The sequence below is a fragment of the Mobula birostris genome, chromosome 2 (genome assembly GCF_030028105.1).
Source record: "Mobula birostris isolate sMobBir1 chromosome 2, sMobBir1.hap1, whole genome shotgun sequence".
Classification (NCBI taxonomy): domain Eukaryota; kingdom Metazoa; phylum Chordata; class Chondrichthyes; order Myliobatiformes; family Myliobatidae; genus Mobula; species Mobula birostris.
This window is the reverse complement of record NC_092371.1, coordinates 221,417,952-221,706,309: the sequence shown is the minus strand read 5'-3', so window position 1 is coordinate 221,706,309 and position 288,358 is coordinate 221,417,952. Positions and strand designations below refer to the sequence as shown.

Sequence of the window (288,358 nt, the reverse complement as noted above, 5' to 3'; positions counted from 1 at the left end):
AATAGTCTCTGTTTTATTATTTTGTACATTATATTGCACATTGGTAAATTATTATTGTGTATATTGTTATTCTGTACTTTATTATTAGTTAAGTCTGCAATCTGCTAAGTGTGTTTTTAAATGTTTCTGCAGTAACAAAAGAATTTCCCACTCGGGATCAATAAAGTACTTATTGTTTTTTTATTTGTTGTGATTATGTTTTTTATGATTGCAAGACATTAAGAACTTAAAGTACTGTAGGTCTACCCCATCAGCGAGTTGCTTGTTGGTGGAGAAACTGAAGGAGCTGGACGGTGTGGATCATGCTGCTGCCTATGCCAGAGAGACATCAGAGGGGTCGGTGACTGAAGGAAGAGTGTAGATTAACAGAGACTGATCGTCTTAGTCGCTTTTTTAGTGATCACAAGACCCTGTTGGACATTGCTAATGTGGAATGCTTCAAGTCCGATTCATTGATTTATTGGCGGACGGCCGGGGAACTGCGGGGCCTCGGTTGTAGTGAGGACTAAGCTGCACTGTGACCTGTTCACAACCGCCCAGGAGAGAGGCATCAGAGGTGGTGTAGTGTGGCATTTAAGCTGGAATCAGTGCTGCCTCCCGATGTTTGCTCAGCAGAAGACAAGCAATACTGTGGTTGACTGCACATGGATATTTATGTATGGTTGAATAACAATTAAACTTGAACTTGAGAATGAAAGGTCTTGTAGTAGTGCTTCCTCCTAGCCCCAAGGATCTGGGTTCAATTCTGACCTCACTTGCTGTCCATGCAAGAGTTTGCTCATACTCCCCTTGATTGTGTTGATTTCCTACAGGTATTCCAGCTTCCACCCACATTCCAAAGAATGCTATTATGGTATTGGCTTTTGTAGTTGTGTAGGTCAATGGAAGGCATACAAGAGTAAGATAGATCGACTGGTTAAGTGGTGTCACAACGACAACCTTACATTCAACATCAGCAAGACCAACGGCAGACTGGTGGCACAGTGGCATCAGCACCGGACTCCAGAGCGAAGGCTCCCGAGTTTGAATCCAAGTCGGGCCGCCCCCCGAGCACGTTTTCCATCCATGCCGGGTTGAGCGTCGAGCTAGCCACTCGGCCTCGTAAAAAAAAACAAGGGCCGCGTCAGGAATGTTCATATCGTGACCCAGTTAATCCGACAGGAGACCAATCCTGACACCACGCGCCAGACAAGAATGGCTGACCGTCTGATGCGACATGCTAGGAAGGGAGCAAGACCAAGACATTGATCGTGGACTTAAGGAAGGGGAAGTCTGGGGAATACACATCAGTGTTCATTCAGGGTGGAAAGGGTGAGCAGCTTCAAGTACCTTGGTATCAACATCTAAGAATCTACCCTGGGCCTGACATATTCATGCAATCATGAAGAAACCATGCTAGCCTCTGTACTTCATTGGGAGATTGAGGAGATGTAGTATGACACCACAGGCTTGCAAATTTCCACAGATTAACGATGGAGAGATTCTGACTGGTTGCTTCGCTGACTGCTACGAAGGCTACAATGCATAGGATTCCAAGAGGCTGCAGAGAGCTGTAGACTCACCCAGCTCCATCACAGACACAAGCCTCCCCACCTTCAAAGACATCTTCAAAAATACCGTAGGAAGGTAGCAATCATCATTAAGGATCTGGGACAAGCCCTGTTCTTGTTATTACCATTAGGGCAGAGGTACAGGACCCTGAAGAAACACAATCAGCATTATAAGAGCAGCTTCTTTCCCTCTAACAATCATAGTTCTAAATGCTTCAAGAACTCATGAAGGCTATTTGGCCATTTTGCTTTAGCACTGTTTATTTATTGTAACTTGTAGTAATGTTTTATGTCTCACTCTGTACCGCCACCACAAAACAACACATTTCATGACATATGCCACTGATAATAAACCTGATTTTGCTTCTGAACATCCAAAGGGAACTTAGTAGGCATTCATAAAAGGTAATAATTTTCAGATCAAAAATAGGAAATAGAGATCAAAGGAATTGCTTCCCTGGGAACTCATATAGATCGAAAGGGCCAAACAGCCTCTTTCTGTGTCAATATAAGACAATTGCCCTCTGTTTTGGAACAACATCAACCCTGGCCATCACCCCTCCTGAAAAGCTTGCCTTCATGAGAAAATACTTTCCACTGTCCACAAAGATGAACTACACATTGCAATTCATTCCAGGCTTTTCAACCATTTGCTGTGCTCTCCATAACAGCAATCAAATTAGGTCATTCATCTCCTCGAAACTGCTCTGGAATTAAAATTGATGTGACAGAACTTCATCAATCAGTTTAGATGCACAATTCTAATAAATCTGTCAGTCTTTTTTTTAGCTTTCATTTTAGTGAGTATGGTTGTGAATTTTATTTTTTAACTACCTGATTCTTCCTAATATCAACTCTAAATGGCCAAATTCTAATTGTATTGTTTTGCCCCTAATTTCGAATTCTTCCACTAGAGGAAGCAATTTTTATCTACTCTATTGTCAACACTTCAGTTAGATCATCAATTAATCTTAGAGAGTGCTTTCCTAATTTAATTATTTAATGCCTGTATTGATTTGGTGAATTCATTACAACTTGCAAATTTCTACACATCACAAGCAATGCCTCAGAAAGGCAGAATCCATCACTAAGGACCCCCCCACCCCACCACCCCACCATCCAGGACATGCCCTCTTCTCATTGCTACCATCGGGAAGGAGGTACAGAAGCCTGAAGGTGCATACTCATTGATTCAGGAACAGCTTCTTCCCCTCTGCCATCCAATTTCTGATTGGACATTGAACCTCTGAACCTATCTCACTACTTTTTTATTTCTTTTTTTGATGTTTTGCACTACTTATTTAATTTAACTATTTAATATATATAATTTAATATGTATCTTTTCTCTCTCTGCATTGAAAGATAGCAAAGTGGGAACTCTTCTGCACTGACATAGTTCTTCCTGACATCACAGGAAGAAAAGTCTCAATGGGAAAAAAAAGATTAAGGATATGAGGAGTGAAAATATCTAATGAAATTGAAGTTTTGAACATTTAATCACACTTAAATGTTTGAGTATATTTTACTAATTAAATTAAAATAAACTTTATCTAGTGTACAAGAGAACTTTACTGGGGTTGTTCTGATGAGTGAAGCACCAACCTTGGGAAGGATAACAATGGGTCGCATGTAGTCGGTTCTCCATTTATGCATCTAACAGCTGCTGCGCACAGTGAAGTTATTGTTTATGTGCAGATGGATATGGGGCTATTCCAAATATCAATCGCAATTCTGAAGACAAGAAGTTGGTTTGCAGGAAGTTCTGGGAGGGAAATTGTAATTGCAAAGCGCAAAGAATATCAAAAACAACTTCCTTTAAAAAAAATTGAGTATGCCATTTTGTCATATGTGATACTCAGTATTTGTCATTTGTCATACTCAATATTTGTTTATTGCATTGATTTTTAAACTTACTTTAAAGTTTTTTTGTTATTGAATGTGGAAAGAGTAATATCATACTCAATATTTCCACATTCAATAACAAAAATAACTTTAAAATAAGTTTAAAAATCAATGCAATAAACAAATCCAGGAATACTTGAATGTTGATTATGTTACTTGTCTCTATATTAGATCAGTATCTGGGCTGGGTTACCTGTACTTTGGGGGCAGGCAGTTATGTTTTCAACCTATTTTGTGCGAGCCTGCCTATTTAGCTTCGTGTGACGACTTGAAGCCGAATGCTTGGGAAGCGCAGTAGCCGGGACGAGCGCAGAATTTGACCGAGTCACAGAGTGGGCATGCCCACATCTGCCCGGCAACCCATTGATTGGCGGTAAGCCCTGCCTTTGCTGACACCGATTTTCCTTCGCATGGGACAGGCTTTCAGAGAGAATCGGACTTGCTGTCAGACTCCTATCACGCACGGCCACTGGCTGGGGGCGGGGAACCAGGGGAGCTCTGATAACTTCCATCAGCTCGCCCATCTGTCCGTGGCTGGAAACCCCGCCGAGAAGCGGACGGACTTGGGTCGTGCGTCCTCTTGCCACAGGCGGGACCTTTGGTGCTGCGCTCGCAGAAGCCACACATGCTCGAGGAGATTTAGACGCCAGCTGAGAGGGGAGGAAAGGGATGCTCTCTTTGCTGGGGGGCTAACCGTTGTGAGAACGCGTATCTCTCTCTCTCTCTCTCTCTGACTTGAAGGTACAGTACTTTCAGAAGCGCGTTTGAGGGCTGAGCAAGCGGCATGGTGTCAAGCTGTCTCTGGTGCCTTGTTCTGGTGGCTGCGCTTCTACTGAAGTTGTTTCCTGGCGCGGCTGCAGCCACCGCGGGCACCTGGGCGCGGAGAACCTTCGTCCACCACGCCGTGCTGGACGCTAACGGCAAGTACCACCTCAGGTGGAAAGGCGACAACACCAGCATCACCTTCGAGGTGGAGGTGGAAACCAGGGGCTACGTTGGATTTGGGATCTCCCCGACGGGGTCCATGGCTCAGTCGGACATGGTGATTGGAGGTGTTGCAAATGGACGCCCTTATCTTAAGGTAAGGATTGCCGATCCAACCCCCGCGTGGACAGGTGCAGACACGTTTCCGCGGTGCAGACAGTGGATAAATTCTGCGTGTAGGCGGGTTCCCACGGGTTTCTGTGCCAGAACTTGAATGCCTATCGCGCTGTTTAATGCAAAACTGTAAAACCAGCATAAGACTGAGTGAGACCCCGCTGCTCAGAACGGGACGATAGATCAATAGCGGCTCAAGGCGTAGCACACTTGGAGTCAGAAAGTTCCTTCAGTGTAGGGGATACAACTTCACAGAAGGAGATGGATTTCAGATCAGGTGTTAAAATGAGGACTTTTCTACTCTGAAGGTGGATGTGAAAAATCATCTGGCATTATTTTGGGGGAGTTATCCCTGTTGAACCGGCCAATATTTATCATTCAAAATACTGAATGATAAAGCTTTTAAGCTATTTTCACACGTTTGTGCGAATTGTCAGTTTTGTAATCAACAGTCCCAATAGGTCATCAAGAATAGAATAAAGGCAGTATAACGGGGGGAACCACCAAAACAGCTATGAACGTCTCTGCATAGCTGGTCTTCACATTCTGTGATAATTGGATTGTAAATCAAATTTTACTCTTTTCAAAGCATGGGTTAATTTCGACTAGTATTCATGATGCTTAGAAATTTGTCTTTCCTGACTCACCAAATAATTTCTTTGCATCATTGATAAGGATTGGGCTTCAAAATTTGAATACTGTGCAAAGCTATGCAATCAGCTACTGAATTGCATACATATCAAAAGGAAATTATGTATTTGAGGCCTACAGTGTTAATGAACATGGGATGGCCCTGGAATAACAGAGAAAATAATGAAGATAGACGAGGCTGTAGGAGAAGATGACATATTTGTTGCTACCTGTTCCTCTGCCAAGTAGGATGCTCGGTTGGTTTACTTCTGAGCAAGTAAAATTGTAAATGATGAATCCATTTCTAATTATATATTTGGTATAGAGACCATGGAAAAATTGATCATGGAAGGGAGTGGGTGGTGCTGATAATTGGAATGCTGCTCGAGTGAGATTCTGGGCAGTGAATTATGCTGTTGTAGAGAAGGTTTCCAGTGAGGATGCAGCCAGACAGGAGCAGAAACTGTGAAGCATCTCAAGGGAAGGGAGGGGACTGAAACACTGACCAGCTTCCTAGTGAATGGTGCTTATTAGAGGGTGGGAAAGAGATGGTAGGAAAATGTGAAGCTGCTTATGTTGGCTGGCAATTTTAAATTGGAAGTGCGCACAATTCAATTGCAATCAAACTCAAAATAATTTTTTTTTACCATAGCTCTCAATTTAATTTCCAGCAGAACTAAGCTTTAAATTTAACCCTGCAATGCCATTTTTTGGGTTGCCAGCCAGTCTACGGAGTTTCTAATATGGTGGCCAAGAATCATGCATTTTTCCTAGAGCTCCTACCATTCTGAGAATGAGGGAATAACATGATGCATTTGCCACGTCTGAAGCAGGCAGCACACCTTTGCAAGATATAAATTATGGTCTAACAGGTAGTTGAACAAATGTTTTTTTGCTCTTAGGTAGAGTTTGGAAGAACAAGACCTTGGATATAGTTGAGACTGTATAAGTTTCAAATTAAGTCCCCTTTCATTCTTCTCAGCTTCAAGGAGCAAGGATCCAATCTGCTTAACCTATTCATATTAATTCAAAAGTGTCTCTCCTAGTCCCACTAACTAATGAACATGCAGAAATGGTGTTTATAGTGCCATGTATGGAGAGGGATTTGGGCATTTAGAACAAAAATGAGAAAAGATTTCTTCATGTACAACAGGGATTCTCAACCTGGGGTCAACAAATCCCTTGCTTAATGGTATTAGTTCATGGCATAGAAAAGATTGGGAACCCCTGATCTAAAGCAAGACAAGTATGGAATTTTCTACTTAACTGGCATGGAAGCCCTGTCATTGAGTATATTCAAGGCAGGAATTGATAGATTTGTAAATATCTTGAGATACAGGATTAGAATGGGAAAGTGGCACTGAAGTTAAATATTAGCCTTGATACTTTGGTGGAGAAGATATGTGGAATTGAATGGCTTGCTACTTCATTTTATAGAACATAGAATAGTATAGCATGTTACAGGCCCTTTGGCCCACAATATTGTGCCGACCCTCAAACCTTGCCTCCCATATAATTCTCCACCTTAAATTCCTCCATATACCTGTGCTAAGATGCTAAGATGAACAAATACTGTTTTTCAGAACTTTGGAAGCACTTCCATATACAGTACTGGAGGGTATCAGATGTGCTTGTCCTAACCCCTAAAATGACTTGAAGTGCAGAAGTGCTCCGTATTATCCTATGTGTCTGAGCAGATGTTGGGCAGTTCTCCTTTTATCCCATATAATATCAGTGACCTAGGAATTCTGTTCCAATGTATAAGAAGAGCTGTAGAATTGCTGCTCAAATTTCTACATGTAAGATGCGTTTCCCCATTTAATATGTCAGTGAAGGGGCCAGAATGCTTTATTTGATCCTATATGTTAGAGAAGGTTTAGGAGTGCTTTGGCCCTTCCAATCTAACAGAGAAGGTTCATGAGAACTCCACTCTGTCACTTTTACTGAAAGAATTTCTTTCTCTATGCTTATGTTTTTTTTGCATTTAGTTTTGATTCAACATTTATAAATAATATTTTTATGGCTGTGAATTGCTGTTCTCATTAAGACTCCATGACTCTAGTTTTAAAATTTAACTTGCATATAAGTAATGCTAACCACTCCACTGTAATCTTAACTGGGTTATCATTCTTTTTCAGTCTTCAGTTTTCTGATGCCCTTTCCTGTACTTCCTCTCTCTGCTTTTCACTTGGTTTACCTTGCCACACAAATTTTCTCAGTTTTGGGATAAAACCTTCAAATTTTCCAAGGAGTTCTGGACTGATTTGTTTTCTTACTGTCCACAACTGTAAGCTTTACAGTTTCAGATATTTCCCTTGACCCAGAACACTTACCACATTGTGAGAAAACTTTCAACTTTCACCACAAGTTTTGATGTTTTTATATATTGCACAACCCTGTTTGTTTTAACATAGTTAAGCAATTCAGCTTGAAAAATGCACTGCACAAAATTCTATGATTGATGAAGACTTTTGAGAATTTTTGGTGCAAGTCAAGTTGGCATTTATCATAAATGGCATTCTCAATTCTCTATTCCAGTTCAGTTCCACGTTATCAAATGGCATTTATGTACTGGTTCAGTGTAATTTTTTACCAAGTCTGAACTATACCCTCAGTGTCCACCCTATTAGGGACTTGTTAATGCAAATATCCAATCAGCCGATCATGTAGCAGGGAATTAGTGCATAAAAGCATGCAGACATAGTCAAGAGGTTCAGATGTTGTTCAGACCAAACATCAGAATGGGGAAGAAATGTGATTCAAGTAACTCTGAGTGTGGAGTGATGGGCTGGTGGCAGTGTGTTTTGAGTACCTCATGAAGTGGGATTTTCACCACCACAAAATCTAGAGTTTACAGAAATTGGTGTGAAAAACTAAAAACATCCAGTGAGCAGCATTTCTGTGGGTGAAAACACTTGTTAATGAGAGAGAACAGAGGAGAATGGGAATGGCCAGACTGGCTCAGGCTGACAGGAAGGTGACAATAACTCATAACTATGAGTTACAACTGTGGTGTGCAGAAGAGCATCTCTGGATGCACAACACGTGAAAACTTGAATTGAATGGAGTACAGCAGCAGAAACGCATCAACATACACTTTATCAGGTATAAGGGTTGGCTACTGAGAGTATTTCTTAAAGATATTTTTAAATACTTTATGTAGTAAGAAATAACAAGCTGTTATATATGAAATATTGACATTTAGCAGTACTGATATTGATCTAAAACATTTATTTAAAGCACAAATAGAAAGCAATAGTTCAACTCAAGGAATATTTTAGTGAGGAATTAATACTTGAAAATTGTTCTTGATAAAATATTTTGTAAGTTTGCTCCAAAGATTGGTGTTCATTTCAAGTCTATTTTGAAATTGTATGACATGTTTATTATCTGTTAAATAAATTTGATCTCAAATGATCAGCCTAGTATAAAGCAATAAGTTGTTAAAATAAATTATAAACCCTGTAATAACCATAATCTAATAGTTAAGTACTTGTTTGAATATAAGAGAAAATGAATTACTTCTTAATATTGCAGGCTGGAGTTGTGCCTTAGCATACATTGAAGAATTTAAAAAGCAATAAAAACAGTATCATAAAACTTTCATTGATAAATTATTATATTCCAAGAAAATTCTTCCATGAGAAGTTTATAGTAGCATTGCAAACTTTTAAGAAAAAACTGTAATGATCTGAAAATCCAAGAATCATGGATCAAGGCACTGTTCCTAACAATAATATGCATTTAATTTAGTAAAACTTCCAAAGATCCTTCATATATATTTATTGAACAAAATTTAACATGAATCCATGTGTAAATTGGAAGTTTAACTAAACTCTTCATTTAATGGAGTGTTTAAAGGAGGAAAATCAAGTTGAGAGATGGAGAGGTCTTTTGGGCATGGCTAAGAGATTGGTGTTGGAGCAGATCCAGAACTTGGAGCCTAAGCAAGTGAAGGCACAGCCATCAATGATGAAACTATTAAAATTGGGATGCACACTTGGCCAGGAAGGATAAAGTAATGGGTGACAGATGGCACATATTATTCATAATAGAAACTGTTCTACATAATTCACAAAAACCGTCATTGAGTTGTTGTGTTCACTTTAAGAGGCGGTGTCTGACATAATGGTGTCAGTATAAGGCGACTGCTTTTGGTTGGAAATAGAGGGCTGCAGCTTTTGTTAAGAACATAAAATGACTCTCACATGTTTTATTCACAAAATCCTGCATCGGTGATCCTGACGCTCTTGGACGATTCCAGAGTTACTCAACTACATATTGGACAATGCAGTTGCTTTGAAGCTGCTGGAGTTTTGGGAGCAGCACACTACCACGTGGTTTGCCCAGTTCATGCAGCAAGAAATCACAGCAGACAATACCAAATTTTACTACATTGTGGCATTGCTAAGTAGCTCCACTGCATCCAGAGTTGTGAGTCTACTAGACCCGCCTGCACGTGAAAACTCCGCTATTGCAGACTTTTGGACTGGCTGAGTCTGAGTGTGCTAAACAGTTGTTCCCCTTGCCTGGCCTGGGTGATGCTAGGCCTTCAGAACCAGTGAACCAGATGCTATCCCTCCTGGGCAATCACCATTCTTGTTTTATTTTTAAAGGATTCTTTATGCAACAAATGCTTGTTAAAGTTCGCGCAGCCCTTGCTAATACAGCCAAGAAGGAATATAGGAGCTTGCTAAAATAGCCAATAATGTACACTCAGCCAGACAGTGATTCGTCGTTCCTCCTCCTTTTTCCTGTCTAAATAAGCCCTGTTAGCACAACCTCCAGCACACTCAGCCCGTGGCTGTGAGCCAGATAACGCGGGGTCTACGTTTTTACCATGCGCACCACCAGAGCAGCGCATTGGGACATCAACGATCTGTGACACCATGGGTTCCATTTGCCGGGGTCATCTATTCTTCATTACAGACACCCTTTCAGGGTGACTCTTCCTGTGTGACATGGGTGCTCAAGTGAGAGTGCTGCTAGCATCGCCCATTGATTATAAGGCAGAGAGTGATGGGCCCTCGCTGGAGTCCACCAATGACAACAGGATCTGTACTTATGGGACACAACGCGTGACGTTCTGCTTCAGTGAACAACGCTACACATGGGACTTCATCTTGGCAAAAGTTGCGAGACCTCTGCTCGGCACAGATCTCCTGTGTGCTAAAGGACTGTTCGTAGATCTCGAGAACTCTTGGCTTGCGGACGCAAAGGACTTTGGGCCATTGCACTCTATTCCCCAGTAAATTCTCCATGACGACTCTGTCTAGCACATGCACTGCCACACGTGAATTCACTCGCCTGCTGGGCGAATTCCCTAACCTCACCAAGCCCGCACTTTCCACTACAGTCACAAAGCATGGGATTGAGCACCACATTTCCATAGCTGGCCTGTCGGTGCACGCCCGTGCACATAAACTGGACTCACAAAAGCTGGCCAGAGCAAAGGCTGAGTTTGTTAACATGGAAATGTTTGGCATTTGTGCGCAGGTCAAATAGCCCTTGGACTTCATCCCTCCATGGGTCCCTAAGCCTTACGGAGACTGCTGTCCATGCGGCAATTATCACCGCCTTAACAAGGCCACCAGTCCCAATTGTCACCTGATCCCACAATCTCGACTTTTTGGCACATTTATCCAGGAAGATAAATTTTTCCGAATGTAGACTTTGTCCCGAGCTACCACCAGGTGTCTGTGTGCACCGAGGATGTTCCCAAAACTGCTGTTATAACCCCATTTGGCCTATTTGAGTTTCTGAGCATATTGTTTGGGCTAGAAACTGAAGTACAGACCTTTCGGGAACTAATGGACTCTGTGTTAAAGGACTTCGATTTTCTTTCTTGAGAATATCTTGTCCAGAACCAAAAACTTATCACATCTCTGCACACTTTTCAAGCATTTAAGCCAACATGGACTGATTATTACTCCTGCTAAATGCCAGTTCAGTTTGTCTACTATTGACTTTCAGAGCCACAGCACCCCCTCTGAATTTCTATCAGTTTTATTTCACAAGCTACTGAACTTGTGCTCCCCTTGTGTAGTATCCTTAAAGGCAGTGCCCTTAATTGCATGCTTGAGCGGTCAGCGGACATGACAAGAGCACTTGACAACACCTAATGAGCTCTTTCGAATGCAACTCTTCTAGCGCACTTTCTCCCAGCAGATCTATAGCCATCACTACTGACACTTCAAACTATGCTGTGGGTGCTGTGCATGAGCAATTGGTTGGAGGCCTGTGGCAGCCACTCACACCACCTTCGGCTGGCAGGTCTGTGCATCCCACCACACCCCCCACTGAGAGGAAGTACAGTACGTTTGACTATTTACTTCCAGGCCTCTATTTGGCCATCCACTACTTTCATTTTCTACTGGGGGGAGGGGTCAGCATTTTAGTGTTTGTTGGCCACAAACCCTTAAGTGTCAGACCCTTGATCTGCACAGCAGCAACACCACCTGGCTTACATTTCAGAATTCACAACTGACGTACAGCACATCGAAAGGAAAAATAATGCTGTGGCTGATTGCCTCTGTGGAAGAATAAAGGATTATTTGTTTGATGGAACCAGAGTTGCTGGTACTTTTCTATTATGACCCTTAAAGTTACAATTTTTTTTGCATATGGTCAGCCATAAAATCAGTGCTGGCTAACTGGTCGATATCCTGTTTCTCTGTGTGCTTAGGACTAAAATTACAAACTTCTTGTTTCTGACCTGTGGAAAAGAAGGAACTTTCTACTGATTATTTGGAGTCTGGGATGCCCTGATTGTGAGGCAGACTCCCTGTGATGTACCTTGTAAATAAAGTGAGTTTGATCCTAGTCTTTTCAGAGTCCACCTCTATTTGTCTGATCAAGATAGTTAGTTTTGCTAACAGCCTCTCACGGCCACATCAATGCCATATACATCAGGGTTGACAATGCTGCCATGGCAGCTGACCAAGCCACCGATCTAGAGATCCAGGTTTACAGAACAGTCGTCACGGGTCTGTGGTTGGCTGACATCAAGTTCGGGAATGCAGGAGTTTCTCTCGACCAGTTGCCCTCACACTGTAGTGCCTGCGGACTAGAGGTGTAGTGTTTTTTAACACTGGCTCTTGCATCCAGTCAGGAAGGCATCACAGCAACTGTCTGCTTTAAAGTTTGTGTGGCATGGCCTTAGAAAGGATGCACGAGACTGGAGTCTCGTGGGTCAGCGGGCAAAAATTAACCATCACGTTCAGACATCTTTGGCACCTTTCACAGCACCCTGAGGAACGTCAATATGGACCTGGTTGGTCCATTATCCCACTGCTCCTCTCACCACCCCACCTGAGGTTTCATGTATTTGCTTACCATGGTGGACCATGTCACCAAGTGTCTAGAGGATGGCCCATCTAGCATCGAAGACGGCTGTGGACGTGCCTCAGCTGGATGACTCAGTTCGGCACCCCATCTGATATTTCTTCCAAACACGGTCCTCAACTCACGACGGATCTCTGGGCCACAATGGCACAGACCCTCAGCGTTAAGTTGCACCTATCCACAGCTATCATGGGTAGTCCAGTGGCCCATGTGAGCACCTTCGCCGTTCCTTAAAGGCTACTCTGACGCCCTCCTTAACAGATGAGTGTTGGCACGATCATCCCCCGCGGGTCTTGCTGGGGCTCAGAACGGCTCCAAAAGAGGACCTGCAGTCCTCTGCGGCCATGTTGGTGTACGGGCAGCCACTACGGGTGCCGGGTAGTTTTATTCCTGATGCCACAACTGCCTGGTTGGTATCTCAGCAGCATTCCATCCTCCTCGGTAAACTCAATTCCTTTCCACCTATTCCTACCTCTCATCATGGTGTACAGCACTCTTGAGTTCCAGTTGACCTATGTTGTACTTTGTTCAGTTTTGTTTGCCATGATACACATCAATACCCCCCTTAAGCCTCCTTACGATGGACCCTTTCTGCGTTTTGGAATGGGACAAAAATTCTTTCATTGTAGCTTGGAAGTGTAAAGCTGAATATATTTCGGTAGATCACCTTAAACTGGCCCACCAAGACCTGGTCAGTTCCACTACCATACTCCCTGCATCACGACATGATCACATGTGTGTCCGCACACCCCTAGGTAAGTCAGAGTCACCTGCTGTTATTTCAACCAAGGCACGTAGGATGTGAGCCAGGTGGCTCATGTGAGCTCCAGACAGAATCTCAGTGCCAGTTTTGGGGAATTCTGGGGGGCCAGGTGTAGGGTAAAGTAATGAGTGACAGGTGACACATATTGTTGTGTTCACTTTAAGAGACAGTGTCTGAGGTAATGACATGAGTGCAAGGTGATTGCTTTTGGTTTGTTCATAATGGAAATAAGGGCTGAGGCTTTTGTTAAGCAGATAAAATGACTCTCGCATGTTTTGTTCACAAAATCCTACAGCAAGGTACTAAGACATCTGAGAAGATTGTAGGGTTGTAGGAGATCATAAGATAAGGGCTGAGTGAAACCATGGAATGTGCTATGTCATAATCTAGCATAAAAGTAACATATAAACCTTGAATTAGGCTTGGATAGATAACTGGTAAGGCTCTGAAAACTTGTGCCAACCTACTGGTAGGGGAGTTCAGAGACATTTTCAATCTCTCATTGCTACAGTCAGAAGTTCCCACCTGTTTCAAAATGAGCAACAATTATACCAGTGCCCAAGAAGAGCGGAGTGAGCTGCCTTAAAGGCTTTCATTCAGTAGCACTCACATCTACAGTGATGAAGTGATTTGAGAGGTTAGTCACGACCAGAACTCCAGCCTCAGCAAGAACCTGGATCTACTGCAACTTGCCTATTGCCACAATAGGTCTATGGCAGACACAACCTCCCATGCAGCCTAGGATCACCCAGACAATACAAACATCTATGTAAGGATGCTGTTTATTGACTACAGCTCAGTGTTTCACACCATCATTGAAAAACATAAAGAACTTGGGCCTCTGTACCTCCCTCTGCAACTGGTTCCTTGAATTCTTAACAGTAAGACCACAATCTGTGCAGATCAGAAATATCATCTCCATCTCACTGACAGTCAAAACTAGTGCACCTCAGGGATGTGTGCTTAGCCCACTGATCTATTCTCTCTTCTCTCACGACTGTGTGGCAAGGCACAGCTCGAACACCATCTATAAATTTGCTGGCTATATAACTACTGTAGGCAGAATCTCAGATGTTGACGAGAAGGCGTACAGGAGCGATATAGATCAGTTAGTTGAGTGACTGCAACAACTTTGCACTCAAAGTCAGTAAGACCAAAGAGCTGATTGTGGACGTCAGAAAGGGTAAGATGAGGGAACACACAGCAGTGCTCATACAGGAATCAGAAGTGGAGAGGGTGAACAATTTCAGGTTCCTGGGTGTTGATACCTCTTGAGGACCCAACCTGGTCCCACATATCTATGCAGCCATAAAGAAGGCAAGACAGCGGTTATATTTCATTAGACATTTGAGAAGATTTTTTGTGTCACCTAAAACACTCACAAATTTCTACAAATGTACCATGGAGAGCGGTCTAACTGGCTGTATCACTGTCTGGTGTGGAGGGGGCGGTTGAGGGTTGTGGCAGGCTACCGCACAGGATCGAAGACAGCTGCAAAGAGTTGTAAAATTAATCAGCTCCATCATGGGCACTAGCCTCTGTAGTATTCAGGACAACTTCATGGAGCAGTACCTCAGAATGGCAGCGTCCATTATTAAGGACCTCCACCCCCCCAGGACATGCCCTCTTCTCATTGTTACCATCAGGAACAAGATACAGAAGCCTGAAGGCACACACTTAGTGATTCAGGAACAACTTCTTTTACACTGCTTATTTAATCTAACTACTTTATGTATATATTTACTGTAACTCACTTTTTTCCTTATATTATCATGTATTGCTGCTGCAAAGTTAGCAAATTTCACAACATATGTGGCGATATTAAATCGGATTCTGATTCTGAATTATTTGAAGCTTTAGCTATTTAAGAATTATGTCATCCTGTCAACTCTAGAAATACATTAAGTTGTATTGTTTCTAAATGCCTCTTGTGTATGGTCATCTTACAGCCGTACAGAAACTTGAAGAACTGCAATGGTTGAATGTGTCATATAGCTTTCTTTGCTGTGTTAGAAATGAGGTAGTTAATATTATTTGGTAGTGTTATGTGGATTTTTGGTGGTTTGTTGATCAGATCAAAAGTTAAGTTGGAGCAAATGAGAAAGCAGAATGTATTTATATTTTCAATGTTGTTTTCTTGCCTGACCAAGGAAAATGTAGCGTAGGCAGGCTGTCAACCTACAATGAATTTCCTCCGAGGTACTCCTGCACAAAACCATTGTAGAACTGAGGTAAAATTGGATCCTTTTTGAAGATGTATCATTAGTTGGTATACTAATAATTAGGATTTTGGCTTATTTTACAATGAATGATTGAAAGCCACAAGCAATGGACTAATCAGAGGTCATACTTGCTGAAGATTTAGAGAATTATTTTATTTATAGTTGGTATTGATTCTAGAAGAGCAAAGTACTGAACGCGAGGTTTAAGCAGTTGAAAGTGAAGCTGCAAAGACCAGATCAATAAGGATGAAGGAAGGTATTCATTGTAAAAGAAAGTAACAAGTAGATGTGGACAATGTAAAAATGATGGTGAAGATGTAAATAAAAAAATGTGAAGAAATTAATTGAAAAATAAGTCTGGATTCACTGTGACCTAGAGGTGTAATAAGCAAAAGCAGTTTCCTAATAGTTGCTAATATTAGTTTTTTAAATGTTTAAAAATTAGTTTTTGTATAGAATTTATGATTGTTTCAATTATTTTTTTCCACTCGCCAACAATACATCAATTTATATCCTTTGGTCCAACAGCACATGTTGAAAGTACATTTCTGGAATATGCAGCCCATGACTTTCTGTCTAGTAATTGTAGTGAATGGCAAATTGTGCAGAGGACATCAAAAGTCCTTACGCAAATGTTTCTTTAGTAATAACATCAGATCATTGTTCTATCTTGTTAATTTGAATTGTAGGCTGTTCCACGGCATTATCTGTTTTTTTATTTCTAAGTATAAAATTCTACAGAATTATACCACAATATTGCAGTTTATCTTTTTTTTCATAGGATTATAATACTTTGAACCTTGATGGAAAACTGAATAAAGATTACCGTCAAGATTATCGTCTTGAATATGGCATGGAAAATAGTACACACACAGTCATTGCCTTCTCAAGGGATTTGAATACTTGTGACTATCAAGATAAGATTATAACGGTAAGAATTTCATTTTCTACATTTTAACAATATTCTATGCGATATTACAATGGTGAACAAAATTATAATCATAGCATAGAACAAGGTTGTACATGGAATTACTGAACTGGATACCAATTTTAATTTTTTATTTTGAAATATAGAAATTCAAATTTTGACATACCTCCTTATTTTCATGTCTTGAAATTTCCTCTACATAATCATAATTTTTATGAGAATCTTGCCCGTAAATTTCTCAGTCCTTATTAGGTTTAAGATGGAAATTCTCGGCTCTGGGGAAAATAAAATGCTTTAGCTTAGAACTTGAACCCATTCATTTCAGATTTAAAGTACACAAAGTACTTAAGTTTTGTTTTTAGCCCATTTTAGTTTATATGAATGATCATTTATGAGTTGACGAGAGGTTGGTCTACATACATCAGAACATCAATCACTTTAACTCTGCTGACGTTTGCCTAGCATCAGATGCACAGTTAATGACATTACAGATGCTGCAGTGCACATTTTTGCCACTGCGAGCAGAGACTAGAGCTGCTGGAGCAAATATTATTCGCTCACAATAATGGAAAACATTGTGTAGGGTTTGGGAATGGGCTATCAGTTACAGTTTCCGCACAGTCATATCAGTGTCCTGAAGTATCTCCCAGGCTTGCCTTTTCAGTCAGCACATTATTAAAATATTTACTGCACCATTGTTTACTTATTGTGGCTCTCTCTCTCTCAGTTGCGACTTGCATGCAGCAGTGATTGGGCAGCGGGTCACTCTGGAGCCACTTATGACTTGAAGTCAATCATGCAAGTCTGGCATGGGCAGAGGTGGTGAGCAGACATTGAAGAGCCCATGTTCTCCACACTCCTTTCACTTGTTCAACATTTTCTCCTCTATGCTGCTTTGAAAGTTTGTGATGTGATGATTTGCTTCCTTGGGAGTCTGCATGGCCAACTCTGTGTAGAGGTTCCAATGCAAATGAATGAAGCCTTGATTTGGCACAGGAATTTGTGCTATGTGCTATTTTCCTCCATTTTTTGAAATCCAATTGGCAAAAAATTTTTAAGATTGTAGGATAATGTAATTGGTGTAAATGTACATAATTCACAACCATCGAGAGTGTGTTGGGGTTCACTTTAAGAGGCTGATCTGACATGATGACGTATTGGGAGAAGTTCTGTTATCACACTTTTTGTGTTCAGTGTTTGTTGTTTTATTTGCAAAAACCTACAAGATCATGTTAGGCATAACTCTGATAGAGAACATGTCAAAAGATGGTGGGCTCCTATTTCTAGGCAATTGTATGCTATTCATACTACACTTTCCCACTTAGCATTTTCTTGTCAGGAAGCTTTAATGAAGGGACTGTAATGAATGTAACTTATTAACATAGCTAGTAAATAGCTGAGACCCCAGTACTGATCCCTGATGCACTCCACCCTAATATGAAAAAGGTGCATTTATTCACATCCAATGTTTTCTGACCATTAATTAATCCTCTCTCTACAACCATAGGAGCCTTTTGCTAGTTCTGTGAACTATTATGTGGTCCTCTATCAAATGCCTGAAGGTATCCACAGGCTCCATAATATTCAGCTAGTTACACCCTTAAGTTAGTTACTGCCTGTTACGGCCCTGGCATTTAGAACTTCATTGCTGTTTCTGTAACCAGCTTTTTTTTTTGACTAGTCAGGGTTGTAGCCCTGAATGGAACCTCCAAACCTAGAGGACCAGTGGACCACTTTTAATCTGGCCTCTACCCTTTGATTTGTTTGGCATAGGTGACCCTACCAAGAGCCAAAGCACAAGGCCCTGACTCCAGCCAACACAGCTCCCCAGATCATTGAGGCATGCAAGCCTCCAAATCCTACGACAAAGTTGTGGTCCACTTCTCCTTAAAGAATGTCAATAATCTTTTTAACGCAGTTCTCATTTTTTAAAAAAAATCTTCTCTCTCCCCCCCCCCCATACCTCTGTTGTATTTTGTTCATTCATCATGTGCCCTGTCGTATGATGTAGGCAACCATGGTCTTTCCATGAAGATAATTGTTCTTGGCAACTGTTGTGTTTATACTTTCCTTAATAATGGATTCCAGCATTTGTCTTCACTGCACTCTGAAAGCTCACACTCATTGCTCAATCACACTTTATTTACTGGTGTACAAAGAAAACAGCATGGCCCCTGTCACCACACTGTTCTGATCTGAACAGAGAAATATCATTTTTTATACAGAATTGATTAGCAATTTCGAATATTTACCATTTGGTAAACTATGCAGATTTGAATTCCTTACTTGCAAGTTCAATTATCATTTACAGTACAGCTGTAAAGGTCAATAGAAACTATAAGCTAATAACCAATAATTCTTTGAAGTTAACAAAGTATTTGTCCCTTAGTTGGTGTGTGTATCCCTTGCATATTTTGATAACAATTTTATCTGATCTCTGTTAGCCAAGATAGTTCCATTTGTTGCTATTTTAAGGAAGCCATGCTCTTCAAAGACTTTTCTTGCCAGGGTTGTCTGATCTCTCTCTCTGCAACTCATCCTTGCCCGGACATTATGTTAACCCTTGCCTTGCCACAACTTCCACATACTTTTCTAACAACTGTGGTAAATTGTCTGCAGCTTCCAGTGTTCTCTCTCATTTCTTGAATAGCAGTGTAAATTGTGCTCTCTCCAGCTGGTATGCCTTTTAGACTCTTAGGAATCATGTGGCATTTAAAAAAGATAAAGTCTGGAAATGCTCAGCAGGTCAGCCATATCTGTCTAATGACCTCCTGTGTGTCAGATTATTTCCATCTTCTGTAGCATTTTTGATCTTCATATTCTGATTCCTCCCTCTTTATCAATTATTTTCAGTCACACTTTTCTGTTTTCAATAATTTTTCAAATTCTCAGGACTATTATGCTTCTTTATAGATAATGTTTACTTTTAAACGTACCATCTTTGGTTATACATCACAAGACAAGACAAAGGAGCAGAAGTAGGCCACTCGGCCCATCGAGTCTGCTCCGCAGCTCCCCCATGAGCTAAACTATTCACCCATCTAGTTCCAATTTCCGGCTTTTTCCCCATATCCCTCGATACCCTGACTAATTAGATACCCGTCAATCTCCTCCTTAAACACCCTCAATGATCGGGCCTCCATAGCTGTATGTAGCAACGAATTCCACAAATCCATGACCCTCTGGCTAAAAAAATTTCTCCTCATCTCTGTTTTAACTGAGTACCCTCTAATTCTAAGACTATGGCCTCTTGTCCTGGACTCACCCACCAAGGGAAACAACCTTTCCACATCTACTCTGTCCAACCCGTTCAACATTCGAAAAGTTTCTATGAGATCCCCTCTCATTCTTCTGTACTCTAATGAATACAATCCAAGAGCCGACAAAAGCTCCTCATGTGTTAGCCCCTGCATTCCAGGAATCATCCTCGTAAATCTCTGAACTCTCTCCAACATCAGTACATCCTTTCTAAGATAGGGGGCCCAAAACTGCACACAGTATTCCAAATGAGGTCTCACTAATGCCCCATAGAGCCTTATCTACACCTCCTTACTCTTATACACTATTCCTCTTGAAATGAATGCCAACATAGCATTCGCTTTCCTTACCGCCAATCCAACTTGGTGGTTAACCTTTAGGGTATCCTGCACGAGGACCCCCAAGTCCTTTTGCACTTCTGATTTTTGAATTTTCTCCCCATCTAAATAATAATCTGCCCCATTATTTCTTCTTCCGAAATGTACAACCGTACATTTGTCAACGTTGTATCTCATCTGCCATTTCTTTGCCCACTCTCCTAAACTGACTAAGTCTCTCTGCAACTTTTCCATTTCTTCAACATTTCCTGCTCCACCACCTATCTTGGTGTCATCCGCAAACTTAACCACAAAACCATTTAACCCTTAATCCAAATCATCGATATACATCGTAAAAAGAAGTGGCCCCAACACCGACCCCTGCGGAACACCACTAGTAACCGGCAACCAATCAGAATAGGATCTCTTTATTCCCACCCTTTGCTTTCTGCCCATCAGCCAATGCTCCACCCATTTCAATATGTTTCCTATAATTCCATGGGCTCTCATCTTATTAAGCGGCCTCATATGCAGCACCTTATCGAAGGCCTTTTGAAAAACCAAATACACAACATCCACAGCCTCTCCCTTGTCAATCTTACTCGAGATTACCTCAAAAAATTCCAATAGGTTGGTGAGACAGGATCTTCCCTTCATGAAACCATGCTGGCTTCGGCCTATCTTGTCATGCACCTTGAGGTATTTCATAACCTCGTCCTTGAGGATTGACTCCAATATCTTTCCAACTACCGATGTCAGACTAATAGGTCTGTAATTTTCTTTTTGCTGCCTCCTTCCTTTCTTAAATAACGGAACTACATTTGCGACCTTCCAGTCCTCCGGAACCATGCCAGAGTCTATTGATTCCTGGAAGATCATTTCCAATGCTTCCACAATCTCCAAAGCCACCTCCTTCAGAACCCTTGGGTGCACCTCATCCAGGCCAGGAGACTTACCTATTCTTAGTCCACTTAGCTTCCCAAGCACTTTCTCTCTAGTAATCTTGACTGTACCTAATTCTATTCCCTGATTCCTCTGGCTATCAGGTATATTGCTCATGTCTTCCACTGTGAAGACTGATGCAAAATACTCATTCAGTTCCTCTGCCAGCTCTTTGTTATCCATTATAATTTCTCCAGCATCATTTTCAATCGGTCCCGTATCTACCCTTGTCACTCTTTAACTCTTCATATATTTAAAAAAACTCTTAGTATCCTTTTTTATGTTAATCACCAACTTCCTTTCATAATTCATCTTTTCTTTCCTAATGACTTTCTTAGTTTCCTTCTATAAGTTTTTAAAAGTCTTCCAGTCCTCATTTTTCCCACTAATTTTTGCTTCCTTGTACGCCGTTTCTTTTGCTTTTATTTTTGTCTTAACCTCTCTCGTTAGCCACATTTGTGCCATTTTTCCATTCATGATTTTCTTTTTTCTTGGAATATATTTTTCCTGCATTTTCTTTATTTCTTGCAGGAATTTCATCCAATTCTGCTCTGCCGTCCCTCCATTTAGCTTACTTCTCCAATCGACTTGGGCCTGTTCCTCTCTCATACCACTGTAATTTCCCCTGTTCCACTGAAATATCGATACACCTGATATCAGCTTCTCCTTTTCAAATTTGAAACTGAACTCAATCATATTATGATCACTACTTCCAAGGGGTTCCTTTACCTCCAGCTCCCTAATCGCCTCAGGTTCGTTACACAGCACCCAATCCAAAACAGCCGGTCCCCTGGTGGGCTTCTGGACAAGCTGCTCCAAAAAGCCATCCTGTAGGCATTCTACAAACTCCCTCTCCTGAGATCCATTACCTTCCTGACTTTCCCAATCCACTTTCATATTAAAATCCCCCATAATTATCTTGACATTTTCCTTCTGACACGCTTTTTCTATTTCCAGTTGCAACATGGATGGACCACTTTTCCCATAGAGTCTTTATTTCTCAATGGAAGGTTATACATAAAGAATAATGTATTACAGTGGATTCCGGTTAATTGGGTCATTGGTTAACTCGGGGCAGCTGTTTATTTGGGACAACTCTTAAAGAATAAAAGCAAATCGAGGGAAGAGCCAGGATTCCCTTCCTTTATTTGGGACACCTTGCTGCTTAATTGGGACTCGAGCCTGCTGCTGAACAGTTTCTAACTAATGTCAGTCGCATGTTTTTGGTTGTTAGGTTGTTCTCTACACCATGCTTAGAGAGAACAGCTTTAAATAGTGTCAGTTGCCTGTGTTTGTGTTCAAAATTAAGTGATTTATCAGCACTGGTCATTGGTGAAAAATAAGCAGAAAGACAATTCAGAACTGTTTTGCTCACTCTGGTTTCAAGTATTCAAGCTTGGAGATGCCAAAAACAGCTGTGAGTGAAAATGAAATGATTTCACTACTTCAACAAGTTAGGACCTATGAAGAATTTGAATTTGAAGGCAGTCCATTATCAGCATTTGATACTTGTGCTGATTTTGTTCATTTGCTGTCAATCAAAAGAACGCGGCTCTGAACACTGGATGAATTCCTCCATCGATAACCATTAGGAACTAATTATTACACAGTTTTAGAGTACTGTATTGGTAGTGTTCTGTCATGTTATACATTTCAATTTTATACATAATTTGTTACTCACTTAAAAAATACTTTTTTAAAATGCAATGTTGACTGTTTCCATGAAACTTCAACTCATTGGGGCAGCCACTTAATTGGGCTAAAACATACTGGTATTGGTGTGTCCCGATTAACTAGAATCCACTGTATTTCTTTAAATGTCCATACTGCTTGTCTACTATCATACGTTTTAATCTACTTTCCAATTAATTCCCCAACTATCTCTTTATTACTATGTACTCATAATTGCCTTTATTTAAATACTAGACTCTTGTTCTAAATTCACATTTGCCAACAAGTGTGGGAAAAAAGTATCAAGAAGCAAAAAAAAAGGCACAGATGTTGTGAATTTTAAATAGAAATAAAGATGATGGAAATACACAGCGGACCAGGCAGCATATGTGGAGAGAGATCATTATAGATATACCAACATTGTCTGTGTACTGTTGTTTCATGCTTAAGATTGATTGATTTTCAAGTGAAGGTGACCTGAGTTGAACAGTTTCCCAGGTGTTTTGCAGATTAACTCCAACCCGAACCCCACTTGTTGGAGAAGCTTCATCACTGCAACAAGAATTGAAAAAGATATTGGGATGATAATACACCTTTGCTTGAGAATGGGCCAGCTTTTGATGGAGATCAGTTCCTCAGAGTGGCTAAACTTGAGAAGTGTGTTCCACAATGATTGACCGAATAAAAGTCTCTTGTGAGGTTAAAATATACAAGGGGTGATTGATAAGTCCATGGCCTAAGGTAGAAGGTAGAAGAGAAGTGTGCGCAGTCACAATTATGACAGAGAAAGTACACAGGAAGCTGAATAGTCTAAAGGTAAATAAATCTCCCGGACCAGATGGAATGCACCCACGTGTTCTGAAGGAAGTAGCTGTGGAGATTGCAGAGTCATTAGTGACAATCTTTCAAAAGTCGATAGATTCTGGCATGGTTCCGGAGGACTGGAAGATTGCAAATGTCACTGTGCTATTTAAGAAGGGGGCAAGGAAGCAAAAAGGAAATTATAGACCTGTTAGCTTGACATCGGTGGCTGGGAAGTTGTTGGAGTTGATTGTCAAGGATGAGGTTACAGAGTACCTGGAGGCATATGACAAGATAGGCAGAACTCAGCGTGGATTACTTAAAGGAAAATCCTGCCTGACAAACCTATTACAATTTTTTGAGGAAATTACCAGTAGGCTAGACAAGGGAGATGCAGTGGATGTTATATATTTGGATTTTCAGAAGGCCTTTGACAAGGTGCCACACACGAGGCTACTTAACAAGATAAGAGCTTATGGAATTACGGGGAAGTTACATACATGGATAGAGCGTTGGCTGATTGGCAGGAAACAGAGAGTGGGAATAAAGGTATCCTATTCTGGTTCGCTGCTGGTTACCAGTGGTGTTCCACAGGGGTCCGTGTTGGGGCCGCTTCTTTTTACATTGCACATCAACGATTTGGATTATGGAATAGATGGCTTTGTGGCTAAGTTTGCTGATGATACGAAGATAGGTGGAGGGACCGGTAGTGCTGAGGAAACGGAGAGTCTGCAGAGAGACTTGGATAGATTGGGAGAATGGGCAAAGAAACGGCAAATGAAATACAATGTTGGAAAGTGTATGGTTATGCACTTTGGCAGAAGAAATAAACGGGCAGACTATTATTTAAATGGGGAAAGAAATCAAAGTTCTGAGATGCAACGGGACTTGGGAGTCCTCGTACAGGATACCCTTAAGGTCAACCTCCAGGTTGAGTCAGTAGTGAAGAAGGCGAATGCAATGTTGGCATTTATTTCTAGAGGAATAGAGTATAGGAACAGGGATGTGATGTTGAGGCTCTATAAGGCACTGGTGAGACCTCACTTGGAGTACTGTGGGTAGTTTTGGCCTCCTTATTTAAGAAAGGATGTGCTGACGTTGGAGAGGGTACAGAGAAGATTCACTATAATGATTCTGGGAATGAGAGGGTTAACATATGAGGAACGTTTGTCCGCTCTTGGACTGTATTCCTTGGAGTTTAGAAGAATGAGGGGAGACCTCATAGAAACATTTTGAATGTTAAAAGGAATGGACAGAGTGGATGTGGCAAAGTTGTTTCCCATGATGGGGGAGTCTAGTACGAGAGGGCATGACTTAAGGATTGAAGGGCGCCCATTCAGAACAGAAATGCGAAGAAATTTTTTTAGTCAGAGGGTGGGGAATCTATGGAATTTGTTGCCACAGGCAGCAGTGGAAGCCAAGTCATTGGGTGTATTTAAGGCAGAGATTGATAGGTGTCTGAGTAGCTAGGGCATCAAAGGTTATGGTGAGAAGGCAGGGGAGTGGGACTAAATGGGAGAATGGATCAGCTCATGATAAAATGGCGGAGCAGACTCGATGGGTCGAATGGCCGACTTCTGCTCCTTTGTCTTATGGTCTAAATTTTAGAAAACGTAGCACATTTATTTTTCAACATAGTTCCCTTCTACATTTAAATACTTAGTCCAGCGGTCGTGGAGCATAGGAATCCCCTCTTTGCAGAAGTCGGCGTCTTGGACCTCCAGAAAGTGGTCCACAGCAGGGGTGATTGATACATTCGTGGCCTAAGGTAGAAGGAGGTGATGTATAGTGGTTGATACTGCTCCTTGCATTTGCCTTGAAGTTGACACAATTTTCATTGTGCCTCTAGACAGATGTAATTCACACAGTGATTTGATAAGCAACTGTTCACTCACAGGGAAAAGGAGGATATGGACAACCCTGTTGATGAATTTCTTCATGACAGACAGCCGGGAGACTCCTCTATAGTTACTGTAGTCAGATGTGTCTCCTTTCTTAGAGAAGGTTACAACTACAGCATCTCCATAGTCACCTGGTACATATTTCTTTTGGGTGTGAAGATGATGAAAAATCATTCCTAAATGGCAAAATTTGTATATGCTTTTTAGTGTTGAAGTATTCAGTTCTGACAAAACTCTGACTTTCAGGTGACTTTTGAATCAGTCATCGAAATGGAGAAGTGGCAGCAGAGTGCATTTAGGATTTGGTTGGCAGACAGGAGCCCCTAATTTAGTATCATCAACAAACTTGCTCATCATCCCATCTATATCTGTATCCGATCTACATCTATATCCCATCTATATCCCCCTCCAACTTTCAAATCCCTTACTCACTCTTCCTTCAGTTAGTCCTGACGAAGGGTCTCGGCCTGAAACGTCGACTGTACCTCTTCCTACAGATGCTGCCTGGCCTGCTGCGTTCACCAGCAACTTTTATGTGTGTGCTTGAATTTCCAGCATCTGCAGAATTCCTGTTGTTTATATCTGTATCCAAATTATTTACATACATAATGCAGCCCGCCTGGCCACCCTCAGGGTCGCTCGGCTCGCTGTCGTCTAGGGAAACAGCCTCTGCCCCGCCAAACTGGGTAATTCGTTTGTGTGGATGCTGTGTGAGGTACCCCACCCCGCCCAAATAACAGACAATACACCAGATGCAATTAAATGATTTACAGTTTATAGATATTACTGGAACTATATAATTAAAAGAGAATAAAATATAAAAGGAAAATAAAAGGCGCCACACTTATCAAAGTTCAATCTCTTCGTGCACAAAAACCGTTGGAGCTCAAGGACCTTCTTCTTCACCCTGCGACCCCCTCGGACCACCTCAACCGGCCGCCTGGGACCAACAATGGTGGTCGACCAGACGCTCCACACGAGTCTGAGTCCATCTCCGTCTCCTCGCCGAACGTCCCGCTCGGGGTCCGACCCCATTAGCGGACTCACAGCACCTGGTCCATCCTCTGTCTCGCTCTCCCGCCTTCTCCCCCAAAACCCCGCGCATACAGTATCTTCAAATACACCAAAACCATAACAACTATCCCAATTGGTTAATAGCACCCTCTTATCACCCTCTAAACCACAATAAGCTGCTAGCGCAAACTTTCTCAGCGTTAAAGCACAAAAAAGCCGCATTCCCCAGATTAACATAACAAAAACGCCATTTTAATTAGCCTCCGCAGTAACATAAAAATCGAAACCCCCTTACAATAATGAAAAATAGGTCTCAAAACTGACCTTTCCCACAGAGTTTCAGTTTATTTTTCAGCATTATTTCCTAGAAATGGTGCAATCAGAGATAAACAAAAATCACATAATCAGGTTCCCACTTCAGCCATTTTCACAAACAGCATTCTGGGTATTGGCTTCACCCAAATAACTATCCACCGACCAAGCCAAACTCATAATCATTAGAAGTTTTACTAACTTTTGGGTAGTCAGGTTGGCTCTGAGAACAATGAAATGGGTACAGATTTTTAAGGAACCTACTAATCTACCCAGTGAATCAAGTAAAAGGATCTTTTATAAAATATTCAATAATTTAAAATCTGGTTTCTCCTAGATTTGCATAAGCGGAAATACTTAATATGTGATGGGAAAGGTAACTTGATCAGCTCATTTTCAGTAAATTAGGATTGGAAGGTGGCTGATGTAACCCTGCTTTTTAAAAAAGGAGGGAGAGAGAAACCGGGGAATCATAGACCGGTTAGCCTGACATTGGTGGCGGGGAAAATGCTAGAGTCAGTTATCAAAGATATGATAACAGCACATTTGGAAAGCGGTGAAATCATCGGACAAAGTTAGCATGGATTTGTGAAAGGAAAATCATGTCTGACGAATCTCATAGAATTTTTTGAGGACGTAACTAGTAGAGTGGATAGGGGAGAACCAGTGGATGTGGTGTACATGGATTTTCAAAAGGTTTTTGACAAGGTCCCACTCAGGAGATTAGTGTGCAAACTTAAAGCACACAGTATTGGGGGTATGGTATTGATGTGGATAGAGAATTGGTTGGCAGACAGGAATCAAAGAGTGGGAATAAACGGGACCTTTTCAGAATGGCAGGCAGTGACTAGTGGGGTACCGCAAGGCTCAGTGCTGGGACCCCAGTTATGTACAATATATATAAATGACTTAGACGAGGGAATTAAATGCAGCATCTCCAAGTTTGCGGATGACACGAAGCTGGGCGGCAGTGTTAGCTGTGAGGAGGATGCTAAGAGGATGCAGGGTGACTTGGATAGGTTAGGTGAGTGGGCAAATTCATGGCAGATGCAATTTAATGTGGATAAATGTGAAGTTATCCACTTTGGTGGCAAAAACAGGAAAACAGATTATTATCTGAATGGTGGCCGATTAGGAAAAGGGGAGGTGCAACGAGACCTGGGTGTCATTGTACACCAGTCATTGAAAGTGGGCATTCAGGTACAGCAGGCGGTGAAAAAGGCGAATGGTATACTCGCATTCATAGCAAGAGGATTCGAGTACAGGAGCAGGGAGGTACTACTGCAGTTGTACAAGGCCTTGGTGAGACCACACCTGGAGTATTGTGTGCAGTTTTGGTCCCCTAATCTGAGGAAAGACATCCTTGCCATAGAGGGAGTACAAAGAAGGTTCATCAGATTGATTCCTGGGATGGCAGGGCTTTCATATGACGAAAGACTGGATCGACTAGGCTCATACTCTCTGGAATTTAGAAGATTGAGGGGGGATCTTATTGAAACGTATAAAATTCTAAAGGGATTGGACAGGCTAGATGTAGGAAGATTGTTCCCGATGTTGGGGAAGTCCAGAACGAGGGGTCACAGTTTGAGGATAAAGGGGAAGCCTTTTAGGAACGAGATGAGGAAAAACTTCTTCACACAGAGAGTGGTGAATCTGTGGAATCCTCTGCCACAGGAAACAGTTGAGGCCAGTTCATTGGCTATATTTAAGAGGGAGTTAGATATGGCTCTTGTGGCTACGGGGATCAGAGGGTATGGAGGGAAGGCTGGTACAGGGTTCTGAGTTGGATGATCAGCCATGATCATACTGAATGGCGGTGCGGGCTCGAAGGGCCGAATGGCCTACTCCTGCACCTATTTTCTATGTTTGTATGTTTCTGTGTCTTATTGATGAGATGCTAGCATTAAATTCAGATTAACAGCAGTAAAGATTCTTGGGGACCTTAATGATATATTATGGTATACATGTACATTATCACTAACCTAACTTGTTTGATGGGGATTAGCATCTTAGCAAACTTTTAAATATAATAAACTAAAGAATTACTTTTAAAGCTTTAAGTTATTAATCATAAGCTTTAATGAAAATCTAGGAAAAATAACAATTAATCTGAAGTATTATGATCTAGTTGGGAAAAAGCCCTTGTTTTAGCAGATCTTCTTATTACAGGTGTCCCCCACTTTTCGAACGTTCACTTTACAAAACCTCACTGTTACGAAAGACCTACATTAGTTACCTGTTTTTGCTAACAGATGGTGTTTTCACTGTTACGAAAAAAGCAGCACGCGATAAAAGGCAGTGCGCGCCCCGAGCAGCCGCTCTCCCCCGGATTCGGAACGGCATTCTAGCCGGCATTGCTTAAACACGTGTCTGTGAGCAGCCGTTTGCAAGGTGAGTTCTAAGGTATCGGAAAAGCCTGAAAGAGCTTGGAAGGGTGTTACACTTAGCGTAAAACTAGACATAATTAAGCCTTTCGATCATGGTGAACGAAATAAGGACAAAGTGAGTTTGGCTTGTGGAAGTTGACGAAGATGATGTTGAAGAGGTTTTGGCATCCCATGACCAAGAACTGATAGATGAAGAGCTGATTCAATTGGAAGAGACAATCAAAACCGAATGCAGTAGCGAACGGACCGAAAGGAACTGAACGTGAAGCAACTGCGTGAGATTTTCGCTGCAATGATTGTAGAAAAGTACGACTTTAATTTTGAAAGGGTATGTCGGTTTAGGGCATATTTGCAAGATGGTTTGAGTCCTTACAAAGAACTGTATGTTAGAAAAATGCACGAGGCTAAGCAGTCAAGCAAGCCTTCCGCACCAGCCACAGCAGATGACGAACCTCGACCTTACGACATCGATGCAGGCAAAGATAGAAGAAGATGACCTGCCTGTCCTGATGGAAACAGTCGACGAGATGATACCCCAGTGTCCCACCACCCCAAACCCTGGGCTGCAGACAGATATCGATCCGCGGAGAATGCAGCGGCAGCCAGGAGGCACCCAGCACATCTTTAAGAAAAAAAGCCAAAATAAACAAGCTAATTAATTAGGTGCCACCTGGCACCTAATTAATTAGCTTGTTTTTTTCGGCTTTTTTCTTAAAGGTGTGCTGTATGCATCCCGGCTACCCCTGCATGCTTCACGGATCGGTATCTGTCGCTGCCCAGAGGGTGGGGGGCCACTGCACCATCCCACGCTCTGATGACTCAGCCTAACGCACCATCATCAGTGTGCTCGGTGTCTTCCTGATTCCCGTAAATGATACTACACTGTACATACATTATTTCTACTTTATATCAGCTGTGTATTTTTACGTTATTTGGTATGATTTGGCAGCTTCATAGCTTAAAGGTTACTGGAGAGCACTTGTGCCGTGTTTTTGCCGAGAGCGCTTGTGTGAGATTTTTGCTACGGAGAACAGTGATTGTGGAAAAGTATTTTTACTTTATATAGGCTGTGTATTCATCATATCATTCCTGCTTTTACTATATGTTACTGCTATTTTAGGTTTTATGTGTTATTTGGCATGATTTGGTAGGTTATTTTCAGGTCTGCGAACGCTCACAAATTTTTCCCATATAAATAAATGGTAATTGCTTCTTCGTTTTATGACATTCCGGCTTACGAACCGTTTCTTAGGAACGCTCTACCTTCGGATGGCGGGGGAAACCTGTACACATCAAAATATTAGTTAGTAAGTTTTTCTTCAGACCTTTATCCCCTATCCCCTTCTAGCAGGACCCGGACTCACTGCAATTTGCCTCTCGCCACAATAGGTCTACAACAATTGCAATCTCACTGGCTCTCCACTCAGTCTTTGGATCACCTGGACAATAGCAATACCTACATTAGGATGCTTTATATTGATTACAGCTCAGTACTAATTAGTAAGCTCCAAAACCTGGGCCTCTGAACATCACTCCGTAACTGGATCCTTGACTTCCTCATTGGGATACCACAGTCAGTGTGGATCGGAGATAACATCTTCTCATTGACAATCAGCAGTGGCACACCTTGAGGATGCATGCTTCGCCCACTGCTCTACTCACTCTGCATCCACGATTGTGTGGCTAGGCACAGCTCAAACACCATCCATAAATCTTCTGATGACACAACTGTTGCAGGCTGAATTTCAGATGGTAAGGAAGAGGTGTACAGGAGTGAGATAGATCAGCTGGGTGAGTGGTGTTGCAACAACATTCTTACACTCAATGTCAGTAAGACCAATGAATAAATTGTGGACTTCAGGAGGGGGAGTCGAGGGAACACACACCAGTCCTCGTTGATGGATCAAGATTGGAAAGAGTGAGCAGTTTCAAGTTCCTGGGTGTCAACATCTCTGAATGTCTATCAACGTACTGCTGCAATTATAAAGAAGGTGCGGCAGTGGCTATATTTTATTAGGAGCTTGAGGAGACTTGGTTTGTCACCAAAGGCTCTCGCAGATATCTACAGATCTACTGCAGAGAAGATTCTCACCAGTTGCATCAGCCTCTGGTATGGAGGGGCCACTACATGGGATCTGGAAAAGACTGCAGGAAGTTGCTAACTCATCCAGCTCCATCATGGTTGCTAGCCTCCCCAATTGCAAGGACATCTTCAAATGGTGATGCCTCAAAAAAGGCAACATCCATCATCAAGGACCCCATCACCTACGAATGCCCTCTTCTCAATGCTACCATCAAGTTGGAGGTACAGAAGCCTGAAGAAACACATTTGACATTTTAAGAACAGCTTCATCCCCTTCACCATCAGATTTCTGAATGGACAATAAACGCATGTACACTACCTCACTTTTATCTATTTTGCTCTCTTTTTGCATGACTTATTTAATTATATACAGTAATTTGCAAAAGTCAGACAGACACACAGACACGCTGTACATGGGAGTCCTGATGAAGGGTTTCTTCCCAAAACATCGACTGTTTATTCTCCTCCATTGATGCGCTTGACTTGATGAGTTCCCCAGCATTTTGTGTGTGTTGCTCAAGACGTCCAACATCTGGAGTGTCTGTTGTGCTTATGATCAGTTAGGAACTATTTCTTTTGCACTTGTCTCTTACTGCACCCTTCATTAAAAGGAAAGAATCCTGTTACTCATGATGTAGTTGCAATAATGCTCCTTTCATACTTCACAACGATTAGTGAGTCATTAACTTCACAAATGAGAAGTGTTTCACTCTTCCAGCTGTGGACTCTTCAGTTCTTTTCAGTAATGGCTCACTGTTAGTACTGAATAGCTTGCTCAATTAGCAAGGACACAGAGGTCATTAACATGATAGAGAGACAGGAGGACCTATTCTTCTACACTATGACATCTCAAAGTCGTGTTGTGAAGACAGTCAAGCGCAAGTGAACTGTATCTTTGTTGCTTTCAATAGTTGAAGTTGCACACTTGTAAAAGGGCATTATTATTTAAGTAGCAAAGAAGGACATGTTTAACAACAATGGAGGTATACCAGCCAGTCTTTCATAACCTTGATTTCTAAAGTTCTGTTACCCATATCCTACTTCTTACCAACCTCCTTCACACATAACACTGTGCTTGCTGGCTAATTCTGTGCATCACAGAAAAATTATATTGCTAACATGCACAAAACCAAAGGGCTGATAGCTTTCTCCCATAACATTATGTTCTTGATAAAGGTTGTTTTGCATGAAATAATCTGAAAATGAATTTTTACTAGGTAAATTATGCAGATGAGCAATTCCAACAAATACTTGTATCTTTTAAATCTTTAAAATCTAGTTCCTGCTATCATCCTCTTAAACAACATTCTTAAAGCTTTTTCACAGATTCATAAGCCATACTGCAAATTGTACATACTTCCAAGATTTAAAATGGGATTTATGGTTCACTTAATTGTTTCTTATTTAATCAAATGAGGTAAATTTTAGACCATAAGACCATAAGATACAGGAGTAGAATTAGGCCATTTGGCCAATCAAGTCTTCTCCACCATTTCATCATGGCTGATCCAATTTTCCTCTCAGCCCCAGTCTCATGCCTTCTCCCTGTATACCTTCATGCCCTGACCAATCAAGAACCTATCAACTTCTGCCTTAAATATATATATTTAAGGGAATTCCTTTTAGAATGGAGACGAGAAGCAACTTCTTTAGCCAGCGAGTTGGGAATTCTTTGTCACGGGCATCTGTGGAGGCCAATATATAAAGACTTGGCCTCCACAGTTGCCCGTGACAAAGAATTCCCAACTCGCTGGCTAAAGAAATTGCTTCTCGTCTCCATTCTAAAAGGAATCCCCTCTATTCTGAGGCTGTGTCCTCTGGTATTAAACTCTCCCACCATAGGAAATACCCTCTCCACATCCACTCTATCAAGGCCTTTCACCATTCGATAGGTTTCAAAGAGGTCACTGTCTAAGACAACATTCTTGATTTCCAGTGTCACATTACTGTCAGTAACATCATCACCCAGAGGTAAGTCCGGTGACTGTAATTTGTCTGTCTTGTTGGATGCAACAGACCCAGGTGTGTTCTTCAGTTAATCATCTAGTATCTGGTCCACATGATGTCTCCATGTCTGATCTCCAACATCCACTGTGTATAGCTGTGATCAAGTACTAGTATCTATCCTACCGGGTGTCCACTTGTCTTCTCAGTAATCATGCGCTAAGGCTTCCTGTTCAACCTCAAAGCTCCTTGCTGATTCACTTGACAACTGGCTGAACTGTTTATTCTGCACTCTCCTCTGTAGATCTAGTTTCAGGAGGTCTATGCGACATCTCAGATTCCTGTTCATGACCAGCATTGCAGGTGTTTGATTTGCTGTCACATGAACAGAGTTCTGATACACAAAAAGGAATTTATCTACCTTGTACTGTAGAGAATTTCCTCCTTGTTCATCACTTTAATGGACTTCTTGAAGGTTTGAATAAACCATTTAGCTAACTCATTTGTTGCTGGGTGGTGAGGAGCTGACTTCAAATATTTGATGCCATTTTTCTTCATGAACTGTTGGAATTCTTCTGACATGTATTGCGGTCTACTGTCTCTTTCTATTTGTTCTGATAAGCCATTTTTGGTGAAAATAGCCCTCAGAGAGGAGACAGTCTGCCTAGGTGGTTGACCTTTAGCCACTTCAAATGAGCCCATAAATGGCCCAGCAAAATCTATATGTACTCTTTGCCATGGTGATGATGGCTACTCCCAAGGGTGTAACAGTGTCTGCAGGGTACACTTTGGGACCCCACACAGCTTTTGGCCAAGTCTCCAATCTGTGTATCAGCCATTGCATGTAGCTCTGGGTGAGACTTTTCATCTTGACTGTACCCAGGTGCCCTTCATGCAGATACTATAACACTCTGGTGCACAGTTCAGAGGGAACCACAACACGAGATCCATACATCAGCATTCTTTGACATACCGACAATTGTTCTTGTCTCGCCAATGAAGTCAACCACCTCAGCAAAGACTGTCTCCGCTCTAAAGACTACATTTGCCAGAAAACTGCTTACCGGAACAAATTGTGAGTGACAATGGACCACAACACATGTCAGAAGAATTCTGACAGTTCATGAAGAAAAATGGCATCAAATATTTGAAGTCAGCTCCTCACCAACCAGCAACGAATGGGTTAGCTAAATGGTTTATTCAAACCTTCAAGAAGTCCTTTAAAGTGATGAACAAGGAGGAAATTCTCTACAGTACAAGGTAGATAACTTTCTTTTTGTGTATCCAAACTCTGTTCATGCGATAACAAATCAAACACGTGCAATGCTGGTCATGAACAGAAATCGGAGATCTCGCATAGACCTCCTGAAACCAGATCTACGGAGGGAAGTGCAGAACAAACAGTTCAGCCAGTTGCCAAGTGAAGCAGCTAGGAGCTTCAAGATTGGACAGGACATCCTAGTGCGTGATTACTGAGAAGACAAGTGGACACCTGGTAGGATATCTACAAGAGTTTGATCACAGATATATACAGTTGATGTTGGAGATCAGACATGAAAATGTCATGTGGACCAGATACTGGATGTTCAACTGAAGAACACATCTGAGTTGACTGCATCCAACAAAACGGACACATTACAGTCACCAGACTTGCCTGTCAGTGATGATGTCACTGACAGCAACATGACACTGGAAACCAAGAACATTGCTTTAGACAAGACACCTTCCAGACCTGATGCCACTCCACAGGTCCAGAGGCGCTATCCTGAAAGAAACAGAGCACCACCCAAAAGACTGAACCTTTAGAACTGTGAAGGAGTTATCATGAAAGCATGTTTATTTGGAATGTGTGTTTATGAAAGGGAAATTGAATGTTTTGTGCATATACAGTTTTATGTTGCATGAATCTAGAGGAGGTGGAAATGTAATATATGGATCTATATCTTTTAGAGCAATGACCCCGCCACCCACACCCTTAGCACTACATATTGATCTGTTGCCTACACAGGCACATTGTTCTCTCTCTCTCTCTCACTCTCTCTCGCTGCAATGTGAATACAGCAGTTAAGCAGTTAAAGCCATCTCCTGTGTGCATGCTTTTATTTAATTGATATGTAGTTGCACACAGACACAGACCCCTCACTCTTCTGAATTCTAGTGAATACAGGCCCAGAACCATCAAATGCTGTTCATATCATAAGTTGATCAATCCTGAAATCATTTCTGTGAATCTCCTTTGAACCCTCTCCAGTTTCAGCACATCCTTCTTGCTCACAATACTCCAAGTGAGGCCTCACCAGTGCTTTATAAAGTCTCAACATTATATCCTTGCGTTTATATTCTAGTCCTCTTGAAATGAATGCTAAAATTGCATTTGCCTTCTTCACCACAGATTGAACCAGCAAACTAACCTTTAGGGAATCCTGCACAAGGACCCTCAAGACCCGCCAATTTTTTGTTTGTATTTTCTGTCCATTTAGAAAATAGTCAACCCTTTCACTTCTTCTACCAAAGTGCCTGACCATACACTTCCTGACACTATGGGGAGTGATTGATAAGTTTGTGGCCTAAGGTAGAAGGAGTCAATTTTAGAAAACCTAGCACATTTATTTTTCAACATAGTCCCCTCCTACATTTATACACTTAGTCCAGCTGTTGTGGAGTATACGGATCCCCTCTTTGTAGAAGTCGGCGTCTTGGACCTCCAGAAAGTGGTCCACAGCAGGGGTGATTGATAAGTTCGTGGCTTAAGGCAGGAAGACATGAGTTATACAGCTCTCATTACATGCACGTGCAGTTCAACTCCTTGAGTGATTATGCAGAAAGTTTGAAGTTAATAACTCATCTCAAAAGAATCAGTCCAAACACAGACCCCTGTGGAACACCACTAGTCACCAGGAAACAGTCAGAAAAGGGTCCCTTTATTCCCACTCTTTGCTGCTTTGCCGCCTGTCAATCAGTCAATGCTTTATCCATGCTAGAATCTTTTATGTAATACCATGGGCTTGTAGCTTGTTAAACAACCTCATGTGTAGCACCTTGTCAAAGGCCTTCTGAAAATCCAAGTACACAACATAAATCAATTCTCCTTTGTCTATCCTGTTTGTTATTTCTTCAAAGAATTCCAACAATTTTGTCAGGGAAAACTTTCCCTTGAGGAAACCATGCTGACTATGGCCTATTTTATCATGTGCCTCCAAGTACCCTGAGCCCTTATCCTTAATAATCGACTCCAGCATCTTCCCAACCACTGAGTTCAGACTAACCAGCGTATAGTTTTCTTTCTTCTGCCTCTCTCCCTTCTTGAAGAGTGGAGTGACATTTGCAATTTTCCAGTCTTCCGGAACCATTCCAGAATCTAATGATTCTTGAAAGATCATTACTAATGCCTTCAGCTAACTCTGAGGTGTACACCATCTGGTCCAGGTGACTTATCTACCTTCAGCTCTTTCAGCTTCTTAAGAATCTGCTCTCTAGAAATGATCACTTTACACATCTCATTGCCCCTGACACCTGGAACTTCTACTATACTGCTAGTGTCTTCCGCTGTGAAGACTGATGCAAAATACTTATTCATTTCATCTGCCACTTCCTCTCCAGCATCGTTTTCCAGCATTCCAGTATCCACTCTTGCCTCTCTTTTACACTTTATGTATCTGAAGAAGCTTTTGGTATCCTCTTTAATATTATTGTCTAGCTTACCTTCATATTCTGTCTTTACCTTGAAGACATTTTTAGTTGTCTTCTTTTGTTTTTTAGAAGCTTTCCAATCCGCTAACTTCTCCCTAATGTTTGCTCTATTACACGCCTCTCTTTTGGCTTTTATGTTGGCTTTGATTTTTCTTGTTAGCCACAAGAGGAAGAACTATTCTAAACGCAAGATGACACCAAATAAGATAGATGACCTTATTCTGTGTCATCTTGCCTTTAGAATACTTCTTCCTCTTTGAGATGTATACTGTATATACTCTGTGTTCTGAATTGCTTTCAGAAATTTCAGCTGTTGCTGCTCTGCTGTCATCCTTGCCAGTGTTCTTTTCCAATCAATTCTGGTAAACCCCTCTCTCATGCCTCTGTAATTCTGACTTGAGCTTCTCCTTCTCAAACTTCAGGGTGAATTTGATCATATTATGGTCACTTTCCCTGACTTCTTTTACCATAAGCTCTCTAATCAATTCTGGTTCATTGCACAACACCCAATACAGAACAGCTTTTCCCCAAGTGGGCTCAGCCACGAGCTGCTCTAAAAAGCCATATTGTAGGCACTCTACAAATTTCCCCTCCTGGAATCCAGCACCAACTTGGTTTTCCCAATCTACCTGCATATTGAAATCCCCCTTGACTATGGTCACATTGTCCTTTAGGCATGCTTTTTCCTTCTCCCATTGTAATTTGTAGACCACATCCTTACTACTGTTTGGCGGTCTTATTCAACTCCCATCAGGTTTTATTTTACCCTTGCAGTTCCTTCATTCTATCCCCAATGATCCGACACCTTCTGACCCTATGTCATCTCTTTCTAATGATTTGATTTAATTTTTTTTTACCAACAGAGCAACACCGCCCTCTCTGCCTTCCTGCCTGTTCTTTTGATACAATATGTATCCTTGGACATTAATCTCCCAGCTATAATCTTCTTTCAGCCATGATTCAGTGTTGCCCACAACATCATACCTGCTAATCTATAACTGTACTACAGGTTCATCATTATTCTGTATGCTTCAATTATAACACCCTTTGACAAATGGATGATACTACCAATAACATTAGTGGGCAGAGTCAATGTTGTAAAAATGAATATATTTCCTAGATTACAGTATTTGTTTCAAACATTACCAATACAATTGCCACAGAAATTTTTTCAAGAGTTAAATAAATGTGAGAGAAAATTTCTTTGGAAAGGTAAGATGTCAAGAATATTATTGGAAAAATTGACATGGAAATTTGAGTTAGGAGGGTTACAACTTCCAAACTTTAAGAATTATTATAAAGCAAATCAACTTAGATATATTGCATCTTTCTTTGATGAACGAAAACTGGCATGGATTAGAATAGAATTAGATAAGAAATACACCCGAAGATTTTATATATAAATGGGAATCTAAATGGATACGGGAAAAGAAAGAATCTCCTGTATTAAAACATTTGATTGATCTATGGAATAAGGTAAATGTTGATAATGAAATAAAGAAATCTTTATCAGCAAGGAGACCTTTGTTCCAAAACAGGCTTATTCCTTTTACAATGGATATCAACTTTTATATAATTGGTACCAAAAAGGGATTAGATCTATAGGAGACTGTTATGAACAAGGTATATTGATGTCATTTGAACAACTAAAGAATAAATATAAAATATCAAATAACACTTTCTTTTGTTACCTTCAATTAAGGGCTTACTTAAAAGGTAAACTGGGTCAAACAATGTTTTTGCCAAAACCCAATGAAATTTTAATTCAAAAAGGAAAAATTTTAAAAATTATTTCTTGTATATATAATTTGATTCAAAAACAGACAATTAAACAAGGAATTCACAAGTCAAAACAAAAATGGGAAACGGATCTGAATATTAATATTGATGAAACAAATTGGTCAAGACTGTGTCTTGACAGTATGCCAAATACAATAAACGTTCGACTTAGATTAGTACAATATAATTTTTTACACCAATTATATATTACACCGCAAAAAATAAATAGATTAAGTTCAAACTTATCTGATCAATGCTTTCGGTGTAATCAAGAAATTAGTACTTTCTTACATTCTACTTGGTCTTGTTCTAAAATTCAACCTTTTTGGATAAATTTAAGAGTCTTATTGGAACTCAACTTCCACATAACCCTGTATTATTTCTATTAGGTGATATTGAAGGGATAAAACCGAAACTTAAACTGAATAAATATCAGAAAGAATTCATAAAAATTGCATTGGCAGTAGCTAAGAAGGCTATAGCAGTTACTTGGAAATCGGATTCGTATTTAAGTGTGAATCGTTGGAACGATGAAATGTCTAGTTGTGTTCCACTGGAAAAAATTACTTATAATTTAAGAGATAAATATGATACATTTTTGAATATTTGGCACCCTTATTTACAAAAGATAGAATGGCATATTTAGTTGCTCCGATGATAAAGATGTTGGTCCCTTGGGGAAAGTAATAAATAAATATACTAAATTTATTTTGAATCCCATGGAGCATGTGGAAACCTTCCAATATCCAGGCAGTTCTTCTTTCTTTCTTTTTTTTTTTCTTTTTTTTCAGGTAGAGGTATATATCGGGGGGAAGGGTTGGGGGGGAGGGTAGACATTATCTTTCTATGCAATCACTTCGAAAACTCAATAAAAATTATATTTAAAAAAATTATAACACCCTCATTCCTGTATTCACCCTTTGTCTGCCTTTTACAACTCATCCTGTTGACTGCAATCTTGCCCTATCAATAGCCTTTCCTCACTATCTATTGCCTTTGTTTACAAACTAGTTACCTCCTCGTTATTCACCTTTCCTACGATACTTCTTGCATTGAAATATAGGCAGCTCAGGACACTAGTCGCACCATGCTCAATCTTCTGATTCCTAACTTTGTCTGACATCTTACCAACATCTGCCTCCAGAACCTCTTCACTAACTGTTCTGGCGTTCTAGTTCTGATCCCCCTGCAACTCTTGTTTAAATCTCATGCAGCATTAACAAACTGTCCTGCTAGGATATTAGTCCCTTTCCAGTTCAGGTCCAATCTGTCCCTGGAAGAGAGCCCAAAGATCCAAAATTCTTATGCCTTTCCTACTACACCAACGCCTTTGCACGTATTGAAAGCTTTTTTAAGTATACAAAGGGTAAAAGAGAGTTGAGGGTAGATATAGGACCAATAGAAAATGATGCTGGAGATAGTGTAATGAGAGACGCAGAGATGGCAGAGGAACTGAATGTGTATTTTGCATCAGTCTTCGCAATGGAAGATGTTTGCAGCGTACTGGACATTCAAGAGTGTCAGGGAGGTGAAGTATGTGTAATGAAAATTACAACTGAGAAGGTACTCAGGAAGCTTAATGGTCTGAGGGTTGATAAATCTCCTGGACCTGATGGAATGCACCTCAAGTTCTGAAGGAAGTAGCTGGAGAGAGCACGGAGGCATTAACAGTGATCTTTCAAGAATCGATAGATTCTGGCATTGTACCGAATGACTGGAAAATTGCAAATGTTACTCTGCTATTTAAGAAGGGTGGGAGGCAGCAGAAAGGAAACTATAGACCTGTTAGTCTGCCATCAGTGGTTGGGAAGTTGTTGGAATCAATTGTTAGGGATGAGATTACAGAATACTTGGAGAAACATGACAAGATAGGCCAAAGCCAGTATGGTTTTCTGAAAGGAAAATCCTGCCTGACTAACCTACTGCAATTTTTTGAGGAAATTACAAGCAGGGTAGACAAAGGAGATGTGATGTACTTGGATTTTCAGAACGCCTTTGACAAGGTGCCGCACATGAGGCTGCTTTGCAAGGTAAGAGCCCATGGAATTACAGGGGAGTTACTAGCATGGGTGGAGCACTGGCTGATCAGCAGAAAACAGACAGTGGGAATAAAGGATTCCTACTCCGGCTGGATGCTGGTTACCAGTGGAATTCCACTGGGGTCGGTGTTGGGACTGTTGCTTTTTACAATGTACGTTAATGATTTGGACAATGGGATTAATAAATTTGTGGCTAAATTTGCCGATGATACAAAGATAGGTGGAGGAGTGGGTTGACGAAACAGAGAGTCTGCGGAGAGACTTAGGGAGTTTAGGAGAATGGGCAAAGAAGTGACAACTGAAATACAATGTTGGAAAATGTATGGTCATGCACTTAGGTGGAAGAAATAAACGGGCAGACTCTTATTCAGATGAGGAGAGAATTCAAAAGCCAGAAATGCAAAGGGACTTGGAGTCTTTGTGCAGGATACCCTAAAGGTTAACCTCCAAGTTGAGTCGGTGGTGAAGAAGGCGAATGCAATGTTAGCATTCATTTTTAGAGGTATAGAATATAAGAGCAGGGATGCGATGTTGAGGCTCAATAAAGAACTCGTGAGACCACACCTGGAGTATTACATGCAGTTTTGGGCTCCTTATTATAGAAAGAATGTACTGACATTGGAGAGGGTTCAGAGAAAATTCATGAGAATGAATCCAGGTATGAAAGGGTTACCATATGAGGAACGTCTGGCAGCTCTTGGGCAGCTGTATTGCCTGGAGTTCAGGAGAATGAGGGGGGATCTCAAAGAAACATTCAGAATGTTAAAAGGCCTGAACAGATTAGATATGGCAAAGTTATTTCCCATTGAAGGACATCCATTTAGAACAGAGAAGCAGAGAAATTACTTTAGTTAGAGGGTGGTAAATCTGTGGAAGTTGTTGCCACGAGCGGCTTTGGAGGCCAAGTCATTGGGTGCATTTATGGCAGAAATAGATAGGGTATGGGGAGAAGGGAGGGGAGTGGGGAAGACTGAAAGAGTTGGATCAGCCCATGATTGAATGGCGGAACAGACTCGATGGGCCGAATGGCCTACCTCTGCTCCTATATCTTATGGTCTTATGGTATTAAACTGTATGGTCTTCCCAGTTCTGGCCTCAATAGCACGTGGCACAGGTAGCAATCCTGAGATCACAACCCTGAAGGTCCTGCCCTTTAACTTAGCACCCAATCCCCTGAACTCCCTATGCAGAACCTTGTCACTCATCCTACCCATGTCATTGGTACCTACATGAACCGAGACCTTTGGCAGTTCACCCTCACCTTTGGCAGATGCAATTTAATGTGGATAAATGTGAAGTTATCCACTTTGGTGGCAAAAACAGGAAAACAGATTATTATCTGAATGGTGGCCAATTAGGAAAAGGGGAGGTGCAATGAGACCTAGGTGTCATTATACACCAGTCATTGAAAGTGGGCATGCAGGTATAGCAGGCGGTGAAAAAGGCGAATGGTATGCTGGCATTTATAGCAAGAGGATTCGAGTACAGGAGCAGGGAGGTACTACTGCAGTTGTACAAGGCCTTGGTGAGACCACACCTGGAGTATTGTGTGCAGTTTTGGTCCCCTAATCTGAGGAAAGACATCCTTGCCATAGAGGGAGTACAAAGAAGGTTCACCAGATTGATTCCTGGGATGGCAGGACTTTCATATGAAGAAAGACTGGATGAACTGGGCTTGTACTCGTTGGAATTTAGAAGATTGAGGGGGGATCTGATTGAAACGTATAAGATCCTAAAGGGATTGGACAGGCTAGATGCAGGAGGATTGTTTCCGATGTTGGGGAAGTCCAGAACGAGGGGTCACAGTTTGAGGATAAAGGGGAAGCCTTTTAGGACCGAGATTAGGAAAAACTTCTTCACACAGAGAGTGGTGAATCTGTGGAATTCTCTGCCACAGGAAACAGTTGAGGCCAGTTCATTGGCTATATTTAAGAGGGAGTTAGATATGGCCCTTGTGGCTACGGGGATCAGGGGGTATGGAGGGAAGGCTGGGGCAGGGTTCTGAGTTGGATGATCAGCCATGATCATAATAAATGGCGGTGCAGGCTCAAAGGGCCGAATGGCCTACTCCTGCACCTCTTTTCTATGTTTCTATGTTTCTCGCACTTAAGAATGCCGAGAACTCGATCCAAGATATCCCAGGGAGGCAACATACCATCTGGGATCTCATTCTGGCTCACAGAACCTCTTGTCCGTTCCCCTAAATAATGAATCTCCTATCACTACAGCCCCCCTTCCCTTATGAGTCGCAAAGGCAGACTCAGTGCTAAAGACCTGACCACTGTGACTTTCCTCTGTTAGGGCAACTCCCCACCTGAACAGTATCCAATATGATACATTTGTTGTTGAGTGGGATGGCCACAGGGGTACTCTGCACTGGCTCCTTAACCCCATTTCCCTGCTTGACTGTCACCCAGTCTCCTGTTTCCTGCTCCTTTGGTGTAACTACCTCTCTCTATGTCCTATCTATAACGCCTTCAGCCTCCCGAATAATCTGGAGTTCATCCAGTTCCAGCTCCAGCTCCTTAACACGGATTGTTAGAAGCTGGATGCACTTCTCACAGTTGTAGTCGTCAGGGACACCAGAGTTTTTCCTGCCTTCTCACATTCCGCAAGTGGAGCATTCCACTATCCTGCCTGACATCTCTACTGTATAACTGTGCAGATATAAAGAAGGGAAGGAAAAAAAACTTAACCCAGAGCTTTCCTTTTCTTTGCTTTCTCTGACTGAAACCTCTCTTCATTGTAGCCTTCAAGAGCTAAATCCTCAAGATCACCACTCTGACTCTGTCCTCTCAGACAATGGCCACTGCACGGGCCCCTGCCTTTTTTTAGTCTGCTCTTGCTGATCAATCACAAGCACATATTGGGTGCTGGTCGATGCTCTATTATGCCAGCATGACCCTCTTGCTGCTGTCTTTTTCTACTTGGGCAGTGAAATCCCCTCCTCTCAATCTTCCGATGTCCGGATTGTGTATTGTTACAAGACAGCCACATTTTGCAAACTGAAGTGCTCGCACAACGTTGAACTGTCGATTAGTAACCTGTATATAATCTTCAACCTCAAAACATCTCTGTGCTTTTTCTATTACAAATCAAGATAGCGCATTTTAACTGGAAATGATCTCACATGGGAGTAGATACTGGATACTTTTTCAATGGAAATACCTTCTTGATGTTGAAATTTTTCAGACAGTGGGAACATTTCCCTCTCAATCTTGGCCCAAACCATCCTTCTTATACCTTATAGCTCATACTTTATCAAGCCAGCACAATCCAAGTGTCCATTGTTGTTCGAGCAAAAGATATTTTGCTGCCAGCAATTTAACATTTGCAGTGTATAAACCCAACAGCAGCAAATACAATTATCATTGCATCCAGAAACAGTTTTATGGTGCCAGCCGTAAAGAACGAATTATTATTTCTTTGCAGTTACTGGAAAAGGCCAGTCATCTGCAAATGCTCAGCATCCTGTCACTCATCAATGGGATTATATATAATTATTACATAAATAAATTTCAATAGTAGTATGACAAAAGTTAAAAGGTAAACAGTAAAATGCTGCTGACACTTCATATGTGTTAAGACCTGGAGTCCTGCTTTTGAGGAAAAGCATATTGATAGTTTTTGTAAAGATTCTCTCCACTAATATCTATTTATATGCTTAAATTGTTTTGATGTAGTCATCTCTGTGTGATAAATTTAGCAAGAGTTTGAATTGAATGATATGTAAGACCATACGATATAGGAGCAGAATTAGGCCATTTGGTCCATCAAGTCTGCTCCGCCATTTCATTATGGCTGATCCAAATTTCCTCTCAGCCTCAATCTCCTGCCTTCTCCCCATATCCCTTCATATCCTGACCAATCAAGAATCGATCAACCTTTGCCTTAAATATATATGTACTGCCCTGGTTCATTTTTTTTACTGTTATGCTGTTCTTTATTTGATTTTTGTGCCGTTTTGGGCAAGCTACTTGTTTAGGTTACTGTTGAAGATCAGAGATAGGAGAATTAGGATAGCTGGATTAAGGGGCGATTTCTCTACTGAGGGACACCAAGGGTGGGCCTGGGGGCTTTTGTTAAGGAGATGAAAAGAGAAGATGCCAGAGAGAAGTGGTTGTAGGATTTGACTCGGAGTGGGGCCATGATTCGACAAAGCCTGGAGAGAGATTGAAGGAGGATTGGTGAAGGGGAAACCGTGAGCTCCAAATTGTGCAGATTAGACTGTTTCATTAAATTGGGCCCTTTTCCTTTTTTTGTTCTTTCTCTACTAACCTTTTAGTCATTAGCATTAGAAGTATTAGGAAACAAAATCTTTGAATTGTATGTGGTGTGCTGTCTGTTATTTTGTGGTACTTACTTGTAACAGGGTAACGAATCACGCAGCATCCACACACATGGGGTTTTAGGCTGGGCTTGCACCTCAATCTCACACATTTGGCAGGTCGGAGATTCTCTTCCCTAGACTTACGCAGCCAACGGACCCAGAGAGTTTCATATATAAAAATTTGGCCTCTACAGCTGTTTGTGGCAAAGAATTCCACAGATTCACCACTCTCTGGCTAAAGAAATTCCTTTTCATTTTTGTTCTAAAAGGACACCCGTCTATCCTGAGGCTGTGTCTGATGGTCTTAGACTCTCCCACCATAGCAAACATCCTTTCCACAGCCACTCTATCAAGGCTGTTCACCACTCCATAAGTTTCAATGAGGTCACCCCTCATTCTTCTGAATTCTAGTGAGTACAGGCCCAGAGGTATCAAACTCTGTTCATATGACAAGCCATTCAATCCTGGAATCATTTTTGTGAACCTCCTTTAAACCCTCTCCAGTTTCAGCATACCTTTTCTAAAATAAGGGGCCCAAACCTGCTCACGATACTCCAAATGAGGTCTCACCAGTGCTTTATAAAGTTTCAACATTACATCTTTGCCTTTATATTCTAGTCCTCTTGAAATTAATGCTAACATTGCATTTGCCTTCCTCACCACTAACTCAACCTGTAAGTTAACCTTTAGGGAGTCCTTCACAAGGACTTCCAAGTCCCTTTGCTCCTCACATATGTGTCAGTGTAGCTATCTCAGTTTTACATCTATCACAATGACTATCAACGTTAGGAAAGATTTTAGAAAGTCTCGATTGTAATTACATTGTGTGGTTCATCATATTCTAATTCACATGTAGTCTTATGTTAACTTTGTGGGTAATTAAATTTGGTATGTTCTGGTGTTGAGAAAAGCAGGGTGCATCACTCTCAGTGGCTGACATGCCAGGAGTTCACACTGGACATAGTATGTAGTTATAATTGTGTTTTCTGGTAGATATTTTTGTAAATATTAGCAGTTTTCTTTTTGCTATTTTCACTAATTCTTGTAAGTTTGATATTTTGACACCCTTGCACTCTAATGCTAAACGACTCAAGCCATCTTTTTCTTTGGTCAAAACACATTCAATGATATTGTATGGTTTATCACTGAAAAATCTATAGCTTGACTCTGTTTATTCCATGTGATTAGGATAACACCGTAAGGGTGATTTGGGCCTATCATCCTAATGATGTGGGGCAAGATGGTCCACAGTATCACTCATCAAACCGTGGAAGGAAAAGTCTTCATCTGTTGAACCCCAAAATGGATTCTTCTATTCCTAGTGATGTACTTACATTCAATATTAGGCATCGTAACGTAAGTACATATAATAGACTTAATAGCACCTATTATATTAGTTTATTTAATTCTCTGCTTTCTCTACCTTACAAAAAATATACCTCATTAATAGACGATTTTTTTAATAGTTTGTTTTATTTTGTTTAAGACAGGTCTTGATACCTAACAAGGACACAACTTACTGGTGCCAAATCTTTAAGTTGCCCAAGTTAACCAAAAAGCATCATGTAGTAAGGGTAAGTAACACAACTATCATTATTTTTTTATATTCCCAGCATATTAAAATAAGGAACAACAGTTTTAGCAACTTGCCATAAGTCTGTACTACAGGGCAATCGAGGCTGAATCCTAGACTGTTGTTTTAATCTGTTAATATCTTTATTTCTTGACACCTGACTTCAATAAGTTAATGTTTGAGTCTTTTGTGTAGCTGTGACCAAATTAATTGTTTGCACTTGCAGGATACTGCAATACTGCATGGAATATGCATGTGGCTTTCTGAAGAATTGACCTATTGGCTGGCGATCCTTTGCAGCTGGGAGCAAAATTAAAAATGAGTTCTGCACGTTCAAATATGTTGCAAATCACAATGCATAACGAATAAACTCTTATCGAGTTTCCAGCTGGGTGCAGGCATCGATTATAACTGACGTTTCGATGACAAACTCTGCCATCTTATGGAGATGGCAGAGTTTGTCATCGAAACATTGGTTATAAGACATTAGATACTTTTTCACAAAGCATAAATTCTGTCGAATCCTTGGCCAGCACTGTACAATAGTGAAGACTAATTTAGGTTAGAGGAATGTTCCAGTCCAACAGAGAGAGTGCTATATTTTCAAAGGCAACATCTTTAGCTTGAGATTTTAAACATTAAAACTGATATCTCTCAGTTAATGTAAAAGATTCTACGTTATTATTTCACAGATGAATTTCATGATAATATCTACTCTTCAACCACCAGTATTGAAGCAGATGATATAGTTATTAACATTGTTGTTATGGGACTGTGCTATGGCAAATTGTTTGCTGTTTTCTATATTGTAGAGTGCCTATGTATCAAAAAGTGCTTCTCTATCTGCTAAGCGCTTTGTAAATGAAGACATTATTTTTCCTTTTTAATTTTTCAACAAGGGAACATTAAAATAAATGGAACGTAACTGAACTTATGATTCAATCTCTATCTTGTCATCTTTATGCATGTGTTCAGTTTGTAGTTATCTGAGCAATTTCAGTGTCCTAGTGTTATTAGTGAATAGACGTTGACTTCTAAAAATGGCTGTGGAAAGTACCTTTCCTACAACTAAAAAGAACAGTTATATTTACAACAGATGAATTCTTTGGTTATATCTGGATATGTCTAACCATCATACATTAATCTTGGGAAGGTAGGATTCAAACTGATTCCTTAAAAATATTTTCACCAAATGACTTTCTTAATCTGTATTTTCCAGTGATAGCTCCACTCAAGGATAAAGGAGGGAATATGTGCTTGGTGTCAGACCAAGTGGCTGAGGTATTAAACAAGTTCAAAGTTCAAAATAAGTTTATTATCAAAGTACATATTTGTCACCATATACAAACCTGAGATTCGTTTTCTTGCTGGCATTCACAGTAAATGCAAGGAAACACAATCGTATCAGCGAAAACCCATACACACGGTAGACAAACAACCAATGTGCCAAAGACAACAAACTTCATATATAAGAAGAAATAAAACAAACAAACATAATAATAATAATAAGACCATAGGAGCAGAACTAGGTTATTCAACCATCGAGTCTACTCTGCCATTTCATCATGGTTAATCCAAATTTCCTCTCCTGCCTTCTCCCCGCATCCCTTCTTGCCCCGACCAATCAATAATCTATCAGCTTCTGCCTTAAATATACATAAAGACTTGGTCTCTACAGCTGCCGGTGGCAAATAATAAATAAATAAGCAATAAATATTGAGAACCTGAGGTGAAGAGTCGTTGAAATTGAGTCGATAGATTTTGGGAGCAGTACAACTTTGGGTGAGTGAAGTTATCTCCTCCTGTTGAAGAGCCTGTGGCTTGAGAGGTAATAACTGTTCCTGAACCTGATAGTGTGGGTCCTGAGGCTCCTATACCCCCTTCCTAATGGCAGCAGCAAGAAGAGAGCATGGCCTGGATGCTGGGGGTCCTAGATGGTGGATGCTGCCTTCCTGCAATCGGGCTCCTTGTCAATGTGCTCAGTGGTACCTGTGATGGACTGGGCTGGATCTACTACTTTTTGTGGGATTTCCTGTTCAAGGGGCATTTATGTTGCTATTTACCGAGGAGAAAGATTTGGAGAACAGTGAAGGCAGAGATTAATGAGAAAGCAGTGCTGGGATAAGACTCCAAGGCCTGATGACATATGCCCCAGAATATTGAAGGAAGCAAGTGAGGAGATTGCTGAAGCTTTGAAAAAGATGTTTCTGCCCTCACTAGCACTGAATGAGGACTAGAGAATAACAAATGTGCAACAAATGAGGACTGGAGTGTAGCATATGTGCCTTTGTTCAAGAAAACAAGTAGGGATAATCCAAGTAATTACAGGTCTGTGAGCCTTACATCAGTGTTAGAGAAGCTATTGAAGAGGATTTTGAGAAATAGGACTTGTGTGCATGACCTGCTTTAGGACAGTCAGATGGATTTGTGCAGGGAAGTTGATAAAAGGGCTTGATGTGGATAAGGCAATGAATGTTATCTACATGGACCATAGTAAGATATTTTATAAGGTCCTTCATGGTAGGTTGATTCAGAAGATCAAAATTCATGAGTTCTAGGGTGAATTGCAAGTTAGAACTTATAGAAGAGGAGAGGGGTGGAAGGCTGTTTTTCTGGCTGGAAGTTCATGACCAGTGGTGTTCTGCAAGGATTGGTGCTGGGACCTGTGTTTTTTGTGATACTGTATCAATTATTTGGATAAAAATGTAAACAAGTTTGTGGATGATACCAAGACTAGTAGAGCTGTGGACAGTGTAAAGAACAATCAAAGAATACAATAAGATATAGATCAGTTACAGATACGGGCAGAGAAGTGGCAGATGGAGTTTAGTCTGGGCAAGTGTAAGGTGTTGCAGTTTGAGACCTCAGAGGAGGAGGGGAACATGCTTTTAAGGTTGGAAGGGAAAGTTTAAAGGCAATGTGAGGGGCAGGGTTTCTTTTTTTATGCAGAGAACAATAGGTGCCTGGAATAGGTTATTGGGGTAGTAGTGGAATCAAACAGTATAGTGGGGTTTAGGAAGCAAGTGAAAATGAAAAGAATGGAGGGATATGGATAGAACAAAGGAAAAAGACATTTAGTATAAATTGGTATCAAGATTGGCACAACATCACGAGACAAATGTTCTGTCCAGTGCGGTATGTTCTATGTTCCAGAAAAATAGGATGTTGTATTTCACACCCAACTGACTTCACCTATCGCCTTTTAGCTAGGCCTCCTTCCCCTCGCACCACCTTTTTATTCTGCCATCTTCCCCCTTCCTTTCCCTTCCCTCCCAAAGAAGGGTCTCAACCTGAAATGTTAACCGTTTATTCATTTCCATAAATGCTGCCTAACTTGCTCAATTTCTCCAGCATTTTGTGTGGTGCTTTGGATTTCTAGCATCTGCAGAACCTCTTGTGTTTATGTTGAATATAGTTACAGGAGAAGTTCAGTTCAGGTAAACAAATGAAATGCATGGCACATGACAAAGTAAATTGGGAAATCAAACGTTAATCTATAGTGTATTAAAGATTCCATTAAAGAGTCTAATGACAGTGGAGTAAATGTTTTCCCTGAGTCTTGAAGTATGTGTTTTTATACCCCTGACTGATGAGAGAGGTGAGAAGGGAGAATGCTGTAAAGAATAAAGGAAAAAAAATGGACACGGGTGGGATGTGAGTCTGCCGTTCAGGAAGGATGAAGGTAAACAGCAAAATAAACAAGCTGGCAACTCTTAGCTCAGCTTGGCAGGGAGTAGTTTTCCTGTACTAGGAGAGCTGAGACAGCATGCATCAGAGTTCTGCAGTGGGAGCTGTGACACTGCTGCAAGAATGGCTGCTCAACATTCCCTGGAGGATGCTGGGTCAGTCTCAGAGGAAGACACCAGTTGTGAAGTGCCTGGCTCTGTTAGTCATCAAGGCAATGGGTGACAGTGTACAACATACACTGATGTCATGAGATGCAACAGCACACATCAGCCAGTGTTGGAGGAAATCTGGCCACAGGAAGACAGAACCAATCTTTAGCAACACACACAAAATGTTGGAGGAACTCACAGAGAGGAATGAACAGTTGATTGTTTCGAGCTGGGACCCTTCATCAGGACTGGAAAGGAAGGGGGAAGAAGCTAGATTAAGAAATTGGGGGAGGGGAAGATGATTGGTGAAGGTAGGTGAGGGGGGAAGGTAAGTTGGTTGGGGAGGGGAGATAAAGTGAGAATCTGGGAGGTGATAGGCGAAAAAGATTGAACATTGAAGAAGAACGAATCTGCCAAGAGAAGAGAGTGGACTACAGGAGAAAGGGAAGGAGGAGGGGCACCGGAAGAAAATAATTGGCAGGTAAAGAGAAGAGACTGGATAAGATGGAAGCCTGAATTGAGAATGGAAAAAGGGAGAAGGGGAAAGGAGAGTGAAATTACTGGAAGCTGGAGAAATCGATGTTCATCACAGTAGGTTGGAGGCTGCCCTGAGGTGCTTCTCCACCAACCTGAGAGTGGCTTCATCACAGCAGTAGAGAAGGTCATGGCCTGACCTATCAGAATGGGATCAGGGAGTGGATTTAAAATGGTTGGCCACCAGGAAATGCTGCTTGTTGTGGATGGAGCACCCAGATACACTAAAAAACCCTGCAGGACTTGCCAGTGACGTGTTGCCTCACCTGGAAGGACTGTTTGGGGCCCTGAGTGTTGGTGAGGGAGGAGGTGAATGGGCAGGTGTAGCACTTGCACCAAGGCAAGGATTGGTGCCAGGAGGGAGATCAGTGGGGAGGGACGAACAGAGAGAGTGATCCTAGTGGAAAGCAGAGAATGTGGGAGAGGTAAAGATATGTTGAGTAGTATGATCCTGTTGAAGATCATAGAAATTATGGAGAATGAGGTGCTGGATTTGGAATCTCATGGGGTGATAGATAAGGACAAGGGGAACTCTATCCCTGATATGGAGGTTGATGGCTGATGCCTGGGAAATGGAGGAGATGCAGGTGAGGGCTGCTGGATGCTAGGTTCATGGGGTGGTCGGTTTGGACAAGGGAAACTCTTTCACAGTTCAGGCGGTGGAAAGATGGGGTGAGGGCGAATGTTTGGGAAATGGAGGAGATATGGGTGAGGGTATATCATTCTCTGTAACTTTGGTGGCAGAGTCAGAATAGGTATAATGGTTGTCCTTAAATCTGACAGTCTCGGATAACAAAAGCAAAGAGTGAAAGCCAGATTGAAGTTCCAACTGCATGCCGTTAACAGCCCTAATTTGACCACACAGTACTGGATTAAAACTCACATATTTGGTTGCTAGTGGCAACTCAACCATTAGACCATTGAATGTTTCCGGCATTAGATTTTTTTTCAAAAATCTAGCAGAAGAATACAAAGAGCCTCAGTCTAAGAAGTTTTGAGACAGCACCCTGCAAAGACAGTGCTTGCCATTATTGGCAAGTTTATAAGAGAATAACAGATTAATCATGTAAGATTACCCTCTCTGTGATTATACCTACTGCAAATAATAGTGTTTAGTTTAATAATTCCACTTTGTTTCAGAATGGGAGGATACCTTCTCCCAGTTGTGACTTATGACCATTTCAGAAACGAATAATCATTCAAAAAGTTCATGCTTGCCTTTTATGCTAAATAGTTTCCTTGGATTGTTGTTTGAGTACCACTTATAAAAAATATAATTTATTTCTTCTTCTGCTCTTTCAGAGCATAATTTGGGGAGGATATTATGTATAAAAGATCATTGTGCATGAAACAATGTATAACAAAACTGTTGATAACTTACGGACTTTGTGCTAGGTTGACTATTACCGTGATTAGATTAAAACTTTACCCTGATATATATGATTTTGTGTGATTGCTAGAAAAACGAGAGATTAGCTGGATCCAAACAATGATTGCTTGAGTTACAGACCAAGAGCCCAGATGATAGATGTAAGCATCCCAGTGGTCTTCACAGCATGAAGGGGCAAAACAAACATGATTCACCAAATCAACACACACGAAACCTGGAGGAAACTAGTAGGCAGGCTACATCTATGCAAAAGAGTAAACAGTCGAAGTTTCAAGCCGAGAACCTTCTTCAGGACTGAGAAGGAAGGGGGAAGATGCCAGAATAAAAAAAATAGGTGGGAGATGGTGGTGGTGATGGGAAAGGTCAAGGACTGGAGAAGAAAGAATCTGATAGGAGAGGAGAGTGGACCATAAGAGAAAGGGAAGGAGGTGGAGGGGTGGGGACCCAGAGAGAAGCAATCGGCAGGTGAGAAGAAATGTAAGATCAGAGTGGGGAAGAGAGGAGGGGTGCGGTGGTGGAATTTGTTCACCGGGAGGAGAAATCAATATTCATTCCATCAAGTTGGAGGGTACCTAGACGGAATATCCTCCACCCTGAGGGTGGCCTCATCTTGGTACAAGAGGAGGCCATGGATTAACATGTCAAAATGAAAATGGGAATGGGAATTAAAATGTTTAGCCACTGGGAAGTCCCAGTGACAGATGGTATGGAGGTGCTCGACGAAGCAGTCCTCCAATTTACGACGGGTCTCACCAATGTAGGCTGTTTTAGGAGCATTGGACACAATGGGTGATGCCAGCAGATTTGCAGGTGAAGTATTGCCTCACCTGGAAAGACTGAAGCCCTTAATAGAGGTGAGGGAGGAGGTGTATGGGCAGATGTAGCACTATAGCTGCTTTCTGGGTAAGTGTATGGGCAGGTGTAGCACTTAGCCCACTTGTTGTGATAAGATTCACCAAATAACAGCAATTCTTGTGCTGAAATTGTGTTTTTCACTTCTGTGATTAAGATTTGGATTTTTCAGCAGTGAGTCACTTATTCAAATAGTTTCACTATTTCTCTTTGAAAATGTAGTGGGATCTTTAATGATCTGAGAAGGCAGATGGGAGCATCTGTGTATTACCTTTTCAACCACGCATTTAAGTGTTGCACTGTCTTGAAGCATCAAGCGTAATAAATTGAGCAGCTCTTAGAAATTCACAAAGTAACCCTCCAACTTAAATGGATGTTCTGTGGCTTTAGCTGAGACTTCAGGATAGTGCATGCCTCCCAAGTGGCTGGGCCAAGGATGTCTCACAGAAGGTGGAGGGGATGATCAGCCTGAGATCATAGAACATAGAACAGTGCAGTACAGTATCGATCATCTGCACACAATGTTGTGCCGATCTTTTCAACTACTCAAAGATCAATCTAACACTTCTCACTAATATAGTTCTCCATATTTCTTTCATCCATGTTTCTCTTAAGTGTTCCTAATGTATCCGCCTCTACCACCACCATTGGCTGCACTTTCCACGCACCTACTACTCTGTGTTTTTAAAAATAGAACAACTCCCTCTCCTATACTTTCCTGCAATCACCTTAAGATTATACCTGCTCGTATTAGTCATGTCCGTCTGGGAAAAGGTATTGCTGTCCACTCTATCCGTCCCTCTTATCTCATAAATGTCTATCAAATCACCTTTGAACCTCCTTCAATCCAAATGGAAAGGCCTTAACTCGCTCAATTTTTCCTCCAAGGATATTCTCTCTATTCCAGGCAGCATCCTGGTAAATCTCCTCTGACTCTCTAAAGCTTCTATATCCTTCCTATAACGAGGTGACCAGAATTGAACACAATTCTCCAAGTATGGTCGAAGCAGAGTTTTATAGAGCTGCAACGTTACCTCACAGCTTTTGAACTCAATCCCCCAACTAATCAAGGCTGACACGCCATATGTATTCTAAACCTCCCTATCAACTTGTACAACAACTTTGATAGATCTGTGGACCAGGATCCTGCTGCTCCTTTACACTGCTAAGAATCCTGACGTAAACCTTGCACTTGGCCTTCAATTTCAACCTCCCAAAGTATATTCATTAAAATGTTTCTGGATTGAACTTCAGCTGACACTTCTTAGCACAGCTCAGCATCCTATTGATGTCCCATTGTAACTCATGATAACCTTCTACACTATCCACAACCTACCAACCTTTGTATCACCTGCAGACTTACTAACCAATCTCCCACTTTCCTAGCCATGTCCTTTATAAAAATGACAAAGGAAAGGTCCCAGACTACTGGTCACCGACCTTCAGGCAGAATATGCTCCGTCTATTATCATTCTCGCCTTCCGTAGGCAAGCCAATTTTGAATCCACACAGCCAAGTTTCCCTGCATCCCTGTGCCTCCTGACTTTACTTGTTGGACACCTTATCTAATTCCATATACAGCATATCTACAGCTGTACATTCATCAATTTGTTTTCTCACTACCTCAAAGAATTCAACTGGGCTTATGAGGTATGACCTGCCCCTCACAGGGGCATGCTACTTATCCCTAATCTCTCCAAGCACTCATAAATCCTGACTTTAAGAATCTTTTCCGCTAGTTTGCCCACCGCTAATTTAAGACCCAGTTCCCGTTTCTGATTCCCACTCATACTGACTCAGAAATTGATCTCTCCAGGACATCCGGGATAACATCCCTATCTAGAGCTGTGTTCCTATCCCTGATGACCACTCCCCTATCTCTTTTACCTCCCTCCCTGTCCCTTCTGAAACACCTAAACCCCGGAGCATCCAGCAGCCATTCCTGCCCTTGTGTCAGCCAATATTCAGGATATTACAGCTCAATATCAGGATTGAGCAAACACAGTGAATTATAGTGTTGCTATGAGAAAAATTTTTTCAGTCTACAGGTAGCTACAGGCTTGACCTATGGAGAAATTCCAAAGAACAGTTCGTGCCGCCTTCACACTAATTGCCACTGTTACTTAATGGGGTTGTTTTTGGTGAGAAACCAGTTGATCTTTAATCATTTTTAAATTTTGGTTTAAGCAAATAAACATGTTTTAATTAGATTTTATTTTACTTCTACTCTTTGGTGTGGGTTTAGGAGTTGGTTTCATTTCAGCAGTATTTCAGCGATTTCCTGCTCCAGCTCGCCACAATTTCTTTTTAATCACTTTCAAACTTTATTAGCCATTAAATATTTTAACTTTAAAATAAATGCCTCTCTTTAGAGAATATAAAACTCAGAGTTTTATATTAGATCTTATATCTTGAAATTGGTTTCCATGCCCTTTGAGATATTCTTGTCTTTTCTCCATCAGACAGTTCTTTCTTGTCACTTCCTTGATGGCATTCCTCTATGTATTAAATCATTGATGCTATGTGAGGTGCTCTTCTGCATTCACCGTTATTTGTCACTCCTGTTCACAAACTGAAAACAACTGTATCTTCCGCCTTTTATTTATAGCTAAGCTTCTGCTGTCACTGGAAATACTAATGTGTAGATCTGCCTCTATCTTTAGTTCTTATCCTGCTGGGCTAAGGCTCCAGACAGAGGACTTGTTTTTTTTATTGTGTCAAGCCATTCCTTTGAAGCTATTTTAATGCATTTTAATAAGTCGTAGTTCCCTTTCAAGGCCCCAAAATCAGCTTGTAGTAAATGTATGCCGGACACACATCCAATAGCTTTGATAGATATCTTGATGATCTCTCAGGCGCATTGTTTGAACTTTAAAATATTGTAACTTTCTTTTATGTTTCCTGACCTATTTCTTCCTTTTCATGTCTTCCATTCCATTCCTGTGGTTGTTCTTCTCCCCATCTCACCATTCTTTCCTTGTTCCACGACTCCTGGTTACCCTGCTGCCTTATTTTCTTGCTGTACTGCTTTAGCGTATAATTTTTTTTTACAGCTTTGGGTAGGTGGGGTGGAGGGGCTGGTTTTGGCGTTGTTTCAATTTGTTGCTGTTGAGTTGTGTTGTTCTGCTGAACATTCTGGCCATGCTGTGATGGGACTCGAATGTGTAGCAACATTTACGGGCTCCTCAGCTTGAGCTATTGTTAATGCAAACAACACATGAATGAAGTCCTGACCTACTCAACCTTCCCCCATAACTCAGGTCTTCAAGTCCCAGCACCATCCTTGTGCATTTTGTTTCCATGCTTTTAAGCTTAAAGATATCTTTCCTGTGTGGCTAACACGAGAGGGCATTGTTTTAAGGTGCTTGGAAATAGGTACTGAGGAGATGTCAGGAGTACATTTTTCCACACAGAGAGTGGTGGGTGCATGAAATGTTCCGCCGGCGGCAGTGGTGGAAGCGGATACAATAGGGTCTTTTAAGAGCCATAGGTACACAAAGCTTAGAAAAATAGGTTATGTGCTAGGGAAATTCTAGAATGTGTCTAGAGTAGGTTACATGGTTGGCACAACATTGTGGGCCAAAGGGTCTGTAATGAATGTGCTGTAAATTTCTGTGTATGTAGGTAACCAGAACAGGTCAGCCACATTCTTATACAATTTCAGCGTAACATTTCAACTACTATACTCAATGCAATGCACACAAAATACTAAAGGACCTCAGCAGGTCAGGCAGCATTTATGGAGAGGAATGAAGAGTCAGTGTTTCAAACAGAGACTTTTAAACAGGACTGGAAAGGGAGGAGTAAGAAGCCAGAATAAGAAGTTCTGGAGGTGGGGGCTGGGTGTGGGGGAGTGGAAGAGCACAAGCTGGAAGGTGGAAGATTGTGGATTTGCACCATCTGCAGAATTCCTTGCATTTATCCTATACTCAATATCTTGATTTATGAAAGCCTATGTGCCTCAGGGTCCCTTTCTGAGCCTACCAACTTGTGATGCCCTTCCAAGGAATTATAGATCTGTATTCTCAATGTCCCTTTGTTCTACTGCACAGCTTAGACCCTTACCATTCACTGTATAAGTCTTACCTTGGTTTGACCTCCCAAAGGACAACACCCCACACTTGTCTTCATAACGTTCATTCTGGAAAGTAAGTTTAACCACGTCAAAAATCTGCTTGTGTGTGTAATCATAATTAAAATGGAAGAATCCATTGTCATTGTTGCCAGGAGTCTTCTAAATGGAGAGAGAACTGTGGATCAGATGTTCAATTCCGTAGCTTTTTGTTTGTTTATTTGGGAGACAGGGTATGTTGTGTTGTGAGTCACACTGGGTGGAATTTTGAGCACTTTGTTAGAATGTGCATAAAATGAAAGGCTGAAAAGATTGAATTGTCTGAAATTAGAGAGCTTGGTACTAAATTCGGCAGGATACAATGTTTCCAGATGAAAGATGAAAGTTGTTTTTTCAAACTTTCATTGGCCTTTTTTGACAGTGCAAGAGGTCACAGACAGAAAGATCAGAGAGAGTGATATAATGAATTCAAGTTTTACTTACGCACAGTGTTTTCTCTTGGCTTTCTAGCCTTTGATAAGGTGTTAGCCAATTTGATTCACCATCCTCCACACATCAATCCAGAAAGTATTTGGTAGAGCGCTGCATAAAAGGTTGCGGCACAAAATAAAAGGACTTCTTTGGGGGTAATGTGTTGGCATGGAAGGTGGATTGGCAAGTAACAAAACAGAGTTGGGATAAGTGTGTAATTTTCAACTTGGTAGTCAGTAACTAGTAGAATATCACAGGGGTCACTGCTGGAGCCTGATAACTTAAAATCAAGATGAAGGGACAGAGTGTATTTCAGTCAAGGTTACTCATGAAATAAAGACAGGTCCATCTGCAAGGGGCAAGGAAGAGATAACAAACCTGCAAAGAGATAGAGATAGCCCAAGTGAAGTGCAAGATGTTGGCGGTCGACTTTAATGTGTGTTATCAATTATCTATTGAGCTATCAATTTTGGAAGGAAAAATTAAAAAGCAAATTATTATTAGATTGGATTGATATCACAATATGTTGCAATGCAACAGATTCTTAGTATATGGAACTCATTGAGGTCTAAATTCTGGAAATCTTCACACAACAGTTTTGTGGAAGTATGTTTGTACATTTCTCAGAACTGGGGCAATTCTAGAGATGGCTCGCCACCAATTTAGGGGAATAGTAATAAATCGTTCTCTTGCTATTGAAGCCAGATTCCAAAACTCAAAAAAAAAAATTGACAATTTCTTGGAGGTTTCTTGGTGATTGATTTCCATTGTCCGCTGCTGCGATTCTAGAGGGGTTTGTTTTGAAGTGTGCAGAAAGGAATGTGGAAGATGTTTGTTTAATTTCATAGCCTTTTTTAAATAAAACCAGCTGGTTCAGAACTTGGGTACAGCATGACAGAGAGCAGGAGCAGGTGACTGGAAAAGCAGAAGGTGAGAAAAGAGGGATGATGAGTATGTTAGGTTATGAAGAGGTGGTCAGTTCAAAGGTCTGAGAATTGGGATGAACGTGATTGGGCAACCTGGAAGTGATGGCTATCCAGAGACTGCTTGTTTACTTGCACTGCTCTTTTTAGTAGCTTTTACACTTTACGCTGCATTGTTATTGTTTTACCTGATTCTAGTTCAATGTGTAATGAGCTAGACTAATACCCACTGTGTAATGATTTGATCTGAATAAACAATATGCAAGATAAAGCAACACTTCCAGAAATGCTGCCTGACCTGCTGAGTTCCTTCAGCATTTTTTGTGTGCTACTTTGGATCTCCAGCATCTGCAGAATTTCTCATATTTCTAGTATGCAAGACAAACTTTCCACTGTATCTTGGTACATGTGTCAATAATAAACAAACATTAATACCACTGAGGAAGAAATGGGAAGAAATGAAAAAAAAGGAATGGGAAGAAAAACTCTCTTGTGATGGTCAGAGCTCAAATGATTGGGGATCTCAGACTATCAGAAGATATGGGCTTTTACAGTGGTGATGCAGTCATAAACAATGTGATTTATTTAAATGGACCTCTAACCTGGAATAGGGGTATGAAAGTACTGCCGGTTCTGGAACATCCAATGGTGCCAATGGGCTCTTTGTGCTTTTGTCCATTTGATATTATCTTTGTTAGTGTTTACAGATTTGGTGGTTTTCATAGATTACTGGGAAACAACATATACACATCTGAGTCAAACTCTCACACTTAATTTTTTAGGGTCAGACAGCAATGTAAAAATGCCACCAGCGCTGTGCCAAAAGTAATCACGGTACTTAAAATATGTCTTATGAGAAAAGAAGATGCATTTTGCATCGCTACAAGATTATTTACTGCCTCCTTTTTAATGCTTTTATTCACAGGTTGAACCCATTATTCAGAAAGGACATGAACATTTGGTACATCATATTCTCCTTTATCAGTGCCACAGCAGCTTAAATGATAGTGCCCTTGACATTGGGCATGAATGCTACCATTCCAATATGCCAGATGATTTTTTACGTTGTGAAAGTATCATTGTAGCATGGGCAATTGGAGGAAAGGTAGGTCATTATTCTTGTAATCTGTTCATTTATGTAGAAGCAATTCTTCAGATGTAAAACCAAAGCTTTATATTTACTGTATTTAAAACTGTTTGCTCTTTATGACTATAATATTTCAGTTCATAAATTTTCATGTGTCTAGAGATGAAAGATATAACAACTGAGTAATAGTGGCTCATCTGACATTGTTTATTTTTGTAGTTTCATGTAAGAACACACACATATGACACTACTTTATTTTATGCCACAAACTTTACTGCATAAAGATATCCTAGGTTTATTAGCAACATTTTTTTTCAATCCAGAAAGGAGCAATGAAGCCTTCCATCTTCACACTTGTTGACCAAGATTTTCTGGCACTGTTGCTATGGCAGTATATTGTCTGTCTCATGGACAGGTTTGCCCGCCCAAAGAGACTTAGAAACATAGAAAACCTACAGCACAATACAGGCCCTTCGGCCCACAAAGTTGTGCCGAACATGTAGAAAAGGGAAGAGGTCCTGAAAAAAGAGTAAAGCGGGTTAGGAAGGAAGTTGAGAAGCAGGACCACAAAGGTAGTAATCTCGGGATTACTGCCTGTGCCACGCGACAGTTGGAATAGGAATAGAATGAGGAGGAGGATAAATGCATGGCTGAGGGATTGGAGCAGGGGGTTCAGATTTCTGGATTATTGGGACCTCTTTTGTGGCAGGTATGACCTGTACAAAAAGGATGGGTTGCACTTGAGTCCCAGGGGGACCAATATCCTGGCGGGGAGGTTTGCTAAGGCTATTGGGGAGAGTTTAAACTAGAATTGTTGGGGGGTGGGAACTGAACTGAAGAGACTGGGGAAGAGGAGGTTGGTTCACAAATCGAGAAAGCTTGTAGACAGTGCGAGAGGGAGGATAGGCAAGTGATAGAGAAGGGACGCGCTCAGACCGAAGGTTTGACATGCGTGTATTTTAACGCGAGGAGCGTTGTGAACAAAGTGGATAAGCTTAGAGCGTGGATCAGTACTTAGAGATATGATGTGGTGGCCATTACAGAGACTTGGATGGCTCAGGGACAGGAATAGTTTCTTCAAGTGCTGGGTTTTAGATGTTTCAGAAAGGACAGGGAGGGAGGCAAAAGAGGTGGGGGCGTGGCACTGTTGATCAGAGATAATGTCACTGCTGCAGAAAAGGTGGAGGCCATGGTGGTAGGGACACGTTAGGCACATTTTGTGGGCCAAAGGGCCTGTATTATGCCGTAGGTTTTCTATGTTTCTTTGTCCCTACCTTAGAAATTACTAGGTTTTTCCATAGCGCTCTATTTATTTAAGCTCCATGTACCTATACAAAAGTCTCCTAAAAGACCCTATCATATCCGCCTCCACCACCGTTGCCGGCAGCCCATTCCACGCACCCACCACTCTCTGAGTTAAAAAACTTACCCCTGACATCTCAGACTTCACCTTCTTTGCACTCAAACCCTGGTTGGTTCCTGTTTTCCTTGACATAGAATACCATTTAGGAGCTGCTCTTAATTTTTCTTGGTCTCGTGCCCTGAAGTATTTATTCCACTTAGTCAAGTTAACCATGAATGCCCTTAAGAATTCCCTTTAAAGTTACTTAAGTGATTCCTCATGGTTCAGACTTATATTTATTATGCAAATACAAGATCTGTACTTAAACATTGTAAATGCAGAAACTACCACTTTTACACATAAAATCGTATTGCCTGCTTTCATCTAAGACTAAGGTAATCATGCGTATCCTTTATACATAACCTCTGACTGGTTTGTGTACTGCTTTCCCAAATATTGCCAATAAATCTGAGGAACCCCTACTTCTCTCATCTGCTAAAGTCTAGAGCCATTTCCCTTTCCGTCATAGAGAAGTGCAATACTGAAACAGGCCCTCCAGCCCATCAAGTCCATGCTGAAACTGTTTAAACTGCCTACTGCCAACGACCTGTATTGGGACCATAGCCCTCCATATCTCTATCATCCATATACCTGTCCAAACTTCTTTTAAACATTGAAATTGAGTTGGCATGGACCACTTGTGCTGGCAGATCGTTCCACACTTTCACGACCCTCTAAGTAAAAAAGTTGCCCCTTCTGTTCCCTTTAAGCCTCTCACCTTTCACCCTCAACCCAAGACCTCTGGTTGTAGTCCAACCTATTGTTAATATAAACAATGGTTCTTGAACACGTAATATAAGTTTGGAAAACTTCAACTTTAACATGAGTGAGACCACTGCTAAGCGAACACTAAATTTGTCAGGGATGCATTCTGATGAATGGAATATACAAGCCATCTCTGAGTCAAGAATGCCTGACCTTTGAACCCTACATATGAATGTTTTCCTATAACATTATTAAGTTCAGAATCAGAATCAGGTTTATTATCACCAGCATGTGTCGTGAAATTTGTTAACTTAGCAGCAGCAGTTCAATGCAATGCACAGAAGAAGAGAAAATAAATAAATAAATAAATAAATAGTAAATCAACTACAGTATATGTATATTGAATAGATTAAAACTCGTGCACACACAGGAATAATATACATTAAAAAAGTGAGGTAGTGTTCATGGGTTCAATGTCCATTTGGGAATCGGATGGCAGAGGGGAAGAAGCTGTTCCTGAATCACCCAGATGGTAACAGTGAGAAAGGAGCACGTCCTGGTTGCTGGAGGTCCTTAGTAATGGACGCTGCCATTCTGAGACACCACTCCTTGAAGACGTCCTGGGTACTTTGTAGGCTGGTACCCAAGATGGAGCCAGCTAAATTCACGACCCTCTGCAGCTTCTTTTGGTGCCGTGTAGTAGCCCCCGCCCCAATACCTGACAGTGATGCAGCCTGTCAGAATGCTGTCCCCGGTACATCTATAGAAGAAACATACATACATTCATTCCTGTGAATAGTAGAAGTGTTTTTTTCTCTCCTTTAGTCATAGACTCATAGAGAAATACAGCACAGAAAAAAACTCTTCGGCCCATCTAGTCCATGCTGAAACCAGTTGAACTGCCTACTCCCATTGACCTACACCAGGACCATAGCTGTCCATATCTCTACCATCCATGTACCTATCCAAACTTCCCTTGCATGTTGAAATCAATTTTGCATGCACCGCATGTGCTGGCAGCTCATTCCACACTCTCAGGACCCTCTGAGTGAAGAAGTTGCCCCTCCTGTTCCCTTAAACTTCTCACCTTTCACCCTTAAGCCATGAGCTCTTGTTGTAGTCCCTCTAACCTCAGAAGAAAAAGTCTGCTTGCATTTATAATCTCTATACCCTTCATAATTTTGTATACCTCCATCAAATCTCCTCTCAATTTTCTACATTCTAAAGAATACAGTTCTAACCTGTTCAATCTTTACTAATAGCTCAGGTCCTCCAGACCTGCAACATCCATGTAAATTTTCTCTGCACTCTTTCAACCTTGTTTACATCTTTTGTGTATGTAGGTAACCAAAACTGCACACAATACTCCAAATACATCCTCACAAACATCTTATACAACTTCAACATAACATCCCATCTTCCGTACGCAAGACATTGGTTTATGAAGGCCAATGTGCCAAAAGCTTTCTTTACAACCCTACCTACCTGTGACACCACTTTCAACTAATTACAGACAGATCCCTTTGTTCTATCACACTCCTCAGTATCCTACTGTTCACCATGTAAGACTTACCCTGGTTGGTCCAACTGAAGTGCAAAACCTCACACATCTGCATTAAGTTCCGCCTGACATTTGTCATCCCATTTTTCCAGCTGATGCAGATCCCACTGCAAGCCATGATAGCCTTCCTCACTGTCCACTACACCCCCAATTTTGGTGTCATCTGCAAATTTGCTTATCCAGTTCGCTACATTATCATCTAGATTATTGAAATAGATGACAAACAACAAAAGACCCAGCACTGATCCCTGCGGCACATCACTAGTCACAGGCCTCCAGCCAGTAAGGCAACCCTCAACTACCACCTTCTGGCTTCTCCCACAAAGCCAATGTCTAATCCTATTTACTACCTCACCCTAAATGCCGAGCGACACAACCTTCTTGACTAGCCTCCCATTTGGGACCTTGTCAAATGCCTTACCAAAGTCTATGTAGACAACATCCACTGCCTTGCCTTTATCCACTTTCCTGGTCACTTCATCCAAAAATTCTATAAGATTGGTTAGACATGACCTACCACACACAAAGGCATGCTGATTATCCTTAATCAGACCTTGTCTATCCAAATAATTAATATATCCAGTCCCTTGGAATACCTTGCAATAACTTTCCCACAACAGATGTCAGACCCACCATCCTATAATTTCCTGGTTTCTGTTTAGAGTCTTTTTTAAAGAACGGAACAACATTGGGTATCCCCAATCCTCTGGTACCTCTCCTGTTGCTAAGGATGATTTACATATTTTTGCTAGGGTCTGGCAATTTCTGCACTTGCCTCCTATAGGGTCCGCGGGAACACCTTGTCAGGCCCTGGGGAGTATCTACCCTGATTTTCCTCAGGGTAGCAAATACCTCCTCCTCTGTAATCTCTACAGGGTCCATAAAGTTGATATCTTTTTGCCTCACTTCTATAGACTCTGTGTCCATCTCCCAAGTAAAGACAGATGCAAAGAATGCACTTAAGATCTCCTCTATCTGTTTTGGCTCCACACATGGATTACCATTCTGGTCTTCCAGAGGAACATTTTTGTCCCTAGGGATCCATTTGCTTAACATACCTGTAGAATCCCTTAATATTCTCCTTCACCTTGTCTGCTAGAGTAACTTCATGCCATCTTTTAGCCTTCCTGATTTCTTTCTGAAAGTTCTCTTGCTTTTCATGTACACCATATGTACCTCATTTGTTCCTACTTGCCTATACCTGCTGTGCATCTCCTTTTTTACTCTTAACCAGGGTCTCAATATCTCTTGAAAACCAACACTGGTTACCTTCACCTCTTATTCTGATAGGTACATGCAAGCTTTCATTTTGGAAGGCCTCTCACTTTCCAAGTACGCCTTTGCCAGAGAACAAGCTGTCCCAATCCACACTTGCCAGATCATTTCTGATACCATCATCATTGACTTTTCTCCAATTTAGAATCTCAATTTAGAACAGCTCTGAAGAATCTGTACTTCTCTCTTCTACTAAAGTCTAGAACCATCTCTTTCTGTCAAGGCACATCAAATGGTGCCCAGAAATGAACTGATATGTCTCCAACCAAACATCGATATAATGATTGTTTTGTGTTACAAATGAACAGAAAACATCTTACCTACAAACTATTGTTACAGCTGAATCAACATCCATAAATATTTTGATTTGATACAACACTTGTTATCCTCAGTTTATGATCAACTTTAAATAGATATCTTACAGAAGAGTATATTTTGATTAGGAAGTCTAATAAAACAGATTCGAACAATAGTTGCTTCCGGTTTCATAGAAAGCTGATCCTAGATACTTTTACTCGTCTTGTTTGCTAATTTAGAAAATAATTGATAAACCATAACATGCAATCCCCAAAAACTCAGTCGTCTTTCCATCTTGCACATTTATAGTGCTAATAGTAAAACTGTTGGATCCTGATACTTTTGTGATCAAAAGGTCCTTTGGAAGTTAAGAATGAGGCATAGAACTTATTATTTAGGATTATTTTATTAAGTGTTACAAGAACAAAAAGCAAATAAGAAAAAGGACAGGAGAGAGAAAAAAACCAAAAAAAAAAACAAAGGAAAGAGTAGTAGTGGTTCTCTCAGACTCAGACTAGAGATAATATAAATCCTAATGTTAGCAAACCAATGTATAAAATAGCCAGATCCAAGTGGCGTGACATCTGCTACTGAAAACAAAGAAGTTTCTAGAAACCTACAGAAACATCTGTAACATAATTACTGAAAATTACATGTGTATGGGTAATTATATTAAATATAAGCAAACATAGGAAAACTAAACTAAAAGAAAAATAACAATTCCACAGCCAAATCCAACAGTGCCATGGTAATAGCTTTTCAAGTAAGAAATTATTTATTCTTTAGTCAACTAATAAAAGTTTAAGGGGAACATGAAGGAAAACTTCTTCACTCAGAGCATCATGAGAGTGTGGAACAAGCTGCCAGCACAAGTGGTACATACGAGCTCGATTTCAATGATTAAGAGAAGTTTCGATAGATACATGGATGGTGGGGTACGGAGGGCTATGGTTCCAATGCAGGTCAATTAGTGTAGGCAGTTCAAATGGTTCAGCATGCACTAGATGGGCTGAAAGGCTGTTTCTGTACTGTACTTTTCTATGACTCTATGACCTTTTTCCAGATCCTGAATTATATTTCTGACTAGTAGAAGTCCAAGTTGTCCATAAAGTCTATGTCAACTCTCAGGGCAATCCCATCAATCCCATTTTCCCATAGGCTACAGGGAAGTAATGTGTTCAACTCTGTCTAGATTCTCCTACTACTACGTACGTACAGTACAGCTAATTTGCAGTATCCTGTTAGTCTACCAAGGAAGAAACATATATGTAGCTTATGTCTAAGATGTTGGATAAGCCTTGCATATAATCAAAGATATTGTAGATTTGTAAAGTTTTCAGTGGAATACACAAAAGCAGTGCATTCAATGAAGTGCAATCTATTCCTTCTTTACTTTAGTACTCTTTATATAAAAGAGTACTAAAATGTACAGGGAAAGATTCCGATATCACAATACCTTGCTGTATTTCCCAAATAATTTAAGAATTATATGCCACATTTTGTCATGGGGTAGTATGTTACATTTTATGTTGGCAATTTTACAGTGCTTGGAACAAGTTATTATCCTGTTGTTCTGAAATGTTCTCTCAATCCTTCTCAATAAATTGTAAGTTGTTTTAGCATGATGAAAACTGAGTTCCAGAAATTTGTATTTTTACGCCTGCATACAATCATACTGTCAAAACACAACGGAACCATAAGTTTTAGATTTTCTTTTTGTCCAATGACTACAGGGATTTTCCTTCCCCCCTAATGTCGGACTTTCACTTGGAACACCAGGCGACCCCACATATGTGATGATGGAAGTGCATTATGATAACCCGAGCTTTCAGGAAGGTAGGAGCATTTGCTGTTTAGTGTCTATCTGAATTAAATGTCTATCTGAGTGAATGTCTGGCTGAATTAAACACTGAATGTTGCAAAGAATGTTTTACTCCTCCATGTGTTCTGATTTTCAGTAGTTACAAAATGAAACCACTTTAAGGACTTAGGAACCTTACTATATATGTGTCTCTAGACTAAAACAGATTTCAACTATTACAATAGTATTCTGATTTACAGTTAATTACTGGAGGCGTTAATTATTTTCATTTACAGTATTTCCAGGTAAAAAAATGTAAATATCCATACTATTCTTAAAAAGGTTAATCAAAGTTAAGATTATAACATGATAAACAATGCTGAGTGCAATCTTACCTAATTTAGAATACTAAATAACAACACCAGAACTACAAAGAGTTCAACCCCTCCTTAACACCTTCCCTTATCACAAAGCAAAAATTAGTTTCACTTCAGTCCAAATACATGTATAATAAGTTTGATTCTGTTTCAGAAACTTGAAGCTGGTCTGCGCATACACCACAAACACCATCTGTCACATCTCACCACATTTTAACAACAAATATGCAAGTATATACTAAGTAATCCAATATATTGTATGCCAATACATTTGGAAAGTTATGTGAGCAATCTGTCCAGAAGACTGAGATCATAATTTGCTATAACAATCAGAAATTGGATGCCTCTGGGTTAGCTCTTAGCTTCAGAGTATGAAATAGTTTTCAATACCTGCAAAACAATCTTCATCACTGAGTGCAATAAAGGGAAACTCAATTAAATTAATCAAGTAAAAAGTGAAAAAAGATCTAATGCTTTCTGGACGTATGTGACGAATAAACTCTTCTCGGCTTCCACGTTGTCATTGACCTGCATAAACAGGGATTTGAGCTTGCTTACAGGTTAGATGGATTAGTCAAGTATTTCTTCAGGATCCTGGCAATCCTTCCAGAAACAGTGGAAATATAGGGAAGGCAGGAGGCAGCGATGGGTTCCTCCTCAATGTGAGTTTTCCCAGTTTTTCGATCGACCATTTTCAGGGCCCAATTAATCTCCTTCACCTTGTAGCCATTTTGTAGGAACATCGTGCTTAATAAACATTTCCTCATGGAGACTGTCCAGGTCTGAAATAGTTTTCACACAGTTAACCAAAGTGGAAAGAACTACTCTATGTTGGAAGGCATGATGGTGACTGTTATTGTTGAGATATAAGTCCCTATGAGTGGGCTTTCGATAGATGCCATGCCAGAGACTACCATCTGGTTTCCATTGTATTAGAATGTCCAAGAGTGGGAGCCAACCATTCTTCTCCACCACCACCATAAATTGAATGTTTAGATGTATGCTGGTCAGATGGTTGTGGAACTGTTGGTATACCTGGAGTCCATGAGGCCACACAATGAAGGTGTCATCGACATACCTAAAGAAGCATTTGGGGTGCTGCAGGCACTCCAACAATCTAAGAACTAAACAAACTCAGAAGGGCCGAGGAAAATCCAGGAAACCTAACAATGAGGACTAACCGATCAGGAGGGATAGACAATGGGGTTATATATACCACCAGACCTGACGTGCCTAGACACCATCCCTGAAGAAGATGGCAGAGATTGTCGTCGAAATGTTGGTTAAAATTGACACCCATACCCAGCTGGAAGCTCAAGAAGAGTTTAACCAATTATCAAAAATTCTGAATGTTTAAAAACTTGCCAAATCCATATTTCTACCCATAAACAATGTTCATATCAAATATCTTTCTACTCTTAAAACAGTAATATGAATATCAAATATAAAGAAACCACCTCTCATAAAATCTCACATTTGTAGTCCTTGAGTCGCAAACAGTTAAACTGCTGCTTGCTTCAAGTGACAGAATTTTGGCAGTCTAATACTTCTAGAGATCAGACTGGTAGTCTACGCATGGAGCTGAGAGAGGTGGGGGGAGATCTCAAATGGACTTTTTACATCTGTGTTTACTCAGGAGATGAAGTCTATAGAAGTGAGACAAAACAGTAGCAAAGTCATGGACGTATACAGATTACAGAGGAGGGGTAACGTTAAGGTAGATGAATCCCCAGGGCCTGACAAGGTGTTCCCTTGAACCCTGTCGGAGGCAAGTGCAGAAATTGCAGAGATCCTAACAAAGAGGTTGAGGTGTCAGATTGGAGGAAAGCTACTATTGTTCCATTGTTTTAGAAAGGCTCTAAGAATAAGCCAGGAAATTGGCTTTGTGGGAGAAGCCAGAGAGTGGTAGTAGATAGTTGTCTGTCTGACTGGAGGCCTGTGACTAGTAGTGTGCCGCAGAGATCGATACTGGGTCTATTATTATTTGCCATCTATGTATATCAACAACCTTTATGAAAATGTGGTAAATTGGATAAGCAAATTTGTGATGACATCAAAACCGAGGGTGTAGAGGACAGCGAGGAAGACTATTAAAACTTTCAGCAAGATCTTGACCAGCTGCAAAAATGGACTGATAAATGGCAGATGGAATTTAATGCAGACAAATTTAAGGTGTTGCACTTTGGGGGGACCAACCAGGGCAATTCTTACACAATGAATAGTGGGCACTGAGGTGTGTGTTATTACAAAGGGATCTGGAAATACAGATCTATAATTCATTGAAAGTTTATCACAGGTAAATAGAGTCACATATTATCCGTTGGCACATTATCCTTCATAAATCAGTGTATTGACTACATGGGTTGGGATGTTATGTTGAAATTGTATAAAATGTTGGCGAAGTGTAACTTGGAGCATTGTGTGCGGTTTTGGTCACCTACTTACAGGAAAGATGTAAGTAAGATTGAAAGAGTGCAGAGGAAATTTACAAGGACATTTCCAGAACTTTTAAGGACCTGAGTTATAGAGAAAAGTTGGAATAGATGAGGATTTTATTCCTTGGAACGTATGAAAATTGAAGGGAAGTTTGATAGAGGTATACAAAATTATGAGGGGATTGGGTAGTGTAAATGTAAGCAGCTTTTGCCACAGAGGTTGGGTGAGACTACAATTAGGGGTCATGGGTTAAGTGTGAAAGGTGAAACGTTTAAGGGGAACAGGAGGGGGATCTTCTTCACTCAGAGAGTGGTGGGAGTATGGAACGAGCTGCCAGTGCAAGTGCTGGGTGTGGGTTCGATTTCAACTTTTAAGAGGAATTTGGATATGTACGTGGATGGGAGGGCTATTGCCTGGGTGCAGGGCATGTTAATGGCTTGGCATGGACTAGATGTGCTGAAGGGCCTTTTCTGTGCTGTGACTCTGATTCTAACTTAATTTATCCTGCTCAAGTGCACGGACACTTTATACCTATGATAGTCTGCCTATCGGATCCCACTGTTTTAAACAACTCTTTGTTTTAATGCTGTTTTCCTCTCCCACTGTGCACCTTGTGTTTCCTTGGTAATTCCTCAGCCTGGGCAGCATATGCTCTAAATTAGTGGAACAATGTCTACAGTTTATATAAACCTTAATGACTCATGACTTGGCCAGGCCGCCTTCATTCATTTGTTTGGGCAAAGTGAATTCAAAGTTTTGTTTTGGGATTTATTACCCAAGAGGAAATTGTAGTGTTTAAACTGCATAAAACAATTCTAATGCCTTCATTATCATCAGTTTGTGGGTTTGGTTACGGATTATTTTAAGACTTTCAGGTAGTTCTTGTTTATGTACAAAATATAATTCGTCACTAATCAATGATTAAATAAGCAGCTCACTAGTTATTTGTAAATCTTGATTCTTCTTATGTCATCTCTCCTTGTTTTGGGCAAAAGAAGTAGTGAGCATTTTGTTCCAATTATATTTGGGCCTCCCTTTCAGTTCTTTGATAAAATTATTTCTGAGCCTCACTGGCACGCAAAAATGTTTTTGATGTTAATTTTACTTTTTGAATGTGGCCTAGGATTTAGTGGTATTTTTGTGCGAGCACATGAAAACCGATCAGTGCACATACCGTGGAAACAGGATTTGTTTTTCTAGATCCAGACTTGAAGAGTATGCTCATGAATAAAAGCTGGAGTTGGTTCGGCAAGACATTGTGGGGCAAAGAGCCCATTCCTTTGTTGTACTAGTCGATGTTTTATGTTTTTGTCTAACTGGCCACAGGCTCAACAGGTCTGCACCAACTTTCCATCAAAAACTTGGCTGGTTTGGTTGTAATCTCAGCTCTACATCCTAACTACTGATGGTAATCTTTCACCTCCTAGCTCATCAAGAATATATCAGCTTCTTCCTAGAGATGCTCAACATCATCTGCAGGATTCCTGTTGTTAATGTTCAACAACTCTGCTTCTGTCACTTATTGTGGAAGAGCATTCCAGAAACTTATGGCACTCTGAGGGAGGAAAAAAGTCACCTCCGAAATTATCGTTTTTAAACAATGACTCCTTGTTCTAGGTTCACCTACAAGAGGAATCTCCACCCTGTTAAAACCTACCCTGTATTTTCCAAGCTGGACTCTATTTACCATGGTTTTTCCATCTCTTTTACTCTGTCTGTGTAACTTCCTACATACTCTGTTGTGCTTCCTAACTCCTTAAATTTGCAAGACATATAGGAATTTACAGCCCATGTTTCATCGAGATTAAAATCCACATTCAGTAATCTGTTTCATTTAAATTATCTGTTTTCTAGGATATTAATATAAAGTGGCATTTCTATGTTAGCTTGGCTTCTATGTGCAGCAAAACCGAAGACTCAATAGAGCTATTTGGAGATCACCACTTGTCCCATTCTATGTTCATAGTACATTCCTTGTTTCTCAGCTATTTTTCTTCTGGCTTCCAAACAATTATCAATGTGGCAGAAGATTAGCATGGTTAAATTATCACTTTTTTTTCTTGTATGAACTTTGTCAAGTAACTTCCTAGTATACCTCTGTAGTTTCATCCCATCCACTATCCTTGTGACCTTCTTAAATTGTTAATTATCAGATACGGTTTTACCTTCAGAAATCTATTGGTGCCACTCAGATACTAACCTTGCAGCAGCCAAAATAATCTTTGAAGGTGATAAAAATCTTAAATCCAATTCTCTGTGAAAAACAAGGTCAGCAGAGCTTAACAATAATGATGGGCAATGTGAACCAGGTGAAAATAGGGATTTTTGACTCAGTATTACTTGATGATGTCCATATGAATAGCGAACTTGAAAAACAAGACAAGGGTGTGGGAGTCTATTAATAAAACATTAGAAACCTGATTAAAGATGAGAAGGCTGAGAAGAAATGTTCATATGAGGGCATGGGATTCTTTAGTTGTGTTATAAAGCGTGGGGCTGTTCAGGTCATGTAGTTTGTAGCTTTGTTCTGATAGTATGCACAAAATGAGGATATTGAGTGTGTGCTGTTACGTACCCCGTAACTGGGTTGCCAAACCAGCAGAAATGGATCACTCAGTTGGAGTCTGGATTACTAGAACTAAGAAAGTTTTATTAAAGAAACAAGCAACACAGTACTCTAATCAAAAGGATAATGAATGCAACAGTTCAGCAATGATAAACACACATGTACACAGAATTAAGATAACAGGATCAATCAAGCTCTATCGTTGTCTAGGAGTAAATGACCAGTTTCAATGTGACGCAAAGTTCAGTTCAGTTCGCAGTAATCGCTGCCGTGGGAGATGGACAATGGGGGGAAGGAGAGAGCGAGCAAAACGAATGAATATTCAAATGGCTTCCAACACAGACCTTCGCAGTCAGCTTTCGGGCGAGCCCTTTGTGATGTCATCTGAGGTCACCGACCGTGACCCCTCTGTTTTCAGATACGATCGTTTCTCTGCGGTGAACCTGGCAACCAGGCAAGGGCGGACACACACCAGGTTCCCGCCGATCGTGCCTTTCCACCCTGAGCGTCTATGGCTTGATCCGCGACCAGCTGTCCAAAACTTCCCACCGACTTGTGGGAGACGCACCGCTTCCAGGGTCTCGTTACCTCGGGGTGTCGTGTGTGTCTTGCCTTAGCGAAACTGTCCCTTTTTATCCCCCTGCTGGGGTATCGCCTGTCCATCACTTCAAACAGTTCAGGGTTCAAAGGGGGAGCCGATCTTGACAGCTCTCCTTCCGTTACTCTCTCCCGTCCCTTCATTAACATCTCCAAGTGCTGCTCCATTGTTTTCCTTATCTCTCTTTCTCCTGAAGACAGGTGGCAGACCAACTGCTGATCCCACTGGTGCCAGCCCAGGCCAGCTAACATCTTAATCTATGTGTATTCTCGTCACAGTGCAACCTGGCATAAGTGTTGCAGTGAAAGGAACACATCTTTTATACATGGTGGTATCAACCAGTTACATGTCAACATTTGCCCATCCATGATGCAGCCTCTAATATTTGACATTTCAGCTTCTGTTTGTTCTCATCCCAAAATATTAACCATTTATTCCTCTCCGTAGATGCCACCTGACCTGCAGAGTTCCTTTAGCATTTTGTGTATGTTACTCTGGATCCAACCAGCAGACCTAACCTCAGATATCAGCCATGAAAGCTGAGGTTGTTGGATACCATTGCTCACAGAGGTGTTGGGGTTAGCTACAAACTCCTGTAATTCAAGACGTTCAGTCCAAAGTAACAGATGCACAGATGCATAGGCACACGGACACAAAATTCTGGAGGAACTCAACAGGTCAGGCAACATCTCTGGAACATAAACAGTTGACAGTTCAGGCTGATGCCCTTAATCAGAAATGGAAAAGAAGGGTGGAATATCAGAATAAGAAGGTGGAAGGTGGGGAAGGAGTAAAGCTGGCAGATGTCAGGTGATAAACATGAGAGATTCTGCAGAAGCAAGAAATCCAGCATAACACACAAATGCTGGAAGAACTCAGTTCACTCTTCTACCTAGAAGGATCTAAAAAGCATGGATTGGGACAGGTTGTTCTCTGACAAAAATGTGATTGGTAGGTGGGAAGCCTTCAAAGGGGAAATTTTGAGAGTGCAGAGTTTGTATGTTCCTGTCAGGATTAAAGGCAAATTGAATAGGAATAAGGAACCTTGGTTCTCAAGGGATATTGCAACTCTGATAAAGAAGAAGAGGGAGTTGTATGAAATGTATAGGAAACAGGGAGTAAATCAGGTGCTTGAGGAGTATAAGAAGTGCAAGAAAATACTTAAGAAAGTAATCAGGAGGGCTAAAAGAAGACATGAGGTTGCCTTGGCAGTCAAGGTGAAGGATAATCCAAAGAGCTTTTACAGGTATATTAAGTGAAAAAGGATTGTAAGGGATAAAATTGGTCCTCTTGAAGATCAGAGTGGTCGGCTATGTGCAGAACCAAAGGAAATGGGGGAGATCTTAAATAGGTTTTTTTGCGTCTGTATTTACTAAGGAAACTGGCATGAAGTCTATGGAATTGAGGGAATCAAGTAGTGAGATCATGGAAACTGTACAGATTGAAAAGGAGGAGGTGCTTGCTGTCTTGAGGAAAATTAAAGTGGATAAATCCCCGGGACCTGACAGAGTGTTCTCTCAGACCTTGAAGGAGACTAGTGTTGAAATTCTGGGGGCCCTGGCAGAAATATTTAAAATGTTGCTGTCTACGGGTGAGGTCCCTGAGGATTGGAGAGTGGCTCATGTTGTTCCGTTGCTTAAAAAAGGATTGAAAAGTAATCCAGGAAATTATAGGCCGGTGAGTTTAATGTCGGTAGTAGGTAAGTTATTGGAGGGAGTACTAAGAAACAGAATCTACAAGCATTTGGATAGACAGGGACTTATTAGGGAGCGTCAACATGGCTTTGTGCGTGGCAGGTCATGTTTGACCAATCTATTGGAGTTTTTCGAAGAGGTTACCAGGAAAGTGGATGAAGGGAAGGCAGTGGATATTGTCTACATGGATTTCAGTAAGGCCTTTGACAAGGTCCCGCATGGGAGGCTAGTTAGGAAAATTCAGTCGCTAGGTATACATGGAGAGGTGGTAAATTGGATTAAACATTGGCTCAATGGAAGAAGCCAAAGAGTGGTGGTAGAGAATTGCTTCTCTGAGTGGAGGCCTGTGACTAGTGGTGTGCCACAGGGATCATTGCTGGGTCCATTGTTATTTGTCATCTTTATCAATGATCTGGATGATAATGTGGTAAATTGGATCAGCAAATTTGCTGATGATACAAAGATTGGAGGTGTAGTAGACAGTGAGAAGGTTTTCAGAGCCTGCAGAGGGACTTGGACCAGCTGGAAAAATGGGCTGAAAAATGGCAGATGGAGTTTAATACAGACAAGTGTGAGGTATTGCACGTTGGAAGGACAAACCAAGGTAGAACATACAGGGTTAATGGTAAGGCACTGAGGAGTGCAGTAGAACAGAAGGATCTGGGAATACAGATACAAAATTCCCTAAAAGTGGTGTCACAGGTAGATAGGGTCGTAAGGAGAGCTTTTGGTACATTGGCCTTTATTAATCAAAGTATTGAGTATAAGAGCTGGAATGTTATGATGAGGTTGTATAAGGCATTGGTGAGGCCGAATCTGGAGTATTGTGTTCAGTTTTGGTCACCAAATTACAGGAAGGATATAAATAAGGTTGAAGGAGTGCAGAGAAGGTTTACAAGGATGTTGCCGGGACTTGAGAAACTCAGTTACAGAGAAAGGTTGAATAGGTTAGGACTTTATTCCCTGGAGCGTAGAAGAATGAGGGGAGATTTGATAGAGGTATATAAAATTATGATGGGTATTGATAGAGTGAATGCAAGCAGGCTTTTTCCACTGAGGCAAGGGGAGAAAAAAACCAGAGGGCATGGGTTAAGGGTGAGGGGGGAAAAGTTTAAAGGGAACATTAGGGGGGCTTCTTCACACAGAGAGTGGTGGGAGTATGGAATGAGCTGCCAGATGAGGTGGTAAATGCGGGTTCTTTTTTAACATTTAAGAATAAATTGGACAGATACATGGATGGGAGGTGTATGGAGGTATATGGTCCGTGTGCAGGTCAGTGGGACTAGGCAGTAATGGATCGGCACAGCCAAGAAGGGCCAAAAGGCCTGTTTCTGTGCTGTAGTTTCTATGGTTTCTATAGCCTTGTATCATCTGTGAACCCAGAAGATATTACATTTCAATTTCCTCATCCAAATCAAATAAGTATATTAAAAATTGTTGGGGCCACTGTATTGAACCCAATGGTACCCTACTTTTCCCAGCCTGTATTTATAAAATAAAACATTTGTTTATTCCTAAACACAAGAGATTCTGCAGATTCTGGAAGTCTAGATCTAGATACTAAATGCTTAAAGGTACCCCATGCAAGGCTTATTGAAAAAGTAACCAGGCATGGGATCCAAGGGAATATTGCTTTGTGGATCCAGAACTGGCTTGCCCACAGAAGACAAGGAGCGGTTGTAGATGGGTCATATTCTGCATGGAGGTTGGTGACCAGTGGTATTCTGGGACCCCTACTCTTCGTGATTTTTATAAGTGCCCTGGATGAGGAAGTGGAGGGATGGGTTAGTAAATTTGCTGATGGCACAAAGTTTGGGGGTGTGGTGGATAATGTGGAGGGCTGTCAGAGGTTACAGCAGGACATCGATAGGATGCAAAACTAGGATGAGAAGTGGAAGATGGGGTTCAACCCAGATAAGTGTGAGGTGGTTCATTTTGGTAGATCAAATATGATGGTAGAATATAGTATTAATGGTAAGACTCTTGGCGGTGTGGATGGTCAGAAGGATCTTGGGGTCCAAAGCCATAGGACACTCAAAGCTGCTGCTGCGCAGATTAACTCTGTGGTTAAGAAAGCATACAGTGCATTGGCTTTCATCAATCGTGAGACTGAGTTTAGGAGCCGAAAGGTAATGTTGCAGCTCTATAGGACCCTGGTCAGACCTCACTTGGAGTACTGTGCTCAGTTCTGGTCACCTCACTACAGGAAGGATGTGGAAACCATAGAAAGGGTGCAGAGAAGATTCACAAGGATGTTGCCTGGATTGGGGAGCATGCCTTATGAGAATAGGTTGAGTGAACTCGGCCTTTTCTCCTTGGAGTGATGGAGGATGAGAGATGACCTGATAGAGGTGTATAAGATGAGAGAGTCTTTTAAGAGACTCCTGGATAGGTACACAGAGCTTAGAAAAATAGAGGACTATGGGTAACCCTAGGTAATTTCTAAGGTAAGGGCATGTTTGGCACAGCTTTGTGGGCCGAAAAGCCTGTATTGTGCTGTAGGTTTTCTATATTTCATGTTCTAACTCAGCAGGTCAGACAGCATCTATGAAGCGGAACATATAGGTAACTTTTCAGGCCGAGACCCTTCATAAGGACTAGAAAGGAAGGACGAAGAAGGGAATGAGCAAAAAGGGAAGGGAGAGGTATCACTGGGAGAGAAATTCAATCCAGATTTAAGCATCATAAGGACCTTGTGCTGTCTCAAGTTAGCAGAAAGATTTGTATAATACTTTGTTCCTCCTATACATTTTAAATGAAGCTGGAACATACATGGTCTGGACTTGGTGCTAAAAGCAACCACATGGTACATATAGTCACCACTTGTACCTTTTATACACTACATTTCACTTAGGGCTCATCCATCTTCTTTACAACTGTAAGTAGTTTGTCTGATTACAAAATACCATTGGAGATATCCTTGGGTATTAGTGAATATGCAAACAAAATGATTTGCTTTTATCATTTGTAATCACATTCTTAAAATCTCTCTAATTAAAATGAGTATGATTCCTATCACACGCAGATTAGCTTTTCCAACCGGTCTGTGAATTTCCTCTGAACAGAGTTATTCTGTCAGGAGATAACTCCAACCTAAATGCACGTGTGCATGGCCTGTGTTGATAGGCTTGCATTAAGTGAATTGTGAATGAGTTTGTGGATAATTTCATTGCTGATTGACAGATTATTTCAAGGATAATTGATCAGTACAGTACTTTGGAATCAAAATACTTCATTCTTCACAAGGACCTAATTTTGGCGTCCAAAGTTTTCACACTGATGACACATTCTGAAAAGAAATTGCAGTTTAGAAATCTTATTTGAATGATCATGCATCTGGGATGCATATGTGCACTTTATCACTTCAAAAACATTTAAAAAATAATATTTATATTACCTAAATAGCATTTTAATAGTTTCAGAAAAATAATGTAATTGAATATTTATTGACAGTGTCTTGAGTCAAGTTTCTAATCGGTATTTAGATCTTCTTAAATTTGGACACATTTCCTCTGAAAGGCAATGGAATTTGCATAGTTAAAATGTTAATTGCATTGAACATAGATTACAATCAAATGTATGGCTCTTACTGGAATCACACTGACCCTTATAAAGAAGCGATTCTTTGAATAATTACAGCTATATAAGGTGTTTTCAGTTGCTGAAAGCAGTTCTATATACAGAAAGTATCATAATGGGAAATCTTCATGTCGATTTTCAATGCTCCATTAATACACTTGGTTAAGGAGATACTTTGTGTTAAAAACTGCTCTTCTTTCAGCTCTAGAAATATTGTTGATTGACCTAGATTTGATTGTTCTACTAGATCACCTTTGATCTGGTAGAACATGTCAGAAAATGATGGAAAGAAAGCATTTATGAGCATAGGAAACATTACTGGAAATAAAAAACCTCCAACGGCAGGTGGCTGGAAATTATGGCACAAACTGTGAGGTTCTCAAGAGTGAAGGTGAACATCTGGAAGTGGTGGTGCATGTCAGCACAAATGACGTGGGGAAGAAGAGGAAATAATCAGGTCAAGAGTAGATATGATATGGGTAAAGGGGGCGGGTTGTACCTTAATAAGCAGGGCACCAGCATTCTGGCAGGCAGGTTTGCCTCTGCAACACGGGTGTGTTTAAACTAAGTAGTGGGGGGGAGGGGACGAACTGGAAACATAAGGATGGAGATAAAGGGAAAGTGAGAATAAGAAAAGTTAAGAAAGACAGCAGAATCAACAGAGCAGAAAGCTCAAGAAGGGATCGTACAGTATGGCCAAGTGAAATTGGAATTGATATGGGAGGTGAGGAGAGTAATGAATTAAAATTATTATATATGAATGCACGGAGTATAAGAAATAAAGTGGATGAGCTTGAAGCACAGTAGGAAATTGGTAAGTATGATGTTGTGGGAATAACAGAGACATGGCTTCAAGTGGACAGGGCTGGGAAATGAATATTCAAGGGTATACATCCTATCGAAAGGACAGACTGATGGGCAGAGGGGTTGGGGTGGCTCTGTTGATGAGGAATGATATTCAGTCCCTTGCGAGGGGGGACATAGAATCAGGAGACGTAGAGTCAGTATGGATAGAACTGAGAAATTCTAAGGGTAGAAAGACCCTAATGGGAGTTATCTACAGGCCCCCAAACAGTAGTCTGGATGTAGGGTGTAAGTTGAATCAAGAGTTAAAATTGGCATGTCGCAAAGATAGTGCTACAGTTGTTATGGGGGATTTCAACATGCAGGTAGACTGGAGGAATCAGGTTGGTACTGGACCCCAAGAAAGGGAGTTTGTGGAGTCCCTCCGAGATGGATTCTTAGAACCGCTTGTACTGGAGCCTACCAGAGAGAACGCAATTCTAGATTTAGTGTTGTGCAATGAACCAGATTTGATCAGAGACCTCGAGGTAAAGGCGCCATTAGGAGGTAGTGACCATAATATGATAAGTTTTAATCTACAATTTGAGAGGGAGAAGGGAAACTCGGAAGTGTCAGTATTACAGTTGAACAAAGGGAACTATGGTGCTATGAGGGAGGAGCTGGCCAAAGTTCAATAGAACGATACCCTAGCAGGGATGACAGTGGAACAGCAATGGCAAGTGTTTCTGGGAATAATGCGGAAGGTGCAGGATCAGTTCGTTCCAAAGAGGAAGAAAGATCCTAAGGGGAGTAAGGGGAGGCCGTGGCTGACAAGGGAAGTAATGGACAGTATAAAAATAAAAGAGAAGTATAACATAGCAAAGACGAGTGGGAAGCCGGAGGATTGGGAAACTCTTAAAGAGCAACAGAAGGTAACTAAAAAGGCAATACGTGGAGAAAAAATGAGGTACAAAGCTAAACTAGCCAAGAATATAAAGGAGGATAGTAAAAGCTTCTTTCGGTATGTGAAAAGGAAAAAAATAGTTAAGACCAAAATTGGGCCCTTGAAGACAGAAGCGAGTGAATTTATAATAGGGAACAAGGAAATAGCAGACGAGTTGAACAGGTACTTTGGATCTGTCTTCAATAGGGAAGACACAAACAATCTCCCAGATATAATAGTGGCCAAAGGACCTAGGGTAATGGATGAACTGAAGGAAGTTTATATTAGGCAAGAAATAGTGTTGGATAGACTGTTGGGTCTGAAGGCTGATAAGTCCCCGGGATCTGATGGTCTGCATTCCAGGGTACTTAAGGAGGTGGCTTTAGAAATTGTGGAAGCATTGGTAATCATTTTCCAATGTTCTATAGATTCAGGATCAGTTCCTGTGGATTGGAGGGTGGCTAATGTTGTCACTCTCTTCAAGAAGGGAGGAAGAGAGAAAACAGGGAATTATAGACCGGTTAGCCTGACATCAGTGGTGGGAAAGATGCTGGAGTCAATTATAAAAGATGAAATTACGACACATCTGGATAGCAGTAACAGGATCGGTCCGAGTCAGCATGGATTTATGAAGGGGAAATCGTGCTTGACTAATCTTCTGGAATTTTTTGAGGATGTAACTATGAAAATGGACAAGGGAGAGCCAGTTGATGTTGTGTACCTGGACTTTCAGAAAGCCTTTGATAAGAGATTAGTGGGCAAAATTAGGGCACATGTTATTGGGGGCAGAGTACTGACATGGATTGAAAATTGGCTGGCTGACAGAAAACAAAGAGTAGCGATTAATGGGTCCCTTTTGGAATGGCAGGCGGTGACCAGTGGGGTACTGCAGGGTTCAGTGCTGGGACCACAGCTGTTTACAATATATATTAATGATTTAAATGAGGGAATTAAAAGTAACATTAGCAAATTTGCCGATGACACAAAGCTGGGTGGCAGTGTGTAACTAAAACCAATTTCCCCTGGGATCAATAAAGTATGACTATGACTATGACTATGAAATGTGAGGAGGATGTTATGAGAATGCAGGGTGACTTGCATTGGACAGGCTGGGTGAGTGGGCAGATGCATGGCAGATGCAGTTTAATGTGGGTAAATGTGAGGTTATCCACTTTGGTGGTAAGGACAGGAAAGCAGATTATTATCTAAATGGAGTCAAGTTAGGAAAAGGGGAAGCACAACGAGATCTAGGTGTTCTTGTACATCGGTCACTGAAAGCAAGCATGCAAGTACAGCAGGCTGTGAAGAAAACTAATGGCCTGCTGGCCTTCATAACAAGGGGAATTGAGTATAAGAGCAAAGAAGTCCTTCTGCAGCTGTACAGGGCCCTGGTGATAACACATCTGGAGTACTGTGTGCAGTTTTGGTCTCCAAATTTGAGGAAGGACATTCTTGCTATGGAGGGAGTGCAGCGTAGGTTCACAAGGTTAATTCCCGGGATGGTGGGACTGTCATATGTCAAAAGATTGGGGCGACTGGGCTTGTATACTCTGGAATTTAGAAGGCTGAGAGGGGGTCATATTGAAACATTTAAGATTATTAAGGGATTGGACATGCTGGAGGCAGGAAGCATGTTCCCACTGATGGGTGAGTCCAGAACCAGAGGCCACAGTTTAAGAATAAGGGGTAGGCCATTTAGAACAGAGTTGAGGAAAAATTTTTTCACCCAGGGAGTGGTGGATATATGGAATGCTCTGCCCCAGAAGGCTGTGGAGGCCAAGTCTCTGGATGCTTTCAAGAAAGAGGTGGATAGAGCTCTTAAGGATAGCGGAATCAAAGGTTACGGGGATAAGGCAGGAACTGGATACTGGTTGTGGATGATCAGCCATGATCACAGTGAATGGTGGTGCTGGCTTGAAGGGCGGAATGGCCTACTCCTGCACCTATTGTCTATTGTCTATTGTTCTGTGCTAAATCCCAGCCTTCAGGCAGCAGAGTAGTGAGGTGGATAGTAGCTAGTAGATTCTTGTAAGATGGCAGCATACACGGTCACAGTGACCTCTCCAGGTCCAACCAAAGGCGTAAGGGTCATCCTTTATGTCTTTTTTTATTGCAAGACATTGCTGAACACCAGTTCTGTAGGTCTACCCCATCAACGAGTTGCTCAATGGTGATGGAGCTGGCCTTATTGCATACTGTTTTGCAAAGGCAGTGTGTGGTCCAACAACTGGTGCAAATGGCTGTCTTGGACATTTTTATTGTGATTGCAAGACCCTGTTGGTCATTGGTAATATAAAATACTGCAAGTCCATTTCAGTGGTTCATTGGCAAGTCTGACGGTGGGTGAACTGAATGGTCTTGGTTGCTGCTCGGACCAGATGCTCGTGCTGTAGTGATGCCTGTTGCAGCCGCCATGGAGAGGAAATGCCAGAGGCAATGTGGGAGACAGCAGAAGCCTCTGTGGGCACTGGTATCTGAACTGGATAGGGGGTTGGCCACTCCCATTGGTACTGCTCTGCTGTGCTCTCTCAGTGGAAGACAAGCTAAACCACAACAACGTCGAATACACAATCAATCTACAGGCTATGGCACTCAGGGATGAGCTTTATTAATTTTTGTGACTGTTTTTCTGCTATCATAACTATATATGCTTTGTGCTGTATGCTGTTGGGACTGTGTTTTGCACCGTGGCCCCAGAGGAATGCTGTTTTGTTTGGCTGTATTCATATACGTGGCTGAATGACAACTAAACTTGAACTTGAGCTAGCTGTAAAGAAGATTGCCTCAGTGTTGGAGCCACTGGTAGATGGTCAGTGGGGGAAACAAAAGGGAAAGTAGTGAGTGAAGGGGAAGAGAGTTAAGACTGAGGGAAGCAGAAGAGGATCAGCTTGAGCAACAATATTTGAGGAAAATGGTATGAACAAGATCATGTGTCTGTGTTTAATGCTCAATTATATCAAACATCCTTGCCATTAGAATGAAAGCTCACCCTGTCAACTCTGATGATGGTTGGAGCACCATGACCACCCCACAGTAAAAAGAATTCACATAGTGGCATCTTTTACGCTTAATACTTCATCTGAAATCATCCTCTTCCCTAAGGGACTCACTAAGAAGTCTCATATCATTAACTTTGTAGGACAACAATCTGTCTATGAAATATACTTAGATAGTGTGGTTACTTAATGAACAACTGTTGAAACAAAATAAAATCATTCCAATGAATTTCTTTAGTAAGATAAAATTGATCATCAGACTGTAGTCTTAGATTAACTATTCCTTACTTCTGCAGGATACGTGGACAGCTCTGGTTTGAAACTGATCTACACACCTGTGTTGAGGAAGAATGATGCTGGAGTTATTGAAACTGGTGTCTGGGTTAGTCTTTACCATATGATACCACCTGCTATGTCAAGCTATCTTTCACAAGGTCACTGCAGCATAGAATGCCTACACGAAGTAAGCTTGCATATTTTCTTGTAAGTTCTTTCATTGTGAACTGTTCCTGAGCCAAACAGGCCTCTTGCTATCTTTGTATGATGCAGCTGCACTTCTTGTAGCAATGGAGAACAAACAGATGTGTTGCTAAGTTATGGGTTGCAGCCTTTCTAACTAAATAACTGCGAAACAATGACTTTTTATCTTATTGTGCCAGTGTGATGTTTATGAAACTAAATTAGTACCATATTTATGTATTTATTTTATATCATACTTGTTTTGGAATTTTATTATGCATAGATTTCCCATGTTTGTACAATTGAATTTATAACTACAATTTTTTTCCTTTTTAAAATTACTAATATTAAAATATTACAAAATTTATAAAATATCACTAATATTTAAAATAAGAATGTATTTAGACAAAGTGAGAAATGGGAGCAGGAGTAGACCTAGCAGTTCCTCACATCTGCTCCAAATTCAAAGAGATCTTGCTGGATCTGCTCTTGGCCTCAGCGCCACCTCATGATTATTCCTCATAATCCACAACCTCTGTCTTGACCAAATATCAGTGCGAATAAGAACATTTGCTTCTGTCCATCTTGGCCTTGCATATATTCACTGGCCTTGCCTCCACAGCACTCTGAGGTAGAGAATTCCAAGAATTTGACTCTCTCAAGGTAGAAATTCCTCCCATCTCTTAACCTTAATTGAGCAAAACACACAGTGCTGGAGGAACACAGCAGGTTCGGTAACAATCAGTGGAGGCAAATGAACAGTAAGTATTTCAGGTTGAGACCTTTCATCAGGACTGTAGCGGCCAATTCAACAAACCAATTGCCACTTCTGTTAACCTGGCACGTGTTGTTATCCTTGTGTGATGCAAGCTCCAATCATGATGTTCCATAAAGTTGAAGAAATGCATTCGGTCCTTTATTAGCAACTAGCAAAACATAGAATCTTGAAGTGATGCAATTAAGTGTAAGTTGTAGGCCGTATCTCGGGTAAAAATGAGTTTGAGTACAGAGAGGAAATTAAGAACCTGGTGGCATGGTGCAAAGACAATAACCTATCCCTCAACGTCAGCAAGACGAAGGAATTGGTTGTTGACTTCAGAAGGAGTGGTGGACCGCACGACCCAATTTACATCGGTGGTGCGCAAGTGGAAAAGGTCAAAAGCTTTAAGTTCCTCGGGGTCAATATCACAAATGACCTGACTTGGTCCAACCAAGCAGAGTTCACTGCCAAGAAGGCCCACCAGCGCCTTTACTTCCTGAGAAAACTAAAGCAATTTGGCCTGTCCCCTAAAACCCTCACTAATTTTTATAGATGCACCGTAGAAAGCATTCTTCTAGGGTGCATCACAGCCTGGTATGGAAGTTGTCCTGTCCAAGCCCAAAAGAAGCTGCAGAAGATCATGAACACGGCGCAGCACATCACACAAACCAATCTTCCACCCGTGGACTCACTTTACACTGCACGCTGTCAGAGCAGTGCTGCCAGGATAATCAAGGACACAACCCACCCAGCCAACACACTTTTCGTCCCTCTTCCCTCCGGGAGAAGGCTCAGGAGCTTGAAGACTCGTATGGCCAGATTTGGGAACAGCTTCTTTCCAATTGTGATAAGACTGCTGAACGGATCCTGACCCAGATCTGGGCCATACTCTCCAAATATCAGGACCTGCCTCTCGGTTTTTTTGCACTACCTCACTTTCCATTTTTCTATTTTCTATTTATGATTTATAATTTAATTTTTTAATATTTACTAATTTTTAATGTTTTTAATATTTAATATTTGTAATCCAGGGAGCAGGAAGCACGAAATCAAATTTCGCTGTGATGATTGTACGTTCTAGTATCAATTGTTTGGTGACAATAAAGTATAAAGTATAAATTAAGCAGTCAACAAAAGATATGACACCCAGCAGGCCCCAGACCAAACTACACAGAACAAAGCACACTAACGTAACTTATTCTCTTTGCTTTTACTATGACCCTGCTCACGTGACTACCATAATAAACGGTAACACAGATAAAAAAGAGATGCATGGCTCCTACAAGGACTAAAGGACAGAGGGTGATAGCCAGTATAAAAAGGTGAAAGGAAGGGCTGTTTCGAGAGCTGCAAAATCCACAATTTGTCTTGAATTCTGAAGAAGTAATCTCATTTATCTTCAGTGTTGGTGCATTGCCTATTAAATGAAAAAGTGTTTTTTAATCACAGGCTTTGTCTCAGGAAAAGGCAACTGGGATCCATGTATTTGCTGTTCTTCTCCATTCACATCTTGCAGGACGAGCCCTGAGAATACGCCACTTCAGAAATAGTGTAGAGCAACCTCTCCTTGCATATGATAATGAGTTCGACTTCAATTTTCAAGAATTTCGCTACCTGAAAGAGGAGAGAGTTCTTCTGCCGGTACGTGAGTACTTGTTTTGAAAGCTTTCATTGTATAGGCATTGCGTCATATACAATAACATGAAGGAAATGTTCTCCAAACATTTATTACCTATAGAGAAGTAATTCAAGTGAATCAATTTGAATGATTGAACAAAGAGTCTCTTATTTAAAATATTTGCCTTAGGAGCTGGTATTATTAGTGATTTAGGGGGTGATGCAAAATATGTTTTGTTTAGTGATTAGAGAGAAAGGCATTGGGTCCAGTTCACACCTGATACTCTGGCATTACATCAGAGAGCATAACTAAAACCATGATATTACATACCTATCGACAGAGATTAGTGACTCTCAGAAGTAAGTACTTGCATATCGCAGCCACCACCCTGCAACCAGACATTGTCCTAGTGTCTGAGTCGACTAAGCAACTGGTGCTGCTGGAGCTGACAGTCCCATGGGAAGATAGCTTGGAAGAGGCCTTTGAAAGGAAGCTCTCCAAGTACGCAGGACTGGTCAGCAACTGTCAGCAGGCTGGATGGAGAGCGAGGTGTCTCCCAGTGGAGGTTGGTTGTAGGGGATTCGTAGCCCATTCTTTAGTTAGAGCCTTCAGCATTTTGGGCATCGAGGGAGAGAGGAAGAGGAGAGCCATCCGCAGTACCACCGATGCGGCAGAGAGGGCCTCAAGATGGCTGTGGCTCAAAAGAGGGGAGCCATGGAGTCATAAGTAGCTAGCCATCTGGACACAAGCTGGGGTCTGATCAGCCCCGGCTGGGTCACCTTGAGGAGGTTGTATGATGTTGAAAGACCTGAAACACCCAACGATTCCAGAAACATCACTGAAGATGTGTCCAGAAGCATCAATAGATGTATGTGCACAGAATGATACGTTACCCTTTACCCATCTAATTGACTGTGAATAAATCTGAAAGTCCAAAATATATCAATGAGGAATGAGACTTTTTTTTCAAAGCTTCTATTTACTAACTAGCATGTACACAGCAAGATAAACTAGCCAATTGGTGCAGACAAGTTTGTAGTAATTACTCGATTCACTATTTACCTTCAGGTAAGTTCAGAGTCATGAGGTAGTGTAGATATTCCAACTAACCTTACTGATGAATATACATGTAGCATATCTAATATCTCTCTTTCATAATTCTTCAAGAAACAGTTTAGCTCATACAAAGGGAATATATAGCTCAACCCCTGGATAACCTTGCTTTTAATGTTACTTCAGGTTACTTAAAAGTTTACTTTAAATACATACCTATCTTACATTGAAGAATGGTGTTGCATCAAATGTACATTCTGAATGTTCATTTTAATCTGTTATAACTCTTAACCATGAGCATTTAAAATGTCTTGCAGGGTGACAGCTTGGTGACAGAATGCCAATATAACACAAAATCCCGCAAGAATATGACCTGGGTAGGAAAATAATTAATTTTATGACAATACAATCCTCTGATACCTCAGGAAGTAATTTTTGTTCTTTGGTTTAAAATTGATGATTACTTACTAATATTTCACAAGAAAATAATGTTATCTTTATGTGTGTTTGTGAATTAGTAAGTGAGACAGTCAGACTTACAACCAAACAATAACTCATAATCTAAAATATTATACTGTCAATATAAGGCTGGTGATAAAGGGTTTTTTTTTAAAGCTTTCACTGTATAGACATTGTTTCCAGTAACACTAAGACAAGGAAATTTTGCCCCTGTCAATCCACTTCATCACCTCTTCAGAAAAAAACAATTATATTTATGAGTCATGATATCCCATGCATATGTTAACTATCCCTAATCAGTCACCACCTTTCCAGATGCTTGTAGATCCTGACATCTCTAATAACTTGCCCACTACTGATGTCTGCCTTACTGGTCTGCATTTCCCTGGCCTGTTCTTGCAGCCCTTCTTAAAGAAACGTTCAACATTGTTTCATACCTTCTGTTGGCCGGTTTTCCATTTCTGGCTGTCTATTTTCCACAATTCTCCATTTTTTTCTTTTTTACATTTTTTTCAGATTTTCACTATGGAAACTTGAGAATATCTAACTCATACCATGCCTTCAACCATTCAAGAAGACAGTGGCTAATTCCAAATACTTACCTTCAGCCTTTATCTCTCAAGACCTTCAAATGTGATATCAGTATTTACTGTATATTTGTATTAGAAGTTGACATTTGACCCAGATATTAATGATTGATATTACGTGCAATGTTCACACTGACATTCAGTGACTCTGACTCTAAGCTGCTTGTTAACAAAACTAAAATCGTCATGGGTCAGGGGAGCTGCTAAAAGCTGCAGTCTCTAGGCATTGAAAATCAAATCGAATGCTGGAAATGAGTCAAAGAGTATCCATGTAGAGAGCTTGGGTGACTGACCTTTCGGGACAAATGTTCACTCAGTTTCCCTAGCCAAAGAGGTTACCTGACCTGAGTTTTTCCAGCATTTTCTGTTTTTAATTTAGTGCAATCACATGCAATTTCCTCAATGTTTTGCTCAATTTCAATACTTATCTGAGAGGAACTGCCAGATCAAAAGCTCAAACTTTAATGCAAAATGTAACAAATATGTACAGTATTCACCACAAACAACAAAATCCTTGTTTCTTACTATTTCCTGCCTTTGTTTACATTCCTTGCTGCTTTGCTCCCCATGAACAACAGAAGTTTAGCTTAATTTGTTGCATGCACTGTACAGCAGAAAGTACGATGGAACATGTCGTTCTGTGTCGATGGTCAACACAGTCCAAAGACGTGCTGGGGGCAGCCAGCAAGTGTTGCCATGCTTCCGGTACCAACCCAGCATGCTCACAACTCACTAAGACTAACCTTGTATCTTTGCAATGTGGGGGGAAAGCTGTGCACCCGAAGGCCCCCCCCCCCCGCGGCCATGGTGAGGACATACAAAATCCTTACAGACAGCAGTGGGAATCAGACTGCAATCGGTGATTGCTAACACAACAAAGTGATTCAAAATACATTCACTATCAAACTATGTGTGCAGTATACAACCCTGTGATTTGCCTTTCCCCACTGACAGCCACAAAGCAAAGAAAAACCATGGAACCCATTCAAAGAAAAGCATCAAACTTAACCCACCACCCCCGCCCCCGGCTCCACCACGTGTAAAGAATTACAAATTGCGGAAACAGCAACCAAAAAAAAATGACCGAAAAACACAGAATATAAAGCACAAAATTGAAAAATTCCAGGCATATTGTGCTAACTGCTATGCTACAATGCCGCACCTTAAAGTTAATATTGGAGATCATTTTGCATGTCAATATAGACCTATCAGACCTGGAATTTCTGTCATTCTCCTGAATGAGGCTGCTGTACTTGCACCAGGTTTGACTTAAGGCAAATTGCCCGGCCTGAGTGCTGAGATGAGAATTGCCCTTTGTGTGGAGCAGAGTGGTGGATTCCAGGGAAGTTGATGAGAATGTGGGATTATTGTAGAATTGGAGTAAAAGGGCTATTAATGTGATCAACGACACTGGCACGGTGAACCAAAGGATTTATTTCAGTGGTTTGTGACTCTGTGAAGAGTCTGCCTGTACTGCACGGGTAACGGGGAACAAAGGTAATGTAAGCTCCTACAAAACCTGGACATTAGTACTTCCACTGAAGAATCCATCTAAATTCCAGTGCCCCTCCAAAATATACAGACAAACTTAGAAACACCAGAGCTCCTGATGTGGCCTCTTCTACACTGGTGAGACTCATCGTAAATTGGAGGAACCGCTTCATCAAGCACCTGAGCCCTAGTCGCCATAGGCAGAACCTCCCAGAGGCTAAATATTTTAACTCCCATTTCCCTTCCCATTCCGACATGTCGGTCCATGACGTGCCAAGATGAGGCCACCCTCATGGTGGAGAAGCAACACCTTATATTCCATCTGAGTAGTGTCCAACCTGATGTCATGAATATCAATTTCTCCCTGTAAACAAATTTCATCCCGCCCCCTCCTCTTTTCCCCACTCTGGCCTCTTATCTCTTGTCACCTGCGTATTACTTCCCCCGGGTCCTCTCCTCCTTCCCTTTCAACTATGATTCACTCTCCTCTCCTATCAGATTCCTTCCTCTCCAGCACTTGACCTTTCCCACCCACCTGGTTTCACTCACCACCTTCCGGCGAGCCTCCTTCCCTACCCCCCCCCAACTTTTTATTTTGGCATCTTCCCCCTTCCTGAAGAAAGATCTTCAGCCCAAAATGCTGATGTTTACTCATTTCCATAGATGCTGCATGACCTGCTGAGTTCCTCCAGCATTTCGTGTGTGTTGCTCAGGTAAACGTATCAGAGTCATAGAGCACAGAAATAAACTCTTCAGTCCAAGAGACCCTGCCATTCATCAAGCATCTTCTCTAATCCTGCGATCATTTTTTCTAATCCTCCCCAAACTGCCATCAACCCCCAGATTCTACCTACCACTCACCTGCACACAAAGGGGGCAATTTAGAATTGCCAAGTAACCTAGGTAATCCACATTAGGGCGAAAATGAGGGTATGTGGAAGAAGCCCATATGGTCACAGCCAGAGTCTGAAATCCCGACACAGAGAGCAGAGGTCAGGAGTGATCCCACGTTGCTGAAGCAGTGGTCAACACCTCCACTAGCTGAGCCACTATGCTGCCTGAATTGATTACTGGGGCAGCAGCCGGGTTAACATTAATTATGTAGAATTGATCCAGCTAAATTAAATTGAATTAAAATATTGTCAGCCCTTTTTCTCATTGATTAGTATTGGAATATTGTGATCAATTCTGAATGTGGAAGTCTTAGGAGACTTACCAGGATGCTGCCTGGATTAGAGTACATCTCTTATAGAACATAGAACACAGAAAACCTACAGCACAATACAGGTCCTTCAGCCCACAAAGCTGTGCTGAACATGGCCTTACCTTAGAAATGACCTAGGGTTACCCATAGCCCTCTATTTTTCTAAACTCCATGTACCTATCCAGGAGCTTCTTAAAAGACCCTATTGTATTCGTCTCCACCACCGTCACCGGCAGCCCATTCCACACACTCACCACTCTCTGCATAAAATGCTTACCCCTGACATCTCCTCTGTACCTACTTCCAAACACCTTAAAACAGTGCCCTCTCGTGCTAGCCATTTCAGCCCTGGGAAAACGCCTCTGACTCTTCATATGATCAATGCCTCAAAAGGTTGAAAAGGTTGAGCGAGCTACGACTGTTTTCTTTGGAGTGAAGGAGGATGAGAAGTGACTTGACAGAGTTGTACAAGATGACAAGAGGCAGAGCTAGTAGATAGTCAGGACCTTCTCCCCAATGCTCCAATGACTAATACAAAGTTCAAAGTTAATTTATTATCAAACTACGTATATGCCACCATAAACAACCCTGAAATACATTTGCTTAGGGGCATACTCAATAGATCCAATAATCATAATAGAATCAATGAAAGACTGCACCTACATGGTGGAAAATCAGTGGTGTGAATCTTGAGGCTCCTGCACCTTCTTTCTGATGGCATAAGTGAGAAAAGGGCATGACCTCATTGGTGGGGGTCCGTGATGATGGATGTTGCTTTCCTGCGACGTTCCATGTAGATGTGCTCTTTGGTAGGGAGGGCCTTACCTGTGATGGGCAGGGCTGTATCCACTACTTTCTGTAGGATTTTTCATTCAGGGACATTGGTGTTTTCATACCAGGCTGTGATGCACCACTCTTCATCACGCATCTACAGAAATTTGTGAAAGTTTTAGATGTCATCCGGAATCTTCAAAAACTTCTATGGAATTAGAGGTCCTGTCATGTTTTTTTCTCGTAATTGCACTTGCGTGCTGGGCACAGTCAATTCCCCTGAAATGATAACACCGGGGAATTTAAAGTTGCTGCCTCTCTCCGCCTCTGATCTCCCAGTGAGGACTGGCTCGTGGACCTCTGGTTTCCTCCCCTTGAAGTCAATAATCAGTTTCTTAGTCTTGTTGACTTTGAGTAAGAGGTTGTTGTTATGACACTACTCAGCTAAATCTTCAGTCTCCCTCCTGTATATTTATTCGTCATCACCTTTGATTTAGCTTCAACAAGAGGGTTGAGGTTAAGGTGGTCGGAGAAAAGTATTGGGGGGATGTCAGAGGTAGGATTTATACACAGAGAGTGTGGTGAGGGCATGGAAAGCACTATTGGGGGTGGTGGTAGAGGCAGATACATCAGGGATACTTAAGAGGCTCTTAGACTAGGGATATGGATGAAAGAAAAATGGAGGGCTAGGTGGAAGGGAAGGGTTTGTTTGATTTTGGATTAGAATAAACAGTCAGCACAACGTCATTGTCTGCACTGTTCTGTGCTATTGATCTATGATTTTAATTAAGCTTGATTAAGATTTTAATTAAGCTTGATTAAGATTTTAATTAAGCTCCATATTCAGAAGCCTGCACTGTCTCAGAGGATTCTTTGAGAAGTCCACAAGCAAAAGTTTCCACTACAAGTGAAGTTGGTTGTCAGCATTGGACTTCAAAACATCCAGAGCAGCTTGCAAATTACTTCACTTCATCTGACATCCTTACATGTGTTTTAGATAGGAGACCACAGACTTGAGTTTTCCCATCTTGTCCATGCTTTTTGAGATTGCCTGTGTACTTTTTAAATAAGCATTTCAATTAATGGCGCTGAATTCAATACCTACTCTATTATTGTATTTAACCACTTAATTAATAAGGTAATTATTTCTACAACAGCAATATTGTACCGTTGATTAAAATCATGATGTTACATATTGCTTATGTGAAATGTAGAGTAATGCAAGTTGTATCTTGTTTCTACCGCAGTATTGGCTAATTAATGGAATTTAGAAATTCCAATATGAGATTATCTATCATATGCATTCTAAGATATGGTGAAGAAGCAATTAAGTGTTCTTGTTCTTTTACAGGGTGGCCTAAGTACAAGGGATGAAATGTGTTTGTCTTACTTGCTCTACTACCCAAAAATAGATCTTTCCAGGTGTGAAAGCCTTCCAGAAATAGCTCCACAGTTGAAGTTTATTGGAGTGAAAGAAATTTATCAACCAGTCATGTAAATATATTTATATTACTCTATAGTGCATAAGTATGTATCTCAATATTAATAGCTAATTGTGGCAAATTGTTTTCTACTGATTAAATATTTTTGATAACAAACAGCATAGAAATAATATTATTAATTTAAAATAAAAAACAATATTTTGAGGAATAATCTGAAGAAATGCACACACAGTAAAAGCTAAAATAAAAACAGACAATAGAGTTAGAAGGTAAAGATACTGCCTGATAAACTTCCTTGACTAATTCATGAACAATTTAATTTGGAACTTCAGAAAGCTTTTTCTATTAGATGCAGAAGTTCCCTTGGAAATCACATTGAACCTCACCTCAAGTACCATGTACCTAGAGTTTGCATGTCACCCCTGTGTGATTGCTTCCCATGTCTAAAAGATGTGCAGGTTGGTAGACAAACTGACCGCTATAAATTTCCCCTAACATGTACTGTAGGTGAGTGCTAGAAGCTGAGAAGAGTTAATGGGAATGCAAAGACAATTTTAAAAAGGAGATTAGTGTACATTGGTGCCTGATAGTTGTTGCAAAAGTTGAAAAAGAGACATATTAATGTTAGTGATTTTTAGATTGAAGGAGAAGTTCATGATCACCTATTTAAAAACTGAAGAGAACTTATATACTGAATGGATATATGGGAAATAAATGCAACAGTATCAATAATTCTTTTATAAAAGAGATGCATTACTTAGTTTATACTTTGTAAGGATATTCTGTGCATTTGATCTTAAAGTAAATTAGGGATGTTAAAACTTACAGAAAATAAACTGAAACAATTGTCCAGTTGGATTTTAATTGAAACAACAACAAAGTTTGTAATATTATGTGAGCAATGACAGCGGCAATGATAACACTTCCCCTTTTCCCCACATCCTAACTCACCACACCACTGACAACCTTAGTTAGTTCACTTGTTGCTGAAAGTGAATGCCCAACTGTATTATTCCTCCTAAAACTCTATTGATGAAGATACTCAACACAAGTGTTTAGCTGTGGCATTTGCAATCGTCTTTCACTGGGCAATTTGTATCATTTCATAGAAGGTGTTTTGAAAGTAGTTTTATATTAAAATTAATAAAATTGATTGCCATGCTATAACATGAGCATGTTCTGCAGTAAACATGTATCCAAATGAATGATGTTGTAAGTGACTAGAAAAACAAAGGAAACACTGCCCTTTATGGTTATGTACACCTTTTCTTGTATCGAGGACTTGGCCATTTATCATAAAAAGCCCTAAGAAGTACAAAGATCTTTCCTTCACTGAAGCCATGAATAAATTTAGATGGTCTGGAAAGAAAGGAAGGGAGTTTAACAACCTTGTGAATAGAATTGAGATGAACGTTCGGTGTGCTAAACACGATCAAAGGGAATGGCAGGTGAGTATGCAATTATTGACCTTTGACTATCACTTTAACTGAGGTTATACAGTACTTGAGTAAAGATGGACAGGAGCAGGTTGATCAGTGTCAAAAGGGAAGCTCTCTTTTGAGACTCCATGTATGTGAGACATATGAGCCGGATGAACACAGAAGCTTATGACAATAGAGCTGAAAGTTTGAAGTATAACTGATGCAGAGATGAGATCTTAAAAGTACATTAACTGCAAAATAAACTGACAGATGAAATTAAAGTAAAACTTAATCTGTTCCATAGTGAAGTAAAAGTATTTGAAATGATAAACTTAAAGGGAGAGGAAATATTAAGGAGTCAAACATTTTTAAAAGTAGGTGAATTGGCATGCCTAATCTCTCCAAAGAAATATGGGTTAAGGCATCTGGGGAGGGGAAACAGGGAAGAAGAATATACGATAAATGGTATTATTTTAAGTACGAAGGAATAGGAGGATTTTGAAGTGTGTTTGTCCACAACTCTTTGAAGGCAGTAGGCAGTAGATCGATATTATCTATATCAATATGTCTGTATCAGAATGGTCCTGGGCATCCATCTCTAATCCTAAAAGCTATGAAAAATGAGTTAAATACAGATGGGAATATAAGGGTAGTGAAGTGCAAGCTGCAGATTGTGCTAATGTGGAGATATCAAAGGACTATGTTCTTCCTTCCTAACTGCCTTATTATTCGTTATAATACGTTAGAAGACGTTATATCCAAGGCAATGCTTGCCCTACTATGTCATTTCCATTCCTCCTGCTACCATACCTCAGCAGTCCAATATCAACTTGTTTTCTTTCATTCCCAATTCTGAGAATTGTTTCTTGTGTTTCTTTGGAGCATCTGCAGTTTATTTTTTAAATTTCAGGCAGTAGATCGGGTAATTAAGAAGGCATACATGAGATGCTTTCTGAAGCAATGAGTTTAGAAGCTGTAAGTTTATACTAGAGCTGTATTAAGGATTAGGCTGCAACAGACAATAGGTGCGAGAGTAGGCCATTCTGCCCTTCGAGCCAGTACCGCCATTCACTGTGATCATGGCTGATCATCCACAATCAGTATTCAGTTCCTGCCTTATCCCCATAACCGTTGATTCCGCTATCTTTAAGACCTCTATCCATCTCTTTCTTGAAAGCATCCAGAGACTTGGCCTCCACAGCCTTCTGGGGCAGAGCATTCCATATATCCACCACTCTCTGGGTGAAAGTTTTTCTTCAACTCCGTTCTAAATGGCCTACCCCTTATTCTTAGACTGTGGCCTCTGGTTCTGGACTCACCCATCAGCGGGAACATGCTTCCTGCCTCCAGCGTGTCTAATCCCTTAATAATCTTATATGTTTCAATAAGATTCCCTCTCAGCCTTCTAAATTCCAGAGTATACAAGCCCAGTCGCTCCAATCTTTCGACATATGACAGTCCCACCATCCCGGGAATTAACCTTGTGAACCTACGCTGCACTCCCTCAATAGCAAGAATGTCCTTCCTCAAATTTGGAGACCAAAACTGCACACAGTACTCCAGGTGTGGTCTCACCAGGGCCCTGTACAGCTGCAGAAGGATCTCTTTGCTCTTATACTCAATTCCCCTTGTTATGAATGCCAGCATGCCATTAGCTTTCTTCACTGCCTTCTGTACTTGCATGCTCGAGTACTGAATTGAGTTCTCGCTATCAGTCCACAGGAAAGATATGATGACAGCAGAGAAGGCATAAAGGAGATGTATGAGGACATTGCCAAGAATAAAAGAATGACAGGGATGAGAAAGAATTAATTAAGTTTAACAATTTTAGAAGCCTAGAAAGAGTAAAATCTTATTTCACTGAGCAGAGGGGCCAGTAATCAGGTGGCATAGATTTAAAGTTAATTGATAGAGGGAATAGAGGAGCATTGAGAGAAAAATATTTCACCAAAGTGTTGAGAACTTGGAATTCATTAATGGAGGTAGAAAACTTACCATGTTTGAAGTATCTGTTTGAGCACAGGAAGGGCCATAATCTGTAAGTTGTTAACACACAAGTCAAAAGAGATTTATACGTTCAAAGAAATTTTAATATCAAAGTGCATATATGTTACCATATACCACCTTGGCATTCATTTTCTTGCAGCCATTCAAGAGGGAAATATAGAGGGAAGGGAAAAAATAGATATAATAGCCAGCAATGTTCAAGGGAAAAAATGAAGACAATAGCCAGCAACGTTCTGTGGGCAGCTCACAGAATCATAGTGCAGAACAGTTTGAGGTTTTTGCTTCACTTACAAAACATCTGTCTGTGGTTTAGCATTTTGAAAGTCTTTTCTTTAATGTTTATTGCAGTAACTTGGCAAAATTGTGATGAATGCTTCAGTGTTTTCCGGCCAATTGCAGTAGGTAATTGATAGTCTAATTTGTATTACAAATTTATGGTTTTAAAAGTGAATATTTGTTAACCTGCCTTAATACATTAGATATGGAAGTGAGACTTGCAGAAAATAACCACCTTGGCTAAAGAGGCAAGTACATGAAGGAGGCAGAGGCAGTTGGGAGTTACATAACCTACAACTATTGCAGCTTTTACCCGCATGAATTTAAGTTTGGGGATAAGCAGGGATCCAGATCAGGCTAATTTCCATAGGACTGGAAAAGAATGAGAGACAAATATAGATTTAAACCTAGAAAATCTTAAGGCACAGAAGCAGGAGTAAATAATAAAATGAGTGGGCAGGTCAACTGAAAGGGCAAAAATTCAGGAATAGAGGCTGGAAGGCTGAATGACTAAATCCTAATCCTATGTGTTGACTATTCAGCTCCCGTCCCTACTCCATCATTCCACAAGATCAGACTGATCTTTTACATTAGCATCATTTTTCTGCACTAACTCTATGCCACTTTATTTCCTTAATACATTGAAAAAATACAGCAGACTGTCTTGAGTATTCCTGGTGACTTAACCTTCTTGGATAACGACTTATAAAGATTTTCCCACCAACCTCTGGATGGAGACATTTTTGCTCACCTCAGATGTCTGGCCAAACTCTGTAGTAGACTTCTGGTTTCATACCCCAGCCAAGGAAACAAATCAAATTTCTGTTTACCATATCAAGTCCCAAAAGAATTTAATACATTTCAATGGGAACGTCTCTTATTTATTGCAATACAAGATGTACTTACGGTTTTTGTAAAGCAATCCTATCATCGATTCTTTCAATTCTTGTTTTCCCCATTCTCTTGCAACAACTTCTCTCACTTCCTTATTGACCCGTTTGATTCTTTTGCCAATTGTTTTCAATAAACTAATTTACAGTAGCCATAAACTCCCAGCAGATCTGCCGGATATGGGATGACACTGTAGTAGTCAGCAGAAATTGATTTAGCTCATAGAGCAATTATGCAAAACATGTAATTAGACAGGGAGATTCAGCAGGTTGGGGTGAAGTGGTCAGTCTGTTCCGATGACAGCAGTTCTCCACTGTCAACGTACCTGGTTTTGTTCAAGAGCAGATACTATCCTGATTTGCTCATAAAATGCTGTTTCTGTATTCTGGAATCCCACATTCAGAATCAAATTATCACCAATAATGTAGCACTGTAAGGATACAACTGTCAAGCAAAAATATGCTTCCATTAAAATCTGGTTGATCCTCCACTCCCGTGTATGAAAATGCAAATTTAAGCAATATGAACAAGAAGAACATACAAGTTTTTTACATGTTCTCTGTAGAGTTTGCAGTTTAGGCAGAATGCAGAATCATTGAGCCTGTTTACTTTGTGTTTGATTGCAACAAAGAATACAAAGTGAATGCTCGTCTTACACAGACTGCCAGTTCACATTCAAATCAAACCTAACAAATCAGTTTGTTTATTAATAGGCTTTGAAGCTGATCACTTTTAGTCCCATTTATCCATTTATTCTAAATTGGAAAAAAAAAACTGTAACTGGAGTGGGCATAGAGTATTCTACTAAAGTTCAAAGTAAAATTATTATCAAAGTACATATACGTCACTGTCATGTTACTTCTGTTTAAACGTACCGTGGGTTAACAGTAAAGAATCGTATTCTGGAAGAATTAGAGAACTTTTATTTACGATAATAAAAAAACACGTCTTAACCCAGCCACATGCTGGAATATTCTGGCAATCCTGCGCATGCTTAGTGGTCTGTCCAATCATGTACTGGCACAGCAATGCACGTGATATCACCACAGTCACCCATATACAATACTCAGATTCATTTTCCTGTGGGCATACTCAATAAATCCATAATAGAATAATAACCATAACAGAACCACAACCATAAGATACAGGAGTAGAATTAGGCTATTTGGCCCATTGAGTCTGCTCCATCATTTCAACATGGCTGATCCGTTTTTCCTCTCAGCCCCAGTCTCCTGCCTTCCCCCTATATGCCCTGACCAATCAAGGATCTATCAACCTCTGCCTTAAATATACATAAAGATTTGGCTTCCACAGCTACCTGTGGCAACGAATTCCACAGATTGACTATTCTCTAGCTAAAGAAGCTCCTCCTTATCTCTGTTCTAAAATGACACCACTCTGTTTTGAGTCCTCTGACTTCCCCACCATAGGAAACATGCTCTCCACATCCATTTTATCAAGGCCTTTCACCATTCAATAGGTTTCAGTTGGGTCACCCCTCAGACTTCTGAATTCCAGTGAATACAGGCCCAGAACCATCAAATGCTCTTCATAAGACAAGCCATTTAATCCTGGAATCATTTCCATGAACCTCCTTTGAACACTCTCCAATTTCAGCACATCCTTTCTAAGATAAGGGGCCCAAACCTTCTCACAATTTTCCAAATGAGGCCTTTATAAAGTCTCAACATTACATCCTTGCTCTTATATTCTAGTCCTCAAAACAATGAAAGAAAGCACTAACTTGGTTGTTCAACCGGAGTGCAAAAGACACAAACTGTGCAAATACTAAAAGAAAGAAACTATAATAAATAAATAAACAATAAATATTCAGAACACGAGATGAGTTTTTGAAAGGGAGCTGAGTGAAGTTATCCCCTTTGATTCAAGAGCCTAATAGTTGAAGGGCAATAACTGTTCCTGACCCTGGTGGTGTGAGTCCTGAGGCTCCTGTACCACCTTCATGATGGCAGCAGTGAGAAGCAAGCATGTCCTGCCAGGTGGGGGTCCCTGACAATGGATGCTACTTACCTGCAAGAACGTTTTGTGTAGATGTGAGAGCAGTAGAATCTCTGTGACGAAATAAGAGTATGAGTGAAGATTACTATCTTTAACCAAAAACAATTTGCCTGGAAATGATCATACAAGTTGTTTGTTTGCCTGTCTTAAGCACTTCCTGCCCTTGGTGTAAGGACCTGGAAGGTGATTACAGGTCCTCCCCAGATTACAAACACCCAAGTTATAGACACTCCACACATACAAATGAACATTGCACAGATGGGGATGGATTTGCCAGCTGCAGCAATCTTCTGCCAGATGTAAACAGGGCATCTCTGCGTGCCTTCCCTTGCCATACGTGCCCCTGAGACACAATAATCGGGGTTGGTCCTGGCTGAGCAGAGCTGGGAGCATTGAGTAGACTCGATCTCTCACTGAGTCAGTGAAGTTGACTGGCAGCCAATCTTCCCACATCTGCTTGCCATCTCATCACAGTCATTTCTGTGATCCTCTCCCAAGTATTGTTTTTGTTCATTTCTGGCCTGCAAACAGTTCGGTTATGAATAGTTTTCAGAAAGAGAACCCTGTCACAACCTGTAATTGAATCCACTTTAATTTTGTCATCATAATTTACAAACTAGTAATGAATAGCATTGATCTAAAGTATTGTTGCAACTTCCATGTGGATCTTTCAGTAACAATTACATCTTCTTTGAGCTCCATATATTCCTATTAAGATGAGCATAATAGATCTGAAAAAATTTCCTCTTTTAACAGGTAAATGGCATACCAATATTACCACCAGCAATAAAGCCTTGGGAGCCAAAAATGGAGCAACTGTTGCCCTGTCGGACAACGTGTCAATGCTATCATCCACTTCCTATACTTCTGTCACTCACCTTGTGTGCTGTTCTTACTACAGGAATGTAATTCATTTGTGAAAACTTAAAATGCATTGGATATTTTCATATTTAAATGCTTTTTATGCTGAGAATGAATTTGCACTATCACCTTGCAAGATAATTCTTTTCAATAAAGACATTTATACTCTTGAGAACTCAGTTCCAGTGTGTGTAAGTGGTGGCATTGCACACAGTTGTTGCTCATTGTTCTCCTTGCAGGTGGAGTTTTGGGGTGCTGGGAGGCTCTGAGAGTAGCCAGGACAAATAATTACAGGGTATTTGGTAGACTGTACACACTACAGCTTGATGGAAGGAACGCTTGTTTAAGATACCTAATGGAATACAATTCTATTGAGTTCCTTTCATCCTGCCTACTGTACTCATCCAGACAAGCAGAGAACAGTCAAATTTACATTCCTGATTGGTGCTCTGCAGATGCTGGGATGGTTTTATCGTGTTGAGAGGCAAGCTATACACCACCATATACCCAACCTCTGACCTACTTTAGCAGCCATGGTATTTGTGTGGCTGGTGAAGTTGGGCTTCTCATCAATGGAGGCTTTCAGAATGAGGCTTCATCAATGGGTATGCCTTTGAATGTCAAGGATAGGCAGCTAACCTTGCTGGACTTTATGGTCATTACCTGGCACAAGTGTCAAATGTCACTCCTCAGCTCATGACTGAATTTCGTCTCTGTTGAGCTGCATCAATAGCTGGATGTTGCAATTGGAATTGAATATTAATGTCAGTTCAAAGCATTCTTACCCCTAGCCTTATAATTGTCATCAATGAAGCAGTTGAAGCTAGCTGTATCGATGACTAAAAGAACTCCTGCCGGAAAAACCTGAGGTTGGAAAGATTGACCTCTTTTTTACAAGGTGCCACTCTACCCATTAGAGTATTTCCCCACTCGCTCTCACTTCATGTCTAGAACGGAGCTCCAAACTCCATGTCTGATCGACATCCTGGCAAAGTTCAAACTGTATTGTTGAACAGCATTTTTTGATAGGATACTTTTAACAAACACTCTTTTATGGCTGTGACCCCTGTCTGTCTCCAAAGCACCAGAAACAGGAAGGACAAATCTCAACCTATCAATGCTGTGGCCTTCCCTGAGCCATTCACAGGACTGGCTGATTCTCTGAGGAGAGAGGTTAAAAGACAAAGGCATTAAAGTACAAAGCAGTACGGTTTGTACTTTAACAAAGATGGTAGTGGGATATTTAAAGAAACCATGGATGAACAAATAGAAATGACAGACAACCAGGAGGCATAACAATAAGCTAAAATTATCTGAAACTCAGAAAGCAAACGGGATGGAGAAATGAAATGGAAACAAGTAATTTTCTCCCCCTCTTAGCCCTAACTTGAAAATTATGATTAGATTCAAAAGCTCTTTCAAAGTTAATTGTCCTAACTATTCTAAAAGCACTTAGTTTTCTGTCAGCGTTGGAAAGAGAAGCAAGATCCTTGCTATGACTACCTTTTCCTTTTTCTTTTCTGTATTGATAAAAAGCTTCACGGAAACCAGACTAGACAGAATTTTTAATGCACAACTGGCTCTGGCAGTGAAAAGCTAAGCCATGTGAACTAAGAAGATACAATCGTAAGAATTTTGGACACAATCTTTAAAAATAATTCTAGAAGCACATCAAAAGGGATCAGCACTAACAAAGAAATAAACTCTCACTGTGTGTATGTCCTTGCTCACAACGTAACTTCTGATAACATTTGCTTACTTGATGATATTTGCTTATAAGGTGGAATAGTAATGTAGAAGTTAGCACATCACTTTACAATGCCAGTGATCACCAATTGGGATTCAGTTAAGGAATTTATACTTGCTGTAGGTGACCAGATGGGTTTCCTCCAGGTGTTCCAGCTTCCACCCATATTCTAAAGATGTACAGTTAGTGAGTTGTAGGCATGCTATGTTGGCATGGAAACATGATGAAAAAATGAAATCAAATCATTAGAAAGAGGTGACATACAATGGGAAGGTGTAGAATCATTATGGGTAGAGTTAAGATACTGCAAGAGCAAAAAGACCCTGATGGGAATTACATACAGTCCTCCAAACAGTAGCTAGGATGTGGACTACAAATTACCATGGAAGATAGAAAACGCATGTCAAAAAGGCAATGTTATGATAGTCATGGGGGATTTCAATATGCAGGTAGATTGGGGAAAATCAGGTTGGTGCTGGATCCCAAAAGAGAGAATTTGTAAAATGCCTAGAGGATGGCTTCTTAGAGCAGCTTGTGATTGAGCCTAGTATGGGAAAAGCTATTCTGCATTGGTTGCTGTGTAATAAACTGTATTTGAGTAGGGAGTTTAAGCTAAGGGAACCCTTAGGAGACAGTGATCATAATATGATAGACTTCACCTGCAATGTGAGAGGGAGTTGCTAAAGTCACATGTAACAGTAAAGGGAATTATCGAGACATGAGAGAGAAGCCTGCCAAAGTTGATTGGAAGGGAACACTAGCTGGGATGATGGTAGAACACTAATGGCTGGGGTTTCTGGGTGAAATTCAAAAGGTTCAGGATCTATACATCCCAAAGAAAAAGAAGTATTCTAAAGGCAGGATGATGCAACTGTAGCTGACAAGGGAAGTCTAAAGCAACATAAAAGCAAAAGAGAGGGCATATAATAGAAACAAAAATTAGTGGTGAGTAAGAGAGTTGGAAAGCTTTTACAAAGGAACAGAAGTCAAATAAAAAAAGCCACAAGGATGGTAAAGATTATATCTGTAGGTAAGCTAGCTAATAATACCAAAGGGGATAACAGAAGTTTTTTTCAGATATATAAGGAATAAAAGAGAGGTGAGAGTAAATATCGGATCACCAGAGAATGACGCAGGAGAAATAGTAATATGGGACAAGAAAATGGCAGATGAACTGAATAGGTATTTTGCATCACTGTGGAAGACACTAGCAGTATGCCAGAAATTCGAGAGTGTCACGGAGCAGAAGTGAGTGCAGTTGCTCTATCTAAGCAGAAGCAGCTTGGGAAGCTGAAAGATCTGAAGGTAGATAAGTCACCTGGACCAGATAGACTACACCCCTGGGTTCTGAAATGAAGAGATTGTGGAGGCATTAGTAATGATCTTTCAAGAATCACTGGATTCTAACATGGTTCTGGAGGACTGGAAAATTGCAAATGCTGCTCCACTCTTCAAGAAGGGAAGAAGGAAGAAGAAAAAAAAGTATAGGTCAGATAGCCTGACCTCCATGGATGGGAAGAAGTTGGAGCTGATTGTTAAGGATGAGATCTCAGTGTACTTTGAGGAACACAATAAAAATAGGCCAAAATCAGCGAGGAAAATCTTGCCTGGCAAAGCTGTTGGAATCCCTTGAGGAAATAACAAGCAGGATAAACAAAGGAGAATCGGTGGATGTCGTGTATTTGGATTTCCAGAAGGCCTTTGACAAGGTTCCACACATGAGGCTGCTTAAAAGTCCATGGTATTACAGGGGAGATACTAGCATGGATAGAGGATTGGCTGATTGCCAGGAGGCAAAGAGTGGGAATAAAGAGAGCCTCTTCTGGTTGTCTGCCAGTGACTAGTGGTGTTCTATAAGGGTCAGTGTTGGGACCACTTCATTTTACATCATATGTCAATAATTTGGATGACAAAGTTCATGGCTTTGTGGCCAAATTCGTGGATGATACGAAGATAGGTGATAGGTGAAGAGGAGCAGCTGCAGAAGGACTTAGATATATTAGATGAATGGACAAACACGTGGCAGATGGAATACAGTGTTGGGCAGTATATGGCCATTCACTTTCACAGAAGAAATAAAAGCATAGATTATTTTCTAAATGCACAAAAAAATCCAGAAATCCAAGCTACAAAGGGCCCCGCGAGTTCTTGTGCAGCATCCTTAAAGATTAACTTGCCGGTTAATTTGGTGATGAGGAAGGCAAATGCAATGTTAACATTCATTTTGCGAGGACTAGGATATATAAGCAAGGATGTAATGTTGAGGAGTTATAAGGCATTGGTGAGGTCTCACTTGGAGTATTGTGAGCAGTTTTGGGCCCCTTATCTAATAAAGGATGTGCTGAAGTTGGAGGCCACTTCAGAGGAAAATGATTCACGAACATGAGAATGATTCTGGCAATGAAAAGGTTATTATATAGGAGCATTTGATGGCTCTGGGCTTGTACTTACTAGAATTTAGAAGAATGAGGGGGTTCTCATTGAAACCTATCAAATACTGAAATGTCTAGATAGAGTGAATGTGGAAACAATGTTTTCTATAGTAGGGGGTCTAGGACCAGATGCATAGCGACAGAATATAGTGACATCCATTTAGAATGGAAATGATGAACCTGTGGAATTTGTTGCCACCTGTGGCTGTGGAGGCTAGGTCACTGGGTTTAGTTAAGACAGAGATCGATATTGATTAGTCAGGGCATGAAAGATTATGGGAAGAAGGCAGGGGAATGGGGTTGAGAAGGAAAATAGATCAGCCATGATGAAATGGTGGAGAAGACTCGATGGGCTGAAAGACCTAATTCTGCTTCTGTCTATTATTGTCTTTTGGTCACTTGTAAGATACCTCCTGCTCAATCCTTGTTGATTTGACTTGACCAAACAATGCACTTCACTGTATGTTTCAATGTGCATGTGATAAATAAAGCTAATCTTTTTCTATCTGTGTCACATGGGAGAAAGATAAATTTCTATAAACGCTTTGGAAATCCACATGTACAATTTAAAATAACTAGCTTTTAGACTGTTTGTAAAACATAGGACAACCAAGCCCCTCTTATAATTGAGGAAAGCATCATACAAATATATCGGGATACAAATGTTGAACACATAGTCATAGTCATACTTTATTGATCCCAGGGGGAAATTGGTTTTCGTTACAGTTGCACCATAAATAATAAATAGTAATAGAAATAGTAATAGACCATAAATAGTTAAATAATAATATGTAAATTATGCCAGTAAATTATGAAATAAGTCCAGGACCAGCCTATCGGCACAGGGTGTCTGACCCTCCAAGGGAGGAATTGTAAAGTTTGATGGCCACAGGCAGGAATAACTTCCTATGACGCTCTGTGCTGCATCTTGGAGGAATGAGTCTCTGGCTGAATGTACTCCTGTGCCCACCCAGTACATTATGTAGTGGATGGGAGACCTTGACCAAGATGGCATGCAACTTGGACAGCATCCTCTTTTCAGACACCACCGTGAGAGAGTCCAGTTCCATCCCCACAGCATCACTGGCCTTACAAATAAGTTTGTTGATTCTGTTGGTGTCTGCTACCCTCAGCCTGCTGCCCCAGCACACAACAGCAAACATGATAGCACTGGCTACCACAGACTCGTAGAACATCTTCAGCATTGTCCGGCAAATGTTAAAGGACCTCAGTCTCCTCAGGAAATAGAGACGTCTCTGACTCTTCTTGTAGACAGCCTCAGTGTTCTTTGACCAGTCCAGTTTATTGTCAATACGTATCCCCAGGTATTTGTAATCCTCCACCATATCCACACTGACCCCCTGGATGGAAACATGGGTCACCGGTGCCTTAGCTCTCCTCAGGTCTACCACCAGCTCCTTAGTCTTTTTCAGATTAAGCTGCAGATAATTCTGCTTACACCATGTGACAAAGTTTCTTACAGTAGCCCTGTACTCGACCTCATCTCCCTTGCTGATGCATCCAACTATGGCAGAGTCATCAGGAAACTTCTGAAGATGACAAGACTCTGTGCAGTAGTTGAAGTCCGAGGTGTAAATGGTGAAGAGAAAGGGAGACAAGACAGTCCCCTGTGGAGCCCCAGTGCTGCTGATCACTCTGTCGGACACACAGTGTTGCAAGCACACGTACTGTGGTCTGCCAGTCAGGTAATCAAGAATCCATGACACCAGGGGAGCATCCACCTGCATCGCTATCAGCTTCTCCCCCAGCAGAGCAGGGCGGATGGTGTTGAACGCACTGGAGAAGTCAAAAAACATGACCCTCACAGTGCTCGCTGGCTTGTCCAGGTGGGCGTAGACACGGTTCAGCAGGTAGACGATGGCATCCTCAACTCCTAGTTGGGGCTGGTAGGCGAACACAAGTGCAAGATTGCCCTGAGTTGACTGAGAGTGCTTGGTTGACACACTGGCTCAGCAGGTTGCCCTGAGCTGACTGAGTGTGTTTGGTTGACACTGCCTCAGTAGGTGGAGCTGTTGCCTCACAGCTCCAGCAACTTGGGTTTGATCTTGAACTTGTGACCCTGTGGTTTTTCCCCAGTCGCTCCAGTTTCCTCTATTACCCCTTCTGTTATGGATGCTAAGAGAATAAGGGTGAACTTGGAGCGAACGTGAAAGAGAATAGATTGCTGAGGAATTAAGTCATTGCATTGTCCTTTTCGCCGATGAGACGACAATGGTGGGGTGCATAGACTTATAGAGCCACAGAGAAGTACAGCATAGAAACAGGCCCTTCAACCCATCTAGTCTCTGCTAAATTATTTGATCTGACTACTCCCATTAACCTGCACTGGAACCATAGCCCTCTGTAACCCTACCATCCATGAACTTATCCAAACTTCTCTTAAACATTGAAATCTAACTCTGCATGCACCACTTGCACTGGTAGGTCATTTCACACTCTCCCGACCCTCTGAGTGAAGAAGTTTCCCATGTTCCCCTTAAACTTGTGACCTTTCACCCTTAACCCATGACCTCTAGTCATAGTCCCACCCGACCTCAGTGGAAAAAAGCCTGCATGCATTTATCCTATCCATACCCCTCATAATTTTGTATACCTCTGCCAAATCTCCCTTCACTCACCAATAATGATGAGATGGCCTACAGCGAGGAGGTGGAAGAGCTCGAGTCCTGGTGTCAGGCAAATAACCTTTTCCTCTATGCCAACAAGACAAAGGAGATTGTTATCAACTTCAGGAGAACTCACACCCCTCTTTGCATTGGCATCAGAGCAGTGGAAACTGAGAGCAGTTTCAAACATCTTGGACAACCTCTCACAGTCCTAGAACACATTGTACACAATCCGGAAAGCCTCTTGCTTTCCAAGGCTAAAGAGACCTGGACTATGCCCACCTATACTCAATTGATTCTACAGACACACAGGGGATTGCATGGATGTAAGATTTAAATAAATTCTATATTCTAATTTATGGCTGACAGGAAGGCCCTACAACAGGTAGTCAAAACTGCCAACTTATCACTGGTACCAGCCTACCTGCCCTCAAGGACGTATATCCAGAAAGATACTGGAAAAGGGCTAGTAAGATCATAGAAACATAGAAACATAGAAAATAGGTGCAGGAGTAGGCCATTCGGCCCGTCGAGCCTGCACCGCCATTTATTATGATCATGGCTGATCATCCAACTCAGAACCCTGCACCAGCCTTCCCTCCATACCCTCTGATCCCCGTAGCCACAAGGGCCATATCTAACTCCCTCTTAAATATAGCCAATGAACTGGCCTCAACTGTTTCCTGTGGCAGAGAATTCCACAGATTCACCACTCTCTGTGTGAAGAAGTTTTTCCTCATCTCGGTCCTAAAAGGCTTCCCCTTTCTCCTCAAACTGTGACCCCTCGTTCTGGACTTCCCCAACATCGGGAACAATCTTCCTGCATCTAGCCTGTCCAATCCCTTTAGGATTTTATACGTTTCAATAAGATCCCCCCTCAATCTTCTAAATTCCAACGAGTACAAGCCCAGTTCATCCAGTCTTTCTTCATATGAAAGTCCTGCCATCCCAGGAATCAATCTGGTGAACCTTCTTTGTACTCCCTCTATGGCAAGGATGTCTTTCCTCAGATTAGGGGACCAAAACTGCACACAATACTCCAGGTGTGGTCTCACCAAGGCCTTGTACAACTGCAGTAGTACCTCCCTGCTCCTGTACTCGAATCCTCTCGCTATAAATGCCAGCACACCATTCGCCTTTTTCACCGCCTGCTGTACCTGCATGCCCACTTTCAATGACTGGTGTATAATGACACCCAGGTCTCGTTTCACCTCCCCTTTTCCTAATCGGCCACCATTCAGATAATAATCTGTTTTCCTATTTTTGCCACCAAAGTGGATAACTTCACATTTATCCACATTAAATTGCATCTGCCATGAATTTGCCCACTCACCCAACCTATCCAAATCACCCTGCATCCTCTTAGCATCCTCCTCACAGCTAACACTGCCACCCAGCTTCGTGTCATCCGCAAACTTAGAGATGCTGCATTTAATTCCCTCATCCAAGTCATTAATATATATTGTAAACAACTGGGGTCCCAGCACTGAGCCTTGCGGTACCCCACTAGTCACTGCCTGCCATTCTGAAAAGGTCCTGTTTAATCCCACTCTTTGCTTCCTGTCTGCTAACCAATTCTCTATCCACATCAATACCTTACCCCCAATACCGTGTGCTTTAAGTTTGCACACTAATCTCCTGTGTGGGACCTTGTCAAAAGCCTTCTGAAAATCCAAATATAACACATCCACTGGTTCTCCCCTATCCACTCTACTAGTTACATCCTCAAAAAATTCTATGAGATTCGACAGACATGATTTTCCTTTCACAAATCCAAGCTGACTTTGTCCGATGATTTCACTGCTTTCCAAATGTGCTGTTATCACATCTTTGATAACTGACTCCAGCAGTTTCTGCACCACTGACGTTAGGCTAACCGGACTATAATTCCCTGGTTTCTCTCTCCCTCCTTTTTTAAAAAGTGGGGTTACATTAGCCACCTCAGGAACTAGTCCAGAATCTAACGAGTTTTGAAAAATTACCACTAATGCATCCACTATTTCTTGGGCTACTTTCTTAAGCACTCTGGGATGCAGACCATCTGGCCCTGGGGATTTATCTGCCTTTAATCCCTTCAATTTACCCAACACCACTTCCCTACTAACATGTATTTCGCTCAGTTCCTCCATCTCACTGGACCCTCTGTCCCCTACTATTTCTGGAAGATTATTTATGTCCTCCTTAGTGAAGACAGAACCAAAGTAATTATTCAATTGGTCTGCCATGTCCTTGCTCCCCATGCAGGACCTCAGCCACCCTGCTCATGGACTGTTTGTACCACTCCCCTCATTGCTTCTTGGAGCAATAGAAAATGAGAGGTGACCTGATAGAGGTGTATAACATGATGAGAGGCATTGATCGTGTGGATAGCCAGAGGCTTTTTCCCAGGGCTGAAATGGCTAACACGATGGGGCATAGTTTTAAGGTGCTTTGAAGTAGGTACAGGGGGGATGTCAGAGGTAAGTTTTTCCACACAGAGCGTGGTGGGTGCATGGAATGCACTGCCAGCAATGGTGGTGGAGGCGGATACAATAGAGTCTTTTAAGAGATTCTTAGGTAGGTGCATGGAACTTACAAAAATACAGGGCTATGCAGTAGGGAAATTCTAGGCAGTTTCTAGAGTTGGTCACGTGCTCAGCACAACACTGTCAGTGAAAGGGCCTGTAATGTGTTGTAGATTTCTATGTTCTATGTTCTTATATATTGCATTGCGCTACTGTTTGAAGACAACTAATTTTTCAACATATGTCAGTGACAATAACCTGATTATGAAATTAGTGAATAAATATCTATCACATCAATCCATAACCATAAACACAAGAAGGTCTACAGATGTTGGAAATCCAAAGCAATACATAAAATGCTGGAGGAACTCAGCAGGTCAGACAGCATCTATGAAATATAATAAACAGTCGACGTTTTGAGCTGAGACCCTTCTTCAGGACTGAGGAGGAAGGGGAAGGTGTCAAAATAAAAAGGTAGGGGTAGGAGAAAGACACCAACTGGAAGGTGACAGGTGAAGTCAGGTAAAAATAGCGGAATCAAAGGTTATGGGGTTAAGGCAGGAATTGGATACTGATTGTGGATGATCAGCCATGATCACAGTGAAAGGTGGTACTGGCTCGAAGGGCCGAGTGGCCTACTCCTGCACCTATTGTCTATTGTCTATTGGGTGGGAAAGGTGAAGCGCTGGAGAAGAAGGAATCTGATAGGAGAGCTGCATGGACCAGAGGAGAAAGGGAAGGAGGAGGAGACCCAGGGGAGAAGAAGTAAAGAGCAGAGAAATGAAGATGGGGGGGGGATTTATTTACCAGAAGGAGAAATTGATATTCTTGCTATCAGGTTGCAGGCTACTGAGATGGAATATAAGGTGTTGCTCCTCCATCTTGGCACAAGAGGAGGCCAGGGATCGACATGCTGGAACGGGAATGGGAATGGGAATTGGAATTAAAATATTTGGCCACCAGGAAGTCCTGCTTGTGGCATTCTTTTCTGATTCATTAAATATCTGGCATTATTTGTTCAGCAGCAAGGAAATATTTTGTTGGATAACTCCTGAGAATTCAAGTCTTTAAAAATGCAAACCCAAAGGAAATTACAATGTCACAGTAACATTACAAGTCAACATATATACAAATATTAGAAGAGAAGTAAGAAAGAATAAAAAAATAAGTTACCTTAAAAATAAGATTTACAAGATTTACAAGTCAGAGAACATTGGAATAACAGAATTTCCAAGTTCACACTAAGATGGTAGTGCAAGCATTACCATAATATTATACAGTAATGGTGCACATTCACACTATCCAGATAAGAAGTGATGGTAGCATTCCACAGTATTACACAGAGTGTCCGTGATAGCAGGGTGTGATAAACAGAGATAAACAGAGGCTAATAACAGTCTAGCAGCAGGGGATTATCGCTTTCCCGACAAAAGGCTGACTGTCTATAGAGTTTAATGGCTGAGGGTAAGAATGACCTCATATAGTGCTCTTTGGAGCAGTGTAATTTTCTTAGTCTATTACCATAGATGCATCTGGCCTGCTGAGTTCCTCCAGCATTTTGAGTGTTTGATCCAAAACATCAGCTCAGTTTCCATAGGTACTGTCTGACCTGCTTATCATTTCCAGAACCCCCTGTGTTTTTTTTTATATATTTCAGTTCCCAATCTAACAGTTTAATTTCTGTGATTAAGAACCAAAGCAGACCCCGATACTAGTTAAAATAAATCGAGGGATAGGTTGGTGAGGCAGAGCAGGGAGAAGGAGGGTTGGAAAATTCCAGGAATCAAATACATGGAAATTGAGGCAATAAAGATTATAATGTGTGGGCATTGGACTAGCTACCTGAAGGTCATGAGTTCAAGCCCCAGCCGAGGGAACGTGTTGTATCCTTGAGCAAGGCACATAATCACACATTGCTCTGCGACGACACTGGTACCAAGCTGTATGGGTCCTAATGCCCTTCCCTTGGGCAACATTGGTGTCGTGGAGAGGGGAGACTTGCAGCATGGGCAACTGCTGGTCTTCCATACAACCTTGCCCAGGCCTGCGCGCTGGAGAGTGAAGACTTTCCAGGCACAGATCCATGGTCTCGCAAGACTAACGGATGCCTTTACTTTACTGAAAGTGCTCCTCTGTTCAGCCAAGGTGGCATGCAGTGGGTGAGGAACATTGTGCAGAATTTCCAGTATTTTCTGTAGGGTCCTTTGTTCTATTACAGCTTCCTATATAGTTTGACTCCTATAACAGAGCCAACATTTCTAATTGGTTTATCAAATCAGTAAATTAGACAGAACAAAATTCCCCTAACCCTCAGACCTATTAAACGTTGAGACATAATATAACCTTCAGCACTAAAGAACAGGAACTTAGTGGTGCTGATGAAGTGTAATCAATCGTCACTATACTCACTGGCAAAAACCTCAAAGGTAAGGCAGATAGGAATTGCTAATCACCTTCTTGTCATGTTACCACTATATATCTAAGTTACAATTAAAATATTTTAAAAAACTAAGTATTAAAGAGTTCACACATTGATACTTGGTCAAAGTCAAATTAAATCCAAAACAAGTCTCTACAGACTTATACAGTATAGTATTAAAACAGATCCTTCAACCTTCGAACCATAATGCCAATTTAAAGCCCCTATCCTGTCATGGTCCGGTCCGTGAGATCTGTATTCCAGTTCACGGTCCGGTCCATCGACCCTTGCTCCAGGTTTTCCTGTTTACCCTGTTTCTGTTCTTGTTTAGCTCTAATTGAGGCAGCTGATGCTCGTTGGGGCTGGCTGCATAAATACCTCCAGAGACCAGGACGTGGTTGCTGGATTGTTCTCGTCCTCACTCCTTGTATCCCTTCCTCTGCCTTCTGTTTCCTGGCCTGTAGCCCTGCCTTGTCTTGCCGGTAACTCTCGCCTTGCCTGAAGTTTTCGTCTCACCTTGCTTTGCCATAAGCCTTGCCTTGTGTTGCCAGTAACTCTCGCCTCACCTGAAGTTCTCATCTCGTCTTGCATTGCCTGAAGCCTTGCCTTGTCTTGCTGGTAACTCTCGCCTCGTCTCGCCTGCAGTCTTGTCCTGGAGCCACCCTGTACCTAGATCCCTTCCTGCCCCTTGGCTCCATCGGGTAAGCCGGGCCGTCTCGCCATTACCTGCGGTTGGTTCTGTCCCTTCCTGTCCCTTGCCTCTGTCGGGTAAGCCAGGACATCTCGCTGTTACCTGTGGTTGGTTCTGTACCTTCCTGTCCCATGCCTCCGTTGGGTGGTGAACCGCGCCCTGCCCAGGTGATCTGAACCCTGCTCGGGTGGACCGTGCCCTGCCCCGGAGGAGCCTGCCTAGCCTCAATCCTGATGACTCCAGCCTCCTGCCTAGCCTTAAGTCTGAAGACTCCAGCCTCCTGCCTAGCCTCTAGCCTCTAGCCTGAAGACTCCAGCTTCCTGCCTCCTGCCAAGCCTCGCCTCAAGTCTCCAGCCTCCTGCCTCCTGCCAAGCCTCGCCTCAAGTCTCTAGCTTCCGGCCTCCTGCCAAGTCTCGCCTCAAGTCTCTAAGACTCCAGCCTCGTCCTGCCTGCCAGCCAAGCCTCATCCTTGCCCAGCTCTGGGGTCCGAGCCAGAGGCAAGACCCAGGTCCTGGGTCCTTGTCCAGGCTCTGGCTCGGAGTCCAAGCCCAGGCTCCTAGCTCTTTTCTCCAGTCCTGTTCCAGGTTCTTGGATTTCCTGTCCATGTCCTTGCCATTGCCCTGTATCCTAGTCCTGTCCCTAGTACTTCAGTGTCTGTGTCTTGCACTTGGATCCGTTCTCAACCACTACCATCCTATGACATATCCTCAAGGCGAGCCACCTAGCTGAAGGAAATCGGCTGTAGTCAAACCTGGAGAGGAATGGGCTCCGCCAGGTTTCAGATGCCCAAGACGCGCCGCATGATGAGCACACCAAAAAGCAACTTCATACCGGAACGGTCGCAGCCCGGGTTACCAATGACCGTGCTATCCATCTCACACCAGGGCGGACGCGATAAATGTGCTACTGGTGATTCGACACAGAAGATCCGTGGCAGGGAGAACATCACAATCGCGACATGGAATGTAAGAACGCTGAACCAAGCAGGGAAATTCAAAGAACTCACGCTTGAGATGGAAAGATACAAGTGGCACCTCCTCGGGCTCTGTGAAGCCAGATGGAAGAACGCTGGAGAAGTGTATACTGAGGAAGGATACGTACTCTATTACAGCTGAGAAGAGAGCAGACATGAAAATGGTGTAGGGTTCCTCGTCAACAAATCCATCAAAAACACTGTCCTAGGATGCCAACCAGAGTCAAGCAGGCGCATGACCTTCCGCATGCGAGTAAAGCCATTCAACATCACAGTGGCACAAGTCTACGCCCCAACAACAGACTACAACGATGAACATATTGAAGAATTCCGTAAGAAACTACAAGATGTCATCAACAAGGTGGACAAAAAAGGTATTTTGATCATTCAGTGTGACTGGAATGCCAAGGTGGGCAGAGACGTATAAGATGATTGGGGAGATCTCATCGGCCCCTCATGAAATGACACCTTCAATGAGAGGGGACTACGCCTGCTGGAATTTGCCAGTTAGATTATTATTAGATTATGAGGACACGCAGTCCTCTTTTATTGTCATTTAGTAATGCATGCATTAAGAAATGATACAATGTTCCTCCAGAATTATATCACAGAAACACGACAAACCAAGACTGAAAAACTGACAAAAACCACATAATTATAACATACAGTTACAACAGTGCAAAGCAATACCCTAATTTGATGAAGAACAGACCATGGGCATGGTAAAAAAAAAGTCTCAAAGTCTCTCGAAAGTTCCATCATCTCATGCAGATGGTAGAAGGAAGAAAAACTCTCCCTGCCATGAGCTTCCAGCACCGCAAACTTGCCGATGCAGCACCCTGGAAGCACCCGACCACAGCCCACTCTTGAGTCCATCTGAAAACTTTGAGCCTCCGACCAGCCCTCCAACACTGAGCACTATCTCTGCCAAGCGCTTTGACCCCGGCCCCAGCGATAGGCAATAGGCAAAGCCGAGGATTCGGGGCCTTCCCCTCCGGAGATTCTCGATCGCACAATAGTAGCGGCAGCGAAGCGTGCATTTCAGAAGTTTCTCCAGATGTTCCTCTGTGCTTCTCACGTCTGTCTCCATCAAATCAGGATTGTGCACGGCACCTACTTACAAATATGATATCAATTTGGAGCGGCCACGCGCGCTGCCATCTTCTCCTCCCTCCTTGTTATAACAACATGGTGCTGTCGAACACACTTGGAGAGCACAAAACATCCCGAAGATGGACCTGGCATGCCCCCAGAGGTCAACATCACCAGACTGACTACATCCTGGTGTAAAGACAGCAGAAGACTGATGTGAACAGACCGAAGACCAGAACATTCCCAGGAGCAGACGTGGGCAGTGACCATGACCTTGTCATGATGAACATCAGAGTGCGCTGGAGGAGAATCAACAAGCCAAAAAACAGCCGGCTGAGATTCGACCTTGAAAAACTGAAAGACCCCGCCAACTCTGAAGAATTTCAGGCAGCAACTGGGGGGGAGTTTGTACCAATACTTCTCCTTGATGAAGACCTGGAGACCACCACAAATAATTTTAACACAGTGATGACCGAAACAGCAAGCAAGATTCTGGGGAAAAGCCGCCGCAAGTCTAAACCATGGGTCACTAACAAGATACTGGATATGTGTGACACAAGAAGGAAATTAAAGAAAGATAAAAACACAGCAGAACAGGATACAGGAAAATCAACAAGGAAATCAGGAGGGAAATGAAGGAAGCAAAGCAAAGATGGATAGCCGAACAATGTGCGGACATTGAAGACAGCCTCTCCAACTGCAGCACAAAGAAGGCATTCCAACTGGCGAAAGATCTTACCAAAGAAAAACAAGCCAAAGTGAACACCATCCAAGACAAAGATGGCAAAAGTCTCACAGGAGGAAAGGAAATAATGGAAAGATGGACAGAGTACTGTTCAGAACAGTACAACTACCAGAGCAAAGGGGATCCAAGCGTGCTGAATGTGCAGGAATCTTCCAATGAGGATGACTACCCAATCATGTGTGAAGAAGTTGAAGCTGCAATACGATCACTGAAGTGCGGGAAGTCAGCAGGAGTTGACAACATCCTTGCTGAACTGCTGAAGCATGGAGGAGAGGCCACAATAGACATGCTTACCACCATCTGCAATAAGATCTGGCAGACAGGTGAATGGCCGACATTTTGGACTCAGTTGCTGATCATTGTGCTTCCCAAGAAAGGCAATCTCCAACTTTGCCAGAATTACCGTACCATCAGTTTGATCAGCCATGTAAGCAAGGTAATGCTCAGAATCATCTTGAACAGACTGAGGCCTCAGGCAGAAGACATCATTGCCGAGGAACAAGCAGGCTTCCATAAGGACAGAAGCACCACTGAGCAGATTTTCAACCTCTGTGAGAAACACCTTCAGCACCAGAGAGAGTTCGGCCACATCTTCATAGACTTCAAGAAGGCGTGTGACAGGGTCTGGCATGATAACTTATGGGCCACCATGAAGAAATTCAACATGGGGCAGAAGCTGATTCATACAATCCATCAGCTTTATGCCAGGGAACCTGTGCAGTACTTGCTCAAGGCCCCATCGGGGAGTGGTTCCATACCTCTGTAGGAGTCCGTCAGGGCTGCCTCCTCTCCCCCACTCTCTTCAATGTCTTCCCGGAACAAATCATGAGTGTTGCCCTTGAAGATCATGTGGGCACAGTCAGCATCGGAGGGAGGAACATCACAAACCTAAGATTTACTGACGACATTGATGGACTTGCAGGAAAAGAGGACGGACTGGCCAACCTGGTCAGCCATCTTGACAGAGCCTCCACAAAGTTCGGAATGGAAATAAGTGCCAAGAAAACCAAGCTCAGGGTGAATGCCAACAGTGCCATCACAACAGACATCTCAGTCCATGGTCAAAAACTTGAGACAGTGCAGCAGTTCAAATATCTGGGGGCAATCATCAGTGATGAAGGATCAAGAGCAGAAGTCCTGGCAAGAACCGCACAGACAATGACTTCACTATCCAAACTCAAGACAATATGGAGGGACAGCAACATCACCATTGAGTACAAGATCAAACTCCTGCGTGCATTGGTATTCTCCATCTTCCTGTACGCATGTGAGACATTGACCCTCACAGCAGAGCTACAGAGGAAGATACAGGCATTGGAAATGAGGTGCTATCACAACATCTTGGGCATCTCATACTTGGACCACATCACAAATGAGCAGGTCTGCAAGACCATCCAGCACCACATTGTCCCCCATGAAGACCTTCTCACAACGGTGAAGAAAAGAAAGCTGGGATGGTACGGCCACGTATCAAGATCCAGTGGCCTTGCAAAGACTGTTCTACAAGGAACTGTGGAGGGGAAAAGGAGAGGTAGACAGAGGAAAAGATGGACGGACAACATTAAAGAATATACAGGGAAAACATTTGCGGTGACCCAGGCTCTGGCACACAACCGCGATAGATGGAACAGAGTGATGCAAAGCTTGTCATAACGGTGCCCCAACGACTCCACCAGGAGTTAAGGGCACAAGCAAGCAAGCAATCCTCATCAGTCATTTGTAATCTCAAAAACACTCAATCAAATTGATCTCCCTTACACAAAGCCACATTAACTCTCCCTAAGAAGTCTATTCTTTTCCAGAAGCAAGTAGATTCTATCCCAGATATTCTTCTCCACTAATTTCTTTAGTACTGATCTAAGGGTCACTGGCCCATAATTTTCTGCTTTGGCCCTATTTCTCTGAAACAAATGAACCAGTTTCCTATGTAACGCCCTGGGAAAGGTTTCACTGCTAATGCAATAGTTGTTACAGTAGCAATGTTTGGGTTATGACTAGAGATAATGGGGGCTTTGGAATGTTCCGCCGTCCAAAGAAGGGAGTGTTTTTTTTTCTTGTTGTGTGCCTCAGAGTGAGTTGTTCGAGGTCTTTTGTTCAGCAGTAGATGGAGAGAGAAGCTGCCAGAACACAGAGGTCATAGACTGCAGGACAGAGCAGACTTGGAATGGGGCCGGGAGTCAATGACGCTTGGAGGAAATTAATGGAGAACTTTTGGACAGGAAAACCGTGAGCTCTAACGTGCACATTAGACTGTTTCATTAAAATGAGACCTTTTTTTTGTTTTCTTTACTAACCCTATAGTCAAATTAAGTATTATAAACCTCAGCTGCTTAATTGCCTATAATGTACTGTCTGATATTTCGTGGTACTGATTTGTACAGGGTAACATATCAGGCAGCAAACACACAAACAAGATTTCACAAGTTTGGCGAGGCCAGAGACGGTTTTCCCCTAGATTGATGCCACTAACCAAACCTGAGGGTTACACCTAGAACCTGGCCTATTAAGGCTCCAGCAATCTCCTCTCTTAATAAACTGGGATAGATAGCATGAGACTCTAGGGACTAAGCCATCTTAACGTTCTTCAAGAAACACAATATCACTTCTTCCTTGATATCAATATTCACTAGAATATCAGTATACCCTTCCCTAATCTTGCTCTCCTCCATGTCTTCGTCCCTGGTGAATGCTGATGCAAAGTACTCATTTAGAACTTTATCCACCTCTGACTAAAGGCATAAATTTGTACCTTTGTCCTCAAGTGGACCAACACTTTCCCTGGTTATCCTCATGCTTTTAATGTATATATAAAACAGCTTACAGTTTTCCTTAATCCTACTCAAATATCTTTCATGGCCTCTTTTAGCCCTCTTGATGTAGACAAATCTTTTACTGCTTGTTTTATATTCCTTGTCCAATTTTGGCTTCTTAAACCTTACATCCACTTACTTTTTCTTTTGACTAAATTTGAACATCACTTATCATTCTAATTCTTGGACCTCTCCTACCTTTCTTCTTCATGTGTATGCATTTTGATGAGCTTGAATTGATAATCAATTCCCACATATCAAATGTGGATTTACTTGATAAGTGACATTGCCAATTTACTTTCCCTGCTCTCCTGCTTAGTAGACTTCCCTCAATTGTCGCTACTCTGCACCCCGACCCTTTCCTAATGCCTGGGCGAGGTCAAATCTAATACGGAATAAGGTAAATGAACTTGTAGCACAATTACAGATTGGCGTGTATGACACTGTGGGCATCACCGAATTGTATCTGAAAAAAGAGTTAAGCTGGGAGCTTAACATCCAAGGATGCACATTGTATTAGAAGCACAGGCAGGTAGGTCGAGGGGGTGGAATGGCTCTGTGGGTAAAAAATGAAATCAAATCATTAGGAAGAGGTGACATACAATCAAAAGGTTTAGAATCGTTGTGGGTAGAGTTAAGATACTGCAAGGACAAAAAGACCCTGGTGGGAATTATATACAGTCCTTCAAACAGTAGCCAAGATGTGGACTACAAATTAGTGGGAGATAGAAAACACATGTCAAAAGGACAATGTTATGATAGTAATGGGGGGGATTTCAATATGCAAGTAGATTGGGAAAATTAGATTGGTGCTGGATCCCAAGAGGGTAATTTATAGAATGCCAATGAGATGCCCTTTTAGAGCAGTTTGTGGTTGAGCCCAGGAAGGGATCAGCTATTCTGAATTGGGTGTTGTGTAATGAACCAGAGTTGATTAGATGATTAGGGATCAGCGGTCATAAAATGATGGAATTCACCCTGCATTTGAGAATGAGAAGCTAAAGTCAGATATATCAGTATTACAGTGGAGTAAGGGGAATTACAGAGGAGATGGCCAAAATTGATTGAAAAGGAACACCAGCAGAGATGATAGCAAAGCAGCAATGGCTGGAATTTCTGGGAGCAATTTGGAAGGTGCAGTATCAATATATCCCAAAGAAGTATTCTAAAGGCAGGGTGACATTACCATGGCTGACAAGAGATGTAAAAGTAAACATAAACACATAATAGAACAAAAATTGGTGGGAAGTTAGGGGATTGGGAGGTTTTAAATACCAACAGAAGGCAACTAAAAAAAGTCATAAAAAAGAGGAAAAGATAGTATACAAAGGTGAGCTAACCAACAATATTAAAGAGGATACCAAAAGTTTCTTCAGATATATAAACTGTAAAAGAGAGGTGGGAGTAGACATCAAACTGCTGGAAAATGATGCTACAGAGGTAGTAATGAAGGACAAGGAAATGGCAGATGAACTGAATAAGTATCTTGCATCAGTTTTTACCGTGGAAGACCCCAGCAATAGCTCAAAAGAGTCACACATAAAAATTGCTGGTGAACGCAGCAGGCCAGGCAGCATCTATAGGAAGAGGCACAGTCGACGTTTCGGGCCGAGACCCTTCGTCAGGACTAACTGAAAGAAGAGCTAGTAAGAGATTTGAAAGTGGGAGAGGGAGAGGGAGATCCGAAATGATAGGAGAAGACAGGAGGGGAAGGGATGGAGCTAAGAGCTGGGAAGTTGATTGGCAAAAGGGATATGAGAGGATCATGGGATGGGAGGGCTACGGAGAAAGAAAGGGGGAGGGGGAATCCCAGATGGTCACCTGGACTGGATGGTATACAACCCCAGGCTGAAGAGATTATGGAGGTATTTGTAATGATTTTTCAAGAATCAATGGATTCTGGCATGGCTCTGGAGGACTGGAAAATTGCAAATGTCATTCCACTCTTCAAGAAGGGAGAGAGGCAGAAACTCAGGAAACAGGCAGGAGGAGTTCGTACCAGGTCAGAAGAAGTCAAGAGAAAAAATAAAAGGAACACACTTGGGCAAGGCCAGTCTTTTTGGACTGCAGAGGCACAGAAAGTGTCAGTGTCGGAGGCCAACCCTCAGCTGCAAATAAAAGGATGGTAGGTTCAAGTGGAACGGCCATTGTTTAAGTGTGCCAGTGATAGTGTGTGAAGGCTTTGGTTTAACAGTCTTTGGCGTGAACAGGCAGAGGGACAGTTAAGAAGAGGCAAGCCTTTTTCTTTTTTGGTGTAGTCGGGATGGAATGCTCCTCCCGTCAGATGTGCGAATTCTGGATACCTGACGGTTTCCTTGATGACTACATCTGCAGGAAGTGAACCCAACTGACCCGGTCAAGGAGTTGGAGCTGGTGTTGGATGTACTAGGGATGATTAGGGAGGCTGAAGATATTAGAACCGAGACTTTTGAAAAGGTGCTCACACTCAGAGTACAGGCTTTGGACGGTAGATGGGTGATTACCAGGAGAGGTAAGGGGATTTAGAAGTTATTGCAGGATTCCCTGTGGCCATCCCCCTCAGTAACAAGTATACCTCTTTGGATACTGCTGGGGTGGGGGGGAATGACCCATCAGATCATGGCAGCAGCTGCCAGGTTGGTGGCACTGTGACTGGCTCTGGGCCTCAAGAGGGAAAGATAGAGTCAGGCAGTGCATTAGTTATAGAGAACTCAATAGTTAGGGAGACAGAAAAGAGATTCTGTGGCCACAAAAGAGGCACCAGGATGGTGTGTTGCCTCCTGGATGCTAGAATCCATGATGTGCTGAAACTGGACAGAGCTCAAAGGAGTTTCACGAAAATGATTCCAGGGTTGAAAGGTTTACCATACGAAGAGTTTCTGATGGCTCTGGGCCTGTTTTCACTAGAATTCAGAAGAAAGGCATGACTGCATTGAAATCTATTGAATGGTGAAAGTCCTTGACAGTGTAGATGTGGAGAAGATGTTTCCTATGGTGGGAGAGTCTAACACCAGAGGACACAGCTTCAGAATAGAGGGGCATCCTTTTAGAATGGAAATGAGGAGGAATTTCTTTAGCCAAAGAACCTGTGGAATTCATTGCCACAGGCAGCTGTGGAGGCTAAGTTTTTATGTATGTTTAAGGCAGAGGTTGATAGATTCTTGATCGATTAGGGCATGAAGTGATACAGAGAGAAGGCAGGAGATGAGGGCTGAGAGGAAAATTGGATGAGCCATAATGAAATGGTGGAGCAGACTTGATGGGCCCAATGTCCTAATTCTGCTTCTGTAGCTGATGGTAGTCAGAACTATCTGAAAAATTACTGTTCCCAAAATACTCTCACTGAAGCTCTGATTACCTGCCCATGCACATTTCCCAACCCAGGTCTAATATGGCTCATCCTCTGGTAGGACAATCAAGAATTCCTCATGGATGTACCTACCAATTCTACCCTATCTAAGCCTATGGCATTAAAGAGCACTCAATCAAAACTGGGGAAACACCCACTACAACTGCTCTGTTGTGTTATAAATACAAGAGATTCTGCAAAAGCTGGAAATCTTGTGCAACACATGCAAAACACCAGAGGAACTCAGCACCAGTCAAGGGGAGGAAACAGTTAATATTTTGCAGTGAGACCTTTTATCCGGACCTAGTTTCTTTTAAACATTTCAATGCATCAGAATGAGAATCAGAAGCAGAATTAGGTTTATTATCACCAGCATGTGATTTGTAATTTGTTAACTTAGCAGCAGCAGTTCAATGCAATACATAATCTAGCAGAGAGAAAAAAATTATAATAATAAATAAAGCATAATAATAATAAATAAGTAAATCAATTATGTATAATGAATAGATTTTAAAAAACATGCAAAAACAGAAATACGGTATATTAAAAAAAGTGAGCTGGTGTCCAAAGCTTCAATGTCCATTTAGGAATCCGATAGCAGAGGAGAAGAAGCTGTTCCTGAATTGCTGAGTGTGTGCCTTCAGGCTTCTGTACCTCCTACCTGATGGTAACAGTGAGAAAAAGGCATGCACTGGGTGCTGGAGGTCCTTAATAATGGACACTGCTCCCTAAAGATGTCCTGGGTACTTTGTAGGATAGTGCCCAAGATGGAGCTGACTAGATTTACAAGCCTCTGCAGCGTCTTTCGATGCTGTGCAGTAGCCCCTCTATACCAGACAGTGATGCAGCCTGTCAGAATGCTCTCCACAGTACAACTATAGAAGTTTTTGAGTGTATTTGTCGACATGCCAAATCTCTTCAAACTCCTAATAAAATATAGCCACTGTCTTGCCTTCTTCATAACTACATCGATATGTTGGGATCAGGTTAGGTCCTTAGAAATCTTGACACCCAGGAACTTGAAGCTGCTCACTCTCTTCACTTCTGATCCCTCTATGAGGATTGGTACATGTTCCTTCATCTTTCCCTTCCTGAAGTCCACAATCAGCTCTTTCATCTTACTGACGTTGAGTGCCAGGTTGTTGCTGCGGCACCATTCTACTAGTTGGCATATCTCACTCTTGTACGCCCTCTCGTCACGATCTGAGATTCTACCAACAATGGTTGTATCATCAACAAATTTATAGATGGTATTTGAGCTATGCCTAGCCACACAGTCATGTCATATAGAGAGTAGAGCAATGGGCTAAGCACACACCTCTGAGGTGCACCAGTGTTGATCATCAGCGAGGAGGATATGTTATCATCAATCTGCACAGACTGTGGTTTTCCGGTTAGGAAGTCCAGGATCCAATTGCAGAGGTAGGTACAGAGGTCCAGGTTCTGCAACTTATTTCTTTCTCTACATCATACATCTGCTGCCAAAGTCCATTCCATAGCCAACTCCTGACTGTCCACATATCTGTTCCTCTATCCCCGGCTGGCTAATGGGAGGGCTACAGTATAACCTGAATACATTGATTCTGTCTTCCTTATTCTCGAGCATTTCAACTGGTATCATGAGTTTTAATTTCCTGGGAAAAATGAAATACAAAGGCAAAGACAAACTACGCTAATCCCAACCCTAATTCTAACTCTGATTTATCTACTTAAAGCTGAGATCAGGACTTCTAATGGCAAGTAAAGAAACCAAAATAGTATCTTACTATCACAGGATGTCACATACTTAAAAGTACTGTCACCATTACATATGTAAAACTAGCTGTAAAAGAGTGAATTAATGATCAGTTCTCCTGTCTGGTGTGTTAGTAACAAATAGTGCATCCATTTCTGTTACTATTACACATTTGATTAAAATGAAAACAAAATAACAGATGACATATTTCTTTCTCTACATCATACATCTGCTGTTATATCCACCTCCTGACTTAATCATTCCAATGAGTCTATTTTTCATCTTGTGTAGCTTAACATCACAACAAATAACAGTTATCCATATATCCTGCACAGGGTTCCACTCATCCATTATTCTTGTTGATCCATACTATATATATTTTTTATGAACATCTGCAATTTTACATTTTCATTCTCTAATCAGTAGTGCTCAGCATCAGTGTTCCTCCAGTTCTGGCCATTGAAACTACTAACTCCTTTTGCCTTCCTCTGTTGGTCCTCACTTAGGCCCTGCACATCTCATTCTTTTCTCTGATTTTGAATTTGTCTTAAAACTCTGATCAAGCTTTGCCATCCATCCTTGCACCTCTTTTAGCCCCGGGTCTAATTTTAGCAGAATTATAAACTTAGTTAGGTCCACCATGAGCACCAGCCTCCATTGTATGCAGGACATCTTCAAGGAGCGGTGCCTCAAAAAGGTGGCATTCATCATTAAGACTCCTATTCTTCTCACAAAGGAGGTACAGAAGCCTGAAAGCATACGTTCAACAATTCAGGAACCGCTTCTTCTTCTCTACTATCTGATTTCTGCATGGACATTGAACCTATGAACACTACCTGAATACTTTTAAAATTTCTATTCTTGCTGTTATTTAACTATTTGATATACATAGTTACTGCAGTTCAGTTTTTTTCCTCTGCTATGTATTGCATTGTACTGCTGCCACAAGGTTAACAAATTTCATGACGTACACCAGTGATATTAAACCTTATTTCTGATGCTTATACTGTGTCAAAGGAAGACATCAATACAGCCTAATTATTGTATTTTTGAGATCTGTGCAAAGTGTAACATTTTAATGACACCAAAAGTAGTCAACTGCTCAGCGAGTTTCAACTATTCTGCAAAAGCATCAAAAATTAAAAAGCCCTTAGTTGTTTTGTTCTGAACTGAGGGAACATGTGGGCAGAACAGTATGACAGCATTTTTATTGGCTTATTCTATTTTTAAGCTGGGAGCTGGCTGTGTTTCCTCAATGACCCAGAACAATTAAAGGTGTATCTTTTAACACCTCCAGTGTTTTCCCTCAGAAAATTAACTTTGTCCCATTGCAGTTGCTGGTGAAATTTCTGATCTCCCCCTACCCCACCCACTTTCAAATCTCTTACTAGCTCTTCTTTCAGTTAGTCCTGACGAAGGGTCGTGGCCCAAAACGTCGACTGTACCTCTTCCTAGAGATGCTGCCTGGCCTGCTGCGTTCACCAGCAACTTTTATGTGTGTTGCTTGAAATTCCAGCACCTGCAGATTTCCTCGTGTTTGTCCTATTAGGTCATTCATGCTCAGAAAGACCTTCGCATTTTACCCATGACTCAAGATGATTGGATAGAAAATAAAGTCTCAATTACTTTGGCATTGAGCACGAAGTGTCAACAGAGGTGCACTCAACAAGGCAAATGCACAGCAGTTCATTGCAATTGATTATTCAAATTAGTGTATTTGTACAGATTTGAAAGATTACATAATTCTTTCGTGACTTCAATATTCCTCAATTGCCACCTTGTATAAAGTTGTTTAACAGCATCAGGAACACAATTTATATAGAAAAAGTTTATTTAAGCAGCATTTAGATTGCAATACCAGTCTAATTTTAAATGCAAATTTGCAAAACTATGTGGACGCATAGAAGTTATGCCATCTTGAGTGTATTAAAATGTTTAATACATCCCTTGGAATACAAATATAGTCCATTCTGTATTGTTCATTAAGATAAAACACAAAACAAAGGAGTGTAATCTGGTACAAAGTCAGACTTGTTCTATTCAGTGCAAATATTGCAAAAACAGGATAATGGCAAGTTAACTTCCAGTAAGAAATCAGTAGGTACACAGTTGATGAAAACTAGATGCATTATTACTTCATTTAATAACTCATTTGGACAACCACAAAACCAAGGCTGTCAAAAAGCATTAAAGTGGCATCACTCTAACAGAAAATTGAAGAGTCCATTCGGCACTGGTCCAAGTACACTTAGGCCTAATGGAATGCCTTTTGCACATTAATAAGGTCAAACTAAAATAAATTTACAATTACCAGCAGATCCTAGCAGTTAATTTAGTTAAGTTATGGCAACATGGCAGATAAAAGATTCCATACAATGTTTGGCCTGAGCATTAAAGAAATAAACCATTCTACATTATTTAAATAATGGCATCCAAATTAATGAAGCATGGCAGTTTCAATTATAAAATAGATTTGATTACATTGCTAGAAAGCACACTTCAATTTCTAAATGTATTTGAATAAAGTATTTACCATCCGTAAATAAACTCCGATGTTTAATGCTAACCAGAATTTGGGTGCAATATTATGCTTGATCTTCAGACTTCATCTTGATGCTACTACCCAGATAATGAGTCCAACCACCACAGCAAGGATTAGCAATACGATGATTAAGATGCATATTTTTTTACGAGATTTGCGCTATGGGAAATTAAAAAAAAGGTTAATTTCTAATAACATTGAAAGCAATAAAACAAAAGGTTCATGTAGAAATTAAAGCTTGTAACAGAGGACCTAATATAATGGCATGCATAGTCAAGTGACAGGCTAACCAAAAACAGAAGGTATTTATTTTCTGAACAAGTAGAGCTGGGGCATTGACGTTTTAATAATTTATATACATGACTTGGATGAAGGGACCAAGGGTCTGGTTGCTAAATTTGCTGATAACACAAATGTACTATGGGTTAAAAATCAAGTTCTTAAGAGTACATATATTTATATATATCTATATATACTAAAGGAATATAAATGGGTTAAGTGAGGGGGAAAAGTTTTGGTAATGTCTTAAGGGAAAAGGCTGTGCTTGAGTTCACTGGAATTTGATGAGCAAGAGACAACGTGACTGAAGCATGCAAGATCCCAAAAGATCTTGATAGAGTAAATGAGAGAATCAGAAGTAGGGCCCCATTTAAAAATATGCGATCAATTTAAGAAAGACGAGGAAGTAGTACGTGTTGGGCTAAAATTAAATAATTTATGATCTTATTTAGCAACACCCAAAGTGCTCCCTAATTCACGTGTGTATTACTAAATGAAAACTCAGATTCAACAATAGTGGGCCTTGTGTGCAAGAGAAATAAAGCAGTGTGCATTTAATTTAGCATAATGCAGGCCAGAAGTTCAGCAAAAGAATACTTTGATGTGAATTAGATCTAAAAACAGCCAAAAGCCCAAGTTCAAATTCATTCTCAAATTTGAGAATGCATCTTGCCACATAATCTATATGCAATTCAGAAGACATCTTACTTGATATTCAGCTGCCCTACTAAGCTGCTGGTTTGCTTGTTGTACGTGTACTTCAGCAGTTTCCACATTGGCTTCTATGCTATCTGCAGAAAAAATATAATAAATCATTAAAACTAAAAATAACAAGTTTTCATACATTCAGAAAAATAACCCACACTAACTTCTCAAATTATCCTGTCATTGCAGTACATTTGATAGCATTTGTTACTCTTCACAGTGCAATCACTTGTGAATAAATTCAAGAATCAATCGGAGTGTAGTTATAATGCATATACAGAAATAATTGAGTGTTAATTATTAATCAGACATCTTGCTGCCTCTTTACAATCTTGTATTTTACCATTACACACCAAGCACATTCCTTTGGCAAGCAGGTAGGCTTGAAACAGGAACGTTTAGGATGTTATATTGCTGACAACTGTATTTAAAGCTGTTTTAATTTCATATAGTTGCACCATATAATTGCACTGTAATTAATGGACTTCAATACCAGGTTATAAATTATGGAAAGATCCATCTGAAAATACGTGTCTTTCATGACTTCGTTGAATTTTTCAATTTTCAGGGGGACTCCGCCTACTGCCCAATGCAGTGACACACGTTTTGTGTGGCTGCGATTAATTCTTCCTTTTCCCCAGTTTAAACTTTGAATTGTTAACTTTTATTTGTCGGATCTTAGAGGGGAATAGTTGTTATTATGTCACAAGCTTTAAGAAGTGGAAAGCAGCTTCCTGAATCCAGCAATGGAAAGGGGAAAACTTCAAAAGGAAAATCAGAGGAGATGCCTGTTTGGGCTGAGCGTTTAGAACATTCACTGATGGTTCTCGACAGGAAAATAGACAACAACACGGTAAAACCTAATGCTACCTCTTCTGAGATGAAGTCATTACAAGAGAGTTTTCAATTTGTGCAGGAAAATATTATTTCCTTGAATTCTGATCTTAAAGAGACGAAGCGTCAGATAGCGGGTATTTCAGCCCACTTGGAAAAGTCTCAACATAAGATTATCGATTTGGAAGCAAGATCTTGTAGGAATAATATTCGAATTGTTGGATTGAAGGAAGGATCTGAGAGTGGGGATTTATTGGACTATTTTGCTAATTTGTTTCAATCTTTGTTTCCAGATATTTTACCTCAACCTCCGGAAACAAAGATTGAAACAAATTAGCAAAATTTTCACCGAAATCTCAGGATCCGAATAAACCAAGGTCAGTTTTGGTCTGCTTTCTTCGTTTCAAAGTTAAAAACCAAATCATGAAATATGCAAGGAAACAGAGTTTTTAAATTCAATGGTTCTGAGATTTGTTTTTATGAAGATTATCCACGGGAAGTTACGGACCTGCAGTCTAAATTCGCTCCAACCATGAAGATAGGAATAATCCCTTATCATAGGCTATCATTTAGCTATCCAGCCCGATTAAAATTATTTCCCAAAGATTCGACTCCACATGTTTTTCTGGACCCCAAAGCGGCAAAGGACTAAGTTAACTCTATTTTGGTTGCAGCCAAGGCTTGAATTGTCTGCTGAATAATTGTTACTTCAGAAAGAAACAAGCTTTGAAGATTTTTGATTTGCTTAAGATGTCCTCTGATCGATGGACCATTTAAAGAAGATGTGAACTTTTTCATGTGACTGATGAATGACTTTCCCAAAATCTGTTTGGTTTACTGAGCAAATTAACACAGCGGACAGATTGTTAACCGGTTTGATTATTTGTTTCTATCCTTTTTTTTTAAATTAAGTGATAGCTTTCATAGTTCTTAAGGACTTTTTCTTATATATACACACAGTTGGGAGTGCTTAGTAGATAAATATTTAGTTTTTTTTCTAAAAACAGATTTTCATTGGGTGTGTAAGTTAAATGGAAAATGGTGTTGATTTTTCTTTGTTAGAGATTATATAGGCATTCTTCTCTTTGTTTAATTTTACTGTTTTTGTGTTTTTGGAAATTGTCTCTACATTCCCCAGTGTATTTTTAAGGATTAAGTATAAACAATTTTTTTTTTCTTCTGCAGGGCTTTCCTATTTTAGGGCTGTGTGTTTTTGTTTTGTTACTGGGGGAAGAATTAGGGAAAGCTTTTAAAATCATCATTATAAAATGGGCAGCTCGTGCAGTCTCCCTTCTTCTTTTACTTCTATGGGGACGCATTTCCGCTTTTTTCTTTTGCCGAATTTCGGGTCTTTCAGGGTGGTGGGAGGACTGGGGTTAGTTTTGAGTTATAAGATTAATTGTAGGATTAATTCTAGTTTTCTTTATTGTATTTTTTCCCCATTACAGAGTTCTGGATGGAGCATGTGTGTTTTCTATATGGTTATACTTATCACCACCAGTTTTGATTAGCCCGCGCTGGTATGCGTGTATTTATGTGTTAAATAAAATAACATTGTTTTTGTGGTAGCTAAACAGATAAACGTTATAAGTTGGAATGAACGTGGTTGGAGTCATCCTATTAAGAGAAAGAAGACTTTTAAAATCATTAATCGATTCCAACCTGATATAATTTTTGTTCAAGAAACGCATATCAAAACGGGCGATCAAAATAGATTTTTTTTTAAATGTGGAAGGGCCTTCAATTTCACGCTACTTGTCAAAATAAAACAAAGAGAGTATCTATTTTTATTAAATCTAATATTTTATATATCCAAGAAGACATTGTGTCAGATATTAATGGTAGATTTTTAATTGTTAAAGGAACAATTTGTAATAGAAAAATTGTCCTGGTTAATTTATATGGACCTAATGTAGATGATCCTTCTTTTTTAAAAATGTATTTGCTTTATTGATGGATTTAAATGAGTATATGTTGTTGTTATGGGTGGTGATTTGAACTGTTGTTTAAATCCTTTGATTGACAAGAGTGCAACCAATCAGCAGCTTCCGAGTTGTTCTGCATCACTTATTAACTCTTTTTTTAATTGATTATGGCCTGGTTGAAATTCGGAGACATTTACATCCTAATGACAGAGATTATTCTTCTTTTTCCACATGTACACAAAGAGTATTTGAGAATCGATTATTTTATAGCCGATCTCTGGCTTCTGTCTAAAGTCCAGAAATGTGAATATGATGCTATCGTTTTCTCAGATCATGCGCCCTTAAGCTTAGTTTTTGAATTGAATGATGTCAGTATTGCAAATTTGCCTTGGTGTTTTCCAGAAAATTTATTACAAAGTTCGGACTTTGTCAAATTTATTGAGACTCAGATAAAAGATTTTTTTCTTTTTAATAATAAGGGAGATGTGTCGAAATTGATTATATTGGATACATTTAAAGCATATTTGCGCTGTCAGATAATCTCCTATTTAGCTAAGCTTAAGAAACAGACAAAAACAGAGTTAGATAAGATTTCAAAACAAATTAAAGACTTGGATAATATTTATGCAATCTCTCCTAACACTGATTTATTTAAACAAAGGGTTGAACTCCAATCACAATATAATTTACTATTAATTTATCCTATTGAAAGAAATTTGCTTAAATTGAAAAGTCAATTTTATGTGTTTGGAGATAAAAATAATAAGCTATTAGCATCTCAATTAAAAGCAGCTAGAGCCAAAAGACAAATTTTAAAAATTCGTAAGGGAGACGGTAGTTTAGCACGTAATTATGAAGACATTAATAAAATTTTTCAAGATTTTTACATTGAACTTTATAAATCTCAGTTTCCAGTTGATTCTTCTAAAATGAATGCCCTTTTACAAAAGATCTATTTTTCTCGAATTTCTGTTGAAGATCAACAAACTCTTGATGCTCCTATTACTGAAAACAAAATCCAGAAAGCTATTTTTTCAATACAATCTGGTAAAGCTCCTGGACTGGATGGTTATTCTGTAGGATTTTATAAAAAAATTGAAAAATTGCTTTCTCCATATATGTTAGAAATGCATAAAGATTCTTTTTTGATAGGAGAGTTACCTCCCACATTTTATGAAGCTTCTATTTCTTTAATTCTTAAGGAAGATAAAGACCTTACTGACTGTCTTCATATAGGCCTATTTCATCATTAAATATGGATGCTAAAATTCTTTCAGAAATAATGGCGAATCAGCTAGAGAATATTCTAGCTAAAATTATCTCTCAGGACCAAATAGGTTTTGTAATGGGCTGTTATTCCTTCTCTAATGTTCAGAGACTGTTAAGTATTATATATTCATCCTTTTCTAAGACGCCCCAATGTGTTGTCTCTCTCGATGCTGAAAAGGCATTTGACAGAGTTGAATGGAAATATTTATTTAACGTTTTAGAGAAATTCAGCTTTGGTATTAATTTTAATAAGTGGATCAGAATGATATATAAAAGCCCTATTGCTACTGTTATTACCAATAATTACAGATCTCCTTTTTCTCAGCTTTCGCGGGGTATGAGACAAGGTTGTCCGTTAAGTCCCTTGTTATTTAATTTGGTGCTGGAACCCTCTATTGCACTTCCTGAAGCTAAAGACATCCATGGAATTTTCATAAATGGGACTATTCATAAGATCTCCCTTTATGCTGACGATCTCTTAGTTTATATTTTGAATCCTGAAAAATCCATTCCTAGTTTATTGAAACTATTAAACGAGTTCGGAAAGTTTTCAGGATATAAACTAAACCTTCAAAAAGTGAATTGTTTCCCCTAAATGATTCTGCTTCTATATATGATGACATTCCTTTTAGAGTTACGGACTCTTTTAAATATTTAGTAATATTATTATTACTACTACTAAAAATTATAAAGACCTTTATAAAGCTAATTTGCTTCCTTTAGTGGATTTTATGAAGCAATTATATTGTAGATGGAATCCACTTACACTTTCGTTAGCCAGCCGAATTCATGCAGTTAAAATGATGATTTTACCAAAATTTTTTTATATATATTTCAAAATATCTCTTTTTTTTAAACTACCATGTTTTTTGATTAGGTTGACTATTATTTTGTAGCGGTGTGCTACACACAGCTCTAGAATAATGACATGTAGTTGGTTAGTTGGAGTTGCAATAAAAAAGATTTATTCAAACTTCGCAGCCTCCTTTAAAGCCTTCCCGTCCTCGACCTCCCCAGGCGGGACTACTGTGGGGAATGCATATTCGCAGACCCTTTCCATGCGCGGGTTTTTCCCCTGCTGGTGAAGATGGCCTGGCGCCCTTTTTGGGGCCGGCCTCTCTGCCGGCGCGCGCTGTTTTGTGAGCCGGTTCGTGTGCGCTGCAAAGTGGGTCGCCACAATTTCATCTTTTGTTTGGAATACTAAAATACCAAGAATTGGTAAATATTATTTACAAAAATTAAAAAGGATGGAGGTCTTGTTCTGCCTAATTTAAGAATGTATTTTTGGTCTGTTAATATATGTTATATGTGTTTTTGGTTATATTGGGCTGATAAAAATGAATGACCACCTTGGGTTGATTTGGAATTGAAAGCTGTGAAACAGTTTCACTTAATCTTGTTATTAGGAGCTTCTCTACCTGTACAACTGGCCAAAATTGCCAAGTTAAATTTATATCCTGTGATTAAGCAGTCATTACAAATTTGGTTCCAGTTTCATAATTTTTTTAATCTTAAAAATTTAAACTTTTTAGTTTAATTTATCAAAATTATTAATTTAAACCTTCATTAAGTGATCCTACCTTTCTTCTTTGGAGGAATAAAGGAGTTTATTTCTTCATGGATCTGTTTCAAGATGGCTGATTGATGTCTTTTGAGAAATTAGTAACTAAATACTCTCTCGTATTCACATTTCCTGCAATATCTTCAGGTCAGACACTCTTTACAAGAATATTTAAGTAATTTTCCGTATATACAGGATTCTGACCTGTTAGACATTATTTTAAAAATGAACCCTTTTACTTGAAAGGTTTTATTGGGAAAATTTATAATTTATTGTTACAATAGCACAATTACCCTTCACTTAAGATTAACCAAGATTGGGAGAGAGAGCTTAATATGACCTTGATAACAGAGGATTGGTTGCAGATTTTGAAGTTGGTTAACTCTTCTTCGATCTGTGCCAGTCACTCTTTAATTCAATTTAAAATTGTACATCGTTATTATTTGACAAAGGAGAGACTGTCTAAAATGTTTCCTAATGTTGATAGTCAATGTGACAGATGTAAGACTGAGATAGCTACATTGACACACGTTTTGGTCATATTCTGTATTGAAACATTTTTGGAAATCTATTTTTCTACAATTTCTAAAGTTTTAAACATTAATTTACAACCTAATAAATTGACAGTTTTGTTTGGTATAATCCCTCAATATATTCATGGTATTTCTCTATCAGACCAACATGTAATTGCATTCATTACATTATTGGCCAGAAGGACTATTTTGTTGAAATGGAAAGATGCTTCTGCTCCTACTTTGGTAGAATGGTTCTCTCAGGTGATGCTATGCCTTAGTTTGGAGAAAATCAGGTCAAACTTTTGATCTTTGATTTGATTTCCAGAAAAGGTGAGGGTCTTTTGCCCATTATTATCATCTGATTTGAGTTAATTAATATGGTTTCCTTCTGATTTTTGTTTAAATGGATTTGAGTTGGTGGATTGATGTTTTTCTTTTATGGAAGCTTGTATGACGTACAACTCTGGGGTTGTGCTCCCAGTGGTGGGTTTTTTCAATTTTTTTTTTAAATTAGTAGGGGTTCCCCCCCCCTTAGTAGGGGTCCTTTTTTTCCTCTCTTTTTTTCTTTCAAAAGAAATTCTTAACACTACTTTTTCTTCTTATTGATATATTGTTCAGCTTTGTTAATCAGTTATTTGCTAATTTAATTCTTTATTGTACATTTTGACATATTGACTTTATCTTAATATATTTTTTGTTGATCTTTAATAATAATGAATAAAAAAGATTAAAAAAATGAACATTTTTCAGTTTCCATCCCAACTTGGACCACGTCACTTTGCTTTTCTTGCACTTTCTTTTGAAGACTGTCCTTAATTTATCTTGGTTATTTTAAAGAGTTCCTCCTCAAAAACTTTAAATGTCACAATCATTGATGTAAACTTTGATCCAAGGCGCTATTAATGCTCACAAAAATAAAAGTCTCAGGCTCAGTTCCTCAGACAATTCACCAGACTGCACCTGCCTCAGCTCTGACCAGAGCTCACTTTTCACTTCTGTTTTATTTAAATTTATTTGCTTCTCTGGTAACACTTCTCTCAAGCACTTAGCCCCATCAACCTGTCACCTCCCCTTGGTTCTACTTTCTATGAGTCAGACTCAGACCTTAACCTCCTTATTCATTCAGGAAATGTAATAGTAAGACACAAGTTCACCATAAATGCAGCATTTTGACCAACAAGTAATGGTATGGGGCAACATCAACTAGTAGTCATTATTCTATATCATCTTAAACTATTTGCCACATACACAGAAGGATGAGGTTGCAGTAGTGTTACAATTTGCAAGACACATTTGCTACCAACTCATCTTACCTTGCCCTAAACTTTAAGCTACTAAATTTTATACCTGTGAAGGGATATTTAGGTGCTTACTTAAATAGGTAAATGTTCACTCACATACAAGTTAGGAAAATAGTATATTTGGAAATAAAAAGATGGAAAAAATTACTTTTAATACAGGACAACAACTCCAGAAGGATCTCAAGATACTGATGTCATTGTCTTTTAAACAAAACTTTTCACTCAAAGTAAAAAAAATTGCATTTAATTAACAGTCAACATAAATCCATATAAAACAGAACCCAAGACTGCACAATTGAGAATTTATTGGAATTCCAGGCTGCTTACCAACTAGATCTCCTTGTTCATGAATCATCATTCCCAAGTCTTTGAATATTTCATTAATATCCAAGATATCAGACTAAAAAGAATAGAATTGATAAGTGTTTATGTCAGCATTTTTAAAATTGAGAAGTGTTTCAGTTATTTCTTCCATCAATGAGAATTCTATAAATTTCTACATCCAACTTTACAAAACCTTGGTTAAGCCGTATTTGGAGTAATGTGTGCATTTCTAGAGGCCACCCTAGAAGAAAGATGTGATTGCACTAAAGAGCATAGAGAAGATTCACCAGGACGTTGCCTTGGATTGGACGAGTTTAGTTTGACAGTGAGATTAGGAAAGAGGGCAAGAAATAGCCTGAGTATATTAAGGAGAAGCTAGATAAGGGAGCAAATTAAAATCTTTTTCCCATGATAGGGGTATCAAATTAAAGGAAGAAGTTTTAAAGGAGATCTGAAAGATGAGTGTTTCTTTAAAAAATAGATTGATACCTGGATCATACTGCCAGAGGTCCTGGTGGAATCCAATAAATTACTATGTTTAAGAAGCATTTAGACAGTCATTCAAACAGGCAAGTCATAAAAGGGTAGTCATAATGTGGGCAAATGGGATTTGTATGGATGGCCAAATGTAAGTGGATTAAATGTGTTGTATGCAATACACCTATAACTCCAAGTATTTGAACCAAGTATAAGAGTGTTTCAACTGAAGCAAGAGATCTAGAAAGTAGAATGAAATAAGCATCCATCTTTGCACTTATCCAACAGGTGCAAGGCTCTTGATGGTATAAACAAGAACAAAGCCTTCAATCTGTAAAATGACTACAGCAACATGATTAAAAGCCATACAAACTGGTGAATTAGAAAAAAATGTAGTAAAAGAGTACACCTATTGAGATACCATTCACTGTAGCCCCAAGCTTTAAGGCTGTGATGCCTGTCTGGTGCCTGGATTAAAGGATCTCGTCAGACCTAAAGAGAAACTTGCGAGTGAGGCGATAGATTTTGATGCAATGATCCATACTGGAGTAAGAAAGGAGGTTCAACTAAAACGATTTGAGCAAGTAGGATCTAAATTAAAACATAGAACCACAGGTAATAATCAATGAATTACTATACAGACTATTTGTAAACTGGCATGATGTCAACTAGATCAGAGTTGAATGTGTGGTTCTGGAACAGCGTGAAAGAAGTGAAATTAAATTTCTGTGGCAATAGCACCAGTTCCGGGGGAAAAAAGATGTTGTGTTCTCTGAGAGTGGGTGTCAGTTAAATCAGCTGGGACAAGCATCTTGGCAAATCGACTAATTTGGGCTGTAAACAGGATTAAAGTTAAATGGCAAAATGTTAGGGGTGTGAGGACATATAGAAAGCTAAAGGATATGGCAACAGTTCAGGATAGTGCTGTGCACGTCGAAGCTGCACCCTCTCTAACATGCTGGTAGAGAGAGTTTTATTTGGGTTTTCTTTAGTGCTGGAAATGGTTACATCCCGACAAGCGGGACAGAAGCAAGGTCACACTGTGTATGTCACGGACCAGCAAATTCCGGTTGGCTTAGCGAACAGAGCAGCAGACACCCCTGCTGAAATCCGGAGGAAAACACACAGAGGGGGATCACAAAGCCGAGGAAAGAAGACTGGGTCGAGAAAACAGAGACTTTTGGAGAAGAGGAGTTCGGTGGGTAATACTATTCCGCCTGACCGGAAGTGCACCGAGAGCAGTAAGCGGCATGAAGGAGTGGGGTGCTTACTGATCTGGCTAACAACGGATGGTGCAATCCGGGGTATATTACGATTGAGGAACATGTTTGCAGACTGGATATTGAACTTTTTACTGCTGGACTTCGGCCACACTCCACCGTGATACAACACTTGGCAGCATGGGAGGTCGTTCCTGCCTGTGGCCATCGAACGTGCAGCTCCTCCCGTGGAGGGTCAGACACCCTGAGCCAATAGACTGGTTCTGGACTTATTTTCCATCTGGCATAGTTTTGCATTTTGTTGTTTGATTGTTGGGGTTTTTTTGTATTGCTATATTTACGCTCTATTCTTGGTTGGTGCAGCTGTAACAAAACCAAATTTCCCTCAGGTTTAATAAAGTGTATCTACCTATCTATAGTGAAAAGTCAGTTTGGCAAGAATAGACAACATTGAAATAATAAAACAGTGCAACAGTAAAAAGTATGGAAAATAGTAAAAAGGCAAAATTCAAAATGATCTGAAAGCGCATAGCATGAACAGCATAACAGATCAATTGATGGCATAAACAGAAATCAATAGGTATGACATGGTAGCCATTGAACAGGTATAATGATTACAAGGCAATCTAACCAAGGAACTGAATGTTGTTGTAGGCTTCTTGATATTTCAGAAACTCAGGGGAAGTGGGGCAGCGCTAAAATAATCGATGAAATCAGTACGATTGTGCGATAGCTCAGATCAAGATGGAGAATCAGTTTCAAAAGGGAAAAGAAATAGCAAGTAAAGAAAGCCACAGTTGGAAGTCGTCTGCAGGGTAGAGTATAAAAGAATAACAACTAACAGGCATGGTATTACAGTAATAACTGGTATCCTTATTTTAGTAGGCATATGGAAAAAATGGCCAAAGTGTACAGGAAATAGAAATTAAAAGGTAAAGCACTGGATAAAGTAATAGGAGACATTAAATAATAAACATTTTCATAATACTCAAATACACATTCCAAAAAACTAGAGACTTTGCAAGGAGGTTGTTCTTCAAGTGGTGAACCAAATAAATTAGAGATGATATCAAATTCAACAGAAGGGAACAGGAAGGCATACAGTGTTATGATGATTTAAGCTAGGCCCAACCATGGAAAAATTTTAGAAATCAAAGGATGACCAAAATAATGAGAGAAACTGTCTTAAGGTAAAATAGCAATAAACATGTGAGTATAAGCATATGAAAGAAAAGGAAAAAAGTAACCAGTGGTCCTTCAGAAGACTGGGGAATTAATCAAAGGAAACAAAATGGCTGACACTTTGTAGAAATATTTTCTGTTTACGTGATACAATAAATATGTCCCATTATTAATAGAAAACCCAGAAGCACAAGGATAGAAGGATTATAGGCAAACTAATGAGACTGAAGGCTGACCAGTGCTCTGGAACTGATAGCCTACAGTACATTCTAGAAATGTGTATTTGCTTTGATTTCCTAGAATTCCCCTATGTAGAAAATAGTGTTAGACTAACTGATGTTTAGTTGCCTTATAGTTCTTATAAATTGTAGTGGAACATATTAACTGAAGATAGCTAATACCAATAATGACTGTTTTATGGTAGGGTAGCTTAACTACTTTTACTCAAATTGGTGGTACCTTTAAAAAGCAGGCAAACCAACATCTCCAATCCTGCTCCAATTGCATCTGGCATTTATGATTTCTTCAGTAATGGATATGGAAATTCAATGTCTCAAAAGGTCAGAGATTACTCTCTCAATGAAAGTTCAACGTATATGGAATAACTAACTACAGTTTTTTTGATCCGCAGGTCACTGAAACAATCACTAATAATGAATCTTAACAAGTGCATCAATGTCGTAGTATTAGCATACATAAAACTTGTACACTAGGTTTCAGTATTCTATAGGAATATCACACAATTCTCAGCATCAAAATATAACACTCCAAAGGGAGAATTACATACCAAATCCTCAAGAATGACAATTCATTAAAGATACATAAAATATTAGATATTTAATCAAGTAATATTCAATATACTGTAAATAATCTACCTCCAGTTGCTTAATAGCATTCTCTCTTTCTTTAATGAGCTCCAGGTCTTCTTCTGTAATCCCATCTTCCACTTGATCTTGAAACTGATTCGGACTACATGAAATAAAATTGAAACCTAGTATTAATACATTAGCCATTTATTCCGCATTCTACCCTAGCCGAGACATTAACACTTTTCCTCATTTCCCATCCTTCGTTGCTGTGCTAAGGAAAGCTTGTTATCCCTAACTTCATCCAGTTCTGACACAAGGACATCAGCCTGAAACATTAAATGTACTTCTCTCCACAGGTGCTGGCATTTCCATTATATTGATCTTTTTGCTTTAATCCCTTTTGTATTCCCCCAAACATCCTTAGCATCTATGTCAACTGTTGCCCCTTCAGCTACAAAATTATAAAGCATCTCATTTAAAGACTGATAAAAATCAGTCAAATCCCAACAAACATTAAAACTCAAATTTTATAGTCCTTAGCCAAAGTGGGGAATAAATATTAAGCAATTTCTATAGTGGATTTAACATTTGATAATGTTTCTGCTGTCAAATGCAATTCTGGAGTGTCTTGGTGTGTTACAGCAGTTTGGATTGAATCACCAATTATTCTGAAGAATCTAGCAAGCCAGTCATGAAAAAAATTTAAACGATAAAAGTAAAAATTATAATTTAACCATTTAAAAACTTTTACAAAGTGCAAAGCAAGGAAACAAATATAAGCAATTTTTGAAAAAAGTAAATTGAAGAACAGAACTTCAATTGATGAAAAAGCAATCCATACAACTTTTGAACAAGCAGAGAAGAGAGCATTAGTAGGCACCCGTCAATCCCAGGGGATCATTGGTTTGCACATCTGGTGCCGTGTCCTCTCCAGGGTGAGAAGGTTTGAAGAACTGGCTGTTGCCCATGCAGTGGGTTCCCCCTCTCAACGTCACTGATGCAGTCCAAGGGTAGGGCAAGTGGCCAATACAGCTTGGCACCAATGTCGTCGCAGAACGTTCCAGAGTGAAGTTGTAAACAACATCAAACTGCCTTAGGGATCCCGGCTCCAGATTTCTTCCTTGGGGCTTACTTTCGAAGCCTTTCTCATGGGTGGGTATGGCCGCAAGGCAGCGAAGTTTAAAATCAGAGTTTTCCTTCTCCTAGGTGGGCTGCCGTCCAAGGCTGACAAGCCCCACATGCCCGAAAGCATCAATACTTGGAAATTATTAATTTTGGCTTACGACACCATTAAAACTCAATTAAACTTAATTTTTTAAAAATATGACTTCATTATATAATTTTATTGCTTTAAACAAAGTTTAAAATATCCAAAAAAACAGTTTTGTAAATATCGACTCACTGATTTTATATAGAGGCTGCAAAGCTTTCAACCTATTATGGTTAAATAACCAGTAGCCTTTGTCGGTTACTAGGTGTGAGTGTGAGGTTTTCAACAATGGTGAGGACAAGGTAAAGTTTGTACATTTCCACATAATAGAACTTTTAGTAGCTAAGTATATAATATTATGCTAAATTGAAAAATGGTTTGGACAGGTGATACAATTCATTATAAACAGTACTTGAGTTAATTATTGTTACTGAACATGCATGGGAGATAACTGAGCATCCTCTGAAACTGCCTTGAGGTTGCAGTGCTGGTACTAACCAGTTGACACTACTTTTCCCTTAGCCTCCTCATTCATGTGCCTGTAGGTCTTCCTTATTGCCACCTCCATTCCCCAAAGCCTAAGGTCACATTCTCCCTAGTACTTTTACAACCACAGTAAGAGCTGTAGTCTGGCTCTGTCTAATGTGAGCTAGAAATATAATAATAATAATAATAATAAATTTTATTGTGGTGGAGGCGGATATAATAGGGTCTCTTAAGAGGCTTCTGGATAGGTAGAAGGAGCTTAGAAAAATACAGGGCTATGGGTAACCCTAGGTTAATTTTTAAAGTACATGCTTGGCTCAGCATTGTGGGCTGAAGGGCCTGTATTATGCTGTAGGTTTTCTATGTTTCTATTAAGTAGGAATTAATGACATCGCTTTTTAGTTGTATAGATTTAACTCAATGAGTAAACTCCTGAAGTTGCTGTCAGATTTCCACTATAATGGCGACAGGTGATTTCTTCAGTTATATTATTCCCATTAAAGATTTCAAGCCTAGATATCAATACAGTCAATGTAAATACTCTATATCAACAGGAATGCCAAGTCTGAGTCTTGCTTCAAGGCTCATATACAAAAACCTACAGTGTGTGCCTAATAAGTGATTTCAAGCTGTACTGGGTCAAATGGACACCATATTTATACACGCAAACACGAGGAAATCTGCAGATGCTGGTGGAACACAGCAGGCCAGGCAGCATCTATAGGAAGTAGTACAGTCAATGTTACAGGCCGAGACCATATTTATAAAGGTGAGCAATCTAAATTGAAATTTAAGCAAAATTTTAAAATTCCATACATGAAAGGCAAACTATTTCTTTTAATCTCAACAATTTCTGTCAAGATACATTAAAATTGAAATCGTAGCAAAAAACCCCTTACAAATATGTAAAACCTACCGTCTTATGCAGACATTTTTCAGTGTAAAGCAATAAGCTGGCCAAAAACTCTACACTAGTAATACTGCTTTCAACATTTTACAGTTAGTGGTCATCACTTGAATTAAATCAATATGCTTGGATTGATAACTGCAGGGGTCCCCAACCTTTTTTGCACTGCGGACCGGTTTAATATTGACAATATTCTTGTGGACCGGCTGACCGGGGGGTGTTCAAGTAGGGTTAAACTCACCTCAACATGTCTTTTACAGTTAGGGTTGCCAACTTTCTTACTCCCAAATAAGGGACAAAAGTAGCAGTCAAATCCTGGGACACTTTACCCCAGGAAAGACTACTATGACCACGAAGCATTGCGCGGGCACCCGTGTGCACATGCGTGTCGTGTGCATGTGATGTGCGCATGCGCGTACGTGCTGATTTTTTCCCCCACAAATGGGTTTTGCCTTCATCTTCCTGACTATACTGTACATACATTACTTCTACTTTATATAGGCTGTGTATTTATCATATCATTCCTGCTTTTACTATATGTTAGTGTTATTTATTTTCAGTTTTACATGTTATTTGGTATGATTTGTTAGGTTATTTTTTGGGTCTGGAAACGCTCAAAAAATGTTCCCATATAAATTAATGGTAATTGCTTCTTCGCTTCACACCATTTCGGCACGAAAGGTTTCATAGGAACGCTCTACTTTAGCGGGGGAAATACAGAACAAACCAATTTATCCCAATATACGGGATGTCCCGGCAAATACGGGTCAGTTGGAAACCCTATGTTCAAGTTCAACAGTGCATGACAGGGAATGAGGAAAGGTGCAGCTACTCATATCATTTCCTCGCAGCCCAATAGCACATGCTTTGCAGCCCGGTGGTTGAGGACCGCTGGATTACTGTAAGAAAATATTGTGCAACTGAACTTACTATTTACCTTTCAAGAGACAGCAGAGCTTCTCCTTTCTGGCTATCAGGCACACCTGTCTGAAAGAGAATTAAAGGTTAATGTATGGTGGGGGGGGGGAAGAGAAGGTGGTAACAATCTTATGCAACAAAATATGCAAACTATGCTTTGTACTGAGATATATCATACAGAAAATGTTTCATTTAAGTAATCCATCTCTTTCATGCATCTACGATTTTAATTTATTCTAACTATTCCCAAATCAAAGAAACAAAAACATAAAAATGTTTTCTTTCCAGATAATGTTTCTAATATGTATTTTTTTTTTAAAAAGTTGAATGAAATCTAGTGAATAAATAGGCTAAGTGAATGGGCAAAGATCTAGCAAATGCAGTATAATATAGGAAAATGTGAAATTTTCCATTTTGTAGGATTTTTTTTTAAGTGGTGCAAAAATACACAGCTCTAAAATGCAGAGGGACCTGGGTTATCTGTGTGACCCATGAATGGCTAATACCAATAAAATATTACAAAATCCAATGAATGTCATATTTACTCTGAGCAGATTGAATACAAAACTAAGCAGATTATTTTTCTTATTTATGGAAAATTTTCAATTTATTGGAAGCTGTTTAGGGACTGCATACTAGACAAATAGAGTGGACAGGTAATTTCTGAGGACAGGTTGGCTGAGCTAGGGTTACATTCACTGGAGTTTAGAAGAATGACTGAAACCTACAAGATCCTGTAGGCATCTTGACAGGGCTGATGTGCAGAGGATGTTTCTTCTTGTGGAAGAATCTAGAACTAGAGTCATTATTTAAAATTAAGGAATCACTTATTTAAGACAAAGAGAAATGGAAAAAAAAAGTTGTACCTCTTTGGAGCTTTTTTCCCTAAAGCAGTGAAATCAATCTTGAATATAAGGCAGGGGTGCACAGGCTCTTGATAAGTATGGGGTGGGGGAATTGGTGGGAGGTATCCTTCCCATAGGGAGTCTGAATGTAGAGTTAAGGTTAGAATTAAATTAGTCCTAAATTTTTTAATAGTAATGCCTTCTCAAATGTCCTATTTTTGCACCTAATAATTATATTAATTAAAAGTAGGAAGTCTCAGGTGTGAAGGACCACTAACACTGTGGGTGATGCAGTATATAATAATCACATCCCTTGATTCCCTAACTCATCCTTGTGTATGCTGCACCACTCCCATTCAGTGCTATAAAGAACTCAAATTGATTCCAAATCTTATGTCATTCATCATTAACTCAGTATAAAGTTATCTCCATGTCCATGACAATTTCTGTTTCTGTATGATCTGCCTTATCAAATATCTTAGGATCTAATGGTTTTCAGTTTTAATAGGTATCAAAACAGAAGGTCAAGTGATCATTATTTCTGTTTCCAGGCCAGTTTCTTCCATGAATGTTGCCAGTTATTTTTCTTATAAATCTGCACAACCTCTCAAGAAATGTTTTCTCAGCTTCTATTCCATCTGGCATGCTTCAATTGTCAGTAACAAGTTCTTGGAAATAACCTGAAACTCGCTAACACAGAAGTAAAATACTGCAGATGGTGCAAATTTTTAATTAAAAACATAAAAATGCTAAGAAGGCTTGGCAGATCAGGTACATTTGAACTTGAAACATCAGTGGCCTGTGGAACATATCCAATATTTTCTGTCTTTGTTTTTGAAGCAAACTATTCAGGTTAGGCCGATCTCCAACATTCTGATAAGCACTTCTTCAATCAAGTTAGTAGTACATGAACCAAAAGTTCATCTTTTCTCAGTTAGCAAATGAGGGTACACATTCTCCTGCTCAGATTTTCATATATTTTAATCTGGGACTATTAATCTTAGCCTATGACAGCACAATCACAAACTTATAATTCTACAAGTTAGATGTTTCACTTGATATTAACCGAGATCAAAGATAGAGAAAGCAGAAACATCTAATACTGACTAGAGTGTCATTAATTCAAGGTAAATTTATCAAAGTATGTATGTTATCATATGCTAACTTGAGATTAATTTTTTGTAGGCAATTCAGAAAAGAATTTTACAGAAAATTATAAACGCTGATAAATTACCAATGAGCAAAGGGCAACAAACTGACTGTAAGTAAAAATAATACCAAGAACATAAGTTGTAAAGAATTGTAAAGATTATAAAAGTTCAGGGATGTGATGAGTGAAGTGATGGTTGTCAGATAATGGTAGTAATGAGAAAAGAGCAGGGCCTGGACAGTGGGGACGTTGATGATGGATGCTCTTACTTGCAGCAGTGCTCAATGCGCATATACTAAACAGTAGGGAGGGCTTTGCCTGTAATTCCAACCACTGTTCCTGGGCGTTTCCACAACAGGCTGTGATGCAACCAGTTAGCTTACTTTCAACTGTTCATCTATGGAAATTAGTCAAAGTTCTTAGTGACGTGCTGAATCTACACAAAATTCTGAGGCACAGTACTGCCTTCATTGCGATGGCAATTACAGTGTATGCTGATCATAGGAGAGATCCTCTGATATATTAATGCAAAAAGAATTTAAAGTTACTGACCTTCTCCACCTCTATTACCCTTATAAGGATAGGTCATCAAAGCTTCTTCCTCCTGTGCTTGGTAACAAGCTCTTTGGTTTTAATGATGTTGAGTGAAAGGCAGTTGCTGTGGCACCACTCAAACCATATATTCAATTTCTCTCCTATTCATCACCTTTGATTCAGCCAACAATGGTTTAGACAAACTTAAGTATGGCATTCGAGTTGTACTTGGCCAGAAAAATCACAAGTAAAAAGTTAGTAGAACAGGGGGATAAGCACATAGCCTTCGTACATTTATGCTGATGGTGATTGTGGAGGAGATATTGTTGCAATCTGTACTAACTGGAGTCTGCCAATGAGGAAATCGAGGATGCAGTTGCACAGGGAGGCATCACGGCCTATGTCTTTGAGTTCAGTGATTACTTTTGAGGGGATAATAGTGCTGAATGAGAGCATCCTGAGATATGCATCTTCATTGACCAGGTGTTTAAGAGTTGTGTTATGAGGTACAGAAATAGTATCTGCTGTTGACCTGCTGTAGCAGTTGGCAAATTGGAGCGGATCCAGATCACTCCTCAGGCAGGAGTTGTTATGCTTCATGATCAGCCGCTGGAATCACATCATGGTAGATGCAAGTGCTACTGGGTGATAGTCACTGAGGCAGATGATGACATTCTTTTTGGCACCAGTATGATTGATGCCTGCTTGAAGCAGGCAGGTACCCCAGACTGCTGGAGCAAGACATTGAAGATGTCGGTAAACATTCCTGCCGGAATGTGCAGGTCTTCAGTACTTGACCAGATGCTTTCCATGGATTCACCCTCCCAAAGGATGCTCTCATGTCGGCCTCAGAGACTAAGACCCAAGGGCTTCAAAGGCCATTTACATGAATCAATGTACATCAATAGTAAACATGATCTATACAGATACCTTGGGGAAAACTATTAAGATTTTCCAACTTGACTCCTGTTTTTAAAAATCTTTAACACCTAACAGAAAATTGCATTCACCTCAATACACGGGAAAAAAAAACCTGTTATCTAAATACTCAAGGGACAGATTAGCTAATTGGTCCATTCAAGTAGCAGCAAACTTAATACCTTGGCACAAAACTTCAATCTGAATATTTTGATTGCTCCTGTGTTTCCATACTAGTCTACACCTAGTTACTGAAGGCAAGTGTGCATTGTTTACAGACTACTTATACCTTGTTTAAACAATAAAGAGGTTGTCAAGTTTGGCAGAATTTGCATACAACAACTCACATCCCACTACACAGGGCAAAGCAGTCCACTCACCAACCAGAAGTTACATTCCCCTCAGTGGGAAGGTGGCTAGACTAGTGGTGTCACTTAATGATCACTGAGTTGATGGCCCCTCAACTGATCACTATTCAATCGTGAAGTCAATCCTCCTTCATACCACTGGAAGTGAGGAACCTCCCCACTCATGCATCAATGGGCAACCTTTATTGACAGTGATCCAGAATTCACGGCAATCTATCAGAGCAGTAAGAGACATTGGCTACCTTCAGTGCAAAAATGGAACATATTAACTAATATCCAATATTGTACACACAGCAAAAGAAACAAGCAGAGTTTCAAAAGCAAACTAAAGACATTATTGGTATTCCTAAAACAGCACTCAATATGCTGCTGATTAACCATCTGCTGACATTCATCCCCATCTAGCTTTTTATCTCCCAAATGAAAGAGAAAGCTATTACACAAAGGTCCCCAGTTGTGTTTTTTTAAGACAATATGGAGTTTTTCCAGCGTTTTCTGTTTTTATTTTCCCCAGATTTCCAACACCCACAGTTTTAATTTTCAAATTTTAAGTTTAGACCCTAGTGCCTTTTTTAAAATGCTGTCACTTTACTCATAAATCACTAAAATAGTTAGCTTTGATCAGAAAAACAGAAAAGACACACACAATTTATCCATACATATTCCCCTCTCCAAGTCTAGTTATCTATTGTTCAACTACTTTTGAATTTAACACCACAAGACAAGTTGTGAAACTAATCATTCCGATACCCCCACCATTACTGGGTCTGGTCAACAGAAAATATATATCCACAAGGAAGCATTTGGCAGTAGTAAAGAACTAAAAGCAGGGGAGGCACGTAGGGAATATAAAAAGTATTGGGAGATACGTAAATGTAATTAGAAAGACAAAGATGGATCTCAAAATATCACTGGTAAAGAACATTATCATAACACATCCTTGTCACTGGCTTTCAAATACGGGATGGAGGTCTGGACTTTGGGCTAACCTCTAACCCTCCCACATCCCTGTCCTTAAACCATAACTTGACATCTAGCTTCCTTGTCCCCAAAGGTATCCACAAGAACCTTAAAATAAACTAAGTCTGAGCCACGACCTCATTGGAGAGCGCAGCTTGATGCTATGTTGACCAGAAGATATCATTGATATTCACAAAGAGTAGACTTTATGGCTAGAGGATTCAGCAAAGGAAAAGATGAAATCCTCTGCAGGCTTCAATCAAAAAAAATACAGATAAATCCAGGGGGCTGGATAAAACTTATCCCAGGCTTCTATGGGAGCAAGGGAAAGAGATTATTGGGGCTCTGAGAATCTTTACTCTTTATTGCCCACAAATGAGTGGATGACTGAAGGACAGCAAACATGGCCCACTTTTTCAAGGTCAACAGACAAAAGGATTGATAATTACTATGAGCTTAACATAAATACTAGGGAAGTTATTAGAAAAAATTCTGAATGACAATAGTTATTACTTAGAAATAATAAAGAGCAGATTCTGTCTGACCAATCAGACTGTTGACTTTTGAAGCGACATTGATTAGTAAGAGACATTGATTAGGATAATACAGTGTATTTGGTTTAAATCAACTTCAATAAAGTCTTAGACGAGGTCAAAAGGTTACAGCCTATGGTATTTAGGACAAGTTGGCAAACTTAATCTAAATTTTGTTTGATATTGGGAGGCAGAAAGTTGTTTTTGTCATTGGATGCTTATGAATAATGGTGTTCACAGGGATCAGTGCTGGGACCCTTGCTATTTGTAATGTATCTGAATCATCTGAAGTCAGATATAGAAGGCATTATCAGTAAGTTTGTAGATAACACAAAAACTGTTAGAGCAGTTGGTTGTGTGTAGGCTAGTCTTGGTCAAATGAGCCGAGAAAAGGCAGATGGCATTTAATCCAGTAAATTGGAGGTGATGCATTTTAAGAGTACTAATAGGACTAGGACATGAATGTTAGGAACCTAGGCCATACTGAAAAACAAAGGCCCTTTTTGGACAAATCCAAAAATGCAGGCAAGTAAATACTGAGGTTTAAAAGGCATACGGATACTGGTCTTCAATGGTCAGGACAATGAATAAAAGATCAAGGAGACTATGTGTTACATCCCCTTGTTGGCTCTTATCTAGGGGTGTTGGGGAAGCAACATAAAAACAAGTCCACTCTCAGTGTGTTGTGATGTCTGTGGCTGGAAAAGGCCAAGGCAGACACAGTCTGTCCTATTTGCAATATATTAACACATATTTACAGAAGTGATCCCATTCTGCAGCCAGCATTACCACACCACACATCACCTTTATTGCCCCTTTACCTTAACTTTGATAAATATCTATTATTTGTAATTCCTGTTGTGGCCTAGCTCCTTTATGTTATTTCCTGAGAGGCCAAGGTTGTAACATAACAGGACCTCACCAAATTTTCTTGTTTTGAAAGGATGGACCAAAGTTGTGTTTGCCCCTTGATTTTTGCAGTGCATAGGCCTTTGGTTTGTTACTTTGTTTTGTAGTGTGCTGCTGCTTTGCCATTTATCTCCTGCTTGGTACAACTGCTGAGTGAGTATGGTTGTTTGAGTGCTGTTGAGTTAACTAGTGTACGAGTACTTTAGTTAGATAAAGGAGTGTTCCAGCTGGACTGAGTAATCAGTTCTTCCTATGGTTCACACCTTATTTTTCCTTTATTATCCGATTTTATCCAGGGTGAGGGCTTGTCTCTGGCAGGGGTAAGCATTTCAGGATTGCATGACTGTCAGCCTGATGGCCTATGCTTCCTGAAGTTTTGCTTTTAAAGTTGCCTCTTGCCCAGTATACCTCAGGAGATAGGTAGGACAGAGCAAAGACAAGACGGGTATCTGGAGGGTTGCTCAACTGTATGTTTGTTTAGGTCTGCACTATTTGTGTATAGTTTACATTAGCACTCAGTGGCCATACTCAGTTTGCAGTTGATGGAGGAGGGGCAGGGGGGAGTGAGAGTGAGAACATTAGTGAATTAGTTAAGTTCGGTGATTTACAGTGACTAAATTTAGGCACTTTTGTGGTGGCTCACATCTTAGTACAGGGAACTGAGATGGGGTGTTTAAAAGTTCTGCCATCCATGATCCATTTACACTCAGGCCTAGTGAGTGGGTTTGTCACAGTTGGGGCATGATTTTCACTATAAGCCAGAGAGGTCACCCTAATTCTGGACAATAACCTACCTGGTGGGAAGGTGCTGCCATGGCCAGAGGTGGTATCTGCACCATTGGATCAACCCCAGAATAAGGAGCTTGCCGAGCTACATAGGATAAATGCAGCTAGAGCCCAGGAAGCAGTTCCGACTTATGAAAGTAAAATCAAGGAAGCACGGTCAGTGGCTCTGGAGCAAGTCCAGGAAGAGGAAAGGCAGCAACAAGAAGCTCTAGCAGTTCAAGTGCCAGATCTTAGGTCAGGCCTCCAATGGGCTGAACAACAGCAAGCCAGGAAGGAAGACTACTTGCATCAAGAGAAGAGCAGGTTGCTACCTCAGTTGGAGATGGAAAGAGCTAGACTTGAGAAGACTAAAGACGAAAGTAGTAGGCATCAAGTGGATGTCGACAATCTGAACTCTGAATATATTAAAGCACTTGAAGTAGTAAAGGAGGAAAAGGATGCCCCGAGTAAACAGTTGGAAGTGGAGAAGCTGAAAGTTGAACAGGAAAAGAAACCAAGCAATTCTTGCACAAGATTCACTACAACACTTCAAAGTTTATGTAGGTTCCAGCGCTCTCCCAGTAGTAGCATACACAGACCACGATCCCATTGTCATTCTCTCTCATATGTAGAGCCAACACCTTATGCACAGGTCTTTGATTGCCCTAATTTATAGTATTGATATTCATTACAAGAAAGGGAAAATACATTCGAAGACACGCTAACTCAGTCCATGAGTTAGTGTTATTTTTGTTGTAAAGTCGACTCAGGTTTGTTCTTGTGGTTGGGGGTGTTACGTGTGTGCACACTGCGCGCCCATGTGTGCTTGTGGTTTTGTTTTTGTTTCCTCTCTCCACCCAGCTTTCCTTGTTTCAGGTGTGCTAAGCCATTGTCATTCTCCACTTAGAATGCTCCTGGACCTGTTTCCTTGTCTGGACTGCTCCAATCGGGACTTGAAGCAGGCAATTTAAAGAAGTCGCTATCAAGAAAGCAGAGGAGAGAGGGCCCTTGGGGAGAATTGACCATTAAAGAAATGCACTAGTTATTGTGTTAACAAACTTGTATTCCTCGTGTTCTCAACTGTGCGTTCGTATTATAGATTTCAGATTTTGGTTTACTACCTTGGTTTGATTTGGACTGATATCTGAATTTTCTCAAATTATATTAGATGGAACATATTAGATGGGCTAGGATCTTTTGAGTAGAGCTTAAAAAAAAGAGAATCAATTGAATCATAAGAGCTCAAAGGGTCTTGATAAGGCAGAAATGGTGAGTCTCCTTCTGTGGGAGAAATCCATTAGGTGTGACATTTATACATACCTGCTAACACACAGCCAATACTATCAGAGATAATAAGCTAATATTAAACAACAAGGTTAATTTTCAAGGGCGTCCATCATCGTCGACTCCCAACACTCAGGCTACGCTCTCTTCTCGCTGCTGCCATCAGAAGGTGGTACAGGAGCTCCAGGACCTACACCACAAGATTCAGGAACTACTACCCTCAGCCATCAGGCTCTTGAACCAGAGGGAATAACTTCACTTGCCCCATCACAGAACTGTTCTCACAATCTAAGGAGTCACTTTCAAGTACTCTTCATCTCACATTCTCAATATTTATTTATTATTTGGTTTTTTTTCTTTTGTATTTGTATAGCTTGTTGTCTTTTGCACATTAGTTGTCTGTTGTCTTGGGTTTAGTGTTTCACTAATTCTTTTGTGTTTCCTGGATTTATTATGTATGCCCACAAGAAATGAATCTTAGGGTTGTATAAGGTGACATGCATGCAAGATCATAAATCCATAAGCAGAATAAGGCCATTTGACCCATCAAGTCTGCTCTGCCATTTCTTTATGGCTGATCTACTTCCCTCTCAGCCCCAATCTCCTGCCCTCTCCCCGTATCCCTTCATGCCCTGACCAATCAACGATCTATCAACCTCTGCCTTAAATATACCCGAAGATTGGTCTCCACAGCCACTCGTGGCAACAAATTCCACAGATTCATCACTCTGACTAAATGAATTGCTCAGCTCCATTCTAAATGGATGCCCCTTTATTGATAGACTGTCCACTCTGGTCTTCCCCCAACAAATGAAACATCCTCTCCACAAACACTGTTAAGGCCTTTCAACATTGCCCCCTCTTTCTTCAGAATTCCCGTGAGTACAGACCAAGAGCCATCAAATGCTCCTCGTATGATAAGCCTTGCAATCCCAGAATCTCTTCAGGACCACCTCACCTTTCCTACCTTTGTCATTGGTGCCAATATGTACCAAGACTTCTGGCTGCTCTCTCCCCCTCTTCAGAATGCCGTGGACCTAATCTGAGACATCCCTGAGCCTGGCATCTGGGAGACAACATACCATCCGGGTATCTCTCTTGCATCCACAGAACTTCATTTCTTTTCCTCTAACTATGGAATCTCCTATCACTACTGCAGAATTCTTCACCACTCTTCTTTTCTGAGCCACAGAGCCAGACTTATTGCCAGAGACCTGGTCGTTGCGGCTCCCCCAGTAGGTCATCCCCTTCAACAGTACCTAAAAGTGGTATACATATTATTAAGGGGAACGGCCACAGGGGTACTCTGCACTGGCTGCTGATTTCCCTTCCTTCTCCTGAGTCACCCAGTTACCTGCCTCCTGCAGCTTAGGCGTGACAGCTCCCTGCAGCTATCTATCACTTCCCCAATCTCCTGTATGAGTTGAAGGTCATCAAGCTGTAGCTCCAGTTCCTCAACACTTTCTCTGAGGAGCTGCATCTTGCTGCACCTGCTACAGATGTGGTTATCCAAGAGACTCTGATAGTAAATTTACTTTGAATTTTTTGTATAGTAGTGAAATCAATTGAGAAGTCAAACTAAAACAGAGCCTAAAGATTTGTACAAATTCATCTTCAGGGCAATGAGCATTTCATGCACTAAGACTAACGAATTACACATTTTTCTCAACAACTGTTAACAGTACAGGAGTTCTGCTGGTTTCTGAATTAATGATACCACAGCTCAGAGTAAGATTGTGTTGAATGATCCAAAAATCCAAATGAAAATTTCCCTAATTAGTTTCAATGATAAATGGATACTTACAGACAGATGTGAACCAGCACGTACTCTTGCTACAAATTCTTTTTCCTTTTCTGCGACCTCTCTTTGGATTCTTTGGAAATTAGTCAATGCAGTGGTGAACTCAGCAACCAAACGATCCTTTTGTAGCTTTCTTTGTCGCTAAGACATAAACAAGGGCATTATAAAGAAATTTCCATTTTGCAAATAAAAAGTTAATTGCACACAATCGTTGACTTCCAAATTTGACTGAAATTATTACCAAGTTACCATATTATTACAATATTATTTAGGGCTATAGTTTTGGGAATATTCAGTTAACTTTTTAACAAAATCTTTATTATTAATTTTCATTAGAAAAACTCTGAAGCAAGGCAGTTTGCTAAATTGTTTAAAATTCATAGACTTTGGCAGACATTTTTTAACGTGAGAAAGAAACTCAGAACTCACCTGTTCATTTACAGCTGCTAATGATCCAAATTCCTTGATGTACTTCTCAGTTTCTTTAGCTAGATGATTGACTAACTGCTGCTTCTGCTGACTAGTAGTGAAAGAAGACATTTAATACTAAGTATCATTGTAATAACTATCAGCAGAAATCTTAGAGAGCAGATAGATGTTGGCAGTTCTGCAAAAACTGGTTAGACCGAAACACTAAATGGTCAGCACTGCAAAGCAAATTACACACTGCTCGCATACCCAGATCTAAAACTGCACTGTATGTACAAGTTTATTGTGGTATTGTCCTTGATTGCTGAATGTCAGAAGGAAAATTAGCCTACTGTTCTTGGATGATTGATCATTGGCTAGTACTAATATGGAACAACTATTACCTGCAACAGAAGGCACAGCCTCCATGTCTTTTTGCTTTGGGTAAGCTTCCTTCTTGGAGAAGTAAAATGAGCTACATACTTGGAACTGGTCACCTCCTTCTAACTGAATGAGTGCCATCAATGAAGCAGTCAATGCTTGCACTGAAGATTATCAAAGACTCCTGTAAGATTATTTTGTGAAAACAATGACTGGCCTTCAACATACATCTTCCATGCATTTGCACAACACTAATCTTTAGCAGGCATTGCCTTAGAGCTCAGCTTTGCTAGGCCTGACTAGTAACAGACTCACAAATAGTACGTTGATGATATTCTCAAATTCTCTCTGGCACTTAATTCTTATAGCCATAATTCTTAAAGGATAACTAACCCAAGCAGAATAACTAACAATATGCAGGTTACATTATGGTAGCCATACTTTATCTGATAGCAGCTCATGTGATAGGATCATTAAAATGGCTAACTTTGAGACCTAACTGTATTCCCTCTGGTGCTCCTCCCCCCTTTTCTTCCTATGGCCTTCTGTCCTCACCTGTCAGACTTCCCCTTCTCCAGCCCTGTATCTCTTTTACTAATCAAATTCCCAGCTATTTACTTCATCCCTCCCCCTCCCAGTTTCACCTATCACCTTGTGTTTTTCCCTTCCCTCCCCCGCCTTTTAAATCTACTCCCCAACTTTTCTTCTCCAGTCCTGTCAAAGAATCTCAACCCGAAAGACTGGCTGTACTTTTCTTCCCCCCGCCCCCCCATAGAAGCTGCCTGGTCTGCTGAGTTCCTCCAGCATTTTGTGTGTTGCTATATTATTCTGTACATCTTCAACTCTGATGCACATGTGATCAGGAACAACTTATAGCCATGATTCTTCAAATACCACAAAGAAAGCAATTAGGGATTACCAGACATGTCCTATTCTGTCTGCACTGAAAGATTAAGAGTATTGTCACTACAAAAATTGGACTACATAGTTAACAACCTGAACCACAAGTTATAAGGAAGTCACAATGTCTGGAAATAAAAACCTCTTCCCTTTGTATTTTAGATTCTCGAGTTAATATTCATGTATTACTAACATAACAACCAATGGAAATAGCTTTATCCCTCCACAAATTACAGGAAAAAAAGTTTCCATCTAATAGTATTTACATAGCATACTCACAGCTGATGTCTAAGTTCTGCATTATCCTGAGGTTTTCCTAGTTGGCTTAAAATCCTTTGGATTTCTGCGGCTGAAATGAAAAGTTATCGAATGGTTCATTAAACCAATAAATTTTCAGCAAATGAAAGGCATACAGGCTGATTTACAGATCTGAGATAGATAGAGTTAATAGATTTGTAAGTGCACACATGTAACACATAAACCAAACATTGATATGGATTTCATTATTGGAGGAACAGGGCATACTGTACTAACAGTTGTTCACTGTCTTAAGCACTTTCCTCTTATCTAGCAACTTTTCTGCTTCGGCTTTGTCCAACAAAATCTGTAGCATTTAATAAAGCATAAGCAACAAAAAGATTCTACACATTAACTATTCAACGTTTATAGCACAAGCAAGTGTAAAGCGGAAGATAAAATTTTTGAAGGTGTACAAAAAAATTGTGTAATATAGATGAGGTTGATGTAGAAAGATGACAACAAAATAAAAAAATCTACAGCACCAGCGTTCTTCAAAGTAGAAGGCTACTTTTCTAAAATCATATTTTTCATGACAGTATAGTATAACATAATGCATGCATACACTCCTGAATTTAGTAGCACTGAATTCAATGCAGTGATACAGCTAGAAGAGATTATGCTTCACAACGCAGCAGTAAGGTTTGATCCTAAACTCCTATGCCATTATTGTGGTGTGTGTGCGCTTTCCCAATGACAGCATAGGTTTTCTCCCACATCCCAATGGCTTAATTGGTTGCTATAAATTGCCACTAGTGTAGGGTGGACGGTCATATTTATGATGACATAAGGATAGGTGATACAGAGGATTAACATGTATACCAGGACTGCTCTGTGTGCTTGCATTGACCCAGGAGCCTCTCGTTGACCTCCCATGTCATAAGGAAATGTGGACATAACATTTTCAACCATTTTCATTGATGACTATTAATCATGTAATTCACACTACTGTTGTCATTTCAATGGTGCATTTGTTGGTGAGAACTGCCTCTGCTCCAACTCAAAAATTCTATATGCGTTCCACACACAAAATTAAATGCAAGAGAATTAGCCCACTTTAGAAGGACAGATGCCTCTACATATACAGCCAGGCACTGAATTCACTTATAGGGTTTCCATTAAAGCAGGAAATAATGTATTCAATGAAATCTTCTTAGGTGAATGATAAAAGATTCTCTGATCAAGTCTATGCCGACAAAGTCCTGTACTGTCTATTTGCAGGCCTGTGCTCAACTTTGATTCTTATTTTAAAATTTTTATACGCTCAAAACCAAGTACTTATGGCAAGCTAAAACTAAGTAACGTTTGCCACTGTACTGTTGTCCATTCCTTCATAACTAGATTATACTGGTAGATTTTTGTTTTGGGAATATACAAGTTATTCACCAGAAAATCCATTTAACTTACAATGCTGTCCAATTTTCTGAATGTTGGAAGTTATTGTTCTCGAAAGCTGGTCTGGATCTTCATTAGCCAAGTAGTTGGCCTCCCTTCGCTCGTAAGACATGGCTGATAAGAAGTTTAAATAAGTTCTTTACTGAAAGTTGACCAGCATCAGGAAGTAATGCAATTTTCTTGCAGTGCTTACTTGTGGCCTGTTAAAAATAAACCAAAATAAATATAAATATATAAAAAGATTCAAAACAACAGCTGTAGAATAGGTGCTTCTATCTGTAAAGAACTAGAAATAAAGAGTCACATGCAGGATAGTTATTAACAAATCCAATAAAAATACATGAGCTGAATGTCATTGATGCATTTAAATTAAAGCTACATAAGCACATAAGGGAATGAGTAGTACAACTATACATTGAGAACCAAATGAAGCAAGATAAGCAAATTTGTATGAGCATTAACTTGGCAAATTCACCCTTGACTTGACACATTTTCTCTATTGCACCTTCTAGATTTCATGTTTTTCCACATTTCTGGCTGTGTCCTAAATTGCCATAAGGCTAGTGGCATGTTTTGTATCCACAGAATTAGTAATATTTTCATTTGTAGAATCACTCCAGATTATTACTTTGTAGTCACAGGGGATTTCCTTGGTGGCAAGCAAAAATAAGCTGCTTCCTTAAACTTGGTCACAAGTAATTCTACCTTACCTAAGTGTATCTGGCAACTATTTATGCAATTCTGATTTAAAGTTGAATATATTAAATAACTTGGATATTAGCTGTATCCTTTTGAATATGAAGCTTTGTGAAACTGCATAAGACAATCTCTCACTTAATTATGAGTAGATTCAATAAAATGCCGCTTGAAGAAAAAAAAACTTGTATCCATGCTCTTATTAAAGAATAGCATCTCAGAACAGAATTTCTTCATACATTATCTGGATTGCAGTAAAGAATCTAGACCTGAGCTGCACCACTACTGGTTTCACAATTGAGCCCAATGTCAAAGCACTAAAGTGCTGAATGGAGGGGCTGATTGCTGCTCACATCTAGCCTCCAGTCCTAATGATCTTCCAATTTAGTGCCGCTCATTCAGTGCTCAAAAAGAAATGTCTCTACTGTATTAGAAAAGCAAAATGTAAACTAAGTGCAGAATAGCTCTATTCAGTCTGCAAGCGTAACCTTATGTTTCCAATTGCCTATATATAAAGAGGCAAAATTAAAATTGAATATTGGACCACTGAAGATGATGCTGACGAACTAGAAATGGGAACAAAGGAAAGGTGGATAAACTGAATAAGTATTTGTGGAAAACACCAGCAATGTGCCAGAAGTCCGAGAGTCAGAAGTGTAGTTATTAATACTAAGAACATGCTTGGGAAGTTAAAAGGTCTGAAAGTGGATAGGTTGCCTGCAGCTGAAGGGATTGTTGCAGCATTAGTAGTGATCAATCAAGAATCACTCAGGAATGTTTCACTCAGGCTTTAAGGTAAGGGGCGGGAAGTTCAAGAGGGATATTAGAGGAAGGTTTTTTACTCAGAGAGTGGTTGGTGCGTGGAATGCACTGCCTGAGTCAGTGGCGGAGTCAGATACACTAGTGAAGTTTAAGAGACTACTAGACAGGTATATGGAGAAATTTAAGGTGGGGGGTTATATGGGAGGCAGGGTTTGAGGGTTGGCACAACATTGTGGGTCGAAGGGCCTGTAATGTGCTGTACTATTCTATGTTCTATGTCCTAATGTGTCCAGAAGACTGGAAAATGACAGATGTCACTTTTCTCTAAGAAGGAATAAAAGCAAAATGCAAAAGATAGGAAATTATAGACTAGGTTAGCCTGACTTCAGTGCTTGGTAAAATTTTACAGTCCATTACTAAAGATGATATTTTGGGGTACTTGAAAGTACGTGATAAAATAGGCCAGTAAGTATGGTTTCCATATGCAGAGATGTTGCCTGATAAATCTGTTGGAATTCTTTGGGGAAGTAACAGGCAGGAGAGTCAGCGGATGTCCTGACGAAGGGTCTCGGCCCGAAACGTCGACTGTACTTCTTCCTATAGATGCTGTCTGGCCTGCTGTGTTCCACCAGCATTTTGTGTGCGTTGCCTGAATTTCCAGCATCTGCAGATTTTCTCGTGGATGTTCTTTACGTGGATTTTCAAAAAGCCTCTGATAAGGTGCCACACATGTGGCTGTTAAACAAGATAGGAGCCCATAGCATTACAGGAAATGTACTACAATGGATGGAAGATTCACTGGTGGAAGGAGAGGAGCGGGAATAATGGGGGCTTCTTCTGGTTGGCTGCCAATAACTAGCAATGTTTTGCCGGGGTCGGTGTTGGATCAACTAATTTTTTCAGTTATATGTTAATACTCTGGATGACAGAATTGGTTAGTTCTGGCCAGGTTGTAGATAATACAAGGATGAGTGAAGGGGCAGGCAGTGTTGAGGAAGAAGGTTGCCTGAAGGACCTGGACATATTGGGAGAATGGCCAAAAGAGTGGCAGATGGAATACAGTACACTGTACAGTAGTGTATGGGCATGCATATTGGCAGAAGGAATAAAGGCATAGATTGTTTTATCAACACACACAAAATGCTGGAGGAACTCAGCATGCCATGAAGCATCTACAGAAATGAGTAAACAGTTGACATTTTGGGCTGAGTCCCTTTATCAGGATCAGAGAAAAAAAGTCCTGATGCAAGGTCTCGGCCCAAAACATCGACTGTTTACTCTTTTCCATAGATACTGCCTGGACTGCTGAGTTCCTTCAGGATTTTGTGTGTGTTGCTTGTATTTTCAGCATCTGCAGATTCTCTCTCGTTTGTGAAGAGACTGTTTTATATTTGGCTGGTGATAGAATTCAGAAGTGCAAACAGACTTGAGAGTTCCAGTGTAGGATTCCCTAAAGGATAACTTGCAGGTTGAGTCAGTGGTATAGAAGGCAAGTGAAATGTTATTCATTTCAAGAGGACTAGAATATAAAAGCAAGGATGTAATGCCAATACTTTAAAGCATTGGTCAGACCACAAAATAAAAGGATATGCCTTGAGAACAGAGATAATGGGAACTTCTTTAGTGAGAGGGTGGTGAATCTCTGGAACCTATTACCATAGATGACTATGCAGGCCAAGTCTTCGGATATATTTAAAGCAATAGGTTCTTGATTAGCAAGATTGTCAAAAGTTACAGTGAGAAGGCAGGAGAATGGGGTAGAGAAGGAACAATAAATCAGCCACGATAGAATGGCAAAGCAGACTCAATGGGCCAAATTCCTTAGTTCTGCTCCTACATCTTATGCCCATCTCATAATCCTGACTTTAGCTTTTTCACTCCCCTTCTCTCCAGAGCTTTGATCTACATTATTTCCATCTGTTAGTCCTCTGAAAATTTATCAAATATGAACAAGAATCCATCACCTTTCCGTAGATCGCATCAACAGCATTTGTGTCATCATGATTCTCTTGATTTTCATCCAGTCGTACATACGCCTTTTGTGCTTTCTGCACATCACACCTCTCTGCATTTTAAAACAATGTTGTTTTCTTTCTTTTCTAGTTCTAACAAAGGATCATTGGTCTGAAATGTTACCTCTATTTACCTTTCCACAGATATTTCCTGATATTCCACATCTTCTGTTGTATTTTCATTTTTTTCTTGTGTCTGAGTTCCAAACGTATGGTAAAAGACAATGTTTAAATTAATTAAAAACATTAAGTTTAAATAAAATGTTTGTATTTTAAGATTTTTATTCAAGTTAATTTTTAAAATATTTTAGTGTAATTTAAATCTATTTGAATTACTTTTAAATGTCTGATCATTTGAGACATTTAAGACACTTTAAAAGGCCTTTGACAGTGGCAAGCTGTCTAAAGATTTCAGGGCCTACATGCCTACTAAAGTCTGCTTCACCTCAAGGCAGACGGGGTGGCACGATAGCGTAGTGGTTAGCACAACGCTTTACAGTACAGGTGACCCAGGTTCATTTCTCACCCGCTGCCTGCAAAGAGTTTGTATGTTCTACCCTTGACAGTGTGGGCTTCCTCCAGGTGCTCCGGTTTCATCCCACAGTTCAATGACATGCCAGTTGGCAGGTTAATTGATCATCGTAAATTGTCCTATGATTAGGCTCAGATTAAATCGGGGGATCACTGGGGCAGTGTGGCTCAATAAATACATTTGTATCTCAAAAATACATAAATATAGTCGGCGCAGGTAGGTGGATCTGTGTCAAAAACTGATATGATCATGCCTATTGATTTAGCTTGTTTTGGAAGAAAAACTAAAATAGACTATTGTTCTCCCACAATTATCAAACCAATGAAGGTTTATTTAAATAAAATGCAGTTGTAGTGAAAATCTATTAATTTATTGGCTGCTTAATAAATGTTTTATTAGCTACAATGAAGTGTGGTAAATTAATTTGGAGACCACCTTTCAGAGATTTGTAAAACCAGTATTTGATTAAAGAAACAAATTGAAAATAATCTGTTAAATAAACAAGCCATTTTTAAAATGGAAATAATTCTTACATAACCTCGCTCTTCCATTGACAACTAATTCAAACAAAGGGTTATGTAGGAAATCAAGCACCTTCTTAACTGGGGAAGAGCTGTTTTGCTAAAAGCAATAAAACAAGAACAATAAAAAATCAAGAGAGAAGTAGGATGATGTCTATTTAGTTGGGAACAACAGTTAATTGTTCAGGCACAGGAGTGAAATGTCATAGATGTTGATACCCAGATCCCCTTAACCAAAGTAGTAGACGTCTAATGCCCTAATTTTATCTCAAATTCAAGGGTGATTTATTTCTGCTCAGTTTACTGCACGTAGGAGTTGGCTGATGTCCTGTAGTAAGATGTGCAAACTCTGCCATTGGTGTAGAAGAAACTTGATGGGCCAGGTGTGTAAGATGGGAAGTAATATGTTCCTTCCACATTTTAATTGGTTTTCAGCATCATCCTGAAGGCCTGTTTCAGAAATTTGTTCTCTGGCATGTCAGTGATGTAGCCTACCCATCAGACTTGGCCCAGAATGGTTAAAGTCTCAGTTTGGGGACACTAGTTTGGAAAGGATGCTGACATTGGTTTGTTTAATCACTCAGCTGGCTTACTTGTCTTATTTTTATCCTTGTAAATCAAACCCTTCTTGGCCTGGTAACAACCTATTTCAAAGAAACAGCTGGCTCAGATTATGTGAGAAAGCAAAATAAAAAAATTCACCTGTTTTGAGAAGAATATTTGAAAAGGGATTTGTTATTTTGAAGACAGCTTAAACCAATTAGAGAATAAGTGAGAATATCCATGCAGCTAACTATACTGATGTTACTTCCCCTTTTTGCTTTTGAAAGCTGTTTCATACACATTGCAAGATTTGCTACCTTCCGCACAACTGCAGAAACTAAAAGTACTTATTGTACACAGAAAAGTATGGTTGCATAATGTTTCTTCCATTCACCCTGAAATAGTCACTTCTAATTTTACAATATCACCTGGTCTGGACCCTGGTAACAGATTGTTTCTCCAAATGCAATTTGTGACATCATACAAACTACTGAACATAAGGAAATACAATTGAATTTATACAACTAGCACCTATTTTCTTTCTTTGAGCCCTTGCATCATATGCAAATCTAAGTCTATTGCTTTTCTTTGGTCAGACCTCTGTACCCACATATCAATACAAATGTTTATTAAGAAGCTGAGGTGACCTTGGTTTTGGGACGTGCAATGACATTTTCCTTTAGTCTTACAGACCAGCTTCACTCCAGCAGAAAACTGGATAGATGTCAGATGCGTAAAATACTTCCACTGACGTGAGTGAACTTGGCCTTTTCTCCTTGGAGCGAAGAAGGATGAGAGGTGACCTGATACAGGTGATGAGAGGCACCGATCGTGTGGACAGTCAGAGGCTTTTTCCCAGGGCTGAAATGGTTGCCACAGGAGGACACAGGTTTAAGGTGCTAGGGAGTACATACAGAGGAGATGTCAGGGGTAAGTTTGTTTGTTTGTTTTTCTTTTGCACAGAGTGGTGAGTGCGTAGAATGGGCTGCCGGCAACGGTGGTGGAGGCGGATACGATAGGGTCTTTTAAGAGACTTTTGGATAGGTACATGGAGCTTAGATAAATAGAGGGCTATGGGTAAGCCTAGTAATTTCTAAAGCAGGGACATATTCGGCACAACTTTGTGGGCTGAAAGGCCTGCATTGTGCTGTAGGTTTTCTATGTTTCTATGTTTTTATTAGTTACCTCAAACTGAAACAATTGAATATCTAATTACATAGTCTATTGTGATATTAACTCACTGTATCCTCTCGCCACAAGCACTACCTGATCTGTTGGGGAATTCCAAAACATACCTCTTTTCTCCTTCCCTCTAGCTTCTTTAATGTATAAATCCAGGTGGCTCCTTAGACACTAGCACGACATGGATAATCCTGGCCTTGTCCTACAAGAAATATTTCCTTTCTCCTATCCACTCAGTCTCTCAACTTATGGCAAAATCTGAATTCCTCAAACTGAAAAGTCTTTCTAGAGGTGCTAACCTGACCTGTTTGATTCCCAATTACGTTCATTTGGTTCCATTCGGCAGATGTTTGTATGCGAAAACAACACACTCTCATCAGTCACGGGAAAAGATGAGTCGCAAAGGAAAAGATTCCTATTGTTCAAAACACATTAAAAATACAATATCTGCAATAATCCTGGGAATCTCTGCCTTAATTGTAGAAGAATTTTTACTTCTACCCTGGCCCCAGTTATGGCAGATCCCAAGTGACCAAAATGAAAGCAAGTTATCCTCAATCCTGAGGGCTTGCCTTATATAAAAAAAATGAATAATTTGCTGTTTGTAAGAGTGATAATGAATTGCATGTAGTACTGAAAGATAATTGATGTTTATATCCAATGAAATGATCAACTCTTGGTTTCCACATTCTAAAATAAACTAACGGAAAACACATGAACCAAGGTCATTTTGCAGGCAATGACTGGCAACCACATATCAATTTGTGATTCTTGGAACAATCTGACCCATTTATAAATTCATAGTAAAATTCCATCGTTTTAGCAATAGAAACAGCAAATTTTCCATTTAATAATCACTGATATTTTTGTTCAGAATTATCAAATGGCAGCTTTGCAACTTCCCTGCACCTTCTAATTAATATTTTCAACTAAGATTATCATCCTGCAAATATGTGCTTAAAACATTTTGTAGCTTAGGCTCAAGCCTCATAAGAAAATATTGTCTATAATTGTTTATTTTTCTTTTCTACAATCTAATCAGTCATAACATCATCAAAAAGGTCTTTCAGCTTAACTTATCCCTGCTGACCACAGTGCCCACAACGCTGGTCCTATATCCCTCTAAACCCCTCCTATCCACTTATTTATGGTTGTTTAAATTTTTTTTAATTGTACCTGCTTCAATCACTTTTTCTGGCAACTCATTTTCTTTGTGAAAATAGTTGCCCAAGTCTCTCTTAAATCTTTCACTTCTCTCTCACTTATGTTCTCTATTTATTACGTCTTCTTGTCTTTAATTCTCTTTTGAAAGGAAAAAGGCCACATGGGTTTGTCCTATTGTGTCCTTCATGATTTTGTACACGTCTATGAGGTCAGCCTTCTATCTCTGTTGTTCAAGAAAATAAAGTCCTTGCCGGCCCAACTCCTTTCGACAAACTCAGGCCCTTGAACCCTGGCATCATCTTTGTCAATCTTCTCTGCATTCTCTCCATTTTAATTATGTCTTTCCTGTAATAGGGCAACCAAAATTGTACACAACACTCAAGTGTGATCTCACCAAGGTCTCGTACAATTGGATTATATTGCCCCAACTTCTATACTCAACGCGCTGACAGAAGGCCAGGTGCCAAACTCCTCCTTCACCATCCTATCCACCCATGACACCACTTTTAGTGAGCTATATACTCCTAGGTCCCTCTGTTCCACAACACTCTCCAGGGTTGGATCATTCACTATACAATGGCTAACACGGTTTGACTTGCTAACGAGCAAAAATTCACACTTATCCAAATCAAAAACCATTTGCCAATCAATGGCCCATTTACCGTTAATAAAGATCCCCTATAATTTTCAATAACCTTCTTCACTGTCCATTTTAGTGTCATCCACAAACTTACTAACCATTCCTTGCACACATACATCCAAAATGTCTATATCAAGTTCCTAGCACCAACTCATGATACACTAGTCACAGGCCTCAAGTCCAAGAAACAATGTCCAACAATCACTCTGCTTCTTCCCATTGAGCCAATTGTGAAACTGAAAGTAACACTGATCAGCAAATACTGACAAGCATATTCAAAAAATTCACTGCCCACACTGTTCTATGTTGGTAGAATACCTGATAAAAATCAGAATTTTGAAAAGAAATTTTTTGAACCAGACAGGTTTGTTTTAGAAAGCAGGAAGAAAACAGACAAAAAAAAGTATCACCACTATACTGCTTCTATCCAGCCACCTGTATGAGTAGATTTAGTTGGGGTATTTGGAGCTATGATTGATTGGGAGCAATCGGAGGGAGGAGAAGATTGTGGCGCGACGCAGCGCACGCGGCCGTTCCAAATTGATATCGATATGTTTAACTAGGGGCTGTGTATCAATCCGGATTTGATGGAGGGACAGCCGTGAAGCGCAGAGGAACATCTGGAGTAACTTCTGAAATGCCTGCTTCGCTGCCACTGCTACTGTGCGATCGAGAATCTCCGGAGACGAAGGCCCCAATTCCTCGGCTTTGCGCATTGCCTGTTGCCGGGGCCGGGGTCAAAACGCTCAGCAGAGATGGTGCTCAGTGCATCGGTGTTAGAGAGCTGGTAAGAGGCTCGGAGTTTTTCGGACGGACTCAGAGTCGGCTTGTGGTTGGATGCTTCTGGGATGCTGCATTGGCAACTTTGCGGCGCTGGAGGTTTACCACCTGTGTGAGAAGATGGGACTTTCGAGAGACTCTGAGATTTTTACTGTGCCATGATCTGTTCTTATCAGGTATTGATAATACCACGGTATTGCTTTGCACTGTTGTAACTACATGTTATAATTATATGGTTTTTGTTAGTTTTTAAGTCGGTTTGTCATGTGTTTTTGTGGTATCATTCCGGAAAAACATTTTAATCACTTCTTAATGCATGCATTACTAAATGACAATAAAAGGGGACTGTGTGTCCTCATAATCATAATAATCAATATACAGATGGAAATAACCGTCCTCAGGTCTATTTACTTTTCAAAGGGAAAAGAATGACTTATGCAAAACTTTAAGGAAAGTCCCTTTAACTACATGAATGAAATAGAGATAAATGACAACAGCTGCAATAGAAAGAGTCAATATTTATTTGCAAACTAAGTCACAGCATGTGCTATCACACAAATTTCAAAACCATAGAAACTACAGCACAGAAACAGGCCTTTTGGCCCTTCTTGGCTGTGCCAAACCATTTTCTGCCTAGTCCCACTGACCTGCACACGGACCATATCCCTCCATACACCTCCCATCCATGTATCTGTCCAATTTATTCTTAAATGTTAAAAAAGAACCAGCATTTACCACCTCGTCTGGCAGCTCATTCCATACTCCCACCACTCTCTGTGTGAAGAAGCCCCCTCTAATGTTCCCTTTAAACTTTTCCCCCCTCACCCTTAACCCATGTCCTCTGGTTTTTTTCTTCCCTTGCCTCAGTGGAAAAAGCCTGCTTGCATTCACTCTATCAATACCCATCATAATTTTATATACCTCTATCAAATCTCCCCTCATCCTTCTACGCTCCAGGGAATAAAGTCCTAACTTATTCAACCTTTCTCTGTAATTGAGTTTCTCAAGTCCTGGCAACATCCTTGTAAACCTTCTCTGCACTCTTTCAACCTTATTAATATCCTTCCTGTAATTTAGTGACCAAAACTGAACACAATACTCCAGATACGGCCTCACCAATGCCTTATACAACCTCATCATAACATTCCAGCTCTTATACTCAATACTTTGATTAATAAAGGCCAATGTACCAAAAGCTCTCTTTACGACCCTATCTACTTGTGACACCACTTTTAGGGAATTTTGTATCTGTATTCCCAGATCCCTCTGTTCCACTGCACTCCTCAGTGCCTTACCATTAACCCTGTATGTTCTACCTTGGTTTGTCCTTCCAACGTGCAATACCTCACACTTGTCTGTATTAAACTCCATCTGCCATTTTTCAGCCCATTTTTCCAGCTGGTCCAAGTCCCTCTGCAGGCTCTGAAAACCTTCCTCACTGTCTACTACACCTCCAAACTTTGTATCATCAGCAAATTTGCTGATCCAATTTACATTATCATCCAGATCATTGATATAGATGACAAATAACAATGGACCCAGCACCGATCCCTGTGCCACACCACTAGTCACAGGCCTCCACTTGGAGAAGCAATTCTCTACTACCACTCTTTGGCTTCTTCCATTGAGCCAATGTCTAATCCAATTTACCACCTCTCCATGTATACCTAGCGACTGAATTTTCCTAACTAACCTCCCATGCGGGACCTTGTCAAAGGCCTTACTGAAGTCCATGTAGACAATATCCACTTTCATGGTAACCTCCTCGAAAAACTCCAATAGATTGGTCAAACATGACCTACCACGCACAAAGCCATGTTGACTCTCCCTAATAAGTCCCTGCCTATCCAAATGCTTGTAGATTCTGTCTCTTAGTAATCCCTCCAATAACTTACCTACTACTGACGTTAAACTTACTGGCCTATAATTTCCTGGATTACTTTTCGATCCTTTTTTAAAACAACGGAACAACATGAGCCACTCTCCAATCCTCCGGCACCTCACCTGTAGACAGCGACATTTTAAATATCTCTGCTAGGGCTCCTGCAATTTCAACACTAGTCTCCTTCAAGGTTCGAGGGAAGACCCTGTCAGGTCCCGGGGATTTATCCACTTTAATTTTCCTCAAGACAGCAAGGACCTCCTCCTTTTCGATCTGTACAGTTTCCATGATCTCACTACTTGTTTCCCTTAATTCCATAGACTTCATGCCAGTTTCCTTAGTAAATACAGATGCAAAAAACCTATTTAAGATCTCCCCCATTTCCCTTGGTTCCGCACATAGCTGACCACTCTGATCTTCAAGAGGACCAATTTTAAGCTGAAAGGTTGCTGGAGAATTTTTTTTTCCAAAGTTGTAACTACATGAACTATGAAGATTAGAAGCCTTAAGTTTTGTTTTAGCACTTGCCTTCTTTCAATGTTGGAAGGCTCTCTCTTCAATAAAAATACAGTATACGAACAGGTTTCAAAAGAAGCCGTTACTTACAGTGCCTTGCAAAAGTATTCAGCCCCCACAACTATTTTGACATTTACTGTCTCATTTTCAATTTAAAATATATTGAAATAGAATATTTGAGCTAATCTACAAAACATTGTGCATCATGTCAAATCAAAGAAAAATTTCAAAACCTGTCAACAATTTACTAAATATTAAAAACCCAAACTGTGAGGCTGAAAATGGATTCATTCCCTTTATAACTACTACACTAACTTTCCTCATATTTCCTTACCAGCTTACTTTATTTGTTGATGTAGAAAATTAAAGGATCACTTGAACAAATACATGCTCTTATAAAGTCCAACAATATAGTAGATTTTCAACAGACCAAACTAAAATGAAGACAAAAAAGCATTCAAGGCAAGTCAGGGAAATGATAATGGAGAAGCACAAATCTGCAGAAGGGTACAAGACCATTTCAAAGGCACTGAACATAGCTTGGAGCACAGTGCAGTCCATCGAGAAAAGGTGGAAAAAATATGAAACCACAGCCACACTGCTTAAAGTCAGGTGCGTCCCTTAAACAGTCACCATAGAAGAATGACACAACTGGGACTGCAGCTGTTTACAATATACATTAATGATTTAGATGAAGGGATTAAAAGTAACATTAGCAAATTTGCAGATGACACAAAGCTGGGTGGCGGTGTGAAATGTGAGGAGGATGTTATGAGAATGCAGGGTGACTTGGACAAGCTGGGTGTGTGGGCGGATGCACGGCAGATGCAGTTTAATGTGGATAAATGTGAGGTTATCCAGTTTGGTGGTAAGAACAGGAAGGCAGATTATTATCTAAATGGAGTCAAGTTAGAAAAAGGGGAAGTACAATGAGATCTAGATGTTCTTGTACATCAGTCACTGAAAGCAAGCATGCAGGTACAGCAGGCAGTGAAGAAAGCTAATGGCATGCTGGCCTTCATAACAAGGAGAATTGAGTATAAGACCAAAGAGGTCCTTCTGCAGCTGTACAGGGCCCTGGTGAGACCACACCTGGAGTATTGTGTGCAGTTTTGGTCTCCAAATTTGAGGAAGGACATTCATGCTATTGAGGGAGTGCAGCGTGGGTTCACAAGGTTAATTCCCGGGATGGCAGGACTGTCATATGTTGAAAGATTGGAGCGACTGGGCTCGTATACACTGGAATTTAGAAGGATGAGAGGGGATCTGATTGAAACATATAAGATTATTAAGGGATTGGACACGCTGGAGGCAGGAAGCATGTTCCCGCTGATGGGTGAGTCCAGAATCAGAGGCCACAGTTTAAGAATAAGGGGTAGGCCATTTAGAACAGAGTTGAGGAAAAAATTTTCACCCAGAAAGTGGTGGATATGTGGAATGCTCTGCCCTAGAAGGCAGTGGAGGCCAAGTCTCTGGATGTTTTCAAGAAAGAGATGGATAGAGCTCTTAAAGATAGTGGAATCAAAGGTTATGGGGATAAGGCAGGAACTGGATACTGATTGTGGATGATCAGCCATGATCACAGTGAATGGCGGTGCTGGCTCGAAGGGCCGAATGGCCTACTTCTGCACCTATTGTCTATTGTTTGTTATGTAAGAGTGGCTACTGTAATTCCAAAAGTCACTGAGTGAGCTGCAAATGGAGATAAAGTTCATGGTTCCACAATCTCTATGGCCTTGTACAAAACAAACATTTCTGGAAGTGTGGCAAGGAAGAAGCCCTGGCTAAAATAAAGCATATCCTTCCCTGTAAAGACTTTGCAAACTTTCGCTTAGAAGGTAGATACCTTATTGATCCCAGGAGAAATTATAGTGTCACAGTAGCATTACAAGTGCACTGATATATAAATATTAGAATTCAAGTAGAAAGACTAAAAAATAAGTTACCTCAAACAGTCTAACAAGAGGGTGTCATCACTTCCCCGGCAAAAGGTTGACTCATTATACAGCCTAATGACCAAGGGTAAGAATTACCTCAAGCGCTCTTTGGAACTGCGCAGTTGTCTTAGTCTCTTACTAAAAGTGCTCCTCTGTTCAGCCAAGGTGGCATGCAGAGGGTGAGAAACATTGTCCAGAGTTGTCAGTATTTTCCATATGGTCCCTTGTTCTACCATAGTGTGTCCAGTTTGACTCCTATAACACAGCCAACCTTTCTACTCAGTTTATTGAGCCTGCATACTCTAAAAGACCTCAGACAGAAGGACTCCTGCCCTTCTTGTACACAGCCTCCGTATTGGTGCTCCACTCAAGTCTGTCACCCAGGCGCACCCCCGGGTACTTATAGGACCTCACCACAGCCTGTAAAGATGTCTTGTAGTCAGATGAAATTGAAGTGGAACTTTTTAGCCTCAACACTAAGCAGTAGATAGAGCATAAATCTAATACTGCATATCAGCTAGGTAACACAATCCCTACTGTAAAGTATGGTGGAGGTAGCATCATGCTATGGGAATGCTTTACAGCAGGAGGGACTGGAATTCTGGCCTGGATTGATGAGAAGATGAATGCTGCTAAATACAGAGAGATCCTGCATAAAAACCTGCTCGCCACTGCCAGAAAGCTTAAACCCGGGAGAAAGTTCATCTTTCAGCAGGACAATGACCCAAAGCACACTGCCAGAGCAACCACGGAGTCGCTTCAAATGAAGAACATTGATGTCCAGTCAGAGTCCTGAACTTAATCTGGCAATTCCTCCCCCAAGTAATCTGGAACAGTTTAAGCAATTTTGCACCACCGAAGATTCTTGGTCCATCACATTAGGCAAAGCCAAAAGAGATTTATCCAAAAAGACCATTGGCTGTCATTGCTGTGAGAGGTGGTTCAACTAAGTATTGAGCAAAGGGCAATGAATACTTTTAAGTGCTGACATTTCAACTTTTTATTTCTCCATGTTTTACAATTTTCCCTGTTTTTTGGCCTCTACTGTGAAGGAAAAGATTTGTGATTCACAGATAAAGATTCTTAGTTAAACTAATCAAGATCCCAGATGTAATATTTATGTGAACAAAGGATTTGGGGCTGAATACTTTTATAAGACACTATTCTATAGTTAAGCAGCCTGCTGATGGCAAAACAGCTGCTATGACAAGAATAATTCCTTAAATGAGAGTCAACCAAAAGGTTCAGTCCAAAAACAAATATACTGTAACACACATAATCAAATGAGCAATGGGGAGGGGGAGGGGGGTTGCCTTTTTTTTTAATCCCAGTCTCTAGGAAAAATAGTTATTGATCTCTTATTTATATATTAAACATTACAAAATAACCATCTTTGAGGAGAATACACCTGCATATTTACAGGTATTTTTAACGCACCATGATCACCGTTCTTCAATATCTTCTACTTTTCAAGCCATTGCAAATACATGAATGGTATATAGGTAATATATACAAAATACTGAAGGAACTCAGCTTATCAGACAGTATCTATAGAAAGGAATTGAGTTACTTATAGGTTTTGTTCCTTTCTGTAGATGTTGCCTGACTGGTTGAGTTTTTTTTTCCCCTAAGTGTTACTCTAGATTTCCAGCATTTGCAGTCTCTATGTGTTAATGGTAGAGACGGTAAAACATCATTCTGTGGCATTTAATTTATTAAATCCTATCTTTCTTGAGGGGAGGAAAAAGAGCTGGAAAATTTATATAGCCTTATTCCACATGCTCCAGCAACATAAATGTCTAACTCTAGAGACAAGAACAGTCTTACAAGAGTACACAATTCAAGTCTTAAGACAAATTATGCACACACCTCAAATGATTCATGTCAATTTAAGAATCCTAACTGAAGCTCTTTTAAATGCGAGAAATGTCCCATAAAAGGATTGCATGTATAATTTCTAACTCTGATTAAGCTGATGATAAATTTTTGCAATTCACAATTTCTAATCAGTGCTTTTTTTTTCTGATTGCATAATGTAAGCTGATTTATTCACTGATGGAGACCAAAGTTGCACGCCAAAATCAAGGACATTAATTTTACTCTGTGTACTGATTGCAAGGATTGCAATACTTATCAATACACTAATACTCACAATTCAAATAAGATTTTCCTTTGCATGCAGGGTAAGTGACGATAAACAGCAAACTGCCAATTCACACTATGTCCTTGGCAATACGCCAATACATTTGTACTTATACAGTGTCTTTCATTTTCATTTTAACACATCTCAGTGCTTCACTGTCACTTTAACAACATAGAAAACACCCAATTTGTACATAGGAAGCTCCCACATACAGGAATACAATAATGCTTCTTTTTCTTTTTACGGTGATGTTGATTGGGAGCCAAATATTGTTCAGGTGAATGGAGGTAGCTTCCTGCTTGGTAACTCTGTGGGCTCTGAAATCTTACTGACAGGGCAGATGCCATTTCTGATCGCATCAATAAGCTCACCCACAACAAAACGACGAATTATTGACCCAGAATTTTATGCCCAGAGCCTTTCAGAGCAAGTAACAACTCGCTCATTTCCCAGCAACTAAACATTGGTAAAATCTGGCGACAAGCTGCAGAATTTAATCGGGGGGGGGGGGGAGGAGAACAGAAACAAGAATCGACGCTCTTCCTGCTCTTCCTGCTCTCCCTAGAGAGCTGCCGTGCGAGATAACAACATCCAATGCCAGGACTTGAGGGAGGAACAAAGGACCGAAGAGCGGCCGTGGAGGGAAGGGAACGAGCAGAGGGACTCCGGGGTACGTGGGGGAACCGTCCAGGGGAGGGGGGCGGCCTGGCCGCTGCGGCGTCGGACGCAGGCTGAAGCCTGACACCAGGGTAGGCAAGTTCCCAAGGCCTAGCAGCCCGCAAACAGAGCTGGAACAAGGACAGAGGACAGCAGCACAAAGCGAACAGGGACCGAGGAGCTCGCCGCTTACCCGGGACGGCCGATACCGTGAGCGGACAGCAACGCCGATCAGATCCTCAGCTGCTCGCGCGGCACACCCCTCACGACCTCTAACCCCAGAGGCCCCGCCCCTCTCCGCCTGTCACCGGCTGCCAACGCGCAAGCGCGCTTGACCCATGCAGGGATGGCTTTGGAAGCGCAGGTAGGGGCCGAGAGGAAGGGACTGATGTCAGCGGGTGAAAGTTATCAGCATTTTTAAAAAATCTTATAGCCACAACTTTGGTTGGAGAGTAGTGCCAGCTGGCACTTGAGAGGGTACTTGCTGTTTGTCCATCAATCAATAAACATACAATGGATGGAGTGAATTAAAGTACCACTTGATGCAAAAGTTTATTTGAAGAATGATAGCGTAAATATACTTAAAAGGAAAATACATGAGAACAACATGAACCAAAATAGAAATTTGTTTTATTTCATTGTGTGTTTTGCATTTACTATGCTTAGATTGATGTTATGCTTATATTCCAGAAGGTATTTGATAAGTTCAATGTTCAATGTAAATTTACTATCAAAGAACTTATAAACCACCATACACTGAGATTCATTTCCTTGTGGGCACTCACTGAAGCACAATAGAATCAATGAAAAACTACATACAAAGACAGATAAACAACCAATGTGCATACAATGTAAGCTGTGTAATAACTTACAATCAATAAATAAATATTAAATCTGAACTGACTGGGGTCTACAAGAGCAGAAATTGAGGAACCAGATACACAAGGTGGTTTGGAGGCCTAGGTCTTAGTGCTTATCGATTAGTTTGAAGGATATGATAATCCCCTCTAACTGCCAGTAAGGTAGTGACGGGCTCTGGCGTAGTGGCTTCTATAGGGTCAACCAAAGGTGTCATTGTCTGTTTTAAACATTTTTTATGATCACAAGAGCCTGATGGATATTAGAAACTTAAAGTATAGCAGGTCTACCTCATCAGCAAGTTGCTTGTTGGCTGAGAAGCTGGACGTGATGCTGCCTGCAACAGAGAAGCATTGGTACACCAAGGCAGTGTTCAGTCTAATGCTGACTAATCACCTGAGTCACTTTTCTTATCATCTCAAGAACCTGTTGGAGTGGTGTGGATGTTGCAAGCCCAATTCATTGGTTTATTGGCATACAGCGGGGGGTAGATGGTAGGAAAAATGCGTGGCCTTGGTCATAGTGAGAACTAAGCCCTAAGCCCCAGTGTTGCTTGTTTGGAAGCCGCCCACGGGGAGGTGCCAGAGTTGGCTGCTCCACCAGAGTGCCAGAGGTGGTGTGGCACAACGTCAGTGCTGGAGTTGGGGCTGCTCCCCAGTGTTTTTTCGGCAGAAGAAAATCTGTATTGTGTTCAGCTGCAGATTGCTGTAACTTTCACGGACTCAGGGACTTGGACTATATTTTATGTGTGACTGTATTTTACCTCTATGCTTGTTTTCTGTGTATAATTATTGATACTGTGTTTTGCACCTTGGCCCCAGAGTAACGCTCTTTCGTTTGGCTGTATTCATGGGTATTCAGGTATGGTTGAATGACAATTAAATGGGAACTTGAACTTGAATTTGAACTTGTGCTGAAAACAGAGTTGTAGTCAATGAAGAGTGTCCTGATGTATGCATCTTCACTGTCCAGATGTTCCAGGGCTGAGTGAAGAGCCAATGAAATGGCACCTGCTGGGACCGTAGACAGAGTGGAGCAGATCCAAGATGCTTCTCAGGCAGGAGTTTCATGACCAACCTCTCAAAGCACTTCATCACAATAGACATAGAAGGACAGTCATTAAGGTAGATTACCACGCCTTTTTTGGGCACCGGTATGATTGAAGCCTGCTTGAATCATGTGGGTACATCAGACTGCCGAAGTGAGAGGTTATAGATGTAAATAGTCACTCCAGCTCTTGCATGAAATATTATTGCAGAAAATAAAAACTCACTGTGTAACATACAAGCATAGAATGAAAATTAGTCCGTAAATAGAAAATAGCGATAATGCATAAATAGGTCTTTTTACTGACTAGTAACCAGTGTAATGAAGGGGAGCCTCAGTGACTGATGCTTAATTCTCAGAATTCCTATGAATAATTTGGATGTAGGGGCTAAAGATCTGGCTGCAAAAGCTGCTGTTAACTCAAAGATATGTTAGAAAATAAGTTGTATAAGGATGGAAGAATGCAACAAAGGGAAGTAAAATAAATTTCCAATAATCCAATGTCTAACTATTCTGAAATCTTGATAATCGGACATCTAACTTACAAATGATTTCTCTCTGCTCCTTTGAAACTTATTAGGGCCCTTGTTCCCACACCCCTTGATTCAGTTTGCCCCCCCCCCCACTTGGAACATTACCGGGCTCCATTTCCCATGATACACGAACTCATGGGGCTGTGGTTGAAACTCACTTGGCCTCCAGTTCAGGTGCCGTCCTAAAACTGACCAGGGCTCCAGTTCCCATTCTTCCCTGAATCCCATTGGAGTCCCATTCCCACACAACTCACCAGGGCCTCAGTGCCCTTGCTACCCTGAAATTTACACTGGCAAATTTGTCCTCAGTCGATTGTGAATCTTAGGGACTATCTTCCTAAAAAGGTAGTGGAAGTGGAGAGTTTGTTTATTCTTAAGGCAATGGCATACAGGTCTCTGATAAGCAATAGGTTAAAAGCTGCACGAGATAGGAAAAAAATGCAGAACCAAGGTTAAAGTCAGATGAGCAATGACTTTATAGAGCAGAACCTGCTCAGGGGACTATTTGGTCTACTTCTGCTCTTGATTTATAGGGGTGTGTGTGTGTGTGTGTGTGTGTGCATTTATCTGTATATTGGAGTTGCAATCTGTATTTTCTTGAAACTTATACTTTCCCATTGTAAATATGGAATTGCAACCTCTTACATTCTAATGTTTAACATTAAAGAGCTGGTTGCAGATACCAGATAGAGGAAGTCTGAGCAGGAGCTGAATTTCATCAGGCCAGTGAGGAGGGAAAAGTGTGACAGTTAGCATTGGGTCAAAAGGAAAGTAACAATTACCGTTGACAGTAGCCAGCTTGAAAACAAAATCTGTCAGCTGCAGACACAGAAGGGTGAACAGGGCTATATTTGTACCAGTATAAATCAACAGGTGGACTACTGAGACACTGGCCCATTGTAAGAGAAGACATCCATTCTGCAATACTATTATTCTTAAGAACCATTTTGGTTTGATTTAGATAACTGGGATTTTTAAATTGAGTTTTCACTGTCAAACTTAATCTTGTGGGCAACTTTATTCTTAGGTTCTGAAACAATTAAGAGTCTTGTATTTCTTGAAAAACTATAGTTTAAAATAAACAAAAGTTCAAACAAAAACTAATGTACAAATTCCAAAATTTCAGTAATATGTAGTTGGTTTATTTTATATATGTGTTTCTGCGTGCAATTAATATACGGTTATTAGATGCCGCAAGAACAAAAGCAAGAAAAGCAAGAACAGTTCTTATTGCTCCTTGTGCCTGCTTTTCCATTCAAACAGATCAAACTGATTTTTAAAATTTTTGTGCTACTTTTCTGTTAAAAATCAAATCATTCCATTAATATTTCAGTTGTGTGAATGCAGATAAGCCCTTACGTTCATCATACATTTGATCAGATTTTACACAGCAGTTTGGCTTTAATTTTTTTTGCTGTGTAACACATTACAGTCATCTGTATCTTTACTGTGAGATAGTATTACGAAATGTTTCAACATTGTGGATTGTGTAACCTGATACTGTTTATCCACATTGAGCTACTGAAGAACGGAGGGTACATGTGTATGCACACCCTCTACCAGTACATCACCAAGGCCTGGACTGATGAGAACATCCCATAGCAATGGAGAAATGCAAACATCGTTGTCATTTCTAAGAACAAGGGTGACAAGGCCATCTGCGGCAATAGTAGGGGCATATCACTCCTTGCTGTTGCTGGAAAGGTCCTGGCTAAGGTGATGCTTCAGAGACTCATCAGCAACATCACTGAGTCAAGGCTGCCTGAATCGCAGTGCGGATTTAGGAAGAACAGGAGCACGATCGACATGATCTTTACAGCCCGGCAGCTTCAGGAAAAGTGCCGGGAGCAACATCAGGACTTGTTTATGGCCTTTGTCGACCTCTCCAAAGCATTTGACACTGTGCAAAGAGAGCTCGTACGGAGTGTCCTCCTCAGGTTTAGCTGTCCCAATAAAATTGTTAACATCTCCACCAGTTCCACGATGGGATGACTGCTCGGGAGACCATAGGAGGACAAGAGTCCGAGCCCTTCCTTGTACGCACAGGGGTGAGGCAGGGGTGTGTGCTAGCACCAGTGCTCTTTAACACCTTCCTCTTGTGTGTTACCAAGCTGCTCCACAACGAGATTGAAGACAGCAGCGGTGTGGCAGTGGACGTCAGATTAGATGGCAACCTCTTTGACATCAGGAGGCTTCACACAACCACCAAACTCCTTAGAGAGCGTGTCCTGGAGCTGCAGTATGCAGGCGACTGTGCTCTTGTGGCCCATACTCCGGAGGATCTTCAGACTGTCCTTGCTGTGGCGGTGAGAGCGTACAGCAGATTGGGGCTGATTGTCAATACCACCAAGACAGAAGTGGTTTGCCAATGGAGTGCCAGTGTCCCACCCACTCTACCTGCCTTCACTGTTGGTGATGAAAAGCTGTCAGTAGTGCCATCTTTCAAATATCTGGGGAGCATTCTCTCTGAGGATAGCCGCATTGACAACGACGTCCAGAGCCGCATTAAACAGGCATCAGCTGCTTTTGGGAGACTTTGGCGTAGAGTCTTTCAGAACTGGAGCTTTTATCCCTCCACAAAGGTCACCGTATACCAAGTGGTCTGTGTCACCACCCTCCTTTATATCTGTGAAGCTTGGGTAACCTACAGCCGTCACATCAAGTCCTTGGAACTCTTCCACATAAGCTGCCTCCAGCGCATCCTGGGAATTACCTGGCGTGAGCGGGTGCCTCACACTGAAATACTTGTAAAGACCAACTGCAGGAGTATTGAGGCCATGATCACCCAGCGTCAGCTGCAGGGGCTGGGGCACGTGATAAGGATGCCCCCATGTCGGCTACCCCACAAAGTGTTAAACGGCCAGCTACATCACGGTCAGCGCTCAGCTGGAGGGCCGAAGAAGCGCTATAAGGATCAGATGAAGAATGCTTTAAGGAAGTGCAAGATCAGACCTGAGGACCTGGAGGATGTTACTGCTGACCGTACCACTTGGCGACAGCTGTGTAGGGACGGGGTTCGTATTCTGGAGATGGAAAGAACAACCAGAAGACAGCAGAAGAGAGCCAGGAGAAATGCAGCCATGGTTGCCACCACTACCACATATACATGTCCCACCTGCAATAGAGCTTGTGGTCCAGGATAGGACTGTATAGTCATCAAAGATCTCACCGTTAAAGGAGTGGATGTCGTCATCAGATTTTGATGGACAACTGAAGAATGATATTTTTAAAGATTTTGTAACTCCTTGTGGTGTGACTAGGTAAATACTGAGAACAGTAAAAGTTTAAAGCAACACACACACACAAAATGCTGGAGGAACTCAGCAGGTCAGGCAGCATCCATAGAAGTGAATAAACAACCTACATTTTGGGCTGTGACCCTTCCTCAGGATTGGGAAGAAAGTGGGAGGATGCCAGAATAAAAAAGAGGCAGGAAGGGAAGGAGGATAGGTGAAGCCAGGTGGATGGGGAAGGGAAAAGGCTGGAATATTTTAGGAGTGAACCAAGGCGAAAAGAGAAGGAGGAGAGGACCTGGGGGAGATGATAGGCAGGTGAGAAGAGGTATGAGGCCAGAGGGGAGAATAGAAGAAGAGGGGAGGGGGAGGGGAATATTTTTTAACTAGATTGAAAAATGAATATTCATGCCATTAGGTTGGAGGCTAAAAACTTGCAAAAAAATTTTATGCTGACTCCATTTTAAGGGAAAAAAGTTATGCGCGTGATCATGTCTCAGTTTACTGATATGTTATATTTCTATTTTATAATAAAAGGCTGAATTATTGGAAATATTCGACCCATTGGCCATCATCAGTACAAAGAGAAACAGAATTATAGTTTCACATTAATAACCTTTCATCAGAAATTACATTAGTTAGAAAGCAAAGATGTTTTCAGTTGTAGAGCAGGAAGGGGTGTGGGGAGAACAAAGGGAATATCTGTAATAAGGTGGAGACAAAGAGACACTGAATGATGCAGGCAATATTGATGTCAGCTGAGGATAAATGGTGAAAGCTTTTATGCCTGTTAATTGGACTTCTTTGTGAAGCCTCCTCCCTAAAGTTCACCTCCCTCTTGCATTCAATTCTTAATGATGTTCATCATTCCACAGCATGTCTAATCCCAGTGCAGTCTAATGTCAGGCAAGGTTGCTTCATTGCCCCAGAATTCTTTTTCAAAAGTCCTCAATGCAATGATGTAATTCTCTCACATAAGTTTCCCTTTGATGTGAAACTAACTGACAGGGTTAAATAGAAATGCAGTAGTCAAGCTGAAATGTGCAGTCAAAGGCCAAGGTTCAAGTCATTATTGACTTGTTCAGTGAAACAACCTTGCACACAAGGTCCACCAAACTTACTTCTTTGCAGTATAACACCATAGCTAACAATAAAGAAAAATGATAAGACCTGGGAAAATAAGGGCCATTACTCATACCTTAGGAGCCAGCTCTCAGAAAAGTCAGACATCATTAATGAATGTCACAGTAACTTGCAGTGTGCTAGCATAGTCTTTGGACAAAAGAGGAAATCAAAACCTTAAAACTGGTACAAAGCTCGTGGTCTCTTTCCTCCTAAGTTACAATATGCACCCAACCCCGCCATTTCCAGGGTTTAGACACTCTAACTCTCCGAAGTATGGATAGCTGGCACCACCCCTTTAAGGATTCAGGGCCATCACATTAATTGGCAGACACGTTTTGGCACCAGGATTTCAATATTTAAGGAGCACCTGAACGGATGTTCAGTGCTCAGTCATCAGCTCTTCTTGGATTATCATCTAGCATTTATTTTTGTACTCTGTTCTCGTTTCTGTCTCACGTCATGTCTCGATTCCAGTCTCGGATATTGCAGCATTTGAGGTCTAACCATCCTTACCTAGGTCTCTCATCACCGTACGATTGGCCCTGATGTGGACTCAGCGGGGTATCAGAATTTTCTGTCCACTGTGGCTGGCCACAGCGAGAGGATTTCTAGACAGAGCCTGGAGATACGCGACCTCCAGGTTGCCATGTGCCAACTTTCACAAGGGGGAAGCCAATGTCACTTAGGTGAGGCTGTCGATCGCTCTGCAGAGTCAGTAGATCTTCCGACCCCAGAGAGATTCAACGGTGACCAAAGTTCTTGCCGTGGCTTCCTCACTCAATGCTATTTGGTCTTTGAAGTGTGGAAGAGTGACCTTCATTATTTCTCCTCCAACGCGGAGAGATCTGGCCTGGGCAGCCGTGCATTGGGAATGACTGACGGAGGAATTCATGGCCGCTATGAGGAAGGTGTTCCATCATCCCTCTGGAGCAAACTGACCCTTGGACCACCTGGTGAAGGAGCATCAGGGCAGATAGAGTCAGTGGCTGACTACACTGTTGAGCTTCAGGCTTTGACCCAAGAGAGTGACTGGAGTGGGGAAGCCAAGGCCACTCTATACCACCAGGGACTCCGAGACAAACTGAAGGATGCCCTTACCTTGGGAGAGCCAACAGAGGACTTATAGGTTCTGATCGACTAGTCCATCTGCCTCAGTAACTGTCTGGCGAAGCAAAAGCGGGACTGCTTCAAGAACATAGAAATCTACAGCACATTACAGGCCCTTCAGCCCACAGTGGTGTGCCTACTATGTAAACTTCTCTAGAAGCTGCCTAGAATCTCCCTACCGCATGGCCCTTTATTTTTCTAAGCTCCATGTACCTATCTAAGAGTTTCTTAAAAGTCCCTATTATATTCGCCTCTACCACTGTTGCTGGCAGAGCATTCCACACACCAGGTCGAAGAAGGCTCGCCCAAGCTCGCCTCAGTGCATCACAGTTCCACTTCCCGATCATGGGCAATGACCAACTCATCTCCTGTTCCGGATCCCGTCAACCCCATGCAAATTGGCTGCACAACGCTCTCAGCTGATGAGAGGCCCCAGTGTCGGAGTCAAGGTGGCTGCTACTGCTGCGGCAAAGCAGGTCACCCGCGGGCTGAATGTCCGAAGCTACAGCCTTCGGGAGAACGGCTAGGGCTGTCCAGTGTTGGGAGGACCGTGATGGTAGCAGCTACTACCCCCAACCCCACGGATCCTGGTGTCACACTGAAGGCGGAGATCTCCTGGGGTGAGAACCAAAGAGAGGTGAATGCTTTTGTGTGCTGTGGGACAGCTGGTAATTTCCTGGACTGGGGGAACCGCCTGTCAGCTCAACATACCACTGCAGGAGTTGAGCCAGTCCATGTCCGCACCTGTTCTACACGGCCATCTGCTAGGTTCTGGGCAGACCCAGCTGCAGGCATTGGTTTTGCAGATGAGGATTGAGGGTCACGCATGGACATTAGTTTCTATGCCATCGATTCACCTCTCATACCCTGATCTTCGGGCACCCTTGGCTGTCCCAGCATAACCCTTCCGTGAATTGGAAGGAAAGTAGGACATTGTTTGGTCCATTCATTGCGAGAGGGCATGTTTTCAGTGTGGTGTTCCGACCTCCAGACTCTCCCGAGTCCAAGAACCAACGAGGGGCAGACTTCAGTGGTGAGTAATCTGGAGACCCAGTCCCTGCCCTCAAGGACAGACAAGGCAAGCTGGCTCCAGTCTACAAGACCCTGTCTAGGTGGCTAGGGGAAGTGGGGGAGGGGCATGCTGGATCTAGAGAGAGGGGATCTGTAGTTCAGGAACAACCCAAGGAAGTGCCCAAGCAGTTGATAATACGCACTCTCTGGCTCGGAGGAAAACACAGTGCAGGAGTATATAATGGAGTTTCTTTCCATGAATTTCATTCAGACCTCCACTCACCAGCCAGTGCAGGCTTTGGCTTTGTATGGAAAAAGGATGGGAGCCTGCGGCCGTGCATTGATTATAGAGTGCTGAATCACATAACCCCCCAAAAAGCATCGTTACCCACTTCCACTTATGAATATTGCCTTTGAGATTCTCCAAGGGGCAAGGGTTTTCCTGAAGCTAGACCTGCAGAGTGTGTACAACCTGGTCCATATAAAGAAGGACAATAAGTGGGAGACTGTATTCAACATGCAGACAGGGCACTATGAATACCTGATCATGCCCTTCGGCCTCGTGAATGCTCCAGCAGTTTTCTAGGTCTTTATAGGCGACATTCTCCATAAGTACACCTTCGTCTACTTGGATGATATCCTAATCTTCTCGTGTCAGGGACATTTTAAAGAGGCTTCTAGACCTTGGACTTTATGTCAAGCTGGAGAAGTCCAAATTTCATGTGACCATCATTTCATCTTTGGATTTTATGATCTTTAAAGGCAATTAGATAGTTTGGTTAATGGTAATCTCAAGATGGACCCTACTAAGACCCAGGCAGTCAGAGATTGTTCACAACCATCCAATATGAAACAAATGCAATGGTTCCTGGGATTTTCCAGCTCTTACCGGAAGTTCATCAGGAACTTAAGCTCCATAGTGGCTCCGCCGACAACTCCAAGAAATCCCTAGGTCCTTTTGTTTTGACTTTCAAAGTGGACACTGCTTTTGCAGAGCTCAAACACCAGTTCATGACCAGTCCCATTTTGGTTTCACCAAACCCAGACATACCCGTCATCGTGGAGGTGGACATTTCGGCCATTGGAGTTGGTGCAGTGTTGTCTCCGTGGACAGCTTTAGACAGTAAACTGCTCCTGTTTACGTTCTTCTCCAGGTGGCTATCCCCGGCAGAGGTGAACTATGACATCGGGAAAAGAGAGCTGCTCACTGTAAAGTTGGCTTTGGGGGAATGACATCACTGGCTTGAGGGGGCCAGAAACCCTTTTACCATTTGGACAGATCAGAAGGATTACATTCAGGAGGCCAAGACACTGAATTCCAGGCAGGCCAGGTGATCCCTTTTCTTTAACGGTTTTAATTTTGTCCTGACCTAAAATCTGGGGTCTAAAAACCAGAGACTAGATGGTTTGTTCTGTCTGTTTGACAACAAATGAGAGAAGCAGCCCTACCACCATTTTGCCCTAAGCCAAGATGATAGCGCTAATTCATTGAAGAACCAATGCTGTTGTTCGCAAAGCCCAGGCGGAAGGGGAGATTTCTGAGAACAGTCCTGCAGATTAGCTGTTCATCCCAAGATCTGTCTGGTCTCAGATACTTCAATGGGGGACATGCTTTGAGAGTGACCGCTCACCCAGGGATTACCAGGACCCTTGAGTTCATCAAGAGAAGATACTGGTGCCCTGGAATGGTGAGAGAGGTCTGAAATTGCATGCAGGCATGTGTGGTGTGCACCCAGAACAAGGAGCTCAGTATCCAACTTCAAGGGCTTCTTCAACCCCTGTCTGTTCCAGACAGATCATGGGCACACATATCCATGGGCTTTGTCACGAATCTTCCTCCTTTTAAGGGGAAGATCTTCATCATGGTAATTATTGATCGTTTTTTGAAGGCCTGCAATTTCATGGCTTTGGACAGTCTACCATCTGTGGCAGAGACAGCCAGAGACAGAGTTCTGCACCAGAACTTCAGGTCCACGGTTTTCTGTTGGATATTGTGTCAGATCATGGTCCTTAATTCGTGTCATGTTTTTGGAAGGTGATCTGTAAGTTGATTGGGGCAACAGCTAGTCTTTCCTCTGCATTTCACCTGCAGTCCAATGGCCAGACAAAGTGGGTGAACCAAGGTTTGGAACGAACCCTAAGGTACCTAGCTTCAGAAAGACCAGACAAGTGGTGTGACTATATGATGTGGGCAGAGTTCACCCATGACACTTTTCAGCATTTGATGCACAAGATGTCTTGATCTGATTGCCAATTTGGGGTACTCTCTGCCACTTTTCCCTGAGCAGGAGTCCGAGGTTGGGGTTCCTGTGGCCAAAGACCTCGCCCAGCACTGCATGGAGTAATGGACTAGGCATGGGAGATGTTGTTGGCCTCTACCTGGAAGGCTGAAATAAAGGATAACCTCAAGAGGAAACAGTGACCAGCTTTGCAATCTGGGCAACCAACAGGTCTGGCTGTCTACTCAAGATTTGCCTCTCCAGGTGGAGTCTAGGAAATTGGCGCACAAATTCATTGGACCCTTCAAGGTCTCAAAGGAGTAAACCTGGTAGCTTATAGCTTGCAAGCTCACCCATCCTCCCGCCTCCACAACAGGAACAGAGTTCCCCTTGTCCTCACCTACCACCCCACCAGCCTTCGGATCCAGCACATTATCCTCTGCCACCTTCATCAGGACCCCACCACTAAGCACATCTTTCCCTCTCCACCCCCTCCGCTTTCCGCAGGGATCGGTCCTCCACGACTCCCTGATCCACATGTCCCTCCTGGTCCCACTTGTAGTAAATTCTTTAGGTCTCACATTAGCTTCATCCGTCATTTCAGAATATATAGAACTGGAATGGATGCATGTCATCCTCGATTTCCCAGGACTTCCAATGAAGGAGAGTCACAGTTAAGCTGTCTGGGAGATATATAAATAAAAGCAATTACATGAAGGTGAGGAGAGAGATAGGAAATGAACAATGAGATTCAAAACATTGCATTTTCAGCACTTTCTCATTCCAAAATCCAAAGTTCTATCTTTTTGACATTTTACATTCACCATAACTCCATTCACTGCCTTGAAAGAATTTCATAGGTTCATCCAAATTAAGTTACAAATAGAAGTCAGATAAAGTTTATTATGTTTCTGAATTGTTCAAAATAACTGTCCTCTAGTGTTGTTTCACAGTAGCATTTCACCCGTTTATTCTGAAAAATAAGGATGTGTAATTTGCGTAGAACACATGAAATATATTTCAATATTAGAGCTGCACCAACCCAATTGTAAGCCAGCAGGTGGTATAGTGGCATCTGTACTGGACTTGGAGGTGAGAGGTCCTGGGTTCGAATCCAGCCACCTCCTTGTACGCTTCCCATCCGTGCTGGGTTGAGCAAGTTGGCCTCATAAAAAACGCAAACGAAATGGTAAGGATACCACCCAATGCGCCGCAAGGCACTGAGAGGAACAACAACCCAATTGTAGTATCTACACAGCCAAAGTAAACACAAGTGGGGAACGGCTTCGGTTCAAAGGCCTAGATAAAGCAAACTTCTCAGAATATTGTAATGCTGGAGGAACTCAGCTAGCCAGGCATTATCTATGGATAACAGTAAAACATTCGCTGTTTCGGACCAAAACCCTTCATCAGGACTCTACCTTTGCAGATTTTCTCTTGTTTGTGCTTCTCAAAATATTATCCACTTCCATGTAATCTGAACTCTATTCAATTTCCAAATTGCCATTGTGAGATTTAAACTAATTCCCTCATGATTGTTCTTATGATTGCTTGGGCCCAGTCCACAAATAACAGTTTGTATTTTCGTGCAGCATTATAGGCATCTGTTAGTCTCATGAGACCATGGATTTGCGCCTTGGAAGATTTCCAGGGCGCAGGCCTGGGCAAGGTTGTAAGGAAGACCGGCAGTTGCCCAGGCTGCAAGTCTCCCCTCTCCACGCCACCGATGTTGTCCAAGGGAAGGGCATTAGGACCCATACAGCTTGGCACCGGTGTCGTCACAGAGCAATGTGTGGTTAAGTGCCTTGCTCAAGGACACACACGCTGCCTCAGCCAAGGCTCAAACTAGTGACCTTCAAATCACTAGACGAATGCCTTAACCATTTGGCCACGCTGTGCAGCATTATGAGTGGTATAAGATCCTTTAACCACTCGTCATAAACAAAATTTAACAAAGTGATATAAATAAGTATTTGGACAGGTATTCCAGAGCTTAGTTTACACGTGGAGTTTTCCCTTCAGCTGGTTTGGTTGATTTTCACACAAATTGCTCCCAAAGCTACATGAATATGACCTGATGGTATGAGGTTAGGAGTTTATGAGGGAGGAGGGAAACTTTAAAGGAAATGTACAGAGCAAGATTTTACACAGAGTGGGAGGTGGCTGGAATGCACTGCTAGTGGCATTGGTGGAAGTATACATGATAGTGGAGTTTAAAAGCATTTAGTCAGATACGTGAACATGCAAAGTATAGAGAGATATCAATTGTGTGCAGGAGAATGTGATTTGTTTAATTTGGCTTCATATTCAGCATGGATACATTGTGCTGAAGAATTTGTGCCTGTAGAGCACTGTTTTATGTACCACACATACATCTGCAGATTTCCTTGTTTTATGTTCTCTGTTTTAATGTTGAGATTACCTCAGCATCTCTCTCTGACAGTATACCATTGTACTGCTACTTCAAGTGAGCAGCTCAAGTGAACAGAATAGAACTATATTTGAAAGATATAATCCTGTAATTTATTACTTGACTTGACAGTGGGATATCTCTCTAAATTTTGGCATGTCCTCAGATTTTGGTGAGGAGATTTTTGTTGACTCAAAGTGATTATTTTACAGTGTGTTAAGCAGGTGCATTTCCATCCTTTGGGACCTTTGGAGAAATAATGTGGAAGCATGAGTAGAGCAAAACACAAAATACACTCCAAGTTCTGCCATTTTTGTACAAATTAGCCTGAATTTAATCAAATTGTATTAAGAATAAAGTAGAATAGGAGAGAAAATCCGATCTGTTATAAAGCAGAAGAATGTAGAGAAGGGGAGATTTAATGGCATATCAAAGCTTGGGGTGAGATAGTTGATGTCGTGATCATCAATGGCAGAGAGAATAAATTTCAGATTATATATGAGAGTGGAATCCAGTAACGTAATCTCGAATCAATCAGACCAGTTGAACCACTCCAACGTTAATATAATCCTGAGTAGCTCATAATTGCAGTCGATCTATTATTGTCATGTGTGTGGAGATACAGAGAAAAATAAACTTTCTTTTTATGTCACCTATACAGTTCATTTCATTACAAAAATGGATTTTGAGGCAGTATGAAGAAAAGGAATAACAGAATGCCGAATAAAGTGTTACAATTACAGAGAAAGTGTGATGAAAAGAACATTATTTGTGATCCTTAGTCACAGGATCTAGTTTTAAAAGACCTGAACAGTTATAATAGAAGTAATCAGTAGATCTGCAGCCTCACCACATTCTGATGTCATTTTGCTCAAAAGTAGGATGAAGCAAGGGATGTGCTTTAATGGAAATGAGCACAACTCTCATGCCATCACTGATGTCAATAAATTGGCCCCAGCCATGTGGCAGTCATTGTTTAAATGTCCTGACACTAAAGCAACCCATTAGTGGAATCCTTAGAAATAGTACAGTAAGTGAGGAAAGGAGATTTTTCATTCGGGATGAAATAAAAACCCAGGGTATGCCTGAGGATAAGCTTAAGAAAAATAAGGAAGCAAGGATATGCCTAAAAGAAGCTAAGATTTGCCTGAAGATCCGTGTTGAGTTAGTAGAAGCAATTTTTATGTTTCTATAAGATCTCCTCCCATTCTTCTGAATTCCAGCGAGTACAGTCCCAGGCCACTTAATCTCTTCTCACAGTCTAACCTCATCATCTCTGGACATGCAAAAGAAGTCAATTAAGTGGAGTTCTTGGGTTAATCAGTCTTGTTTATTTTATAATATAGTTTTATAATGGACAATTTCAGGCCAGATTGGGGAATAGAGGAAGAAGGGAGTAGGAGGGCAGAGTTTTTTTACTGGAAGGAGAAATGGATATTCATGCCATCAGGTTGGAGGCTCCCCAGATGGAATATGAAGTGTTGCTCCTCCACCCTGAGGGTGCCCTCATCTTGGCACAAGAGGGGATCATAAACTGACATATCAGAACAGGAATGGGAACTGAAATTAAAATATTTGGCCACCGGGAAGTTCCGCTTTTGATAGGTAGAGCGGAGGTGCTCAATGAAGCAGTTCCCCAATTTATGACAGGTCTCACCAATGTAGAGGAGGCTGCATCAGGAGCACTGGACACAATAGATGACCCGGTAGTATTAGCTCTTCTGAAATGGTCAGTTCGTGACTAACGAACTGATGTCAGGGAATTAAAGTCATGATGTCTTGGCCCAAAATGTCAATTGTTTATTCCTCTCCACAGATGTTGCCTGACCTGCTGAGTTCCTCCAGCATTTTGTATGTGTTCTCTTGGCTCTCCAGCAACTGCAGAACCTCTTGTGTTTATAGGTAATAGGGGCTGGCTTCAATTTGGATATTTTGTTAATGTAAAAATTAAAATTATTATTTTCTGTAAGCCAACCAGGGATGACAATGGAGCTGTCAATATTAGCTCCAGAAAGTATTCAGCAATGTTTCGAAGTAACCAAACACAACAATATTTTGGGCCATTTCTGTAGGTTGAGGAGGAAATTAGTACTGCTAGAGTAAGCTACTATGGCACTCTGTTATATCAGAGTGATACAGAAAATAGCACTGATAATGTTTGTAATCAACTTTACCTTCACTATAACATTTTGGTTTAGAAAGAACAGAATTCAATTTATCACATGATGTATTTCACCATCTGCAAAAACATACTGCTAATTAAGTGTAAAAGAATACGGTGAAGTATCACTTACACAGTGTAACCAGATCTGTACTTTACTACTCAACACGTAGGCCAAAGTACTTCCATCTTGCAATAGTGAATGTGACAGTTGATTGTAGCAGGAGGTTGAGCGAAGGGCAACATTCTCAGTAGCAAACTGAAATCCTTCTTTTATGTCTAGTTTACACAAGGGAATTTTCCAGATTGATATGATATCTTTGATGCCAAATACAATAAACAGAGAAACAAACAGTGAGCTTGGCCTTGTCAGGAGGATTTCACCTCCCCCAGAATTCACCCAGATGAAGATATCATCACATAGAAGGATTGTTATAATTTGTGTTGAAAATTATAGTAGAGAAATGCATTTTGGTCCAAGAAAAACCTGTCACACTCTGCAGAATGTGTAAGGAGTATGGGACAGAAGTTTCTGCTCTCTAGACTTATAAAATATGTTGTGACTGGAAAATGGGAGGGTGTTTGATGTGGATTGTGATGAGAGTCATTGCTTAAAGGAATTCTGCTTCTCCCTGTGGACAAAAAAAAAGCCACTTACCTGGACCTTGGTGTTACGTTTGTAACTCCAGAAATTAATCAAAAGAAAAACACAGCAGCTCGGATGGAAGTGTCCACTCTGTTTTGTAGTCAGTGGGGCACACACTCTTATAACATGGTGAATAATGACGTATGCCGTTCATGTACTTTGACATATAAACTGTATGAATTTTGTAAACAAAGAATGGTTATTCAAACTATATATTTACAATATTACTCAAATATCAAATACACAACACTCCTCCGTGCTTAGCTATAAACTCCAACTCAATATAGAATGCATCCCAACTTATTCTCAAATTGCGCGCATACACACACACACACACATAAAGATATACAGTACACTACATATTATACAATCATTGTATAGACATAGACATCCACAACATAGTAACTTTTAATTGTCCCACTCAGGCCTAAAGGTTTAATCACGGGAGAAGATTTCTTCTTGGAAACATAGAAAACCGACAACACAATACAGGCCCTTCGGCCCACAAAGTTGTGCTGAACATGCCCCTACCTTAGAAAGTACTAGACTTCCCCATAGCCCTCTATTTTTCTAAGCTCCATGTACCTATACAAAAGTCTCTTAAAAGACCCTATCATATCTGCCTCCACCACTGTTGCTGGCAGCCCATTCCACGTACTCACCACTATCTGAGGAAAAAACTTACCCCTGACATCACCTCTGTACCTACTCCCCAGAACCTTAAACCTGTGTCCTCTTGTGGCAACCATTCTAGCCCTAGGAAAAAGCCTCTGTCTATCCACACGATCAATGCCTCTCATCATCTTATACACCTCTATCAGGTCACCTCTCATGCTCCGTCTCTCCAAGGAGAAAAGGCCAAGCTCACTCAACCTGTTTTCATAAGGCATGCTCCCCAATCCAGGCAACATTCTTGTAAATCTCCTCTGCACCATTTCTATGGTTTCCACATTCTTTCTGTAGTGAGGTGACCGGAACTGAGCACAGTAGTCCAAGTGGGGTCTGACCAGGGTCCAATATAGCTGCAACATTACCTCTGGGCTCCTAAATTCAATACTACAATTAATGAAGGCCAATAAACCGTATGCCTTCTTAACCGTAGCGTCAACCTGCGCAGCTACTTTGAGCATCCTATGGACTCGGACCCCAAGATCCCTCTGATGCTCCACACTGCCGAGCATCTTACCATTAATACTATATTCTGCCATCATGTTTGACCTACCAAAATGAACCACTTCACACTTATCTGGGTTGAACTCCACCTGCCACTTCTCAGACCAGTTTTCCATCCTATCAATGTCCCACTGTAACCTCTGACAGCCCTCCGCAATATCCACAACACCTCCAACCTTTGTTTCACCAGCAAACTTACTAACCCATCCCTCCACTTCCTCATCCAGGTCATTTATAAAAATCACGAAGAGTAAGTGTCCCAGAACAGATCCCTGAGGCACACCACTGGTCACCGACCTCCATGCAGAATGAGACCCATCTTCAGAAGTTTTCGGATGACTCTGTCATAGTTGGATGCATCAGCAAGGGCGATGAGTCTGAGTATAGGGCTACGGTAGGAAACTTTGTTACATGGTGTAAGCAGAATTATCTGCAGCTTAATGTGAAAAAGACTAAGAAGCTGGTGGTAGACCTGAGGAGAGCTAAGGTACCGGTGACCCCTGTTTCCATCCAGGGGGTCAGTGTGGACATGGTGGAGGATTATAAATACCTGGGGATATGAATTGACAATAAACTGGACTGGTCAAAGAACACTGAGGCTGTCTACAAGCAGGGTCAGAGCCGTCTCTATTTCCTGAGGAGACTGAGGTCCTTTAAAACACCTGCTGGATGATGCTGAGGATGTTCTATGAGTCTGTGGTGACCAGTGTTATCATGTTTGCTGTTGTGTGCTGGGGCAGCAGGCTGAGGGTAGCAGACACCAACAGAATCAACAAACTCATTTGTAAGGCCAGTGATGTTGTGGGGATGGAAATGGACTCTCTCACGGTGGTGTCTGAAAAGAGGATGCTGTCTAAGTTGCATGCCATCTTGGTCAATGTCTCCCATCCACTACATAATGTACTGGGTGGGCACAGGAGTACATTCAGCCAGAGACTCATTCCACCGAGATTCAGCACAGAGCGTCATGGGAAGTCATTCCTGCCTGTGGCCATCAAACTTTACAACTCCTCCCTTGGAGGGTCAGACACCCTGAGCCAATAGGCTGGCCCTGGACTTATTTCATAATTTACTTGCATAATTTACATATTACTATTTAACAATTTATGGTTCTATTACTATTTATTATTTATGGTGCAACTGTAATTAAAACCAATTTCCCCTGGGATCAATAAAGTATGACTATGACTATGACTAACCACCCTTTGCCTCCTGTGAGCAAGCCAGTTCTGGATCCACAAAGCAATGTCCCCTTGGATCCCATGCCTCCTTATTTTCTCAATAAGCCTTGCATGGGGTACCTTATCAATTGCCTTGCTGAAATCCATATGCACTACATCTACTGCTCTTCCTTCATCAATGTGTTTAGTCACATCCTCAAAAAATTCAATCAGGCTCATAAGGCATGACCTGCCCTTGACAAAGCCATGCTGACTATTCCTAATCATATCATGCCTCTCCAAATGTTCATAAATCCTGCCTGTCAGGATCTTCTCCATCAACTTACCAACCTCTGAAGTAAGACTCACTGGTCTATAATTTCCTGTGCTATCTCTACTCCCTTTCTTGAATAAAGGAACAACATCTGTAACCTTCCAATCCTCGGGAACCTCTCCTGTCCTCATTGATGATGCAAAGATGATTGCCAGTGGCTCAGCAATTTCCTCCCTCGCCTCCCACAATAGCCTGGGGTACATCTCATCCAGTCCCGGCAACTTATCCAACTTGATGCTTTCCAAAAGCTCCAGCACATCCTCTTTCTTAATATCTACATGCTCAAGCTTTTCAGTCTGTTGCAAGTCCGCACTACAATCACCAAGATCCTTTTCTATCGTGAATACTGAAGTAAAGTATTCATTAAGTACCCCCGCTATTTCCTCCGGTTCCATAGTCACTTCTCCACTGTCACACTCAATCGGTCCTATTCTTTCACGTCTTATCCTCTTGCTCTTCACATACTTGTAAAATGCCTTTGGGTTTTCCTTAATCCTGCCCCCCCAGGCTTTCTCATGGTCCGTTCTGGCTTTCCTAATTTCCCTTTTAAGCTCCTTCCTGTTAGCCTTATAATCTTCTAGATCCCTAACATTCCCTAACTCTCTGAACCTTTTGTAAGTTTTTCTTTTCTTCTTGACTAGATTTATTACAGCCTTCGTACACCATGGTTCTTGTACCCCGCCATAACTTCCCTGTCTCATTGGAATGTACCTATGCAGAACTCCACACAAATATCCCCTGAACGTTTGCCACATTTCTTAGGCCATAAGACCATAAGACAAAGGAGCAGAGGTAGGCCATTCGGCCCATCGAGTCTGCTCCGCCATTTTATCATGAGCTAATCCATTTTCTCCTATTTAGTCCCACTCCCCTGCCTTCTCACCATAACCTTTGATGCCCTGGCTACTCAGATACCTATCAACCTCTGTCTTAAATACACCCAATGACTTGGCTTCCACTGCTGCCCGTGGCAACAAATTCCATAGATTCACCACCCTCTGACTAAAAAAATTTCTTCGCATTTCTGTTCTGAAAGGACGCCCTTCAATCCTTAAGCCATGCCCTCTTGTACTAGACTCCTCCATCATGGGAAACAACTTTGCTACATCCACTCTGTCCATGCCTTTTAACATTCGAAGTGTTTCTATGAGCTCTCCCCTCTTTCTTCTAAACTCCAAGGAATACAGTCCAAGAGCGAACAAACGTTCCTCATATGTTAACCCTCTCATTCCCAGAATCATTCTAGTGAATCTTCTCTGTACCCTCTCTAATGTCAGCACATCCTTTCTTAAATAAGAAGACCAAAACTGCCCACAGTACTCCAAGTCAGGTCTCACCAGCGCCTTATAGAGCCTCAACATCACATCCCTGCTCCTATACTCTATTCCTCTAGAAATGAATGCCAACATTGCATTCGCCTTCTTCACTACTGACTCACTCAACCTGGAGGTTAACTTTAAGGGTATCCTGTACGAGGACTCCCATGTCCCGTTGCATCTCAGAACTTTGAATTCTTTCCCCATTTAAATAATAGTCTGCCCGTTTATTTTTTCTGCCAAAGTGCATAACCATACACTTTCCAACATTGTACTTCATTTGCCACTTCTCCGCCCATTTTTCCAATCTATCCAAGTCTCTCTGCAGGCTCTCCGTTTCCTCAGCACTACCGGCCCCTCCACCTAACCTTGTATCGTCAGCAAACTTAGCCACAAAGCCATCTATTCCATAATCCAAATCGTTGATGTACAATGTAAAAAGAAGCGGCCCCAACACGGACCCCTGTGGAACACCACTGGTAACCAGCAGCCAACCAGAATAGGATCCCTTTATTCCCACCCTCTGTTTCCTGCCAATCAGCCAACGCCCTATCCACGTATGTAATTTTCCCGTAATTCCATGGGCTCTTATCTTGTTAAGTAGCCTCATAGAAACATAGAAAACATAGAAAATAGGTGCAAGGAGTAGGCCATTCGGCCCTTCGAGCCTGCACCGCCATTTATTATGATCATGGCTGATCATCCAACTCAGAACACCGCCCCAGCCTTCCCTCCATACCCCCTGACCCCCGTAGCCACAAGGGCCATATCTAACTCCCTCTTAAATATAGCCAATGAACTGGCCTCAACTGTTTCCTGTGGCAGAGAATTCCACAGATTCACCACTCTCTGTGTGAAGAAGTTTTTCCTAATCTCGGTCCTAAAAGGCTTTCCCTCTATCCTCAAACTGTGACCCCTCGTTCTGGACTTCCGCAACATCGGGAACAATCTTCCTGCATCTAGCCTGTCCAATCCCTTTAGGATCTTATACATTTCAATCAGATCCCCCCTCAATCTTCTAAATTCCAACGAGTACAAGCCCAGTTCATCCAGTCTTTCTTCATATGAAAGTCCTGCCATCCCAGGAATCAATCTGGTGAACCTTCTCTGTACTCCATCTATGGCAAGGATGTCTTTCCTCAGATTAGGGGACCAAAACTGCACACAATACTCCAGGTGTGGTCTCACCAAGGCCTTGTACAACTGCAGTAGTACCTCCCTGCTTCTGTACTCAAATCCTCTCGCTATAAATGCCAGCATACCATTCGCCTTTTTCACCGCCTGCTGTACCTGCATGCCCACTTTCAATGACTGGTGTATAATGACACCCAGGTCTCGTTGCACCTCCCCTTTTCCTAATCAGCCACCATTCAGATAATAATCTGTTTTCCTATTTTTGCCACCAAAGTGGATAACTTCACATTTATCCACATTAAATTGCATCTGCCATGAATTTGCCCACTCACCCAACCTATCCAAGTCACCCTGCATCCTCTTAGCATCCTCCTCACAGCTAACACTGCCACCCAGCTTCGTGTCATCCGCAAACTTGGAGATGCTGCATTTAATTCCCTCATCCAAGTCATTAATATATATTGTAAACAACTGGGGTCCCAGCACTGAGCCTTGCGGTACCCCACTAGTCACCGCCTGCCATTCTGAAAAGGTGTGTGGCACCTTGTCAAAGGCCTTCTGAAAATCCAAATATACAACATCCACTGCAACTCCCTTGTCTAGCCTACTGGTAATTTCCTCAAAAAATTGTAATAGGTTTGTCAGGCAGGATTTTCCTTTAAGGAATCCATGCTGAGTTCTGCCTATCTTGTCATATGCCTCCAGGTACTCTGTAACCTCATCCTTGACAATCGACTCCAACAACTTCCCAACCACGGATGTCAAGCTAACAGGTCTATAATTTCCTTTTTGCTTCCTTGCCCCCTTCTTAAATAGCACAGTGACATTTGCAATCTTCCAGTCCTCCAGAACCATGCCAGAATCTATCGACTTTTGAAAGATCATCGCTAATGCCTCCGCAATCTCCACAGCTACTTCCTTCAGAACACGAGGGTGCATTCCTTCTGGTCCAGGAGATTTATCTACCTTTAGCCTATTCAGCTTCCTGAGTACTTTCTCTGTCGTAATTGTGACTGCGCACACTTCTCTTCCCTGCCACCCTTGAGTGTCCAGTATACTGCTGTCTTCCTCAGTGAAGACTGATGCAAAATACTTGTTCAGTTCCTCTGCCATCTCCTCATCTCCCATTACAATTTCTCCAGCATCATTTTCTATTGGTCCTATATCTACTCTCACCTGTCTTTTACTCTTTATATACTTGAAAAATCTTTTAGTATCCTCTTCGATATTATTTGCTAGCTTCCTTTCATAGTTAATCTTTTCTGTCTTAATGACCTTCTTGGTTTCCTTTTGTAAGGTTTTAAAAACTTCCCAATCCTCTCTCTTCCCACTAATTTTTGCTTCCTTGTATGCCCTCTCTTTTGCTTTAACTTTGGCTTTGACTTCTCTTGTCAACCACGGTTGCATCCTTTTTCCACTCGAAAATTTCTTTTTTTTGGAATATACCTGTCTTACACATTCCTCATTTCTCGCATAAACTCCAGCCACTGCTGCTCTGCTGTCTTTCCCGCCAGTGTCTCTTTCCAGTCAACTTTGGCCAGTTCCTCTCTCATGCCACGGTAATTTCCTTTACTCCACTGAAATACCGACACATCAGATTTCGGCTTCTCTTTTTCTAATTTCACAGTGAACTCAATCATGTTATGATCACTGCCTCCTGAGGGTTCCTTCACCTCAATCTCTCCAATCACCTCCGGTTCATTACACAATACCCAATCCAGTACAGCCGATCCCCTAGTAGGCTCAACAACAAGCTGTTTTAAAAAGCCATCTCACAGACAGTCTACAAATTCTCTCTCTTGAGATCCAGTGCTGACCTGATTTTCCCAATCTACTCACATGTTAAAATCCCCCACAATTATCATAACACTGCACTTCTGACAAGCCTTTTCTATTTCCAGTTGTAATTTGTAGTCCACATCCCTGCATCTGTTTGGAGGCCTATAAATAACTGCCATCAGGGTCCTTTTACCCCTGCTATTCCTTAGCTCAACCCATAAAGATTCTGCACCTTCCGATCCTATATCACCTCTTTCTAATGATTTAATATCATTTCTTACCAATAAAGCCACGCCTCCCCCTCTGCCTACCTTCCTATCCTTCCGATACACCGTGTATCCTTGGAAGTTCAGCTCCCAGAGACATGCATCCTTTAGCCAGGTCTCAGTGATGGCCACAATATCATACCTGCCAATCTGTAGCTGTACAACAAGATCATCCACCTTATTCCTTATGTTGCGTGCATTTAAGTACAACACCTTAAGACCAGTATTTGATACTTTTTGCTTTGATTTCACTGCAACTTTATTGCACTGCAACTCATCCCAATGGCTACAAATTTGCCCCATCACCTGCCTGTCTTTCCTGACATCTTTACTGCTCACTATCTTAGATTTATTTCTCTTTTCCCCTTCCTCCGCTCTATCATTCCGGTTCCCATCCCCCTGCCAAATTAGCTTAAACCCTCCCTAACAGCTCTTTTAAACTTCCCCGTCAGGATATTGGTCCCCTTCGGGTTCAGGTGTAACCTGTCCTTTTTGAACAAGTCATACTTCCCCCAGAAGAGATCCCAATTATCCAAGAATCTGAAGCCCTGCCCCCTACACCAGTCTCTCAGCCATGCATTCATCTGCCTGATCCGACTACTCTTTCCCTCACTAGCACGTAGCACAGGTAGCAATCCCGAGATTACTATCCTGGAGGTCCTGCTTCTCAGCTTCCTTCCTAACTCCTGGAAATCTCTCTTCAGGACCTCCTCCTTTGTCCCGTCTATGTCATTGGTACCAACATGTACCAAGACAACTGGCTGCTCACCCTCCCCTTTTAGAATATTCAGGACCCGATCCGAGACATCCTGTACCCTGGCACCTGGGAGGCAACACACCATGCGGGTATCTCTGTCAGGCTCACAGAATCTCCTGTCTGTTCCCCTGACTATGGACTTCCATACTTTTCCCTGAGAACATCTGTTCCCAATTTAAGCTTCCAATTTCCTGCGAGATAGCCTCATAACTCCCCTTACTCCAATTAAATGCTTTTCTAACTTGTCTGTTCCTACTGTATCTCTCTCCAATACTATTGTAAAGGAGACAGAATTATGATCACTATCTCCAAAATGCTCTCCCACTGTGAGATCTGACACCTGACCAGGTTAATTTCCCAATACCAAATCAAGTACAGCCTCTCCTCTTGTAGGCTTATCTACATATTGTGTCAAGAAACCTTCCTGAACACACCTAACAAACTCCACCCCATCTAAACCTCTTGCTCTAAGGAGATGCCAATCAATATTTGGGAAATTAAAATCTCCCATCACGACAACTCTGTTATTATTACACCTTTCCAGGATCTGTTTCCCTAACTGCTCCTTGATACCCCTGTTACTATTGGGCAATCTATAAAAAACATCCAGTGAAGTTATTGACCCCTTCCTGTTCCTAACCTCCACCCACAGAAACTCTGTAGATAATCCCTCCATGACATCCACATTTTCTGCAGCCTTATTCTTGTGAGATAATGTCTTTCCTGACAAGGGGCAGTCACTCTGCTTAGCAGGAGAGATTTGTGGCTGTGAAACAATCCCCAGTTCTGGGATCTCTTCTGTGGTAGTTGTAGGAGTTGACTCTAGGACTGAAGGAGGTGCTTCTGACAGTTCTGGACACTGTAAAACTGGCTTTCTTTTCTCATAGGCTATTTCATTTGTTTTAAAATACTGCTCAATTCATTCAGTATACATCAGCTAGTTATCTTTTGTGCAATCGAACACATTTATCTTTCCAAGGTAGCCACCCTTTCTGCTTTTTAAAAAATATTTATTATTATTATTATCCAGTATTCACTTTTATGCACCTGTGAATTTCATCCATTTTTTGCCTTTAAAAAAAAACGCGAATGTCTCTCTCCTCTTGCGAATAAAACGTTCTGCGCTTTTGTTTTTAAACTTGAATATCTCACTGCCCTTCAACAAGTAGGTAGTCATCTCAGCTTCATTTTAAAACTTCCTGGCTGCTAATGTTCTGTTTTGTAACTCCAGGAATTAATTGAAAGGAAAACACAGGAGCTGTGATGAACGTGTCTACTCCATTTTTACTTCAGTGAGGCACACTCTTATGACGTGGTATAATGACGTATGCCATTCTGGTACTTTTACATGTAACCCATAATGAATTTTGTAAACAACAAAGGATGCTTAGTCAAACAATGTATTTATAATATTATTCAAATATAACTGAAGTATTAAATACACAACACGTACTATCAGCCATAGAACCGGAGTAAAGCTACTGGACATGACTATTGGTGATGGATCATGATGTTTCATGCCCTTAATTCTTTCCAGCTCATTGTAAGGAGCATCAACACCATGCTGGTGAATTCTGAGAATCTCTCAACTGCAGAAGGACTAAATTCATCTCTTTCTCCCTTGAGAAAGAGCAACATGCCCAGACATGTAAATGCCTTCAGCTAGACTGTAAACTTGCTTGTGGTATATGGTTTCACTGACTGCACTTATGTTGCTTCGAGGGCACTGTTTGAAAGCTCTGATATATTTTGCACTGCAGAAAGAATCCTCACTTCCTGTAACCGACATGATGGCCAATGTTTAATATCCATGGAACTGTTTCAATTCATTCACCTCTTCTAACATTTTCACCATGTGAATAAATTCCATCAAACATTGTAATCGGGAGCTGAAGAGGTTTATCATCTCTGGTGTCAACGTTACCCATTCACAAAATATGTGCTCCACATCCACCAGAGAATCAGAATCAGGTTTAATGTCATTTGATTAAAGTTAAAAGACAGGACCTCCAGGATAGCAATCTCAGGATTGCTACCAGTGCCACGTGCAGGCCGGTTTAGAAATAGTCATCGTCGTTTTGGCTATCCCTCGAGGTCGAGGATGATGGTCTTCGTTCTGTTGATCAAGTGGCCCACAGAGTGAAGACGCCTGTGCGTGTATTTGTTTAACATGTACTTGATGTTGCACTCCAAGAAGCACACGATACTTCACAAATCAACCAACTGATTCCAATGGCATGGAAACCATGATGATTGGAGCTGATGGATTTGTTGGAGCCTTCATCCGCCTTCACAGCTGTTGAGTTCGAAATAACTTCATCCACCTGTTCCACCATTGAGGTATTGGTTGAATTGTTCTTTGTCAGAGACCTTACCCTCGACCTTACGGCCAGGGGTGACCATACCAGGAGCATAGCTCCAGATGGCATCGCTCTCCAGATCACAGGACCACATAAGCTTCTCCACCGTGACAAGGTGACAATCCACGGAGAAGAGAAATAGTAAGATAGCGCAGATCAACACGTGGCTGAAGACATGGTGCAGGAGGGAGGGCTTCAGATTTATAGATAATTGGGCAGTTTTCTAGGGAAGGTGGGACCTGTTCCGGCCGGACGGTTTACATCTGAACTGGAGGGGGACAAATATTCTTGCAGGTAGGTTTGCTAGAAAGCCTCTGGTGGATTTAAACTAGATACAAGAGGGGATGAGAACAAGAGTGTAGGAATAGATGTAGGGAAGAAGGAAGAAAAAGAAAACAGTAATGTTGTTTGCACCGTTAGTGATAAACAGAGAGTAAGAGGTGGAAAATTTCTTAAATGCATTTATTTTAATGCTAGGAGCATTATAAGAAAGGTGGATGAGCTTAAAGCATGGATTGATACCTGGAAGTATGATGTGGTAGATATTAGTGAAACATGGTTACAGGAGGGGTGTGATTGGCAACTAAATATTCCTGGATTTAATTGTTTCAGGTGTGATAGAATCAGAGGGACAAGAGGGGGAGGTGTTGCATTGCTTGTCAGAGAAAATATTACAGCGGTGCTCTGGCAGGATTGATTAGAGGGCTCATCTAGAGAGGCTATTTGGGTGGAACTGAGTGGGAGAGGTGTAGTAACACTTATGGGGGTGTATTATAGACCACCAAATGGGGAGCGAGAATTGAAGGAGCAAGCTTGTAGGGAGATAGCAGATATTTGTAATAAGCACAAGGTTGTGATTGTGGGAGAGTTTAATTTTCCACACATAGACTGGGAAGCCCATACTGTAAAAGGGCTGGATGGTTTGGAGTTTGTAAAATGTGTGCAGGATAGTTTTTTGCAGCAATACATAGAGGTACCAACTAGAGAAGGGGCAGTGCTGGATCTCCTGTTATGGAATGAGATGGGTCAGGTGACGGAGGTTTGTGTTGGGGAGCACTTCGGGTCCAGTGATCACAATGCCATTAGTTTCAATATAATTATGGAGAAGGATAGGTCTGGACCCAGGAATGAGATTTTCGATTGGAGAGAGGCTAACTTTGAGGAGATATGAAAGTATTTAGAAGGAGTGGATTGGGACAATTTGTTTTATGGGAAGGATGTAATAGAGAAATGGAGGTCATTTAACGGTGAAATTTTGAGGGTACAGAATCTTTATGTTCCTGTTAGGTTGAAAGAAAAGGTTAAAAGTTTGAGAGAGCCATGGCTTTCAAGGGATATTGGAAACTTGGTTTGGAAAAAGAGAGATATCTACAATAAATATAGGAAGCATGCAGTAAATAAGGTGCTCGAGGAATATAAAGAATATAAAAAGAATCTTAAGAAAAAAATTAGAAAAACTAAAAGAAGATACGAGGTTGCTTTGACAAGTAAGGTGAAAATAAATCCCAAGGGTTGCTACAGTTATATTAATAGCAAAAGGATAGTGAGGGATAAAATTGGTCCCTTAGAGAATCAGAGTGGACTGCTATGTGTGGAGCCAAAAGAGATGGGGGAGATTCTGAACAATTTCTTTTCTTCGGTATTCACTAAGGAGAAGGATATTGAATTGTGTAAGATAAGGGAAACAGGTAGAGAAGTTATGGAAACTATGAGGATTAAAGAAGAGGATGTACTGGAGCTTTTAAGGAATATAAAAGTGGATAAGTCTCCGGGTCCTGACAGGATATTTCCTAGGACCTTGAGGGAAGTTAGTGTGGAAATAGTAGAGGCTTTGACAGAAATATTTTAAATGTCATTAGAAACGGGGATGGTGCTGGAGGATTGGCGTATTGCTCATGTTGTTCCATTGTTTAAAAAGGGTTCTAAGAGTAAACCTAGCAATTATCAGCCTGTGAGTTTGACGTCAGTGGTGTGTAAATTGATGGAAAGTATTCTTAGAGATGGTATACATAATTATCTGGATAGACAGGCTCTGATTAGGAACAGTCAACATGGATTTGTGTGTGGAAGCTCATGCTTGACAAATTTTATTGAAGTTTTTGAAGAGGTTACTAGGAAAGTTGACGAGGGTAAAGTGGTGGATGTTGTCTATATGGACTTCAGTAAAGCCTTTGACAAGGTTCCACGTGGAAGTTTAGTGAGGAAGGTTCAATCGTTGGGTATTAATATTGAAGTAGTAAAATGGATTCAGCAGTGGCTGGATGGGAGACACTAGAGAGTAATGGTGGATAACTGTTTGACAGATTGGAGGCCAGTGACTAGTGGTGTACCTCAGGGATCTGTACTGGGTTCAATGTTGTTTGTCATATACATTAATGATCTAGATGATGGGGTGGTAAATTGGATGAGTAAGTATGCAGATGATGCTAAGATAGGTGGAGTTGTGGATAATGAAGTAGGTTTTCAAAGCATGCAGAGAGATTTAGCCCAGTTAGAAGAGTGGACTGAAAGATGGGAGATGGAGTTTAATGCTGCTAAATGTGAGGTGCTACATTTTGGTAGAACTAATGAAAATAGGACATACATGGTAAATGGTAGGGCATTGAAGAACGCAGTAGAACAGAGGGATCTAGGAATAATGGTGCATAGTTCCCTGAAGGTGGAATCTCATGTGGATAGGGTGGTGAAGAAAGCTTTTGGTATGCTGGTCTTTATAAATCAGAGCATTGAGTATAGGAGTTGAGATGTAATGTTGAAATTGTACAAGGCATTGGTGAGGTCACTGAATTATAGGAAAGATGTCAACAAAATAGAGAGAGTACAAAGAAGATTTACTAGAATGTTACCTACATTTCATCACTTAAGTTACAGAGAAAGGTTGAAGAAGTTAGGTCTTTATTCTTTGGAGCGTAGAAGGTTGAGGGGGGACTTGATAGAGTTATCTAAAATTATGAGGGGGTTAGATAGAGTTGATGTGGATAGGCTTTTTCCATTGAGAGTGGGGGAGATTCACACAAGAGTACATGAGTTGAGAGCTAAAGGGCAAAAGTTTAGAGGTGACATAAGGGGGAACTTCTTTACGCAGAAAGTGGTAGTTGTGTGGAACGAGCTTCCAGCAGAAATGGTTAAGGCAGGTTCGATATTGTCATTTATTCTGGCCATGACCAGCCTCTCAAAGCACTTCATCCCAATAGATGTGAGTGTCACTGGGCGATAGTCATTGTGGCAGCTCGCTCTGCTGCTTGGTTACTGGTATGATTGTCACCCTTTTGAAACAGATGGGAACCTCTGACAGCAGCAATGAGAGATTGAAGATGTCCTTGAACAGTCCTACCAGTTGGCTGGCACAGGTTTTCAGGTGCACCATCAGACCCGGACACCTTGCGAGGGTTCATCCTCTTTAAGGATGTTGTGACATCAGCCTCCGAGACAGACATCACAGGATCACCAGATGCTGCAGGAATTTGCACAGCTGTAGTTTTATTTTCCTTTATTCTTACTTTCAAGGAGTTGCACTAAAGGTCAGACAGTACTGTTTTTTTGCTGAAATCATCCAAATCGAGCCATGCTAGTGGACCACCTGTAGTCTGTCCTCTACCCTTTGACCTGTTTGGCATGGGTGACCCTACCAAAAGCCAAAGCATAAACCTCTGACTCCAGCCAACATAGCTCACCAGGCCATTGGGGCCTCCAAACCATGACGAGGTCCTCTTGGAGGAAGTAGATTGGGTGATCTTCCTTAATTTCTTGCTGTGTCCAGATGTGCATCGTTTATGAATCATGCACTAAGACACCTATAATCTTTCTGTACCTTGGATCTCTGCAGCCTTTTGCCATTTATATATTTAATTATTTAGAGATACAACACAGAATAGGCCCTTCCAACCCTTCAAGCCACGTCACCCAGCAACCCCCGACAACCCCGATTTAACTCTAACCCAATCACAGTACAATTTACTCAATCACGGGACCAATTAGCCTACCCGGTACAACTTTGGACTGTGGGAGGAAACCGGAGCACCCAGGGAAAACCCATGCATTCCACAGGGGACACCGGGATTTGAACTCCGAACTCCAGTGCCCCGAGTTGTATGGTGCCATGGTAACCGCTGCACTATCATAGTGCCATTTACATAATAGGTTTAGTAACTTCCTTAATCCCTAACTCTGTCTCTCCTTGCAATGACATTAACTCAGTCTTACTATTAGTAATACTGTACCAAAGGTAATCTGTAAGCACACATTAAACATGAGTCTGCTAAATATTCTGTTTACTCTGCCTCGGACTATTGGATCACCTGGTGGTTGTGCATAGAGTGAAACTTGAGGAGGATTGTGAGAAAAGCATATTTTAATGAAGGCCATTTGACATGGTATTTATTACTTTCAATTAAAAGGATGTCACCTGTGTTCCATTTTATGTGTAATGTAAGGCAAGAGGAAACGTATTTGATATAAAGGTGATTTTCAAATTTGAAATAAATTTTGTCTTTGAAGAATCAGAAGTTCATGGGCTCCCTCTAGTATTCCGGTTTCCACCCACATTCCAAAGACGTACGGGTTAGCAGGTTAATGGGTGTAATTGGGCGGCGTAGATTATGTTGAAACAAGTAATAAATAAATAAAAAGTGTGTCATTTTGTACTGGCAGCTAAGTGTTTATCAGAACAGAAGGCTGCAAAGGCAGTCAGGCATAAAAGGAAAGCAAACCACTTCATTGTCAGGAAAGCAGATCTAAGGATTGGAGTGAATCAACAATACACTTATATTTAGGTCAAGGAAATTATACGTATAGACAGCAGTACCTCAGGATTGTGTGGACAGAGCGCCAGACACTGTAAAGTCTGAAACGCTCTTTCAAAATCTGAGCTTGCACCTTCAGACACTAGGTGGCATTCAAACTTTAAATTTAGAAAAAATGAGAACTTGTTTTGTGTTTTTAAGTTGAAGAACTTCACTTTAGAGATGTAAATCTAGAATTATTAACTGTACATGATCTCAGAATCATATGGACCACATAATTAATTTCAATAATTCTTTTGCAGCAAAATTAAAGTCAATGCATGTTTTTTTTATCATATTACCATGAAATACTGACATTGTGAACAGATTTACTGTTTGAATAGACTCTAACTATTAGTATAGACACTGAGGACTCTTGTCAGATTGTGATGAGATTATAGTGGTGTGAGAATAAGAAGAGAGCACTGACAGCTACATCCCATATCTGGCTCCACTACGATGATTCCATAAGCATTGACAACTAAAGCACTCACCTGATCAGGCAGTGGGGAATAGGACGTTCAAAATGCTAACAGGTTGTTACAAATTCACTGGAGCCATTTTGTCATTCTTGGCCAGTACTGATGAAACCCTTCTATACATAGAAGTAGCCATTGGCTCCCCACAGTAGTGAATTCAGAATCAGAATCAGAATCAGAATCCTTTATTATCACTAAGTATGTGGACACATACAGGGAATTTGATGCCGGTTTCCCTGAGCTCTCGCTGTACAGAATCAAAAAGCAAACAAAACAATAGTGCAAATAATCATGAACTATATACAATGAGGTATACCTGTGTATGTACAGGTGGACTTGGTTTATAATAGACTAAAATTCAAGTGTTCCTAAGACTGATGGCATACGGAAAAAACTGTTCTTGTACCTATTTGTCCTATTTGTTCTGAGCAGTGAACCCTCTAAGCCCTCTCCTGAAACCCCTGCTTTCCTGCAAAGTTTGAGGCAGGCCTTTGCCAGTTGTTAAAGATACACTAGACTTTTTATACTTCTAAATCACCCTGAAATTCAAGGAAATTAATACCTATTAAAATTAAAAATGAAGTCTACCTCAAACACTTATGAATAGTTCAACATTATAAATTGTTCAGTTTGCTCAGAATCTACGAGCTCCCCAGTGCAATACGAGGAAATCTACGTCATGTTTTGTAACTCTAGAAACTGATTGAAAGAGAAACATGGGAGCCGACATGATGCATGTCTACTCTTTGTATTACTTTAGTGAGGCGCTCAAAAATGGCATGGTGTCATAATGACGTATGCCATTCACATACTCTTACACATAACCCTTGATGAATTCTGTGAACAAAGAATGTTTGATCAAGCAATATATTTACAATATTACTTAAATGTTACTGAAATATTAAAGACACTCCACTTCTCTCTGCTTAGCTATAAACTCCAAGAGAAATATACTATACACAATATACTATATAATATAACTACTATAGACATACACAGAAAAGCAAATTTTAAATTGTGCCATTCAGGCCTAAATATTTAAGCACCGTGGAGGATTTCTTCCTCTGGTGGGAGAACGTCTTTCCTGACAAGGGGTGCAGGGGTGTCACTCTACTTGGCAGATGAGATTTGTGGCTGTGAAACAAGTTCTGAGGCTCCTCCAGGGGTGGTTATAGAAGCTCAAAGTTCAAAAGTCAAAGTAGATATATCATCACAAGCCTGACATTCGTTTTCTTACGAACACATTCAATAAGTCCAATAACCTTAGTAGAATCAATGAAAGACAGCACCCAACAGGGCGGACAACAAGTGTGCAAAAGACAACAAACTGTGCAAATACAAAGGAAAGAAAAGAAATATTAGTAATAATAAACAATAAATTTTGTGAACATGAGTTAAAGAGTCCTTGAAAGTGAGTCTATCGGGAGTGGGAACAGTTCAGTAATGGGGCAACTGAAGTTGAGTGAAGTTATCACCTTTGGATCAAGAGCCTGATGGTTGAGGGATACTACCTGTTCCTGAACCTGGTGGTGGGGGACCTGAGGCTCCTGTACCTTCTTCCTGATGGCAGCAGTGAGACGAGAGCATGACCTGGGTAGAGGGCGTCCCTGACGATGGATACTGTTTCTCTGCAGCAGTATTTCATGTAGATGTGCTCAATGGTGAGGAGGGATTTATCCATGATGGACTGGGGCATATCCACTATTTTTTGTAGGATTTTCTGTTCAAGGGCATTGGTGTATCCATACCAGACTGTGATGCACCCGGTTAATATACTCTCCACTACACATCTATCGAAGCTTGTCAAAGTTTTAGATGCCGTGCTGAATCTCTGCAAACTCCTAAGGAAGTCAAGGAGCTGTTGTGCTTTCATCATAATTGCACTTATGTGCTGGGCCCAGGGCAGGGACCGGCTCGTCGAAATAATAACACCGAGGAATTTAAACTTGCTGACTCTCTTCACCTCTGATCCTCCAATGAGGACTGGCTCATGGACCTTTAGTTTCCTTCTCCTGAAGATTATAATCAGCTCCTTAGTCTTGCCGACGTTGAGTAAGAGGCTGTTGTCATGGCACCACTCAGCTAGATTATCAATCTCCCTCTCCTTTTTGCTGATTCGTCACTACCTTTGATTCGGCCTATGTCAGTGGTGTTATCTGCAAGCTGTGCTGAGTCACACAGTGCACAGGACAGCAAATTTAAGCGGGTTCATTTTAATTCTCATAAGATACTTCAAACAGAAAAAAAGTAAAATGACATTCTCCCCATGTCAGTAATTCATTAGAAGGTAATTATCCTAGAGAATTTTGAACTGTTGTCTTTTACAATCCAATCTTGTTCTTAATCTTAGTTTCACAAACACAAGGAAATCTGCAGATGCTGGAAATTCAAGCAACACACATCAAAGTTGCTGGTGAACGTAGCAGGCCAGGCAGTATCCCTAGGAAGAAGTACAGTCGACGTTTCGGGCCGAGACCCTTCGTCAGGACTAACTGAAAGAAGAGCTAGTAAGAGATTTGAAAGTGGGAGGGGGAGAGGGAGATCCAAAATGATAGGAGAAGACAGGAGGGGGAGAGATGGAGCCAAGAGCTGGACAGTTAGTCCTGACAAAGGGTCTCGGCCCGAAACGTTGACTGTACCTCTTCCTAGAGATGCTGCCTGGCCTGCTGCATTCACCAGCAACTTTGATGTGTGTTGCTTAATTTTAGTTCCACAGGTATACATAAAGAAGACTGCCCTCTAGTCCACAGGATTATTATTTTTGGTCATGGTTAAAGAAAGAGAAAATTTCTGTTTATGTTACACTTTCTCAGGGTGGATAATCTAAAGCATTGTTTGAATATAAGACAAGTTGTCACCAATTTGTAAGCAGCAAGTTCCCATAAGCAATGATTTGACAATGAAAAAATCAGCAGATTTTCTAAGACTAGTGAAGGATACTTAAGGATATCAGAGCAAATCTCTTGGTCTTCTTTAAAATGATGTCATGGGACCTTATATATCTATCTGAATGGGCAGATGGAGCCCTGAAGTATGACAGCTTTGATATCACAAATTTCCATTGGCATTTCAATAAAATGAAAGCCTCAATTTTGTGATTCAATCCCTAAAACAAAGTCATTTGACTTTGACTGTTCCCAACTGTCTGAAAGGAAATAAAGAGAGTTTGAAACACAATGGCTATGAAGAGTTTTAATCATTTTGTGCAATTCCAAGACAAACATCTTTAGTTATTCTGAAAAGAAATCTATTGCAGCTGAATCCGAGTTAAATATCTCACAAGAGAGCATAAGCTTGAGTGTTTTGCGATACCATGGATATAAATAAGCATAAAGAATTGGGTTCAAAGTAGAATTAAAGAATCCAAACCAAGTAATTACATCACCTAAAGCTGTTGGGATTAAAAAATTAAAATATGAATCAAAAATGTTATTTACATAGAAAGGCAGCCAGGAGAATGTAAAAATTCCCATTATTGCACTTTGATTTTTTACAGCTATTTGTTGCTTTTTACGTAAGTTTCCAGTATTGTTTTCTTCTGTGTTATCACTATTGCTTGACATGCTTCCGATTACTCTGCCATGTTTACATTTGACCACAAAAAATATTTTAACGTATATGCCCAGAATGATAGAAATGGGAAAACAAAATATGATCAATGCATCGATATGCCCCTCAAACTTAGCATATGTGATGCAGCTGCCTTCGCAAGCCATAGCAGGTATATAATCATCTAATGACTTTTTACTGAAGTCTGACAAAATCAGTCTAAGACCATAAAAGATAGCAAATAGCCAGATTAAAGAAACAGTGACAATTGTCACAGGCAGGGTTATTTTTATAGAATAGAGAAAGGGGTCACAAATGGCATAGTATCGATCAACTGCAATAAAACATATATTATAAATTGAAACTATAGTTAACATAATATCAAGAATTGAATGAATTTTACAAAACACATGTCCAAAATACCAACATGTTTCTATAGACCTGATCATACTATAAGGCAATACTATAAAGCCAACCAGGAAATCAACAAATGCTAAAGATAATACAAGATAATTGGTGGGTGTGTGTAGCTGCTTGAAATGTAAAACTGAAATGATCACCACCAGATTTCCAAATATGGAAATTAATATTGAAAAGCTAATAAAAATGTACAGGGTTGCTTTGAGTGCCATTGGCCTAGTGACTTTGGGACAGGATGCGTTAACAAATTGAAAACAGTATTGTATATCATCTGGATTTTCAAGATATGTTAAATTCATTCTTTTCTCTCGTTGATAATCAAAATCCTTGAATTGCAGGGAAATGATAAAGTTCTTAATTCAGGTGCTGTTTGATTGGAGAAGATCTTTACCAAGAACTCTGATTTTCTTCAGTTGATTAGTCGTGAATTCTGTAAAAATAATATTTCATTAGCAGTGTGTTTGAAATTACGGGAATTTACTTTCAAAGGAAGGAAGCTAAAGGTTTTGAAAAATAAATGTTCACAAAAATCGGTTCACAAAAATTCAAGGTGCAACACCAAAGATTTAATTTTGTTAGTAACATAGGACTCTTATGTAAATGTATCTGTGTGTTATTATGGTTGCCATTAAACCAAATTAAATACAAGTATTACAAAAATATGTTCCTAATTTAATACAAGAATCTTGATTTTCAATATTCCAGCACCTGTGCTTTGCACATCTAACTTCTTGTCAAAAGGAAAGATCTTGGTGAAAGCGTAAAATCGATGAATCTCCATTGAACACATCTGAACCAACCTGGCAAAAAGCTAAAACCTTCCATATCACATAGTCATTTAAAAATCATCGCAATGTTTATACTGCTGTGAAATTGAAGCTGATTTCAAATTCTTTGGCAATGCACACAAAATGATGAAGGAACTCAGCAGGTAGTTCAGTCCTGATGAAGGGTCTCCACTTTGATGTTTCAAGTGGAGACCCTTCACCAGGACTGGGAAAAAAAGATGATAGATCAGAATAAGAAGGAGGGGAGAGGGGAGAAAGAAGTACAAGGTGGTAGGTGAAAAGGAGAGGAGAGGGGGGTGATGTAAAGAGCTGGGAAGTTGATTGTGATAGAGATAAAGAACTGGAGGAGGGGGCAGCTGATAGGAGAGGGTAGAGCACCATGGAAGATAGGAAAGGAGGAGGATCACCAGAGGGAGGTGATGGACAGGTAAGGAAAAAGGTGAGAGAGGGAAACAGGAATAGGGTATGGAGAACAAATTCTTTGTTAACTTAATTTCAAGGATTTTCAATTATTGTCTGTTGTGTTAAATTCCTTCATTATAAATTCTTAAATTAGATTGCTTCTTCAATCTCCTAACAAATACCGCTCAAACTTATCAAAAGTGCTCTTACAATTTAACTAAGTAAGCACTGATATCAGTGTAAATTCCTCTCTTATGCAAATACACTTGATCAAGAAACTGTACAATTGAGCCATTAGACCACACTTCTAAATTCTAACCAAGGCTGACACTGCCCGAATATTTCTTCTCTCTCTCTCCTTCCATTTACGTCAACTGTTCTGGGACACCAAGATTATGTCCCAAATTTTAGCTCCCTGGTGGAGAACATGTTGTCTCAGTGTAGATAAGGACTCACAAACCAGACAAAATTTGCAAAGCAGATATAGTTAGGACAGATGACCTACCTTAACAAAATTCAACAACTTCATGCAGGCTATATAAAAATAGCTGCATCAGTATCTCCCTTCTCAGTTCTGAAGCTCAGACTGTCAATAAAACAGGAGTCTACATGCGACTTGTCATTTATTTTAAAGTTTGCTATCACCAACATAAGAAGCTGACTGTCCTACTTTTAATTAAAATAACTGCATAAAATTAACCCTATTGAGGAAATCTTTCAAAGCCTTTCAAATTTCAGGCAACTGACCAAAGAGAGCTAATGGCCAAATAAAGTATACCAAACACGCAAATCTTTAAATGGTACTGGAACATCTTGAGAGATAGATTCGCATTTCACAGTATATGCAGGTGATATTAAATCTGATTCTGATTTTGATTTGCAGTACCTTTGTAAACTGTATGGCCTATGTTCAACTGGTAGAATGTTGATTACATCTGTATATAAAGTGAGATAATTTTACCTCTTAAGCCACATATTAGAATGTTTTTGTGTTAGATATTACAGAAATAAGAATATCAGAAGATTTAATTTTATTTTGACTAGTTGGGAAATTACAATGAAGCTCCCCCTAGTGGCCAATAGGTCACAATACTGATCAGTATGTTATTGAACACTGAACTACTTAATGTTCCTGTACTTATCAAATCTCCTCAAAATAAGACAGCATTTCTTGGAAAAAGGTGACTCCATCCATAACAGTGAGGCCCTGCAGGGACTGTAAGGCTTAATGCATGTAAATCTGCCATAGTCACAGGCACAGAAAGAGACCTATGTTTATGTTGGCCATGTAGGTACCTATCTATACTGATAAATTTTGGAGTACTTGCATTTGCATATAAGATGTTGATACAAGAACTATCCTAAATGTTGTCAGGATCTCTGCCACCATTCTCATTGCCCATCAGTGTGTTTCAGATTCCATACATGCTCAGGGTGTAAAATTTCTTCCTCAAATCTCCTCTAAATCTCCTACTCCTTATCTTACGGCATGCCCTTTTGTTAAGGTTATGCTTGCAAAGGTTTAACTATGAAGTAAAACTTATTATCTACCATATTTATGACCCTCATAAATTTGTATATCTCAGTCAGGTTACCCCCTCAGCTTTCTGCTCTCCAAAAAAAAAATCAAACACAGCCTATGCATTCTCTGTATAGTCAGTGGATGGAGCAGACAGGGATGCAGTCAACAGACATAATGCCCATCAAAATGTGGAAGTGGAAAGATGTGATAGTTGGCTAAGCCAAATCCTCAACATTAGCATATTTAGCAATACACCATGGGAGATTTTTTTTATGACATTTCTGATATTCAGAAGCTTTCAAAACAGCTTAAAATATTAAAACCATTAAAAGGCAAAAATTACGTATTTTAAAAGGTTATAAAGTAACTTAAACAATTTGAAATATTAAAACTACCCAAAATAATTACTGCACTGATATTCAACTGGCTTCCCCATCTCAAGAAGTGGGAAATTGCCACACATTTGGTCTCTGCTGCTGGACTTCATGAGGGTTGCTGCATTGGAGTAAAGCTATAGATTTTTTTGGTGAACAGCTGACAAAAGGATTAGGATTTGTGCAAATACTGATCTCTACGCCATGCATAAAAATACTAACAGTTCAATAATGAACCAGAAATTATATGCCATTATAGAATAGATATATGACAAGAAATAGATGTTTGCTTATCAGATTAAATTATTTGATCTTTAAGATGAAAGCTGCATTTCTTCAGACCTATTTTCATGGTGTATAAAAAGATTAAAAAATTTTAGAAATATTGATCATTACTTTAATCAAGGTCATTTATAACTTGAAAATTTTGAATGACAAGCACATTCAATATTGGAAAGTGCTATGTTTCCAAACTAAATATACAGATAACTCTTTCAAAAATATTGCATATACATATTTACCATATATTCTTTCTATATGCAATTGGTAATACTTCATTATATGCAAAGATTATTTTTCTGAGCTAATGCATTATTAAATTTTTAATTTAGATGAGATTTTCAGACTTATTCCAAAAATAGATTTGATAGTTTTTATTTATTTTTCAAATTAATGGGGGTCCAGTTACCTTTTACAGCCAGTAAATCACAATTTATTTGCGCACTTTGTCAATGTACAATGTGTTTATAAACAGAATATTTTACTCCAGGGTTGACAAGAAGAATTGAGAAGTGTTCGAGCACTCCTGTAAAATATCTCAGTAAAATTAAAATTGATTATTAAATACAGTATTTTCTCAGTCATCCTGTAGCCACGTTGCATGCATATGCTGGCTGCATGAGAACTGCTCAAACAAAACACTGTATATCACACACTTGTATTCTATGCATAAGCATTTAAATAAATCGCCAAACTGCATTGTCTCTTTACTCTACAATGTCATATAATAAAGCTAAACAGTAGTAATATAAAATATAGCAATAATAATCATACAAATGGCTGATTTCACCATTACACTGTGCCAAAGAGGATGTTGTTACGAATCAGCCAACAACCGCACCACCCTTAGGTATAAGGAGAAATACATTTAAAATACCTTTCCACGTTTACTTTGCCCTTTCAAAAAAATTCTGAAATTTCAAAATGCTCTCAGAAATTTTTGCCAGTTGTGTGAGAATCCTGGAGACGTATTTACCAGATAAATGAGAGTTTTCTGTAGTTGACTTTCTTAATTTCCTATAATTGCTAACAACGAAATGATTAGTACCTTTATTGATGTTGTCCTCATCTGTATTGTCCTTGAAAGATGTTTCTTGGCTCCTCAGAGTATAACCTGATAACACAGGTTTAATAACGATTTCAATGTATCTTTTGAGCAATTTCTCTTTACATATCACGAGAAAGTGCAGCAAGGCCACTATCATTAGTGGAGGTAAATTGAGCAAACTTTAAGGAGATTAACCTATTTGCTTAGGTGGCACTCTTAATGACAGAGTATAGTTAATAAGATATGTTTATGCTACATCAAAGCTGCAAATAACCTTCTCAGCATCTTAAAGGATGTTTTGAGACTGAATTAACATTTAAGTGATATCATAAAGCACCGTAACAAATAGAAAATATTATTGATAAATAATCATATATCATTATGATGAGATGAAATTTGTATTATTGCACCTTGAGCACTCTCTTGCAATGGCTTTATCACAGAGAGAATATTTATGCTTCTGAGTAAGAAGGAAACAATTAAGAGCATAATTTAGGTTGGTACCTTTATTGACAATACATCTTGCAACTAAAGGTAAGCATAAAGATTAAACCAAGCTCTTATCTGTGGTGAAGAGAATAATGGAAGGAGAACATGAGTGCAGTCCAGAAAAAAATATTTCTACTTGAATCGCCATGCATGTCCTTCTATAATCCAAAGAGTTTTCAAGTCAGAAATGAGGCAACAATATGTTTAAATAGAAACACGGGCAAGGACAGGCAGGTAGGCAGAGGGGATGGGGCGGCTCTGTTGGTAAAAAATTAAATCACATCCTTAGTAAGAGATGTCGTAAGATCGGAAGGTGTAGGATCATGTGGGTCGTGTTAAACTGCAAAGGTAAAAGGATCTTAATGCAGTTATGTACAGGCCTCCGAACAGTAGCCAGGATGTGGGATATAAAGTGTCAGGGGAGATAGAAAAGGAATATAATAAGGGCAATGTTACAATATGCAGGTACATTGGGAAAATTGGGTTGGTGCTGGAACACAAGACAGGGGACCCACAGAATGCCTACACGAGATGACTTTTTAGAGCAGCTTATGGTCGAGCCCAGTAGGGGAAAGCCAATTCTGGATTGGGTGTTGTGTAACAAACCAGATTTGATTAGGGAGATTAAAGGAATCCTGAGGAGACAGTGATCATGATATGATAGAATTCACCCTGCAGTTTGAGAGGGAGAAGATAAAGTCAACTGTATCAGCATTACAGTGGAGTAAAGAGGATTACAGTAACATGAAAGAGGAGCTGGCCAAAGTTGAAAGGAGACACCAGCAGGGATGACAGCAGAGCAGCAATGGCTGGAGTTTCTGTGAGCAATTTGGAAGGGGCAGGACAGATACATCCCAAAGAAGAAGATGAATTCTAAAGGCAGGATGATGCACCATGGCTGACAAGGGAAGTCTAAGCCAACATAAAAGAGAAAACATAATAGAGTAAAACTTAGTGGGAAGTCAGAGGATTAGGAAGCTTTTAGAAGCCAACAGAAGGCAACTAAAAAGCCATAAGGAGAGAAAAGATGAAATATGAGGTAAGTTAGCCAATAATATAAATGAGGATACCAAAAGTTTTTTCAGATATATAAAGGGTAAAAGAGAAGTGAGGGTGGAATTCGGACCGCTGTAAAATGATGCTAGAGAGGGAGTAATGGGAGAACAAAGATATGGCAGAAAAACTTAGTAAGTCTTTGCTGTGGAAGACATTAGCAGTATACCAGAAATTCGAGGGTGTCGGGCAGAAATTCTATTACTAAGGAGAAAGTACTTGAAAAGCTGAAAGGTCCGAACCAGATGGACCATGGATGCTCCAAGGTTCTTAAGGAGGTAGCAGAAGGGGTTGTGGAGGTATTCGTAATGATCTTTCAAGAATCACTAGATTCTGAAATGCATCCAGAGGACTGAAAAATTGCAATTGTCACTACATCCTTTGAGAAGAGAGAGAGGCAGAAGAAAGGAAGTTATAGGCCAGTTAGCCTGACTTCAGTCGATTGTTAAGGATGAGGTTTCGGGGTACATGGGGGCATATGATAAAATAGGCCAAAGACAGCATGGTTTCATTAAGGACAAATCTTTCCTGACAAATCTGTTGGAATTCCTTGTGGAAATAACAAATAGGATAGACAAAGGAGAGTCAGAGAATATTGTTTCCATGGATTTTAAGAAGGTCTTTGACAAGGTGCTGCACATGATGCTGCTTAACTTGATAAGAGCCTATGGTATTACAAGGAAGATACTAGCATGGAAAAAAAAAGATTATCTGACTGGCAGGAGGCTGAGAGTGGGATTAAAGGAGGCCTATTCTGTTTGGCTGCTGGTGATTAGTGGTGCTCCACAGTGGTTGGTATTAGAACTGCTTATTTTCACATTATATGTCAATGATTTGTAAGTCAGACTTGACGGCCTTGTGGCCAAGTTTGCAGATGATACAAAGATGGCTGGTGGTGCAGTTCATGTTGAGGAAGCAGGGAGTCTGAAGAAGGACTTAGATTGAGAGAATGGGCAAAGCAATGGCAATACCGTGAAGGGAAATGTTTGGTTATGCACTTTGATAGAAGGAATAAAGGTGTAGACTATTTTATAAATGTGAAGCAAATTCAAAACTTAGAGGTGCCTTTGGGATTGGGATTCTTTGTGCAGGATTCCCTAAAATTTAACTTGGAGTTTGAGTTGGTGGTAAGGAAGGCAAATGCAATGCTACCATTCATTTTGAGAGGACTAGAATGTAAGAGCTGGGATGTGATGCTGAGGCTTTATAAGGCAATGGTTAGGCCGCACTGGGAGTATTGTCAGTAGTTTCTAAAAAAAGGTGTGCTGGCATGGGAGAGGGTCCAGAGGAATTCACCAGAACGATTCTGGGAATGAGTGTGTTAATGTATTTGGAGCTTTTTGTCACAACAGTGCAGACATGGCCCAAGTGCGGAGTGAGAGACACTGAACCGGGTCAATATTTCACAGACTTTAATGTGAACAGTGTTACAGGGAAAAGAAAACAATAAACAGTAGGCCAAACTGGGCTGTCAACTAAAACTCTCAAACAGTAAACGAAGAATGTACTGCGGCTGAAAAGAACAACTAAGAATAAAACGAATATGGCTAGTCTTCAGAGTTGGTTGGCTCGACAGTGTCACATGGGGGCATTGGGAGTGGATCCAAATGCAATTCACAAAAACACTATGTGAGGTAAACTCAATTGGGTTTATTGCTCGTTGCAAGGAGAGCAAAGCAGAAGCAGGAATAGCGTACTGGACAAGGACTCAGGCCTTGGACTAGGCTGGGAGTAAGGGTCTGGGCTAGGACTCGGAATCACGGACTGCCAGAGCCAGGACTTGATATTTGAAGCCGCCGGGGCCAGGGCTCTTCTTATTCACGGGAATCCTCCTAAGACACAAGACGGAGTCAGGACTCTTCTTGACACAGGGTCAGGACCCTTCTAGGGTACAGGGCCAGGACCCCTTTTAGACGCACGACATGGATACGGCGACCACACAACAATGGACAGAACGATAACTGGGCTCAAGTACGCTCCAAGCCGCGGCGAGCTCTTGACTCACCCCGGCGGGTTAACTTTGACTGACCCGCTCTGACAAGGGAAGGCGGCTTGCTGGCATTTGCTTTGGGAGGAGACTAGGCTTGCTCCGGCCAGATGACATTGGCTCGCAGTACCTTCGGTGACTTTGTTAACCCTCTTGCGCCGAATGGCTGAAAGCCGGAGACTATAAACTGCCAGTTCAGCCGAGAGTAAATTGCCTCCAATCACCAAGCCCGAGGGACACGGGAAAACAGGGAACCAAAGGGAAACAGGGAGTCAACAGTCTGGATTGTAACATAAACAAAGTAAATTTAAGGGGACCCCGATCCGGACCATGACAGACAGTCCAGTTTCTCTCATGCAAGGCGGAATGGGGGCAGCGAAGAGTTGCTGTGTCCTGTTCAAGTCTCGACAAAAACTACGACGGAGTGAATAGAGTTAAATACTATCACAATTAAATAATGATTAGCTGACACGTACATATTCACAAGCGCAATTGCTGTATCTACTGCACTGCTGAATCCATGGTTGTGACACTTTTGATGGCTCCTTGCCTGTATTTGTTGAAGCTTAGAAAAATGTGGGAGGATCTCATTGAAACCTATTGAATATTGAAAGGCCTGGATTGAGTGGATGTGGAGAAGATGTTTACCATAGTGAGTGAATCTAGGACCAGAGGGGACAGCCTCAGTATAGAGGAACATCCATTTAGAATAGAGATTAGGAGAAATTTCTTTAAGCAGAGGGTGATGAATCAGAGGAATTCATTGCCACAGACAGCTGTGGAGGCCAAGTCATTGAATATATTTAAAGTGGAGGTTGATAGGTTCTTGATTAGTCAGGGCATCAAAGGTTGTGGGGAGAAGGCAGGAGAATGAGGTTGAGAAGGATAATAAATCAGCTATGATAGAATGGCAGAGTTAACTCAATGGGCTGAATAGTCAAATTCTGTTCCTATGTCTAATGGTCTAAATCACAAGACTGCATAGTCACTGGGAGAGCTCGTAAACTCCACACAGACAACATCTGATGTTGTGAATGAACCCAGGTCTCTAACACTTCCAGCTGGAGTAGAAGCAGAACTCTGTATAAAAGACAGAGTGGAGATAATCCAAGGATTGAGGATGGAAGGGCTGGCCACATTGAACATCACACCAAAATTAGGGGAGATGATTTGGGTGACCGCTATAGCAAAAATCGTTCAGGATCCCGTTGGTGAATTCAACCAGGATTTTCCTTCAAGATTTGAACATGGAGATGGATGCCAAGGACTGTTTTGTTGTCATTTTGGAAAGATTGTAAAGCTTTGATTTCACTCAGTACAGAGTCAGTATGTATGCTATGGTTATCAGTGTGGCCCAGCACAATGCACAACATGTTCTGTCTGTTACCTGACGCTAATAGGTTACAAATTACTTATTATTTGAACAAATCACGTCAAGCAGGGTTCCCAAAGTACTGTGTAAACACCAATGCCCAATTAATATGCTATGTTATTTATATTCCAAAACCATAGGGTCTCATCAACACTTGCCTCTTGATTCTCAATTAGATTTTGTTAAAATTCTCATGAGCATTCTAGTCATAAACTAATGAGCAAGCAGAATTATAGGAACATGAAGTGTGTCATGTTAGACATAACAGGTAGTTCTATGGGGAATCAGGGTTCTGCAGAACGATAAAGGATATTTTAGAAATACAGAGGGGATTTTCTGTGCCGTGTCATTAGAGAAATATCAAGCAAAGATGCTAACTTACCTTTAAGAATATCTCTTATCTCTATCGCTATATCTAGTGGGGCACCATGGTAGTGCACAAGGGCATCGGTATTTGGAGTTCAGTTCTGGTGCCATCTGTAAGGAGTCTGTACGTTCTCCCTGTGACTGCATGGGTTCTCCCCGGACGTTCCGGTTTTCTCCCACTGTCCAAAGACGTACCAGTTAGTCGGTTAATTGGTCATTGTAAATTGTCCATAAGACCATAGGACATAGGTGCAGAATTAGGCCACTCGGCTTACTGGGTTCGCTCCGCCATTCTATCATAGGTGATTTATTACCCCTCTCAACCCCATACTCCTGCCTTCTCCCCACAACTTTTACTGCTCTGATTAACGAAGAACCTCTGCTGTAAATATACTCATGACTTGTCCTCCACAGTGGCTAAAGAAATTCCTTCTCATCTCTGTCCTAAATGGATGTCCCTCTATTCGGAGGCTGTGCCCACTGTAGGAAACATCCCCTCCACATCCACTTTATCTCGGCCTTCCAGTATTCCATAGTTTCAATGAGAAGTGGGATTACAAACATAACATCCTCTTTCAGCTACAATTCAGTGATATCCATCTGTAACTGTGCTACAAGTTCATCTATCTTAATCCATATACTGTGTGCATTCAAGTACAACACCTTAAATCTTGTATTCATTACCTCATTTGATATTGGCCCCCTGTTACACTTTAACTCATTCCACTGACTGCAATTTTGCCCTATCATCTGCTACAGTCTGACTACACACAGCATCTAATTGTGCACCAGCTGCCCTATCCTCCATCACTCGGTCACTCCGGTTACCATCCTGTTTCCAAATTAGTTTAAAGTCTCTCCAAACCTGCCCATAAGGATATTGGACCCCTCGAGTTCAGGTATAACCCATCCTTTTTGTACAGGTCATATGTTGCCCTGAGGAAATCCCAATGATCCAGAAAACTGAAACCCCGCCCCCACACCAGTTCCTCAGTCATACATTCATCTGACAAATCATCCTATTCTTACCCTCACTGGCACATGGCACAGGCAGCAATCCAGAGATTACTACCCTGGAGGTCCTGCTTTTCAGCTTACTGCCTAACTCTCTGTATTCTCTCTTCAGGACCTCCTCCCTTTCATATTTATATTGTTCATACCAATATGTAATCTGGCTGTTCACCCTCCAGTTTTAGAATGCCGTGCACCCAGTCTGAAACACCCCTGAGCCTGGCATCCTAGGAGTAAACATACCATCCAGGTGTCTCTTTCACATTCACAGAATATGCTTTCTGCTCCCCTAGGTATGGAATCTCCTAACACTACCACACTCCTCTTCTCCCCCTTCCCTTCTGAGCCACAGAGCCAGACATCTGGTCTCAATGACTCTCCTCGGTAGTTCCCCACTCCCAAACTGTATCCAAGGAGGTATAATTATCATTGAGGAGAACAGCCACAGGGATACTCTGCACTGACCCACTTCCCTCCTGCAACTTAGGGCTGACTACCTCCTGTCTATGACCTTCTCATTCTCCCGTATGAGCCAAAGGTTATCCAGCTGCAGCTCCAGTCCTTAACACGGTTTCTAAGGAGCTGCAGCTCAATGCACTTTGTGCAGATGTAGTTATCAGGGAGACTGGAGGTCTCCCAATGTTCACACATCTCACACAAGGAACATGCCACTACCTCCAGATCTATTCTCAGTGCACTAGCTATGTACTAACTATATATTCCATCAGGTCCAAGGCAACCCTCTCCCCCTCGTCTGTACTTCCCTGCACTCTTGTAACACCTACACTCTCACCTTCTCTCTCTCTCTCTCTCTCTCTCTCACACACACACACACTGAATAACACACACACACACACACACACACACACACCCCTAACAACTTCTCTTTGATTCACGTTAATCCGCACTATTAAGTAATTTACATTTGGCAGTTAACCTAATAATATGTCTTTGGGACATTGCAAATCACAAACGCAGAGAGGATGTGTAAACTTGAACAGGCTGCACCCAAAGTCAGCATTGAAACCATATCCCTAAAACGGATGTGGAAATTTAAATATTCGAAGCTTTAAACAAGATAAGAATAGACTCCAAAGGACCGTCAGGGCTGCGGAAAGAATTATTGGTGTGAAGCTGCCCTCGATCCAGGACTTATATGCATCTAGAGTCAGGAAGCGAGCAAGAAGGATCATTGTAGACCCATCACACCCTGGACATCACCTGTTCCAACTCCTTCCTTCTGGTAGGCGCTTTAGGTCACTGTATGCCAGGACAAATAAGTACAAGAACAGTTTCTTTCCGTATGCCATCAGTCTTACGAACACTTGAATTTTAGTCTATTATAAACCAAGTCCATCTGTACATACACAGGTATACCTCATTGTATATAGTTCATGATTATTTGCACTATTGTTTTGTTTGCTTTTTGATTCTGTACAGCGAGAGCTCAGGGAAACCGACATCAAATTCCTTGTATGTGTCCACATACTTGGCGATAATAAAGGATTCTGATTCTGATTCTGAATCTGACTCTGATTTGCACTTTGGTGATCTGGATGTGGAGTCATGTCAAACTAAATTCATCATGTCTCTGCAAGACACATCAAAGTTGCAGGTGAACGCAGCAGGTGAGTCAGCATCTCTAGGAAGAGGTACAGTCGATGTTTCAGGCCGAGACCCTTCGTCAGGACTAACTGAAGGAAGAGTTAATAAGAGACGTCATGTCTCTGCTGAAATTGTTAGTTTATTGCATTGATTACCTTCTTTATAATCTATCATGACTGTTGAAGGCAACAAACATATATAAATCTTAAGTTTCATAAACATTTGAACACTAGTCTAGCTATAATTGAATAGAATGCCATGGCAATTAGACATAGAGTCAGAGAAAAGTACATCACAGTAAACGGCCCTTTGGCCCATCTAGTCTGTGCTGAATCATTAAACTGACTACTCCCATCGACCTGCACTGAGACCCTCCATACCCTAACCATCCATGTACTTATCTAAACTTCTCTTAAACACTGAAATTGAGCTTGCACATACCAATTGTGCTGGCAGCTTGTTCCACACTCTCACATCCTTCTGAGAGGAGAAGTTTCCCCTCATGTTCCCTTTAAACTTTTCACTTTTCACCCTTAACCCATGACCTCTGGTTGTGGTCCCACCCAACTTCAGTGAAAGAAAGGTTAGTCAAAGGTTATGGGGAGAAGATAGGAGAATGGGGTTGAAAGGGGGAAAAAAAAACTCTTGTTGAAACTCTGATTGACAAGTCATTGCATTCAGATAGAATTTGATCGAACATCTCAAAATAAATCGCTAATTTACCAAAATTTCGTGAGTTCAGGGAAACTTCCACAAGATTTAACTCTCTTTTCCAAAAAGGGACAGAAACAGAATACAGAAATCTTAAGGTTCATATAGAAATAGGAAGAAATTATAGTAATTATTAAATTTAAAAAATCATTAAATTATAGTAAATAAAAAATTATAGTAGGTCATTTAGAAAAAGAATAAAGATATTCTACAAAAGTCAACATGGTTTAAGCAAGGGAAATAATTTTTAATCAATTTATTGGAGTTATTTGAAGAAGTAACATCCAGTGGATGTATGTACTTAGATTTACATGAGGAATTATAAAGGTACAAATTCAAAGTTATTAGTGGTAATGAAAACCCATGAACTAGTAGGTTACAGTGCATAGACAGAAGAACCAACTGGCTCTTAGGGAAGAAGAATTACTTATGCAAGCACCTTTTCCTGATTGGCAATGTATAATGAGCATAGTGTCATTGGGATCAGTGCTGGGTCCTCAATGTTTTACAAGTAAATGAACATATGGTTATTATATTTGCTGATGACCAGTTCAAAAGCCGTGAAGAGCTTAACAAAGACTACAAAGTAATATAGACATAGAGCAAACAAAAAGCTACATTTGGAGTATAATGTGAGAAAATGTGATATTCATTTTGGAAAAAAAACAAATAAAATTCTAAATGGCAGGAGTTTGTATAACAACAAAATGAGTATTCTAGAATATGATTCACAAAAGGCTAGTATGCAAGTACAACAAGCAATTCAGAAAGTTAATAAAATGTTATTATTTGGAGAAATGAATACAAAAGTATGGAGTTTTAGCTTCAGTTTTAAAAAGCATCCGAGCCCAAATCTAGAAGATCAATTAAGCGAAGTTGTAGATGGCTTGGAAGCAATTGAAAAGAGGCTTAGTTGACTAATACCTGGAATGGATGGTTATCTTATGAAGAAAGGTTGGAAAGAATAGACATGTATTCCCTTGATTGAAAAGAGTAAGAAGTGGTTAGATTGAAAGATTTAAAAGGATATAAGTTGGGGTATATGTGCTGATGATTAAAAATGCCCATCATAATGCATTAACCACTCCATTACTGTAATGAGTTCTTTGCGCTCCAAAGTATTTAGAGCACCCGAATTGATTAATTGTTGTTTAAGGAGAGCTGTTAATCATTTAGAGCTGCTTGTATTTTTCTCGTGGCTCACTCTTTGTATGCAGTATCCTGACGCTTTCCCTTTAAACTCGTTAAGTTTATTTTGATAGGCTTGGGAATTCTGTGTTACTTGTATTATTTAAGTGGATGCCTGATTTGTGCTAATCGCAGGTTCCTAATTTTGAGAATGTTACTTCTCTGGGTGTCGCTCAGCTGGGCCACTGATGTTCTTTCGGAATTATCATGCATAAACTCTCGTCGCTGTCTCTACATCAGAGTCTATCTGTCCTCCGCACTTGGTATCTGATATTGCCAGCGCACATTGTGACAACTACCAGACCCAATCCAGATTTCACATGGTCATCATGGTCTTATGCTACCATCAAGTTCACCATAGCCTCATTCACAGAGATGCACTATGGAGGTAACATTGCAATGTTACAAGGATTACTCCTTAATAATAATGATCAGAGAGGCACATCAAGAATCTGTATTTACTGATTGTCTAAACTAACAAACATGTGAATTCATACATTAAGTACATGTGTGCACACCCACTAGGTTTCCCTGACTCTCCTGAATAGTCAAAGAATAGCAAAAGTAATACCAGGGTAAAGGAGTCTATGCTAGCCAGCATTCCTTGTAGTCCCGATTCACTCTCCATATGTTCCATGTAGGGTGGCTCACACTTATATCTGTGATGGATAATCTCCGGAAATATCTTGACTTTGCATATGAAACCTCTGCTTTTATATTCATTCCTTACCATTTCAAATGTTGCATTTCAGTGTCATTGACTATGGGTCATTTGACTGACCTAAAACACCTTATTAGCTCTGATCTAAGGGCTACTTAACATCATGCCTTAGGAAACTTCTTTTGTTCTCTTCAACCCTGGTTCAAACCAGTCAAACCACTCAGACACTGGACCAAGATAACAAGATTACTTCTGCAAACCTGCCACCGTACGCAAATACACATCTTATCTGAGAATGATCTCAGGATTAGCAGGTCAAATGTAGAAACTCCTTGTGACTATGTTCAATTACTCTGATTAGACTATTCCAGAGTTAGAATCAGTTCTCAAACAGTTCACAAGATGGAGGTTACTGAGCACCTTCACAAAATGGCAGCCACCATTCCTTCGATCTCATGGCAAGAACAAATACAATTGGACTGTCTGCCCCCACTGTCCTTGATTGATTGAAATTCACTAATTCGTAGACTGTAGTTTTTTTTTCTGGCCAACAGCATATATATACATACAATTGCAGACAGAGCTCCAAATTATCATCAATTTATTGACCAAAGTATAGTTTGTAAATTGACAATAATACAAGCAAAATAGTATTTTCATTGCTTTTACACAATTTTTTGACAATAGTTTCTTTACATTACAAGCTCACAATATGTATGTGGATAGCCAAGTTTCATTCATGGATTGAATACATGGAGAATCCAGCGTCGCTAAACTGTTCTTCTCATAACTTAGTAACATTAACAACAATGAAAAGAATTTTTTTCCTCTGTAGATCTTAGAATATTCATGATGAATTATAGTATCTATCCAGAATTAAGCCAATTGTATTGCTAATTCGGGTGAAAGGTGTAAACCAACTCTGCCCCCTTGTGGTTTTGGTATGCATATAAACTTAATTTTGTAAAGAGAGATAACAACGTGCATGAACAGGTTTATTCATAAACAGGCACTTATCTTTAAAATTCAATCTATATATAATAAAAACATGATTTATATATTAGCTCTTAGTTGTGAGGGAATTATCATTGACATCAGTCTCTCGGAGACGTATGATGTTTATAACCACAGGGAAGATTAATGAAACAGAAATAAATATAAACTAAATGTATTTGCATTTATCTGAAAACCTAAATGTAAATAGATATTGTTATGGCACCATGAGGAAATTATAGTATTCTACTACCATTAGAGTTTATTCAAGAAATAAAATATTCCAACGAAGGAATATAAGCGATATATAGTGACATGCCGTCTGCAGGAGGATTCAGAGTTACAATTGAAATCAGGTTTAATGTTACTGGCATATGTTCTGAAATTTGTTGTTTTGCAGAAGCTGTACATTTCAATACATAATAAAAATGAGAAATTACAGTAAGAAGTTGTGAGTGTATACTATCACTTCACCTGTGAGTCGGCTGGGGTGATATACTGCGTCCAGTGCTCCCGATGTGGCCTTCTATATATTGCCGAGACCTGACGCAGACTGGGAGATTGTTTTGCTGAACACCTACGCTCTGTCCGCCAGAGAAAGCATGATCGCCCAGTGGCCACACATTTTAATTCCACATCCCATTCCCATTCTGACATGTCTATCCACGGCCTCCTCTACAGTAAAGATGAAGCCACACTCAGGTTGGAGGAACAACACCTTATATTCCATCTGGGTAGTCTCCAACCTGATGGCATGAACATTGACTTCTCTAACTTCCACTAATGCCCCACCTCCCCCTCGTACCCCATCCGTTATTTATATACACACATTCTTTCTCTCACTCTCCTTTTTCTCCCTCTGTCCCTCTCACTATACCCCTTGCCCATCCTCTGGGCTTTCCCCCCTCCCCCTTTTCTTTCTCCCTGGGCCTCCTGTCCCATGATCCTCTCATATCCCTTTTGCCAATCAACTGTCCAGCTCTTGGCTCCATCCCTCCCCCTCCTGTCTTCTCCTATCATTTCGGATCTCCCCCTCCCCCTCCCACTTTCAAATCTCTTACTAGCTCTTTCTTCAGTTAGTCCTGATGAAGGGTCTCGGCCTGAAACGTCGACTGTACCTCTTCCTAGAGATGCTGCCTGGCCTGCTGCGTTCACCAGCAACTTTGATGTGTGTCATTTTAATGAGAATCCATTTTCTTAGATGAAACAGTGGGAGAGATTTTAATCTATTACTTTCCTCATTTTATTGCAGCATGATTTCAGCTTTATTAGGAAGGCAAAGCAGAGTCGTAATTATGAATGTAGATAGACTCATTGGCTTGTGAGGTGGTAGAAGAGAGTCTTATTGTCTGGTTGTAATTACTATTAAAATGTGATATTTGGCACCATGACCTCCCCGAATTGTGGATCTTGAGCCAGCATGAACTTCAGAAGAGCAGGATAGGTGTTCAATGTTAATTTGGTATTCAGGTTGTGATGTTTTTTCAGCAAAAGCAGTGATTTGCAGGGCCTGATTTACATCATCATCATCACCATGGTCTTTGACCATGATTGTTCTTGGCAATTTTTTCTACAGATGTGTTTGCCATTGCCTTCTTCTGGGCAATGTTGTTACTTGACGGGTGACACCACCCATTATCAATACTCTTCAGAGCTTGTCTGCCTGGTGTCAGTGGTCACATAACCACGGCTCGTGGTTATGCACCAGCTGCTCCCATGGCTTCACACATGACCCTGATCAGGGGGCTAAGCAGGTGCCACGCCTTGCCCAGGAGTGACATGCAAGCCAGCGGAGGGAAGGAGCGCCTTACACCTCCTTTGGTAGAGACTTATCTCCACCCCACCACCCAGTGATTTACGTAAGAGGCCTATAACAGTTTTCTCCTTTTCTCAGTTTTAATGACTATCTAAGGCTGAAGTTATATTCAAGTGATCCCAATCTACCCTAATGACTTCAGAGAGAAATACCAGCAATCTACTGGAAAAATGTGGGTGGATTTATACATTGTTTTTCATTAATTCATCAAAATGTTAAGAACTCAGTTATGCATTTGGCCTCTGATTTGCAAAAGAAGCTTGTAGATGGCAATTTAGTCTCTGCTCTTTTGCATAGCCTGTCTCTCATAACAAAACTAAAATATAATTATGAAACAATCATTAAATCCTTCTATGATGCCTTTAAAATTGATCCAATTAGATTAAGAGTACTGTTTGCTGTCATTTTCACTGTGAAGTAATGGGAATGTATTTCCCCCTACTCCTTCCAACAAGTTAGTTTACTGTAACTTGAAATGAAGACTGTCAGATTAGTGCTTTGAAGTCAGTGACAGAATGTCTTGTGAATCTAAGCAGAAAGTCAGATACTTTTCACCTCTGGAAGCCACTGATCCGACTAGCATCACAAACAGGAGAAAATCTGCAGATGCTGGAAATCTGAGTTCCTCCAGCATTTTGTGTGTGTTGATCTGATCAGCATGATTTCTTTCATAAACATGAGAAGGTCTGCAGGTGCTGGAAATCCAGAGCAACACACACAAAATGCTGGAAGAACTCAACAGGTCAGGCAGCAATTGTGGAAATGAAGTCAGCATTTCGGGCGGAGACTGTTCTGAAGAAGGGCGTGTGTGTTGCTTATGATTTCGTTCAGCTAGTATCAGAACTTTATGTTCATAGGAAGTTTAAAATGACTTTGAAAAAAAACCATCACAAATTATTACGTCTGTTCCTTTGAATGAAAGCTGTGAGTGGCATGTCTTCACTACAAGTTCTGCCACGAGGTTGGTAGTCATTTTCCAAAGGACTAAACCAAGTGTGCTTCCAGTAAGTGGTATACTTTTCTTTGAAATGGGTCCACCTTTATGTTTTGCAAGAACGTTGCTATGTAACTCTTTGAATATGTGTATAATCATGATCTTTCAGTTATTAAATAATAATCACTTGATTCTAAAAAATATGACAAAAATAATCCTGAGATATTAACTGCAAAAATCAAAATGCACCAGCGATTACTGGTTCAATTAAACATATTTAATCCAGTGTATTTCAGTATATTGAAGAGTAAAAGATACTTTTGAAAATATTAAGAACTATTTTTATTTTGTCATCCTTAGCAGTGAATATTAAAAATCCTTTCTACTTACAAAGACAGCATCTTTCATGTATAATAAAAACAGAAAATACTCAACAAATCTGGTAGCATCTAATGAAGGCTATGAAATGGTGCCTTTGCTTCTCTTTCCACAGTTATCTCATTCACTCAGTGTTCCAAGCATTTTCTGTTATTATTTCAAATTTCCAATACTTGCATTTTTAATCTTCAATGTTTGGTATGGAACGTCCCAGTGCAATGACTGTCAAGTCAGCTGAAAGCTATTAACTGAGCTTCAGTGTGAATGTCGATGCTTACAGCCTGAATGGGTGTCTGCTTGGGCTATGTTTGCAAGAAAGGTCAAGCCATTCAATTTCCTGACATGGCTCATTTTATTTCCAATGGAGGCAAAGGCTGAGGAAATCCACTAACTTATCTTTTAATGCTTGCTATAAAAGTGGCAGGCTGTCTCATCTAGTAACACATACAAAATGCTGGAGGAACAAAACAGGTCAGACTGCATCTAAGGTTCAAAGTTCAAAGTAAATTTATTATTAAAGTACATATACAACCTTGAGATTCATTGAGAGAATTCTGTGGAGAGGAATAAACAGATAACATTTCAGGCTGAGACCTTTCAACAAGATCTTTTGCCAGGACCATTAATTGAGACCAGGTGAAGGGACTCAGCCTGTAACATTGACTGTTCATCCCTCTCCATAGTTGCTGCCTGACCTGCTGAGCTCCCTCAGCATTTTGTGTGTGTTGCTCTGGATTTCCAGCATCTGCAGAATCTCTTGTGTTTACAGGGTTAATCCTATCACCTGGAGTTGATGCAGGCTGTAGGTTGGTGTCCCTGACCTTGGAGAAGGATACCCATAATGATCTCGTAATCACCATAGTGTAGAATTTCCCCTTTATGAAGCCTTTGGGCCGCATATCTTATTTCAATAGAATCATTGGCTGCCATTATCAGTGATCTCATCAATATAGCCGAGCAGCAAAAACAGATGGTGAAAACTGTCAGGTGAATATTGGTGAAGGATCTCGGACCAGAGACAACTACTGTTTATACCTTTCATAGATGCTGTCTAACCTGCTGAGTTCCTCCAGCATTTTCTGTGTGTTTCACTGCAAGTTTTAACTTTCTGGTAAAGACCAGAGCAAATGAAATTAAAATTGAGATTGAAATACAAAGTATTTTAAAAATGGTAAAACTCATTACTTTAAATCAATTTTATTTGAGAAATAAAATATAAAGAATTTATAATCTACATATAAAGTATTTTTAGATTTACAGAGGTTGCTAAGCAATAATTATTTTTAGTACACCATTGTCACTTTTAGATATAAAGCGAAGCATTACATTCCTAAGGAATTTAACAGTGAAAGTATTACACAGTCTTAAATAACTATGCTCTTGTCAAATCACTGACTTCTGAAGATTGTGTTGGAGAATATTGCAAAACTTGTGAGGGTAGTGATTCAAAGGTACTGTAATTTGTGGATTTTCACCTTTAACATGGATACTGCTGAACCTGCTATCGGTTTCATGGTGCAAATCAATGAAAAATGTGAATCCAAAATTGCAACTTCAAAGCAGATAAAAATTAAAGTGAATTAATATTTAATAGAAATAATGCAGTTTTCTAATCTCATAGCACATTGTGATTCAATATTATTTCTCCATGGCTGATTCTTACTGTTCTCAATTTTCTTCTATATGTTAGCACCAGTAATAAAATTATTGAAAATAGCTTGCATCCTGAATATTCATTTAAAGGTCAGGTGACCAGACCAATTTCCTCTTGAGGGCAATTCATCTGCATGCAATGATCTTTAGATAACTGAACAACCAGAAGATATCACTCTTTTTAAGATTAATGCTATAGCAATGCTATTATGAGCAGTATCATTGCTGACAGCATGTTACAGCTCAATTATGATTCAAAATATCCTTGCGTGGAAAATCCAAAAAATGGATAAAATTCAGGATAGATATTATACAATGAAATATCCTGTTAAAAAAAACAGGTATCTGTGTACAATATCACAAAATTCAAAGTAACAAACATTTGAAGGAAAAAAAAGAAAATTAAAAATGTTGTAAATGCTTTGCTAAGGAGACAGGCTGTTGAGAAAGATAAGCACTAGTAACTTAATCTAACAGTGTTTAGTTCTGGTCACCTCACTACAGGACAGATGTGGATGCTATAGAGAGCATGCAGAGGAGATTTACAAGGATGTTGCCTGGATTGGAGAGCATACCTTATGAGAATAGGTTGGGTGAACTTGGCCTTATAAGAATAGTCTGTGTGTACTTGGCCTTTTCTCCTTGTAGTGACGGAAGATGACGAAGGTGCCCTCACAGAGGTGTATAAGTTGATGAGAGGCATTAATCGTGTGGACAGTCAGAGGCTTTTCCCCAGGGTTGAAAAGGCTAACATGAGAGGGCATAGTTTTAAGGTACTTGGAAGTAGGTACAGGGGGGATGTCAGAGGTATGTTTTTCATACAATGAGCAGTGGGTGTGTGGAATGCACTGCCAGCAAAGGTGGGAGAGCCAGATACAATAGGGTCTTTCAAAAGACTCTTAGATAGGTACATGAAGCTTAGAAAAATAGAGGGCTATGTGGTAGGGAAATTCTAGGCAGCTCCTAGAGTAGATTACATGGTCGGCACAACATTGTGGGCTGAAGGGCCTGTAATGTGCTGTAGATTTTGTACATTTGTATGAAATAATAGGCTTACAATTTTAGCACCTTTTATCTATTTATCAATTCACACCTAATGAAATACTTTTGAACTATTATTGTGATTTAGAAAAACACACCAACCTATTCATGCACACAAATCTCATATAAACAACAATCTGCTATTAACTAATTAATTTGATTTTATCTGAGAGATAAAGATTAGCCAGGGTATCGAGAATTTCTATCGAATTCTTTCTTGAATTAGTACCATAAAACCTTTATGTCCACTTGAAAGATCAAACAGGAACTTTACATTTCATCTGAAGTATGGCCCCTCTGACAGTAGAAAAATCATTCACTAACACTCAGAATTGCCAGGCTGGTTGACTTTATTCAGACCTCCAGAATCTCATGGAGAGTGGCCAAGGGTTGACAAGAATTATCCACTTACATACATCATGCTCCTCAGTGGTGTCCAAAATTAGAAGTTAAGACTTTAAGGAAAGGGTGTAGAAGAATAATGAGTAGAATTTTTTTCTTCCAGAGGGTGCTTGAAAGCCAGATTACACTGCCTAATGGGGTTACTGAAGGCAGGTGGTGATGAATATGAATGGTGGGTGATATTTGAAGACTGCATGCCCTCACTGTCATCAGGGCCCAGTTTTACAGAAGGTAGGCAGGAAGAAGGGAGGAGACAATCTAGAAAGGCCCTTTCACATTAAAGTATCTGAAGTCAACTTATCCCACTGTGTTTCTCATAAACACAATCTCAACTACCCATTTTCCAAACTTTTGTTGATTATCTGTGTCTATTTAGCCACAAAGTCAAAATAAAACACAATGCAAGGTAAACCACCTGAAGCAGTCTTTTGAGCCAAACTAATTTGGCAGGAGGATGGGAGGTGGAGTGAAAGTGCTGAGGATGAGGTAGTTGGTTTACAAACAGAGGCAGTGTGTAGTGAGACTGCTAGCAAGGAGAGGCTGATAATAGGGCAAAATTGCAATCAACAGGATGAGTTGCAGTGTACAAAATCAAAAAAGGGTGAATATAGGACCGAAGGTGTTATATTTGAATGTGCACAGTATACGGAACAAGGCAGACGAACTCATAGCATGGTTACAGATTGGTAAATATGATGTGGGCATCACTGAATCGTAGCTGCAGGAAGGTTATCGCTGGGTGAATAACGTCAAGGATACAAGTTGTATCGAAAGAACAGGCACGTAGGCAGGGAGGTGGTGCAACACTGTTGGTAAAAGATGAAATCAAATCAGTAGAAAGAAGTGGTAAGGGGTTGGGTATGAATCATTGTGGGCAGAGCTAAGGAATTGCAAGGGTAAAAAGACCCTGATGGGAGTTATATACAGCCCTCCATCAGTAGTAAATATGTTTTCTCCAAATTGCAACAATAGATAGAAAATGCATGTCAAAAGGGCAATGTTACGATTGTCATGGCGGACAAACTGAATAAGTATTTTGCATCAATAGAGTGGATGTGGAGAGAATGTTTCCTCTGCCGTGGGAGTCTAAGACCAGAGGACACCACCTCAGAGTAGATGGGTGTCCTTTTAGAATGGAGGTGGGCAAAATTTTCTTTCAAAAATGGAGAGTGGTGAAGTTGTGGAATTCATTGCCGCAGGCAGCTGTGGAGGCCATGTCATTGGATATATTTAAGAAGAGGTTGATAGATTCTTGATTAGTCAGGGCATGAAGGGATATGTGGTTGGCACTGCACTTTACTGTGCAGGCGACCCATGGTCAATTCCTGTCAATGCCCGTAAGGAGTTTGTACGTTCTCCCCACGACTGAGTTGGTTTCCTCTGGGTGTTCCAGTTTTCTCCCACAATTGAGAGATGTACTGGCTGGTAGGTTAATTGGTCATTATAAGTTGTCCTGTGATTAGGCTAGGATTAAATTGGGGGATTGCTGGGCAGCACGGCTCGAAGGGCTGGAAGGGCCTGTTTCATGCTGTTTCTCTAAATAAATACATAAATAGAAGGCAGGAGATTGTGGTTGAGAGGGAAAATGGATCAGCAATGATGAAATGGCAAAGCAGACTTAATGGGCAAAATTCTGCTCCTATATCTGATGATCTTATGGTCTTATAAAATCATCTCAGATTATGCATAAACATCAGTTAACTTCTTCAGGCCATCTTTGGAGTGCCATTGCCAGTTATCAAAATTCTGCATGGTGCTTACCAAATAGCTTCAGATAGCTAGTGGAAGGCCATTGATTTTCAGTGGAGAAGATAATGAAGAATGGTCTTCAATAGAAAGTTTGCTTTCAGGCATCATCTTGTATGGCAGGGGTTCCCAACCTGGGGTCCATGACCCTTCATTTAATGGTAGGGGTCCATGACATAAAAATGATTGGGAGGCCCTGTTCTAAGCCTCTCTGTGAAGGGCAAGCTATCTTTAGTTTGCCACTCAAGTAAGATTTATTCCCGCAAACTCCCCTGCTCCTCTGAGGCGGTATGCAGCCAGTGTTGAGAGTACACTGAAAGCATAATGAATCTGGTTCCGCAGATACAGATGAATCGCTCTCTGGTATTCATGTCCATTTATAGGAATATCTATTTTTGCTCCATGGTGGTTAAAGTTAAAACTATTTCAAGAATTTGTCTGGAACTGTATTTAAAAATAAGAAGTCAGGTTCTGGAATGTCATGCAAGTCAAATTAAAGTGCACAATATTCCTGATACGTTGAGAAGATTATTGGGGAACGGGGGGGGGGGGGGTAAAAAGGGAACTGCAGACTTGTATTATGCGTTTTACACTTCTCTCTCCTCACTCATTCGTGTCCACCAATCCTACAAACTCCTCGCGTTAATCCTGTCTAGTACCATTTTCCAGAGACTACCAGCACAAATCGTACTGAAGTAGGTAATTCTGAGTCACACAATATATAAAAGATCCAGAAGGGATTTCAAGGTAATAGAAAAACTGGGTGGGAGAAGTCCAAAGAGCAGTTCTTAAAAGGATGGCTGCTAGCCTTTCCAAAACTAGTATGAATTTTTTAAGGATTTATGGATTGAGTAATCAGGAGGGGCATTGGAATGGATACCTGTACTGTCTGTGAAGCCAACCAATAACAAGGAAGTAAGATTTTGGACTCTGAACAGCACATTTCTAGACAGAACATTTGCAAATTTATATAAGTGTTGCTAATGCTAATTAGTAAAAGGAACAAATAAATTTTACTCACAGTACAAGTTTATTCTAGAGGACTGAGACCGAAATATCTTACATGTGCAAATAATTGTCACAGCTTTTCTGAACCAAGAAAAGAAAAAGCCATAGATCATAGGATTAAATGTAGAATTCAAGTAACCAAACCAAACAAGAGTATCAAATAAAACGGGTGGTACTGAATAGTTAAGAAATGCATCTATTGTGTTGCAAATGAAGAACGGGGACCAACAAATCAGGAATATGCCCACCACGATTCCTAGAGTTTTGGCAGCTTTTCTTTCATATCTTCGTGGAAACCAGATTCTATTTACTCCGATGTCTTGAATTTGAACTGTTTCTCTGTTTATCTGCCTCACTTGTTTTACAGCCACAAAATAAATCTTACAATAAATATAGAGAATGGCAACTCCTGGGATGTAGAAAGAAATGGAAGAAGAAATTACTCCTGATATTTCACTCAACACAAGTATGCAATTCCCACAGCAAGTGAATTCATCGCTGTAAAATTCCTCCATTCCTTTCAAATTTAACTTTAAAAAGATCATGCCAAAGGCCAAAACAGCAGAAGCACTCCAGATAATGAATATTATTATCTGCACTGAGAACAAAGTTATTCTTAACTTATACTTTAGTGGGTCACACACTGCAAAGTAGCGGTCAACAGAAATGAAGCAAAGATGCAATATAGAAGCGGTGCTAAGCATGACATCACAACTGCTGTGAAACTTACAGAATGCGTCTCCTAAATACCAACATGTTTCCACTGATCTCACCATGCTATAAGGCATAACCAAGCATCCCAGCAGAAAGTCCACAGTAGCCAAGGAAAGAATTAGGTAATTGGTGGGTGTCTGAAGGTGCTTGAAGTGGATGATTGAAACAATAAGTAATAGGTTCCCAATGACAGTAGAAAGAATTATTAATATCAGAAACGTGTACAGGAATACTCGAAGGCTGTTCGATCGGGTGGTTTTAATACAAGACCCATTTACAAATTCATAACAGTAATCCGCAATTTCTGTTTCTGCACAGGAATTTGTGTCCATTTCCTTCTTTTGAAGGGTTGTCAATATTTGATTTCTCAATCTTATCCCAAATCCTTGTAGAAGAGGTTTCTTTACTGCTTCTGTTCTCCGTCACATCACCTTGAACTAGAAGAGGGGCAAAACATATTACAGACATTATTCAATTCCACAATTTAGTCAAACAAGTTATATTTTCACATGTTTGCAAATAACAGGCTTTGTGGTTGCGAACTCACTTTCATGAACTTCAGTTCTGAATGTCATCTGCTTTTATTTTTGCACTGTGGTTGTTTGACAATCTTCTTTTTAACAGGTTCTATTGGGTATTGGGTATTCAGGTCATGGTACATATTGTTACCAAGGACGTAGGTAGGACAAGGGAGGAGGTCCTGAAAGCAGAATACAGGGAGTTAGGAAGGAAGCTGAGAAGCAGGACCTCAAAGGTAGTAATCTCAGGATTACTGCCTGTGCCATGGGACAGTGAATACAGGAATAGAGCGAGGTAGAGGATAAATGTGTAGCTGTGGGATTGGAGCTGGGGGCAGGGATTCAGATTTCTAGATCATTGAGACTTCTGTTAGGGCAGGCGTGGCCTGTACAAAAAGGACGGGCTGCACTTGAATCTGAGGGGGACCAATATCCTGGCGGGGAGGTTTGCTAAGACTGTTGGGGAGAGTTTAAACTAGAATTGCTGGGGGGCGGGAACCGAACTGAAGAGATAGTAAAGAGGCTGTTGGCTCACAAATAGAAAAAGCTTGGAGACAGTGCCAGAGGGAGGATAGGCAGGCGATAGAGAACGGATGCACTCAGACCGATGGTTTGAGATGTGTCTATTTTAATGCAAGAACCATCATGAACAAAGTGGATGAGATTAGAGAGTGGATCAGAACTTGGAGCTGTGATGTTGTGGCCATTATAGAGACTTGGCTGGTTCAAGGGCAGGAATGGCTACTTCGAGTGCCAGGCTTTAGATGTTTCAGAAAGGACAGGGAGGGAGGCAAAAGAGGTGGGGATATGGCACTGTTGATCAGAGATAGTGCCACGGCTGCAGAAAAGGAGGAAGCCATGGAAGAATTGTCTACTGAGTCTCTGTGATGAAAGTTAGAAACAGGAAGGGGTCAATAACTCTACCGGGTGTTTTTTATAGACCACCTAATAGTAACAGGGACATAGAGGAACAGATAGGGAGACAGATTCTGGAAAGGTGTAATAATAACAGGGTTGTTGTGGTGGGAGAATTTTATTTCCCTAATATTGATAGGCATCTCCCTAGAGCAAGGGGTTTAGATGGGGTGGAGTTTGTTCGGTGTGTTCAGGAAGTTTTCCTGACACAATATGTAAATAAGCCTACAAGAGGAGAGGCTGTACTTGATCTGGTATTGGGAAGAGAACCAGTAAGGGGAAAGATAAAAGGGTGGGGGAGGGCCTCTGCCCCTTCCCTCTTCAGTCCTGACGTAGGGTTCCGGCCCGAAACATTGACTGATCGTTTCCACGGATGCTACCCAACCTGCTGAGTTCCTCCAGCGTGTTGTGAGTGTTGCTAAGGCAAGGAGTGGTTGTAGATGGGTCATATTCTGTATGGAGGTTGGTGACCAGTGGTGTGCCTCAGGGATCCGTTCTGGGACCCCTTCTTTTCATGATTTTTATAAATGCCCTGGATGAGGAAGTGTTGGAATGGGTTAGTAAGTTTTCTGATAATACAAAGGTTGGGGGTGTTGTATATAGAGTGGAGGGCTGTCAGAGGTTTCAGCGGGACATCAATAGGATGCAAAACTGGGCTGCAAAGTGGCAGATGGAGTTCAACCCAGATAAGTGTGAGGTGGTTCATTTTGGTAGGGCAAATAGGATGGCAGAATATAGCATTAATGGTAAGAATCTCGGCAGTGTGGAGGTTCAGAAGTATCTTAGGGTCCGATTCTATAGGACTTTCAAAGCTGCTATGCAGGTTGACTCTCTGGTTAAGAAGGCATATGGTGCATTGGCTTTCATCAACTGTGGGATTGAGTTCAACAGCCAAGAGGTGATGTTCCAGCTATATAGGACCATGGTCAGGCCCCACTTGGAGTACTGTGCTCAGTTCTGGTCACCTCACTGCAGGAAGGATGTGGAAACTATAGCAAGGTTGGAGAGGAGATTTACAAAGATGTTGCCTGGATTGGGGAGCATGCCTTATGAGAATAGGTTGAGTGAACTTGGCCTTTTCTCCTTGGAGCGACAGAGGATGAGAGGTGACCTGATAGAGGTGTATAAGATGATGAGAGGCATTGATCGTGTGAATAGTCAGAGGCTTTTTTCCCAGGGCAGAAATGACTAACACGAGAGGGCATAGTTTTAAGGTGCTTGGAAGCAGGTACAGAGGAGATGTCAGGGGTAAGTTTTATATGTGGAGAGTGGTGAGTGCATGGAATGGGCTGCCAGGGACGGTGGTAGAGACGGATATGATAGGGTCTTTTAAGAGACTCCTGGATAGATACATGGAGCTTAGAAAAGTAGAGGGCTATGGGTAACCCTAGGTAATTTCTAAGTAAGTACCTAGTCGGCACAGCATTGTGGGCTGAAGGGTCTGTATTGTGCTGTAGGTTTTCTATGTTTCTATGTTCCCTTTTTTTTGGTGGCTGCCCATCAGGAGTTGAATCTCAAGGTTGTATATCGTATACATACTTTGATATTAAATGTACTTTGAACTTTGAATTAAATAATCTTTTAAGAGTTAAATAATATCTGACTGAATGGAAATACTAATCTTATTCAAAATCTATTTGATTTCATTTCAAGTATTAGAACAAACATGATATTAAGGATTGTGTGAGTCCAAATGACAGATTTCTAAGACTGCATGAAAAGCTATCAGTATTAATCATCAAAATCAAGGTGATGAAAGACTGTACAATATGATGAGAAGCACAGATCAAGTGGATAGCCAGAGTTTTCTATCCAGGTGCTAATGACTACTAGAGGGAGGGGGGGGGGGCATAATTTTAAGGGTGATTGGAGAAATGTGTCGGGAGGATGTCAGAGGTTAGTTTTTTACACAGGGAGTGGTAAATGGGTGGACCACCCCTACTATGAGTGATGTTAGAGGCAGATACATTAGGAGCATTTAAGAAACTCTCAGATAGGAACATGGATGATAGCAAAAATAGAGAGCTCTGTAAGAGGGAAAGATTAAATTGATCTTAGAAGAGGTTATAAGGTCGGTACAGCATTGTGGGCTGAAGGGACCGTACTGTGCTATAGGGTTTTATGTTCTTCTATAATCTCGATCTCTGTAATGAAGTCGTATAAGTGGTCTTAGAATTTTTTCTATTAATTTTTGGATCTGGAAACTGTTGACAGAACAGCTGGGAATGTTACTTTCAGATCCGAGACTCCGAAGTTTTTTTCATGTTCCATTAAAATCAATATTTGCATGAAGATTTTCAAAGTGGTCACATTGTGGTTTAATATCCTACAACATTTTCCATTATATTATCACTATGGGTTATCTTACCTTTGTATACATAGCAACGGAAATCCTTTTAGGTAGGGTTGCATTTTCAGAATTACTTGATTCTCAGTAATCTTGATGTTTAATATCAATGATCTGTGGAACAAATTGTCATTTATTTGTTTAGCAATATAGCATGGAGAAGGCCTTTCCAGTCCTCCTAACCACAACACCCCCAGCAATCCTCGACAAACCCAATTAACCCCAACCTAATAGTCATGGGAGTCATAGTCATAGTCATACTTTATTGATCCCGGGGGAACTTGGTTTTCGTTACAGTTGCACCATAAATAATAAATAGTAATAGAACCATAAATAGTTAAGTAGTAATATGTAAATTATGCCAGGAAATAAGTCCAGGAACAGCCTATTGGCTCAGGGTATCTGATCCTCCAAGGGAAGAGTTGTAAAATTTGATGGCCACAGGCAGGAATGACTTCCTATGACGCTCAGTGTTGCATCTCGGTGGAATGAGTCTCTGGCTGAATGTACTCCTGTGCCCAACCAGTACATTATGTAGTGGATGGGAGACATTGACCAAGATGGCATGCAACTTAGACAGCATCCTCTTTTCAGACGCCACCGTGAGAGAGTCCAGTTCCATTCTATCATATAGTGGGTGGCCAGAGCTTTTCTGGAGATACTGAGAGTCAACATTTTGGCTGGGCAAGTAGTAGAAACATTTTTCCCTCAGCAGGTACCGAGTCAGGACTGTTTCTGCCGCTCCGCGTGTCCCCTGCAACACCAACTGTTGCGTATCTGAGAATCAGGCGAACCACCCCTTCCATGCGGAGCAATTGAGTACTGGAATCCAACATTCACTGAGATCCCGAGTATTAATAATGACCAATTAACCTACCTGGTAGGTCTTTGGTCTGTGGGAGGAAACTGGAGCACCTGGGAAAACCTACACATTGCATAGGTTTTATCAGTAGTTAGTACACAATATGTAAAGAGAGTGTATACAGTGAAAGGCAGGGCCCTTTAAACATGTTGATAAACAGAAGGATTTTGGAGTCCAAATTCATAGCTCCCCAAAAAGGTTGATAGAGTCATGAACGCTTGTGGTATGTTCGTCTTTATTAGTTGAGGTATTAAATTCAAGAATCAGGAAGTTACAAAATTCTGCTTAGACTGCATCTGGAGTGCTGATCTCTTTGATCAATTATAAGAAGTTTGTGAGCACGTTGGAGAGGTTTATCAAGACACTGCCTAGATTCGAAGGCATGTGCTATGAGGAGAGTTTGGACAAAGTTGGGTTGTTTCTTCATGAGCAACTGAGGCTGAGGGTAAACTTGATAGAAGTTCATAAGGATTTGGAGGGCATAGATAGAAGAGATACCTGTTACCTTTCTCCCAGGTACCAAAAGTCTTATGTTCAAGGTCATGCATTCAAAGTAAGAACGGTCAGTTCAAAGGAGATGTGGAGATATGTGCTTTCTCACAGAGAAATACACTGGAATACACTGACAAGGGTGGTAATGGAGACATAGCTCGAATGCTATCTATAAATTTGCTGATGATACAACCATTGTTGGTAGAATCTCAGGTGGAGACGAGGAGCGTAAAGGAGCGAGATATACCAATGTAGAGTGGTGTCGCACCAGCAACCTTGCACTTAACATCAGTAAGACAAAAGAGCCGATTGTGCACTTCAGGAAGAGTAAGATGAAGGAACACATACCAATCCTCATAGAGGGATCAGAAGTGGAGAGAGTGAGCAGTTTCAAGTTCCTAGGTGTCAAGATCTCTGAGGACCTAACCTGGTCACTACATATCGATGCAGCTGTAAAGAAGGCAAGGCAGTGACTATACTTCATTAGGAATTTGAAGAGATTTGGCATGTCAATAAATACACTCAAAAAACTTCTATAGATGTACTGTGGAGAGCATTCTGACAGGCTGCATCACTGTCTGGTATTGGGGGGGGGTGCTACTACACAGGGCTGAAAGGGGCTGCAGAGGGTTGTAAATCTAGTTAGCTCCATCTTGAGTACTAGCCTACAAAGTACCCAGGAAATCTTCAGGGAGTGGTGTTTCAGAAAGGCAGTGTCCATTATTAAGGGCCCCCAGCACCCAGGACATGCCACACACTCAGCAATTCAGGAAGAGCTTCTTCCCCTCTGCCATTCGATTCCTAAATGGATATTGAACCCATGAACACTGCCCCACTTTTTCAATATATATTATTTCTGTTTTTGCACGATTTTTAATCTCCAATATACATATACTGTAGTAGACTTATTTATTTATACTATATTGCATTGAACTGCTGCTGCTAAGTTGACAAATTTCATGACACATGCCAGTGATAATAAACCTGATTCTGATTCTGAAATACGATAATACAATAGAGGCACTTAAGAGGACATTGTGGAGGCAGAAGGGATTACTCTTGTAAAATGTTTAAGAACTAGTTCAATTAGTTTTGCACAAGATCATAGGCCAAAAGGCTTGTTCTTGCACTGGATTGTTCTATGTCCTATTATGTCAGTGTTTAGCACATAATTCAAATAATATTACTGAGTAAACAAAATAGTATTTTCTGTCTACTGTGTTTGTAATATGATCTATATCATACACCTGGGTTCCGGGGTAAATATACGTCTCTATCAAAGGAAGTGTAAGGCACTCCGTCCTTCTGCTAGACTCCAGGTCACCCTTGGGCAAGGTGTAGCACCCGCTTAGCCCCCAAATCAGGGTCACGTGAAGCCATGGGAGCAGTTGGTGGATGGTTGTATGAGCAGCTGGTGCATGTCGCAAGTCCTGGTTATGTAAGCACTGACAGCAGGCAGACTGAAGACAATTGATAATGGCTGGAGTCACCTGTCTTGTAAGGACACTGCCCAGAAGAAGAAGGCAATGGCAAAATCACTTCTGTAGAAAAATTTGTCAAGAACAATCATGGTCATTGAAAGATCATGTTGGACCATGTTGAAAGATCGCATCTTATATCACAGTTCATAACGAATGAACATCATACAAAAAATCTATGAAAAGTTCGAAAGTGGGTCCGGCCAGTGGCGCAACGGCACCAGCGCTGGACCCGGGAGCAGAGGTTTTCAGGTTCAAATCCAGTCGGGTCCGCCCCCAAGCTCGTTTTCCATCCGTGCCGGGTTGAGTGTCGGGACTGCAACTTGACCTCGTAAAACAAAGGGAAAATACCGCAAAAATGTCTGTGTGAGGAGTGGTGCACCACACAGTCTCTCTTTCTCGCTCTGTGCCTTGGAAAAAGCCGTGAAAACTCCATTATCACGGACGCGCAGATGCACACGTACAGACTCGCACGCACGCAGGCACACGCCAAAAAAAAAGAAAATTTCAAAAGTGTCAACAAACACATTTATTGACCTTCTTTGACAACAAATATTTTGATACATTTACTCTCTTAATATGCCATTCCTGTTAATTTTAAAGGATATCCCCAAAAAAATATTTCACAGTGTATTCCTTTCTTTGTGAAGCCGATTAGACAGCAAAATAAGTTCAATATGTAAATTTACTGTTGAAATGTTATGGAAGTTACATTTAGTACAGAAAAAGTACCACTGAATGGTGTAAACCAAGAGATTCTGCAGATGCTGGAAATCCAGAGCAACACACACAAAATGCTGGAGGAACTCAGCAGGTCAGGCAGCATCTGTGAATGACTGGACAGTTGATATTTCGGGCTGAGACCTTTCATTAAGACCAGAAAGGAAAGGGAAGGACACCAGAATAGTGTAAATAACTTTTATTCATATTCCATATGAATTCATAATGGAATATATCAATCTAGCATTCATTTAAACAAAACCTACGATCACCCTTAATAATATCTATGATAAAATAATTATAGAAAATGCTGGAAATAGATGGTCAGGCAGTAGCGATGGAGAAAATGAGTCTAGTTCTGATATCGAGCTACAGGTTTCCCCCGCCATCCGAAGGTAGAGTGTTCCTATGAAACGGTTTGTCAGCCGAAATGTCGTAAAGCGAAGAAGCAATTACCATTTATTTATATGGGAAAATTTTGTGAGCGTTCGCAGACCCAAAAATAACCTACCAAATCATGCCAAATAACACATAAAACCTAAAGTAACAGTAACATATAGTAAAAGCAGGAATGATATGATAAATACACAGCCTATATAAAGTAGAAACACTTTTCCACAATCATTACTGAACTGTTCTCCAGAGCGAAGATCTCACGCAAGCGCCGTCGGCAGAAAATCTCACGCAAGCGCTGTCGGCAAAAACGCGGCGCAAGCGCTCTCCAGTAACCTTTAAGCTATGAAGCTGCCAAATCGTACGAAATAACACATAAAAATACACAGCCGATATAAAGTAGAAATAACGTATGTACAGTGTAGTATCACTTACCGGAATCGGGACAGCACCGAGCACACTGATGATGGTGTGTTAGACTGAGTCGTCGGAGTCTGGGTGGTGCAGTGGCCCCCCACCCTCCAGGCCGCTGAGCAATACATTGCCGCGAAGCATGCAGGGGTCCAGCGGTAGCCGGGAGGTACACAACACATCTTTAAGAAAAAAGCCAAAACAAACATGCTAATTAATTAGGTGCCGCCCATAATTGTCGGCCCAGATCAGTGCCGATCTCCAATTGCATCGTCTCTGATCTGGGCTGACAATTACGTGTCAGCGGCACCTAATTAATTAGCATGTTTATTTCGGCTTTTTTCTTAAAGATGTGCTGTGTGCCTCCCGGCTACTGTTGCATTCTCTGTGAATCGGTACCTGTCTGGGGATTGGGGTGGTGGGACACTGGGGTGTCATCTCGTCGTCTGTTTCCATTAGAGCAGGCTGCTCATCTTCTATGACTGCCAGCCTCGATGTCGAAGGTCGAGGTTCGTCGTCTGCTGTGGCTGATGTGGAAGGCTTGCCTGACTGCTGAGCCTCGCGCATTTTTCTATCACACAGTTCTTTCTAAGGACTCAAACCATCCTGCAAATATCCCCTAAACCGACGTACCCTTTCAAAATTAAAGTCGTACTTTATCATTACTCATTCGGTTTCGATTGTTATCCTTTTGTCTTCCAATTGCATCAGCTCTTCATCTGTCAGTTCTTGGTGATGGGATGCCAAAACCTCTTCAACATCATGTTCGTCAGCTTCCACAAGCCAAACTCACGTTGTCTTTACTTCGTTCACCACAATCAAAACGCTTAATTATGTCTAGTTTTACCGTAAGTGTAACACCCTTACAAGCTCTTGCAGGCTTTTCCGATACCATAGAACTCATCTTGCAAACGGCTGCTCACAGACTCGTGTTTAAGCAATGCCGGCGAGAATCAGGGGGAGAGCGGCTGCTCGGGGCGCGCTGCCTTTTATCGCGCGCTGAATTTTTTTTCGTAACAGTGAAAACACCTTCTGAAAGCGAAAATAGGGTCCTAATGTAGGTCTTTCATAACAGTGAGGTTTCGTAAAGCGAACGTTGGAAAAGCGGGGGACACCTGCTATTTCTGTTTTGCAGGTATAATTAATATTGTTGTTGGATTGATGAAAATATAATTGAATCATAGATTCACAGCATGAAAGCAGATCCTTTAGCCCAACAAGTCCACAGCAACTATCAAATAGCTGTCTTACACCAATCCAATTACTTTTAAACACATTTTCAATAAGTCTCTCTCGAGTTTACCATCCATTTATATTCTGAGGACAATTTACTGTAGCCAATTAATGTATCAAACTGCGCGTCATTATGGTGTCAGAGGAAACAGCAGTATCTGGAGAAAACCTAGGTGGCTGCAGTCAGGTCACTCGTCTGAGTGCTACTGGTACCATGTAACCCAGTACTACCTGTTGCATGGTCGCGTGGTCGGTGACTAAACCGGCTCCCCCACCAGGTTTGCCTGGTGAGGGTGGCTAGACACCCTGCAGGATGAAAAACAAGACCTGTCAACGGGCGGATGAACCCCCTCGTAGGGTCAATGGCCATCTAGCAAACACGTGCCGTGAAGCACGGAAAGGGCATCCCTTGCATCAAAGCTTGGTCTGGCCATTCACTGCAACAGAACTTCCCCCAGCCGTCTTGGACCCCACCACACCACTGGATCCGGGAGGGGATGTCGAGAGGGTGGGTCTCGGCCTGTGCAAACCCCTACTCACCTAAAATCCATTCATGCACACGCTGTTCCTTTCTAAGGAGTGGGGTATCCTAAACCCCACTAACTGACTGAAAGGGACCATCATCACCCTACAGGATGGATAGCCAGAGAGAGAGAGAGGTGGTTGCATGAAGAACATGCAAACTCCACACAGGCAGTATGCATGGCTAGGATCAGACGCAGGCTGCTGGAGCCGTCAGGCAGCAAATCAATTAGCTTCACACTCTGCCACCCCACATGTCCTTATGCTGATGTTTAAACTGAAGTAAAAGGAAATCATCAAAACTGGAATAATTAATACTTTGTTGCAAAAACAAAGAGATTAACATTTCTCACAAGCCTGATCTTTCAAATAACATACACGAGGGCCATTTTAACTGACGCTACCGACCTCAAGTCAGACCCCAGCTGAAGTTCTGTCCCAGGAGGCTCCTGTTACACTTCCACACCAAGGGAAATCCAAAATGGGGCTGTTGATAATTTCAATGATCTCGTATTGTAGGACACAACAATAAATCCAGAGGAAGATGCTTGCAAAAACCTTAAATGACTTTAATCTTCACAAGATTGAACAAGTCAACTGCACAAAGGTAGTTTTCAGTATAATTGTAAATTGGAAACAAACTATTTTAGGCTTGGTTGTGTGTAAAGAGCAAGGAGCAATTGATGATCTTGATAAGTAAGAGAAAGAGTACGCTTAGGACATGAGAGATTGCTGCAGACAGTTTGAAACTGATCCTCCTGGGTTGGAAAAGTTGCAATCATCTGAGAAGGCACCATTAAGAAGGAAAAGGGAAAGCTAATTGCATCGTCCAACTAACAGAATGCCTGGAGCACAGGTTTGTTGTAACCAACACCTATTTGTTCAGAAACAAGTAGAAGTCCTCTGGAGACACTAATACCTGTTAAGTTATATCATTGTGCAAGCAATTAGGTCTACATCACATGTGCTGTGACAGGTGACAATGATTGCATTCCCATTTCTGCCTCACCTGAGCAACTCAAACTTGTTAGCATTACTCATATCCCCTGAATAAATATACAGATTTAAAGAATTTAGACCATGATTGCCCACATCATAGCACATAATGTTGATAATGACATTGAAAGAAGATCCGTCACTGGAGAACAAAATAAACAAAAGAAAAAGTAATGCTACAAGCTTCTTCTTTTTCATGTGCCTTGCACGTTACATGCTTGGGCGATCATGGCTCTCCACATTGAACGATCCCTTGCGGCGTCAATGATATCTCGCACACTTAGACCTGTTCGTTCTTTCACAGTATCCATATATTTTCTTCTTTGCCTTCCTCTTCCGTGTTTCCCAGGCATACGGCCTTGTAATGTAAGGCATTCTATTTCTCCCTTTCTGATAACATAACCCAGGAATTTAAGTTTCCTCTCATTTAATGTTCTCATCGAAGATCCTTTTGTATGGGCACGTTGGAGTACTGTCTCATTAGTTACCCCATCTCTATATGATATTTTCAGCATTCTTCTAAGAAACCACATTTCTGTTGCTTCTGGTGTTATAGTCCATGTTTCAGAGGCATACAGTAGGATAGACCAGACGTAACATTTTAGTAGCCTAAGTCTTGTTGTCATAGAAATTTGTCTGGTGGTAAAAACGGCTTTCATTTTTTGGAAGTTGGTTTTGGTAATGGCAATTCTTCTTTTTATTTCTACTTTACTTCTAGCATCTTGTGATATAAAGCTACCAACATAATTAAAGCTGGTCTTTTGTTCAATCTCTTGGTTACCGATGTACAATTGGCAATTGGGAATATCCTGCTGTTTTGATATTTGTTTTTTTTACAGTTGACGGTTAGACCAAAATCTGCACTTATTTGTACTACTTTGTCTAGGAGGATTTGTAGGTCTTCTGCAGCACTTGCTATTAGGGTGGTATCGTCTGCATATCTTATAGTGTTGACATTAACACCTCCAATTTTTATCCCATCTAGGTCTTCTATTTCTCTGAGAATCATTTCACTATTGATATTAAATAATTCCAGTGAGGCATCACCTCCCTGTCTAACTCCTCTTTGAATTTTAGTCCAACTGCTTATATTATCATCAACTCTTACCGCCGCCGTTTGATTCCAATTTAAATTTTGAAGCAGTTGTTGGTCCCTTCCATCAATGTTAATGAAATTGTCCGCTGACTGGAGAAACTCCAGATGTGACGTACCTTTCCCTTTTCTAGTGACTTTACCATGTTTCATGCTTTTCATTGCTTTAGTTATTTCTTCTTTGGTACCACCTCTCACGTACTTTATCTGGATCTATTAGTGTGGATCCATCTGCTGATCTTATGCATCCTGTAGAGGAGGTTTTCTTAATTCCAGTAATTTCCTTAATTTTCTTGTGCATTTCTTTGCTGTCGTTAATATGGCCTTCTACATCATTGCATTTTTGAGTCAGCCATTCTTCCTTTGCAAAGAGTTTCTACAGTTATATTAATAGCAAAAGGATAGTGAGGGATAAAATTTGGTCCCTTAGAGAATCAGAGTGGACGGCTATGTGCGGAGCCAAAAGAGATGGGGGAGATTTTGAACAATTTCTTTTCTTCGGTATTCACTAAGGAGAAGGATATTGAATTGTGTAAGGTAAGGGAATCAAATAGGATAGTAATGGAAACTATGATGATTAAAGAAGAGCAAGTAATGGCACTTTTAAGGAATATAAAAGTGGATAAGTCTCCGGGTCCTGACAGGATATTCCCTCGGACCTTGAGGGAAGATAGTGTGGAAATAGCAGGGGCTCTGACAGAAATATTTAAAATGTCATTAGAAAAGGGGATGGTGCCGGAGGTTTGGCGTATAGCTCATGTTATTCCATTGTTTAAGAAGGGTTCTAAGAGTAAACCTAGCAATTATAAGCCTGTGAGTTTGACGTCAGTGGTGGGTAAATTGATGGAAAGTATTCTTTGAGATGGTATATATAATTATCTGGATAGACAGGATCTGATTAGGAACAGTCAACATAGATTTGTGTGTGGGAGGTCATGTCTGACAAATTTTATTGAATTTTTTGAAGAGATTACTAGGAAAGTTGATGAGTATAGGAGTTGGGATGTAATGTTGACATTGTACAAGGCATTGGTGAGGCCAAATTTGGAGTATTATGTATAGTTCTGGTCACCGAATTATAGGAAAGATGTCAACAAAATAGAGAGAATACAGAGAAGATTTACTAGAATGTTACCTGGGTTTCATCACCTAAGTTACAGAGAAAGGTTGAACAAGTTGGGTCTTTATTCTTTGGACCGTAGAAGGTTGAGGGGGGACTTGATAGAGGTATTTAAAATTATGAGGGGGATAGATAGAGTTGACATGGATACGCTTTTTCCATTGAGGGTAGGGGAGATTCAAACAAGAGGACATGAGTTGAGAGTTAAAGGACAAAAGTTTAGGGGTAACATGAGGGGGATCTTCTTTACTCAGAGAGTGGTAGCTGTGTGGAATGAGCTTCCAGCAGAAGCAGTTGAGGCAGGTTCGATGTTGTTATTTAAAATTAAATTGGATAGATATATGGACAGGAAAGGAATGGAGGATATGGGCTGAGTGCAGGTCGGTGGGACTGGGTGAGCATAAGAGTTCAGCATGGACCAGAAGGGCCAAGATGGCCTGTTTCTGTGCTGTAATTGTGATATGGTTATATGGTTATAATATTGCACAATTGTCTGATCTGTCTGTCTAGCTCTCTGTATTCCACTTCATTATTCTTCCATCAGATCTGGAATTTCTTTGGTTATCCTCCCCCTGTTGGTGTGTTGGATTTCTTGTACTGGGATTATCTCCTCTGCTGATTGCTGTATAGCATATTTAAATCTGTCCCAAATAGATGTTGTTACATTTTCATTGAGGTGTTCTTCTACAGCTGTCTTGAATTGTTGCTTAAGTATGCTATCATTTTTAAGTTCTCCCAAAATATATTTCTTTGTCTTTTTTCCACGTTTCAGTTTCTTTAGTTTTGTTTTGATGGTAGCTATTACCGGATGGTAATCTGAACCACAGTCTGCTCCTGGGTAGGCCTTAGAATTTGTGATACTATTTCTAAAGTGTTCATTGATGGTAATGAAATCTATTTGATTCCTTGTTCTATCTCCACGGCTAATCCAAGTACACAATCTACGTGGATGGTTTTTATACCACGTATTGGTGATCACTTGGTTGTTTCTGACATACCAGTCAGTAAACTTTCTCCATTTTCATTTTTCTCCCCTAATCCAAAAGGTCCTATGATGTTATCAACCCTTTCCTGTCCAACTTTGGAGTTAAAATCTCCCATGACTAGTTTTATATCCTGAGATTTACATTGCTCACAAGCACTGTCAAGATCTTCATAAAATGTGTTGATATCCTCTTCATCCACATCATTTGTTGGTGCATAGGCTTGGATTATGCTAATTATGAAAAGTTTGGAAGTTGATATCTTAGGCCTGTCAGAAATTAGATGGACCGACAGTGGCAAATTCACCAAGAATAGTTCTCTGATAATGTATTCTGGAGATCAACAGCATATATTTTTTTTATTATTAAATGCAATCATGAACAATAGCCAGATCAGAGATGCTGATCAAGTGAACTAGTTCCCAAAGGGAACTCTGATAGGCCAATCAGATGGTTCACTGCTGCTCAGCAATAGAACACAAAAAAATCATATGTACAATTAAAAAATAGTAGAAATACTGGAGTCATGATGATTATGATGAAGTCTGCTGGAGAGAGACATTTATACACATGCTGTCCTCCATGATTCAAAGAGATTGAAGGATAAGGTTGCAGGGTGACAAAACGCGGCAGGAGCACTTGGAACTAAAAACTAATCCCTACCGGGAGAAAACGGCACCTGTTCTTTCCGCACTGTTCTCCAGCAGTTTAAGGACTAAGTCCAGCCAGAACATAACTCACAAGTGCTCTTGAAAGTCAGGTATTAACCCTACCTACCAACAACCAAGCATTTCCATCCTGGTCCCCTTCATGATAGCTTATGAAGAAGCATGTGACTTCCCTCCCAGATGAAAGGTGTTTGTGCGCTCGACTCGACATATGTATGGAGTTGGAATCATTTTAAACAAACAAGTATCAAAATGTCTTATGGGATTTTGGGTGATATCCGACCGGCTGCTTTTAGTTAAATGCTACAAGCAACACACACAAAATGCTGGAGGAACTCTGCAGACCAGGCAGCATCTATGGAAAAAAGTACAGCCAACATTTCTGGTTGAAACCCTTTGGCAGGACTGAGTTCCTCCAGCAGTTTGTGTGTGTTGCTCGGATTTCCAGCATCTGCAGATTTTCTCTTGTTAATGCTACAAGCATTGGTTCATTCTATAGCAAAAGATGTTCAGGAAAAATGTTGGCAAGGGACTGGCAGAGATCGACAGTTCAAAATTCAGAGTAAATGTTATTATCTGAGTACATGTATATCACTATATACAGCCCTGAGATTCTGAGGATTAATGAAAAATCAACCAGAGTGGAGAAGACAACAAACTGTGCAAATGCAATAAATAACGAGAACATGAGATAATGACACAAAGAGTCCTTAAAGTGAGATCATTGGTTGTAGGAACATTTCAATTATGGGGAAATGAGTGAAGTTATCACCTTTTATTCATAGCTTAATGGTTGAGGTGGATGATGGAATAGGTTCAGTAAATGAAATGGAAAGGAAGGAGGTTATGTTGCAACTTTAGAAGACTCTTGTTAGGCCATATCTAGAGTCACCCCACTATAAGAAGAATGTTGAGGCTTTGGAGAGGGCGCAGAAGAGATTCACCAGGATGCTGTCTGGTTTAGAGGGCATGTGCTATCATGACAGGCTGGATAACTTGGGTGTTTTCTCTAGATAGTCAGAGGGTGAGGTGCTTTTTATAATATTGTAAACCTCCATTGATGGAGGTTTACAATATTATGAGAGGCATAGATAGAGTGGACAGAGAGTATCTGTTTCCCAGGGTTGAAATGTCTAATACAAGAGGGCATGCATTGAAGATGAAAGGGGGTAGGTTCAAGGGGATGTCAGGGGTAAGAGACGATGGATGCCTGGAATGAGTTGCCTGGTATGGTGGCAAAGGCAGATACATTAGAGGCTTTTAAGAGATGCTTGGATAGGCACATGGACATATGGAAGACGGGGTGATATGGACATGGTGTAGGTAGGAGGGATTAGCTTTGGGGTGTTTTTCATTTGCTTTTTAGCAGGTTTGGCACAACATTGTGGGTTGGGTGGCCTGTCCTATGCCGTATGTTCTATGTTTTATATTCTATCTTAAAAAAAATTGTGTTTCCTTACAAGAGTAGTTAAGTGAAAAAAATAGTAGCAAGTTAACAACAGTAGAAATGAGCAGAGGATTAGATCCATGGAGAAATCTGGTGATTTTCCCAAGTAACATTTTTAATGTTGGCTGACTCACAGAAATGGCATAAATACTAGAAGATAACATATTCACACAAAGCTGAAAGTGCCGCTGATAAAATTACTCTGGTTGCTTCTATAGTGTAGACCCACAAGGTGAGATATTTCCAAATTTAAGTGCAAGGATTGCTTCATTTGCCACAGAGTAACTTCTGTCCTATGCTTCAATTTTGAAGGAATGATCGATTTTGATGGAATTTTTATAATCAGTAGATTGAAATTGCAATATCAAAGCATTAACTCTTTCATGAAACTTAAAAATTTAATATGTTAACATCTTTGCCAAAATAAAAGTGTATCAATCCATTAATAATCTCAACACGAGACCAGTTTGGCATATTATAATTTTCATTTACGTGAGAAGTAACTGAGAATCATTGTAAACAGTTCCTGTTCATTCTTCCCAAAAGGTATACAGTATTGTTCACATTATGGCTTTATAAGGCTCATACGGTGGATAACATTACAAGTTGTAAAAAAACTATGAGGCTTTTAGTTGCTAATATGATTATTCTGCTTATTTATAAAATAGCTTAAGAACAGATAATATGAATAATGCAATACCTGGTATCATTCAGGAGTCGGAAAGAAACCTGAGCTGAGAAAGCTGAAACCACAGCCACTTATTCACCCCCTGCCTCTTTCTGCTATCAGTGTTTGTCTTTTCAAAAATCAGAAACAATAGCTTACCTCCAACAAGTCCAATTCTACAATTATGCACACAACCATTGAGAGATTGCAATTTAAACCCAAGCACGCAATTAAACTTCTCACTAGGAGAAAACACCCAATAGAAAACATCTCCTTCTATTTATGAATTTTGTAAGCCATTCTCAAATATTTACCAACAGCAGAATACTATGAATTGCTCTGTTCAAATGATTTCTTGACAATACCCTTTACAGGGAAAATGTCAATTAAACATAAAGCGAATGGCAAACAATATCAATGGGTTGTTAGGGAACGATGGTTCTGACACTAATCACTATATTCCAGCATTAAGTGCTAGCGTTAAAATATATTTTTAAATGATTCATTGGACTTTCCTACTACTATTTATTTTTATATTAACATTTGTATATTGAAATAAAAAAAGTGTGTAATTAAAATAAACTTATTCTATAAATGGCACTTATACAGACAAGATAAAGGGTAATAAAATGTATTACTTTTCCTCCACCTGCTTAAACAGAAGAGTTCAGAGGACTATTATGAGCTGCATCCCAGCCAGAAGAGTTAAATATTTGTACAATTCTTGGGCACTGATTGAACATATGAAATTTAGCTCCCAGCTGAGTATTCTAAACAAAATGGGCAGTGATTTCCTATTCCAGGAAATATGAATGTTCACATTCTGATGGGTGATTCTCCATTTTCATCCTTAAATCCCTAATCTAAACAAAGCAGATTGCGTTCCAAGCATATAAGAGAACTTCTTCCAGTAATGGGTGTGTCATAGCATGCAGTAACTTAGCTTGAAGATGGAATCTTTGCCCAGAATTTTATAACACAACCAAAGTGTTTGTGCTCAGATGTCAATGACCTTCTGTTGCCCTTTCTGCTCGCAGTAACCATCAAGCAGGAAGTACCAAAGCCTGAAGTCATTCACAATCTGGTTTACGATCACCAGCATATGTCGTTAAATATGTTGACTTTGAGACAGCAGTACGATGCAATATATAATAATGGAGAAAGAAACTGTTAATTACCTTAAGTATATGTGTATGAAATAGTTAAATTAACCGAGCAGTGGCAAAAAGACAGAAATAAAAAGTAGTGAGGTAGTGTCCATGGGTTCAATGTCCATTCAGAAATCAGATGGCAGATGGGAAAAAGCTGTTCCTGAATCCAGTGGTTTTGTAGTGTCATAAAACCACCAGGTTCAAGAACTGTTACTTCACTTCAACCTTTTGAATTCTTGAACCAACCTGCACAAACCTAATCTCTACCCCAGTATAGCAACACTATGAACACATTGCATTACAATGAACCATGTGGTATTCTGATCTATATGTTTTTTTTTCTGGCAAAATCTGTAAATAATTTATGTTTAATTTATGCTTTTTGTGAACATTTCTTATCTGATGCTATGTGTCTGTGACATTGCAGCAGACAAATTTGCCATTGCACCTATGCATACATGCACTAGTGCACGTAACCATAAACTCAACTTCGACTTTGAGAAGGGATATCAAAGCTGCCAAGATGATACTAAAAGCACTAACTTGTCGTCAAACCAGGGCAACTTAAAGTAAACGGCTTATCTTCATTTAAATTTAGAAGATTCCGTTTAAGATGGCACTGGTGATTCTCAGCAACTTCTGGCTGGTGTCCGATGAAACAAAGCAAACAACTAAATACTTCGTTAATCACTCCTTTTCTGGTAAATGATTATCGCAAACAAATAGCCCCTAACTTCCCTTTGGATTTTGAGGCAATTCAATGTGGCGGCAGAACCTTGGCAAGGCGAGGCAGTGGGAACATCGCCAAGAGTGAGGAAGACCCGAGGTTTGATTGATTTAAGTATCGGGCTGAATTGGAAAGGTCGGGTACAAGCCGAATCGAGGTTGGTGGGGTTCAGGCCCCTAGAGCATACCAAAGTGACTGAACCTGATGTTTGGACGATGACTTAAGCTTCGGGTCAAATCGGAAAGGTTGGGTACAGGCCAAATTGAGATGGTAGGTTCCAGGCCTCATAGTGTATCGAAGCAACAGAACCCAATGTTTGAATGGCGATTTAAGCACTGGACCGAATTGGAGAGGTCGCGTATAGGCCAGATTGCACTGGCAGTATCCAGGTCCCAGAGTGTATCAAAGTGACTGAACCCAATGTTTGGACACTGATTTAGGTGTCGGGCCAGATTGTAAAGGTCAGGGTGTCAAGGCCCAAAGCGAGTGACAGATCTGTGGACAGACTCTCTTTGTGGACTTGAGTTCAGAACGCAATTTCCTTGCGTTTATTGCTTGCATAATTTGTTTATTTTTCTCTGCACATTGGGTATTTGATGGTCTTTGTTTTAATGGGTTCCTTTGTGTTTCTTCATTTTTTGGAGACGAATCTCAAGGTTCTATAATGTATCCATATGTTGATAATAATGTACTTTGAACTTGGAGCTTCGATTAAGAGGAGTAAGAAAAAATGCATTCAAACTCCTGCTCTGTAAATCAGCAGCACAGATTGTCAGCAAACAAATAATGCCGGAAGTAAGGGAAGGCATCTTCATATATAGACGCCTACTAGGATAATGATTACCATGCCAGTGAGCAGAATCCACAAAAAAATTAGCAGCAAGTAAAATATATTTAAATAAATACTGTTTGAAGAAAAAGCAGGGTGAGAATAAGTTGATAGGAAGTGTTTCTGAAGACAAAAAATTGCAGTGGATATGCAACTTCTGTGACACTTCATCCGTCAGATTATTGTTATGGTCATCTTGATTAAAAAGCTACAAATAATTCAGGCTTTGTTCCAATTGAAAATTCACTGTGCCCATCTGTGGCTTCGTGACAAATTACATCACAAATAGCGCTTGTATGTTTTGAAGGATTTCAAAAAGGATTCGGGCAACGGTAGTGAAAAAATTCAAATGCAGGAAATGTGAAACAAAATCGAAAAGTGAAGGGAACATTCAGCAGATTAGGAAACATTTGTGGACAGAGGAACAAAGTTAACACTTCAGTTTGAAGACCCTTAGTCATTCTGATAAAGGATCCAAAACAAGTTTGTTTTTCCTTCTAAGATGGTGTTACACTAAACTTTGATCGGGCATCCATTATAAAACCCCCTCAATTTATAATTTAATTGAAGCCACTTTGCACTTGGACATCAGAAATATTATTCAGGAGATTCAGCAGATGGCTAGATTTCCCAAGAAATGTGTCTTTCCCATTAATAATAAGTTGTGGCTTACTGGCTCCAGCACTGTTGTTGAAGCAGCTAACCATAAACACAAGGGTTTCTGCAGATGCTGCAATTCTTGAGCAACCACACACAAAACCTGGAGGAACTCAGCAAGTCAGGCAGCATCTATGAAGGGGAATAAACAGTCGACATTTCAGGCCGAGACCCTTCATCAGCACTGGAAAAAAAGAAGGAAGAAACCAGAATAAGGTGGAGGGTGGGGGTGCCTTGCCTTTTGCCCAACGCCGGCCCCCTAGGCCTGAGTCGACGTAGTAGTAGTGGGGTTGAGGGAAGAAGTACAAGCTGGCAGGCAATAGATGAAACAACCAGGTGAAGGGAAATGGGGAATGAGGTAAAAAACTGGGAATTGATAGGTAGAAGAGGTAAAGATAGGCTGAAGAAGGAATCTGATAGGAGAGGCCATTGGACTATGGAAGAAAGGGAAGCAGGATGGTCATCAGAAGGAGGTGATGGGCAGGTGAGAAGAGCAAGGATGAGAGGGGAACCATGATGGGCAACGGAAATAGAAGAGGGGGGAGAAAATACCGTAAGTTAGAGAAATCAATGTTCATGCCATCAGGATAGAGGCTACCAGGACGGAATATAAGGTGTTACTCTTCCAACCTGAGTGTAACCTCATCGTGTCAGTAGAAGAGGCCAAAAAAGGTCATTTTGGAATGGGAATGGGAAGGTGAATCGAACTGAATCTCTACCGGGGACTCCATCTTTTGTGGTGAACAGAGAAAATGTGCTCGACAAGCAGACCCCGAACCTACTTTGGGTATTGGAGTTACTGATTCTATTGATGTGACATATGGGCATCGACCCCAACGCTTGGGGAACAAGAGAAGAATTCTATATGGTATTTTTTTATGGATTGCAAATTGTGGCAGAAAATTAAAGACTAAATGCTGGGGGGGGTGGGTTCAAAGAACATCCATATCCTCATTTGAGATGACACAGCAGCATAGGGGTTATTACACCTTGGATCATCGGAGTTTGGAGTTTTACATTCTGTTTGAACATTCTCCCTGAGACCACGTGGGTTTCATCTGGGTGCTCTGACTTCCTCCCACAGTTCAAAGATGTACCGGCTAGCAGGCCAATTGGTCATTGTAAATGGTTCTGTGATTAGGCTAGGGTTAAATAGATGGGCTGCTGCCTGCTGCTGCTCACTGGGACAGAAAGGCCTGTTCCACGCTGTATCTCTAAATAAATAAAGAGGTCCTGTAAATAAATGGCAGAGCACAGCACTTAAGCATCAAAGTCAAGGTTACAACATTCACTTTAAACAGGAGTGCTGAGTAGATGATTCATCTCTGCAACTTTTGCCATCACCACAGCCACCCAACAGATGATTTAATTGATTGTATATGATATAAGAAACAGAAGATTGGACTACCTGCTTGTAGACTACACAGGTGGGAAATGTGGGAAAATTCTCTAATTTGCATTGGACCTCACTTTGACCCTCACCGAAGGTCAAGGGTGGATGGGTTAGTGGGGGAATGGGAAGAGGAATTGAAATAGCACACAATTGGAAGCTCAGGGTGGTCATTGTTTAAAGTAGCCAAGTTATAAAGAGGTGAGATGAGAAAATACATGCAAAACCTGGAAGATGTAGATACCTGGTATCTACTCCAAAATATAATTTATTTCAAAGGAATCTGCTTTAATTTTGCTTTGGTGGAATTGTATATAGAAGCAGTAAGTTAACTGTGAACATCTAGATTTTATTTAAACACTAACAAATAAAATCTTGCCACTTGCAGAAGCTCTCTGATAACACTGAGATGGTTGGGTGTATCAGAGATGGGCAGGAGTCGGAGTACAGGGAGCTGGTGGACAAGTTTGTGGAGTGGTGTGGGAGGAATCACCTGCTCCTGAATGTGGCCAAAACCAGAGAGATGGTGATTGATTTTAGGAGAAACAGGTTGGTAACAGGTCCTGTATACATTCTGGGAGAAGAGGTTGAGGTGATGGAAGAGTATAAATACTTGGGTGTTCACCTCGACAACAGACTTGGCTGAAAAACCAACACCAAGGCTGTTTACAAGTAGGGGATGAGCAGACTCTATTTTCTAAGGAAGCTGAGATCCTTCAATGTGTGCAGCAGGATGTTGGAGATCTTTTACCCGTCTGTTGTAGTGAGTGCAGTTTTCTTTGCTGCTTTATGTTGGGGGAGCAGCATCGGTGCTGGTGATGCAAAAAGACCAAATAAACTCATCAAAAAAGCTGAATCTGTCCTTGGCTACAACCCGGACTGTTTTGAGTTAGTGATGGAGAAGTCACTAAACAAGCTATTATTCATTATGGACAATCAGGCACATCTTCTCCATGACCTACTGAATTTGCAACGGAGCACCTTTTCGAACAGACTCAGTCAGCAGCACTGTCACAAGGATCATTAGAGAAAATCTTCCCTACCAAATGCAATAAGCATATACAACAGTTCATCTCTGTGTGACAGGAGAACACACAGCACAGTACAATAGTCTCTGCTTTATTATTTTGTACATTACTATTGTACATTGGTAAATTATTATTGTGTATATTATTCCAAATTCCATAGTTAAGTGATGCACATTGCTAAATGTGTTTTGAAATGTTGCTGCGGTAATGGAAGTATTTCCCACTCAGGTTCAATAAAGTACTTATTATTATTAAGGATAAAGTTCAGAATTTCAGGATCAGTATTGTGAAAGGTGTTACTTTGTGGCAGCAGTACAGTACAGGCATAACAAATTACTACAAAAGAAATAAGTAATAGTGAGATAGTGTTCATGGGTTCATGGACCTTTGGAAAATCCAATGGTAAAGTGGAAGAAGCTGTTCCTAAAATGTCTCTATGCTGCTCTACCTCCTCCCTGATGGTAGGAAAGAGAAACAGGCGGTCCCAGACGGTGAAGGTCCTTAATGATGGACGTTGCCTTCTTGAGGCACTGCCTATTGAAGGGGGCCTTAATAGCGAGGAGGGTTGGGTGAGTCTACAACCCTCTGAAGCATCGTATGAACCTGTGCATTGGTGTGTCCACACCAGACGGTGATGCAACCAGTGAGAATACTCAATGTAGAGGTTTGCTCATGTCTTTGGTGACAATTCAAATCTCCTGATCCAATCCTGAGAGATTTCACTATAAGCTTAAATTTAATTTTTAATATTACTGATTCAAAAATTGTGGAAACTTCTTTTTATTTTTCTGCCCGTCATTTGTCCTACACTTCTTCACTTGCTCTGAAACAAGTTAATTCCTTGCTGTATCATCACTCCCCCATGGTGAGTTCCTGGAGTCTCACTCCCTGTCATTGAAATGATGGCAATGCTTGTCGGCCAATTATTCCATTCAGATTTATTTCTCACATTCACATGGAAACATGTTGTACAGTGAAATGTGTCATTTTCATTAACAACCAATACACATCAGGATGTGTTGAAGGTAACCACACATTCCAGCACCAACATAGCATGCCCACAATGCTTGGCAGAACAATGCAGAACACAACAAGCAACAAGAGTAACAACAGTAAAACAGCAGACACCAAATTCTGCAGGAACTCAGCAGGTCAAGCAGCATTTATGGAAATAAACAGTAAAACAAGCCGTTTCTACGCGCGCGCACACACTCACACACCTCACACACACTCACACACCTCACACACCTCACACACAAACACTCTCTCTTTCAAACACACATGGGCTGTCCTCCAACTCCCGGACAGGCATCCAGAACCTCCAGCCCACTGGGCCTCCAGTGTCGAGCCTCCAGTCTTTGGCCATTGGGCTTCGACTTCCGAACATCCGATCGGCCTTTGTGCTCCACTCTTCGTTTTTGAGCCTCAGACTAGCCATTGATGGGACCCCGAACACCAGGCTCGAACTCCAGTTGCCAATTGCTCGCACAGACATCCAAACCCAAGACCCACCAACCTGGGACATTTCGATGTCCGTGGATGTTCTTTGTCACTCATCTACATCACTGGCCTTCAAGCACGGAGCAGAGACCTGGACTCCAGATGTCCTTCATCCCATGTCCACATCGCTGGCCTTCATGTGCGGAGCAGATGCCTAGACTGTGGATGTCCTTCATCACCCATCCATATCCCTGGACTTCAAACATGGATCATGAAGTGGAAGCTAGATTCCAGCTTGAATTCTATCTCCTCCACATCCCTGTCCCTAAAACCTAACACCCTCTCTGTCCCCATACCCATCCCAACAAACTTTAAAGAGCAACTACAGTAAGTCTGAGCCATGATCTGGATGGAGACTGCAGTTTGGCATCACCTTGACCAGATATTTAACTCCAGGCATTGTCTAAGTTAAAGCTGATCTCAATCTATTGGCCACAAGGATGTACATTCTAAATGAGACAGCAGGCAATGATCAAAAGAAGAAAACTAGATTAAACTCTTCCATTTCTTCTCCTTCCCCCATAATCCTTGTTGGTCTTCAAAATACTTCATTGGTCTACAATCCTGCAAGTTAAAAGAATGATTCCAATAAGCACTAAATTTGTTCTAGTTTGACAAACTCCTCCAGTAGAACAATGTTAATATTTATTTAGTCATATAATGTCCCATGAATAGCACTATGATTTGAAACTGAACTCCGTTTAATGTAGGGAAGGTGTTGGAATTGATTGTTAAGGATGTAGTTTCGAGGTACTTGGAGGCATATGATAAAATAGTCAGCATGGTTTCCTCAAGGGAAAATCTTGCCTGACAAAACTTTGAGGAGATAACAAGCAGGATAGACACGGGAGAGCCAGTTGTTGTTGTGTACTTGGATTTTCGGAAGGCCTTTGACAAGGTGTCACACATGAGGCTGCTTAACAAGCTAAGAGCCCATGGTATTACAGGAAAGATTCTAGCATGGATAAGCAGTGGTTGATTGGGAGAGGCAAAGAGTGGGAATAAAGCAGACATGAGGAAATCTGCAGATGCTGGAAATTCAAGCAACACACACAAAAAATGCTGGTGAACGCAGCAGGCCAGGCAGCATCTATAGGAAGAGGTACAGTTGATATTTCAGGCCGGGACCCTTCATCAGGACTAACTGAAAGAAGAGATAGTAAGAGATTTGAAAGAGGGAGGGGAAGGGGGAGATCCGAAATGGTAGGAGAAGACAGGAGAGGAGGGGTGGATCTAAGAGCTGGAGAAGGGAGATGATCATGGGACGGGAAGCCTGGGGAGAAAGAAAAGGGGGGAGGGGAGCCTGCTGGTGACTATTGATGTTCCACAAGGGTCTGTGTTGGGACCACTTCTTTATACATTATATGTCAATGATTTGAATGATGGAATTGATGGCCTTGTTGCAAAGTTTGCAGACAGTATGAAGATAGGTGGAGGGGCAAGTAGTTTTGAGGAAATAGGAAGACTACAGAAGGACTTAGACAGATTAAGAGAATGAGCAAAGAGGTGGCAGATGTCATACAGTGTTGGGAAGTGTGTGGTTATGGACTTTAGCAGAAGAAATGAAAGGGTTGACTATTTTCTAAATGGAGAAAAAATACAAAAAAACTGAGGTACAAAGGGGCTTCAGAGTTCTTGTGCAGGATTCCCTATAGGTTAATTTGCAGGTTGAGTGTGGTGAGGAAGGCAAATGTGATATTAGCATGCCTTTCAAGAGGACTAGAATAGAAAAGAAAGGATGTAATGTTGAGAATTTATAAAGCACTAGTGAGGCATCACTTGGAGTATTGTGAGCAGTTTTGGGCCCCTTATCTTAGAAAGTATGTGCTGAAACTGGAGAGGATTCAAGGGAGATTCATGAAAATAATGCCAGAATTAAATGACTTGTCATATGAAGAGCATTTGATGGCTCTGGGCCTGTATTCACTAGAATTTAGAAGAATTAGGGATGACTTAATTGAAACCTATCGATGGTGAAAGACCTTGATAGAGTGGATATGGAAAGGATGTTTCCTATGGTGAGAAAGTCTAAGACCAGAGAACACAGCCTCAAAGTAAAGGGGCATCCTTTTAGAATGGAGATGAGGAGGAGGAAGTGGAGGGTGGTGAATCTGTGGAACTCATTGCCACAGGCAGCTGTGGAGGCCAAGTCTTTATGTATATTTGAGGCAGAGGTTGATAGATTCTTGATTGGTCAGGGCATGAAGAGATTCAGGGGAAAGGCAGGAGATTAGGGCCGACAGGAAAAATGGATCAGCCATGATGAAATGGCAAATCAGACTGGATGGGACAAGTAGCCTAATCCTGCTCCTACAACTCATCGTCTTATGGAAAAACTGAAATCCTTAGGGAGCAGCATGGCAGCGTAATTACAGTGCCAGCAACCAGGGTTCATTTCAGCCACTGTTTATAAGAGGTTTGTATGTTCTCCCCAATATGCCGGCTGGTGATGATTTGCATCTGCACTGGACTTCGAGGTGAGCAGTCCCGGGTTCGACTCCAGCTGGCTCCTCGTACACATTCCACCTGAGCTGGGTCAAGTGTCGAGGTTGCAACTCAGCCTTGTTAACAACACAGACAAATGCTAAAGAAATGGCAAGGTTGTCACCCGATGCTCCACAAGGCACAGAGAGGAACTAGCTACCTATGTTCTCCCCATGGAACTAACCAACTACATTCTCTGCATGGGCTTCCTCTGGGTGCTCCAGTTTTCTTCCACATTCAAAATATATATGGGTTAGTAAGTTAATTAGTCACATGAGTGTAACTGGGTGGCTCTGCTCATTGGAAGGGCCTATTACCATGCTGCATCTCTAAATAAGTAAAGTGAGATTAGTGATCAATGTGAGTGTCCATGAGTTTATTTTGCATGCAACTGGTGAACAAGGGGATTCACTGTAGAATCCAACAGAACTTTGAATCCCATGACTAATCTTTAGGGTAAACAACTTTTAATAAAATAGGTTATTTCATTTACAAAATGAACATAGGGTAATTATTAACCTATCACCGCCTGCTTTTGCCTTTGTGAAAATGTGCAGGTGAGACCAATTAATACACCTGTATTCCGAGTGATAAAGCAATTCTGATATATTAGAAGCAACAGATGTTACCATAAGTGTATTGCCTTTGGAAAGGATTAATGATTAACAATTTAAGATGAGTAACCTTTAATTTCGATGAATCATTATATCCCACGAATGTCCATGTGTACTATTGTAATAATTCAAAAATATAAAAGGAAGCAATTTGAGTAATATGATAGCAAGGGAAAATTTAAAAACACTATGCAATTCATCCACCGAAAAGATTTGAGTTCCACAATGGTGCTGAAATAGATTGCAACTATGTCCCTAATTTTCAGTAAATCAAATGCTTCTTTACTTGGATTTAGGTATCTCAGAGGTTTGAATTCCATACCAATGTCAGGGTGAAACACAGTAGCTACATACCTTATCAATCCTGGTGTAGGAAATCAACGATGACATTTAATCTTGGCAAACTTCCACATTAAATCGAAGAGGTAAAAGCATTAATAATCAGAAGATATTGCCAGGTTGCAGGAGTAGTTTAGTGATATCTAAACCTCCTACAATAACAAACTATTTGCAGTAGGTTCTTCGAAGCACAAACAAGAGAAAATCTGCAGATGGCTGGAAGTCAAAGCAACATACCAAAAATACTGGAGAAACTCAGCAGGCCAGGCAGCATCTATAGAAAAAAGTAAGGTAGTTAATGTTTCAGGATGAGTGCCTTCATCAGTCTTGCTTAAGGGTTTCAGCACAAAACATCTTTTCCAAAGATGCTGCCTGGCCTGCTCAGTTTTTCCGGCGTTTTGTGTGTGTTGCAGTAGGTACTTGATGGGTAGAGCAGAATCTATCACAGATGCTGCTTGACCTGTTGATTCTTTCGGCAGATTATTTGTTGCGCCAGGTTCCAGTGCCAGTAGTCACTTGTGCCTCTAAACCGCCTACAACTCTTCCTTATCAACAACAATGTAATTAAATCAAGGAAAATCCCAGTTCATTTCACAGGTGGCGAAATAATTCACAGGTGGCGAAATAATTCACACTAGGCCAAAGAATATGCAGTAACATTGATGATTAAAAGTTGGCTTAAAGATAGAAAGAATAAAACTTCTTACATAACTTACAAGATTTTAGGCATACCCAAATGAAAGCACAGTCACCAAGGCAATGGTGCAGTAGGTGAGGTTGCACAACAGACCAGAATTGGAGTTAGTTAGGGTTAATGATATGTGGGAGTTTACGAAGAGTAATAGTTGGAAGAGTGGTTTGACTGGAAGCCAAGGAAGAATTCATTTTTATAAAAATAAATTGCATAATGAAATTTCAAGGAAAACTTTGGTATGTACATTTGCCAACCACTGATTTATTTTGATCACCTTTTGTGTGACAGGTAAATATAAAATGTAAATAACAGCTGGCAGATTGGTCATTGCTGACAAGGATTTCTTGAAACGGAAGGACGACCATTTATGAGCCTCTGCACATTGGTGACAGGTTGAAATTTTGCCCAGGAACATTCTTCAGTACTAAGTTGAAGGTTCCTTGTTTATAGTCAAACCAAGTGTGTTGCTTACTATAGCTCTGGGGACAGCAAGATCATTGATAGAGAAGATGGCTTTTTCTGTAATTACCCACTCAACGTGATCTGTTGTCCAACTTTACACTGAAACAGGAAGGGCCAATGTTCAGACTCAATGCCCTCTGTCCCATGACTTTTGACCGGGCGATAGAGCAGCTCTTGTATCAGCAGCAAGCATTCTGCAACAGTGCCCAAACCATGTCTGTAAAGTCATTTGGGCCACAGACCTTACAAGTTTTCCATTTTCTTTGTAGTTAAAGTGATTTCAGCTAAACTAGATTCATTTCTTAGCTGATCTGCAGGAAGTTTTCCATCTTCTATGTGTGACTGTCAGTTTTCGACTGTGAATTATAGGCACGGGAGCAATGCATAGCCCTTTACACTGGAAGGTTATGAAGGAAAGTGTCACTTCAGTGAGGCACTTTTACACCTTTGGCAATCAGTTAAGACCATCTCTTATATTGCTGCTCATATTTACTGGAACATGTAATTATGTTTGGATATGACTAAAAATACCTGCATACAAAGATTACAAGCTCCAAGGACCATATCACATATGCATGAGTGTTACACGTTCCCACAGCCGGATCTGGAAATCCCTCCCGGACTTGAGTGGCTTTCTAAAGGGGTGTGAATGTAATGTTAGGCTTAAATGTTTATCCCACTGTCCTTTCCAAAAAGGAACTTGTCAAATCTGTTTATTTCAATTGCACAGCTCAGTTATACAGACATAAGTGCCTTATTTACTTGTGCCAGTTTATTTATTTTCCTGTGAAACAATCACAATAAGACTTACTTTTCACGCTTACCAGTGGGTTGGGATAGGAGGTAGGAGAGTTTGCTGTCCTCAGTTTCCTAAAGCCTGCTACCTTCAAGATTGTGAGCACAAAATGTGATGGTAATGGGGAAGGCAGTGGGAAATTTGCAGGGAGAACCATTGCCACCACTGCCACCACTTACATGGGGGGGGGGTGGTGGTGGGTCTGGAAAAAGTAGACAGTAGTGAACTTGGTGAGATTTAGAGACGGTAAATTCAGACAAGAGTTGGCCTTGCTAACCATAACATGACACACCAATAGCCTTTCAGTTGGCATGATGCATGATGGGAATGAATGATGGCAGGAATCCCATGTACGGACTTACTTGACAGAAGACTTATTATTGTGTTCTCTGGGTTAGTTTATTTTTACAGCCTGCTATTAGATCTTCTGTTAAATCATCCCTATCCTTTCTTGGAAAAAAAAAGGCAAGGAATCATTTAAAGGCATCCAGTCGATTCTCTTGATGTTCCTGACAGCTTGCTGTGCTTAAGCTTGAACGTGCGCATCACTACGAAGGAAAAATATTGACAAAATACTTTGATTTGCAAGGTATTTGCACAGATCTTAGGATGGAATAGCTTTGCGAAGTAATTCCTAACGATAAGGTGAAAGAAATGTTTAGAGAAATCAAAGACAGATAAAGTATGACTAAATATTTCTAAATATGAAGTAAATGTCCTTTTCAGATAATCTCACTGAGAAAGTCTAGTCCTCATCTTGTTAACCCCCAAAAGTTCATAACTGATCACAACATTTAAGTAAATAGATATGTATCTAATTGATTCATTGTCGGACTGCTCATACTAATAAAAGATACAAGCACAAAAACATTGTCTGTCACGTCAGTGTTGAGCAATCCACAGTGTTTCCTAATCTAACACAAATAATTGCAGTACTGTGATAACAAAGAAGTGATTCAAGCATTTGTGGCATTGTTCCCAGTGCATCCGAAACTCCAATTAAAAATTTGATTATTGCTTCAGGAATGGAAGGAAATTTGCTGTAGATTTGATTTTCTGCAGCCAATTTATAAACATTCCTTTTTTAAAATCATCTTGAAAGTAAAGAAGAATTGAATTGCATTGAATTGGCTTTACTACTTATAACCTTCATATACATGAAGTGTAAAAATCTTTATGTTACATGTCCGTCTGAATGTGCAATGTGCAATTTATAGTAATTTATAATAAATAGTATGTACAACAGGACAGTAACAAGATGGTTAAATATGAACAATCAATATAACATAGAAATACAGTTGCATCAGCATGAATTAATCAGTCTGATGGCCTGGTGGAAGAAGCTGTCCCGGAGCCTGTTGGTCCTGGCTTTTATGTTGTGGTGCCATTTCCCAGATGGTAGCAGCTGGAACAGTTTGTGGTTGGGGTGACTTGGGTCCCCAATGATCCTTTGGGCCCTTTTCTCACACCTGTCTTTGTAAATGTCCTGAATAATGGGAGGTTCACATCTACAGATGCACTGGGCTGTCTGCACCACTCTCTGCAGAGTCCTGCGATTAGGGGAGGTACAGTTCCCATACCAGGCAGTGATGTAGCCAGTCAGGATGCTCTCAATTGTGCCCCTGTAGAAAGTTCTTAGGATCTGGTTGCTCATACCGAACTTACTCAACTGTCTGAGGTGAAAGAGGTGCTGTTGTGCCTTTTTTCACCGCACAGTCGATATGTACAAACCATGTGAGATCCTTGGTGATGTTTAGCCGAGGAACTTAAAGCTGTTTACCTTCTCAACCCCAGATCCATTGATGTCAATAGGGGTTAGCCTGTCTCCATTCCTCCCGTAGTCCACAACCAGCTCCTTTGTTTTTGCGACATTGAGGGAGAGGTTGTTTTCCTGACACCACTGTGTCAAGGTGATGACTTCTCTGTAGGTTGCCTCATTATTATTTGAGATTAGGCCAATCAGTGTAGTGTCGTCAGCAAATTTAATTAGCAGATTGAAGCTGTGGGTGGCGACACACGTCATGAGTATACAGTGAGTGAAAGAGGGGGCTTAGGACACAGCCCTGAGCCCTGAACCTCTGGTTGAGGGTCAGAGGGGCAGAGGTGAGGGAGCCCACTCTTACCATCTGCCGGCGATCTGACAGGAAGACCATTAAGACAAGGTGGATACAAATCCAATAACTCTGCAACAAAGTAGTTCTGTTTGACCCCAGATTGCAATAAGGAACAAAGACTAGAAAGACCACCTATTTCCCAATTTCCTGAAATGGAAAGAAGTGATCTTCCAGCAATTATAGTAGCAGTAGTGTGAGCATATGAAATGAGGATGATTTTCTTCTACGATATTGTCTATTGGTGGGTCTTCAGGTGGGTATAGGGGCTGATCCGGGATCCATATACTTCTGATGCTGTGTTGGCAAGAGTAATCACCCATCTCCTCCTTCAGTTATCGTTCTAAAACCCAACACCATGGATCCTGGGCTCGTCCAGTCCTCACAATCCTACTCCCTTCCCCACTTGCTGATCACCATGGGACATAATCCAGAATGTTAGGATGGACTCCCTTAATGGAGAATGCTTGTACGAGACTTTGTTTAAAGTGTAGAGACTGATGCACGGTCCTTGACGGATCGGGGTCAGGATCCAGTGGCACGGTGTACAAGTCAACTGGGGATTTCTCACTGCAGTAGCCTTTCTCCATCTTCACTGTTGTTGTGATGTTTCACCTTCTGCCAGGTCTTGGTTGGATCACTGTTTGTCTGGACCTCTTCCTTGACCTTCATACCGTGGGTGACCCCACCAGGAGCTGAACACCAAGCGGCTGAACGCTCAGCATCTCAGTAACTCACAAGCCTCTCCACCACCACAAGGTGACGATCCAGCAATTCAGAGTAAGCAAGACAACAATGAATTCATCCATATCCCTGGAAAGCAGCAGCCCCAGAAAGCAGGATCGTGCAAGTGCATCACAAAGCCGAGGGGCAACGTGCTCAAGATGGGGTCGCAGACAGAGCTTGTATTGCTGCTGGTGATGGAGTGAGCATTTTGGCAAGGAGTCAATGCAGAAGAGTTTCAATGTCTGTCCGTCTTACCCAGGTCACTCCAAGTGCTGAGCTGATTTGGTGAGGTCAGGAATGGCTTTGGACTCGGTGGCCTGAGCATGTCGTGGTGCCGCGATCCAGGTGCCTAGAGTGAGGCGCTACTCGGTACTTGGACAATTTCAACCGGCCCAACTTGACTGGAAAGCCTGAGCGTTGGAACCGGAGGTGCGGGTTGGGCTGATTTTGCTTGCTATGCTGCAATGTTCATCGCTCTCTCCAGCGGCTGTCATCTCTACGGGTTTTGCGGTGTTTTTGCACTGCTAATATGATGGACTGAGATGGCTAATCTGAGTAACTTGGTCCTACTCCGGCTGCTCCTGGGAGCAGCGCTAAGGACTCATTCTGGTTTGGAATGCTGTCGTCTGCTTTTACTATTCGCATGATGCGTTTTTTCCTTCTTTTATGTTTTTTTTAATTTGGTTCTTCAGGGCTCTTGTTTTGTGGCTGCCTATAAGCAAACAAATGTCAAGGTATATCATTTACAAATTCTTTGCTAATAAATGTACTTGAATCTTGAGAAAGTATCCAACAGCATTGCAGGTGATACAGTTAAAGGCACTGGCTGATGTGACAAACCTTTCAAATCTTCACACTAATACCATGATTTTAAGCAGCCAATGTAAATTAGATTTTTTTCACATTAAATGTTCTAAAGTCATAGAGTTATAGAAAACTACAGCAAAGAAACAGGCCCTTCAGCCCATCTAGTCCATGTGAACTATTTAAACTGCTAACCCCCGTCGACCTGCACCCAGACCATAGACCCTACGAACCATGTACCTATCCAACCTTCTCTCAAACTTTGAAATCCTCCACTTGTGCTGGCGGCTCGCTCCATACTCTCATGACCGTCTGAGTGAAGAAGTTTCCCCTCATGTCCCACTTAAATTTTCCATCATGCACTCTTAACCCATGACCTCTGGTTGTTGTCCCACACAGCCTCCATGGAATGAGAATCAGAATCAGATTTAATATCACGGCGAAATTTGTGTACAATGAAATGCATGATAAATAAATACAGAGAAAAAAACTGAATTACATTAAGTATACCAGACCATGATGCAGCCAGTCAGAATGCACTCCATGGTACATAGGTAGAAGTTTTCAAGTGATTTAGTTGACAAACCGAACCTCCTCAAACTCCTAATGAAATACAGCCGCTGTCTTGGCTTCTTATAGCTTTGCTTCATACTTTATACTTTATTGTCGCCAAACAATTGATACTAGAACGTACAATCATCGCAGCGATACTTGATTCTGTGCTTCCCACTCCCTGGAGTACAAATCGATAGTAAATATTAAAAATTTAAATTATAAATCATAACTAGAAAATAGAAAATGGAAAGTAAGGTAGTGCAAAAAAAACCGAGAGGCAGGTCCGGATATTTGGAGGGTACGGCCCAGATCCGGGTCAGGATCCGTTCAGCAGTCTTACCACAGTTGGAAAGAAGCTGTTCCCAAATCTGGCCACAGCTGCATCAATATGTTGCATTCAGGTTAGGTCCTCTGAGGTACTAACAACGAGGAACTTGAAATCTCTCACTTTCTCCACTTCTGATCCCTCTATGAGGATTGCTTTGTGTTTCCCCATCTTACCCTTTCTGAGGTCCACTCTCAGCTCTTTAGTCTTACTGACATCGAGTGCAAGGATTTTGCTGAGACACCGCTCAACTAACTGGTATATCTTGCTCCTGTACACCCTTCGATCACCATCTGAAATTCTGCCAACAATGGTTGTATCATCAGCAAATTTATAGATGGCTTTTGCCTGTGTCTAGTCTGACAGTCATGGGTGTAGAGAGAGTAGAGCAGTGGGCTAAGCACACATCCCCGTGGTGCTCCAGTGTTCATTGTCAGCAAGGTGGAGATGTTATTTCCAGTCCTCACAGATCGTGGTCTTCCGGTTAGGAAGCTGAGGGTCCAATTGCAGAGGGTGGCAGAGTTCCATAGATGTTCGATCAGGATTGTAGGAATGATGGTGTTAAATGCTGAGCTATAGTCAATAAACAGCATCCAGACATGGATATTTGTATTGTCCAGGTGACCCAAGGCTGCACGGAGAGCCATTGAGATTGTGTCTGCCAAAGGCCTACTGCTGTTTCTTGCCTGTTGATTATATCACTGAGTTCAACTAGAGCCTGTTTGACATTAGCCTGAGTTGGAATGTACATGGCTAACAAAATGATTGCTGAAATTTTCGGTGGCAAGTGAAATGGATGGTACTTAACTGCGAGATGTTCCGGGTCAGATGGGCAATATTGGAACGTCATCGACACATCAGTACACCACGAGGAGTTGATCATGAAGTATAAACCACCACCTCTGCTTTTGAGAAACTCTTGATGTTTGTATTGTGAACACGTCTATTCCAGTTGCAGTGTCTGGCATGGAAGGGAGTAACCAAGATTCCATAAAACAAAGGATGCACGCGGTCCTAACGTCCACCCAAGCTCTGAGATCATCAATTCTATTTACCAGAGACTGTAGGTTTGCCAGCAAGGTAATTGGTATTTGGAGTCAAAAACCTCATGTTTTTAATGCATCATCAGACCAGCACGCTGACACCACTTTCGCTCGCTTGCGAATTCTTAAGGGGGCCACAGTCCAGTCTGTTTCTCTCTCTTTGAAGCAGTGATAGCTTGGTCAATTGCATTAAAACTTCATCTAATTGTATACATCATAGATGAAATTAGGTTCAGCAAAAAGCCTGCTTGCATTTACACTATCTATACCACTCATAATTTTGTATATTTGTAACAAATCTCCTCAATCTTCTATATTCCAAGGAATAAAGTCCTAACCCATTCAATCTTTCCTTATAACTCAAGTCCTCCAGACCCGGTAACATTCTTGGAAAATTTCTCTGTTTTAAAGCATTCAGATTGGTTTAAAAGTATAAAATAGAAATACATAATTTAATTCATATTAATAAGGTATACATCAAAATGAAGTTTTAGTTAAAATAAAACATTTAAATGGATCATTGTACCCACCATCCTGTCCATTCTTGCCTCTCTGGTTCTCCTCATACTTAGAGTCATAGAGAAGTACAGCACAGAAACAGGCCCTTCAGCCCATCTAATCCATGCTGAAATCATTTAAACTTCCTACTCCCAACGACCTGCATCGGGATCATAGTATTCCATATCCCTGCTATCCATGTACCTGTCAAAACTTCTCTTAATTATAGAAATCAAGCTCGCATGGTTCACTTGGGCTGGTAGCTCATTCCACACTCTCATCACCCTCCGAGTGAAAAAGTAAAATTTATTATCAGAGTACATACATGTCACCACTCACAGCCTTGAGATTCTATTTTCTGCAGGCATACTTAGCAAATCCATAGAACAGTAACTGTAAACGGGATCTGTAAACTGTAAACATCAGGAACTGTAAGTTGTAAACAACTGTGCAAAAGCAGATAATAAATAAATAGCAATAAATAATAAGCATGAAATAACAAGATAAGAGTCCTTCAATGAGTGTAGCTATTCCTTTTTGTTCAAGAGACTGATAGTTGAGAGATAGTAACTGTTCTTGAACCTGGTGATGGAGTCCTGAGGCACTTGTACCTTCTACCTGATGGCAGTAGTGGGAAAAGATCATGGCCTGGGTGGTGAGGATTTTTGATGATGGATGCTGCTTTTCTACGGCAATGTTTCATGTAGATGTTCTCAATGGTTGGGAGGGTTTTACCCGTGAAGTAGTGGGCTGAATCCAGTAAGTTTTGTAGGATTTTCCGCTCAAAGGCGTTGGTGTTCCCATACCAGGTCGTAGTGCACCCAGCCAGCGCAATTTCCACTAAAAGTCTATAGAAGTTTGCCCAGGTTTTTGATAACATGCTGAATCTCCAGAGACTCCTGATGAAGTAGAGGCGCTGTCTTGCTTTTTTTTTTTGCAATTACATTTATGTGATGGATCCAGGACAGGTCTTCTGAGATAGTGACACCCATGAATTTAAAGTTACTGACCCTCTCCACCTCTGATCCTCCAATGATTACTGGCTCATGGACCTCCGGTTTCCCTCTCCTGGTCTACTGTCAGTTCCCTGGCCTTATTAACATTTAGTGACAGGTTGTTATTATTACACTCAGACAAATTTTCAATCTCCCTACTGTATACTGATTCATCATCACCTTTGATACAGCCCACAACAGTCTCCCCTTACACTTCTCACCTTTAACCCCTGACCTCTGGCCCCACCCAACCTCAGACATAAAAGCCTGCTTACATTTACCAATCTATACCCCGCATTATTTTGTACACCTCTATCAAATCTCCCCTCAATCATCTACGTTCGAACGAATACACTCCTAATCTAGTCAATCTTTCCTTAAAACTTAGGTCCTCGAGATCCGGCGACATCCTCATAAGTTTTCTCTGCACTCTTTCAATCTCGTTTACATCTATCCTGTAGATAGGTCACCAAAACTGTACACAGTACTTCAAATTAGTCATAGTCATAGTCATACTTTATTGATCCTGGGGGAAATTGGTTTTCGTTACAGTTGCACCATAAATAGTAAATAGTAATAGAACCATAAATAGTTAAATAGTAGTATGTAAATTATGCCAGTAAATTATGAAATAGGTCCAGGACCGGCCTATTGGCTCAGGGTGTCTGACCCTCCAAGGGAGGAGTTGTAAAGTTTGATGGCCACAGGCAGGAATGACTTCCTATGACGCTCTGTGTTGCATCTCGGTGGAATGAGTCTCTGGCTGAATGTACTCCTGTGCCCACCCAGTACATTATGTAGTGGATGGGAGACATTGACCAAGATGGCATGCAACTTAGACAGCATCCTCTTTTCAGACACCACCGTGAGAGAGTCCAGTTCCATCCCCACAATATCATTGGCCTTATGAATGAGTTTGTTGATTCTGTTTGCGTCTGCTACCCTCAGCCTGCTGCCCCAGCACACAACAGCAAACATGATAGCACTGGCCACCACAGACTTGGAGACCATCCTCAGCATTGTCCGGCAGATGTTAAAGGACCTCAGTCTCCTCAGGAAATAGAGACGGCTCTGACCCTTCTTGTAGACAGCCTCAGTGTTCTTTGACCAGTCCAGTTTATTGTCAATTAGTATCCCCAGGTATTTGTAATCCTCCACCATGTCCACACTGACCCCCTGGATGGAAACAGGGGTCACCGGTACCTTAGCTCTCCTCAGGTCTACTACCAGTTCCTTAGTCTTTTTCACATTAAGTTGCAGATAATTCTGCTCACACCATGTGACAAAGTTTCCTACCGTAGCCCTGTACTCGACCTCATCTCCCTTGCTGATGCATCCAACTATGGCAGAGTCATCCGAAAACTTCTGAAGATGACAAGACTGTGCCGTAGTTGAAGTCCAAGGTGTAAATGGTGAAGAGAAAGGGAGACAAGACAGTCCCTTGTGGAGCCCCAGTACTGCTGATCACTCTGTCAGACACACAGTGTTGCAAGCACACGTACTGTGTTCTGCCAGTCAGGTAATCAAGAATCCATGATACCAGGAAAGCATCCACCTGCATCGCTGTCAGCTTCTCCCCCAGCAGAGCAGAGCAGATGGTGTTGAATGCACTGGAGAAGTCAAAAAACATGACCGTCACAGTGCTCGCTGGCTTGTCCAGGTGGGCGTAGACACGGTTCAGCAGGTAGACAATGGCATCCTCAACTTCTAGTCGGGGCTGGTAGGTGAACTGGAGGGGATCTAAGTGTGGCCTGACCATAGGCTGGAGCAGCTCCAGAACGAGTCTATCCAGGGTCTTCATGATGTGGGAGGTCAATGCCACCGGTCTGTAGTCATTGAGGCCGCTGGGGTGCGGTGTCTTCGGCACAGGGACGAGGCAGGACGTCTTCCACAGCACAGGAACCCTCCAGAGCCTCAGGCTCAGGTTGAAGACACGTCGAAGTACTCCACATAGCTGAGGGGCCCAGGCTTTGAGCACCCTGGTACTGACACCATCCGGTCCTGCAGCCTTGCTTGGGTTGAGACGTTTCAGCTGTCTTCTCACCTGTTCAGCTGTGAAGCCCACTGTGGTGGTTTCATGTGGGGAAGGGGTATAGTCATGAGAGCAGGGTGGGGGACTGTGAGGAGGGGTAGGAGGGTAGAGTGGAATATGTGTTGGTTGGGGGCCGACAACAGATGGCTCATGTGTGACCATGGAGGGACCAACTAGAGGGGATGCAATATTGGATCTCCTGTTAGGAAACGAATTAGGGCAAGAGACAGAAGTCTGTGTAGGGGAGCACTTTGGTTCCAGTGATCATAACACCATTAGTTTCAATTTGATCATGGACAAGGATAGATCTGGTCCTAGGGTTGAGGTTCTGAACTGGAAGAAGACCAAATTTGAAGAAATGAGAAAGGATCTAAAAAGCGTGGATTGGGACAGGTTGTTCTCTGGCAAAGATGTGATTGGTAGGTGGGAAGCCTTCAAAGGGGAAATTTTGAGAGTGCAGAGTTTGTATGTTCCTGTCAGGATTAAAGGCAAATTGAATAGGAATAAGGAACCTTGGTTCTCAAGGGATATTGCAACTCTGACAAAGAAGAAGAGGGAGTTGTATGAAATGTATAGTAAACAGGGGGTAAATCAGGTGCTTGAGGAGTATAAGAAGTGCAAGAAAATACTTAAGAAAGAAATCAGGAGGGCAAAAAGAAGACATGAGGTTGTCTTGGCAGTCAAAGTGAAGGATAATCCAAAGAGCTTTTACAAGTATATTAAGAGCAAAAGGATTGTAAGGGATAAAATTGGTCCTCTTGAAGATCAGAGTGGTTGGCTTTGTGTGGAACCAAAGGAAATGGGGGAGATCTTAAATAGGTTTTTTGCGTCTGTATTTACTAAGGAAGCTGGCATGAAATCTATGGAATTGAGGGAATCAAGTAGTGAGACCATGGAAACTGTACAGATTGAAAAGGAGGAGGTGCTTGCTGTCTTGAGGAAAATTAAAGTGGATAAATCCCTGGGACCTGACAGAGTGTTCCCTCGGACTTTGAAGGAGACTAGTGTTGAAATTGTGGGGGCCCTGGCAGAAATATTTAAAATGTCACTGTCTACGGGTGAAGTGCCGGAGGATTGGAGAGTGGCTCATGTTGTTCCGTTGTTTAAAAAAGGATTGAAAAGTAATCCGGGAAATTATAGGCCGGTGAGTTTAACGTCAGTAGTAGGTAAGTTATTGGAGGGAGTACTAAGAGACAGAATCTACAAGCATTTGGATAGACAGGGGCTTACTAGGGAGAATCAACATGGCTTTGTGCATGTTAGGTCATGTTTGACTAATCTGTTGGAGTTTTTCGAGGAGGCTACCAGGAAAGTGGATGAAGGGAAGGCAGTGGATATTGTCTACATGGACTTCAGTAAGGCCTTTGACAAGGTTCCGCATGGGAGGTTAGTTAGGAAAATTCAGTCGCTAGGTATACATGGAGATGTGGTAAATTGGATTAGACATTGGCTCGATGGAAGAAGCCAGAGAGTGGTGGTAGAGAATTGCTTCTCTGAGTGGAGGCCTGTGACTAGTGGTGTGCCACAGGGATCAGTGCTGGGTCCATTGTTATTTGTCATCTATATCAATGATCTGGATGATAATGTGGTAAATTGGATCAGCAAGTTTGCTGATGATACAAAGATTGGAGGTGTAGTAGACAGTGAGGAAGGTTTTCAGAGCCTGCAGAGGGACTTGGACCAGCTGGAAAAATGGGCTGAAAAATGGCAGATGGAGTTTAATACTGACAAGTGTGAGGAATTGCATGTTGGAAGGACAAACCAACGTAGAACATACAGGGTTAATGTTAAGGCACTGAGGAGTGCAGTGGAACAGAGGGATCTGGGAATACAGATGCAAAATTCCCTAAAGGTGTCGTCACAGGTAGATAGAGTCGTAAAGAGATCTTTTGGTACTTTGGCCTTTATTAATTGAAGTATTGAGTATAAGAGCTGGAATGTTATGATGAGGTTGTATAAGGCATTGGTGAGGCCGAATCTGGAGTATTGTGTTCAGTTTTGGTCACCAAATTACAGGAAGGATATAAATAAGGTTGAAAGAGTGCAGAGAAGGTTTACAAGGATGTTGCCGGGACTTGAGAAACTCAGTTACAGAGAAAGGTTGAATAGGTTAGGACTTTATTCCCTGGAGCATAGAAGAATGAGGGGAGATTTGATAGAGGCATATAAAATTATGATGGGTATAGATAGAGTGAATGCAAGCAGGCTTTTTCCACTGAGGCAAGGGGAGAAAAAAACCAGAGGACATGGGTTAAGGGTGAGGGGGGAAAAGTTTAAAGGGAACATTAGGGGGGGCTTCTTCACACAGAGAGTGGTGGGAGTATGGAATGAGGTGCCAGACGAGGTGGTAAATGCGGGTTCTTTTTTAACATTTAAGAATAAATTGGACAGATACATGGATGGGAGGTGTATGGAGGGATATGGTCCGTGTGCAGGTCAGTGGGATTAGGCAGAAAATGGTTCGGCACAGCCAAGAAGGGCCAAAGGGCCTGTTTCTGTGCTGTAGTTTCTATGGTTCTATGGTTCTATGGTGTGGGATGGGCAGGTGCCACAAAGTCAAATCTGTTAAAGAACAGGTTAAGTTCATTGGCCCTGTCCACACTGCCTTCAGCTCCTCTGTTGCAAGTTAGCTGGAACCCAGTGATGATCCTCATTCCCCTCCAGACCTCTCTCACGTAGGCCTCACCAACTTCTTGTACAACTTCAATATAACATCCATCTTCTGTACTCAGTACATTGACTTGTGAAGAGCAACGTGCCAAAAGCTTTCTTTACAAACCTATCTACCTGTGACTCCACTTCCAACGAATTATGGACCTGGATTCTCAGATCCATTTGTTCTATCACACTCCTCAGTGCCCTACTGTTTACTGTGTAAGACCTACCTTGGTTGGTCCTACTGCTGTGTAAAACCTTGCACTTGACTGCATTAAATGCTATTTGCCATTTTCAGCCCATTTTTCCAGCTGATGCAGATCCCTCTGCAAGCCATGATAGTCTTCCTCACTGTCCACAACACCCCCAATCCTAGTGTCAGCTGCAAAAATAAATGGGGAGAGCAAAATCAGTGGAAAGGTCAAGCTGTAACAATATGGCAGATGACAGCCAGATGGAAACAAAAAAGGAGATAAATTAGAAAATAAGGTTTTGGAGAGCAGTAAAATCAAACAGAAAAAGTAGGGAGGGAACCACAGAATAGCAAACAAAGTGATCAATTTGCCATATTCAGGATTATTACTGCATCTCAACATGATTGTTTTAGTACTATTTTTAGTCCGTAATGTCCACTTTGATAAGGCCTTCAGTCTATGTGAATCAGGAGGTGAACTTAGAGGACAGTGTGTGCTTTGGACAAACAAGGGAGTGGTTACACTTAACAACTGCTAAAGCTGCCACATCTCACATCAATTTCAAAGTTCAAAGTAAATTTATTCTCAAAATATGTGTTTCTCACCATATACTACCCTGAGATTCATTTTCTTATGGGCATTCAAAGAAACAAAGAAGTACAATAGAATCATTTTTTAAAAAACTACACAGAAAGACTGATAAACAGCCAATGTGCAAATGAAGACAAACTGTACAAATAAATAAACAAACGAATAAATAGATAAGCCGAGGAATGAATGAATGGATACATAAATAAGTAAGTAATATTCAGAACATGAGTTGTAGAGTCCTTGAGAGTGACTCCATGGGACCATAAGATATGGGAGCAGAAGTAGGCCATTTGGCCCATCGAGTCTACTCCGCCATTCAATCATGGACTGATCCAGTCATCCCCACTCCACTGCCTTTTCCCCATACCCCTTGATACCCTGGCTAATCCGGAATTTATCAATCTCTGTCTTAAGTGCACCCAATGACAAATTAGTATTGGAGTGAATGAGTATACCCACGCTGGTTCAGGAGCCTGATGGTTGAAGGGTAATAACTATTCCTGAACCTGGTGGTGCGGGACCTAAAGCTCCTGTACCTCCTTCCTGATGACAGCAGCGAGAAGAAAGCATGACCTGGATGGTGGAGGTCCTTGATGATAAATGTTAATTTCTTCTGTACTTTCGGACTGTCTAAATTGGATGATTTTGAGCTCTGTGCTTTGGAACAGTAGATTATCGGACTTTTTAGGAACTTATACAGATACTGTTTTTCAGTGAGCAGGCAGTGTATGGTCTTGGCAACTTCCACTGCACAGTGTTCTTTCTAATCCAGTTTTAATTTAGATAATTCAAAGAACAGGAAGATAGTGAAACAAGCTGCTTGATGCAGTTGACATTAGGACATGAACTTTAATAATAGGTAAATGTCATGTGTCTGACTGATATTATGATGGCATTTCATTTCAATTTTATATTAAACAAACTAAAATCAATATGTGGCAGATGCAAATTAATGCCAAGGAACTAAAAAATATGATTCAGTCTGCTTGTCTATGAAATCCTCAGAATGTGCTCACACCAAAGAATTAACAGTTTGCAAAGCGAAGCACAGTGGAAGTTGTGATGAACTAGACCAGTGAAAAAGAACAAGCTGTCAATTGAGAGGATTCTAGTTTTGCTTTACTAAACAAAGATATAAACTGTTTTATGAAACAGGTGGTGCTTTTCTATGAATTGACCCCATAACTAATACCATAAATATCATGCCTTATCATTTCTGTGAATATTTGTGATAAGGTCAATGCAGCAGTATAATATTTGCATAGCATCTTACTGTACCTTTCTGTTCCATGTGTACTGGGATTCTGCACAGATAGAATGAATCTGCCGATGAGAATAAAGTTCACATTTGCCTGTTCTTCCACCAAGGTTACAGGAGACAAATGGGAGAGCCCCCACCCCCTGTGGATAATTACTAATTTTCTGTCAAGTTAGTGTGTACACACAACACAAAATATAGCACAGGAACAAGCTTTTAGGCACACAATATCCGTGCCAAATGTGTTGCCAAATTCATCAAAACCTTTCACCTGCACATGATCCACATCTCTCCTTATGTCTGCTTAATAGCCACATAAATGTCACTATTGTATATGTTTCTACTACTCCACCTAGCAGTCCATTCTACGTATCAACCACTTTTGTGCAGAATGAAAATGGTCCCTCACATCGTCTTTAAACTTTCCCTCTGCACCTCAAATGCATGCCTCTGGTATTTAACATTTCTACCCTGGGCAAAAGCTCTGACTGACTGCCTACTCTATCTAGGCATTTATTTATTTAGGTAGTTGTTTTATTCAGACATGGGATGGAATAGGCCCTTCCAGCTCTTTGAGCTGCGTGCCCACCAATCCCCTAACTTAACCCCAGCCTAATCACGGGACAATTTAGAATGACCAATTAACCTACCAACTAGTACATTTTTGGACAGTGGGAGGAAATCGGAGCACCCGGATGAAACCCACGCGATCACATGGAGAACACACAAACTCCTTACAGGCTGCGTCGGGAATTGAACCCCAGTCACAGGTACTGCAAGGTGGTGTGCTAACCACTACACTACCACGGTGGCTCATAATTTTCTCATAAGTCCCTCATCATTTTATAAACTTTGATCAAGTTGTTCCTCTTTTAACATTACATTTAGGCAGGTTTCTGATTTAGAGGTGAAGTCAAAATCTGATGCTCCAAAGAAAACACCCTGTGTTTGTCCAACCCCTCGAATCCAGGCAGCATCCTGGTAAACCTCCTTGACACCTTTTTCAGTTGCATCCTCCCAGCAACATACCAACGGAGATGTGGTTTTGGAATGTAAGGCACAGTGGAGCAACTGATAAACTGCTGCTCCGGTCCGGGCCTACCTGTGTTGCCTTTGTGTAGCTCTTGGCATATTTTCCATGAGTCAGTATTCCAATTTCTCCCCATATTCTCCCAAAGAATGTGCAGGCTAGTTGGCTGCTGTCGATTACTCATTGTGTTTAACAAATGATGGAATCTTGGGGAGGGTAGTGGGGAAAATGACATGGGTTAAATAGGATTATTTAAATGACGAATGTTTACCATGGACCCTGTGAACTGAAGGACTTATTTCAGTGTCTCTTTTCTGATTTTCAGCGACTAACATTATCTACACTACGAGCAGATTCCTTGAATGTAGCATAAATTTTCCACTTAAAAACCCAGTACACATCATGGAAGAAAACTTTTATTCATGAATAAGATCATACAACTCCGCATTCATTCCAAAGAATTTGAAAATTCTGAGTTGCAACTGAAAAGTGACAACAGGATAGGAACGGTGTTCCGAACCAATTTCATAGATTTTGGTTATATAATTGCAAGTGATATTTGTAATGACTTCTAAGCGGAAGGGAGACATCAGGACCAGCCATCACTCAAGTTTTCACTTCCTGGAGTCAAATTAGAAGAGGTTTACCCTGGAGGAATTGGTTCTGAATATTTTAAAAGTTAGAATAATTTTCAGAGCTTTTCTGAACCATGAATAAAAAAATGCATAGATCACCGGATTGAATGCTGAGTTCAAATACCCTAACCAAAAAAATGCGTCGAACATTAGGGGGGGTGTGGTGTGTCCAATGAAAGGATCTATGAAATTGCAAGTGAAGTACGGAGTCCAGCACATTAAGAACACCCCCATCACGATCCCCAGTGTCTTTGCAGCTTTTCTTTCACTTGTCTGGGAAGCAATACTTTTGTTTTCCTTGATTGATTGCACCTGCCTTGCAATGTCATTTATGGCACGGGCCTGTTTTGTCGCAACCATGTATATTTTTGTATAAATACAAAGCATAATAAATCCCGGGAAGTAAAAGGAAACTATCGAGTAGATGACTGAGCACAGCTTCCCCATCACTAGAATACAGCCACCATAGCAAGATATGTTTTTATAATAAAATTCTCTAATTTCTATCAAGTTTAATTCTAAAAATATCATACCAAAACCCACAAATGCGGGGATAATCCAGCTGATGAGGATCATGATTAGGACGGTGTGAAAAGTTATTCTGGTTTTGTATTTCAGTGGGTCACACACCGCGTAGTAACGGTCAACAGAAATGAAGCACAGGTGGAATATTGACGACGCACAGAGCATGAAGTCAAAGCTTGCTTGAAACTTGCAGAACAAGTCGCCTAGGTACCAGCAGTTTTCAATGGACCTTGTCAAACTGTAAGGCATCACCATACATCCCAGAAGAAAGTCAGCAATTGCCAAAGAACGAACGAGATAATTAGTGGGTGTATGAAGTTGTCTGAAATGGGAGATTGCAACGGTTACTAACAAGTTGCCGAACATTGTAACCAGAACTGCCATTGTGCCAAACGCATAGAGCAATACTCGGACACCATGGGAGCGGGTTGTTCTCAAACACGTTCTATTCACAGATTTATAGCAGTATTCCACTGTATCTGGCATTATGAGACTCACATTCATGTTCATCCTACTTGTAGATATTGCAATCGTTGTATTGAATTCGTCTGTTCTCCAATTTTTTTTTATGAATTCCTGTTCCTTGCCGACTCCGCTCTTTAATATCCCATTGCATCCAACTGCAAGAAGGAAAATATCAAAGAAAACTTTTGAATAGGACAGTTTTGGTGCTTACAATGTGCCAGTGTATTGAAATAAATTCGAAATCAGAAATGTTTTCTTTAAATTCCTGAAACTAAATGTGGGCTATTGGATTATTTATTTATTTAGCAATACAGAGTGGAATAAGCCCTTCCGGCCCTTTGAGCCTTGTCACCCAGCAACCCCCGAATTAACTCTAGCCGAATCACAGGACAGTTTACAATGACCAATCAGCCTATCAACCAGTACACCTTTGGACAGTGGGAGGAAACCAGAGCACCCGGAGCAACTCATGCATTCTGCGCAGTACAGAAAAGTGCCGGGATTAAACTCCGCGCCCTGAGCTCTGGTAGTGTTGCACTAATCGCTATGCTACCATGGCGCTGGGAAGGCTTTATTGATCCAGTTTAATAACTTGTTTCTTCTCCCAGATTACCCCCACCCCCTCCCAGCTGAATCTCTAATCCCTGGCTGCCTATCCATTTGGTTTCTAGTAACTCATAAACACAAAGGATTATGCAGATGCTGGAAATTCAGAGTAACACACACACACACACACACACACACACACACACACACACCACAAACACACACACACGCACATACACGCACACGCACACACGCACACACACGCACACACATGCACACACACACACACACACACACACACACACACACACACACACACACACCACAAACACACACACACACGCACACACACACACAATGCCGGAGGAACTCAACAGAACAAGCAGCATTCATTGACAGGAATAAGCAGTTGACATTTCGGCCCTGATAAAGTGCCTTAACTTCAAATGTCAACTACTGGTTTTCAGTAACTGCCTTGATCTGGAGCCGCTCCCATTTGGGGAGTTGCATCCTGCTGCATGGTAAATCAGCAATTCCTGATTTAAGCAACACACATAAAAGTTGCTGGTGAACGCAGCAGGCCAGGCAGCATCTCTAGGAAGAGGTACAGTCGACGTTTCAGGCCGAGACCCTTCATCAGGACTAACTGAAGGAAGAGTGAGTAAGGGATTTGAAAGTTGGAGGGGGAGGAGGAGATCCAAAATGATAGGAGAAGACAGGAGGGGGAGGGTTGGAGCCAAGAGCTGGACAGGTGATTGGCAAAAGGGATACGAGAGGATCATGGGACAGGAGGTCCGGGAAGAAAGACAAGGGGGGGGGACCCAGAGGATGGGCAAGGGGTATATTCAGAGGGACAGAGGGAGAAAAAGGAGAGTGAGAGAAAGAATGTGTGTATAAAAATAAGTAACAGATGGGGTACGAGGGGGAGGTGGGGCATTAGCGGAAGTTAGAAAAGTCGATGTTCATGCCATCAGGTTGGCGGCTACCCAGACGGAATATAAGGTGTTGTTCCTCCAACCTGAGTGTGGCTTCATCTTTACAGTAGAGGAGGCCGTGGATAGACATGTCAGAATGGGAATGGGATGTGGAATTAAAATGTGTGGCCACTGGGAGATCCTGCTTTCTCTGGCGGATAGAGCGTAGGTGTTCAGCAAAGCGGTCTCCCAGTCTGCGTCGGGTCTCGCCAATGTATAAAAGGCCACATCGGGAGCACCGGACGCAGTATATCACCCCAGCCGACTCACAGGTGAAGTGTTGCCTCACCTGGAAGGACTGTTTGGGGCCCTGAATGGTGGTAAGGGAGGAAGTGTAAGGGCATGTGTAGCACTTGTTTGCGTTTTTAAAAACTCTTGATTTATTTGACTTTGAGTTTAGAACTCCAAGCTCAAATCAATCTCAAATGAGCTAATCTCTTCAACAGGATTTATTTCCTTCATCAGTTTCTGAAGCTCCTCTCATATTGCGTTAGTTCCCTCAGATTATTTCAAGACTTCCTGAGACTCAGGTATCATGCGGTGGTCTTTCCTTGCCCTTTCTCCAGTTATCTCTTGATTTCATCAGAGTAAACAAGTATAGTGTGATTACAATTTATATTAATTATTAACATTGTTGTTTAGTGAGCAGAATTCAATATTATTGCTGCGAATAGTGATTTTTCTCACTGTGATTGAAGAACATTGATGCACCCAATATCAAAGCAACATTTTATTACTTTGACGACGGTTATAATTGATACCTGTACCCAACTGGAAGCCCGAGAAGAGCTTATTCGACCACTTATTTAATTTAACCATTTAATACATATATACTTACTGTAATTCATAGTTTTTTCCCGTTATTATGTATTGCATTGTACTGCTGCCGCAGAGACAAGAAGTTTCACGACATGTGGTGGTAATATTAAACCTGATTCTGATTGATGTACTGTATATTTAAATATATTGTATATGTACTTTATGTCAATATGTACATCCACAGAATTTTTTATTATCTGGTAATATGATAGTATTAACATTATTTTATGTGCTGTATCAGATATATGTTTTTACATCTTGGTTCCAGAGGAACGTTGTTTCATTTAGCTGGGTACATGAGTACGGTTGAATGACGATAAACTTGAACTTGAAATCTGCAAACTCCGAGTTCAGCGTTCTAATGATCATAATAAAGCAAGGTGATGGTCATTGTTCAAAATAATAAAAATGTTGCTTCGATGTTGGGTGTCTCAATGTCCCTCAATCACAGTGAGAAAAATCAGTAATGATCCAAAGTCTGATGGATAAACAGTGAATTCAAACAAATATATCTGAAGGTCATATGTGGTATAAGCAAAAGTCAGCAAAGGAAGAAGCATCTTCAGGAGAGGAACCTGAAGCTGGATTTACACATAACCCTACACTACCTCTTCCCGATCTAATGTAGACTATAATAGATCACTGAAGCTTTTAATAAGCGGAATATTCCCAAAAGCCAGTTTAACTTTTAGTAGGATTAGGTCGAACCAATTTTTTTCAGAGTATCTAAACTCTGCGAAGCAGAAGATTTTGAAAAGGCTGGAATTTAGGAAATTATTGTAAATAACTAAATAGAGAACTCAAATAAGGAAACTAACTCATGTGCCCTGTCAATATCTTTGGACAAACAATGCAGCGTAGTGGTTAGCACAACAATTTACTGTACCAGCAATCGGGGTTCAATGTCTGTAAGGAGTTTGTACATTCTCTCTGTGACCGTGTGGGTTTCCTCCCATAGTGCAAAGATGACCCAATTGGTAAGTTAATTGGTCATTGTAAATTGTCCCGTGACTAGGCTAGGGTTAAATTGGGGGTTGCTGAGTGGTACAGCTCAAAGGGCCGTAAAGGCCAGTTCCGTATTGTATCTCATTAAAGTAAAATAAAATTTCATGCTTTCATTCCATTACGATCCAATTTCTTATCAAAGCTTTTAATATGGATGAAAGTATATAATTTATCACTTAGCTGCAATAGCTTTCCCTTAGACGTATGCATATAGCTAAATAATTGTAATGAGTACCCGAGTGTTCACTGCTGGAATGAGGAATCAAAAATGAGCTGAAACTAAGGTGCAAAGGAATAGTTCAAGCCATCCCTTTCAGGGAAGAGAAATCGGAAGAACACACATCAGTACTCATTGAGGGGTCAATGTGATCATCTCTAAACTCCTGGGTGTCAACATCTTGGAGGATCTATCCTGGGGCCAACACATTAATGCAATCATGAAGAAGGCTGCCAGCAGCTCTACTTCAATAAGAGGTTGAGGCGATTTGGTATGTCACCAAACACACAAAAGAATTCTATAAGTGTACAGTGGGGTGCATTCTGAATGGTTGCAGAAGGGTTGTGCCATCACAGGAACAACCCTTTTCAATATTGAGCACACCTTTAAGAAGTGGAGACTCTAAAAGGCAACATCCGTTATTAAGGACCCTCATCATCTGGAACATGCCCTGTTCCTTTTACTACCACTGGGGAGCAGGTATGGGAACCTGAAACCCCAACAAATCAGGAACAATTTCTTCTCCCACCCCCTGCCGTCAGTCACCACCACTGGATGTTTCATTGTTATTCTTTTTTGTTTTGCATTATTCATTTAGTTTTATAGTTTATAGTAATTTTATAGAGTCATTAAAAAGTACAGCACAGAAACAAGCCCTTCAGCCCATCTAGTCCATGCTAAGCCATTTAAACTGCCTACTCACATCAACCTGCACCAGGACCATAGCCCTCCATACCCTCTTGTCCATGTACCTATCCAAACTACTCTTAAATGTTGAAATCGAACTTTCATGCACCACTTGCACTGGGAAGTAATTCCAGACTCTCGCGACACTGAGTGAAGAGGTTTCCCCTCATGTTCCCCTTAAGCTTTCACTCTTAATGCATGACATCTAGTTGTAGTCCCGCCCAACATCAGTGGAAAAAGCTTGCTTGCATTTACTCTATATCTCTCATAATTTTGTACACCTCTATCAAATCTCATTCCAATCTTTTACATTCCAAGGAATAAAGTTCTAACCTATTCAATCTCTCCTCAGGTCTTTCAGACCTGGCAACATCCGTGTAAGTTTCCTTCATACTCTTTCAATCTTATTTACATTTTTCCTGTAGGAGGAGGTGATCAAAACTGCACACAATAGGTTTGTGCACAGTACTACTGGTACAAAGTAACAAATTTCACATCATACAAGTCCCTGATAATAAACTTGATTCTGAATCTGATTGAATGGATTGGATCAAAATTAAAATAGATCCCTAAAATACAATCCTAATTTTAATACACTTCAGCAAAATTTTTCTTCCAGTTTCCTTGTTTAATTTAATAACTTGTAATATTATGTTTACTTGTGACAATAAATGTTATTTTAATTTTAGGTTTATGGCTTAGTGATAGGAGAGATAACACTGATTTTCTTTGAAGCACTCTCTATTCAATGAGTTAAAATAAACTTCAATGAGTTAAAATAAAATAAATGAGTTAAAAAGTACCTGGAGATGGAACCCTTTTGACTTGTGTCACATCTTCCTCCTCTTAATTTTCTGGAACAGCTCAGTAGGAACCTTCTGGAAAATACACACAATAAAAATCATAAAGTATCACATGCTTGAACAAACAGTTCTATTTGACTGAAGGACAAATTCAGCAAAAGAGAATAGAAGACTTCACTTCATATTGTTCTCTGGAAGTAGACAGATAAACTGACATAAAATATGGGTTCAAAATAGAACACTCACCAGACCCAGCAACATACTTGTCTCATTTTTCAACTAAACAATAATTGCCTTCCAGAAAATTTTTCATCTGCTGTTTATATAGCAAAATACAAGAGTATCACCAATAATCTAATTATACTTTAGATCCAATGATAACTACAGTAGACTCAGAAGTTCCCATCCACTGGGGCATCAGACCTGTTAATGGACTCCACATTAGGGACCGTAGTTAATGTGCTCCTCTTACACCGGGGATATTGATTCAAGCCAAAAGAAGAAACGCTGTAAGGATTTCTCACTTCTTCTGATGACTTACCAATTAAACTTTGCTCTCATGACATCCAACACCTAAAGGGGAGACCTTACACTCCAATCTACCTCAGCAGTAAACAACAGAGTTTAGTAAATTACATTCTGATATTGGTACCTTATCAAGTACAGCTAGTTGTTTGAAGTTTACTCTAAATTGTATGTTATTCACCATTATTTTTGATTGCCAGATCAAACTCTATAAGGTAATTCCAACATTCATGATTGGATATTGCACTAACAAATATATCCAAATCTTCTCAATAATTCTAGTCATTCCAATTAAAATTTCTTTAATTGTTCAATTCTACTTCAAAAATACTGTTTACAAAACAAATGGTAAGAAATTGTTGAGTAAAAGCTATGTTCCCTATGCTTGGATATCAATATTCGATATAGAGCTCCAAAACGTAATAAAGAGGTGGGGACAAATCATTAACATGGATGTCACTACTGGGAAACTTCAGCATGCATAATATTTCCATTTCAAAGGAATACATCATAGCAACAAGAAAAGACCAAATAAAAACAGAAAATTAAAATTAATAGTCATTTGGGATTAGAGATAATACAGTTGAATCAAATGGTACAACATGAAATAATGAAGAGTTTGTTGCATTTTGAGGTAATGATATCTGTTTATCCAAAAAAGGAGACATGATTTCCAGGTGATTATGAAAACTGTTATTGTAATTTATTGATGTCATATTCTTCATGGAGGTTGAGGGAAAAACAACATCTTGTAACAATATTTAACCCGAGCAGAAGCTGGAGAGGACACTTCAGCAAACAATTTCAAGTGTCCCCATAAAGATATATTAAGGCAGGCGGCCAAAATCTTGATCAATGTTATGGGTTTTAACGGATGTCTTAAAAGTGGAGAGAGAGATAGAGAGGTGGAGAGATTAAGGGAACGAATTCCAGAGTCTAACGGTTTTAGCAGCTGAAAGCACACGTACCACAGGTGGAAGGATTAAAACTGTTAATAATCGAGCTGCTAGAATTGGAGGACCTGGATAAACCCGGAGGGTTCTAAGACTGATATTATTAAGAGTAATACAAGTACTGAAACGTGTACAGTCCCTTCTTAAAACTATAAAAGTAGCTTTCACATATTTTAAGAAATCTGCTTGAAGTATGAATGATTTGAACCAGATACAAATAATTCAAATATCGCGTCAAAGATAGAGTGACTCAGGGACATAAATCCCTTTGTATTTATGGTTTGGCCATGGTAAAAGAAATGTAAAGAACTAAACAAAAACTTACAATGAAAGATGATGTTTCCTGGAACGAATTAACTGCCAATATAAATAATCTGCACTTTGTGAACTGTTTAATTTCTTTTAACTGCAAACCCAGAAGATTGCTCAAAAAGTAAACACCATTCAAATTACACAAGTGTTGAATATCCAAAAAATTCTGCCACAGAGATGAATCAAGATAACTACTCCCATTGTTGCTTTTCAGATATTCTTCGGTGCAGTGATCATGAACAATGACTGAGAGCAGCAAATCACAGATTCAGCGAGATCACAGATCTCACCCAGTCCTCTGGATTGAAAAACTAATCCCCCTGGAGATAATCCTGCAAACAGCAAGGTACATGTGAACTTCACCATGACTCAGAGGAAGTAATAAAGAATACTCAGCTGCTCCGCGACTGATAGGGCAGCTAGGAAACAGTTTACTAGTACAGTTGATCCATGGAGTCAGTGATTGGTGTTCAGCTGAGCATGATTTTGTCAAAAAATAGGAAGTCCAGCTGTAAGTCTATGCTTCATTTTTTTATTGATGCTGCTCAATGCAATGTTTAATAAAGCATTATTATATTTGGCAGAAGAGGAAGCTACAAGGAAATAATGAAGTTGGGGAATATTTGTCAGTAGATAAAATTCAGTATGTCATAGAGTCACTGAAAAGTACAGCACAGAAACAGGCCCTTCAGCCCATCTAACGTATTTTATACTTCCATACAATGTAAGTAGAATGAGCTATCACCATTCAAACAAGATCATCTAATTCAATCTGTGCATTATGACTTTGATCTCTTTTCAAGCCTGGATAACATTCACTGAATAAGGTTCTTACATTGTATAAATTTAATGTCAGTACTCTAGGTCTTCTCTTGTCACATGATGGGCACCATGGTAACGTACTGGTTAGCATGAGACTATGACAGTTCGGGGCATTTAGGAGTTCGGAGTGCAGTTCCGGCGCTGTTCTGTAAGGAGTCTCTGTATGTCCTCCCCACGGAATGCGTGGGTTTTCTTCGGAAGCTGTGGTTTCCTCCCCGCATTCCAAAGATGTACCAGATAGGTTAATTGGTCACTGTAAATTGTCCTGTGATTAGGTTAGGGTTAATCGAGGCTGTCAGGGACTACTGGAGCGGTGTGGCTTGAAGGGCTGGAAGGGCCTGTACCGCGCTGTATCTCTAAACAAACAAACAAATAAATAAACTGAAGATGAAAGCTAAAGTATTTTAACACAAAATGCAGATCAGTAATAAAGACCACGGTTGATTGGTGGTTGTAGAAGATGTACCAGCAGGCGGTGCCAATGAGTTAATTTCTGAGCATAGCTCTTAACCCCTTTGGATTAAATAAATACTATTGCTATAAATTGAGAAATGTGATGATTTTGCTTTGATTCAGGAATTGAATGTTAAAAAAACAAAATAAAAATCTAGATTACTGCAATATCCTGATGCTGAGATCACTAATGATGTGTGCCAGCACATACTAGGACGTAATTCAGCAACAGGATATTGCGGTATTCTGGAAATTTTTGGTTTGTATAAATATTTCCTCATTTCCAGGTCCTGACGTTGCTACTCACCATTGTATGTTTTTAATTAACATTAAATAAGTGAAAAATGTTCTTAAGAAAGTGAATGGTTTGTTGCATTTGGAAGAAGGAAAAAGATGCATTGCACCTCCTCGTGGGCAGGGATCTCAGGAAGGCTGCCTTCCTGGTCCTATGTAGGCATGGGCCCATGTTCTTGCTCTTGATTCTCAGCCAGCAAGCCTACTGCAGCTGCACATGATGGAGTAGTTCAGTCCAACACTGGCCCTTTGGGGCCCAGGGCTAATTCCACTTGCAGACTCCTCTGCAGACTTCCACCTAGCGTACTGCAACCACAAGCAACATTACAAAGGACTACACACATCGAAGCTGCTGGTGAACGCAGCAGGCCAGGCAGCATCTCTAGGAAGAGGTACAGTAATCTCTTACTAGCTGTTCTTCCAGTTAGTCCTGACGAAGGGTCTCGGCCCGAAACGTCGGCTGTACCTCTTCCTAGAGATGCTACCTGGCCTGCTGCGTTCACCAGCAATTTTGATGTGTGTTGCTTGAATTTCCAGCATCTGCAGAATTCCTGTTGTTGTTTAAAAATGAATTGTTTGCTTTGTTATTTTTTCCAGTTTTAATAGTATCTAATGCGTACGTTCATTAAGGGAGAGTAGCTGAGAGTAGACTTTTTATCTTAAAGCAATTACAGAAAGTAGAAAAATATTGCAAAATCACATAAGCAGCCACAAAATCATCTGTCAACAGTTAACTCATAATAATGAATGATCCCTTCAGGTAGTGCTAGTGGTGGAGCTTCCTTCCTTCCTTCCACTGAAGACATGTCCACCCCTGCAGGACTTAAGTGGGTACCCTGTGTGATTATTAAGCCCTAAAATAATATTACTGCATACTAATTGACGTGACTGGCCCACGTCATAGACCCATGTTCAATTCTGCCACTGCATAGGAGCAGATTGTAGTTTCTCTCTGGGACTGCATGGGTTTCTTCCGGTGCTCTGATTCCCTTCAAAATTGCAACCCTGTTTTCGTTTGCAGGTTAATTGCTGACGTGGGTGTAATCAATGTGCTGGGAGGAGTCGTTACTGTTTTGAAAGGAATCGTAGTGTCACAGAGCACAACAGCCCCGAAATGGACCTCTCGACTCATCCTAGTCTGTGCTGAGTTTCTCCCTGGTCCCACTGACCTACACCTGCACCATATCCCACATTACCCCTTTCATCCATGTATCCACTCAAATTTGTCTTAAATGTTGTAATCGAATCCACATCTACCACTTCTGCTGTCAGCTAGTTCCACACGCACCACCCCCTGAGTGAAAATTTCCCTCTCTTTTTCCAAAATATTTTGTCTTTCACACTTAACCATGATCTCTACTTCCAGTTTCTGTCAACTTTAGTGGAAAAGGCCTGTTTGCATTTATCCTGTCTATGCTTCTCACAATTTTGTATACCCTTATCAAATCTCCCCTCATTCTCCTAAGCTCTCGGGAATACCAGGGATTCAACTTTTCCCCATAACTCTGATTTTCAAGTGCTTGGTCGATTTTCTGTTTTCTTTCAAGCTTATTCAATGTTCAAAGCAAAATTTATTATCAGAGTACATAAATGTCACCACATACAACCCTGAGG

General features: G+C 40.8%; 5 protein-coding genes and 1 long non-coding RNA gene across 7 annotated transcripts; 2 read left to right on the top strand and 4 right to left on the bottom strand.

The window, feature by feature from the left end:
* The first annotated feature begins 3,846 nt into the window (after positions 1-3,846).
* On the top strand, positions 3,847-100,126 carry moxd1 (monooxygenase, DBH-like 1). The gene is made up of 12 exons (XM_072251511.1): positions 3,847-4,533; positions 16,291-16,440; positions 46,094-46,261; positions 46,396-46,479; positions 59,482-59,661; positions 66,617-66,719; positions 82,953-83,119; positions 85,325-85,516; positions 86,864-86,923; positions 92,410-92,552; positions 93,780-93,948; positions 99,871-100,126. Exons 1-12 carry the CDS (start codon positions 4,237-4,239, stop codon positions 100,021-100,023), a joined length of 1,866 nt encoding a protein of 621 aa, XP_072107612.1. The 5' UTR covers positions 3,847-4,236; the 3' UTR covers positions 100,024-100,126.
* Positions 100,127-124,877: 24,751 nt separating this feature from the next.
* On the bottom strand, positions 124,878-171,258 carry stx7l (syntaxin 7-like). 2 transcript variants are annotated; one of them, XM_072251509.1, is made up of 11 exons: positions 171,151-171,184; positions 158,595-158,656; positions 155,003-155,190; positions 153,578-153,647; positions 152,039-152,129; positions 151,613-151,750; positions 141,562-141,611; positions 138,088-138,181; positions 134,337-134,409; positions 126,608-126,690; positions 124,878-125,779 (listed from the first exon to the last, which is right to left on the bottom strand). In XM_072251509.1, exons 3-11 carry the CDS (start codon positions 155,100-155,102, stop codon positions 125,684-125,686), a joined length of 795 nt encoding a protein of 264 aa, XP_072107610.1. In that variant the 5' UTR covers positions 155,103-155,190; positions 158,595-158,656; positions 171,151-171,184; the 3' UTR covers positions 124,878-125,683. The 2 variants fall into 2 exon arrangements, with proteins under 2 accessions (XP_072107610.1, XP_072107609.1); XM_072251508.1 differs by lacking the exon at positions 158,595-158,656 and having other exon boundaries at positions 124,879-125,779; positions 171,151-171,258.
* On the top strand, positions 170,955-286,647 carry LOC140194090 (uncharacterized). The gene is made up of 3 exons (XR_011885030.1): positions 170,955-171,321; positions 172,788-172,939; positions 285,390-286,647. It is a non-coding gene; the product is annotated as an uncharacterized lncRNA (long non-coding RNA).
* Positions 206,077-207,027, bottom strand: LOC140194179 (trace amine-associated receptor 13c-like). The gene has a single exon (XM_072251686.1). The coding sequence runs from the start codon at positions 207,025-207,027 to the stop codon at positions 206,077-206,079; it is 951 nt and encodes a 316-aa protein (XP_072107787.1).
* LOC140194178 (trace amine-associated receptor 1-like) lies at positions 231,648-240,077 on the bottom strand. The gene is made up of 3 exons (XM_072251685.1): positions 240,041-240,077; positions 239,823-239,854; positions 231,648-232,694 (listed from the first exon to the last, which is right to left on the bottom strand). The coding sequence occupies exons 1-3, from the start codon at positions 240,075-240,077 to the stop codon at positions 231,648-231,650; spliced, it is 1,116 nt and encodes a 371-aa protein (XP_072107786.1).
* On the bottom strand, positions 277,342-278,388 carry LOC140194088 (trace amine-associated receptor 1-like). Its single transcript, XM_072251510.1, has one exon. It carries the CDS (start codon positions 278,377-278,379, stop codon positions 277,342-277,344), a length of 1,038 nt encoding a protein of 345 aa, XP_072107611.1. The 5' UTR covers positions 278,380-278,388.
* Positions 286,648-288,358: the final 1,711 nt, after the last annotated feature.

What these genes read in the sequence shown, in the direction of transcription:
- LOC140194178 (XM_072251685.1), bottom strand. Translation starts at nt 240,077, where the DNA reads ATGGCGGGGGAAACCTGTAGCTCGATATCAGAACTAG. An exon ending in TAGCTCGATATCAGAACTAG is followed by an intron (nt 239,855 to 240,040) that starts ACTCATTTTCTC and finishes TGTCCTTCCCTT; the next exon opens with TCCTTTCTGGTCTTAATGAA. An exon ending in TTAATGAAAGGTCTCAGCCC is followed by an intron (nt 232,695 to 239,822) that starts GAAATATCAACT and finishes ACCCTTCAAAAG; the next exon opens with AAGGAAATGGACACAAATTC.
- LOC140194088 (XM_072251510.1), bottom strand. Translation starts at nt 278,379, where the DNA reads ATGAACATGAATGTGAGTCTCATAATGCCAGATACAGTGGAATACTGC.
- stx7l (XM_072251508.1), bottom strand. Translation starts at nt 155,102, where the DNA reads ATGTCTTACGAGCGAAGGGAGGCCAACTACTTGGCTAATGAAGATCCA. An exon ending in GCAGAACTTAGACATCAGCT is followed by an intron (nt 152,130 to 153,577) that starts GTGAGTATGCTA and finishes TTTCACTACTAG; the next exon opens with TCAGCAGAAGCAGCAGTTAG. An exon ending in TGAACAAGGAGATCTAGTTG is followed by an intron (nt 126,691 to 134,336) that starts GTAAGCAGCCTG and finishes TTTTTTCTGCAG; the next exon opens with ATAGCATAGAAGCCAATGTG.
- LOC140194179 (XM_072251686.1), bottom strand. Translation starts at nt 207,027, where the DNA reads ATGGCACTCAAAGCAACCCTGTACATTTTTATTAGCTTTTCAATATTA.
- moxd1 (XM_072251511.1), top strand. Translation starts at nt 4,237, where the DNA reads ATGGTGTCAAGCTGTCTCTGGTGCCTTGTTCTGGTGGCTGCGCTTCTA. An exon ending in ATGGACGCCCTTATCTTAAG is followed by an intron (nt 4,534 to 16,290) that starts GTAAGGATTGCC and finishes TTTTTTTCATAG; the next exon opens with GATTATAATACTTTGAACCT. An exon ending in ACGATCAAAGGGAATGGCAG is followed by an intron (nt 93,949 to 99,870) that starts GTGAGTATGCAA and finishes CTCTTTTAACAG; the next exon opens with GTAAATGGCATACCAATATT.